This window comes from Pagrus pagrus (genome assembly GCF_965226575.1).
Source record: "Pagrus pagrus genome assembly, chromosome: 19".
Classification (NCBI taxonomy): domain Eukaryota; kingdom Metazoa; phylum Chordata; class Actinopteri; order Spariformes; family Sparidae; genus Pagrus; species Pagrus pagrus.
Window position 1 is genome coordinate 11,839,254 of NC_140203.1, and position 285,411 is coordinate 12,124,664.

The following is a 285,411-nucleotide window of genomic DNA, read 5'->3' on the forward strand; positions in this document are numbered from 1 at the left end:
GCATGACAAATTGCTGGACCCTGAGCAATAGAGGACCATTTAACCCCTATTCGGCCGGCCTTTTTTCACAGCCTCGAATTAAAAAAGAAAAAAATCTTTGATTTTGACATTAAAGAAGCGCACGATTTTTTTCTTTTTCTTCTTTTTTTTTTTTTTCTCTCTTTTTGATGCGGATGAAAATGCTTTCCGTGGGGGTTTTCTCTGCACAACAAAAACTTTCAATTCATCCAGATAATCGAATTAAACGGAGGATCAGGTGTAGCTTAATATTTCGTGACTAAAATAAGATCCAGGCCATTTGCTGCTTTCAGGACTCTTCCAGCAATCCTGTCCACGACATTTCGGCTTTATCTGGATCACTTTTCCAGACATCCTTTTGTCTCTATTTCTATCTGCACAGGCCTTGTGTTTTCTCATTTTTTCATTTAATTTATTTTATTCTATTTCCATGTTTAATGCTCACATTCCTTCTTTTATTTGCGCAGAGGTGCAGAAGCTGTCCAGCCTGGTGCTGCCCACCGAGGTGATCATCGCCCAGAGCTCCATCCCTGGAGAAGGTCTGGGCATCTTCTCCAAGACGTGGATCAAAGCTGGAACCGAGATGGGCCCTTTCACCGGGAGGGTCCTGTCCCCTGAGCATGTGGACCTGCTCAAGAACAACAACCTCATGTGGGAGGTGAGTCTTTATTTATACAGAGCCCGAAGAGTCAGAGATTTTTAAAACTTTCTTGTCGCAATACTGATGTTGTTCTCGCTTTTCCAGGTGTTTAATGAAGACGGCACGGTGCGTTACTTCATCGACGCCAGCCAGGAGGACCAGCGCAGCTGGATGACTTACATCAAGTGCGCCCGGAACGAGCAGGAGCAAAACCTGGAGGTGGTGCAGATCGGCAGCAGCATCTTCTACAAGGCGGTGGAGGTGAGGAGAAGCTCAGAGGAATAAACACAGTTTCCTCAAGAAATTAAACTTACAATAAAAGTTTAGTTGGGTTTCACCAGATTCACTAGTTTCTTTCTTAAATAAAACCTTTATCTAATAAAAAACACTTTTATCCTGACTGTACTTCATTCAACAAGTGCTTGATCTGCTGCTTTTGTGCCAAAACTGCAAACAAAACACATAAAATAAACTAAATAGTAATAATCAAGTAGCAAAATGCCTTCACAAATGATCCTGCATGCTCTGGGCCTTTATTGACGAGCACCAGCTGTGTAGGCTTAATGTTCTTTGGAAAAGCGCCACCTGCTGGACACAATGAAAACTGAACATGGGATATCTCTAAAAGTTGATAGTCAGGCTGCAAGAAACTGAAATCAACATATTGATCAGCTTGATGACCTTTGCCCCTGCTTTTTCTTCCTCTCTCAGACGATCCCACCAGACCAGGAGCTTCTCGTCTGGTACGGAAACACTCACAACACATTCCTGGGAATCCCTGGAGTTCCCGGAACAGACGATGAACAGCAGAAGAAAAGCAGGACTGGTGAGTTTTTACAGATCAATATCCGCCTGTTTTAATTGTCTCATTATATCTGTTTTACAGTTTATTTCATTGTGATTGGAGCTTTAGATTAAAGGGGCACCATGAAGAAATTCAAACCCAGAATTTTGATATTTACATTAATGAGGTGATAATACAAACTTTCCGTAACTGAATAAAAAAGCTGTTCTCAGAGGAAAATCATGTTTGAAGCTAGAAAGGTGGCAGGGTCCGCCACATATAAACAAAGTAAAACAGTATGAAATTGTGTTGTCCTTTAATGTCAGATTGTTTATTCAGTTGTGAAAGCGGAAATAGTTTGTTTATTTAGTTTGTTTCGGCATAAAAAAAAAATCTTTCTCTTTCTTTCCCAAAACTACATAGTACAACTTTAAATTTTAGCGACACCAACAATATAAATGCTCTCAAATACAATTTTAACAGACATAAAATGACTCTTTCAACAAAAACAAAAAAATAGTATACACTTTAAAAATGTTGTTGCAGGGGAACAATACACATTATAATTATAATTATAAAGATAATATTTATACTGTTCATTAACTCAAGTACCATACTCATAATTCACTCGAGCTGTCGCGTTCATTTTTGTTTATTCAGTCATGAACACAGTTTGTTTGTGTTGTTCTTTAAAGGAGCATTACGTAGGCCTATTTGGAGAATTTCTCCAAAAATTCAGATTGCCCCTTTAAAGGACAACACAGTTTCATACTGTTTTACTTTGTTTATCTGTGGCGGACCCTGCCACCTTTCTAGCTTCAAACAGTGTTCTGGGACCTTATTTTCCTCTGAGAACATTAATATTTCTGAGTTTGTATTATTACCTCATCAATATTTTTAAGTTTGAATTTCTTCTCCAAAACTACATAGTGCCCCTTTAACAGACGAACTTCAGCTGTGCAGCCTTTAAACTCTTCCCCCCTCCTCTTTGTCTCCTCTCCCAGATGACCCCCACCCCTGCGACGGCCCTTCCGCCTGCTCCCCCCCCTCCGCCTCCATCACAGCGGGTCGGATGCGCTGCGTCATCTGCCACCGCGGCTTCAACTCCCGCAGCAACCTGCGCTCCCACATGCGCATCCACACGCTGGACAAGCCCTTCGTCTGCCGCTTCTGCAACCGCCGCTTCAGCCAGTCGTCCACGCTCCGGAACCACGTGCGGCTGCACACCGGCGAGCGGCCCTACAAGTGTCACGTGTGCCAGAGCGCGTACTCGCAGCTCGCGGGCCTCAGGGCGCACCAGAAGAGCGCGCGGCACAAACCGGTGGCGCACGCCGCCGACGTGCAGTCTCAGGTGTCCCCTCCTCCCCCACAGATGACGGCCATGCCGCACCAGCACCAGATGCCCCTGGTGCACCACATCCCCACCATGGTGCTATGATGACGGACGGACGGAGGGACGGTCCGCAGAACAACGTTGCACTTTAGATTTCAGCTGTATAAAAAGGAGACAGACACAAAGTGAAGCATCTCACAGACATTTCAATGTGTTGCCTTATTCGTATCGGTTGTCGTGTGAGCAGAAGTCCAGCAGAAAGATGTTTTAATGATTGTATTTTGGAAAATCAACTCCAGATTTTACACATTATTTGTTTTTAACGCCTCCCCGTGTCAAATATATCACCGCAGATGTGAGAGACACCACCTTTATTCTGCATCACATCCTCACCAGCTCAGGTGGAAATCAGAGATTTGTATACAGTAAGCAGAGATAAGGGACGTGGCCACCAGTGTACATTGTTTCATCCTCCCACACTGTAAACTGAAACTGTCACTTTAACCTTGCACAGACTGTATACTATACTGTTGTGTAATTGTAAAATTGTATTGTATGCTACTGTACATGTGAATGTAAATACATTTGTGCTTTCTTCTATTCTAAATAAATATGATATGATATTAAATATGATGGTAATTATTGTAGAAATGCTGCTTTTCTCCCCGCTGACACACTTTAAACTCTGAGCGTGTACAGTCTTTTTCTGTTGTGTCTTGTTTTATATGGAAACCCATTTCTGGCAATTGTGGTAGGCCTAAAAGAGATCCTGTAGGCCATTACAATGAGAAACGTTCTCACAATAATGATTTAGTATGCCAATATGATGACTCTGTATCTCAAAATGATTATCTAATTTCCCCCATTGGTATCAATAAAGTATTTTTGTTTCTGATAATGAGTAAGTAACTAAAAATAATGAACTAGTGTCTTAAAATAATAACTTAGTATCTCAAAATAATGATATCGTATCTCAAAATAGTTATATAATTCCCCCCTCGGAGATCAGTAAAGTATTTCTGATACTGATAATGAGTTTCTCGAAATAATCAAACCTTCCTGAAAATAATGACTTATTTATTCAAAAACAATGATTTAGTATCCAAAAATAACAAGAAACTTTCTCAAAATGATGACTTAGTATCTCCAAATAATGATTTAGTGTCTCAAAATGATGATTTAATATCTCAAAATACTGATTTAGTGTCTCAAAATAATGACATAGTATCTCAAAATGATGACTTAGTAATTTAAAATGATGATTTAATATATAGATATTATTTAATTATTTCAAGATACTATAACAGTATTTTGAAATATTAAGTCATCATTTTGAGATACTGTTATAGTATCTTGAAATAATGAAATAGTATCTCAAAATACTGATTTATTATCTCGAAATAATGATTTAGTAACTCAAACTAATGATCTTATTTAATAATTAAATCTTTCTGATTCTGATAATGAGTAAGTATCTCATAATAATGAAAAGCTTTCTGACAATAATGACTTACTTATCTAAAAACAATGATTTAGTATCCAAAAATAACAAGAAACTTTCTCAAAATAAAGACTTGGTATCTCACTTGGTAATACAAATCTAATGATAATAATCTAATTTAATCTTTTCTCTTCCGGTGCTTTTTAGAAAAACTGTGTGTGTTTTATCACTTGGAGGATTCAAAGCGTCAGTGTTGTTATGTGTTGCGAGTGTTTGCGGGTGTGTGTGGACAATTTCTTTGAAATCACCTCAAACTTACCACAGTGATTACCTCAAAATGTATTGAAGGTAACCCCGACATTATTTACAAATACTATTTTGCCACTTTCTAATAAGCATTTAATGAATAACTGCTCGTTTATTTAGTACATCTCCAGGAAACATGCAATGGAAGTTAAGCAGGCGGACTTCTAGTTTCTGTCTAACTTTCATCCACAGGCTCTCTCTCTTCCTCTGACCCATTCACTAAGAAACTTGATTCTTAATTATAAAGTTGTAATTGTCAGTAATAAGCAATTTATGGTGGCTAACTTAAGAGAAAATGATCAAAAGTTGGACTACTTACAGTGAAATTTGCAGACCTGTAAAATGAAGTGTTGCCTATATTATGTTCCAATCAGTTTAATGCACATACAAGCATCTATACTATATATATATATACTCTACATCTATAATGTGTACTCTCATTTTAAAATATCTTTTCATTCAATATTGTTTAATCTTAGTGATCAATAAACCAGCCTTCTGTTTCCTTCATTCCAACAATAACTGTCTCCTGCAGTTGTTTTTTCTTCCACATGATGACGCCACACACTCAGGGAAAGAGAGTCCCATCAGAGAAAAGTGAGCCTCTCCTGGACAAACGGTGCAATGACACTTGAATGAAACACACAGTGACAAGATCTTAACATCCATTTAATTTTAAATTTCATATAATTTGCTACAGACAGTAGATTGTAAGTGCTGCTGCAACCTGTAAGCTGTCAGACATTATCCAACTCCAACCAGGAGTTTTCGGACAAGTCATCATTAAAACAAGAACAGAGCGACTACAGAAACTTTAAGGATAAATAAAGTGATGGGGAAATGTGAACATCTCTTCTGTCCACTTAGGATTTAGTTGGACAGGTTCTTTTTCCATCACAAGAGACTGTCCACACATTCAGCCCTGCAGAGAGAAGGAAGGAAACAAGAAGGTTTAACCCTGAGAACATGCATGATTATTTCACAATGGCACCGAGCTTCACCTTTACTCTGGTACAGTCATCCTGCTGCTGTCCTGTTCTTCTTTGAGGAGCCACAGCAGGAAGTTATCCACTCAGCAGCATGGCCCAGAGCTGAAGGAAGACAGCGTGAAACAGACAGGACTTCTTCTTTTATCTGTTCGTAGTATCAGCCTCCTGTTTTTACTTCTGAGATAATGTTGTGCCAGGTAACCTGACCCCACCCCTATCAGGTTTAACACACTCTGTTCTACACACATTCCTACTGTACGGTGACCTTTAATGTCTCAAGTTTTTACTTTATTCAAGTTTGTACCTCAACACAGTCAAGAGAATAAGGCTTTCCATGTGGAAAAACATGTGATTAGTATCTATTCATTCAGCTTGTTTGCTACGAAGTTCTCTGTTTAAAACCTGGTTATAAATGTGTCTCATAAAGATGAAATACTTACCAGAGAATAGAAGTCACAGCATACTTCCACTTGTTTTCTTCCAGAGTTCACCTCAAAGCCCAAATCTCTTCTGATGTGGTCAGTGTACTGATGTGAGACTACAAGCCAGTGACACAGCGTTTCTCAGTAACAGAGCCTCTAGTACTCCACTGAGAGATGCTCACTGTAATGTCACCGACCTGAGAGACACCACACTGATACAGGAAGCATAACGTCACTGTCATGTGCGCATTTCATGAGCCTAATTCGTTGCCTTTATGGGAAATGGATAAGAAAATGGACTGCAAATGGATAAGAAAAATGGATGACTGGATAAGAATTTTATATATATATATATATATATATAGATGTAATGATATATTTTAGGCAAGGAAATGTTTAAATGGAGAAATAAAGTAACAAAAGGATTGTATTATTTTTATGAACATGTAATCTTTACCCTCTCAACATAAACCCACAGTCAATCTATTTCACACCTGTGGAAGCCCATTTTCGCAAGTTAAAGAAAGAAAAAGATGAAAACAAAAATATTCCTATGGTAAATCATGAGATTAAAAGTCATTATTTTGAGATAAAAAGTCAAAATGTTGACATAAATGATTGTATCTCATAATTATGACTTATGATTCGCAGAATTTCAAATTTTTTAACCCATACTTATGACATTTATCTCATAATTTAATTGTTTATCTCATTGTTTTGACTTTTTTAGTCTCTAACGGAGGTGCAACAATGAAATATGATAAAACTTTGACAATGTTTGGACATAAAAATATCTAATAATAACAATAATAATAATAATAATAAGTATAATAATAATAATAATAAGTATAATAATAACATAGAACAACCTCCATCATTATTAATAGAAAAGAAAAGAAAAATGTAATAATAAAATGACAAGTTAAAAAAATGATGATGAAGGATTTGTTTCTATTACCTATAGATAATTTATTAATCATTTAAAAGGAAAACTTATCTTAAACACAATCTGTACGTCCTTGATCGATTGAGTCGGCCTCGCCGGAGCGATGACGCTGTTATCTGTTGGTCGAGTCTGGTTGATTCACCGCTGCTGGAGGATTGTTGTCATTTTTCGGTGGCTAGCTGTTAACGCTAGCTAGCCGCTTGATTTTCTCTCCAACATACTTTGATTCAGCAGGTGGGTCCCAGTTTATGTCAACATGTTTGTACTGAGCGAAGCTGATAAGCACATGCAAGGAAACAATGTGCGCGTAAAAGTAACCGCTTCTGTCAGAAATAAACGTCGTCAGATGTAACTTAAAGTTGAAAACAAATGTCAGCTAACAAGCTAGCTGGCTTGTTAACAAGTTAGCTAGCTTAACGTTAGCTTGATAGATATATTTAGCTAGCGTATCTGTAAACTCGGCTGTTAAATACATTTGACAACCAAACATCCGTTAGTAACGAGATGTTTTTCCAGTTAACATTTCGTGTGTCAGTATGAGAGCTACGCGGTCTGCTTTCAGTGTAAACACAGTGACTTGATGTGAGTTTTCCGCACAGCGACAAAAATGTCCATGTTAGGTCATCTTCACACGACGGGCTGGTTGTGCCAAGACTGCATGCATTTGCTGAAGAGTTAGATAAAGGAGCTGATTGATTTCGACAAAGTTAAGCTCATGTGTGGTGGAGGATTGTGTTCGCTTGTAACTGAGGAAATGCCACGCTAACATGGCTCTGATCCAGCAGCGCCTATGGCTTTTACATATATCATTAATGCCTATTTCGCAACTGCCTTTTCTTTGACACCTGTGAGGAGGACGCCATTCATTTTTGGACGTCAAAACGCACTGACATGTCAGATATAATGATGATAGGTTTAATGAGCCTCTCTGACAGCAGTGGACCTGTTCAGCTGAAAACAGCTCAGTGCTGTCTGTTCATTGGTGTATCAGCTCTCAGCTGTCAGGCTCAAATTAGTCCCAGTAAAGGTGGAGCTTCAGGTTATTTATGGCTGCACACAGGTCAAAATAAAATGATTGATTTCAGGGTATAGTCTTCGAAAATATTGTGCCAACTCTCAGCCAGACTCTGTTTTCTTTCTTTCTTTCTTTGCCAACTATTTTGATTCTTAATTTACTATTTCAAGCAACAAAAATGCCAAACACTGCTCACATGTGAGGATACTGCTGCGGTCCATTGTCACGTATGACTGACAGAACAAGACATTTGAAGACATCACCGACAGTTTGTGAAAAGCTAAATCGATTTATTGAATAGTGGATAAAACAAATAATGACAATAATCTCTCCCTGCAGCGCTGGTATGTTCTGTAACTTCTTAAATCTGGCATTTAGAGATCATCATCTGTTGCTTAAAATACTCGACCAAGGAATTTGCTCAGTTTAAAACTCAGTGTCAAGTTTCATGTCAATACACTTACGGCTTCAGTATAAACATTACAAAACAAGGGCAAGTAAGCCTTGATGGCGTGGCATCTATTTCTACTCTAAAAGTAGTTCAGTAGTCCAGTGCCAATTTAAACATCCGGGATAGATAAAACACCCAGAGCAAATCAATTTAATAGTTAAAAATGTAAAAACGTTCATCAGTTTTAATTGTATTGAATTTATTTCAAGCTACATTTTGCAAAATCAAGTTGAATACCTTGTCAAGGTGTCAAAGTCGAATATTAAACGACTCAGATCAGATTTGAGTTCAGGTCTTGCAGTCGGTATCCACCTCTGTTTTTTTAAATTTTTTTTTACTCGAGCTGAAACAGTTAATCGATGAGTCGACTGGCAGATTATTAACTCAACTATTTTGATCGTCAATTAAGCGCTGAAGTAATTTTGTCAAGCAACAATACAAAATCTGTTCCAGCTTAGCACCTTTGGGGATTTTCTGCTTTCTGTGTCTTGTGTACTAGTCGAGTAAATATCTTTAGATATGGGAAAACAAATAACAGATTCATTGATAATGTAAATAATCATACAGACAGTAGTGTCTTTCATGCAGTGGTGAAATGTCTTGCTCTTGAACTAAATGGCTGCACATCAGCTGATTAGTTACTGATGGGTTACGACAAAGCCATGCCGTTCAGCCAAGTTTTGTTGAAATCCATAGGAAGTTATTTTATATTTTAGTGGAGATCCCAAAGATTTGAAAGATATCAAAATATCAGGTCAAGTTTTTGGTGTAATGTGTATTAAATGTCGCACATTATGGAAAATGTTCTGTTTGGTTGAATGCTGCAGCCATAAAAGTCTCTTAACAAGCTGTAACAGGACCAGATGGAGTCAGAGGATTTTACCAACTGTAAGGACACTTAAGGGAAACAAACACGGGAAACTGTATGTGGGTGTATGATGTGTGTATGTGTGGTACACAGGATGTTAGGATGGAGTGTGTCCCAGTCCTGCCAGATAGCCTGGTGTTGGAAATCTTCCTGCGTCTGCCTCATGATGCAGTGCTGAGAGCCGGTCTGACCTGCAGACAGTGGCTGGCTGTCTCCAGAGATGAGTTCCTCTGGAGGGAGCTGTTCTACAGCTACTACCGCATACCGCGATCTGTACCCCGACACCCAGGTAATTATTTAAAATATGTATGTTCAACAGAAGACATTTGAGTATCCCGTTACAGTTATTCACTTCCAAAAAAATACACCGGTAACATCTTTGCAGCTTTAAAGTAACTCTTGTTTTACCTGTGTGCAGCGGCTGTGTCGTGGTACAGGGAGTTCAGACGTCTGTTTGACTGTATCCCCTGTGTGGAGGTTCAGACGCTGAGAGAGCACAGTGACCAAGTCCTCCACTTGGCTTTTTCTCACAAGGGTCATCGGTTCTCATCCTGCTCCAAAGACTGCACTGTTAAGGTCAGGATGAAAAGATTATTGAGGCTTCTTTATTCCTGGATCTTATTTTCTTACTTTTTGCCAGAGTGACAATCAATTGTGTTTCATTACGTATCAAACAGTTTCTTTTCTTTGGTTTACTGGTAGTCCAGCTCTGAAGTATAGCTCAGGCCCAAAGCAAGCTTCAGAAGGTGAACCAACATGTGCTTTCATTAAAGTGCCGCCCATACTGCAGCCACGTGTGTTTAAAGAATTGATTAAGAAATTAAGAAAATCAATAATATTTTTGGTTTTAAATGTTAGAGCCTGCTTTGGTTTTGACTGTGAGTTCTTAATGTGAATATTTATTGTTGAGTTTGTGTATTGTATTGTATCTTGTGTATTTGTTCTCACTAAGGCTATAAATTCTGTTCTGTGTGGCATCGGTTTGTGCTACATATCTGTCCCTACACAAATAAACACTACATAATAAAACACAAAATGGGTGAAAGAGTTTAAACTCAATCAATAATTTGGCATAAATAAGACAAATATGTCTTCACCTTTATTGATACTGACAGTAGAACTTGATGAGACAAATGGAAACCCTCCTTTCTAAAAACCTGTCTTCTCTCTTCTTGTGTGCAGCTATGGGACACGGAGCGGCACGATGGTAATATCTCGCTGGTGCACAGCTCCAGCATGCGGCAGTTTAACTGGGGCTACACCCAGTTCTCCCAGTTCAACGCTGACGACACCCTGCTGCTCGTGTCAGGTGTCTACTTGGGCCCACACCACTCCTCGTCGGGGGAAATTGCTGTGATCAGTTTAGGTAGGAACCATGAGTCGCACTCACCGAGGAAATAAATTAAATTGTCTATGTGCTCAAAGTGACATAGTCTCAGCCTTTTTACACTCATTACGTTCAGCCTGAATTCAGTAAATCCTTTATAATAATTATAATGTTCCATTTTTGTTGAACCTGTTTTGGAAGCTGTTGATTCGACTGTCGGATCATTTTGGAGGCTGCATGTTCTGTTTTGTATAAATTTTAAATCTGTGGTTTGAGATTTTCTCATCAAAATGCCCAACCAAGCGTGTGCGTGTGTCTTATTTCTTCATTAATCATTAATGTGTCTTCTCACACTACAGAAAATTACACGCTGTTGTCGCGTGTGAGGAACAAGCCGTACGATGTGTTTGGCTGCTGGCTGAATGAGACGCACCTGATCTCCGGGAACCTGCACTGGATCGGCAACATGACGTCTTGCTCTGTTCTGTGGCTCAATAAAGCCTTCCAGGTGAGATGAGAGCCTGGCAGTCAAGCTGTTTCTTTTCTAAATGTAGATGGAGGACCCGTGGGAAGAATCTTTGTAGCTTGTATTGTGTCAACATCTGCAACATCTTTGAAATATTTTTTCTTCGTTGAGGCCTTACAATTGTCTTGATAGAGTGAAAGAAAAAGACAGAAATTATACATATCCTCCACAATGTCTCCCCTCTTCATCCTTTCCTTTTCTCCGACAGGATGTTGAATCAGAGAACGTCAACGTAGTCAAGCGCCTTTTCAAGATCCAGAACATCAACGCCAGCACCATCCGCACGGTGATGGTGGCCCACTGCCGGCGTCACGACACCCCGGACTTGCTGCTGGACTACGAGGCTCAGTCTCAGGCTCGGAGGCAGAAAGGGCAGCAGCAGCAGAACCACCAGCCTCTCCTCTTTGACCTGGGAACCTCCGGCAGTGAGGAGGAAGAGGAGGAAGAGGAGCAGCAGAAGGAAGCAAGGTGTCCCGGTCTCCCCACTGGCCGCCTTCCTCAGCCCACCATCTCAGGCCTGGAGCACGTTATAGAGGTCAGCGAGGTTGAAAACTCAGGCATTTTTATCAATTTTTCAAAATAAAATTGGTCTTTATTTTGCCTCCTTTTGTGCTTTTCTTCCGTCCTGTTAGAGTCGTAAAAAGGTCGGGTCCAGGGAGCTGGCGATTGAGACCCACGTGGCTAAGGTGATGGGCAGAGCCCACACGAAGGCCCCTGACTCCAGTTTAATTGAGCCTACTGAGCCCGGTGAGGGAGAGGACAAAACGTACTTACTCTTCACCACGGGAAGCCTTACATACTCCCCTCATCAGATAGGTAAGAAAACTTCCAACGCATGCTGATGTATCCAAGAAAGATTCGAAAATTTACACACAAAGCTGTCAGACCTCTCATGTGGTACTCTTTGTCCTTTTCCAGGTATTAAACGGATCAAGCCGGACCAGATGACCACTTGTGGTCCCGTATTGGGGGAAGAGCGGAGTTCAGATGAGTTTTTTGATTCCCTGGACCATGTCATTGATATCCATGGACATATCATCGGTATGGGCCTTTCTCCAGACCACAGGTAAGTAAATGTGTAGATTCAGTATGTTTTAATGTAGCAAATAATCTGCCTGGCCTCATACATACTGCTCCTAGTTTCCCTGACCTTTAAATGGACGTTTAAACTTAGTCGACTTGTCTAAAAGTACGAAAACACTCAACTCACAACTTAATTTGAGGTTAACCATTTTTCAGTTATAATTGTCCCATTATAAGAGCCATTTGAAACTGTTAATACCACTCTTTAATAACATCGTAGACGCAACAGTTAACCATTGACATTAGTAACATAATTTTTATGCCACCTGGCCGGTGATAGCCATGGCCAGAAGTGTTATGGTTTTGGTCTGTCCATCCCATTCTCATATTAGTGCATTATTTATTTACACCTGGAGGGAATGTCTTCAAATTTGGCACAAATGTCCACTTGGACACACATCTGTCCATCCAATCTCTTGAACGCCATATGTAAGGAATGCCTGGAGGAAATTTAATCAAATTTTGGACAAAACCTTTAGCTGATATCAGGCTTCAGGTGATCATCGCTGCACAATGTGACAGAGCTCTCTGTCAGTCCTGTACGACTGTATTTATGTTTTATTAAATTCCATCAAAGTCTTCACTACATAGGCTTTATAATATGTGACTGGACACAAAAAACAACATCTGTGTCTGTGTGCCAATGCAATAAGTGTATCACCCTTTAAGAGTATGCATGCAGTGACAACTTTAAATGTGCTCCTTTCCTATCATTGATCAGGTACCTGTATGTGAATAGCCGGGCTTGGCCGGCCGGGTGTGTTATCTCTGACCCCATGTCTCCACCTCCCATTGCCGAGGAAATAGACCTGCATGTTATCGACCTGAAGAGTTTGAGGGAAGAAAGAAGGAGCCTGCGCGCTCACCGAGCCTTCACGCCTAACGACGAGTGCTTCTTTATCTTCCTCGACGTCAGCAGGGACTTTGTTGCCAGGTGGGTGAACGGAGACTAGTTATTTATCCAAGAATAGATGCAGCTTTCACACACCACACTGTTAATTTGCCTGCGATTTCTTCATGAAGATGTCAATGTAAGAATAGGGGAAGTGCTACTGCAGCGGCAGAAGATTTGCGGTCGTGTCGTTTTTGAATGACTCAAACCTGTAGCTTGTGTAAATGACTGAAACTCCTGCAGCTTGCAGACTTCCTTTACTCTTTGTCACCGAGTGTATGAGTGAAAGCATCTACATTACAAGGCGAATATCAACTTTGAGGTTTCATTTTTGACTGGCTGATACACTACGGAAGTCATTTCTTTGATGTTTGAGTTTCCGCTTACACAAAGATTCACTAGTTTACTCACCCACCACAATATGTTTGTCTTGTGGACGGTATTGACGGTGTTTGATAATCTTGGGGGATTTGCAAAGCTGTTTAGTCACAATAAAAACAGTGAAAAACCAAAAATAACTTGAAGCTGTTGGAAAATCACTGACATGACAGCATAATAGGGTTAATTTATTAAGTAGGAATTTAGAGGATCTGTAACTTTTGTGATGACAACCATCTGGGAAACAGTCATTACTGTTGCAAGACTGCAAACGTAATAGTTTAAAGGGAAACATATTTGCCAGTTTACTGTCCATTCAGGATAAGTTGTATATAAATGGGGCGAAGTGTTGAAGAATGAAGAAAGAAGTCTTTTTGAATTATTTATCTTGCACTTCATTCTGATGCCGATGTTTTTGTCTGAATCTAGAAAAAAACACTCATCATTCAAAATAACACGCTTACGTGTAGCTTTGCAGTCACACTGTTTAGCTTTCATTCTTAATTGTTCTTGCATTAAAGGATAAGTCTCTCTTAAAACTATATATATATTATTTAAGTATCTTTATCAGTACACAACAAACGTGTATCTAAAAGCTCAACGTGTCAAACTAACAAAACAAAAAAACACAAATGCAAACAAACAAGACCAAACACAACAAAACCGTCAATGTTGTGTATATAAGGCTGCGCACATCAAGTCCTGCATATAGAGAAGATTTTATTTCCTCTGTAAATTGACTAAATAAATCATGCCAGTCTTCCAAAGAAGGGGTAGAATTAACAAAGGAGAGAAAAGGGTCCCAAGTTTTGTTTAAATTATTGGAGCAACCCCTAATGCTGTCTCTTAGTAGCGCGATGGAGGCTTTTTATCCTTCCAGTGAAATAAGATACACCTGCAGGCTACAAGAGAGACAAAGACAATAACACTGCTCTCCTCGGGAGGGAAAAAGTCTTCAGGGACACTGAAAATAGAGATCAGCGGACGAGGGAGCACAGGTCCATTGAGAGCTTTTGAAAGTGTATTTCTTCAAACAGTATTCACATATACATATGTTCATATGTACATTTTATATAAAGATCAGTTAAAGCTAATTGTTCATTTTTACCAGTGTGACTTTGTCACAACAAATGAACACAGATTGAGGAGGGTGGATCGTCCGCAATCACTTACATTAAGTCACATTAGAAAGGATCTTCAGGGTAAGTATGGACAGGAGGAATGATCACAGTGACCAGTAGCTCTTTGAATGCACATATGGACATGTGAGCCTTGTTCTAAGAAAGACTTGGAAAAAATGTGACCCTATCCTTTAATATTTAAATATAAAAAGTGATCTGTTGCACACTGTTTAGCTCATATTAAGAAATCAGATAGTTCTTTTTCGTAAATTCAAAGCAGGTTACATCCACAGCTGAAACAAAGAGTAGATTAATCAATGAATTGATTGGAAGGCGGGAAAATGAATCGGTAAAAATTTACATTTACAATTTTCATCTTTGGGTTTGGGTGTGTTGGTCAGACAAAACAAGCCATATGAAGAACTTGTGATGGGAACTTAAAAATACCTGAACTTATCTCTCCGCTGTTCTACCTGTAGTGGAGCTGAGGACAAACACGGCTACATCTGGGACCGTCACTACAACATCTGCCTTGCACGTCTGGCGCATGATGACGTGGTGAACTCTGTGGCGTTCAGCCCGGCTGACCAGGAGCTGCTGCTGTCCGCCAGTGATGACTCTACCATTAAGGTGTGGCGCTCACCGCGCATGGTCCGCCTGTCGCATGCCCCCACTAGGCCAACGAGGCCCCGCGGCCTCCTGTCGTCCTGGCTGAGCCGCAACAAGAACTTGACATCTGCCAGCAGTGTCAACGGAAAACCATGAGTCAGGTTGGGAAACACTTGAAGTGGGAGGGAGTGGGGAGAGGAAATTTTGATCTTTTTCCTCTGTGGTGTGAATATATATATGCACTCCATGTATATTTACAGTGTGGTCACAGTAAGTGGTTTTGTTCGAGCTCACGGTGTTGTGACTCATAGCAGTGCTCGGTGTCTTCAGCTAACAGGAGACGGGACTTGATGTGACTCAGGGTTTACACACAAGAGAGCGCCGTTGCACCAGCAGAGGACAGAAATCACCACGGACTAACCCTGGTGCTGTTGACCGGAGTGATATGAAATGTTATCACAGAAAGATATTAGAGTGAAGAGCTGACACCTAAATGCACAAGACAGACGTCCAGACATGTTCCACAATGTTTTTTGTCCGTCTTTATCTGTAAATGTCTGAACAGGTCAGACACAGGACTCCTGGACCTGAGGTGTAAATGTGTGTAAATGTGCTGCAGAGCTGATCACAGCTGTCATGTTCTGCTCATCAGAGGCAAAGTGCTGTAATGAGAATTAATTCAGAAAAAGTCTTTTCTTATTCATGGTTATATCCACTTGATGTCTTGACTATAAACACCTCATAAACCCTTTTGTCAGAGGATTATAAAACCAATAGGGAAGACGGCATTAAGCTGCATTGACAACAGTCTGCCTTGGTTTTTAATTTCATCCCGTCTCATTGTTTTTGTGCCCCAGAAATGATCGATCACTATTCTGTCCGACGTAGCATTATTGAGTAATTTAATCTAGAAGAGTTGTTGAGGAACAGTTAGCGTGAAGCATGACTGTGATCAAAAATATGTTGTTTATGTAGCTAATTGTTATTTGGGCCTATATTATGTAGAAATGTATTTAAACACCTTTATTTGTTTGTAGCACTAAGCTGCACCCTTTAACTTTGTCAAAGACTTTCTGACATCAGGATGAATGTCAGAAATGTGTGTCCCCTGGAGTCTTTTTTAAATAAAAAAAAATATAATTGTCTTCCCTCCGTCATTACACGCGACAGGTTTGTTTAGTCTTAAGCCAAACGTCCCCACTTGAAGTCTAAAATCCTAAAATATGGATTATAGACAACTACAGTATATCATCATATAGCTGATCCTGCCTGTCAAAACAGAATCACCACCGCATCGCCCTCCAAAATTTGCCCTGAGATGTTTTATTTCTGATCAGATTGTGTGCACATTAGACAAACTGTAGAGCAAGCAATGTTACATGACATATTTATATACTTGAGGATACATAGGGCATGTTCTGATCTAACATATGACCTAAAGCATTGTTGGATAATACCTCCTAAAACTTGAGGGTGGCAGAATTGTCAACGTTCACTGAAATCTTTTATTTCTCAGCCTCTGGAGCGGATAGAAACTTGAAATAAATACCATTTAAGAGCGTAAGCATTGACTTTAATTAGAAATTATTGCCTTTGCTCTAATGTTCAATAACAAATAACAGTTGATTACTTCATTCACATGTCTTGAAAGTGACAACATCATCCAAAAAAAAGCTCACGTCACATCAGGCTCTAAAGGGAGAAACACACAAACATTGCATCTGGGCTTGACTGGTTTACATGGCCTGAATCCTTTAAATTCGCTGTAACGCAGGTAAAGATAACATTCTATAAATACATTCAGTAAATTGGCGTTTTTTATTAAAGCTGTAATTCTGTAGTAATAACAGATTGTGTAGTATTTAATATGAGCAAGAACACTAAAGACAAACAGACTCACAGAAATGTCACACAGGTCTTTAATTTAGACACGACGTATGTGTGTGGGTAGACCCTACCAAAACTGAAATTTCGTGAACTTTAATGTAATAATTTGAAATGCTTAAACAGACAAATATCCTCAAGTCCTAAAAAAGTACAAAGGACAGCAACAAAAAGCTTCTTTTCTCCAACAGTCAAAAACCAAAAGACACTTAATTTACTGAAATAAATGATATAAAAAGCAGCAAATTATTACATTAAAGAAGCTGAAATCGTCAAATGTTTGACATTTAAAGCAAATAAAAAATGACTGACATAATTATCGATGATCAAAATGTTTGGCAGCTACTTTTCATTCAATCAAAAAATTGATTATTCGACTAATAGTGGCAGGCTTAGCTACAAAGCAAACCTTCAGAAACTTAATGAAAACCTGGGCCCCAACAGTCTTTACATGTTTGTGTGTACACGGATTACCCCTTTACTTCCCATCATGCCTCTATTTCTCTTTAAGGTCCTTCAGATTTATCACTCCAGGACCAGTCTCAAATCAAAAGAAAAAGTAACACCTAAGAACTGAACCTTGACACTTCGTATTTCAGTTGCAGTTTAACCGACACAAGCGCCAGGTACTTTACCTGACCGTTTATGTTTCCTTGGAGAGTCCCCGCTCGAGGCTGTTGTGACTGATTAAATCAACTTTAATTATGATTTTGGGTTGTCTCGTTACCTCAACTGTCTGGTTGTCATTTCTTTTAGAGAATCCAGTGTGAAGTAGTCAGCTCATCAGCTGGCTCTTGCCCCCAATTGATCAGTATTTCCCATGTGTTTGAAATGTGTGTAATAAGTCATGAACTTCCTCCTCTGTTCCCTTTGACAAATTTCTTAACTGCTGTTTTTGTCATCATGTTTCCTGTCTCTCTCTAATGTCATTTTCTTACCCCCCTCAAATAAAAAGCATGCCCTGAAAGGCCAGAAGTCTGAAAAAGTGTCGATTCGAACTCTTTTCTATAACAGAAATGTCCCAAAAAGCTTTTGTACAAAAAAGGATCAAGAACCAGCAAGATGTTTCTCAATCAAAACACAATTGTCAATGACAATCTGTCTATGTGAGAAATCTTAATAGACAAGGTTATGTATTAAAGTTTTATTCATGCTATGTTTAGTTTCCCTGGAAGTTATACCTACAGACTGCCAGATGAAACGCATGTTACCTGGAGTAAAACTGGGATTTCTCTGGGTTTGAACATTTTTGGAAACATTTGGGATAATGTAAGTACACAACTCAACAAAATATATAACAAAGGTCAAGTCTTTTTTACACGTTTCAATTCAGAAGTGTTCTGTATTATATCTTAAATTAAAGTAGTGAGAAAAACCCATCAGTTCCTAAAGTGCAGGAAGACGTCTTAACATGTCCAACTATCAGTCCTCAATCCAAACTTATTCAATTCACCATCACATAAAACAGAAAATATAATAATTAGAATATTAAACTTTGTTTATCTTTGTTTACCTTGACAAACAAGCAGGAAACTCAAAGTCAATATGAGTAATAAACAATAATAAAAGTGATTAAACACAAAAAGAAAGAAAGAAAATTAAGAGATAAATAAAAGAATAAAATCAATAAAGGATGAGAAAAAGATGACATCACATCAGAGGAATTAAGAACAGATAAAATGATTTAGAGCAGTAAAATGAATTAAAAAGAAAGATAAAAATCAGTTTAAAAGGGTGACTTCACATAAAAGCAAGTTTATATTTTGAGAATTGATTTAAACAGAAGTTACTGATCCTGCGAGCCTTATCTCCTCAGGTAGGTTGTTCCAAAGTGTGTCGGGGCCCTGATGATGATCACCTTTAATTTTGATCCTTGACTTTGTAACAACCAAAAGGGCCCCACTCGAGGATCTAAGGCTGCGAACAGGCCCACATGAGGTCAGCATTTCAACTCTTTATCTTTGGACAAGTCCCAGAAAAGCTTTGAAAGTAATCAGCAAAATGTTAAAATTAATTTTAAAACAGACGGAGCCAATGAAGAGACATCAGGACAGGAGTGATGTGATGTCGTCTGTTAAAACCAGTAAGAGGCCTAGCTGCTGCAAAATGAGATGCTGGAACAAGGAAAGGTTTGGCATTTTTGGTTTTAAAATGATTCAAACTATAAAAAGAGTATCAAAATAATTACTTTTCTTTCATTCAGTAGTTGTTGAGATATTTCACTTATTGTCGGCTGCATGGTGGCTCTACAGGAAAAGTCGGAAGATCACCAAAGTCGGTAGGATTCATCCTCTGGGGAACATGAATGTTTTGTGAAATACACACCTTTACTTGTTGAGATATTTTGGTCTGGTCAAAAGTGGGCAGACCAACAGACTGTCACTGCCATCCAGAGAGCTGCAAGTATAGCTTATAAGAATTTAACCCATGGTCCACTTAGCTTATTCCAGAGCCTTCACCTGCATCTCAGTCTTCATCAACCAAAGACCATCCTTGAACAGAGATTGAAGAAATGATTCCCTCCTTAAACATATACAGTCTGTTATCATGTGCCCAGTAGATGTCCCAAGCAAATGAGAAAACTCTTTTTCAAAATCTTTGAAAAAAACAAAAAACAAAAAACAACAAAAAAACAGTACGTGGACCTTCGAGGAAATTTGAGGGACATTTTCATCAGACTTTGCACAGTCATCATTTACTTTAAGATCAAAATGTCCACAGGCTACACGAGGGAGTGACATGGTTAAAAAAATAACCCCTGAGTAAATCAACTGTAAAGTCAACTGCCGGTTAGCTTCACACCTACTTTAGTTGGGTTTGGTGTTTTTGGTAACCGCACCTTGTCAAACGAAAATGTTTAACCTATGTAATATCTCATTGTGGCTAAGCAACAGTCATATTTCAAGGCAGCACATCTCATTTCCTTTAAAAAAGGTATGTGTGAATGAGAATCTGTTTCTGACGTGCTACTGCATGCGGTAGTGGTAAAAGTAAACCGTAGTTGCACATCATGCCAGCGTTGGGGAAACTACTTTGAAGGCATCAGTGTTGTAAAAACTAGCAGGATTACTCAGTTAGCCGGGTAACTAAAACTTGTGTTGTGGAATTTCAGCTCGCTTGACCATTCAGCAGAGATGAAGATCACTCAGAGACACCGATGACTTCAGTTGTGCACACAACTTACACATCTGTGTGCACAGTGTGCAACCTGAAACTAGAGAAGGTTCGTTCTCTAGTTTCAGGTTTTATTCAGCTCAGAGAGCATCCCGCCCATACATGGTTATCTGTTTAACAGGAAGGAAAGGAAAAGTTAATGCATGAGCTTCTCACCTCTGGCCAAGTGAGGAATAGAAAGAAAATGGGTTGCAGACAGTAAGTCTGCTACCATAGATAGATCGAAGGTCATCCTACGAGTTTACACAAACAATCAGCTTTGGCCTGTTTTGGTTTGTCAGGCATCTGATCTGTAGACATATCTACAGTAGCTTGGAAAGTTGTAAAGACCATGAGATACAAACTCAGAGCAGACGTCATTATGCCCTTATCCAGACCTTAATGTTTATACAGGGTATGTATGACGTCGACATCCTATCGTGTGAAGACAGAATGTCCTGGGAGAGTCATATTTTCTCCCACAACATGAAACAACCTGTTAAACAACCAAACATGTGACTCAAGTCATTTGGTCCAAATATCAAGCAAGTCATTTTTTCCTTGGAAAGTCAAGTAGTCTCAAGTCAAGTTCCAAGACAAGTCACTGTTTCCCTTCATAGACAGTGCAGTCTTATCTGCTATCCGGTCTTTATAAACAGGAAAAGATTAGGTTTGTCCGGGCATGAACAACTGGGAGGAAACTCCCGGGGCAGATCCAGAACTCTTCTGATCTGGAAGCGCCTCAAGATATCCCAGAAGTGTCGCTGCGGGAGAGGGACAACAAAGAAAATGGATGGATGGATGGATGGATGGACAAGGTGTTAGCACCTGTCTAATAATAATATTATTGGCCAAATTACCTACCCTGTTCAAATATAATGACAATGAACTGAATTTGTATTGTAATTATTGATTTTCAGCTTAATTAAATTAGAAAAAAAAAAAAATCTTTATAAAAGCTCTATTTTTAATTTCTTTTCAATCAAAACAATATCCCCTCAACATCACTTTTTAACAGTAAAATACTGCAAGCCAGACAAAAAAACCCTGAAAAACTAAAGTGAAAACATAAAATTGAAGTGTTCAAGTCATCATGTCTCATGTCAAATCAAGTTACGAGTCTTTAAACACACAATATGTAATTTCTGCTGCTGGGGCGCTCCCTGTGGAAACAAAAAAACAATGTTTTCTGGGGAGGGGCTGTTGCTCAGCCGCATCATGGGCTAAACAAGAGCTGAAAAATAAGCACATATAATTCTGCTCTGACCTGGAGCCGTTTCCTGAGAGCTTCTGAGAATTTAGATGTTAAACAGTCGATTTATCTTCACTCCCGATTATCGACCTGTCTGAAGCAGCGATCTGTGGAGCTGACCTCCATCACCATAATGTTGACTGTCAGCTGGAGCTGGATGGAAAATGTACTTTATTTCATAGAGACATACAGAGAGGCGAGGGGACATGAGGAGACAGAACCGGAGGCTCTGGTAAGATTTGACATGAATTTAAACACAAAGACGCACACGCTCTCCTCGTTTGCAGTTGCTGGCTAACATTAGCTCAAGGCTAATGTAGTGATGTAATCTGGCTGTTTGTGGTAGATAAACACAGCATGAGAGGTGAATAAACAAATTATCTTGCAGTCAAACTTGCTTTGCTACACAAAGAAGCACAAAAAGTGATTTAACTACTTGATTTCACTATGGAAATCAATTGCCTCTCACCCAACATGCTCGCACTGACGATGCTTACATGCTGATGTTGAGCAGGTACGACGTTTCTCTTGTTCCCCATCTTAGTTTAGTTTGTCTGGATGCCAACAATTACTAACCAGCAGAGCCGAGCAGGTCTTTTGTCGACTCAGAAGACCTGAAGATGCAGCTTGATAAAAAGCTTGGATTGCCTAAGTGATTATAATTAATCCTGAGGGGAACAGGGATTACAGAACACAGAAATACAGAACTTGTTGAGATATTACACAAAAAGCACACATTTTAACTTTAACACAAGAAGTCAGGGGAATCATCAAGGTATCTGGCTACCCTCGTTTTCTTGCCTTTGTTTTTTGGGCATAACTTCTGCTAGAAAGAATACAAATACGCCAATCTGAGAAATTTGGTGTGTAGAAGTTACACACGAATCATCACAAGTCCTGAAAATTTCAAGTCTTTAGGTCTTTTCGTTCCAGAGTTATATCGATTTTCACTCTTGTGTTCCTGCCTTAATCTAACCCTGTAACTTTTCATGACAGACAGACAGACCAACACTCTGGTTTACGACCAAGTACTTGCACAAGAATTGACACTCCCATCTACATCAGTTATGTTGCTAGGTAGCACATGGTGAGCCTTGACTTGAATCCGAACATGATATGTTGCGTCACGCCTTCCATGAGGTGTGTGTGTCTGTTAAATGGCAGCTGAGAATAAACCTGACTGATAAATGTCAATTCAGTCTCACAGTTGTGTAACCTGCTACTCCCCCAATCTGCATATGAAGACCTCTCAACAAAACTTTTAAAGTTTTTAGTCGCTGCAAGTCAGCGGGAAGAACCTCGATTGCTGCTTCGTCAACTGATGCAAAATAAATTGTATTGTTGCCATAATGTGTGCAAACTCATAACATTTTGGCATAAATCTGTAAATCTGAGGTAGAATATTGACACTGACAGCAGCAGTGCTTTGAATCAACCTGTATTGTTGCTCCTTACTGAAATATGCACACCTGACACTTGGAAATTTCGTCAAAATTGGTGCAACAATTGATGCCTAGTACGAGTACAAATTGTAAAGAAAACTACTGAAAAAAACCCCATAAACACAACTGGAACATACAATGACATACAACTCGCCAGCGTGATCAAAGTCTCCGAAAGCCCAGAGATCCCAAATTGATTTGAGAAGACGCTCAGTTGAGCTTGTGACCCCTCTTTCAATGGGGTTTGTGCTAACACTTTTAACCCAGCAGTTTAAAAACAAGTCCCCATCTACTTCTGATGTTTAGGAGAACGCTGCAACACTGTTTTGCTGTGAAGCTCCAGGAAGTTCAGTACTACTAAGTTAGTAGTTTCCTGGAAGCATCTGCTGCATCAGAGCCACAGTACCACATTTTTATCATCAATCAGATATATGCATCATTTACTTTAACGTGTCACTTTGATACTTCAGTATCATTCACTGCCAGAAAATTACCTTTGATACTTGAGTACATTTAATATCAGATACTTTAAGACTTTTACTCAAGTACTATTCATGGTGACTTTCAAGTAATAATTAGCGTTATATCTTTATCTAAGTCTGACTTTTGGGTACTTTTTTTTTATTCAGTTTTACCACAGACTTTCTGTTGAAATGTGTAGTCAAGCTAATGAGGCAAGTTTTCTTAGAAAACAATAACTGATCCATTTAGTCACGCAAGTTGTTTTGTCTGAGTGGTCTGTGCGGTTTGTGCCGCAGACTTTCTGTTGAAATGTCTCGAATGACGTTGTCTTAGACTTGGTAAAACTCCCTCCAAAACTACAGAAGACACAATTCTTAGTAGTTACTCATCATAACTAGGCTGATATTCAAATGTAAAATCAGAGGAGTTCCCCATTTTATATTATATGTATACATATATATAATATAAAATGGTCCCAAAACATCATATTAAATTACATATACATATATACATACATATACATATATACATACATATACACATACACACACACACACACATATATATATATATATACACACACACATACATACATATACATACATATATATATATATACACACACACACACATATATATATATATATATATATATATATACACACACACACACACACACACACACACATATATATATATATATATATATACACACACACACACACACACACACACACACACACACACACATATATATACATATAGATATATATATATATTTAATATGATGTTTTGGGACACATTCTGAAACAACAACATAAAGGAAATGAACAGTACATTCTGACTCTATTTGTGCTAGCAGCAAAACAATAACCGGGTTACCAAGCAGCACAAAAATCCATTTAGTCACACAAGCGGTTATATGTGGTTGTTGTTTTCTTCACGACGCAGATATTGCAACAGCTACTGTTGCAGCAGATGGTTGACAAACAAAGTTGTTACAGTCACCTCACATTACCCTGAAGAAGAAAGCACCAAAACTTATCACAGATCATTAAACCACAGGGGAACATTTTCACATTAATGTTCCTGTCATAAAATAAATATCAACAGAGTGAACTGTGGTACTCCAGTTCTTGGGATATTTCTGACCACAGATATGTTATCATGTGAGAGCTCATTTGAGCAATAATCTCAAAGCAACATTATGTAGAAATTGCCATTTTGGCAACACCACTGTTGTAAATACAGATCCCAGGTCTGTAACTATTTGTCAGATGTAATGTAGGTGCTAACTGTAAACAAAACTCATGACGTCATAACAATCTTATGTGTTGAAAACATGTATCTTGAAGTAAATATGTATGTAACGCTGTGATCCTACCCACAAGACACTGTACCATCACAATGATTTGAAGCTGTTATTTTAAGGTAAGAAAGTTACATAATGTTGCTTTAATCTAAGCCGTGTAAGAGCAATTGTGGTTGTTGGCTATAGGTACAAGATGAAACAAATAGGTGTTGCATTTTTTCAAAAGTGGGTTCATTTTCTCTGGCAGGGCTGCATCTTATGATGATTTTCATTATCGGTTAATCTGTTGATTATTTTCCTGTTTGATTTCAAAGTGACTTCTAAAAATGTCTCGCTTTGTACGCACGACACTGGAAAACCCCCAAAGATTTTCAGTTTTCTACCACATTAGAGAGAACGGAGAAGACAGAACAAGGACATTTTTAGGATTGTGCTTGAAAAAAAGACATAACAACTGTATGAAAACCTGTGTAATGGTGTATGTATTCTTTCATGATGGACACACTGTATGTTCTGACATAGATGTGAACATGGCAACACATACAGAATGATCTGCATATAGAGGAAAGCAACGAGTGGAAAGTTCATGAAACGTGCTACAATTTTTATTAGAATTATGTTGAAAATGCACAGAAGTCAATCCAGATTTTCCTGAAACGCACAGTATGTTTGATCAAAACTAAAACTGATTGAATAAACACAAAGGATTGAAGCATTAATGTATTAAAAAATGTAACGTTGTAGCTCATAAAGGTGGAGTAAACACAATAAATTACTTCATACCCCAATAAATTCATAAAAGTAAAGCAATTAAAATAGCAATCACACATTTACCTCAAGACTTAAAAACACTTTCAGCAATTATGAAGTACTATTAGTCAAAATGATACCGTAAATAATATATATAATGAATGGAAAGTGGATATAATATAGAGTGAATATCAGTATTTACTTTATTCATTCTAAATTACTTAATACATCACAGCAGGAAGCAGGAAGTATGGTACAATAGTAAATAGCTACGGTTTGCTATAAATTCAACTCCGGTCTTGTATTGGCGGTCTATGTAAGGCGTTTGTTCTTTTTAAAGCAGTCTCATTCTCTTATATACTAACTTATTCATTTAGCAAAAAAATGACTCATACAGTTTATGCAAAAATATGCTGTGTGTTACACTATGAGACTCCACATTTTAACAAGTGGCCTGCTTCATCTACGTTAGAATAAAAGCACTGTTGTTGATGACATGTTTCTACTGTTTGACAACACAATGCAAAGCTGACTCTGGAGTATTAGAGATATATTATAGTATATACTTATATTTAATAATAATTGTTATAGGATTTATTTATATGTAATAATGTTTCATTCGAACGCCAAGAGGGTCACATTAGGATGACAGACGATTGAAGACTTCTTTTATCACGAGACAGGTATTTAACCCAGCAGCTCTTATTTTCCTGAGCTCCTGCTGACAGCTTTATATTTCTGTATGTGATCTTGGCGCCGTCACACATCTTAAATATACAAGACATTAAGAAAATAACAGCAATGTCCAGAACTTTAGAGCCAGACCGATAAATAAGTTGACCGATATCAGATATACCTGTATCGGCATATGTGCTGTCAAATATGTGCTGACATGAAAACTGAATGCATGATGCAGAAAAAGATGTTTGAATGTTACTGTCGTCATCTTTCGACAAAAGAGTTTGTTTAACTGTAAAAAATATTTTGCCTTTATTTTTGTCAAAAGTGTTCGATAACCACATTTGAGGGATCGTCTGTCAAACTAGAATAATCGCCTCCGAGCAACACAAGTAGCTGCAGTGTTTAATAATGGCCAGACCATTTTTCGTGGAACAATATGATGTCACCAAAATTGACCTTTGACCTTTTGGATATAAAATGTAAAAAAAGGATAAATGTTTGTTGTCAACAAAAAATGTGGTTTGTGAGGTCACAGTGACCTTTGACTCCTAACCCATCCTCGCGTCCAAGTAGATGTTTGTGCCATGGCCACAGCTATCTCTGGCGCAGAGGCACAAAAATGTGTGTTTATGTATATATTCTTTGTATAGGAGAATATCGGCTGATATATCAATATCTGAATTTTGTTGCCCCATAATATCAGTATCGACATCGGCCCCAAAAATCCAGTATTGGTCGGGCTCTACTAAACTCTGTCCTTCGGCTCTTTTAAGTCAGATTAATTTATTCAGTAAAGATGGATTATATCCATTATAGATCCACCACCATGGTTGTTATTTTACACACCCTTGTATATCGGTCCTAATGTGACCCTCTCAAGAAAAAAATCTTGATGACATTCTTAATGTATGATATAATCATACATATAATATTAACTTATAATAATAATAATAATAATCATAATATTAGTAGTAATAATAATAATATAATATTCTAAGTTTCCTTGCTTTGGTGCAACTTCCACAGACACACCCTATAAGCCTGTGAGATCTACAATGGCTTTGATGAATATTGTATCATCTCTCAGATATGGGCTCTTGCCAGCCAGTTTAGCCAGCGGACAGAAGAGCGGGCAGCCGCTGGCAATGTTCATCTCACTGATCGGCTGCTGGAAGGAGGTGGAGGTGACATCAGGCCGGAAAGCATCTATAATGTGCTCTCTGTTGTTCTGATCCAAGAGCATCAGAGTCACCTGGAGGAAGAGACACAGAAGGGGACACCAGTTTGTTTTGTGCTCCTTATTACTGCGATTTAACAATGGGTCCAAAGATCACTTAGAAGCCTTCCTACCTTCTGGCTGAATGGCCATTTGAGCAGTGCGTCGCACTTTCCTCTCATGACGACGAAGAACAGCGAGAGATGTGTTCCTCGCCCCGTCCCATCGCCGTTCAAATACAGCCTCAGACACATTTTGTATCCATATTTGCTGGAGTAAAATGCTGTGAAGAAGAAAAACAGAAGCAAGAATGTAAATAGAGCCTAAAAACATCATGTGTCATGGGCGTGACATGTAAACTCCCTGAAGGACAACAAGGGTGTAGTGAAGTGGAATTTCCCTTGACCACTCGCCAAGAGCTAAGATCATCCAGACCACATGATCTCAGCTCACTCAGAAATAACTCCTTATTATGATGCAGAGGACCTTTGAAATGTATGATCGTTGGCGATTTAATGAACAGTTCAACTAAAAATGAAAATTCAATCATTATCTATTCATCTATATGCCGATGGAAAATTAGGGGAAGTTTTGTAGTCCACAAAACATTTCTGGAGCCTGAGAGCAAAGCAGCACTGCAGCATTCTCCTAAACAACTTAAGAAGATGGTAACTCAGCTCATCCAGCATAATCCAAGTCTTTGCTGTGAAGCTCCAGAAATGTTTGGCGGACTACGAAACTTCACCTTATCCTTGAAGTCCTTCATCTCACCTGGAGAGAACATTGCCGGTGTTCGATTGGCCAAGGCGTCCTGTCTGCGGCGAGAGAAGTCAGAGATTTTCCAGACAAATATCCCGTCGTAGGTGCAGAACTGGAGCTCTTGCACCAGCTGTTCGGTTTCAGACAGTTGCAAGTCTCTCATTGTGACCGTCCGCTCCAGCTGACGCACTTTATTGGAGAGATTTTCAATTTTTTCCTGGTCTAAACGATGTTGATGTGAGAAAGCCTCCAGTGTAACCGAACTGCGCTCCACCTCTCGGTTCAGGACACAGACGATGTTTTCTAAAGCGCTGACCTGTCCAAAAACAACAGCAAATACATTTAGATTGTCAATTTAAAACTGATAAAACATTAGTGGTTATTAAAGAGCATTCAATCAATGTGAGACGCACCTTTTTTTCCAGGTCCACAGGTTGTGCAGAGGCTGCAGCTCCAGCAGCGGCCATATTGACTCCCTCCTCAGGAGCCCTGTACAGGCCCAGACCGGAGTCCTCCTGCCACTCCCCGGCACCAGGAGCGTCAGCACGAATCCGAGCCATGGACAGCACCATGGGCAGCAGCAGACGCAAGTGCTCCATGGTGCTGCTGTGCTCATGGTCGCTGAGCTTCCCGTTTTCTATCTGAGAAACACAACAGAGCTCATTTTGCCACTGCTGTAATCAGGGCCGAACAGAAAACTTTCAGACCTCAACTGTCATCAGATTTCAAACATTCAAATGATGCTAAATCCTGATTGGTGCACAGGAGCATGTGACATGAACATTTATTCTGACTGAGCCCCACCTCCTTACACCAATGAGAAGAGCTGAGGCAAAAACAGCAGTCTGAGAAGTCTCTCATATTCAAACATGACAAGCTCTGGTTTTACAGAACCGGATGCTTATGCTAAGCTAAGCTAATTTAGCTGCAGCTGCATATTTTCTGTACAGATGAGTGTGGTATCAATCTACTTGTCTGACTCTCAGCCAGACATCAAATATGTGTATTTTCTGAAATGCCAAACTTCCTTTGAAATACCTTGAGAACAAGACGTGTAGGGTTTGTCGACCCACTTCAACACAAAATAACACAATGAAAGGTTACTGTACGTACCACTGATTTACAGCCCACTTCACTGAATGGACAGGCACTCTTGGACTTGGCGCAGGACCTGCTGTGGTCATTGTACTGAAGGATGAAAAGAGTTAAGAGTTAGTAGCCCATCTTCAAAAGGTTAGATGAACTCAAACAGAAGTGAAAGTTAAGTACTTCAGTCAGACAGAAACTGTGGTTGCAAAGGGAATTCTCAGACACCGTTTCCTAAAACTGTTCAAAGCCTTTCACTTTTCAGATGATCAATTTCTGGAACTGACAACCATCTGGTTTAATGGTACATTTATTTTATTATTTATTATTCATTTAACTTGTATTTTCTTTGTATAATAGTATGCATTTTTTAGCATTTTGCATGTATTTCATACCATTCTGGGACAGGTGTTGCTATATGTAGCATTAGCCTATTCTGTGAATATTCTATGCCTTGGCACAGTATAAAGATATAGACAGGGGTAAAACATGTAAGAGCCTTTGTTCAGACAGGATACTGTGAAGCATTACCATACCAAGTAATTTAAAACCACTTAACTCCACATGACTATGACTATGGATAATTAAAGGGTAATTTGAGGCATAGCTCGAACCTTTTCTCTTGGGATCTTCTTCTTGCCACAGTCCTTGCATTGTAAAGGAAACTTCAGACAGATCTCATCATGGGCCTAAAGCACATCATGAAGGAGTATGAGAGTGTTATTTTGGGTCAATTTATGCAGACACAACTAACAAATGTCTTACACTAGATAATCTCCCTCACCTTGATGTCTTTAAAGTTGAAGGTCATTTTGCAGTATTTACAGTTGAGCGTTCTTGCTTCACATTCTCTCTCATGATGCCTTTCTTTCTCCGTGAGGAGGATCATTGCTTGGCAGGCGTCGCACTGTATCCGTTCAAATTCACAGCGACCTTCATGTTGAGCCTAAAAATGGAGGACAGATTTATTATTATTCTGACGTTCAAACATTCACAGCAGGTGTGTCATGTGCTGTGTTTATTGTTTTATTAAGATAATAAGAACGACAGTTGTGTTTTATGGATTTACAGCACATGTGCGTGCACGGTGTAGTTTATATGGTAGATGATTAAAAAAATGTGTCACATTAAATGTTCAGACCTTTTGTTATGCTCGGAAGTTGTAACTGCCAGACACACCTTCACATGTGGGACAGGATGTACTGACAGTTGAAATGTGGAAAAACAAGCTGTTGTTTCTTACACAACCATTTATCTGATTTAACTCCTGTGCATTAAAAGTACACTTGTTTTATGATGAAAGTAATAATAATAAATCATATGATTCTCTGATTATTTAATCACTGTTGTGAGTATAATTTTTTTAATATATTTTTTTATAAATAGGACTTGCAATTTATTTATTTGTACTATACGATCATTAAAGCACAAATAATATACCAAAGAGTGAAAGAAGAGGAGAGCTTTGAGAGGGAACATCTGGCGTTAAAACAAACAAAAAGGAATCCCGACAAAAACAGGATGTGATCGGGAGATGAGGAAACAAAAGCACAAAAAACAGAAGCACCGAAATAAACGAAAGTGGAAGTAACTTCTTCTCCAATAATACAATACTGGGAAATAATTTTTTTTCAATATATGCTGTTATATTAATCTTTAAAAAAAGCATTACGTATCATTTTGGAAAAAAACCGGGAAGCGGAAAGGGTGGAGCTCGAGCGTGAGGCGGAGCCAACTGACCGGGAAGTGAATCTCTTCCATCATGACTACCGGCAGGCAGCATGGAGCCACAGAGCAGAACCACGAGGTAGGCCTAGCCTGTTTTTTTCGCTTTGACTGCTCACTTTTCTAGACATGCTTCACCGGCAAAACTCGAAGCGAATAAACGATTAGATATGACACATGTCTTGACAGCCAAAACCCTGCCCTCACCACGCCACATAGACGCCACAAAGACGTCGCATTTAGTCGGTTTTTCCAGCTTAGCAAGAACTAGCTCTGGGTGTGTGTGGCTAGCGAATGCTCTATTCACACAACAGCCCACACTGTTCACACAAACATGTCGTGGGTGCATCACATCACATAGTAATCATTACTTGAGTGCTGCAACAAAACTAAAGCAGACTTTGATCCCACGATTGTGAAAAGCCGGCACAGTTTCCGAAGAAGAGGAAGTTTTAGCAGTCAGCTAACCAGTCAGAGCCACGTTTACAAGAAGTGCAAAATAATCCGCCTTTTAAAATATTTCCTGCCATCACATCATCTTAGCATTTCCTGTCTAGCTGTCTGATCTACTTGCGGTTAAAAAAGACAGAGAGCACGACAAACATCCTTTGCAGAGAATTTGCGTCAGGAATTTTTTAACCAACTCGCCCCACACTGCGGTAGTTACAGTAGAAACAAAACTAGGAGACAGATGTCGCTCATACAAACACAAGAACGCAAACAGTTATTATGATTCAGATGGTGCTTGATGCATGATTACACAACTACTCTTTCTAAAGAAAATTGGTCACTGTTTAAACCTGTTTCTCCTTCATGTCAGACAGCCAGCGTTAATTCAGCAGTTCCCTTGTGAACTGATGTAATCTGATCTAAAAAAGCGGTTTCATTATCATGTAAGGGTCAACGACTCAGTCACTAGCAGCCGAGCAAATCTTTCACTGGCCTTTTATATCCTGGTACTTCCCCCGCTGAGTTGTTGTTATCTGGGCGGGTAAGACAGGGACTTTCCAGGCTACATTAAGTTTCACTTCCTGTTCTCTTGTACTCTGCTGTGTGCAATATGAGCACATTATGCAGCAATAGTGTAGGCTGAATGCTTGAGGGGAGGAAAACATGACCTGGGAATGGAGGATATTTGAGGGGATACTCTGTGTGGGTACTGAGGGCTTGGAGAGATTTTAAAAGATACTGACAGAACTGGTTTGGGTGTGGTTATTATAGGACAAAAAGCAGTAAGCACACCAACACAAGTTGAACTTTATACCTCACCTCATATTCTTTTATCGAGCCTGTCCAGCTGCAGCCCTGGTTCAAACACCTGGCAGGCAGACTCGCTATTTCTCGACCTGCAGCATTGTCTGGAAACACCTGGCGGGGGAGTGATGAAAACTGTTCAGTGAGCTCAAAAACCAATGATTATAAAAGCAACCAGACATAACAGGTTGCTTTGTCTGTGGTGGAGGAAACCCCCGTCAGACTGTACTCATTTATTTTTCTTTGAAGCAAAGTGTGGGGGCGATGGAATAGTTTACAGATTACAAGGAAAATGTCTCGCACAATAACAATGTTGTCTGAAATACTTCATAACTTACCTCACTGCTATTTAGAATGGAAATGGGTTCCTCATATATCTCCTCTTGGCGACAGGCTTCACATGGTTTTGGCCCAGAACTGACAAACAAGACAGGTTTTTACTTTGTAGTAAAAAAAAAAAAAGCTGATTGGTGCTTAGAGTCAGCAACAATTTCCTGCTGAGCAGTATGGATCACAGCTCAAGTAGATGAATCATTACATCAATACGACAGCAGTGAAAGAAGCTTGTAAGCGCTACACAAAAACTGCAATATGGAAGGTGTCATGAGAAAAAAAGAAAAAGAAAAAAGCTTTTGCCAGTGAACACACACACAAGCAGAAAGTAGATGTGACATATCGGCATAACATGATGAACTTTCATGTAAAGGCAGTAGTTGTTTTCAAACAGGTCACAGGACTAGACCTTTAAAAACACCTACTTCACATGTGGTTTTGTAAAAAGGTTAAACTTAACTCCGTGTGAAATTACATTTCACGTGACGAATGCACATGTGGTTTCCAACCATGTACATGTGACACGCAAACACGAATTCACAAGTGCTTTTTTTTTCCCTCCGCTGCAGCAAAATGAGACTCCAGCACATTCAGTACATGTCAGATAGGTTTTAATTCCCTGTATTGTCGCCTTAGGTTTAAAGGTCCAGCGTGTAGGATTTTGTGGCACCCAGTGGTGAGATTGCAGATTACAAGAACTGAAATACCCCTTGGGTATTAGGGCTCACTCTAACATGACAAAAACATAACTGTCCTTAGTTTCAGGTGATTTTACATGAAGGAGGACATAATTAGGAATATTATATCCATTTATATATTATATTCCATTTCTGCCAGCAGATACGCCTAAATTCTACACACTGGACCTTTAAAACAACACTATGTATCTTTTAAAGTGATCCTGAAGAAAGATAGTTGACTGCTGAATCTTATTCTTAGGTCATTAAACACCAACGCTTTTGCTTGGCGTCGCACACAAGCCATTAATTCAAAGCGTTGGTGTCTGACAGTCTGGGATGAGACTCAGCCCTATGATGAACTGGCGACAGGGCGTAACCCGGATGGAATGAATGAATGAATGAATGAGACTCAACAATCATCTATCTTTCTCCAGGAAGTTACGTAGTGTTGCTTTAATGATACTGTTAAAGTATCATTAGACATAAAGTGATACATCCATGTATTTGTAATGCATTCACAATGCATTTAAAAAGAAAGAAAGAACAGAAAAAACAGTGAGTCATTGACAGGGCAAAGAAGACAATGGACACCTTCAGAGTGAGTCAGCATGGTCAGATCCTTGTGATTCACTGACTTCAGTCATGTGAGGGATGAGTCTGAATAAAGTAATTGATCTTGGGTGCAAAACATCCCCAGAGGCGAGCAGAGGTAAGAAACATGTCCAGTAAGAGGCAAAGCATTGGGATAAGGGTAGGGTTGCATTTCACACGGTTGTGGGTGGTCTGAGGACCTCCAGTCTACCTGGTGAGCTGCTTGAAACAGTGAACACAGAAGCGGTGGCCGCACTGGGCCTGGACAGGCTTCCTCAGGACCTGGAGACACTGCTGACATTTGTATTTATTCTCCATGGGTACTGACAGCACACTGAGGGGGATCCCTGGTAAAGAGTTGACGCACTCCAACGATATTCGGGCCATTCTTCTCCATCAATCTGGTGCTATATCCTGTAAATGAATACCAAGCGTAACAGCCAGTTAACAACCAAACATGACTTGTTAAGTGGACAATAAAAACAGACATCATATCAATCACTATGTTCTGTGTTTCCCCTCACATACGTGTAATTACTAGATGAACTTTGGCATACCGAGAAGTAATAACCAGTGTGTCAGAGTTATACCTATTTAAAAGGTGTCGGCATATGTGAAATGAAGTGGTTATAATGAAACTGCAATATGAGCAGCCAAGGCCTTAAGCAAATAACTGATCTGTGAGTTTATAGGGTTGATTAATCATTGTGAAACTGCCTAAAGCCAGAGACATGTTTCACATGTCACAGCAAAATGATCCAGTCATATCAAAATAATTTGCATTGGTTGAACCACAACATGCAGATAAAACAAAATTTTGCATGAAATTGAAAAAAGATGTAAAACCGTTGAGGCTACACTGGAACCTGTTTGCAACTGAAATACATGTCTGCAGATTGCACGCTGCCTTATCTATGAACACCATAGACGATGTGGGCGAATTCTTTATCTTTATTTTACTTTCAAAACATGCTGATGAAGATAAATATAGATGACGTGACAGATTTGTCTGATTAGATGATCTAGAATGTAAACATGGAGGTCAGAGATGAAAGATAAAAACCACTGATTCGGGATTTCCAGTTGAGTGTTATTTCCCGAAAAAAGGGGAAGAGCTGTGACCAGACTGGTTTAGTATTTTTTCCTGTCAACTGTACTGAACACTTCCACTCTAAAATTTAAAATGCAACAACTTAAAGCTGCTATGTTTTTAATGTTGATATTCCTTCTTTGGCAACATCTAGCAGAAGAATTAAGGATGACAGGCAAAATAATGGTGAGCAGTCGCTGCTCTTTTTTTTACGTTAGTGCAAGTAACTGAAATCGTTGCACAGATTAAATGAGATCCCAGGCGTCTGCGATCCATTATTAATGCCAAATGCAAGGAGGATCTCTGGCATCACATCTTTCGTGGTAGTAAAAAAAGCTTCAAGTTTTACACACCTAGTGCAAAAGTAGACTCTGTTATCTGCTGCATAAATCATAAAATTCAGCAAGGCCCCCCCAAAAAGTACATATTTTCCTCCTACCTGTAGTGTTATTTATCCATCTAGATTTTTTTTGCGTGAGTTGCTGAGTTTTTGAGATATCAGCTGTTGAGATTAGAGTAGATAATGTCTGAATTTTCATTTTTTGGGAAATTATCCCTTGATGGCGTCCTTCTCAGCTTAGTTAGCTAGCTTTGAATAGAAGCACACTTCCTTATGCGCAGTGATATGGTTGCCGGGTGTAGTTTGGTTGAAATACAATAGTTCCAACATGAAACTGCTCACAACAAGGTCTGTGGATTATTTTGAGTAAATAAATGTATTTTTTGCACAGTGAGCACCACAAGCAGAGTGTTATCTAGTTTATATTTTATATTCTATATTATAGAGAGGGCAGCCATCTCTACAGCTGATAATTCCAAAACTCAGATAAATAGCACTACAGGTAAAAAACTAATAAATAAATAGATAAATAAAATAAAAAACATGTATTTAGGACTTTGAGGGCACTGTGCCTTTAAGGCGTGCTTGGCTGGTGGTGCGTGTTTGTTTACGCCTTATCAACAACGAGAAACACAACTGTGGTAACAGGATATGTCTCATCTGCTTCCTACTCACAAACAATGCCAGTAAGTGTTCATCAGATTATGTTGATTGAAATTTTCCAAATTGGACTAAATGCCTGTTTTCATGAACTACATTTCTCCCTTTCCACACCTTTACAAAAAAATACTTCCTTTCAATAACGCCTGCTCTATAAATATTTGATCTGTTGAATGATTTAGTATTGAAAAATCCCTTATGGGAAAATGAGTGGGGAGTGTTTTCCCATATGAGATGTCATATATACCGACATATTCCAACACACCCACAGCAAATACTCCATCAGTAAATATGCAGGCAGCTGTTGTAGTCTGCCACAGTGCATGACAGGGTTTACTTGCACAAACAGCTGCAAAACTTAGTATACTACAGTATGTGTGTGCATGCAAGTACTGTGTATCAACATATAGTTAATGCAATTGTCTCAAGGAGCTCTGCAAAGAATATTAACAGACTAGCTTTGCATGTCATAACAGGAACATAATAACCTTGAAATCTTTCTGCTTGTGTGCAGTTGGTTAAAGGTTGCATGATAATAGGCATGTAGTTCATCCGGTTAAACCCTGCACAAAGTACAAAAGCCAAATAGCTTTAAGCAGTGTTGTCCCCACCTATCCAACTGCTTGAAAGCAAAGAAGACAAAGCATTTTTCAAAAAAAACCCAACTCCATTTATATAAAAATGAACTCATGTCAATGTCAATTGAAACGCCACACAAAGTAGACAACAAAGGTTCCAGCTCAGTCTCTTCAAAATATGAGATATGGGCGGCAAAACTACCTATTTACACTAGATGGAGATAAATACCATTTACGACCCACATTGTTTGGTTATAAAACAGTCTTTAAAGACTGTCATGCAACAGTTTGGAAAATGGCTGAGAAAGGAATTCCCACTGTGAATATGCTGATCCTGAGGTTTAAGTAGACTTTGTTGACGTGGCTTAAAAGCAGGAAATATCTGCATCCTCTTTTAACTGACCCCCATTCAAGCCACATCTCACACAACGGAAATCTGTTCAAACTTCCACACTGGAAGTGAGAATTAAAGTGGCTAGGTCAAAACTCAACTAGAACTGAAAGGTTACTGTGCCCCCTCAAACCTCACTTCAAAAGTGAAACCTATATAAACATGAGTACCTTGACATCTCATGATCTTCACAGGATGAGTTATGATGATTTTTTTTTAGATGAGACGACCAAATAAACTGTTGCACAGCGATCAGAAGACCAACCGCCCCAGCACATGAGAAAAGTTATCATGCACATCATGAGACCCAAATTATCACAAGTGAGCATATGACCAGTAATGAGTAAGCATCCATGAGGACAGTTACCATTCAAGCTATGAACTCTATATTTATATTTTTACCAGTATCAGTCATACTCACTGTAAGATATAGTCTTCATCTAAATCAAACTTTTAATATGACAATACAAAGCATTTTAACTGTTTGAAACATAATTTGACAAACTTTTAACTATAACTGAATAATGGTTATACATCATTTTTGTATTAGTTTATTTGACAATATTCAAATTAAAAATAATATGTTTCCAAATCTTAAAACTTGTGAAACAGCAATATTGGTTATTTAACAGTGAATTTTCTAGAATTACTACTAGTAATCATTTAGTTGTCTTGTTCCACCCTAGATAACACTTCAACCACATACAAAACCCTAAGTTGAAGGCGGGAAACGTCATATTTAACTCCTGAGAAACCCTGTGCTATTTATCACTCCAAAGCGACAGCGTCTTATTCCGAAAAATTTAAATTCTCAGAATATTATCTGACAGATGATCACATTTAAATGGAACCATGACAAATATTTCTCAAAGTGCGTGTAGTAAACTTGATATTGCACAATCATTTCAAAGGAAACAGCACACATGTATTATTCAATCCGTCATTTAACACATTAAAAAAAAACTGTGCAGTGAACAATAAACCATGCCTTAATGAGTACAATAGTACACCCAAGCTGGTGTTTAGATTGTGTGTTCATGGAAACCTTAAGAGAGAGGCACTGCAGTGCAAACACTCATTAAGTCTGCAGACTGAGCTGTGACACAAGACCAAGGTTACTGAACTGTATCCAAGTAGAGGAAAGTGTACGATAATGCCTGTGAAAAAAATAAATAACACCAAGTACAACCAAACTATCCCTTCAGTCTCCACATTAAATTACTTTTAGTCTCAAACAAATGCCCCTGGCTGCTTGTGAAAGCTAGTAGTAGTCAGAGAAACATGCTCCCCTCTCCCTTCGCCATGTTTTGGTCACCACTTCAGGTATTACCCAATTTGCTATCAACCAGGAGTTCCTAGACGCTGAACCACCCTGTGACAAAGTACTGAAACAAAACCAAACTCGTCACTTACCTAGTTTTCAAACAGCCTTTCCAAGTTATACTCGCAGACTACATCTACCGCGGTATATCAACTCTGGTGCACGCCCTCAAACACGTAGACGCTGAGACAGTCTACAAAAACAGGCTGCAGGCAAATGACTGGTTCGTTGTCTGACTCAGTAGCTTCGTGGTTATATTACAGTCGAATAACTTCTGCAGTGGGAATTTTTTACATCTGTTAGCATTTGCGTTGTCGGCTAAAAACAAGAAGTTGATGACACTTACACGTTACTTTTTGATAGCTACGCAACTTTAGGCAGCTAGTTGGACAGTGTTTGACAGACGTATTACTACGAGTTTAGCGATTTAACATCTCGGTTAGCTAACTGCTAAGGTTGTCATCTGGTAAACAGCGACACCAGCTCAGCCAACTAACCTTGTTGTCTCGATTGTGCCACTGACGACGGACAGAAACCGGTTCTGTTTGTCCGCTATCGCATGAGAAGGGCACTTCAACCTTTAACGCTAGCTGTGTTTACAATTGTGTTGCCATGACCCTTTCTTTTTTTAAGGCATCTGGGGCGAGCGGAGTCACTTTCTCTCTACAGTACATTCTGTGATCCACAAACCCCGCTTCTATGCCCGGGCGACGCCAGAGAGGAAAGCCGTGCAGCATCCAAATGTCCGGACTTTGAACGCGGGTGCGTTCGCTGGAAGTCCGAGAGTCCAGACTCACATTTCATCCAGTGCACAAAGTAACGTCCTTGGTCCTCAAGGCCCCTCAAGCGGACTCTCTGCAGACTTCTGGGATCTCCGCAGACTTCACCGGACTTCACTGATTAAATTACCCACAATTCATTGCCAAACGTACGCAACATTGTAGAACTTATGAATGTGTAGAACAATGACTTTTTTATGACGTTACGTGAACACACCAGTATACAGCAGAATATAGACTTCTGCATTTTAATACTGTAGTCTTTAGGGCTGTCTGTCAGTGGCAAACCTACAATATCCAAATTGAAAACAAAGTTATTCAAATGCCCAGTTCCAACTAAAACAAAATAAATTCACTACAAAGTAATGAACGACTTCTATCCTTTCAGTGAATTTTGTTGTCATCTGTAAAAGTGGTGTTAAAACAACAAGTAAAAGTAACACAATCACAACAATGCCTGTTTTAGATCACAACACTAGACCTAATGTTCAATGTTTAGGTAGTCTTAGATACATTTTTCATTCATAAGGATAAATGTGTAAAAACCCACCCATCTTCACATGTTATTATAAAGAAATCCCACTTTATATCAAGTCCCTGAAATGAATTAAGTCCAAATGTGCCATCGATTTCTATGTCTTATTGGAAAATGATATTACCAATGTAATGCCTTGATCTTTTTTAAAAAATACATTTTTATTTTCCTTTTTCTCTTCAATGACAATTTTGTTTGACTTTTTTCCCCTTATTTCTTTCTTTCTTTCTTTCTTTCTTTCTTTCTTTTTTTTATTTTATTTTTTTTACCACATTTTATTGTTACTGTGTTAATGTTTTATGTCTTATTTCATGTGTTAAGAAGTGCCTGTTCACTCTGGAAATTTTGTAACTGTAATTAATTGCTGCCTTACAGTTTATAAATTTGAATTTTGTAAATTTATAATAATAGTAATATTTTTGAAAAATACATTTGCCATGCACTCTCTCACACTCACGCTCGCGACCTGACGTGGTGACGTCACGGCACTTCCGACTGAAGCATGCGTGGGCTAACAAACTGGTAGGATTTGTGGTCGGTTGGCGTTTGGATCCAGCATTAGTGGTATTAGTGGCATGGTGTGCGTGGGCGCATGCGCACATTAGCATCTGCATAATGTCGCTTCCGGTTGGTAGACTTTTCCAAAGGGTAAATCAGCGTCAATGCGTTTTGATCTCCAGAGGTAATTAACGAGCTCGCATACGTGATTTATTACGACTGCTTTTTAAATAAATCCAGCTCGATGTACGTAATCTGTGTAAATGTAGAAACGAAGCATGTAAAAGCCTTGTGCCAGCCTGATTTAGCAGCCATAGGGGACACTGACAGCACTGACACTGCTCAGCTAGCTTATGCAGCTAGCTGACGAGCTAAAATCGGAATAAATATCTATAATTAGGTTGTAGCTATATAAATAATCAGCCAGATAAATGTCGGATAGCAAAGATATTTCAGAATATCGACGGATAGATGGATGTAGCTCGCACATTAATGCGACAGTATTTTAAAACTTTCTTAAACAAGAAAACGACCATTTATGTATGACATTTCAAAATTAATATGTATGAGGGAGTAAACCTGCCATGAATGATGATATTGATGACAGACATCTATTCCTGTATAATATTGTACTTTTATACCTGTATTGCACTTGTAACTGTATTGCACTTGTATCCTCCATGTTGTTTTTCATTTATTTACTTCTTTGTACTTTAAATGGTCAATAACCCTCCTGTTTACAGGTGTTAGTATTGTACTACAGCACCAATGTTACTGATATTTCTATGTCCAAATAAACTAAACTTGTAAGCAATAAACGAGGAGAACTCAAGACGAGCAAATAATCACAACTTTTTAAAAATACAATCTACAGGTTTCACCAACAAGCACCTGCTCTAATTATTAAGGTAAAGGAAAGCAGTTTACTTCATGTATGTATAACCAGATGTGTTTTGAAACAGCAGCTGGACTTTTTCAGTCATTGTATCAGTTTGTATGTATCAGTTTGTATGAATTTCTTTTTCATGACCAAAAGGGATGAGCCAAAGATAGAAAATGGTTTATTTCCATTTTCTATTTTGTAAAACAATAAATAAAATCACTTGAAAGCAGAAATGAAGAATATATCTTGATATTCCGATGAAGCAGTCCCATTGTTTAAGACTTGCTATCTTTCTTTGTTTTGGGCTGATTTTCAAAATCCCTAAGACTAATTGCAGGGGATAGACTGACTCCTGGTTGAGAAGTGGAAGCAGCTCCCTCATCTTCCCTCCCATCCCATAAGGGTGTGACAATGCCCTTTTTGTGAAGGCTTAAAAGAGGTGGGGAATGGCACCAAGGTGGCTCTCACACTCATTCTGCACCTGTCCCTGACTCACTGAGAACCTCATCCCCTTACATTGCCAGCCAGAAACTGTGGTTGTTTGGGCGCTATTTTTTTTTTTTCTTGGCTGCCCCACATCATTCTAGTGAGGACACTGTGTTTGTTCTTGAAACCCAAGCCCCTATACACCTTCAGTTTTGACATTTTATTTCACTGGGGCTTGTAGGAGCACATTTCAGTTTGATTATCCCCTCAAGAGGCATGTTTATTGGTTTATTGTCCAAGTAGCTGACATTGGGCATCCCCTCTAGATGTACATGTTTTTGTTCATATTTTTATGTAGGTTGGGCTAGCCTGTAAGCATTTTACTGCCAGTACCGCCACACTGTAACTGGTTGTGGTCATTTCCAGGTCAAGAGCAGCAACTCTTATGGTTTTAGACATGACAAAACAAGATTGTTCAACTGTCATATAAAGGTCCTTAAGAAGTATGCTGAAATTTTCAAGGAAAACCTCTTCAAGGTGACCCTGATTATAACCATGAGATCGATCAGAACATTGGCACAATCCTACACTTGGCGCTCTCGTCTCGAAAATGACCACATGACATCTGCTTTCTAGTGATTTCATTTTTGTTGTCTTACAAAATAGAAATCGAAACCATTTCCATGATTTTGAGGATCCCTTTCGGCCACAAAAAAGAAGAACACCTTGGATTTCTCTCTTTTAAAGGTCTCTTGTGATTGTCAAGCGTGAATCTCCTGTGTCACAACACATCTGTCCACCTTAACAAAAATAGACACCCACAGCTGACCACAGAACATATAATCTAAATTATAGATAAATAAAATGTAAATTATAAATAACCAAACAGAGAAAATATCTATAATGTAATACAACTTAATTGTGACATAAAAAACAAGTCGAGAAACAATAAATGGAATAAATAAATAAAACATGGGGTAAAAGGGAAAATAAGGGTAAGTTATAGACACGTGCGCCACACATGTTAGTCTCTGGTTCATAGACGGTATAATAAATTGTCTTCAAGTTGATACAGGACATAAAATCTTGGTGTGGGAGTGGGAAGGAGAGGCAGAATATTTCAACATAAGTTAGATTGCTCATCAATCATGTACAGAATGTTAAAGCCAACATGTTCACTTTTGCTTTTGGCAAATTCAAATCTGGTGCAATGCCACAGTGACAGACAAAGAATTGGGCTCAATTTGGGTTGGAAGAGTGATTAAGACGAAAATCACATGACCACTCAATTTTCCGGAAAGAAAAATGAATGGCCAGCAGATACACTGACCCTGGCCTGGCAGAATGAATAAGTAGGCAACTTCGACCAATATGTAGCCCAAAGGTTAGAGATGCTGATGGGTGGCCAGAAGGCTGCTGGTTCAAACCCTCTGAACCAGCAAGATGGCACAGTAAATCTGGCCGAATGATAGCTGTCTCAACCAGAGGGTTGTCAGAGTCTAGATTAGTTTCAAAAACCTGCCATTATGCTCTCAGCCACTACAGTTTGTGTGTTTATTTATGGGGTGTTTGGATAGGTTAAATACAGTTGATTAATTTAGCAATGGGGATTGAAAAAAGTATTTGATTCTAGTTTATAGAAGAGTTTGAAGCAAGGAAACTGGGAGGTGACGAAGCAGCCTTTCTAAGTTTGCTGCTACCCTCTGAGTTGAATCAGTGGAGGACAGATTTATTTAAGATGTATATTTTTTATTTGATCTAAAATAAGAAAAAAATTAACATGATCAACTCCATTAGATTTCTTTTCCTTAGAAGTTCTCAAAGAAAATTAAAAGTGAGCATTTTCCCATAACTAATGTTTACGAAACTAGGAGGTAGTCTTTGGGTAAACTTTCCAGAAAAGTCCCTGTATATTATATTTTCTAAAAAGTGCAGTATCTGACAAGTGTGCAGAACAATAGTGATCGCTGATTGGTGGGGAATTGCTGCGGGGCGGGACTTCGAGTAGAGGTTGAGACTAAAGGACAGCAACATTGCGCTCCTCTCTATTTATGGTGAAACGAAACTATGTGTTGAAAACCCTTCTGATCAGGCTCAAATTTCACCAATAAAGTGCAGCTCGCAGCCACAGAGGAAGGTTAAGCGAAGACAGTTAGTCAGAATACAGGCAGAGGATGTTGCCTCAAGTCGTGCATTTTGAAATTTATATCAGTAATGAAAGACAAAAGGCATCAATACAATATTTGGAAAATATTCACAACAACCTGTTTTTGTTATGTGAGGGCAATAAAATAAATATCAACAGCATTTTTAGACTGTCTTGGTCCAGCTGTGTGAAAGTTTTTAATGTTGCTCCTCCACCTTTGTCTCCTCAGCACTACACAGTAGTAGCGCTGGGTTTACAGACAGCAGCTATGATGGCCTGTATCCTGGACACATCCAAACCACGCCCATCCAGAAAGCCCTGTTGGCTGTCGGGTCAGGTGTGGCTGCACTGCAAAATCCCTACAGACATGGTGAGACTCGGCATGGGGCTCAGGCTTAGGTTTTTCTCTTCATCGCCCGTCTTGTAACGGGGTGTACAGTTGCTGAATGGTCATGACGCACACCATATTAGTGCAACGCCCTGGTTTGATTTTGGCTGGGGACATTTGACCCCTTTCAATGCGTTTCCTGCCTTTATCTCTGCGGCCAAAATAAGGCAAAATGCCAAAACAAATGCCAGAAAAAGCCTTCCCATGAACAGAAAGTACAGCCCAGTCACAAACAACCTACTTTATAGTCAAATATGGAGATCGCTCTCTCACGCTGCGATAGAAAACCCCTAATGTCCCAAACTTTGGAAATTTGTGTAGAATCAATCTACATGTTTAACTGCTTTGAGGAAAATCTTTCATACATTGTAGCCTTTTGGAAATTATGACATCCATCACTCAGATTTGTTCAGAAAAGGCAAAACAAGGAAAAGCTTCTTCAAATTAAATAAAATTCGAAATATTTACAACTCGTGAATATTTAGAATTAGAAAAAAACACAAACATGAATAAAAGTGTAAAACCTGTCACCGTCGTTAATGCCTCCGCTATGTCCAATGGATTTCAGGTGGAATATAATGGAAGTCTGGTAACAGCAGCTGAAATAACTAGTGTCTAACACATTGTGCAGCACTCCTTCAGTGTGGCAGTAAGTTAGCAGCAGTAGTCATTTCACTGAAGAGGGGATTGCAAAATTATAGGTCATGTAGTCATACAAAAACAGCATGCTACTGAATCAACCAAAGGGCAAAGCACATGTTGACAGCTTAATAAAATAATAATGAATAATATAAAACGACGGGAAGAAATGAATACCTCTCGGAGTTGATAATGTGTCCCGCAGAAACATACTATTTGTCAAGAATGGTCATTCAAGTCTGATTCAACAACATTTCTTAACACATTTTTCAGTCCTGAAAAAGAAATTCTGTTATTCGTTTTGTAAATTGATTGACTGGTGGGAAGTTAGTTGTGCCAGATTTATCTCAATAAGTTCAAAGTGAAGATGTATCCCTCATGACTAAATCACAGGACAGAAACTTATTTTTATCTAATTGCTGTTAGCAGCGAAAATCTGTCCTTTTTTTCTGCATTTCATTCGCCCAAAACTCTCATTTCAGATTTTTGTTTAAAGATACTCAAAAGTAAGAACAATGTATTGCAATAATCCATTTAAGGCCTGCTGGTGCTTTGCAACATTCAACGAGTATGTGTGCTGATGAAACCTCAGTCAGCCAGTCTGCAACTGATATCAGTAAGGCTGTATCCTTGGCATGCCTGACACATTACAGGTTGATGAAACTTGAAACACTTTGTCATACTGTGTATAATTCTCAGTAAAGTGAGACTAACTGGGGACAGTACCTGATGTCCTGTTCTCATGCACTCATGAAAGTTAGACTTTCTCAGACTTTTATTCTCTGGAGAGTTATGTTACTGGATCTGCTTTAAAAACAAATGAGCCAAGTACACTGAAACTGTCAAGGAGGAAGAGAGCATTATCTGGACATGTCACTTCCCATTTAGGGAACACAGGTGTTTTTGACTTCTTCACCGCAGTATCGGTTGATTGCCACAAGACAATAGCTGCTTTATAAAATGTAATTACAACCTGATTTGATAACATTTGACTCTTCCCACCAATATAATTTCAACTCCACACTCTTGTTCCCTATCAGACTTTCTAGTCTCCAACTCAGATACCTCATGACATCACCAGACTTTTCAGACATTTTCTCACGCTTGAAAAATCCTTCAAAGCCACAGCAGACACTGAACAGCTGTTTTTTACTGGCTGATTAGTACTCCCTGTGATGACTAAACTAAACTAAAGTCAAAATGTACACCATTCTGGGTCAATCAGTCATTAAATTGTAGGTGTAACGTGTTAAAAAAACCCTCTGAATTGTACTTTTAATACCATTTAATGGGATGAAACTGTCCCTACAGACATGGTCGCCGTGCTCGGAGAGACGACAGGGCACCTAGCGCTGATAAAACTCAGAGACAGGATGAGAAATGATCCCGAAGGCTACACTATCCTAACGTGAGTCCTTGTCCATTCAGATTTAGATTTAACTTTCTCTGCTGTGAATCGCATTTTATTTCGTCTTTCTTGTCGTTTACTTGTTATTGCAGGGAAAGGCCCAGAATACGTCTTTCTACACTCGATCTGAACAACATGGCGTCCCTTCCTGACGGCTCTTTCGGGAGGGAATACCTCCGTTTTCTGGAGGACAACGTGAGTCCCCACCGATGTGTCATGAAACTCCAATCAAAGACAGCTTTATACTTCAACACGTTTCCCCTAAAATCCCTCCATCTATGTTTCTCTTTCATCTTTACTAATGCATTCGCTTTCCTTATCGATCAGCATGTGACCCCTGACTCCAGGGCTGACGTGAAGTTTGTGGACAACGAGGAGCTGGCTTATGTCATGCAGAGATATAGAGAAGTCCATGATTTGCTGCACACCCTGCTGGGCATGCCCACCAACATGCTGGGTGAGTCGGGGTCCATCACTGTCCTACACAAATCCTCAAAGTGTAATTGTGTTATTTAAAGGAGCTTGATAGCCAAGCAGTTTAATGCAGTTTTTCTCAACTGCTAAGACACGTTTCTTGAAATTATGCTCCATTTCCCATAGCTCTAAAAACATATTCATAACTGCACTCTCATCTTCACAGACTTCCATGTCAGAACCAAACTCTCCCCTCAAAACCATATTATCTTACATCAAAACCAAACTGCCTTCAGACTTCACATAGAAGCCATCATATACATCCACACACTACAAATATGAATATGAATTCAAAACTGTGGCATAAAAACCTGCTAATGCAATGAATAATGGGGCCTGTGGTTTCCCCCCAGATCAAGCTCTCTAGGCTACACTTTACACTTTGAAAGGTTTTAATTCTTCAATGTACTTCAGTAAAATGAACTGAAACTGAATAAAAAGGAAATGTACTGTTAAAATATGCATCTGCATAATATGCATAAAGAATGTATGCAAATAAGTACAAATGTATTCATTAACCAATGTAAACCAATGGGGAAAAAACATTAGTCCTAGCCAGGCTGTGATGGAAAACCCCTTGTATACCTTAATCAACCCTGGCAAGCCTCAACCGTTACAGACCTTCAACCGCCCTGCAAATCTAAAACATTCCTCTATGGGGTTTTGAAAGGGAGAATGTGCAGGTAGGAAGATGTTGCTGAATCGAGGGTTGTCCGTGATTCACCCTTCTCCACCTTCAGGTGTTGATCCATTGTTCCAAAACATTTGAACTGACACATGGCCCTTTTACCTATGTATCCTAAGTCTCTATCTAAGTTAAACAAATCCAAATCATGTGTGTGGGGATTGTGTTTATGGTTGTGGGAAATGTGCCTGTCTTTTTGTAGATGGTGTCATGGTTTGGGATGTTTAGTTAGAAGGCCCAGTTATAATGTGTAAGCAGTCAAGAAAAACTGTAACAGTACATGATGTGGCGAAGAAAAAGTCTCAAGGGTCTGGACTTAAACTATGTGTACGCACAAAGACAGGAATGTGCAGTTATGTGTTCTTTTTGTCAGATTTCTAAAGCTGTGTGTACGCCTGATTCTGTTTTATGAATCTTAATCACTGTGTACGCATTTCCACTACCACAATTTTCCATACATGGATGTGAAAACGCTCTAACACATCCGTTTAGATATCGAAATGTATGCCTGCTTCACCCCTCAATCGACCTGTCAATGAGAAGAACTTCCAAGAAGAAAAGTACATTTTCATCAGCCAGGTTTCACATCAGAACAGCTGTCATTACAGGCAAACGTTACAGCTGTGATTATTTGTGTAGTGCCCACACATGTACCTGTAAACCATCGTCTCTGTAATATCTCAGTCATCGTTATTAAATGTCAGCTGATCGATGTTCAATCTGTAGAGCTCTTATTGAAACAAAGTGCTTCTCAATTCAGGATCAAATTAAAAGATCATCACCGGGAAGTAAGGGTTCAAATGTAGAATACCTTCTCTCACCTTATATTTCATGTTCACCTCATCATTTCACCCGCAGCTATCTCTAAAATAACGTCCGTACCGCACATTCATCTTAAATACCAGTCCATGTGCAGGGAAAGGCGTATGTATGGTTTGTGCGGACACATCAGTTTTCCATCGGACTGCTGACAGAATAATGAAACTTAATCGTGTCTCTTTCTCTTCCACGTTTCCCTTTCCAATTGTCCTTACACAGTTCCTGCTTTTAAAAGCTTTTTCCTATGTAATTGTTGAGCTAAGCTTTCTGTCTTGCATGGACAGATTCAGCCTTACTATGAATAGACAAAAACTTTGAGACTTGTGTAACTAAGAGACTAAAAGTTTCATCACGTAAGCCGGAAAGTTGAAACACTTGACCGTTGACTTTTGGTTTTCTCTTCTCCTTTGAGCTTAAATAATCTAAATATTTATTTCTATTTAAATTTCTCTGTACCTTTCAGGTGAGGTGGCAGTGAAATGGTTCGAGGCCGCTCAGACTGGACTTCCCATGTGCGCTCTCGGCGCTGTGTTGGGGCCACTTCGGCTAAACACAAGGTACAACGCCAGGGTTTTTACCAGGGTTTCAACTACAGCACAGTACTGAAACACCATGACACTTAGCTCTGACTGTGCCATATCGTGCTATGATTAAAAGTTACAGCTTGAGTGACTCAACAATACACTCATAGTATTCACCTGTTTCTGTGCACTAACCATAAAGAACAGCATGCAACAAACATGTGCGATTAATCAGACAATTACTTTCATTGTTTACTGCTTGTGTTATAAAAAACATTCCAAGATCCAAAAATACTTCCTTTAGAGTTCAAATGACATAGCACTTTGAGGGTATCGTGCTTCCGCATCGTGACGCATTTGTCAGTGAAACAGGACAGGCAGGCAGGACATAACCTTGGGAGGAATAATAATAATTTGACATTGTACACAACGGGAAAGCAGTAATCATCAGGGACACACAGACAAAGCCCATCGTATGCTCCTTGTAGTTGCTGAAGGATTGATTGAAGGGTTGATGTTACAAACCGGCTCAGAAGGTCGCAACAAAAACGGAGACCACACAAAGGCAAACATTTTGAATAATATTTCATTCAGTTTGAACCACATTAGACCAAAGCTAAATGAACACAACCAAACTAAAACCCTGCTGGGTGGGAGCACAGGATACAGAGAAAAAGAGGGAGATCTCCAGCTCTCTTACAGCAGGAGCAGCAATCACAGGAAGTTCACTCACTCCTGCCGCTCTGCCTCAATACAGAACAGGTAAAAACACAAGGAATCACAAACAGAGTGGGAGTGGTCGTCACACTGATGTCATGATATCATTAGTTAAAATTGGTGGGTTCAACGCGTTATATTTTGTTTTACAGGAAGAAAACATTGAACAAATTGGATTTTGAAATAAGAATATAAAGAGATGGATTTTTAAATAGGTATGACCGGGGATGTGATCTAAATGGGTGAAAGAGGCACTTCTCATTTCATCATGACTCTAATATAATAAAAAACAGCAAATATTATTATTTTGACCTGGAGGTTTTAACTTTTTCTTCTTAAAAAATGATTTAAAATCATTAATTGATTTCCAGTTTTATTACCAATTAAATTTCTTTCGATTTATCCATTAATTAACTGATCATTTTAGCTCTAGATTGCAGCCTTTTATGCCCTGAATTTCGTTTCTTAAACCAAGTTCACATTACTGGATTTCAGGATTGTGGGCCTGATCTGAGTTTGCTGATAAAAAAAAAAGCCCCAGATCAGAGGCAGATGGGCAGCGCTCACATGAACGACGGTATGTGTTAACAATCCACAGACCCTAGCAGGCTAAATATCTGGCACAGCCAATGAGAGCAGACCCTCTTCTCTCCCCCTCTGCTCTGCTGTCATCTGCAGCAGCTCTCTGAATCCAGCCTGTGTACGGAGCGACACACTAACAGCCTTTAGTTTCTAAAGAATACACACTTACACAAGCGTTTCAGTGTATGTAACCGCAATACGAGCAGGCAGCATTTTCAGTGCATAAATAATCCTTGCTGGCCGAGCATCCAAATCCACTCTCTCACCTTTATTATTTTCTTTTTCTGTAAATCAGCACACAAACAACCTTGACTTGATTCAGCTATGTACATAAGACTACAAGTGTAGTAAAAAGCATTATCTCAACTCTGAGAACAATGCAGAAACAAATGATTAACATGTTGTAAACCTTCCCTATTCTTTTGTCGTCTAGTGATAAGAGCAACCAACTGTAAATCCTTCTTGCCGTTGTAATAAATACCTGTGAAACGTTTCTTCACATGTGAATCATTAACCCTCATTCAATAACTGACCTTCCCTGTGTTTTGGGGAACTGGGCTGTGGTTAATTTATTCAGAAATACAATATGATCTATTTATTGTTGTGTAATGCTGAAGTATTCCTTCTTTCACCCAGCCGTTTACAGTCACTGTTCACCTCCCTGGGTCCGTGGGCTCTTCAGAACGGTAGTCGGTCGCGCTGTATCCTCAGCATCTTCTACGAGAGACGATGGGAGCAGAGCCTCGAAGACCTGCGACAGGAGCTCAACATAGAGCCGCCGCCTGTCATACTCAGTGCCACCAACAAGAGGAGCACCTGAGGAAGACGACGAGAAGATGAGTGACTCAGGAATCACGGGACAAAAGACTTTTGATTGCGGACAAACCCGAAATATTTCAAGTATTGCACTGTGGACTTTTTGTACGGAGGAAGGAGGAAGTTGTTAATTACGAAGGAACTGGGGAAGTTGGAAACATTGGCTTCTCCCTTCTTGCGTCTCCTAAGTCTTTCTACATGTTCAGGCAACTTTTAGTTTGAAATGAATCGTTTTGAGTGACTTCATTTTAACAGGTCACGCTCACACACTTTGTTTTTGAGAATGTGACAAAAAGTGTGTATTTTTTTTATCAGGACAAAAATAAATGTAAAGAACTGAATTATGTCTGTTATTAAATACTCACCAACACACTGAGGAGATATTTTGTCATCTGTTAAATCGGTGTCTTTGTGAGAAGCTTTCTGATTTTATACGGCGAAATTATCGAGAAATAGGAAAGCTGTTGCAGGTGCTCGGTACTAGCACTTCAGCGTGGGAAAGGAGCAGATGTTAGCTTTAAAACATGAGTGCGGTTGCTTCTGACTCACCGATCACTTACTGTATTATATGTGAATCAATATTTGCCTACTTTTTTACGGTAATGATGACATAACAGGAAGTTGAACTGTGCACACTGTTCAGCAGGTGTGTGAGACTAGTGTCAAAAATCACCTTAGATTTTCTGGTTAAGAGCCTTTTCCTGCTAAGATACAATGTAAAGGTTATTTTAAGGTAATTTCACAGCTTGAAAAACACGAAGAGAATAAGATAAAGCTTTCGGTTACCCGCTGCAGCCAGTTGTCAAATCATACCTTTCGACCACATTTTGCTTGGGACGAAGTGCACGAAGATAACCCATGATTTTACTTAAAGCTGCTTCAACTGAACGTCATTACTTGTTAATTGCGGTAGCACCTGTCGATTGTGTGAAAAAAAGTAAACTTGATTTGGTTTATCGCCGGACCACCAGACAACAGAGCAGCTTCTTTCTTCAGGTCGTCAGACTCCATGATTCATCCTCAGCACTTAAAAAGTATTGCGGTATTTAAGTTATTTTAACATACATCATAGGTGGTCCTTAAAGAGTTAATAACAGGCTTTTATAATGAGCTGTTTACACAATGTCTGTTGAAATTACAGGCGGGCACGTGTGGGCTGTTACACTGTTAACACCACATACTGTATTACTGAAACACAAAAATTCTGGGTTTACTTCATCCTGGTACAGTCACTGTTTAAACATCTCCACCCTGAAGCCACTTCTCTTATTACAGTTATTATGTTACTGTAAATGTGGGTAATAACCTGGACACTGTTTCTCTGCACTCTAGTGTTACAGTCATTAGTGATACAAACAATTCCTTATATAGATATAAAGTAGTTGTCATTGTGAGTCAGCGATGTTTTTATTCGTGAGGAAATTCTTTCTACCCTCTTCTGGCATGTTGCGTCATCAGGTCAGTATCAGAGGAACAGAGTGTCCGGGGTCACTTTTTACACTTCCTTACAATTTTTTTCATTGTTACTCAGTTCCCTAGTCACTAATGGTAAAGCCATTAAAACGATATCCCCTTTGCATCATTCAAACTGACAAACATGTGCCTGTTCACTCAAAAAAAAAAAACCCCAAAAGAAATATTAATGATAATTTGCCTAAAACAGTGATTTTAAGTGTTTTAATTACATATTAATTACATGTACATTGAATGTGCAATTTTTTTCTATCACATTGAGTAAATGTGAATCAATCAAATGACTTAGTCTGATCGAATTGAATGTAGACTTAAACATAAACCTTATGTGTTTATGGAGTTATTACACATAAAGTTAATGGTAACTTATTATTAGTATTATTATTATTATTATTGGTATTATTATTATATGTTCATTATGTATGTGTACGTGCTCTGTTTAAAATGGTTTGTGATTGTGGTCTATGTAGCAGCCTGCGGTCCTGTAGAGAGACTCTCACTTTCTTACTTTACTCACATCAGTCATCACATCTGCATAACTGCATTGGTGGGTTGTGACTGTGTTGGTTTGACTTTGCCGCCCTCTGGTGTTTATTTTCTGCCGGAAGCTCTGAGAAGACTTGGATGTGTTCACAGCCACTCTGCTTCATACAGTATTATGAACATGAATCATAAATTGAGTTTTGGCTCAAAATCACTTCCCCCTTTTACTAATGTAATAAAAAAAAGTTAAAAAACTAGTGATGTGGACTCAAATATGCCAAGTTTAAGAGAAGACACTACAGGTGGGTATAGTACAAATACTAGTAGATGTCACCACCAAACTTCCCCATTTGATTACTTAAGTTCAGACAATTATTTTTTGTAAGACAAGTTTTCTGAAATGTTATGTTCAAATATACGAACGAGAAATTATCTAATTAAAGATGTGGTGACTTGCACACATTTCCAAAGCCAGGCTCTAAATTGTTATTTCATTACAGAGGGAAGTTTGGATTAAGTGTTTATCCCTCCATAAATCAGAAAAGTGATAAAAGATACATTTTCACCATAAATTAGGAATTGAATAATATAAAAATATGATATATGTGAACAAAACCCTCAATAAAAACCTTCAGAATATAGATAGGAATAAACTGGAACGTTTGGTGTAAGTAAGTGCTACTGAATCTGAGATGACCCAAAAAAAACTCCTGCACACTGTGACCTTCATCAGGTTATCTTTTAAAAGTTATTTACAAGATAACCTGATGAAGGTCTTTCTACCGAAACGAAATTCTTTATCGCAAGTGAGATGAACAGTGTGCAGGAGTATTTTGTCCTGATTTTGTTGGCCCTTGGTCTTCTCCTACAAACCAAAGTTTTACTCTGTGAACTAATAAAAACCACCGTGAAACTTCCCCAGATTATTATGTTTTTTAAATATGCAAATAAAGTACATATAAACTCATTTACATATGTTTCCAGAACAGAAATCAGAACTAAAATGAACACTTAATTTGTATTTTGTCCATTTTCTTTCCATTAAACTGAAAGAAGACATGTTATTGAAAAACAATATTTTTAAACATAATTTTTAAAAAATACATTGGCTTAATTTTGAAATTTTGGTCTACAACATAACATGTCTTTTTTTAGATAAGTGGAAAGAAAACAGTGGAAATAGGCCTTTAAACATCTAGGTGTTTATTTTCAGTTTGGTGTTTTGGAAATTTCTGCAGATGATCACATATTTAATCAGACAGCCTCATGTGCATATTTACACATAAAATAACAGTTTTCATGGTGATAACTATTAGTTAAATGCATTTTACTCTACTCACCATTTTTGTCTGAAAATATATAGAATTTTACAATAAAGATGTCTCAGACTCTGAGTTAGAAGTCTGCACTTCAGCAGCACTTACATACACCAAACTTTCCAGATTTATTTTTATCAATCACAGCCTGGTTATTCATAAAAACATGGAAAAATGTATTATTATTATTTGTCACTTGACAGTATTTTCTGATTTGTGGGGTGACCAAAAGACCTTTGACTCAATAAATCAACAATTTACATTTCGAGGCACTTTTGAGGAAGTACTTCTGATTTTTTGCTACTTTTTATTCCACTACATTCATCTGATCATTTTAGTTTCAAGTTGTTTCTGCAGATTGCGTGCTGCATCAGAGCAGACCAAAGCAGTTTATTTTTAAGTTATTTTATTTATTTTATCAGTTAAAATCGGAAAGAAAACACAGATTCCAATAATCAAATTTGGCCAGGTCGATTAGTAGACAGTAAGCTATATATATACTTATGTTAAAATATATAAAAGTTATACAAAGTTGGATTTTTTGATTTTTTCAAAATATTTTAAAATGTATATGAAACATTATTTAAAGTATTCTGCTCTTTATCCCAGTGCCTGGTCCCCCTTGTGGGAATATGGCCCTCGGCATGCTCCTACAATACCTATGCCTTGATTCTGCCTAGAATATATGTGTAAATTACTTTTACTTGTACTTTCTCGATACTTAAGCACATTTATGCCAGAAAATGACTGCTGATACTTAAATATCGGATACTTAAGGCCTGTTACTCGAGTAACTATGAGTAACTTTCAAGTTAATTTTAACACAACATCTTTTCACATCTCAACACTTTTACTGAAAATGTTTTTGCAAAAGAAAATACAATAGTATACCTTGTGCTGCCTGGAAGTTTCCAATGCAGAGACAAAAAAACAATTCAAACTGTAATAATTGGTTTACTTAACGTATAACAAAGCAAAATGATCTGCTGTGAGTTTCTTTTCAACAACAACATTTAAAACAGTCCTGGATCAACCAGTGTCTGGTGATAAAAACAATCATATTAAAAACAAATTTTAATGAAAAAAAAACAAACAATCATTGTCAGTCAAAACAACACTGTTATAAGGTAGCACTATTATATAGAAATCTATAAACTATAAACTATAAAAAATCTATTAAATCACTAAAAACTGTTAAAAAAAAAATATTAAAAAAAAGAATGAGAAATTACAAACAGAACAGGAAACAGAATAAATAGAAATTGAGGCCTACATTAATTGCACAGATGGAGGATCATATTGTCACAGTCCGAGTCTTTGCATCTCCGTCAGTGCAGTATGGTGATACTGCGGTCAGTCACCGCACACGCCGGCACCAGTGGTGCCTTGAACTGTTGTGTGACAGAGTACAGCACGGCACTGGAGTCCGGCTCGTAAAACATCAGCGTCTGACTCGGCCAGTCCAGCAGCAGGCCGATCTTCTGGGGTCTCCTCACCACCTGCAGGGGAACATTCTTCCCCGCGTGGCAGAAGGAGTAGTCCCCGTCGTAGTGTGACAGCACCCAGGACTGACGGTTGTTGCCCAGCCGGGCCTCGTTCCCGGAGCCTTTGCGCTCCAGAGAGGCGTAGCAGACCCCCACCTTAAAGGCAGCACTCTGGCCTACATCCATCACCCAGCTGTGGGTGCCAGAGGACAGGGACAGTGAGCCCAGCGCGTTGGGCCAACAGTCGAATCGTGCCGGGTCGTAGGGAGGGGACTGGCGAGGTTTTTTATGGAGGAAGGTCAAAGTGCAGAAGTCGTCGGACAGGGAGAGGAGCGGGCTCACTGTGCGCTCATCGAACTTCAAATAAGATGACCCGTAAGCTGTGAGAAGAAGAGAAAGATGGGTTTAATGTTGTAATGTCACAAACTGCTGCTTTATGAGCAGACATGGTTTACAGTTTCAAGCTTGTTCACTCGACAGACTTCCATGCGTGACGCTCCTACGTGTGACATTCCTCTCATTTTTCTCCTATCCTCAGATTTATTACAACACAGACTCCCTTCATTTGTTAAACCAGCAACACGGAAACATTCAGCCCTTTACAATAACTGCTTCAGGACAAGCTGTGGTCTGAAGGTAAAACAACAGCACGCTTATCTCAAATGTAACCACGGGTTTGTGGTTTACCGCTTTGAGGCTTTTTGATTACGGACGTCGCCACTGTTTTTCGTTATAGGCCACAAGTGACCTTATATGGACGGAAATGGAGCTGTTTCAATTAAGCTTGCAACTAATAATGAGCGTATGCGTGCAGCACATGACATAGCAGGCTAAAACAAAAATATTACATGAAAGACAAAACTTATTTTAAATCACATTTCAGTGTATTTCAAGTATTCTAATTCAAACTTTTTGATAGTAATAACTGTATGTTTTTAGATGAACATATCTGGGATTTCTCCGAGTACCACTAGAAGGAGCTTGCGTACCACCTGTGGTAATCGTACCCAAGTGTGAGAATAGTGGGTCAATTTTCCTCTAAATGGGACCATAATTTACAAAATGAACATCATGCTGGATTGAAGAAGACTTGAAACTAGCGATTGAGGCCATCAACTCATTAGGAAACTATTTATTTAGGTACCAAATCAAGTAAGAGGAAAGGTCATTTTCTCATAAGTTACGTACAATTAAACTTATTTTAGCAAACAGTAGAGTACAGCCCCCTGCTGGCCATTAGAAAGAATGCACATTTAACACACTCTTGCAAAGTTCCTCAGGGTGTTTCTGTTAGCTTGGCATCTACTTTGGTGCTGTTATCATATACATAAAAGTATTCAGGATGTACAAAATTAGCTTTGCTGCACACATCATGCTTTCTGCCAGTTGCCATTATGAGTATATGTTTGCATGGATACTGAATAAACATCTACTGACCGTTCGGCCCCAGCAGCACTGCAGTGGCCCACAGACCTCGGAGCAGCTTGCTGTCGCTGCAGCCTGGGTTCAGGTTGAGCTGGTCTGTGTCACAGGGGTCCCCGACCCCCTCTGCCTCCTCCACCCTGACAAAAGCAGCATGAGGAGAAGAGATATCAGCTCTGTGGTATGTAATGAGCAAGAGAAAAATACAAGCATGTCATGTGATAAAAGATTACCTTTCAGATATTTCCTGGACACTCGCCTGAAACAGGAAAACAGGAAGAAAGAGCAGTTTAGTGAGTCATGTCCATCATCAGGATACTGTAATACATCCTTCATAAGTATCCCATAATGATCCCCACTCATCCTGATAAAAACGTCTCTCACCGCCAGCTGTGCGTCGGGAGTGTGCGTCAGCATGTGCACCAGGCCCGAGCGTGTTTGTGACAGACTGGCCAAAGCCTGGCTCCAGTGGGCTCTCTGGGTGAGGAGACACTGCTCCACTCGCTCCTCCTCTCTCTGCACCTCCTCCAAGAGGCGCTGCTCCTCCTCCTCCAGGGCTTCGCGTGCTGCGCTCACCTGAGCCAGGATCTGCTCCCTCGCACTGCTCGCCGTTGTCTGCACCAAGGAGAAGAAATATTAGACGACATGCGGTGCAGGAAGAGAAATGCATAATCAATTCTTTATTTTAATATGACAACAGGTTAAATGTCATGTTTCTACATTAATAAAACATCTTTACAAATGTGTGCTTTACAAATTTACAAAAAAATAAGAAAACTGACAAATCTGTGTCAGGGCCCAAGTCGTATTTCTCATAATCAGCAAAGCAAACACTTGACGGTGGGCGTCTATGAAAGCACAGAGGTCAGTCATTAACATTTCACGACTGAATTCCCACAACCCACCATGAACAAGGCAACGGCTAGAGGTTTGATTTGCATGTCGTAACTTGTCACCTATAAAACTACACAAGCATGACCATACCTCTGACACCCAGTGTGTTCAGGGAGGTAAATAATTACGGATGGGCGCACTGAGAGAGGCAACGTTTGCTTCTTTGCATGATGCTGGTTAATGGACTGATTCAGCAAAACACAAGCTCTGTTTTAAGGCGTACTTGACTAGTGAACATACTGTGATTTATTCACTCAACAACTGCAAAGTTCCCCGTTTCAGAGCTCTTTTGAGTAAAAAACGAATACCACAGCCCTTTTTTCACTGTTTTCTCTGATCATGTAGCACCACTATCAAAAATGTTTGTGTCTTTCTACTGCAGCGTACAAGCCTGATGGCTTCTTGACCTTTCCTGACACATCTGTTATTTCTTTAATCATCTGATTTTAATCGAATCTTATATGTGTGCAAATAAAGTAAACAAGTAAATAAATAAGTCTTTCTTTTTGCCATACATAGAGGTTGTATTTCACTCGTTCTCCTCCTGATTTGACAAAAACAATAATTGATTCATCGATTCGATTCATTGTACACTGAATATCTGTGGCATTTGGATCAGTTGGACTAAAAAAGCAGTCTGAAGACGTCTCTTCGGGCTCTGGTAAATTACGATGGCATCTTTTTGACTATTTTCTGAATGTAATTGAAGAAACAGTGGATCCTTTAACTGTTTAATAAGTGAACATAATGCTTAGTCACAGCCCTGATGCAAACCAAAGAGAACAGTTTCCACATACACAACACAAGTCTGCAATTCACATGTGACTTTTTCATAAAGTCAGCCACCTGATGTTAAAACTCCACACTGTAGGCTCCAGTGGGCTGTGTGTGTGTCAGCATTGAGGTCGACACAGCCTCTGTGTGATCATTAGTGTGCGGCTGAGTGGGTGGGGATCAGCGGTATCTCTCACCTGAAGCTTTTGTTCTTTGGCTGTCAGCGTCTGGTCGATAAACTTCTCAATCCTCAGTGCCTGCAGCTGTATTTTCTCACACACATCCACGAGCTGGTTCTAGTGAGAAAACAAACACACACACAGAGACACACACACACACACACACACACACACACTGTGGTTTTTGAAAAAGCACATGAGCATCATCAGCTGGAGACACAACAAGAAAATCCTGTCTCTTCAAATACCACACAGATGAGCAGCGAGGAAAAAAACGACATGTGGCACACCCAAGGAGGAATTATGGAGGGCACTAATCACTCTGTCAAACACGAAAACAATTTCCACACACTATCAGCCACCATCATCTACAAAGTTGCTGATAAACGGGAAAAATACATATTTTCTTTTATCAAAGAGGCTCAAAAGCAAAGTAGAAGGATGTCTTTCCATGTAAATGAGATAAACTGAGTAAAAACACACGAACACAGAGATTTTAATCAGAAGGGAAAGATCTTCATTGCCTAAACAAACAAAATAAACAAACCCTTTGTTGTCACGACTGAATAAGCTGAATAAACACAATTTAATATAGCTTTACTTTGTTTATATTTGGCTGACCCTGCCACCTTTCTAGCTTCAAACGTTACTTTCCTCTGAGCTTCAGCTTCTTTATTCAGTTATGGAAAAACATATTTTTTCTGAGTTTGTATTATTACCTCATTAATATTGTAAACATTACAATTCTGAGTTTGAATTTCTTCTCTAAAACTGCACCGTGCCCCTTTGAAAGGGCAGATTAAGAAGTTAGATGGCAACTCCATTCACATAAAGTGAAAGTAACTTCCTCGCAGGTGTCCTCATAATAAAATATGTACCTTCTAGCCTTCATTTCCAAAGTTGAAAACCACCAGTATCATGCCACAGACCAGTCAACACATTAGAAACAGGAGAAGCCGGCTGTTAAATCCAGACACAGCAGGTGTATGAACACTCACCCTGACTGCGGTTACCCTGGCGGCCAGAGGGGTCACGGTGTGTCCGTGGCAGGAGCCCACGATAGCGCAGTGAGAGCAGATGAGTTTCTGCTCGGTGGCACAGAACCAGTCCAGCTCTGACTCATGCTCCACACAGAGCTCACTCTCCCCGGAGAAGATCCCGGACTCGGTGTCGGTGGTGGTGGTGGTCGCAGCGGGGGACGTGGACGCGTCGGTGTCCCCCCCCGCCTCCCCTCCCCGCTCCTTCAACACGGAGAAAATTGGCTGCTCGCCGTCCATCCCCACGGGTTTGAAAGAGGTGCCCTCGGTGGCAGAAGGCGAGGACGGGCATGTTAAATCACACGTTATGAGCTCCTCCGTCATGGCACAATAAACGCAGCAGGTGCACCTTCCGAGCAGGAGTCGCGCCTACAGCGCAGCGCAGTAATACAGGTGTAACAGGTGAGCCGGAACACGGAAGTAAGGCGGACATCAGAGGTCAGAGCTGAGAGGAAAGGAAAAAAAAAAAAGGTTTCTGCTCTGCTGGTTTTCACCTGTTTGAGTTGGGCGTCAGCTGTTAACTGCCTTTTACGTTTTAGAGCGTGTGCCAATCACAGGCAGGTAGGGCCTTTACTCTGGAGAGTAACTTCAGATACAGTTCAAGTATTTTGAAGTAAGTTGTACTGCTGTATTGAAGTGGGAGACTGTAGTTTTTTTTCACTCTACTGCTTCTGATCTTGAGCATTGTTGTGAAAAAAAAAAGGACCCAAATGTCATACTGGAGTAAAAGTAAAGTATCTGATAGTAATTGTACTTAAAGTAAGTTCCTGGTAATAAATGTAAGTATCGAAAGTAAATTATGTATGTTTACATCTGTAATGTATGTCTGGGGGCACACATTTTTTGCAATGGCCCCTCAAGCAAAACATTCTTATACCTAAACAACTGAATAGGTCATTTGTCAGCAATTCCCCAAAACAACAGACAACAATACCGTTGCTGCTGACCTGATCTTAATCTTACGGCAGTGTGGTTCTATTCAGGCGACGAAACTAGTTGGTTAGGTTTAGGAAAACAGTACGGTTTGGGTTAAAATCACTACATTACTTCCATTACAAATGCACTTTGGTTTTTTAAGTACCTTACGTTATGTTATGTATGTGACGTTACTATGTTAGAAAGTACTGCTGACTTCTTGTTTCACATTGGACATGAACAGCGGTCTCCTGAGTGAAAGTCCTGTGCTTGTTTAACCCGACTGTCCATCTTTTAACTCTTTAAACTACTTCTCCTCACATCCTCCTTTACAGCTGCAATAATGACTACAGCTGTTAGAGGTTGCTGCTTTCATTTTCAGCGCATGGTTGGTTTTCTGATAAGGACAGTCTCAAGTTTTCACACCGGCTCATAACAGCATATATGCTAGTGCGATATATTTGTGATGATATCAGCCAATCGATATATCGATCGGGCACTAATGTGCTCGTAAAGGTTGTGAAAACATTCAATGAGCACATGAATTTGGTGAATTGCTAAAGTCTAAACTTCCAAACAAGGTGGTCTGGCTTTAATTTCACAATCACACGTAACATTAACACGCAGCATATTAATGCATACAACAACTGAATTTTGTGCAGGATTTTATTAATACAATCAACATGAATTAGATTTATTACCATGTCAGAACAAAGTATGTTCATCTATAACTCCTCAGCTGCAAATGTAAAGAGACTGACAAACTTTTACTGTGAAATAAGTCTTGGTAATATGGTTTAAATTCATTCATTCATAAACAATAATAAGAATAAGAATCTGATTTAGGCTGTTTATCATTATATGCTACCTGCAAAACAACACAATAATCAAATTGATGTGATTAAATGTGCTTCTTTGTTATACATCACATCAGACAAAACACTTCAAATGTAAATCTAAAACTTCAACTCCTTGTTTAGTTAGTTTATGATTACACTTTTATTTAAGTGGTCGCTTTAGAGACAGAACTTTGAAATGAAAACCTCAGATTACAGTACCATTGCACTGAAAGGTGATAAATGACTGTAGACTTTTATTTTCTCCTTTAATTTTTTTTTTTTATTATTATACTCAAAGTATTTTCATTTGGGATTTTATTTATGTTTCCTACCGTTGTGACAAAACTGGAAGAGTGTAATTACATTTTCCAGGGTGGAATAGATGAATAGTTTCATCATAGGAGGGATCAGAGATGCAGCCACACCTCAGACACAGCTCTGTTTAGCAATTGAGAAACACCCACGGTCTGGATGGGAAAAGCTCTTCCAGATTTTAGAGCGAATAACTTCTAGGAAGACTGTATATACATTACGAAAGATGGTCTACCCTTTTACATAACCTGAGAAACTGGAAAGAATTAATCAATGTGCTGTTGATCTTAAGTTCTTCTGATGACTTGACATAATCATGTTACTGGAAGATAACTTAATTCATTTAATGTGCCCATGTGACATTGTTTTTACTGTTAAGTACTTTTTAACCTATGTGCTCAGCTTTTACCTGAGGATGCCAATATTAAAAGCATCCTGATGAGTAAAATTGGTACAAGAGGTTTAAAACAAAGGAAAGTAAAAGGCTTTGTTTCCTCTTCGCATCACTTTCTACCCTACCCCTTTTCAAACTGAGCTTAAATGAATGACTTTTTGTTAAAGCTATGGGTGCGTTTGGGAGGAAACAGATCAAATCTCAAGAAATTCAAACCAGCACGAGGAGCGACACACCCCCACTCCTCACAGCTCCATGTCTTTGAGTAACTGGATAGGAGTGATTGGCAGAAGAGAGTCATGCCTTCTGGCTCAGACAAGGTGGGTCTCTGCACATTTCTTTTTGAAATGAGAACAGCAGAGGCACAGGGCTGCCATTGTTTCCAACATAAGAGGATGTTTTGTAATGGGTAAAACTAGTAAACATAAGACAAACAGGTGTTCACAGCATGGAACAAACAAGGATTCCCTGTGCTTTCAGGGTGATGTCAAAGAAACAGCTCAATCCTTGAATACACACTGAAAAGAGTGGGAAACAACAATAATAATATATAAAGTCAATAATAATAAAGTCACACCAAGAACAATATATATACATATATATATATAAATATTTTTTATCTATCTATCTATCTATCTATATATCTATCTATATATCTATATATCTATATATATATAAAAGTTCATCTGACTTTCTATCGGCATGAGGGTGTGTAGATGATGAGCTTAACAAAATAATTTTAAAAAATACTATTTTTGCACTTGTCTGTCTACCGTTGCCATAAAATGAAAGTATGGACTTACTTTCAAATTATAAGGCAATTTATTTAACTGTACTTCACTGACACTTAATTTCCGCTTTAATGTTTCAATGCACTTCAATTCATTAACTAAAGAAAATGGTGAGAAAGCATCAGAGGAGATGTTTTTCATTCTTTACTGTATACAGTCGGACTAGGATTTGTTGGGAAACACTGGCTATCATCTTTACCAATGAATCAGACTCTGAATTCTGTTGCTGTATTAGAAAAACATACACTTTTACATTATAATTGAAGATATCTCAAGTGTGCTTTTTTACAATTCTAAATTATTATTCTTAAATTCTTCTGAAACATGTCTTTTTTCCCAGTTCATGTAGTACAGGTCCTGATCCCCAGAGGGTGCTCAGTCACTTTATTAAGTGAACTGAAAGTAGTCTTTTATGACTGGGAGCTGTGTTGGGATGTTGGTGATGAACACTTTACATTACAGCGTTGCAGTGCCAACTCAGCTTTTCCTATATAAGTATTTCAGCGCCAGTGTTTTCCTTTTTCAGTTCAGGTTTTGTTTTCAATGGAAAATTCTTAGATCCCAAAATTTAAAGTCACATCTCTCTCTCCGTGTAATCCTACCCCGCCATCAAACATTTCGCGCGAAAATGGCTAGAAGTGGTCACGAGAGTGCTATGACGTAATAACTCGAACAGGCGGCCCTTTAAAATAGCCGTTTTCCATTGGACGGCCTGATCTGACACCTCGTGTTAAAAAACGTAACGTCGTGTGTGATTGGACGGCCTGTTTAGTGGCTTGGCCTGCCCCGCCCCCCCAGCAGCTCGCTCGGCTTTCCTGCGCCAGCAGCTGTGTGTCACCGAGGCTGGGCTGCTGCCGGAGAGACCCGGAGTCAGGGCAAACACCAAACCACTTAACCCAAACTGGCATCGCAGCGGGGCTGAGGGGCTGCCCCTGCGAGTATTAAACCTGAATACCGTTAGGTTGGATCCTACGCCTCTCTCCGTCACCACCGCCCGTCTTCCTGATGTCGGATTTCAAGCTCGGGATCGTACGGCTCGGCCGTGTGGCCGGGAAGGTGAGCTGGATCCCAGGGCTGCCATGTGCGGCCGGGGAAGGGCCCGCTGGGACCGCAAAAAGGCGATGGAAAAATAGGTTTTACGGTGATGGGTTGGTACTAGTCAACCGCTTTAATGCTTATGAAGCCTTCGCCGATGCGGGAGTTGTTCAGCTTTGCTGATTTTTAGCTGCATTTGAACGGATTAGAGAAGCCGGCCGCGCCGAGCCAGACTGGTTTTCTGTGTGTTCCTCCGCCGCCACCACAGTCTCGCTGTGAAGCTAACGCTAACTAGCACGTAGCGGGTTACGCTAGCTGTTTGCTAGCGTTAAACGGAGGAATAGCGCCCTAAAGGTAAACAATGTGGTCGGCATTTAGTTGTTGCCGGTGTCGGGTTGTGTATAAAGAAAGCAGGCGGTTGTTTTTCTGTTGGACGGCTGTGTGTCTGCTGTTAACGGTCGGTAGTGTAGTTAGCAGTGCCACGCTAGCTGTGTTATTTGGATTACACGGTGAAGTGTCTGCTAATGAGGAAGCCATTGCCATGCTCCATCAACTGATTCTTTTGTGCAACGTGACAAAGCACCAGCAGGACAGCACACTTACTGAACAGCTGTGGACACAAACTTGCATCTTTTTTTTTTGTCTTAAGTTATGTAAGTGTCGCTCCACATAGATGTGACGTTAAGCTGTGGCTGAATGTTGGTCAAGAAATGCCCCTGGCTGCTGCTGCTCACACTCCGGAGGATAGACGCTGCACACCGTTGAGCTGTGACGAGTCAGCTGCCCACCTGCTGAGTGACAGTGCCCCTGGGCCCCGGTCAGCATACCGATAACTATTTATTACATGATGTCACCTCTGTTAAGATCCACACAATAGTCTGGCAGTCGAGGTAAAGTGTCACATTGCATGTTTCGACCTTTTGGTATGTGTACAACGCCACCCATGCTGTGTTGTAGCGTGGGGCTCCCGTGCTGGTGTCTTGTCACGTGCATTTGTAAGTCCCATTTACTGACATGGACCCCAGGTATCTCCTGACTGGTTGACAGAGTCTCTGTTGCTCCCTTTCCCCCCCAAATAAACATGTTGCATCTACAGCCAAAATAATGTCAGAATACTTGTGAGATGAAACCAGGAGTTCCTCTGTTCACGTGCACACGTGCAGGCAAACATACCTCCAGCTGCTTATCATGTGTAGTGTGTATCTCTCTTGTGACCCCTGCAAACATGCCACTTTGAATATATTCTGTACATGTGGCATCTATTGCATGTCAGTCCGTCCTAGAAGGGGGGATCCCTCCTCTGTGGCTCTTCCCAGAGATTGTAAAGCCCACAGAGGCAATGTGCTTGTGATTTTGGGCCGTACATATTAAATTGCTTTGATTTAAGTAGTGGTGTTTGTCAAACCAGTTAAATTGTGCAGATTACACCAAAGCCACATGTGGATCTGATTAATTTGTCAGGGGGGATGTGGTTATTTAATTGCCCCGGTGACTAAACTCGACATAGCTCATGTTTTGGATAACATGAGGTAGTTCTGCAGGAGATATGCAGTATTTGCAGGGAAATTAATATTTGCTATCTAGGCTACTGTGCGTGCCAAATTATTTTATGGCTAATCACTAACTGAACTCTGAACATGTGTTGTATCTATTTATGTCACTTGTGTAACTTGTTGTGATTGCTTGAAGAAGAAATGTAATGGGTCCTGCTCTCACACTGGCTTTTTATCCCCTTTGGATTCCTCGTAAAACGCTCCTAAAATGTTTGTCTTAACGAGTTGGACTCCATCATAGCTGTACGAGTTGTTGTGGTTGTTGCAGTTTTAGGTGTTAACATGAAAACATTCTCTATCGTTCCAGACAAAATACACGCTGATCGACGAGCAGGACATACCGCTTGTGGAGAACTATGCGTTTGAGGTAAACTACAAGGACACGACTGCAAATTATGTTCATGGCATGTGTTGCTTGTACACTTTCCTGATTGTGCCAGTGTTCAACTGTTATTTCATCTGCCTCCAGGCGCGCATGGAGGTAGATGCAGATGGCAATGGAGCGAAGATCTTTGCCTACGCTTTCGACATCGGCAAAGGCCGCTGGGCAGGACGGCCATTACATGAGCTGCTCTGGTAAGTAATTCGTGGAATGAACGTTTCATTTCTTTTGGGGGTTTTGGGGTCAAGTCTGTGTTAGTGAGCATTCAAATTGTGAAAGTGTCCTTGATGGGGTTTTCCTGATCGTAGTCAACCTGAAAGTTCTGAATAGATAAATTGCTGAAAGTTTTCTGGAGGGGCCATTTTGCAGCAGTCAATAAAACTGCATTTAACTTCGGGATGCACAGCACGTATCTCACTGTACTTCTGTATCTTAAGAAACAAGATTTTGTACTATTACCAGTGCAGACTGGTGCTCTGTAGCTGACCCTACTCTCCCAAGTAGCTTCAGTAAAGCTTCACATCAGTTTAGTATACCGTTCTGGTGCAGTATATCTAACTCATTTCTAGTCGACAGTTGCTTGTTGTTGATCTTTCCCATGATATCATAGTATCCCGTGTTTCTCTGCATTTTAGTTAAGCCTTTTAACTCTATTGTCAGTATTAGTTTTGAACAACAGAAGGTCTCAAAGACCTGCTTGTGGCCTTGAGAATTAATGCTCTTGTAGGACGAGACTGAAATACACAAAGGAGTGGCCATTATGGCTGTACCGAATGTTTTGTCAAACGAAGCTTTAAATGTCTGTCATATTTTATGATGTCATCGCCCTAAAAATCCTCGATTGGAGTAGTGATTCATCGGATTAAATGAGTTAGCCTTTTTTTATTAAATCAACTTGATGGAGCGCTGAGTGCCGAGCAAATGCAGACACATAATGTGATATTTTTTGTAACAAGTCGAGTAAATTACAGCTGAAATACTGTAGAATCTTTATTTACAGTATATGAATGTAATTTCTGGTGCCGTTAGATAGCTGCCAGACTGCAGGTGTGTGCCCAAGCAGGAGAGAAAACGGTTTCTTGACCCTAGTAAAATATTTTTTAGATGCTGAACACCAACAGATAGAACAGAATATTTCTTTTAGATGAAAAGACAATGTGAATTTTGGAAATGATCATCCATCGTTATTTCCAATACACATTGACTTCTGGACTTTACAATGGACTATACTTTGTGAATAATATCCTCATTTTAAAGCTGAATTAGACAATTCTAGAGAAAGATAGTTGATGATTGAGTCTCATCTCCCAGGTTGTCAAATGCCACCAGGACGCTGGCCAGGCCAAAGCATCAGTATTTGATGACCAGCAATAATCAACTATCTTTCTCTTATTTGTCTACTTCAGCTTTAATGAGCTGTGATTGTTTCGTTACTGACTTATGTTCTGATACACGTCCTGACCCAGGGAGAAGCACAGAGGAGGCATCGCCCCCAGTTTTCAAGTCATCCACATCAACTCTGTGACGGTGGACAACCGGCTAGACAACCTGCGACTGGTGCCAGTGGGATGGAGCCCCAAACCAGAGGAGATTTCCAGCAAACAGAGGTACAACTACAGCTGTGTGGTAGCTAAATGCTGAATTGTGATTCTGTATCTCTGAAAGAACATTTTTTGTATCGGCAAAGCACTCCGATTTACTAAGGCCCAAGGAAAACAATTAAAGACGATGGCCATTTGCTCAGAAAAAGAAGTATGATGGTTTTTTTGATGGTAAATATTTAAAACGCATGCCTGACATTTCTTCCCATGTTCTTCTACTCATCCAGAGAGCAGTCTCTGTACTGGCTGGCCATCCAGCAGGTACCAGCCGACCCTGTAGAGGAGCAGTATCTGGAGCTGAGCCGCACACGCTACTACAACGCTAACGGGGAGCTGGTGGAGGAAGAGGAGTGCTCCTGCACTTACTACGAGTGTCATTATCCTCCTTGTTCACTCATTGAGAGGAGGGTATGTACTGTAAATTTTAATCAATTCAATGTGTAATGAAATCAAAGTCCTTTCATTCCTTTTTTTTTTTTCTCCCTCATGAAGCCATCCACATGTTGACCGTACCAAATCATAAGCCCTTCCTTCCTTGTCTTCCCACAGCTCCGGGAGTTCAACATCTGCGGTCGCTGCCAGGTGGCGCGCTACTGTGGCTCCCAGTGCCAGCAGAGGGACTGGCCCGCCCACAAGAAGCAGTGTCGCGAGCGCAAGCGGGTGCTGGCCCTCGAGTCGGAGCCCGAACGATGATCTGCCTTCATCCTCGCCTGGGAGAGGAGGAGGGAGACCGGGGGTGGGGAGACAGGGTTAGACTTGTGGGAAGGGAGCGGGGATGAAGTGCAAACTGGGGGAAATTGCTTACAAGAGACTAACGACAGAGGACAATGTTGGTTGCTTGATTGTTTGACGGATTCAGGGGGTAAGAAGATGGAGGAGGGGAAGGAGTAAAGCAAAAGACATCTGCCACTTCCCAGAACTGGTAATTCTCCATAGCTTGCTTTTCATGTGGATGACGGGGAAAGTTTGTTTTTGTTTTTCTTTATTTTTTTCTCGAGGAGGGAGACCCTCGAGCTCTACCTGCTGCTATGGTTTTGTATGTGAGGGGGAAAAAAGTTGTCTTGTTGACGAACTGGACAAGCTTCTTTGGACCACAATACGGACAGTTGTCGTCATCCACTTTTTGTTCCTCCACCTAGCCGCTGGGTGCGGTGACGTCTGTGCAAACGGGGGGACCCAGGGGCTGCAGTACCCATCGTTCAGCTGGTACAATGGGACATGGACCTTTTCACTGTATCGCTCCCCTCTCTGACCTCTCTGGTGCACATGGCTGCTGTCTTCATGGTCATCGACACCTTAGCCGCCTCCCTGTCTGTCGTTCTCCCCCCACGCAGCCGACCACGACACACATCAGATAGATTTCACTGATTGAATCACACTACCAGTATTGAGTGTGGGAGTGTGTGTATGCTTGTGTATGTATGTGTATGTGCTGCCAATATGTACTGAAGGACATTGACATGGTCAATATGGGTAACAGGCATGGTTAATGTATGTCTTTTCTCTTCTTAAAGGGGCCATATTACACCGTTTTAAAGCATAAATTGATAAAAATAAATAAAAATATTTTCACTGTTCTATAATAAAGTAGCTGCCAAATAAAGGCTTAAATTTCCTTTTTCTAGGCGTTTTCTTGACCCTATTATTATTATTATTATTATTATTATTATTATTATTATTATTATTTTATTATTGGGATGCATCGATTGTAAAATTCTGGGCTGACACGATGTTTAAAATAACAATTTGGCTGATGGCAGCTGCTGATAGTGATTTGTTTGTTTTCATTTTTGTTATTTATTCCCTTCTTTTTTGAGCCAGGGAAACAAATAGATCTTCATTATAAAAAATACTCAACTGCTTTAAAGTTATTTAACCCATCGTTACCCTCTTTGAGTACAAATGTATTAAACAACCTTTTAAAGGTTCAGTATGTAAGAATTTTATTTAACTCAAAATGTATTAAAATTATCAACAGAATGTGAAAAACAACAGTTTTGACAACATGTCCAAGACGTCTGTATATTTTGTTGTGGAGATATCTACTGAAGCTAGCATGATGACTCGCTAGCCCAGCTTGTCCTGTCCTCCCAGCAGTCCAAAGCTCCTGTGCTAGTGGTGTTAACACCAACACTATCCCCCAGTGCTCTGAGGACCACTATCTGCAGGGCTAACTAGCTAGTGACAGCTACAGCTAGCAGCAGAGTTAGCGGCTACTCTGGTGATATGCTGCCCTCGTTGTGTTTGGAGTTTGACAGGTGGCCAATTCATACATAGTATGAAGTAGTTGCCCACAATACAACTGCCTACTTAAGATTGAATTATTAATAAGAAATGATAACTATTAAAAAATAATAGCCCAATATAATTGATAAGACAACAAATGAACATCGGCCACTGCCTCCAGTTAAATGTGCAGTAAATAACAATTGACCCCATGTCGAATTCATACTCAAAACAAACAGGGCAGCTCATCACCGTAGTAACCGCTAACTCGATCTGTCGTGAGCTAGGTAGACTTGGTAAGCCGTGCATCTAGCGGTCCGGACTGGGAGCTCAGAGCACCAGTGGAGTGTTGGTGTTTACACTGTTGGCACAGGAGCTTTGGAGCGGGACAGGCCAGACCTAGCTTGTTAGCATACTAACTTCAGTAGGCATCTGTGCAACACAATACAAAAACCCCTCTAACATAATATTGATGCTGTTATTTCTTTACTCTGTTGATACATTTTAGAATTTTTCCAACGAAAATTTTTACATATTGCACCTTTTAATGTCATCTTATTTGCCAATAAGGCAAATATCGGCAAAATTCAGTTCAATAGGCGTTATTGGCATGACATTTCACCAAAGCACAATTGCAATTACAAATGAATTGTTCAGCCGATGTCGGTGCATCTCTGTTTTATTTTCCTTTAATTTGAACAGACTTTTGTTGTTTAAGACAAGGTACAATGTTTTAATCACCTGAAGTAACTGGATTTATAACAGCCTTTTCAAAGTTCTCAAGTTCCTGTTTTAAAAAGCCGCTTCTGGTGTTATTGGTACTTTGAAAAGCATTTTCAGAGTAAAGAAACTGCTTTCCTTGTTATCACACAATAATTATTTAATTCTCTCAAGACACAAAGTATCTGTCAAACGTTTTCCGATGATCAAAAGTAAGCAACACGTGAGAAATGGTCTCTGCCAAAGTCTGCTCTGACCTGTTGTTTGGCGCTCCTGTATCAGCTGGTTTAAATCCCTCCAGTCAGTCGTAGTTCGCTGGTTTTTAACAGACACCTGTCTTTCCAACTGTATTTTTGCATCTGCAGGGTTACGGTATGTGTGTGTGTTGGGGCCGGGGGAGGGGAGGGGAGGGGGGGATGATTGGGGTCCTGCTCAGTTTCTTGTGTGAGAGTTTGCTCTAAGGGTTATTTTTTTGAAGAAATTCTATCAATGGAGCTATATTTATTTAAAACATTTGATTGTGAAACATGTTTTTTGTCCTGGTGATATTTGAAGGTTATAAAAACAAAAGTGGACAATGTGGGACCTTTTTATGTCACATCTTTTATGGGCAGGGAGGGGGACTGAACACTTCAACCCTGCTACTTTTGATTTCTTTCTCGATCCCGAATGAACGAATGAGTGAGTGTGTGAGTCCTCCTCGGTGTTGCCCTTCCCAGATTTTCCATGAAAACACTGCACACCATCATTGTCACTAAAATCTTCCATGTGAGAGACGTCTGGGAGTGTAAAACTTGAATCCCCCTCCCCTTTACACACCTTTGGTAAAATTTTATTCTGGATAGTGGTTTTATGAACTGAACCATTTCCTGCTTTTTGTTTTCTAAGACAAGACGGTCCGAGTGAAATTATTCTGTGTCGACTTCTCCTCAATCGCCTGCCTTCCTTGTATTACCTACAATGCACACACCTGCTTATTGTGTCCTCTTGTGTCTTAGATGAGGAGTCCAGACACTTAGTAAGCATGTAATTCACAGACGTACATGCGACTCGTTGATTGTTTATTTTGTATGTGTGTGTGCGTGCGTGTGTGTGTGTGAACAGGTTTTCAACACTGCACTAAAAATTTGGCTCCCATGTTAGCGTATTTGTCCTAGACGGGTTGAAGGGAGGGGTGTGATTTGGATTTGGAGTGTACAGATTGTGTCTGAAATCTTTTTTTTTTTTTGTTTTTGTTTTGTAAGAATATAAACATTAATCACCTAGAAATAAAGAGCTACAATATGTGAATGGAAGAACAGTTGGGGATAACTGACGGTTGCTTTTCCAATGTAAAATGATAATAAATAAAATGAACCTCATTTGTTGGAGTTGGCGTGTGGAGTCGGTTAAGTGTGAACGATGGTGACAAATGTGGGAGCGGAGAATTAGCAGAAGAATTAGCATATTTGTTTGCTAACGCTTCGCTATATCACAGCGAGGCAACACACCGAGGGCTTTAATGAGGCGCTGATCACTGATGGCAGCAAAGTGAAAAAGGCGTTGCACACTCCTGCTCCATATGCAGTTTTATTTAATTAGGTAACATGTTTGTGTTGTGTAGACTATTCACAAACATGTGAAAACATATGGAGCCAGAGTTTGCTAACACTTCGCTGTCACCTCCCTATAAGCACCGTACAAACATGGAACAAATGGTTTATACACTATAATGTAGCTTTAAGGACATTTTAACTGCATTTTACTGTATGTTATATATTATCTGTTTCTACACAAGAGGAGTTACACTTGTTAACAGATACATTTACAAACATATCTGATTACAGCAATATTATAGTGGTTTATAAACTATTCGTTAAAGGAACATTTCACCCCCAAATTTTCAAAATGTCAGCAAAGTGTCTTAAATGTCTTTCTATTGTAGATAATTTAGTGAATGCAATTCTGACATGTATAGTCTCCATTTTTACACAACGTCAACAAATTCTCTTGTCATGTTTTGGGTATTAAAGGAAAAGTTCCCCCAAAAATGAAAATTCAGTCATTATCTATTCAACCCCATGCTGATGGAGAATCAGGTGAAGTTTCGTTGTCCACAAGTTTTTTCTAGAGCTTCACAGCAAGACTTATTTCAAAATACAAAAAACAAAGAATAAAATAGCCCCGAGCCCCTGATTTGATTAGTAAATCATTTACTTGATCAATAGAGAACATTTCCCTCTTACACCACCTCAACAGGCTGCTCAGTCAGATAACATCCTCCAGCACTGCCTCCCTCTGATTTGATGGTGAGCTGCATGTTTTTTCCCAAAGATGTGAACGCTGAAGTGAAAACTTGAACCATCCGATGTGTGGACTGGCGCGTCACTGTTCTTAAAGTTCGTATCGACAGTCAGCCCTCTCCCTTCATGGTTCCTGGTGGTAGATTTGACTGAACTTCAGAACACACTAAAATATTCTTCATCTCTGTGGCTTTCATCACTAATGTCTCTGAACTATTCTTTCTTTTCTCTCTCCCGCGTAACAAGTAACAGATGTCCAGCTACTCTGCTGTAACTTAAGCCTCAGTGTAGTTATTTGGTTCGCAGCAGTAGTTGGATTCGGTCCATCTGCCTCTTCCTCTTCTTCGTCTTCTTCCCGCTCATCTCAAGTCTTTCTGCAGAGCCCTTTACCTCATTGAGGTCACTTAGGACAAAGTTCGACAGAGGGGTCACAAAGGTCGGAGGTCAGCAAGCTGTGCTGTTGTGGCAGGCTCACATGGCATGTAGCAGACATATAGAGACAGGTTACAATGATGACTTTATTTAAGCACCAACTTTCATCTGTGACTTAATTGTGCTGTAACTATGTGTTTAGAAGTACAGTGCACTAACCAAAGTAAATAAGTAAGTAAAGAAGCAGTATTAGTACTTAAAGGACTGAATAGCCGCCTGTTAGCAGCAATCCACATGCTATGTATGCATCTCATGTTAATGTTATTCATTAAGTACGGTTATTAACAGTATTATTTTCATTTTCTACATTTTATTGTTTATGTTATGCTCATATATTTATTTAATTGTCATATTGTATGATGACCAGAACTCTGAACTTTATAGTTGCTCGAAGCTGCAGTACCACCTCCTGTCCATCGGGTGGCGCTAGTGTTTTATACAAACAGCTGGTCCTCTGTCTTTCTCGGTTTGCAGCACGGAAGTTCAGTATCAGCAGGGTTAGTTATGTGTACACTCAGCAGCATGAGCCGATGATATTATTTCTTTAACCTCCAGTTTCACAGCAGCCAATAAAATGGTGAACATCGGCCTCACCAAAGTGGACGATGCGTTGGCAGCAAAACATCCGGTGGGTTTTTGTTTTCTGTACCTTTTAAAATCATCTCTGTTGATCTCTGCTGGACACTGACAGTCAAATGAATTAGCTGCTGCATATTGAGACCGTTGTTGTGTACTAGAAAGTTGAATAAAAGTGTTTCAAGAGGATGAATGGTGTTTTCTCACTCTCAGGGGTTGGGGAGTTACGCTGCCTGTCAGTCTCACGCCTTCATGAAGGGGACAGGGACCTTTATTCTTGGTGAGTGTTGTGTAATTTAACATATTGTTAGAAACACTTTAAATTACCGTGTCATTTTAATATTGTATCATCACAACTGAATAATCAGATTGTAAAAACAAAAACATTGTATTGGACTGTTTTATGTATTTTCACTCTTTATTTCAGTATTTCTAAATCAGTCCCTGAACTAACCAATCTATGATTAAATAATTGATCTACATTCTTACATGTCAATACATTAACATTAAGTAAGAAGTAAGAAGATCATCAAATCTACAGACCAAACATTATCTGGACCAGTATATACCACAGGAGGGAGCTATATTCCGCTAATGTTTCTGGCATCAATAGAACAGGATGTTCTACTTTTCATGGTGAGCACTGAACTCATCACAGAGCCAAAAGCTTAAAAAAGGGGGTTTGGTTTGACTTCTGTTACAATAAAATCTAACATGATGAACTTCAGACATCTGTGATTTCACACATCATACCCAAACAGGTAGAGAAAACATATTGCCATTGGAAGGACACTGAGAATAGATTTGGTTTTGTCCATGTGGCTGTTAATCGTCCCCAAAGTTATTATTCTTGGACACATCATTGCTGGCAGTGGGAGGAAGTACACGGATCTTTTACTACTAAATGTAGCAATATTACAGTGTAAAAATACTCTGTTACAAGTAAAAAGTCCTGCATTAAATCTCTTACTTGGGTACAAAAGTATTTGCAAAATATACATTTAGATTAATGTATCATATTATTGAATTATAATTATGGATGCATTAATGTGTACATCACTTTAATGTTGCAGCAGGTAAAGTTGGAGCTAGTTTTCATTACTTTATATAATAGGAAGCTTTTGGAGCAATCAAGCCTTATCTTTATCAATAATAATACACCATAATTTATTTGTTGATGATTATATAGTATTATTATCTGAGTGAGTCTACAAAGTAGCTAGTAAAGTTATCATATTAATATGGAGGAGTAAAAAGTACAAAATGCCCTTTACTCGTAGGTGAGTATAGGTACGAAGTAGCATTAAATGGAAATACTCAAGTAAAGTACAAGTACCTCCAAAGTGTATTTAAGTACGGTACTTTCACAACATATGAAGAAATATACAGCCGTTTCTCCCCGGAAAACCTCCAAATATGCTTTCTCATCTGTAGTTTCTACCTGAGAAGCAGTGTGTACACACATCACATGCAGGTGTAAGGTCGTAGAAAATCAGCATAGGTGAAAGGGGTAATGCCTGCAGCAACAAAAGAAAACCCAGATAAAGAGAGGTTCGGATTTAAAAGTTATCCTTGTAAATAGATTTCCTCCTCCCTGAGCAAGCTTCCCTCTCAATCAAAGCAAAGAAGTGGAAATGGATATTTGAACATTTGAATATTGTATGATTGCTTGTAGATGTGTCACTGAGGTGTGCGCTGTGTTGCTTTTGCAGGTGCTAGTGCTTTATTTGTCATTCAGAAGGCTCTCCAGCGGAAGCTCCCTTATCCTCTCCAGTGGAACCTCCTCATTGCAACGGGTGAGAAATTAAATGTTTACTTTAAATGGGTTTAAACACACAAGCCATCAACAGTTGTTTACTCTCTAGGCATCCGTACCTCCTCTCAGCTTACTAGTGTTTTTATAACCGTGCCTCTGTCTTCTCTCTCAGTGGGGTCATCAGTAGGAAGTTATGCAGTGACTCGCTGGGAAACGCAGAAATGCTCAGACCTTTGGATGTTGTTAGAAACAGGAAAAGTCCCGGACAGATCGCCACCGCAGGGTGAGTACAGAGTGTGTCTGCAGATCTGCTCACCATTCTGGAAAATATTGAAATATGGATGTATGTGGGAGTTACTGTTTTGTTAGATCACCATTAAATAGGAGAAGACACCCTGCTCCGTATATACGTTTCTGTCCTGGGCCCAACAGATGTATCTGTGCCAGCTCTGTTCTTGAGTCATGTTGAACCAAATACAGACAGTTCGGTGCTTTATGTTTATCTGTGTTTGTGTTTGTCTTTCAGTGTCTCAACCAGAGGAACCAAAAGGAAATGGAAAGACAAAATATGGCGACGTTATGGATTAAACATATAGTTTTAAACTTGTGTATCTTCTGTATATAGCTACACGTTTTCAGAAATTCTACAATGGTGGAGACATTCAGATAAGCTAAATGCTGGGTGTGAGACGGTTTATGCTGTATTTAACCCCAGGTTTTTCTTTTCGTTTTGAACATGAATGAAGCGTCATTTTTTCACTTTGAGTTTGTGGTGTTATTTAATTTCATAACAGCATTACTGTGAGGATAAACAGAAGACTTTCCTGAATTAGAGGTCAGGAATTAGTTCAGGCTTTTTGGAGGAATTCCATGTTAAGCTTGTGATCCAGTATTTGGATGTGTTAGTTTGACATGCGACAGATTTAGCAAAGCCAGCCACTAGTTGTCACTGTAGACCTCTTGGGATTTTCAGCTGTGTATTGTATTCACCGGTGGCTTGAACAAACCGGTTTTCAAGTGTATGATCTAAATGACACATTGATCATTTTAATCACGTATGCCTTGGGCTGAAGAGAGCAAATCATGACTCATCCTTTTAAATAAATAAACATTCTTGGCTATTTAATAAAATGCTCCAGGCAGCAGTGTAATCCACGTGAAATCATTTACAGCTGCTGCTTTAAGCCACTGCATGTTCATTCATCCGTCCTCAGTTCAGCGATGCTGTAATGAACCCTGCCATATCTCAAAATGACTAAAAATTAATCCGCTTTGGATTTATATCAATTTGTCGTCCGCGCCAAAAACATAAATTCCATGAGGTTAGGTGCTAATTTATAATGACAGCATGAGCAGTTTGTTAGGAAGATGAAAAGACGTGAGGGAGGGAAATGTAGAAGTCAGTTTTTTTTAAATAAAGAAATTGCCACTGGATGAGAACTGGTGAGAAGTAAAAAGTAAAAGGGACATGTTTCTATCTTTTAAATTTTAGGTCTACCTCAATCGTGTTAAAAGCTGACTTCTAATGATTTTACTGAAAAGTTTGTTTAATTAAGGTATAAACACATTCACAAATCCACTCTGTTTTATTATTCAAACATAAATAGTTATAAAAAGTGTAAAATACAATAAAAAATGTGGGGAAAAATTGTCGTATGTATATTCTGTTGATTTAGACATTAAGATCTTGTTCTTTCAAGTTTGAATGCCCTCATTTTAAGTTTCTTTGGACAGAAGTGTCTGTTGACTGGATGTTGTGTAATGTATTTTGTCAATTATGCTGATATAAAGAGTAAAAAGCAGAGCACTGATCCGTCCTCCCCTCATCCGCAGTCACAAAGACGCCCACATGTTCATGTAATGAGAAAAGTAATGAGTGATAAGTGAAATAAAGATAAACTGAACTGCTAATTTGAGAAACAGGGACCTTTTCTCTCTATATATATATGTACAATGATAGAGCCTAGTATTTTTCTGTACAAGCCTAGTATATATATACACTTACCAGAGATAAGTTAGTGATAATATGAGCATAGCGCTACATGCTGCTCCATAGACAGATATAATACCCAGCTTCGTATGTGACACAGAGGGGAATATTGCTCATCCTTGCCTGGCAAGTACACAGATTCAAAGGTACTACCACTTTGAATCTAAGAAGCTGGAACTAGCAAATATTTGACATTTCTGCTTTTAAAATTACTTAAGTGATTACTTGATCATCAAAATAATAATAATAGACACAAGTGCACCTTCAGGAGAGGTAAACAAGGCAAGTGTTTGGGGCCTCCCACAGAAATTTGTAAAAAAAAAAAAAAGAGCCCCCAATGGCCACCCATGTCGGCACATTTTAAAAGGTTTGTATTTCGTACATTTTTTTGTTGCTGTCAGATTATTTATAACATAATGGTGATGAATGCTGGTTGGACTGGCCCCCTGGGAATTTTTGCCTTGGGCCACAACAGACTCTAGAATCGCCATTGACAGCTGGCGATTGATTTTCTTTCAATCAAGTAATCGTTGCAGCCCTCCGGCCATCCTTATATCATGTCCCCTTCTGAGAGACAGATGTTATCAACTGGATGTGATTTCAAATATTGTGTAGAGGAGCGTTTAAAATCTCTGTCCAGGTCCTGAGGATAACGATCCTCTTTATTCTGACTCAAATCTATTCATTTAAACATTTGGAATGAATGATGAATCTATAATAAAATGTGGGCTGTGTCGTCACAGGATCTTTTTGAATTGGTAAACGTGTCCAGATAAGAGAACATACTGCTTTTTTAAACACTCCAGTTGATTTGCATAGCTCAGCTAGTTTGTACAATAAGGTGTTAGTAACATAAATTCTGCACCACGCAGTGCAGGCCGGTGAAACAATAGAGCCTTTCAAGCACGCTTTAACACCTCGGCTGAATGAAGCGACCAAAGTCCGGGCCTTTGATTCACGGAGAACGAGCCAAAGAAAGTCCTCTAATTCTGAGAGCTGGAAACACAAGCTCACGCCAGTGTAGCAGGAAACATTTTTCTATGTATGAAAAAGAAGAACGTCTGAATTGGTGATCCTCATAGTAAAGGCAAGAGAAGATTTTGGCTTTGGTTTAATCTGAATCCACCCCCACTCGTGCTTCTCTCTCGCTCTTGTCCTCCCACTGTAATTCAAATCTGATTTAACACCTCCAAGATTTGAAGGTTTTGAATTCTCTTTCTGTCTCTCTCCATCCAAAAAAAAAGGGGCTTTGTGAATTGAATAAGCTCTCAAATCCTTTGTCACATGCACACTGATGCTGCTGAAGGAAAAGACTTAGAGAAACAGAGAGCAAACAGGACATAATGAGGGAAAAGACTGCGTGTGTGCACAGTGTTTTATACATGAGAGGACTGACCGGCAAGTTGAGCTGCAGGATCAGTACATGTCCAATAACTAAAACAAACAGCGGTATGGACTGGGCTTTTGGCACGCTTGGCAACCACTGGCAGGGTTTATAAAGCCTAAAGAGTGTGTGTGTGTTAGTGTCCGAGTGTGCAGCCAGTTCGTGCAGCAGCGGCAGCAGTGCATGTGCGTGACAACATGAGGAAAGAGCGATGAGGAGAGCAGGAGCGAATGCTCATTTGTCTGACCCTGTGAGTCAAGTGATGACACTGAGCCGAGCTGCGACTGGACAGTGTGTGTGTCTCTTTCTCCTCTTTCCTTCACTTTGTCTTTCTTTGGTTATATAACAATCAAGCCTGAAATGACGTCTACAAAAGCCCTAAAAGAAATGCAATTTAGGGCATTTTTATGGTGGCCGTTAAGGTCAAAACACAACATTTCAGGAAACACAACACAATTTCACAAAACACAGTAGAAAACACACTGTATGTTGTTGTGTTTTGTGAAAGGTCATTGTGTTTTCTGTGATGTTGTTGTGTATTTTAAAATGTCGTGTTTTCTGTAATGTTGTGTTGTTATGTTCCCTGAAATGTTGTGTTTTGTGAAATTTTATGTTTTCCGTAGTGTTGTGTTGCCTGAAATGTTGTTGTGTTTTGTTATATGTCGCATTTTGTGTAGTGTTGTGTTTTGTGAAATGCTGTTGTGTTTTGTGTAATGTTGTGTTTTGTAAAATGTTGTGTTTTGTGTAATGTTGTTGTGTTTTGACCTTCAGGGCCACCATATGTTTTTGTATCCCAAAAGCGAGCCACAGTTGATGTAGATCTCTACTCTGAAACACTGTTGTTGGACAGTTGAACATGTTGGCCCGTCTCTCTAGCCCAGGGCCATAATCAATTCCAGCAAATTAATGTGTTAACAAGAACAACTGGTGTGTGATTGACTGTCACATTTGCTGTGAGGGCATTTATTGATTGTGTGTTCTCTCTTTCAGCCTCTCCTTTCATAAAGAAAAACATACAGTGTATTTGAATAACGTACTGGGGAAAATATGTGAGTCAATATCTGGTCTGACAGGAAAAATAACCGTACGCATGAGGCAATCAGTAAATTACAGGGAGTCCTTTGTGACAGTGTGACAGTATCTTCAACATTAATCGCCGCTTAAGCTTTTGACGGGATGAGACAGGACATAAGAGTTCAAGTCTGGGCAGGTCAGGGATAAACATGGGTCTGAGCAGGGACTGAGAGTTTCTCTGACTCATCGCTGAAGACAGAGAAACAGAATGTCCCTGAAGTGCCAGAAATGCTTGACTCTGAGAAAGTTGTGAGCAGAGATGCAGCTTTCAAGCCCAACTTAGAGAAGACCTTAATATACATCACATTACATAATATTAAAGCTGGTTCAGAATGAAAGCGTCTTTTGAGGAAGAAAAAAAATCTTGAAAAAGGATTATTGTTGCCACTGTTGTCACTTTATAGAAGCTGAGAGTAACCAGGTCAAAAATGATTAGTTTTAGGCTTTAGTTTTAATTTGGTACACATCAGTGGTTGCCTAAAAGGCATAAAAGCAAGTAACTAAGATTATTTTCATTTCTAGTGTAGGATTATGAAAAATAGTTAAAAGCTTAAAGGATAAGTTCACTCAATAATAAAAAATTGAGTAAATTACTCACATTGATGCAGATGGAAAGTTAGACTAACAGACTACGTTAGAGTTAGAATAGTTTGTAACTAGAGTCGGCCTGTAAAGACGGACTAGTGAGTAGATGAGTCTCAGTGTTTGGCATGATGACCTTTAATGTCCCCGACAATTTTCCATCTTTTGCTAGACAAGTCACACCCCTGCCGGTGAACCCCATGGGAACTCATTTTTGGAAAAACTTTGTATGGCAGTGAATGCAGAAAGACAAACAGTTTTTTGATCCCGCTTCAGTTGAAAACATATGATATTTGTCAATTCAAAAGATCATTTTTCAACTTAAGAAAGTCGCAGTTTCTCATAAAACTAATGAAATGTGAGACTGAAGATACAGTACGTCATTTTAAAGACTACACAGCCAAAAGTTGCGTTAGTGACATTGGCTCGTTGAATGCTCACCGAAACCCGTAACTTAAATATTGTAGAGCTGGTCCTGTATATTAGCAGCTCCCAAAACTGAAGAACTCCCCTTTCACATAACTGCAGTTGTCAATAAGACCAGGTTTATTGTGATTGTCATCTTTTCTGGTACCTTTTCTGTGCCGAGTTGGCGGCCATGTTGGTGTTGGTGTTGTGTATTGAACGAGATGATGTTCACTGAGCAGTTTAACACAGAACTAGATGACATTTTATGTTAATTATGACATAATGGGACTTTATTTACTTGGAAAATTATCTCTTAAATTGACAAACAGCATATGCATTATTCATGGCACAATTAAGGCTGGATCCAAAAATGATTTGTCTTTCTCCATTCGCTGCCATACAAAGTTTTTCAAAATGAGGTACCATGGGGTCCACAGGAAGGGTCATGACTCTGTATTACATTGTAAAAGACATTTATTATACATAAACAACGTAAATGAGTGAATGTTTACTTCTTGAATTCACTCCAGTCACATTGCAACTTAATTATAGAGTAGAAAGTGTATATGAAGATGTGAAACAAAGGGGTTGTGTTCCCTGCTCTGACTGTGTGTGTGTGGGGCTGTAAAGTGATAGTGGACGCAGCTCTTTCTGATTATGTGGAGGGGGGATAATATGAATAACGTCTCAGCATTAGTAATAACAAAAGCACAACTCAAACTGGAGCTTACCTCAGGCCTGCACCAATGAGCGCCGAGCTCGTGCACACCGCATCCAATGAGTGGTCCCGGGACGCTCGCGCACAGCCGTTTGAAGGGCGGTCCTGCGGAAAAAGGAAAGTATGGATCAGACAGCGGCGGAGTTTCGGTGGGAAGGTCCGGACTCCAAAATACCGTGAAATACCGGGAATATTTCAGGGTAAAAACATTTTAAAGATATGTATTTCGCTGTTTGGTAAGCGGATATCCTTTTTTTTTATTCTTCCGTGTGCTGAGTGGTGTGTTTATATTAAGTTAGCCAACTTGTTTTGGCGTGTTTTTGATTGATTAGTCAGGAGAGATTAGCAGAACATTCATGGCTTTGATAGCTGCTGACCAGGGCTGCAAGCTGAACGGAACCGCGGCCGTGTACGGCAGAGTTGGGCCGAGAAAAGAGGTGTTTCAAGGCATGACAGGGGACTTTAAAACTGCCAAAATGCAGCCGAAAGAGACGGAGTATTCAACAGATGGCCTGCCCAAAGCCTTCCTGCACAGCCTGAGGACCCTGTTTGACATCTTGGACGACGGGGGACGGGGTTATGTCCACATCTCTGAGATAGAGACCCGCTGGCAGGGCGCAGACACCCGGGAACTGCCCGGCGGGGTGCTGAGCTGCCTCAGGAGGGTCACACCACCGCATGGCTGCCTCACCTTTGAGCGGTTCGTCGCGGGGCTGAGGTACTCCATGCTCAACCCGGAGAACAGCTCACATTTCCGAGCCCAGGCTGCTGTTCACCCGCAGCAGGCACCAAAGCAGCACCAGAAACCCGCCCCGCTGTCCACATGCAGCGTTGGGACACGGGTTGAGAACAAGGTCCGTCCGCTTGGGCCGAGCAACGTGACCAACACACAGCCACACCGGTCGTCCTCCCTGCAGAGCCGGACTAGGCCGGAGGAGGGGGCCGGGTACCCCGTGTGTGGACCGGCCCCGTACAGCGCGGGCTTCGAGAGGTCCGGGCGAGGTATGGAGCGCAGCTCCGTGGCTCCGGGGGGCGGGTGTTACCGGGCCGAGCCGGCCCATGCCACCAAACCAGCACAGCCTCAACAGAGCCGGGTCAGGTCCATTGAGTCGCTTGCTCTGGAGTCACCGCAGCTCCACGGATCAGGTAAGTGGTACCACGAAACACACATGTAAATCATAAATGGAAATTATTCAGTGAGTTCATGTCGATAAGTTGAACCCGTGCCTGCCTAGATGGAGATTTAACAGCAACACACCCTCAAACTAAAACAAACACTGACTGCACAGCTGGGCTCATCTGCCATCACACAGTATCTGCACCTCACCGCCCTTTTTATCTACTTTTTACATGAATCTGTAGCCCTTAAAATGTCAGGAAACAGTGATAAACACCCATCAGGATTTACAAAAGTCCAGCACAAGGTCCTTAAATAGTTTATTTTGTCTGACCAGCAGCCCAAAAGTCAATCATACTCAGTTAAGTTGTATAAAACAGAAAAACAGCACATATGAGAAGCTTTAAACAGCTATTATTTTGACATTTGAAAGGATGATATGATTAATCTTTTCAAAAAATGGTTGTCAAATGAATTTTTTTATGGACACAGAGCCTCATGATACTTGATTTTTAGGGGGGGGGGGTCTATGCTGGTACTGATATTAGGTAATGAAAAATTCTGATATTGATTTATTGGTTGCAGTAATCCCTCAAATGTGGTAATAAAATGCTTGTGACAAAGATGTGTCACAGAGGCAGGATATTTAGCAGAGTAACAATAAACTTCACTGACTTCACTAAGAATTCAATGATTATATATTCCCCTAGCATCATTTTCTGCATTATAATCTTTAAAGAAATAGTATACATATCAGGGCATATTGGTGGCAACATATGGACTAATACAATATATCAGTCATAGAGGATGAGTTAGATGTAGAGCTACTGTGTTGCTGTATACTAGTAGTGGACTTGAGACTGAATTCTCATGAGCAAGCTTCATTCTCATATTATAATTTGATTGGATGCTGTGAAGTGCAAAATGTCTGCAGAGGGAGCCTTAATAAGGTAAAAATGGTGACATGTCTTTGCACGCTTCTCAATGGGGTCAACACCCGTCACTGTTGGGTTTTGACAAAACACTTCTCGGGTATCAGTATTATGTCACCGCCTAAACAGGCCCTGTTTAAGTGCCTCTGCTGTGATGATGGGTTCCTAGCTGCACAATTACCACTGTTAACCCCAGGTCAGGTTAGAGGTCGTGTCGGAAATTCCTGCAGAAATGTATCTGTCTTGAGGGTCTGCCTCCTGGAAGGAAAACAGTTATGGCCCCTGACTGGAGAACGGGTGATGGTCAGTTGTATGCATGTTCATTTGTTCATTTTTTCCCCTGCTGAGCTGGATGTAGGTTACAGGAGTTACTGCTGAGAACTTCCCAGTTGGCCTGCTCGTTATCTTGTTCATACATACAGGCTTTCAGTCATAACTCACTCTTGTTCCTCATCTCACAGTCATACGAGAGTTTTTTCACATGCGCTCTTTCTTTCTCTCTCTCTCTCTCTCACACACACACACACACACACACACACACACACACACACACACACAGTCAACTAGAGTCTGTCCGAGTTTGTGTGATCTCTGTACAGCCAGGCCTGTCTGGAGCTATAAGAGTGACACTCTATCTATCGAGCCCTCAGGGCTTTCATTGCTTACACCACTTGCACTTAGTACAGTGTTTTTGTTCAGATAGAAAGACGGACATGGTCAAACGTTCACATACTCTTGTGCACTTTTGGTTAATTCAAATGAAAGGTAATGAAAGGAAATGCTACAATACACAATAATGCAACGACAGTTCCCTTTGTACACAAAGCAAGGTGCATGAAGAGTTTTTTCACAGGCTATTTCATATTTTATTTTATGTCTTGGAACAAAACGTGAACATCTCATAAACTTGTGGTTATCACAGACCTTATTAAAGTCTGGTGGAAAGCTTTTCGGGGGGGGGGGGGGGGGGGGCACCATATCATTGTCCATAGTTGTGGAATGAGATGTGTGTAATAGTATGTCCACTTACTTCGTTTGTCCACATACTTTTGGCCATATAACGTAGACAGACAGACTGACCACCAGTGACCGTGCTGTAATCTCTCACATGCAGCCAAACCCTGTTGGATTAGGCCAGATTACATCAGACAGGCCGGGGCTCACTGAATCGCTGCAGTGGTGAAATCCTCTCCAACACCCTGGACATCACCACAAAGTCCCAACGCTCTCTGTCACTTTCAATTGATTTGGGAAAACTATAGTGTTGTGCTCTTAAAATCTGATACGGATAAAATACCTCATCTGAAACCAGGCAGATACCAGGGAAAAATACCACTGAGATGCCAACTAAGGTTATGCACTGTTTGGAGAGCCTGGAGGCATCTTCCACTAAATCAGACCTGCCTGTCTTTAAGCTGCTATAGGAAACACCCAGCGAAAACATAAACACACAAATCATTTATATATGGTTGTTTTTGGAATAACCGAAAACTGTGTTAAAGTTGAGTTTCATTGTTCAGTCATGAGCTTGGAGACAGCAGCTGACAAAACACTCTCCCCATAAGGTTCATTTAGTGGCTGCTTTGGAGTTTTTGATCATATCTCATGATCTTCTTTGGCTGAAGGGGTTTGCTTTGCTGTCATGTGACTGTGGATGTTCAAATTCCCATGTTTGCACCAACACTTTAACTGTCAAGGTTGCTTTAATTTCTTGAAGTAAACTCATAAGGTTTTCCTCAAATGTTGAGATGTCTGAGTTGTTATCTCTACAGTGTGTTTTCCCTCAAATACTTGACATATTTCTGTTTGCTCCAATGAACTCATCCTCAGTCAAGTAAGCAAACAAAGGAGTGGGATTGGTTTCACATCAAAAAATCAGTGTGATTTAAACAGCCTTTTTATAACTACATTTTGTAGCTCCACAAGATTCAGAATAGTCTGCTGAGCTCAGTGTGCACAATAAATAACAGATATCCTGGCATGTTGACACCAGACATTTGAGTACAGCTCCCTCCTGTGGTGCACACTGGCAACCTGAATGCATTATCGGGTCAAATGAAAGTTTTATCTGTAGTTTTGTCGGTCCTCTTCATCACAGTCTGTTTCCAGATGTGGAGGCACTTTACACAGTAAAATTTAATCTCACATTTTCTAGATAATGAGAGATGAGATGAGAGAGATACATTTTGAACATTCTGACTGTGACCATATGTAATAAAGGTGTGTCAAGGCTGTGACAGAATATTCAGAGTTACCTTGAGTACAAACCTTGAATGCAAATTGGTTACACTTCAATATGCAACTATCTTGGTTGCAAATGTGCCCAAAAATCTGTCAAGTGAAGTTCAGCCAGTCAAAGTTGTACATTGTGGTTAGAAGCACCTAGTATTCCACAACAAATATTTGAGCATTTTCAATTGCCTAAATCATTTCAGTACTTTAAAATGTTTTCTTAAATGATTGTGCAAAGTGTGTTATTCCCTGTACTGTCTGCAACCAGTGCAACTGCAGTAATTACAGAATGCATTCCATCCCACAGTGTTCATTCAATCTGTCTGTTTCACATTTGTCTAGGTGCTGCGAAATCAGGTTTACCAAGATCTCAGAGTGAATCTGCAACAGGATTTACTGGCACCTCCAGGCGTCACGGGCGGAGTCGGGAAGAGCAGAGGCGTCATACCATCTCCAACGGAGTGGACTATGGAATGGTGTGTACACACACACACGCACATACTCACACACACAAACACACAGTCTCTACAAAGTGCCACGCCTGGGTTTCAGAAAGGAGTGTTTTTGGATGTCAGTTGTGAAACATCTTTTATTTATTACTGGTTAATCAACAAACCGCGTCATGGGTTGATGTTAGTGGTGCAAAGGTCTGCTGCTGATCTACCTGGTTTCTATTAATCACCTGCAACCCACCTCTGGTTTTCACAGGTAAAACAACAGCCTCTGCAGACTTAATGAACATGCGCATCACTGGTTTACATCTGTAAACATCATATGTCCGTTGGAGTAACCCAGTGAAGCTCATACTTAGATAATAAGAACCATACTTGGAGCGATATGTGGCTGATTTTATTATAAAAGATGTTGCTGCAGCTTGGAAACTCGTCTTTTCACTTGTGTTTTCCAGCTCAAGCAGATTTCAACAGAGTATGGTTGCAATCAGTGGCTACGCCTACTGAGATCATCACTTCTTTCCACTGCATGAGAATTAATGTAGTTTTCAGTCAAATATGGCATGTGTTGGTTGTTGAGTGATTGTTCGAGTTAAGAAAATATTCTTGATTTTTAAAACATTTCTAGTTTGAATTACACTGATTGTGTAATTCTGAGCTGATACCGATGTTTAAAATAACAATTTGGCCTATAGCCGATGCAGATACTGATGTTTTTCCATTTTTTAAATCATTTTTGTTATTTATTCCCCCTTCAAAAGAAATCTTCATGATAACAAATAACTGAGCTGTAAAGCTATTCAGCCCTTCAGTATACTATCTTTGAAAGAGCGCAACCTTTAATATAACCTTCGTTCACGTGAAAAATCTTTTCTTTTTTTTTGGAAAGCAATTGCTTCAAAAGGCTTTTTAGCTCGATATATTACTACCTACTAAATGAGAAGAATTTTTCAAGACTTGCATATTTTTACAATCTGATAGCAGGGATGTCACAAGCCAGAAGCTCATGAATGTGCCAGCGCAAATGAAATAGATGTGATACATCAGACCGATGTTTGGCTGATACATTGGTGCATCCCGAGTAAAAATGTAGAGGTGTTATCAATGAGTTGATTGGCAGAAGATTAATCAGAAACCATTTTGATAACCGATTAACAGTTGAATCAGGTTTCCGATGTTACATAAGTAACTAGCAAAGTTTGGTGGAGAGGAGATTCAACCAAACATTCTGCACTGGTCGTGAAGTTTTACTCTTGACAAGCTGAAATTATTCTTCTTTGGTATCTTTCATCATTTTAGTTGTGTTGATTGGGTCAAAGAGTAGAGGATCAGTAGTAAAAGACTTTGAGAGTGAGAGTGAGACAGAGGTCTGCTTGGACTTGAACTCTGATAATTTGTAGTTTGACTGGATATAACAGAGATTGAGGCTTTTAAAGATATTCTTTATGTATTTATGTATATATATATGTATATACATATATATATGTACATAGTCAATAGTTGAAGCAGTAAAATTCCTGTAAAATGTACCAAAAAAGAGGTTTTCTAGTCTAGGCTCTTCTTCTATTGGCCCCCACATTCCCCTCCCATCCCTCTGCCCGCTGCCTCCCCCTCACTCTGCCCCTCCCACCCTCCAGTCCAGAGCTCATGCCTCCCTTCACTCTCCGTCTCTCCCCCTGCCTCACCATTTCTCACTCTCTCGCTCGCCTCCTGTCCCTCTTTCTCTCCCTGTTTGTGTCGCCGTCTCCGTCTCTTTTCCCCCCTCGGCCTCCTGTGTCTGGAGAGGCTGCTGACCGACTCCCCTCCTTCTCCCTCCCCCCCTGCCCCTCTCCTCCTCCCCCTTCCCCGCGGCCCTCCCACCCAGGCCAACTTGGCCCGCTGTTGCCCTGATGGTAGTGAGCCGGGTCGGGCCCAGGGGCCTGGTAGAAGTAGAGGACTCGTTCAGCCGGCCCGGCCCAGCCTGGACAGCTGTGTGGGCCTACACCACCGTCTTCATCCCCCTCAGCAGTAGCCTCTACAGCAGCAAGGCCCTGCACTTTTTTCTCTGGGTGAGTAGGACGGCAGGGAGGGAAGACGAGGGACAGAGGGTCGTAGAAGACGTAGGACATTAAAGTTTGTCTTTGAGACAGTTTTTTATCGAGTGAATTTCAAGATTCGAAGATGTGCATCAAGTTGTTTTGATATTTAATTGTGACAGTTGCGACATAGAGAATCAGAAAAGTTGTGGTCAACTTCTGTGTGTTGAATATGATACTAAAAACATTTGAGCTTTTTTTTTTATTCTTTGGGCTTTGTTTGTTGGCTCTAACCTGCTGTGGTATTGTCGAGCTTTAGGGTTTGAACTTGGGCTGAGACTCGATGAATAATTAAGTAGACTGCAAGAGCTTACTGACAGCAAGGTGTCAAGTCATTTATCAAGAGAAAATGACAATTTTTAGCTGGTTATATTCTTGGATCTAAGTTTTTACTCTCTTTCCTGTTTTCTGTCATTGTAAGTTGAATATTTTTAGGGTATGAACTGTTTTTTAGACAAAAACAAGCAATTTCAAGAACTTGATGGCCATTTTATGGTGTTTTCTAACATTTCCATAACTAATACAATTGTTTACATCGAAAAAGTAACCGACAGATCTATCAATCAATGAGCATAAATAACCTCTTTTGTCAGGATTTTCGGTGTATTTGTTTGGTTGCTTCAGGTTTCGGATAGTGCTGAAAAGGGCCAATTACTTAATTGGCATTTCAAGTCATTGATCAAGCAGAAATGCCAAATACTTCCTGGTTTTATTTTTTTGAAATGTGTTGATTTTCTGCTTTTTCTCTTTAATATGAAGCCAAATGTAATATCTTTGGGTTTTACATGGTTGGTTTGACAAAACAAGCAATTTCAAGTCATCACCTTGGATTCTGGGAACTTCTGGGCATTTTTTGCTTTTCGATAGACAAACAATTTATTAAATAATCAGAAATATTCAACAGTTTGATCTATGTCATGTAAACAGCTGCAGCCTTGGTCTGTCCTTGTTTGGGGGACTTTTGGACGTGTGCCTTGCCTCTGAGCTGCTGTTGTATTGAGCTTCAAGGTTTGGACCACACTGTTCGGCGGTGCTTTGTAGACGCAGTTTGAAAGGCTGTTATGTTCTTTGTGTTTTTAACTAAACAGCTTGTGCAACCGGTGTCATGTTATTGTATGTGCACAGTTGTTGTTGTGTGTATTCATGACTGCTCTTTCAGCCAGCACTCAAACATACATGCACACAGACTTTTTCCATCAAGCCATTTGCTGCACTGCTCCCTCTCTCTGATTATTTCCTGTTCTTTTCTCCCTTTTCTTTTCTAAATGGTGGGTTTTCCTGCCTGTGGACGACCGCACATTCATGCTGCCTGACACCAGGTCATGCTTCATTCTAGACACGGACCCTCCGACCCCCTCCTCTTCCCCTCAACCCCCCTTCCTCTCTTCTTCTGTGTGTACTCTCTCTTCACTCAGAGCAGAATAATGTTAAACAGGGTTCGAGTTTAGACTTCTTCGAGTTCCTTTGTCCTCTTGTAGTTTACAAACATGTATCCCAGCTGCTTATGAGCTGCGGCTGTGTTTTAAACTGATGAGCGATGATCAGAGGAATGTACTGAGCTACACAGGGGACAGAGGGATGGAGCGTCGGGCTGGATAGAAAGATGACACACCAGGTGGCTGAATGCCAGCAATGAGGCCTGGACTGTGGCTGTGTGCTGCATGGACAGCCTGGTCAGCACAACTCAATGCAGCCTTGCTGGGGAGTGCACACACACATCTCTCCCTCTTTCTCTTTCACACACACACACACACACACACACACTGTGGCGGCCATAGTTGAAGTGGCTCCGCTGTTTACCCCATTCTTAGGTTGCTGTGTGGTTGCCATGACGCTGGACTGATTGCTCCTCTAAACATTGTTCAGGATGGGAGAGAGTCCGGCACAATTGCCATGGCGCCATTGTCTCCCCGCCGGCACAAAAGAGTTTGCTGCAGATGCCCTGGTGAAAGGATGGAGTTTGTCTACCACGCAGGCTGCCAGGAGCCCAGAATCAATCATTAGATTTAATGTTGGCAGCGATCTGAACGCTCTCTTAGTGATGGCAGTGGAAACATGACAAATAAATGTTTTGTTTTTTGTCTGTTTTTAATCGCATTTTCCTCTTTCCTGTCCCCCCCTTTCACCCACCATTTTTTAACTTTCAACTCTCACAGTTGAAGCAAATGAAAGAGCTGGAGCAGGAGAAGGACTCGCTGCTTGCGGGCCTGGAAGTGGTGGAGCGGGCCCGCGAGTGGTACCAAGGTCAGATCCATAATGTCACAGAGAGACAGCGGCACGTTGGCCAGAGCTCTCAATGCACGGTGAGTTCAGGATCTAGTCTAAAACTGTTCAAAAGTGATGGAGATGTAACCTGTTGCTGTATTTTGTTTGACAATGTCTCGTCATAAGAAGATATTTCTGACACATGTAACACAGATTTTCTAAATGAAGCAAGAAAAACAATTGGGGCATTAACAATAAACAACAGAAACAACATATATGAACTATAGATCTGTTTGAAGAATTACATAATTTAATCTAAACTGAAGTATGAACCGGAGGTTGCAGAAAAATATAAAGATAAAGCAAATTGCTTGGGCTCTCCTTTTCCCCTTGACTGACCCAGAAAAGTAAAGTACCATTCAGTATTAATTTATGTCTCTTTGTGTTTTTGTCTGAATCATTTACGTTTTCCCAAATACTTCCTTATTTCTTAATTTAAGTTGACCTCAGTTTACCACAGCTCCTCCTTAGTTTGTTCAGTTCCTCTTTGTCAAGACATTTTCATCAAAACTTTCACTACTATCTTGAATTTCATACTAATGGTCTTTTTATTTTCTCTCCTCTCAGGATTTCTTCACAGAAGCCAATCAGAGCCGCATGAATGTTCTAATACCCAAACTGCAAGAAGTCAACCGCTGCCTTAATGACCTTATTACCTGCACTGGGATGGTGAGAGTTGCCTGCTAATTGACTTTTAGCATTTCCGTGTGATTCTAGTAAGACCTAGGAAATGAGATCGGCAATCTAAAAATAATGTAAATACGGTACACAATGAATGGTGTTGATGGATGACTGTTTAGATCCTATTGAGGGTGTGGATGGAAGCTTTATAGATGATTTCATTCTTTATTTCTGCCGCGTTACTGAGTCTCTGTTAGGATCCATCTTGGCTGATGTCAGTCACTGTAGCACAAAACTACAACTGCACAATGTTTTGAGCAAATCTGTCGTAATCAGACATTTTCATGCTATAATAAGCATCTCAAGACAAAAAATCGTGAGCCTGAGGAATTCAACTTTACATCACACAAATGTCACCAAAAACAAACATTAATACGCTTACTGATTCATGTGATTGTATAAGAATGTAAAGTGATTCTCACGACTGCCACTTTTATCAGATTGCCTTTTCGTAGCATAGCTGTAGAGCATCTGGATATGGGAAGTTGGGTATATCAGACATATAAATTATGACATTTTCATGACAAAGCGACTACTGGATACATAACAGTGTATCTGGGATGGTTTTTCTCTTTAACACTGGTCCCTCTTTGTTTCCAGCAGCCATTTCCTTCCAGCGCTGCTCAGACAGCAGCACTCTCCGCTAACCCCCAGCCTCCAGGTCCAGCTCCTCCACAAGCCATCCAGAGACTGAAGGACCAGAACAGACTTCTCACACAGGTTCAACATTCGCTACATGCTGTCTATAGATACTATTCACTAATAGTTACCTGTCAGTGTTGTTGTTTTAAGGCTGTCACTCACTTCATTTCTTCTTCCTCATGAAGGAGGTGACAGAGAGGAGCGAGCGGATCGCCCAGCTGGAGCAGGAGAAGTCTGCTTTGATAAAACAGCTTTTCGAGGCTCGAGCCCGCAATACGCAAGACACCAGCACCATGGACTCCACCTTCATCTGAGAACACTCCACCCAACACCATAACATCACCGTGTTCCAGCTGCGGAGCATCTGGAGCAAAGCTTCTATAAGACTGAAGCTGACTGTTGTTTACCCACACCTGTAGTAGCAGTGATGCACCTTTAGCCATGACACCCTCGACTGCAGCAGCATGTGAGCACTCCACCTCCTCCCCCACCTCCTCCCCCAAACCATGCACTACCTAGATGTGAACACTCCAGAGAGTCCAAAGACTCTTTCACTTGCTGCGTGAATCACTCGAGCTTAAAAGACTGGAACACTTTCACAAAACCAGTCGGGTCTCATGAGATCCCATCACTCCATTTCTTGCAGGATTACAGCATCTGCGAGATCTCAACTCCCACTCCCAGAAGGCTTTTTCACTTCTGCTGCTCGACTGCACAGGCAACGGAAAAAAAAACCTAAACTTGGTGGTCCGAATAGGACAAAACGGGGGAGGGGATTGGTTTCTGTTGGAATAAAATGCCATATTCTTACAGTTTAATATGAAAACAAATCACCAGCTGCTTGCTGTGACCTATCACTTACATTTAAGTTTGGTACTTTGATCGAAATGATAAAGAGACACACTTTGCCCACGTCTTTCATTTCAGTATTTCCTTCCTTTTAATGTGTATGATTTGTTTACCTGACATTTGGCTTTCTGGTTTGTAGAGTGTTTACTTTCAAACACTGAGAGACAGGAATTACTGAAAAAGAGCAGTTTTTATATTATAGGAGCATGTTTAATGTTAAGATGTTTTTTTTAAGATTGAAAACAGATGGGAGGACAGCCGACAAGCCATCGAGATGTAGAGGCGGAGATGGATGAGAGAAGTTTGGAAGTTTGCACGTAGAGGTGAGCTGAGGAGGATAATAAACACGGTAGACGGTGAATGTGTCGGAGCTCGAGCTCCTCGGTTGGGAGATCTTCTGATGAAACAAATCATCACTTTGGCTTTCCTGTGCTACATCCCCTGTATGTCTTTTACAGTGGATTCTTTGCATGGGTCGTGTTTTCAGCTAAAAAGTATTTATCTTCTGAAGAGATTTTCTGTTTGAAACCTGGAGATTAAACGTTAGCACAGAAAGGAAAAACACAATAATGTCCTCGTAAGTGTCTTGTCCAGGTTGGCTTTAGACTAAAACTGTAAAAACATTCAGCCATCCACAAGTTTACAAGAGAAATTATTAGTTAGTGGGTGGTGGTAGATTAAAAACATCGTAGTTTTATAATGGATATGTATGGTACTGCTGGGATGACCGCACTTAACATAATGTTGATGTCTGTTTCCCATTTGTTTGATTGTATCGTTTCTTGCTGCTCAAACTGCATTATGTGTGAGTGAAACTCTTTTCCTTCTGCTTTCTATCGAGAGAACTCAAATGAGATGTAAAAAAAATAAATAAGACCAAACAAACCCTGGTTGCTGTTCTGTGGTTACTTGCAATGTGTTTTTCTCATGATGTTTGGTCTAAACATATATTTAAATATAAAATACAGTAGGTGGTTTTTTAAATTGTTGAAGACAGCAACCTTTTAAAACATTTATGATGCATCAGTTTTGATCCAAAGATCTCTGTAAAGTTGATTTTAACCAAGTGAGGAGCTCACACATCGGTGGTTTAACTTCCGTTTTTCTACTTCCACACTTAGATGTGAACAATTGTGAAGTATTCACAATGTGTTAAGTATGTTTGGATGTCAGTTAAGAGCAGAAAGAAAGAAAGAAAAACTCAACTTTCCATGAAGAATCAGCAGATTTTCAGGATGATCTGTCCTCATTAGTTCTGTTATGACTCCCTGTCATTAATTAAAGAAGTGTCCCTTGATAGTGAGGATGATCTGATGTAATTCATGCACCACTTTTGCTCTAAACCCTCACATGTGATTAGCTCAGCTTCGGTTTTAATGAGGAGGATAATTGGAAAAGTGGACAGTCGGTGAAGTGAATCATGGATGGATGCAGAACTAACTAGTTTTCATTCGTAACGACTCACGAATGATATTCTTCAACTGTGATGGTTTTTCACAAATTAACCTGTGTTTTTAATTGCAAAATTCTTTACTGCATTTTCTTAATATACAATCATGTTCATTAACCTCAGGTTATTACACCTGTGGTTACCTGCAGTGTCTAAACATATATTTAAGAATGAAATAGGTGATTTTTAAAATCTCTTTCATACATTTTATGTTATTTCATGTGCAGACAGTGGCCTTTAAAAAAATGTATTCTAACTTTCAGGCCTATTTTAGGTTTCGTGCTAGGTGATGCATCCGTTTTGAACTAAATACTGTATGTCTGAAGTTGATTATAATCTTAGGCGACAAAGTCACACTTGTTGCTGGTTTAGCTTCTGTTTGTCCACATGTAGGTGTGAACAAAATGCAACTATCATCGTGTTCGTTTAAAACACTCAGCGATGTGAAGAAGAGGGCCTGTGTGGATGAAAGCAGCTGCGTGTTTTGTGTGTGTGTTTCTGCTCTGATGCAGAATTTAGCAAACCTGTGAGAATCTTCTGCCTTACAGGAGGAAGACACATCTCCTGTGAACCCGACACCAGTAAAAACAAGTTCAGAGACTGACACACGGAGGAAAACAAACCTGGGTCGAGTTTCAATTAGGCGGCTCTTTGTCAGGCTGTTCAAACACACAGAATAACACACTGTTATACTACATCAGCTGCAGTACGTTAATCAAGAAGTGAAGGATGGTTAAACGGTCGACAAAGAGTATGATATATTGACTGTAGTAGCATTGCAAATAGCATCTAATAAAACAGTAGTAAAAGGTCAAAGGTCACCTGGGAAGTCATCCAGAAACGCTCAAAAACGACACTCTCAGTTGATGCCACGAACAACCGAACACACACAATAAAAACACCATTTAAAACGTGCTGTTACATGTGAATCGTGAAGTGATTTGCAGGGATTCAGGTCGCTGTTCTGCGTGTTGGGTGCGGCACAAACCCCACAGACGGACATCACACCTCGACCCGCGTCAGCCTCACGTAACACATTACACACGGTTACATCAAATTGAATCAGAAGTGATTTTCTGGACTGTTGCATCAGTTGTTTACTGCCGATTTTTTTTCCGTCAGGCTCCATCGGTTCGTTGCATCATTGCCAATCGTTGTGAACGGATGATGGCTTTCCACAATAAACCTGTATTACATTTCAGTGACCTCACTTTCACACTTTTTCCACATCTTTCATCCTCATCTTTGTTTTATGACTATTTTAATTTCTTTATTTTAAAAGTTTGATGGATGTACAGGGGGCCAAGCGAGACATTGTGGCACCCAGTGGGAGATCCTCAGCCTCCACACCCTCTTCTCGATGCCGTGATTGGATGATCAGACTGGAGCAGGATCCCTGAAGCGTTAGTGTCATCTTCAAGAGTTTTTCCATTCATTTTGAGGTGAGGGCTCAGTGTTTGCTCACCCTCGGACAGATGCACACAGGAGTCACAAGGACACCAGTCACTTTAAAGAAGGTGCTGCGGGATCCTGTTGAGCAGGTGAGTGACATTTTTGGGATATAATCATAACTCCTGACCTCTTACATCAACTGTAATTTTAGTTTGGTTTAGTTTCAGCTCTTCTGTCTTGTAGCTGTGTCTTTTGTTCTGTCACTGCACTTTATTAGTGCTCTGCAGAAGGCAGGAGTCTCTTTACAGTTGCACATTTACATGTCTCCCTTAGATACAGAGATAGTGGAGTGAGCCGCTTGTTGACATGGAGGGAACATGTAAGAACGCTCGCAAACAATTCTGCCCTCCCATAAAGACACTTTCAGAGTACTACCACCATCACTGTGTGGCCTGTGACATTAGTGTGTGAAACAGGAAAGGCTGGCGGAGTCAGTGTTACAGTAGATACAGAGGTAGTTGTGTGCAGAAGTTATCAGTTCACCGGACGACTAGATACAAGTTTAAGGTAGGCCTTCATTTACCATTCAAAACCGCATAGAGACAAATTATACTGTCATATATGGTGTGCGGTGCACGTCCGATAAGAGTTTAGCAAGTCACAGTTCATTTCAAGTTAAGTGCTGTTACTCAAATTTCCACTGTAACTGCAGTGAGTCATTGACAAATTGAGTGCATATGTGTGATGCAGTACTTCCTTATCTACTTTAATTCAGGATTTCATCTGAAGTTGAGGTAGGTGACAATGAATTTTAACATTTAGACCAACAAAAATCTTATCAACTTCACATATGCAGCATAAAAATGAAGCAATGTCTTGCTGTGAATCTTCCTCAAGGTTTTTCCTTCTTAGGCTGTTTTCATTTGGAGGATTTTTAGAAGCCATGAGTGGTGAAAGTTTCCAGTAATTTATGAGAAATGCGACTGGTACGTTTGTATTTCCTGTTATCAACAGAACAACTTATGTTGTATTCAAATGTTTAAGCTCATGTGCTCTAAAGTCATTGCTTTATGAATTTGTCGTGTGTTCGTTAACCTTACCCCTTATCCCCGTCTCTCGCCCAGCCAGAGGTTTTATTGAAATAGCCCTATGATACAATGATACAATACAATTTCTAAGACACAATATTTGCACGTCTCAGTTGGATCTATGTTAAGCAGAGTGGTTGGTGCTTCATGCATGAGTGTGAACTAAGGTTCTCACTTAATGAACAGGATAACTTGTTTGAATCTTTGTGCTCCTGCTGTTGGTGATTGATAAATAAATGCATGAAACTAATCGACAAATATCATGTTTATTGAATCCATTTATTGATTAGAAACTACAACTTCACTTCACACAGCTACAATGATCTCTGCGATGTAGCAGCTGTGTGCTGCTGTGGGTGTTTCTGCTCTGATGCAGAACTTCACAGACCTGTGAGGATCTGCTTATCACTTTAATCATCTTGTGACCCCTTGTGGGGGGTCAGGCCCCCTGATTAGAAGCCACTGGATAGACAGATGTTTTCTAAGCAGCACATTAAGAAGTCCCTCACCCCATTACATTTGTAATTACAGTCTTGGAGGATTGAAGGCAGCTTTCGAGGGAAAAGTCCCAAAAAGTATTTTTATATTGAAAGAGTTTGACTAATGCTGTTTTCAGTCTGTTAATGTTACCTGCATGACTAACAGGGCATCAATACAGTTGAGAAAATGGAAAAAAAGAAAACTGTAGTGTATCTTTTCTTTGTCAATCACTTTGGAGTGAATGGCTCCAACAAATGCAAACAAGAAATACAAATTCAGTCTGAAAAGCCTTTAATTTTGCATCGCTGTCGCACACGTGTTTGGGCTGAAAGTCTGAAAGAATTTAAATTAATCAAATTAAAATGCAAACACAGATACTTAAAAAGCAAATGATGAGATGCCCTGGTGGCTTTAAGGTTTAAGGCTCTGAGCTTGTAATCTGGAAGTCCCCAGTTTGAACTTTCACTGGAACTTTGTGCACGTCATTACCAGTTTCTCGCTGTCCTCATTTCCTGGCTGCTGATAACTTTCTAATAAAGGCAACAAACGGATCACATTAAACGTAAAAAATGTCATCAGTGTCTTAAATGTCTTTATCTTGAAGGTGGTTTAATGTATGAAGTTTTGACGTGTAGTCTCCAGTTTTACACAAAGTCAACAAATTCTCCATCATGGTTTGGGTATTAAAGGAAAAGTTCACCCAAAAATGAAAATTCAGTCATTATCTACTCGCCCAGTGGGTGAAGTGGGTGCATGACCTCAACCACGCGTCAAGATTGTAAGTTACATTTTACCAGCTAAAACAAGACCCCATCTACTTCGGTTGTTTAGGAGCAACACTGTTTTGCTGTGAAGCTGAAATGTTTTGTTCTTTTGTTCTTCTTCACTGTCTCTTCCGCTTCTAACACCTGAACCTGATCTCTTCTGTTTATCTGACAGATCTTTGTTCCTCTGATGTCCTCCGACGGCCTGTCTCTCTGATCATCATGGAGGTTTTATACATCAACTCCTCGGTGCTCTTCGTCTCCAAGAGACCCCTCAACTACACCGCCACTGAGAGGACGGTGTATGAGAGTTGCAAAGACATGCCCACTGTTCTCATTTGGTACTTGGGCCTGCAGTTCATTAACATGTTCCTGGGCATCCCGGCCAACCTCATGGTGCTGTGGCTCATCCATAAGAACAAGGGGGACTCCTCCACCTCAGATATCTTCATCCTTCACCTGGCCGTTCTGGACATTCTCTTCTGTCTCATCCCTCCACTCGAGCTGGCCAACATAGTCTTCCTAACCACCAGTAGCACCTGGTACGTCCTGCGGTTCTTCTACGGCATAAAAGACACCTCGCCTCTCTTCCTCTCCTGCATCTGCCTGGACCGCTACATGGCCGTGGTCCACCCCATCACCTTCACCGAGCTCAAGGACAGACAGCACCGAGCGGTCCTGGCCTTCATCGTCTGGCTGATCACTCTGGCCTACGCTGCTGCTAAATGTGTAGGCAACATCGTCAACTTCGAGAAGGTCTTCACGGCGATGATCCTCGCCACATTTGTCTTCATGGTGTACTGCAACATCGCAATCCTCTGGGTGCTGAGGCAGTCTGGGCCCGGCAGAGACGAGATGCATCCTGTGAAGAAGAGAGCCTTCAAGATGGTCCTCATCATCCTCGCCATCATAGTGTTCAACTACTTCCCGCCAGTCGCACTCTTCCCGTTCCAGCACTACTTCTCCCCTGACGTGTTTCAGTGCTACATTCATTACGTCGCCTTCGGACTGATGGACTTCAGCAGCAGCATTCAGCCGATGCTCTACCTGTCCAAGGAGAAGCAGTGCAGCCTCAACTGCTGCCAGAGCAGCACCACCACCCAAATCCCATAGAGATACACGTTTGGCAAAAATTTTCATATGAGTGTGACGTTGTTGTGAAACATAGGATAAAAATTTGTGTTCTTGCTTGATCCGATGTTGAAAAAAATGCTGATTTTTAAAGATTTGTATTGTGTAGTGGTTCCCTGTTGTTTAGATTTTTAGATTTGTCACAAATTCTGTGCAGAAATGTGGTGTATTTTAAGGCAAAAGTTTGGGAAATATACTTTCTCTCCAGTTAGATTATAAGTTTGATACCACTCTGTCCCCTGAATGTGTACTGCTAGCATTCAGTTAGCTTAGCTTAGCACAAAAAACACCCGAATACAAAGGACAGACAGGAATTTTGTTTGTGCAGATTAATTAAAATTTACAGTCTGAACACAAATATTGTCATGGATAATCCACAGACCCCCACGAACCTCTTTCAAATTAAGTAACTGTCCTCATGAAAACAGCTGACAGTGTCTTCTGTGGATAATTCAGAGCTGCAGGAAACGTTCTTTATTAGATTCTTTATTATTATATTTATTATTAATTAAATCTCTTTGTTCTAAGTTTCCAATTTTCTGAGCACCATGTAGAATATCCTATTCACCTCTTTCGTTTTGGGGAAATCTCATTTGGCATGTAAAACCAAATCTGTCTGCATGGCCTGTTAGAGACCACCAGAGGGAATATGAGAAGGTTTTTAATCTTTAAATTTTGGATGCACTGGTCCTTTAACTTCCCTTCTTAAGCAGCTCCTCCACACTCAGTGAGGTCAAATATGTGCTTCATAACATGGTGTAAAACACTATCTTGCATTTAAAGCATTAAAATAAAGTAAGAGTTATACCTTAAGTTTGGCTTCATAGACAGACAGCACACATCTCAGCCATTATCATTGTATTATTCTACTTATCACTATTGATATCGTTGTTTAGTTTCGGTTTTACTTATCTGATAATCAAAAGTTTCTATGAATGTCCTGTGAACAGATTAAATGGAGATTAAATGTTGGGAACCACTGCATTATAAACAGGCACTTTTAAAAAATGTGTCGTATTTGCTTTTCTGCTTGCACTGAATATGTATTGGGCAGGAGTGGCAAGCTCAAAACCTGCATGGACCAGTGAGTAGGCAGTGTGGACTGGGAGCTGGAGAGGTGCCAGCACACCTTCTGGCATCTGACTGCAGGACAATCTCTTCATACATTCATGTACGTTTATAGGTGTTGTTTGTGCGTATGTGTGTGTTTTGGGCCTGTTTATTTGTAAAATAACAGAGCCAGAATTTTATTTTGAAGGTGATCAATTTAGTATGTCATCTTCTTCTTCTAAAAAAATGACAGCACAGAATGTATTTGTACTTTGTATTTAAGCGAACCTACATTTTAAATACCCTTATTTGCACACTGTCTTTTATTTCAAATAAAACATGACTATAAAGTTTAAATAAGACACGCAACATCTTTTGGTTACGTTTTTCTTTAATTTAAGACACAGATCACACAAGTTGAAACGATAAGTTCCTAGTAGCAAACACTCCTGTGCAGGTATATCGACCAGTTGCCACAACAAACAGCAGCCCTATCCTCATTAACATGACATTTTACTTCGGTGTGTGTCAGTTTACATAATTCATGATAAGAGATGTTAAGCTTCGTTGAGATCAGCATGGCTTACAAAACGATTATTAATTTACGACTGAGAGCCGACCAATCGATACTGAATATTTGCAGTAACATTATTACAGCCTATAAATACATTCTTGTCAGAATCAGACTGCTGACTGTGTAGTTAAAGCTATATACAGCAATATATTAATGATCTTCACTGATGCAGCACACATTCCTAAACCTCCGGCTACTACAAAGTGTATAAATGTGTGTAGAAGCATCTTAAATCTAAAAACAATTATATTATTTTCTACTGACTCCTGCGGGGTATTTTCTTCAGGAGGTCAAAGGTCAGAATCTGGAAACATTACTTATTCTCTTCCTTTAAAGCGTTTCTTAAACATACCACAGACACAGTGGTAACATACGGCAAGTTTAAAAGAACAGTTGTTCTTTTAAAAAGGTCCCATTTTCAGTCCGTAACTCTTTACACCGTTGTGAGAGAGACGACTACAAGAGGAATATTAGAGTTTATCAATCAAGATAAAATAATCAATCGTACGGTATTGCTAAATATTTGGACCTACTAAAAATCACAGCAAAGATTAGACGACAGTGTATTGCACTGTAACACAAACATCACATACAGTTGTGAGCGTGAAACGTGGAACAGCAGTTTGACAAGTGATCATAACTCAAGGTCCGCTTACCAGCCTTTACTGGAGCTTTCAGCAACAGCACACAACCGTAGTGGTCAAAAACAGGCCTGTGCTAAAACAGGAAGTCCAGTTCGAGTTGCAGAGTAGAGATGTATGTAACATTCCCGCATTTGAACATCGAAAAATGACAAAAAATTCAGTATATATTTACCCAAATGTTTCCAACAATGTTCAAACCCAGAAAAATCTGTTATTTTATTCACGGTAACGGTGCGTTTGATTTGGTCCTTTGCTGTACAGCTTCTGGGGAAAACATCAGATGACATGTAGGTCAGTAACTCAGCAAATTTGATTAAATGTAACGTGAATAAGATTTTAAGAAATCATCTTGGTGGTGGTTTAACATGATCCCATGCTACTAGTTACAATGTCACCAAACTACATTTTTTGTTTTGATTGAATGTTTAAAGGCTTATCAGAAGCTTAAAACTCTGCACAACACTTTGTTATACTCTGCTAATGTCGACCACCAGATGTGCCTGAAAGCTCTGATAAAAGCTCGTAAGGGGGACCTTGATTTAACATCACACACAGCACTCATTCTCAGCATTTACATTACTCATCTCCAAGAGTTTGGTTCTGATTTCTCTCAGTGTCTGACAGTGTCTCCGGAGCTGAAGCTCGGGCAGTTTCAGCCTCGCTGGTGCTTCCCTCGCTCTGAGCCTTCTGCTCCTTGGCTGCGTGCATCTTCAGGTGCTTCTTAAGGGAGGAATGATCTGTGTAGGTCTTTCCACACTGGCTGCAGAGGTAGACCTTCTCTTTGGTGTGGACCAGCTCGTGTCTCTTCAGGTGACCCGACCTGCTGAAGCTCTTGCTGCAGTACGAGCAGCTGTACTCCTTCTCCCCCGTGTGAGTCCTCTGGTGCAGTTTGAGGCTGCTGGCCACCGTGAACTTCTTGCCGCACTCGTTGCAGCTGTACGGCCTCTCGCCTGTGTGCATCCTCATGTGGATGGTGAGGTGGCCCGCCTGGCTGAAGGTCTTCTTGCACAGCTCGCAGCTGTAGGGCCTCTCTCCAGTGTGAATCCTGTAATGCGTCTTGAGGTCGCCCAAGCCGTTGAACCTTTTGCCGCACTGAGCGCAACAGTACGGCTTCTCGCCGGTGTGGATCCTCTCGTGTATACGCAGGTTTCCTGCGTTGCTGAATGTTTTGCCGCACTCCTGGCAGCTGTAAGGCCTCTCCCCGGTGTGAGTCCGCAGGTGGACTTTGAGCTGGTTGTGCTCGTTGAAGCGCTTCCCGCAGTGCGAGCAGGAATACGGCTTCTCTCCAGTGTGGACTCGTTTGTGTATCCTAAGCTGACTGGGGTGGGCGTATGTTTTACTGCAGATGTTACAGCTGTAGGGTCTTTCTCCTGTGTGTGTGCGCTTGTGGGATTTGAGGAGATCAGCCCGGCCGAAGCGTTTGCCGCAGTAGCTGCAGCTGTGCGCCTTCTCGCCGCTGTGAGTCTTCATGTGAGCGTTGAGCGAGGCGGCTCGACTGAATGTTTTGGGACAGGTGGGACAACGCAAAAAGTTGTCACGAACCTCCAAAAACTCATCTGCAGGAACGGCGGGTGAATCGTTTTCCTCATGAGTCACTACTTCATCCTGTCTGCTCACTCCATCAGGATCTATTTCTGATTCAGGGTAAAATCTCAACGCATCAATGGACAACACCCCAATCTGCTCCTCCTCCTCCGTCTTAATGAACTGTCCATCCTGCATGTAAGTGTCAGAAACGATGGTGACTTTAACCTCACTGTCACTGCCTCTGGAGTCTTGCTCCAGGCCTGGAGATGGCGGCAAAGGTTCATACACATCATGATTGTCAAAACTCACCTCTGTGCTCTCGTTTTTTATCGGCCTCATTGTCAGATTGAGGAGGGATGAAGGCTGCGAGAGGTCAATAGCGCCGCTCTCCTCCAGGCCAGGCTCTGTTTTTACAGATATTAAGGTTTGGGTGGACACACTTGCCCCTGGTGTGTCCACACATGGTCCTTCTAGATCAGTCTGCAGTAAAAAGGAGGCAGGGGATACGCGCTCCCTCATCTTGTCTTTATGCTTCCTCCTGCAGCTCTTCTTGTCACTGCTGCATATGGACATCTTGAACAAGCCCTGGGTGGAGGTGATGGGACGATCGTTCCATTCGGATGTTGAAAACTTTTCAGGAGCATCTTGTTCATGAATATCTGTCAGAAGTACACATAAATAAATAGTAAAATAGAGTAAATAGAGTAAAATAGTACAAACTGTGGGTCATATATACATATTACAGCTATAATGTTTGATTAGGGAAAAACAGCCTGGACTTTTAAATTAATCACTGACAATTTTGATAATCTATTTCAGCAATTTTTTGAGGAAATAAAATGTCAAAAATGTTATGATTCTGTCTGCTTAAATACGAATATTTTCTTGTTTCTTTACTCCTCCATGACAGTTAACTGAATATCATTGGGTTGTGAACAAAACAAAACAAGGATGCCGTCTTGGGCTTATAGAAAAGCTTAATGACATTTTGCACAATTTCCTGACATTTTAGTGACCGAACAACTTACTGATTAATTAATTATTATCATAATTAAACAACTGATTAAGTGACAAAGTTGCAGCCTTAAACTCAACTGACTTGAGTGCTGGCACATTATAATTTAAAGCTGCAGAAGAAGCTGTAAACATAACACATGCTTTCATTTGCAGTCATGTTTCTTAATAGCTGATAAATGTAAGTCCTTTATCTATTTATTATTATCATTATTATTATTATTGATTAAGACATCAGTTAGTGCAGCTTTAAATATGATATATGTGTTCAATATGTGTATAATAAAACTTGTCTGCAGCAAATAAAAAAAGGGTGATTTATTTCCACATTCTGAAACATGGAGTTTACTTTATATTGTAGAATTGATAAATAAAGGACTTTCTTATCTTATCTTATCTTATCTTATGTTGTTAGTATGGGCAGCATATTGAACAATGTAAACAGTACTGTTTACACAGTGGCCCCCCTACACGTTCACAGCCCTGTGTTGAATGTAGTGCTTGCAGTCTTTTGCTTCTGCTGCTGCTCTTCATTCATGTGTAGGTGAGCACACACATCACACATCACACTGCACAGGCACATTTGCTGACACTGCAGGTAGAGCTTGAACAAAAGGTCAGTGTCTGCATGAAGCTACACTGCCCACCGTCGCGACAAACACACCGACACCCTCCATTATAGACCGAGTGTAGACAACCGTACCTCTGGCAGCAGACTCCGAGCTTTTCTGTGCAAGCAGCAGCCGCTTCAGGCCCTCGTTCTCCGACTCGATCCTCTGTATTGTGCCCTGGTACTCGGACAGGGTCCGGTCCACTGAGTCCAGGATGTCGCTGACTGTCGCTTTGAAGATCTCATTCAGAGAAGACTCCAGGAAGATTTTCAGGTCATTTGACTTGGCCATGTTGGACCGAGCGGCTGCGGGTGTAGACAACTCACCCGTCGGTTTGTACTCGGTTAAAAGTATCTGGAAGAAGAAAAAAAAAAAGAAGTGGGTGTGTGCGGCTCTGCTGCCGTGTGCGGAACAAACAAAGCAGACACGGTCGCATGAAAGTGACGACACGGTGGCGCTGGTTGTGTTTTGCTAACGGCCGCTCACGGGTCTGTGGCGCCCCTGCTGGCGCGGAGTGGAACCGTTGGATCCTCTGCCGTTACTCTGACAGTTTATAGAAATACACGGTGATAAATTTAGTTTAAATATCGACGAAAAGAGCTGCAAAACTACAGCAACACTGCTAGATTAGGTCACTACTACTACTAGTAGTACTACAACTGCCAAATCAGCTTCTACAACCACTAACCAACAACTAAATTTAACTAACTGCAAGGATGCTCAAATAAATGCTAGGTAATGCTAATATTTTAATACTACCGGTTATCTGAATGCTAATCGTGCTAATTACGCTGCTCACGATGTAACTTTGGTTATATGTCAAGACTAAAGCTAATTACGCTCATGCTAATGATATAAGTTAATCGTTTTAAAACGTTGATAATAACGAATAACAACGTTATCATATAATATTAGCTACTAATTTAACTACGTTAACTAGCTAACAGGAAGTAGGTGAAACTAGTTAGATGTCCTCTGCTAGCTAATGTGCTTAGCATTAGCTGGAGCACTCTTGTTAACTGGAGCACTCAGTTGAAAAAGTAGTTAGTGCTAATAATTTATTTAAATTATAGCTAACAACAGATGATACTCATACTAAATACTTGTTTAATACTAGTGCGCCAAATAATGATTTTCAAGGGATGCTAATCATTTGAATAATGATAGTTATTTATGCGAAGAGTGATACAAACATAAATGCTTAAACATTTTTATTTACATTTTTTTTCATCAATTAAATAAATGCAAATGCGTAGCTCAGACATTAAAAAGTCAATTATAAGATGTGTGTAGTCTATATAGCATTGTTATTACAGGTAAGCCTTTATAAAAGCCTCTCATGTCTGTTAAACAGGCTTTTCTGCCCACAGCCAGACATCTGCTAGTTAACCAATAGAAAGAGGGGCAGCTAATTCCAGTGCAGCTACTGACTGGTGCATATTGAATCTGAATACCTTCTGGTTCAACCACATAATTCCTGCTGTGCTGAGCCACTCCCCTCACCTGAACTAGTATGTTTGCTTGCATGCCTTCAGGCCAGTGGGCGTATGTTGAGGCCTCTCAGGTGTCTCTGAGCTCTTGAGTCATCTGCCAATCACAATGTGCCTTTTCTTCCTCTCCGTCGCCACTCGGCAGCTTTCTCCTTCTGTCCGTCCTCTAAATTCTCTTTTCTCCTTTTTCTTTCCCCTCAGCCATATCTGCTGTTAGACGAACAGGAAAGAGGGAAATGGAAATCCGATTCTGATCTTTCCAAAATGGACAGGAGGCGCGAAGAAAAAGGAGTAGGACCTGGTGCAGACTAGGACTTGTGACGTGCGTGCATCTCAATGCGACACCACAGCCTAAAACTCTGCTCGGCTGAAAGAGAGCGGATGTGAGGCTTGTTTGTTGTGCGCTGCAGGTTTAGACCTAATCAACTGAGGGTTATTTGTATGCTTGTGTGCATGTGTGTGAATATGTCTGCGAAGGGCGAAGGCGCAGCGCTTTGACAGCGGTATAAACCCAGTACAACACAGTGGTGTGTCTCTCCCTTCCAAGACTTAAAACCTCACAAGCAGGCTGATCATATGATGCTGCTTTAAAGTGCCTGGAGGGGGTAAGTCATGCTTCATAGCTGAAAATATTCCTGCTAATGAGATCTTTTTTTTTGTTTTTTTAGTTCTTTGTGGTTTGAAAATGTTTAAATTTGTCTCTGTGTCATGTTAGCTGGTGGTAATGACTGACTAGAAGGTAGTGTTCATCCTCTTTATATAAATTCTATTATTACACATGCACATATTTATAAGTCATTTCACAACTTTCATTTCACCCATGTGGCGTTCTTCCTCTTTTGATTTTATCCTCTGGTACATTTTTTTCCCTACTATGTCTACTTCTCCTTTAGTATTGTATTAGCTATTCTCTCACGCCTGTGCTGTCTGAACTTTCCATGCATTGTGAGCAAGTTCTCCTTGTGTGCTTCACAAAGGGTGAACTGCAGTTTCTGATTATGATTTGTTCTTGTTTTTTTCTTTGATGATGGCGGGGTTAAGCGTTTCTTTCTGTCATCTGAGCATTTCTTCTACAGTTTATAACATCAACAATGCTGCCAAAGATAACAACACATGCAGAAGATTAGCCGTGTTATCATGCTGAACACTCAGTATTTCATCAGAGGAGCCAGAGATTGAAATCTCTGTGCTGTAGAGTATCAGAATGCTCTAACTCATTTTAAAATTCAGCTTATTAAGATTCTCACTCAGGAGAGACAATGCTGCTTTTCAAATCTTGAATATAAGCTTTAGTATCTATAAATCTTTTGTTTCAATCACATTACAATTCATTTACAGTCAGTCCTCGCTGATGTTGTACTGTGGCACTTGTTGCACCCTGACAGGAACTGAGAAGTGAGCACCCACACAGGAAATGTGGTCAAGGTCTCTCCCGGATGTTGGTTGCATGACGTGGATAGAATATTTTCGATAGACGCAGAAGTATAGACGAAAAAGTGTGACAGATAGAGGAAGAAATAAATGGAGGTGAGAATAAGTAAGGCAGAAAAGAAGAGGATATGAGATGTGATATTTTGTTGTTGAGAGATGCCCTTGGTTTGTGTTGACAGCACACAGTTCAAATGTTGATTCTTTCACGGTTTATCCTTCACCCCTACAGTAGTGCAGCGTGGTGATAAAATCATAAACAACACAGGACTGTTTAACGGCTCGCCAGAGACAACCCCACCCTCTGCCTCCGTCTTAATCCCCACCTTATACCTCTACTGTATCTCTCTTTCTCTCTTGCTCACTTGCTCGGCGGATTTTTCTGTGTCTGTGGTCAGGAAGTAGAGACATGGCTTTGTGACATTTCAGTGGAAGTCTATTGCACTGCACATTTGCAATGCCACACCAAGAAGCTAAAAAACATTGACAAATGAGCAGCACTGGCTAAAAAAGTGGATTATGTTTGCATACAAGTGGTGAGTGTGGTGTATTTTCATACTATCAGGGCTGTAAATGATTTAATTCAGTTACTTGATCTTGTTTTTGCTTGGAGTGTTGTTTTTAATGCGTTTGAAAGGACTCTTTCTCACAGATGAATAGAAGAAACTACAGAGCGGCTCTAAAGACATCACTGTTACGCTACAACCAAATATAGTAGAGTCTTATGAAAGGCTTTTTTGTCTATCAGCTAATCAGATGCCTCTTCCTGGAGGCTCCCCAAATGTTTTTGTCTGTAACTGTGGCATTCAGAAAGTTCATGAAGAATCGATTTAACATTAATCGCTCTTTTCTCTTCTCACAGATCTTTCCATGGCTCCAATGGAGGTTGTAAGACGCTTCAGGATTTCACATTTATGAGACCATACAAGATGGACGTTTTGTAGCAAGGCATCATTTGCAGCTACAACACCTTTCACCCAAACCCACAAACACCTCGACAGCGGAACTGTCTGCGATACATGCTAATGGCGGAGGAAAACGTGTGCTCCTCTCTGCCAGACATCACAGATTTAGTCCTTCAGCAGCCCCAACAGGAGTCATGGACCTCTATAGACCACCAGTTCCACAATGGAGAACAGGAGGCCATTGTGTGGGGCGAGACAGAGCTGCAGATAAACCAGGAACGAGAGACAGACGAGCTCAGACGAGACGCTCCTGAGGAGGCAGAGCAGTGGGAGCAAATCATATGGCCGGTGCGCCCCATGAGCTGCACCAGTCCCCCGATCTCCTTCGCCACAGTGCAGTGGGACATGCCCGATCCCACAGCGCAGTGGGACATGCCCGATCCCACTGCAAAGGCGTCTACACTCATGACTGACAGCAGCGTGGCAAATGAGCTGGACTCCTGCAGCGTGACGACTCTAGACACCACTTCCCCCTCACTTCACCAATCTCAAGGCGTTGATGTCGACCTTTTCACACAGGAGGTCAGAGAGGAGGAAGATGGGTTTGATTCACAGTTTCTGAACTCGGATCAAGAGAGGACAGGAAACTGCTCAGAGGTAGGTACCGTAGAGAGCGAGATTTGAGGTTATCACTCTGCTATTGTTTTTTCTGTGTGAAGACACAATTTCCTGTGGCATTATTCCTCCCTTCTCAGAGAGTTGACTTGCTTCGCCACCCCAGTCTTTATCTCTTTAGAGACACGTGTTTAGGTTACATGTGGCTGTAGTCAGTTGAGCAGAGGTGGGTGGAATAGAGTGGACATAATGCTGGTCAGATGAGGCTCAGGTTGCTTATGCATGAGCCCACTGGCAATCACAAGCTTTCTTGCACAGCTCATGTTCATGATCAATGGCCTGTGTTGCAATTTCCAGCCATGTGATGCTGCAGATGTGCAAGAGCCCACGGCACAGGAACAGGAAGATTCAACTCACGAGCTGTTAGACAGTAATAACGGTACGTGTTACTCGGAGCAACATCTTAATTTAGCGTTAAATGTCATTTTTTTCGTATTTGTTTCTCAGTTTGAGAATACAAATGACTGATTCTTCCCTTTTTATTAGAATAAATGAGTCCTGCTTTAACTGAAAAACTGCAATATACTCCGTCTTCTTAACAATCTTTCAGAAGCCCCACTGCCGACAGACTCAGAGGAGGAGAACGGACACTCAGCAGCTTCAGATCCTGCTGAAACTGTGGACTTAATCGATATTCTAAAAGAGATTGATGGCTCAGAAGAAGAGGCGGACAGCTTTGTGGACTTAAAACCAGAAGAGGAACAGGAGGAGCCCGGCGTTCTGCTGACTGGACAGGACGACTCGGAGGAAGAGCGGACTCCACTGAACAGCGTTAAAACTGAAGAGGAGAACGAGGAAGGAGACGAGGTAGAAGAGGAGCACAGTGGTTCAAACGTTTCCTGTACAGAAGAAAGTGATGAGGAAAAAACTGTCAGTTCTCTGAGTGATGTGTGAGTATCATAGACTTAACTTCAGAAAGGGGAACAGGAAGTGTGTTTTAAGGGCATATCCATTCATTATGTGAATTATGTCACAGTATAATGTCACGTTTTGGCACTGACGACTTTGCTTCTTTCATTCACACTTTTCAGGGAGGTTTCTGCAGAGCTGCTACAAAGTGACGATTCTGGACCGACAGTAAACCCAGATAAGCTAATTGATCTGCAACAGTCAGAGCTTTCAGAGGAAGGACAACAATCAGGGAGTGAAGAGGACGTAGAGATACTCGAACGGTTACATGAAGATCCCACAGGACCGACTGCGGAGCCAGAAATGTGCAAAAATGTAGATCAGAACGTGGACCCTGAACAGTCAGAGGCCGCTCACGATAATGAAGAACAGTTTCAGGCGGAAAATGATGCAGAGAGGATAGAAAGCTCACAAGAGATACTGGAGCTGACTGAAAAACTGGAGGAGACGAGTTTACAGCATCAGGATTGTGACCAAACAACCTCACAGGAGCCGCAGCCTGAACAATCTGAGTCCGAGCGTCTGGAGATGACCGCAGAGCCAGAGGAGATCCAAGTAGAGGAGCAACACTCTGAAGACCAGTTCGGACAACATCTGGAAGAGACACCACAGATGGAATTGACAGAAGCTGAAGGAATTCAACCTGAAATTGCCGACCAGCCAGAGGAGTCTACTCCGTCAGAGCAGACAGATTGTATCGAAGCTGAAGACCCTGTAGTGGCAGAGCAGCAAGAACAGATGGAGCCGTCAGAGCAGAGCGAGCAAACGACCGACTCGTCACAGCCAACGCTCTCTGAGCAGCTCGAGCATCCTGAGGAGATAGATGAGTCCGAAATAACGGAGCAGCTGCCTGCTGAGACTGAGGTCACACAGCAGACAGCCGAGGCAGAGTTCAGTCAGGTGGACAAACAGGCTGAGACGTCACATCAGGCTGAAGAAGTCGGACACTCTGAGGATGGATCTGTACAAACTGTTTTAACCAACGGAGAGCAGCCCAAACCCCCTGAGACAGCGGTGTCTCTTATGAACGGAGGGGAGGTGGACAGAGAGAAGGCCCGCTGCCTCGCTGAACGGCTGTTTAAGCTGGACGGGATCCAACGTGTGGACGTGGTGAAGCACTTGGACAAAGAGTAAGCATAAACATATATTTATTTTTCCTGTCATTAGACCTGAAGAGCGACGGTGTCATGAGCACTGCAGCTAAACCCACCACTGTTCAGTGAAGCTGCAGAAGGCTTTTAGCGTGGCATGTCATAAAGGTGCTTATTGATACTAGATAGTGATAGAGCATTAATGAATGAATGATGTTTGTATTTGTGTGTCATGAATCAAACTTACAAAACGCCATAAATTCAAAAAGTGCTGCAGATATGTTTTCAAACAATCAAACAAGTCCAGAAATAGATACCAATTAAATCTTCGGACCTTTTTTATGGACAGCAGTGTTTTTCAGTCCTGCTCCTGAGAGCCTCTTGCCCTGCACGTTATTGTTTTTAGATGCTTCCCTGCTCCGACACACCTGATTCAAATGATCTGCTTGTCATGAAGCTCTGCTGAAGCCTGATAACGACCAATTTATTAGAATCAGGTGTGTTGGGGGCAGGGAAACATCTACATGGTGCTGGACAGGGGATCTCCAGAACCAGGACTGATAAACATTGATCTACAGTGATGGAATGTAACTAAGTAATACTGTACCGAAGTATTATTTTGAGGTACTTTTACTTTACCTGAGTATTTTCTGCTACCCGACAAAAATTTTGAGGCTAACATTGTACTTTTTACTCCCACCGCATTAATTTGATAACTTCAGATACGAGTTACTTTTCAGATTACATGCTGCATTTAAATTAGTGTATTTTACTGAGAGTCAAACATAGAAAAAAACAACCAAAAAGACTAATTTTGATAATCAGAAAAATACTGAATATCGCATCCGATAATCGTCTAGGCAGGTAATCTGTCGACCCACAATATACAGTATCTTTATACATGTAAATATATGTATTAATTACTTTTACTCGTACGTTCGATACTTAAGTACATTTAATATCAGATAATTAAAGACCTTTTCTCAAGAACTATTTCTATGGGTGACTTCAGTTCTATGATATCTTTACTTTTACTCGAGTATGATTTTTGAGTACTTTTTACAACACTGATTATCAACAACCCTAAATACCAAACACTTGAGAAGCTGTGTAAAATGTAAATGAAAAAGAATACAGTCATTTGCAAACAAAATGTGTTGACCAAGTGTTGAACCTCGCCCCATCCCTACTTGACTGAGCCTTTCGAGGATGCCCCTGTCATGATACTACCATCTGTTACCAGTGAACCTGTTTACCTGTGGACTGATCCAAACAGGTGTTTTTTGGAGCATTCCACAACTTTCCCAGTCTTTTGTAGGTCCTGTTTCAACTTGTTTAAAATGTGCTGCTGGCATCAAATTCAGAATAAAAGGCATATATTTTATAAACATTAATGAAGCTGATCAGGTAAAACATTAAATGTTATGTCTCTGTACTGTGTACATATACTCCACTGAGTACATGTCAAAAAGGGATTGACGAAACGTCACATTCTGTTTTATTTATGTTTTACACAGCGTCCTAACCTTTTTCAGACAGACAAAAACATTTACGCTATCGAAAAAGTCGGACTTGCTTCTTCTCCCGGCTTTTGAAACAAAATCAGCAAACTTAAACGCATCAAAATTAAACAGCCTGTCCAATTTTTGATAATCTCTACGTCACCGTTCACACGATCTAGAATAACCAGTTCTCAACTGTGCAACTAGAGATTTTTGACTTTTGTAACAACAAGCTGCAACACGACTCAGGTCAAAACCTCAGATGATGAACTTTAGTTAAGGCTTTGACTAAACATTTTACATTGACTTACATCACAACATGAACCATTGCTGTAGATATACAGCATATCCACCTCCTCAAAGACTGAGTGAAGCCCACAGAGATCTGTGTGATTTATTCCACAGCGCCACCTTCATATTTGTTCTGTCCTCTGACATGTAACATTAAAGGTGACTAAAAAGATTCCACACATTAATATCAGTTTTCTTGTCGTGGGTAGGGCTGCTCAGCTGTCTTGTGCCATTTAGAGATGTTTTCAAGAAAATAACCCCAGTGATGTCATCAGGGGTGTTTTGGAAACCAGTAAAAAGTCTGTGTTACAAGCTGAGGGCGTAGAGGTAATGAGTGTAACTTCAGATGGTTGTGTTGTGGGAAGTGTAGGATGAAGTGGTTATTGTTATCATGATATTGAGATCTAGTGGAATAAAAATCTTTTTGTGGTCATATTACAGTTAATTAGTTTTCTGGACTTTTTGACAGTTTGAGTATGAGTAACTGAGTTCCTCTAAATGCTCGGCCATCATATTCAAGAAGTCACATGATTTATTTTCTTCATTCAAACCACATTATCCTCTTTTGGTAATTGTCTCCAGTTTAGATAAAATGCTGCACGAGAGCACCAGTAGTCACTCACTGGTTGCTAACATTCAGAAAGTAAACAAACTAGCAGTTTCAATGCCAGGGCTCACCATCCACAACAAGTTCCCCCCAACAAACTTTTGCAGGTACACAGTTGCTGATTAGTGATATTTGCACCGCTCCAGATGATTATGATTGGTTTAAAGAAATACGAACAAGCCAGAGCGTTTTTTCTGAATTATCATGAGTTATGGGCACGACATCCACCACGTCCTGTCACTCATGCTGTTCATGTGCTCCGTGGTTGGTCCCACTTCCTGAGTTGGGAAGTCGGTCTTTTGACTGACATTTGATTGTTCAGAGTCGTACACAACTCGTCTTCCAGTATTACAGATGACATGTGAGCCAAACATGCTCTTCTTAGAGCAGTTAGTAGTGACTTGAGTGAATACTACTAACAATATTATTATTGCTTAGCCCGCTTGGCTTATGCTTTAAAAGCCTTGAAAGTGCCAATGCGTCAGGCATTATGATACTTCATTACTTGCGCTAGTCCTGCCAAGCACTGGAAGTATCACCCATAATAGTTTTCCCAGACACCTCCCCCGCAAACTCTAGCAGTCTGATAATGAGTGACCTTTCTCTTCCTATGCAAGACTAGAGCATTAGAAATCATCCCCAGATATTATCCCATGATTCATATAAAGATACTGATTTAAAGATGTGATGCTTCTGTTTCTAAGAAATAAAGTGTTGATAAAACTGACACAGACTGTATTTTGTTTCTATTTATTAGTAATAATTTCAGTCATGCTGTCGGGGAGGAGTACCTGAAATTCTTTGACTTCACCGGGCAAACCCTCGATCATGCCCTGAGGTGAGAATTACCTTGATTGCACGCACTGACATCACTCACTAAACACGCTCGTATAACATCTCATAAACAATATTTATTTTATTTTCACTCAGATCGTTCCTGAAAGTGGTGGTGCTGATAGGAGAGACTCAGGAGAGAGAGCGCGTACTGCAGCATTTCGCCTGCCGCTTCCATCAGTGCAACCCCGACTCCTTCTCCTCATCAGGTGAGCCTCAGTCATGGGTTACTTGATATTTCCTGATCAAACGATTCAGCAGCTAGCACTGTGACAGATGCATGTGTCATTTTCCTTCTCATATCCTCAGGGGCTGTGCTGGCTCTTACATGTGCTTTGATGCTTCTTAACACCGACTTGCACGGACAGGTGAGACACATTTATAAGAGTAAAATATAATGAAAGCTTAAATTATGAACTCTGAGCGGTGTTTTCAATGTGTTGTGTTTGTTAACAGAATGTGGGAAAATCCATGTCCTCCTCCAAGTTTGTGTCCAACCTGGACGGAATGAATGAGGAAGAAAACTTCAGCAAAGACCTCTTGAAAGTAAAACTGTCGCTAAATTCTGTTTCAGAAAGCAAAGTCGTATCTTTGTTGGTGAAAATGATTTAACCTTTTCCTCTTCGTCGTCATTGCAGAGTCTTTACAATTCCATAAAGAGTGAACCACTGGAGTGGGCCGTGTAAGTGCACTGATGAAAAAAACACATCGTCGTATTCTTCATATACATAATCTCACACTTAAGAATCTGTATTTGCATGTTACAGTGATGAGGAGGAACTGAAGAACTCCGTGTTGGTGGACGAAGATGCAGCAGATGAAGCACCGATGCGTTCAAAAGCCAACCCCTTCCAGGACGTCCCTCATGACAAAACGGCTGCTGTAGTCAAAGAGGGATTCCTCCAGAGAAAACTCCACGCCGACATAGACGGCAAACGCAGTGAGTGACACACGAACATAAATAATCACCTACATCTGATTTATTTTGCCTTTTGAGAATAGACAGGATTTAAAGGTGCAATCTGTAGTTTAGTTAAATTGACCTTAAATATCAGCACCAACAGTAGATCCTGTCAGACTTTATGCAGAGGAACATAACAGAGAAAAAAAGATTGTGATTAATGTATTTGAGTTAATCAGTTTGGCAGCTTCAGCTTCTCATCACAATGGATGAACGCTGCATTTTGATCATTTCTTGATTGTTTGTAACATGAAGTGCTTTGATATCACTCCTGTCTAATCTTGAACCTGCTGAATGTTTGTGTGCGACAGCTCCGTGGGGGAAGAGAGGCTGGAAGACTTTCTACGGAGGGCTGAGGGGAATGGTCCTTTACTTACAGAAGGTCAGTAACTCAATTTTATTATTAACAGTTTGTTTCCCTACGTCATGTATACATTAAATTGAATATATTTTATTATTGTAACAGAATAATTTCCCCTCTTTGTGTGTGTGTGTGTCAGGATGATTACAGGCGCGATCAGATGACTAATGAGGAGGTGGTGAGCGTACATCACTCTCTGGCGGAGCAGGCAGCCGACTACACCAAGAGGCCACATGTCTTCCGCCTGCAGACGGCTGACTTGAGGGTTTTCCTCTTTCAGGCCTCGTAAGTCACAGCACAGTGTGCGTATGTTTATGTGTGTGTGTCAGAGAGTCCAGCAGTAACAGTTGTCTCCTCAGATCCAGGGTGGAGATGAATTCATGGATCAGCCGCATCAACCTGGTTTCGGCTCTTCACTCCTCACCTCCGTTCCCCGCCGCCGTCGGCTCTCAGAAGAGGTTCTTCAGGCCGATCCTCCCCGCCTCACAGTCCGCTCACACTCTGGTACGCACTCCTTCTAATTCCCTTATAATTACGAGTTTTTTTATGTATGAATGTGTTTTTCGGTATTTTTTAATGTTTTGGGTCAGTGTCATCTGTGAATCTAGCGGATTTGTTTTTTAAGGAACTAAAATATTCCTTCAGCAATTTGTTGTCTGTATTTCCACAAGTCTTAATCCCCAAAAGATCGGGGAAAAATTAGTCCGTCTAAAAAGACGACAGCTGATTTAACCCAACTAAACTTCGACCTCCTCATTGGTCCATGTTGATGTGTCAGCAAAGACACACTGAGGTTCTCCAAAGGTTCCTAGTCCACGGAGAAAGTTTCTTTGGTGCAAATATGGCTTTAATCACAAAAATGCCTGTTACTGGATCCAACTTTAACTCCACAGTCACAATGCAGTGACAAAGGTTGTTTTCACAAGTCATTACCATAATAAACATATCCAGAAATTTAAGATAAAGATAAAATTGCAGTGTTTGCCATTTGAATGGGATGATCCCTTCCAGCATAATCTATGAAATTAAGGAAGAAAAGTCTGCAGCTGGAGGAATAACACTGGGCTAGTACTTTCTGTCCATTCTTTCTGTTTGTTCTTCAGCAGGATTTTGCATAAAATTGATTTGCATGAAATCTGCTCCTTTGTCCCTGTGCAGGAGCGTCAGCTGCAGTCTCACACAAGAATGATGGAGTCCTTCAAGGCCGATCTCTCGTACCTGCAGCAAAACCAAACGGAGGGCAAAAAAGCCAAAGCCAAGGAGCTGGAGGATCATCGCCTCAGAGCGGACTACCTGCATTACGAGGTAATTAAAGTGCTCTGAGTGAAAGTGTGTGAATACAAGTGTATAAGAGCCATCAGTGATCCTGTGTCTCTTGTTCAAACCCCACAGATGTGTCGCTATGAGCTCTACATACAGACACTTGAGGCCTGGAAGAGCGTAAAGAAGACGGACGATGATTTGATGAGCATCGAAAGCCTGAACCTGTTTGATAAAGCCATGTGTGCAGACTCTGCAGGGGACGAAGAAGAGGAAGAAGGGCTGAAGAAGTCCCACTCCAGCCCCTCTCTGGAGCTGGAGATGCCCACTCCGACGGTGATCAAAGTCAGACGCAACATCTCAGAAAGACGGACTTATCGCAGGACCATCATTCCCCGATGGAACAAAGAGGTCTGACAGGTGACTCGGAGATTACACGACTAGTTAACGACCTTTTGGAAATGCAGATTTATACCGTTCTGCTGGGAGCTGACGAGACTTCAGTCTTTTAGTTTGGTTTAGAATTTTCTGCATTTTTATTTTGTGCACTTTTAAAAAAAAAAGAAACCTCAGGGAATCCCTTATCCTCATTCTCTGATTCATTGGACTCAAAATGTCTGTCCCCTAATTTATATTGTGTTGTTGGCACCCAAAGTGGTACAAAGTCAGCTGAACCTGGCCTTCATTTGTGAATTTACTTTGGGTCGAAATGTGCCTTTAAAATGAAAACCACTAGAGGGTGCTGTGGTACAGCACATCTCAGAGTGAATGGAGGGGGACAGGATGTGCTGTCAGGTGGTTTTAAACATGTTTTTTTAAGAGTCCTAATTGCACTTTTATTGTTTTTAATATTGTGTAAAAAAAATATGTTGTTTTCATGTGTTCATGAAGTTTTTGTGTCCATTACATGTTTCTTTTTTCCAAGTGAAGGATTGATTTCTGAAATGTTATGTATTGTTTTTTCTCTTTGGAGGAAAAATAAAATGATACTTCTGTTTATCATTCATGGGGAGACTATTTATGGATGTTGGCACTTCAGGTTTGAGAGCCTGTAGCTCAATTGTTGTCTTCGAATTTAGAAACAGCAAATACAAGGGATGCACGATAAATATTGGGAAATTTATATCATCAGCTACACGGCAGTATCAGTGACTTAACAAGTGCATCATGTCCACGCTGAAACAGTAGGTGGTGGTATGCACCTATATAGTTGGTTTGTGATTTGGCAACAAACAGAAGAACAAGAACAGGCGCAGCACGTCATGACGTCCGACCTGCTTCACCTGGGGAGAGCAACGCGCTGTGGATGTTTTTTTTTTTCAGTGTCAGAGGAAGACAACTGACTGCAACAAATGTTCTCCAAGAGTTTAAAGAGGAGGGGAAAGTTCATCTTTGCTCCCTACATTTTAGCATGTCTTCACCCTCAGGTGTGAATAAACTACAGGTGATTAACTTTTAAAAAAATGTACTTTTACTTACTGGTAATGACAAACTGCTTAAATATTAACATCGTAGTGAAACGTCTGGTGAGTGCGTGTTACGGCTACATAACTGATCACAGTGTTTAACATTTTTCCTTTGGCTTATTGGCATATTGTTATTAGTCAGCCTTGTTATATTAGACAGAATAAGCGGACAGTAAATAGAAAGAGGTATCACATCCAACAAAGGTCCCATGGGAAGGTTCATTCAAATAAAGGGATGACTCCACTACGGAGGCCCATTAACGCAAAAAGATGAAAATGAAGCTTGATGAAAAAAATATTGTTATGGTAAGTCATAATTAATATATAAATATATTATTTAGTGAATTACATTTTTAAATATTAATAGATAACAAAAGAGATAAAAACTCAAGTTGATATGAAATTAAAAGACATAATTATGAGCAAAACAGTTGAAATTATGAATGAAAAAGTTCATAAATATGAGATAAAAAGTCATAACTATGTGATAAATAGTGGATTATAAAAGATAAATTGTTGAAATTATGAGATAAATGTCAACTATGTGATAAAAATCCATAATTATAAGGTAAAAAGTAGAAATTATGAGATTTAACTGCAACCTTGTATTTTAAGTTATGACTTTTAATCTCATAATGACTTTTTTCATAATCATGACTTACCATGAGAATTTTTGTTTTATCAAAACAAAGTTTTAATCATTTTTTCTCTTTAGCTGGCAGAACTGGGCTTCCATACTTTACAGTCCCCTTTTTTAAAAATAGTAAATTAGTCTGAATTTGAATAATTGTTTGACGTGTTTTCTCAACTACAATTGCAGAAGTTAAAGCAGACCTGTGTGTGTTCATGTGTTCGTGTGTTTGATCGCTCTCAGTGGCACGGGCCCCATTTTGTTCTCTTTCAGCCTGACATGTTGAGCAGCGGTCGACCTGGGGCGGTCAACAATAAGAGCAGGATGTCTGGAATCAAGTCCCCCCTCCCAACTCCTAACACACACACACACACACACACACACACACACACACACACACAGAGGAATTTAATGTGACAATAGGAAACGCAATGAAGAGCACAGACAATACAGACGGGGTCACAGAGACATGTTTGGGTGTCCGAATCGGATCAAGGCGCTGGACGAACGGATGTTTTGCGGATTTCTTTCAGACGTTTCCCTCCTCGACGCACATCAGGTGAAACTCAGGAGCCTCTGACTGATCATCTGTGCTGCTTAATTAACGTGATAATGCTCAACTTCTTGTCTTGTGAATGGAAGCAGTCTCCATTCATTCACAGGAATAACAACAGCTCATTAAGATAAAGTCAGATTCTGCAGATGAGGCTGACTGATGGGCCACATGAGTGACGGGGGCCCCGGGGCCGTCACAGCAGCACCTTGAGAGGGGCGGGAGGGGAAACGCTGAAAGGCGGCGCCATCTCGGCTAACCTACATGCTCTCGGGCCTGTGACAGCGAGGGGGCGGCCATTAGTGGCTCTTGTTTTTCAGATCAAATTGAAATGTTTAATCCGTACTAAAGGTGCTGGTTGTGCGCTGGCGTCACAGAGGAGCTCCTCTCCTCACATGGCCTGTGGAGCATGACTTCATCGGCGGCGGTGGTGGCCTTGTTTTGGGAGTGCCATCCTTCTCCTCCTCTCCAACAACAATAATGACCGGCTGGAGCAGCAGGGGCTGCATTAGCTGCTGGGTTCAGAGGGCATCCGTCCCAAGGAGTTGGCCTGTTTTTGTTCCATCTGCGCCACTCCATTCTCAAGCTTTGTGCAGCTCAGTCAGGCCTGGGTGGGTAATTAAAAAGGCAAGAGCTCAAGTTGTGATCATTAGGGGCTTGTCCAGCAAAAAGACCCCGACACGTAAGGTCATGTACGCCCCTTCCGCTTTTCTTTTTTCCCTCCCGTCCCCCCACTCGCTCTCTTAATGTTGCTTTAAACATTGCTCAACATCCACAACGGCGCTGAAATGCTCGGTAAATATAAGCCACAAACACCTGCGAACACTGCCAACAAACATAAGCGGTACTGTTAACACTCACATTGGTCCCTTTTTTTTCCTGCCCTCGATGCTCCTCCTGACGCACATTCTCCATCTGCTGCTGACGCCTCGCACGCTCTACTTGGTACTTTTTATCTCTTAGCCGCCCTAACACTTGATTTCTCCCACTCCGGCTATTGGAAAAACATTTTTTTTGTCTGTGTGTGTCTGTGTGTGTGTGTGTGTGTGTCGTCCCCCTCCTCTGTTCCTCTTTCTCCATCCTTCGCTCTTGACTGCTTCTCTTCTTCGTCTAGGGCCCTCGAAGTCTCTCTGTGGTCCTTTCAGGGGTTTTGTTTTTTTGCTCACTGAGACATTAAAGGTGCACTATGTAGTTTTAGGGAGGAAATTTCAATCAGAAGGGACTGATGTTTTTATGCCCAAACAAACAAAATAAACAAACTCTCTTTGTTTTCACAACTGAATAAACAAACTGACCTTAAAGGACAACACAGTTTCATACTGTTTGACTTTGTTTATATGTGGCGGACCCTGCCACCTTTCTAGCTTCAAACAGTGTTCTGGGACCTTATTTTCCTCTGAGAACAGCTTGTTTATTCACTTATGGAAAGAATAAACATTTCTGAGTTTGTATTTTTACCTCATTAATATTGTAAATATTAAAATTCTGAGTTTGGATTTCTTCCTGAAAACTACATAATGCCCCTTTAAGTAAAAGCCTCCATTTGTACCAGACATGAGCTCCTCTACTTTCCTGCAAAACACACTCAATGTATTCGCTTTCCGAAGCGATATTTTTTTATTGCTGTAACTTGATTTGAAAGGAATGGGAGGCACTGAAGAAAAACATCTTTCCCCCTCCAGACTGCACTCATTAGTGTTGCTTTTCTCGTGGCCAGACATTTTCATTTTATTTGCCAATCAGACCCAGTCCAAACATGAATCACTCTTTAGATTTCATCACAGCCGACCCTTCGTCCTCCTCTCACAAAGGCTGGCTCTTTGAGAGAGTTAAAGCAAGTGCCTTGCTTAAGGGCATTTCCAATGCATGACCTCTTTTTGGCCTCTCCTCTTCCACACACACACACACACACACTCCTTCCTCTGACAACACTCCTCGGGCACTGACTCGGTGGCTTTTAAGATGCAGGACAAACATGATCTTAAAGTCGGCGCTCCGCGGGTCAACGTATAGAGCGGAGCAAGAATGTTTGTGAACTAATCCGCTCCATCTTATCTCAGTTCATCTTTAAACTCATACAGGAATTTAACTTGTATTCGATCGGAATCTATCAATATTTGCATCTCTGATTGATAATTTTTCATCTCCGAGGGTGAAACAGCGTTATCGAGAAGCGTTTGTGATGTTGAATGAGCCATTTGTCAGCCGTGTGGCCTCCGCAGGTCAGCCCTCTCCCTCAGGGCAGTACCTGATACCTGGCAGATTTTATCCACCACCGTGTGTGTGTGTGTGTGTGTGTGTGTGTGCAGTGTTGATTGTGTGTGTGCTTTGAAAGGTGCGTTTTTCTTGATGTCTTCCAGTCAATAGTAGCTTCCTGCCTCCAGGGCCTGTGTGTTGTTTAATAAGCTGGTCGGACACAGGGCACCTGTGTTTCCTCCTTCCGACACAGAAACAACCTCTGTTTGACCACTTTGCTCTGTTTGACTGGCACATTTGTTCCAGGTGCATTGTGGTTAAAGGTGGAGGAGATTCGATAGCTTCTTGAAATTTGAGGAAGGTGTTGTTATTTGAAGTCCGCTCAGGTGTTCGGAGGCCTTTTATCTGGCTACAATGTCCTTTATGTCAACATTTGGTATCTGAATATCTCAAAAACTATTCAATGGATTGCAGTGAAGGTTTTTACACACGTTCATGGCGCCCGGAAGATGAACCCTTACGAGTTTCTTGATCCTATGACATTTCATCTAGCACCTTTTAGTTACCAAGTGAAAAGTCTCAAAATTTACTGGTTGCACTGGCACAAACCCTTGTTGGGTCGTTCACGGATCCCAGAGGATGAACTGTAATGACTTTAGTGATCCCCTGACTTTACCTCCAACATCACCATGGCGCCAATGCTTGTGATTTTTAGTGAAATGTCTTGACAGCTATAGGGTGTTTAGTTTGGAAGTTCATTTTTGACCTTTTGAACAGGTTTTTGCCTATGTTTTCAACCAAAGCTGCTGTTTTTCCACTTAGGAACGTCACAAAATGTGGTTTGGTGTATTGAACACCTGCATTCTTTCTATTGGCCAGCAGGGGGGCGACCACATTAGTCTGATTGCATGTGAGCTTATGAGAAAATAACCTACTTCTAACTTGATATAGTATGTCAGTTCACCAACCCAATCACCGCAAAAAACTAAGGATATGTTGCAACTTTACTTTTCTTTAGGTCCAGTTTCAAAGGTCATACTGTGCTTGTAGTCTGGTTAGGTTTAGGGCACAAAAACAACTTGGTTAGAGTTAGGAAGAGATCATGTTTTGGCTTAAAATACCTGCTTTGGTTGCCACGAACACTGCTGTAGACGTCTCTGCTTCTTGTCAAAAATATCCGTTCGACACTGTTGGAAGTTTTGCGGAGGTTTCTCTGTTAGCACACTTACAAATTTTGAAACGCAGTCTCGAACTGTGGTCGCTGGCTTGGTAGCCTTGTTGCCTAACTCCACTACAATAATGTTTATGTATTAAAGGACAGATATCTACTGAAGTTAGCATGCTAACTGGCTTGCCCTGGCTCATTCCAGCCCCATGCCCCTGTGCTAGAGGCATAAACGCAAACACCCGCTTGGTCCCCACGCTCCAAGTTTGAACTGCTAGCTGCACGGCTAATTGAGCTAACTAGCTAAGGGGAGCTACAGTTAGCGGTTACTTTGGTGCAAGGTATCCACTATTTGTTCAGAGCATGATTCTGAGGTGGCCAGCTCTTACACACTGCATCTTGTCAGGTCAAACCCGTGTTGAACACTGGTTGTTGAATTTGTCGGTATTGGAAATTTACAAAAGTTGTCGGACACAAGTCAGACAATTCAAACGTCAGAAAGGTACGTAGGGGAGACACAAACAAACCCCTTTAGTCTTTATCTAAGTATATGAGGTGTAAGCGGAATAAGAACCTCATACTATCAAAGGGCTGCAACGAAAAGGAGGACGTTTTGAACGACAATGAATAAACAAGGTGATGGGTTCACCCACACAATGTGGGTTCCTCGAGGGCCACAGAGTGCCTGAGCCGGGCGGGGCCCACATGGCAGCGCTGCCATTCACAGTTTAAAACAACAGCGTGTCCTGCAGCTCATTTGGACGGATGAATTCTGTCAGCCTACATAATACTTATTTGCCGGGCTGAATTGGTTGGCCAGTGTCTCGGGCCCAGAGATAAGTGGAGAACTTTCCAGATGACTGGCGCAGGACAACCCCGACCCGTCATCCCACTGATTGCCACACACTCCTCTGCTGCCTTTTTGGCAGCGATTTCTCCAGGGGCCCCATTCTGTCTTTGAGTTTGTCCCCATAATGGTAATGGGACACATGCCTTCTCCTCACACACACCCGCTGTTATATCACACAAACACACACTTTTAGATACACATTCTGTCTCTCTATCTCTCTCACACACACACACACACACACACACACACACACACACACACACGGACTCCCAGTGTTGGTATGGCTGTGTGTTAAATGTAGTAAGTCCCAGTCGCCCCGTCCTGCCAGCTTTGTCTGCCCTCAGCTGTTCCGGCCCGGTGCCTGTATTGTGCTGCCGGGCTCATTACCAGACCAGAAGCACTGTGGCCCGAAACCTTCTCGCTAATAGGCCCAGAGAGAGACAGAGAGGAGTTATTTCTGCTGTGGCTTGTGTGTAGCAGTATAATGTTTTGTTTTTTGGCAGAGGGACGGTTAATGTTTAACGTTTGCTGCCGTTACTTCTCTGGCCTGCCGTCAGCTGGCTGAGGAATTTGAAATTGGGTTCAGTTTGAAGCACATTGAAAGCTTGAAAGCTCCTCTGTATGTATGAGTGTATATGGATGTGTGTGTTTCTGCATGCCTGAGCAGGGAACTGGAAAGAAATGAGTGTCCAGGCAGTTGATGGGCTGTCTGGAGTGGGCCAGGCCACTTGAACAACAATGGGATGAAGTGCAGCTATTGTTTAAAGTTTACAGGGCGGTGCGTACAGCAGTGATACAAAGTGTAAGAGGTGAGTCGGAGAGATGGTGAAATGTGAGGAGGGCGAAGGCTCGGACAGACAGAGAGAAAGAGAGGCGCATACTGTAAACAGAGAGACGTCAGGGCTGATCTTCATCAGGAGGCAGATAACGCTCTGACTGAACTGATATTGAGGACTTTAAGTGTCTCAGAATGCAGACAAAAGCCTTCATAAAGTCTCAGTCAAGAGTTATGTAATTGGGTTTGAGGGGATCTTTAAAGAGGAATTAGGACATGAACCACACAGACGTTTGTGAACTGATAATAGGTGCAGAGGCTGAAGTGGTCTAATGAGACTAAACTGCAGCCGTCACTTAAGAGGCCAAGAAAAATCCACAAAGCTCCGAAACTGAAGCAGGTTCAAGCACACATTTGTTTGTCCAGCTGCAAAAAAAAAAAAGATCGAGATTCAAAAACAAAACCTGTTAAAAGTGATTGCTCTCTCCTTGTCTGAGGTGAGGTTTTCTCAGATGAGTGCACATTTTCTTTTACTTCTATTGTTTTATAAACAAAAAAATACAACTCAAATCAAAGACCAAATAAACAAATACAAGAAAAACATCTCTGATCATAAAGAATAATTGTCAAACATTGGTATATTTTTACCTGTGTGAATAGTTTTTACATAATTTACAGTTCATCCGTAATATATTTATTATTACTACATTGCGTATCTACAATTTCATGACAAGTGAGCAACTCCAGCTGCTGAAGAAGACTGTGTGTCATGATCGAAAGCTCCAGAACAGCTCCAGAATGGACTAGCAGTATATGCTAAACAATACTGTAATATTCACGATATTAAAAATGAATAAATATAAATATCAATAAATTGATATTGTGTTAATAATACACGTGATAATATCGCTTGGCCGTGTGCATCTTTTGTCTGTGAGTTCATCTGGTCGCCTTTTAACTCATAAACAAGCGGTGTAGTTCTTTCTGTACACTTTTTGTTATTTGCGAGAAAAGAGACAAAACACAGAGTAAACAAAATTAACGATGGATCCATATCTGTCTATATATCGCGATAATACCGTGAATTTGTTCGGCTTCGATAATCGTGTCGTGAAAATAAAAAATTGTGACAGCCATGATTCATTTTATGAATCCATGAGCTAACTGATAAACTGCAGTCAAATGAATGTGTTGCATGAAACAGATGACACTTACACTTACTTACACTTTTTATTGTTGTTGGCTTACTTTTATTGACCATGCAGATGCAGGGCACCTCTGTAAAAGTCTAAATAAAGGTGTCTATACACATGTTTATCTTTGACAATGTGAATACTTTTTGAATATTATTTATGTAGAGATAATTTTGGTTTCTCTCTCTCACTTATATTTATGTAATTATTTTGATTTGAACTATAAAATCAATAAAAGTCTTGACTCATACAAGATTATGCTCTGCTAACAGGTATCACTACCACATGCTCCTCCTCCTCCTCTCCCTCCTCTTATTCTCCCACCTCCTCCTCCTCCTCTTCCTCCTCCTCTCCCTCCTCCTCCTCCTCCTCCATCATCCCCGCGCCGTCCCACGCGGCTGCGGCGGCACCAGGTGGGCCGCGGCAGCGCCGAACCGTGGCGTCGTTAACGCGCCGCAATTACGAGGCCACAAAGAGGGACGAAATAATTGCAAATAAAACTACATGATGCAGAAAATAAAAAAAGAAATTAAACAGATGCGCGTGTTTGCAGGATCATTGCTTTCGTCCTTTTAAAAACGCTGAGAGTTATAAAAAAAAAAAATGCAACATTTCAGGATATGAAGCTGAGTTGACGTGTAATAATAATAATAATAATAATAATAAATGTATGATTGGTTTTCAATAAGTAAAATCAGCACCATCCTTTTGAAAAAGACACCAGTGAGACCAGCAGTAAATTTGTCATGCTTTTAATTAAAATAATTCTTTAGAAATTCATTATTTACATCTGCAATAATATTAATAACAGTATAAGAAAAAATAGTCACAGTTCTTACCAAACATCAGAACATCAGCATGACAACAAACTCAATTTATTTGACGCAGAAACAAAAAAATGTATTTCAAGCCTTGTTGGTTTTAGTAGCCAAATCATCTTCATCATCAAATTGCATCACTTCCCCGTAAGTAATTCATCATTTACATTATGTACATATTGCTAGACAGATGCATTAATTGTCTTTGAGGGTGGCATGTGAGGGCAGGTGGCACCTTTTTTTTTCTTTTTTTAAGTCTACAGGAAAAGCTCTTTAAATCTGAATTTACAGGGACAATGAGTCAAAAATGCAAGCAGACACACATCAGGGGGAATGGATGGGCTTCGTGATGGAAAGCGTTGTAAACAAAAGCAGGCATAGTTCAGGAGGAAGGAGTTGCATATCCGTGTTCACTGGATCAGTGGTGTCATGTTGCATGATGTGCGAGAAAAGAAAGTCTTTGGCCAAAAAACAGCTGTGGAGACAACAGGAGGACGTGTGTGTGTGTGTGTGTGTGTGTGTGTGTGTGTGTGTGTGTGTGTGTGTGTAAACGTGCATGAGTCAGAGAAATAAATAACACATGAGTGGGTGTAGGTGCTGGTCCTTCAGCAGAGTCTCAAGTTCACACCCAGTTTTCAGCTGATGTAAAGCTCTCTCCCTCTCGCCCTCTCTGGGACTAGAGGTGGTCGTAGGCGGCTGCAGACGGTGGAGCTGTGCGGGAGGCCGAGCTGTAGTAGTAGGGCGAACCTGCGGGGGGAGACAACACAGATGGAGGGCGTTCAGGAAGTGCAAGGTGGTGGGTCAGACTTTCTTTATCCATCTTATCCCAGGTTTTCACAGCAGATGGTTACAGAGCGGCTTGGACTGTTTGTCCTGCGAGTGGATGAGTCTAAAGCCCCCCTCATGACTCTTAATGAGTGAGGAAGAAGATGATGAGGAGAGAAAAACAGGACTTTCTTTCTCTAAACAACACAAACACATGATTTACCTCCGTACTGCTGAGAAAGAGATTATGTAGGCTATAATTCACCAGTGAGTTAATCGTCTGCACCATCAGAGCAAAAACAGGCTGATATGCCGCTTCTTTTTTACTTTTTAAAAAAAATAATTAATGTACAATTTGCTGTGTGATCTTGCAATGATTATCTCAGAGTGCCAGACACATATCTGCCGTCTGTCCCCAGCGTCAGGGACTGTTGGGACACTTATTTTGAAGGTTTCCTCTTGATCTACTGTGACTTGGACTGTGAAGATAAAGATTTATGAACAGCTGCTTTCCTGTTTCCTGGAACAGTCTGTAAAAACAATTTAAATTCATGCATCTGATAGGGCTGCCGCTAACGATTATTTGTTGTTGTTGGATTTTCTCGGTTAATCGAAGTTGTTTGGTTTATAAAGTGTCATAAAATGGTGAAAAATGTCGATCAGTGTTTTTAAAAAAAGGCCCAAGGTAACATCTTCACTTGTCTCGATTTGTCCACAACTCAAATATATTCAGTTTGCTGTCATAGAGGAGGAAAGAAACCAGAAAAAAGAAGCAGAAATCAGAGAATTTGTGCTACTTTTTCTTGAAAAATTACTATTTTAATTGATAATTGTAATAATGATGCCTTGACAATATTACTTAAGAGACCAAGATGGAGCAGTGTAAGTGAAATGTTTGTCAGTTGTGGAGACTGAAGTACAGTTGTGTGTATCTCATCTTTTAAACCATGATAAGTGATTCATTGCTGATCGTCTCCTTTCTTTGTTTATTTGAGCCTTTTTAGTATCATAATCTTCTGTTGTCTGATTTCATATGTTTTTGTTGTTAAAGAGGTTTCCAACTTTAATGGGACTTTTCCTGATGAAATAAAAGTTTAAATTCAAATTCAGATTCAAAAAAAGCTTTACTGCCATGAATGTTTAAGCTACACATTATTGAATGATTACATTTTATGCAAGAAACCTAAATAGATGAAGAGAAAACATTTTAAACTCACAGAAACATCTAGTGTGTCTTGTTTCTCTTAGTTTATGACAATACTCAACGTATTTTGCAGCTAATTGACTTTGTCTGACTCCACTTCCCACACTGATTAAAACTTCACTGAAATCCTTGTATTTCTTATTATAGTAAGAAGGTGACAAAGTGAACAGTCTGTTCTGCCTGTGACGACCTGTTCTTATGGTTCACTAAGTGAAATAAATAGATATAACAAACGTGTGAAATAATGTGGAGCCTAAAGTCTAAATAATCTGTAAAGTGAACAACACCCTCGACTGGTAAGGAAAACATCCCCCCAAAATAACACGGAAAAACACGGAAGAAACCTCAGGACGAACCACAGAGGACAGATTTATTTGTTTGTCTGTTTGTTGGTTGGTTTGTCAGCAGGATTACACAAAAACTACTGAACTGATGTCCACCAAACTTGGACAGAGGATGCGTCTTGGCCCAGAATAGACCTCATTAACATTTGGTGTGGATGCTGATAAACGGATGGATCCAGGAACATTTTTCTTGGTTGATTGCTTAAGTGGCTGATATCTGTGATTGAGTACAATCTGATGTGGAACCAAATAAAAATCAGTTTCAAGCAGATTTAAATATGTTATATTTGATACTGGATTAGGTTTGATTGAATTAAAGGGGACTGTTGGGCCTTGGCAGAGGTATGCGCTCTACTGAGTGCCATTCTAGTTGTTACTGTTTCCGTTTCCTGCCTCGGGACTATGGGTATAAATTAGCATTCTTGCTAAAATCAGGCGTGTTTACATGTTGCGTTTGTATACGGATGCATCGACTAAACAAAAACATAAATAAATAAACGTGATAATACGACTGAGGTCACTTCCTGCGGCCGTCGAGTTCAATTCTAGTCATGATGTAGAAGTAAATCTTATGAAAAAACCCTTTCAATGTCTAAATAATTTGTCTTTTATTTTGGAGGTCGGAGGTAATGTGCTCAGCAAAGTAAACAAACAACAGTGTGTCCTCACTCACCCAGTATGCTGGAGTTGGTGAACCTCCAGGCGTCGCTGTAGGAGGTGTAGGGTGAATGGCTGTAGGTCTGACCCGAGTAGTCTGCGCCTGCTGCCGGGGAAGAAAAAAAAAAACTTCATAAAACACTGAAGAGACATCGAGACAACGCTCTTTATTAAAAGACTGAGACGTCGCCACTAGCTCTACAGGGCGGTGTTGTTTGTGTGTGTGTGCCAGCTTGAGCTCAGCCTTAGCTCATAATTCACCAACAGTTAGTGCAGCCTGTAAACCATTAATCTGTGGTGCAGGTGGACGGCTGAGGGTAAAATCCCTCGGACCAGTGGTGCGTGGATGCAGCTAGCCTCTACGCCCTCTCCGGTGAACGCTCGGCCCCTCGCATCGCCCTCCGAAATGCCCTCCTCCTCCTCCTCTTCTCCAACCTGCACTTCCTGCTTCAGCCTCTCTGGCACTCCTCTTTCTTTCTCCTCTCTTTTTTTTAACATTCCAATATCTAATTGGTAATTATGTTGGCTGGAATGAATCCCTGAGCTCCCCACCTCCTCCTCCACCTCCTCCTCCTGTCCTAACCCCCCCTCCACCCCCCTTTCACTCAGTAATTGTGTAGCAACGCTTCCTCACAGCGAGCCCACCAGAAAAATAATAAATCAGACCCTCTCATTTCGCGCTTCGGAGGGCAGACTTCAAATAAAAAAAAAAAGGCACATCACACACAGACACACACACACACACACACTCTCTCTCTGTCTCTGGTCGTATGCAGGCATCCTGACGTAGACACACACACACACACACACAGTGAGACACGCACACCACAAAGACCTCCTCCTCTTCGCTCATACCCAGACTTTACACCCCCTCCGCCCACCCTGCATCTCCCTCCTGGGCCCCCTGGTTCCCATGGCGATGTGTGGTCAGAGGTGTCTGGGTGGAGGGGGTGTGGGCAGCAGGGCGGAACCCCCCAGCCTGCTCCCTGTACCCCCTGGGCCCGTGTGCATCCACGCACACACACACACACAGCGCATGTTCGCCACCCTGGCAAGACTACTCATCGACTCAGCCGTCTACAAGCCTCCACCCCTGCCTCTCTTTCTTCTCCTCTTTCTTCTACCTGTCGGGCTCATTTGCTTTTCATTTTCTGCCTCATCCTCAATTCGACTTTTAAACTGTGGGGGTGAAGACGAGCTTACCTGCGACCATGCCTGTGATAGCAGAGGTGGAGTATCCCGTCTGGGCCGGGGAGGGGATGTGAGGTGGGTAGCCTGGCAGGGTGGAGCTCACCATGTCACGCCCTAAAAACACACACACACACAACAAAATACACATCTTTAACATCAGGATGCTTTTGTTACAGTTACAAGATGTTCTGGTTTAAGGTTTGGTTTTGCTGCAGAGGAAATAAACAGAATTAGTCTGTTGTTGGGACATAAATTGCAACAACACGTTTTTTTTTTTAAAGGAAAAAAGCCCAAATTTACTAGTTTCAGCTACTCGGGTGTGAGTATTTGCTGGTTTGGTTTGGCTTGTTTAATTGTAAATTGACAGTTTTAGAGCTTTAGACTAACAAGATATCTGGGGAATGGTTTGGTTAACTAATTTTTGCAAGTATGCACCTCCCCAGTGTTTGTTTGTGGTGATAAACCAAAGTCATATATTCCAACTTCTGAATAAATAAAGGTAAAAAGGTGGCACACACACAGATCTTCAAGACAAAGTTGATTCATTTCAATTTCACCAGTTTCCCAGAGCCATGTCAACAAACATGCTAACGTTTCATCCCGGTGGCCCTCATCAGAGCATGGAGGGAAATGGAAGTTGTGTCATTTAAGTTCACTTCACTACAAATATATACACCACTGCATTTATACAGTATACAAGAGTTGGCAGGCGATTGGCTTGACCCTCAAAGACCTAGAACAATGTTTGGCGGGTTAAGTTTCGTTTTTCTAATTACAAAATATGTACTGAGACGTTTTAGACGTTTTTGTCAACATTTGTCCTTTCCTAAACAAGACAATTATAATAATATTATCCTCTGTGTTTTCAGTGAGAAGCAGCTGTAATATTTTAGATGTAGATGTGTCCAAAAAAGTTCAGAGAGTAAATAGGTTATTAAATCATAATAGAGGTAATCAAAGCAAGAGAAATATATTATCAATCAAACATTAGCAACAAAAGTAGCTTGGCTACAACCATTTTTCATTGGCCAAGAGCAAAAAACTACACGGGTTTCCTTGACAAATCAATGTTGCAGAATGGGATGGCGCACTCAGGTTCACTACGGAGCCCCTGAATGTCCAAACAAAGCAGGTGCGATGCCACTGAAAAAGCTGAGGAGCTCTGAGTTTTTAAAAAGATATGGATAAGATTAGAGGTTCAAAAGTTATCAAATAATTTAGAACAGTTGCCGTCAGCAGGTGTCTAGGTCACGTATATTTCTATTCTTGAAGACACGACAATGACTAAAACACTTTTTTAGCCAAAATGTTTGTTGACATGGCCAGAATAAACCAGTGAAATTGAGATGAGTCAACTTTATCCTGAAGATTCCACCATTTTCTGACAATTAATGGATCAAACAAATCAAATAATAAATCTACTAAACGGCAGATTAATCAACAATCAAAATAAACTTTAGTTGCAGCCTTGCACCGACTGCCCCTTACGAGAAGTCGCACAGCACAAATGAACATGAATGAGGTGGAGGCCAGCGTTACCTGACATGATAGACTGACTGCTGAACTGGCCGTACACAGGTGCATGATGGGAGAATGAGTTGAAGGCGTTGGGGTAATGGTTGGAGTTGCCGTAGCTGCTGCTGCTGCAGCTGACAGAAACGGGCTTCTGCAGCGCCTGCAGCTCCACGAACGCCAGGTTGGAGGCTGCCATGTTTGGGGAGGGGCTCGTGCTGGTCACTTCTGGGGACATTTCCTGTTTCAGACAGAGCGGCAGGGACTGTAGGGGCTCTGTGGTGGTGACGGCAGCCAGTGTGCAGGCGGGTGAGAGAATGGACACAAATGAGTGGAACTTAGAATGAGTGAAATGTCAGAAATAAACAAAAGAGTGAGTGGCTTCAGGACACTGGTGCACTGTTGTGTTATGGAGTCGGCAGGTCAAAGGGGAAGTCTCACCAGTCACCATGGTGTAGCTCTGGTGCGCCGTCAGATTCCGTCCAATGGCGGAGCTGGATGTTGAGAGGCTGGTCTTGGCCTCATCTAGGCTGCCATTGATGAGGGACAGCGGGTACAAAGTCTGGAGATGATGAACAGGGATTAGCTATTGGTGTACAGAGCAAATGTGCATGTGTGCAAGTCAGAAAAAGCAAAGACAGAATTTACATTTTTTTCAATTTATGAAAATCTAAATCTGAAAAGGAAAGAAAAAGAAGGAAACAAGACCAAGAAAAGTAAATCTAGCTCCCTATAAATGCTTCCTGAGAAGTGTTTCACTGCACGTCAAACATTAAACTTGTTTCTACCTGCTCTGTCTTGCTGCCGGAGGCCGGGCCGAATGAGTCCGGCGGATAGTGGTGACGATCAAACCCACAGTCCAGTTGTTGCGTGGCTGCGACAAAGTGATCCAGTCTCATCTGTTTCCTCGGGACGCCTCCGCTGCCCTGAGAGTCCACGCTGTGCCGGCAGCTCTCCTGATCGCCTGAGGAAGGAAGAAGAAGAAGATGGTGAGGGAAACGTGTGGTGAAACTGCAAATCATGTTGTTGTTTAAAGGTTTTTATTCCCACATTTGTTTGATGGCTCTTGGCCTGTTCTCCCTTGTGACAGAAAAAACATGTTCTCAATGAATTCCAAGTAACATAAAGGTCAAATAACTGCTCCAGAAACTAAACATTAACCTGACAAAAGTGCTAATATTTGGAAATTATTAGTTTCTTTCTCCAAAACTACACTTCTGATGGTCTTCCTTTGCTCCGCCACAATAAAACAAAATGATGCCAGTGTGAGGGGCCTCCTTCATTTGATCTAACTCTTACTGTCATCGTGGTTCCTCTTGCCTTCGGCGCTCGGCTGGGGGATCCCCAACAAGCCGCTGATGGAGTAGGTGGAGCCCAAAGAGTCTGACTGTGGAGACTCAGGAGGGGTGACTGCCGAACTGGGGACTGAGGGAAAGAGAGACGCATTTGAGACACAGAGCGGAAATGATACTGTACATCCCACGGTCAAGAGCTTAATCCTACACAACATCGAGGCACGTTCTTTAATCTTTAACCTCAATCCTTCACCATCACATGATCACGCTCAGCGATATGGACGGCGGTGTAGCCTCAATTAGACTTACTTAATGTTTGTCCTGGACTCAGGCCTTTTCCATCCAGAGGCAGATTGAACGGCTGCTGGACCTTTGTTCTAATTATTCTGGAACAAAAACAATAATTTCTATATTTAACACCAGCATATCAAAGAACATGTTCAGGAATATGCACTCTGCCTCCAGATATCTACATGCTGCTGAGCCCCAGTGGCGTATTTGCAGCTCTAACAGGATTTCATTCATAATTCAGTTTGTCACCTGTTAATGGAGCTCACGCTGGGCACCGTGTCGCCGTCACACACTCCCTCCGCCAGCAGCCTGTCTCTGATCTCCCAGGCGAACATGGTGGGATTCTGCCTTTTGTAGTCTGCGATTTTGTCGACGACTTTCGGGGTGGCCACTTTAGGCTTGGAGCCGCCGATAACACCGGGTTTGATGCTGCCTGTCTCGTAGTAACTGGAAGAAAGACGGAAGAGGAGTAGGATGAAGCAAGTGAAAGGTTCTGGCTTGGCTGTGAGACAAACACCAAAGTGTCTCGGGTAAGTAAACAGACTTTCAGAGGTCGAAGATCAGGATGATTAACAGTAACAGGAAGTTGAGTAAGGTGCTTGTGGACGCACTCACCGTCCCAGGATCTTGCTGACGCAGCCGTGGCTGACTCGGAGCTGCCGAGAGATGTCGCAGGGCCGGACCCCTTGGTGGGCCATGTCCACAATGCGTTGCCGGATCACCTCCGGAAGCGGGCGTCCATTAACAAACATTCCACCTAGTTGGTTAAGGCCCCCATGACCTGGGGGAGGAGGGGGGATGAACACTCATAAATGTCATGGAACCCGAGACATGCCAACGTCACGGCAAAACAATTTCAGAGGTCATATGCACACTTTCAAACTAATTTCACCAAAACACTTCAGTGTAGATCCTTAAAAAGCCGTCCCCAAGGTCAGAATTAGCTCTAACTTCATTGACAGCGGATACACACACATTATACCCCTGCACTGTTCAAACAAACACACTCTCTGAAGCGTGGACACACAAGCAACGAGTTTCTGTCGGTATAAAATTTATGTTTAAGTCATTAACTCGTTTAATGTTGCAAGTGATAATGAAAAAGTAGCTGTCAAGTTTAGCTGAGGAAACATTACAGTGTTACGTGTTGTAGCCTCAGGGTTATACAGAATATACACACAAGTACACAGACGAAAATTATTTCATTTTCTAAAGCAGAATATTAAGTTGTCCATGAAAACTGACAAGTCGCATTGATAAAGTGTAGCGAGGAGTGTAATGAAGTTTTACATCAAAAAGAGTCGAGGACACGGAGGAAAAACAAAGAAAAAAAGGCCGTGAGTATCAGTCAAGATTATTTAAAAAGAAGTGTTGAAGGGGATTTTACCAATAAAGTTGGGTTTATCTTAAGTCTTCGAAGACACTTTTTTATTTGGGTCTAAACTGTGAAATGGACTAAAAAATTACAACTTCTGAACCAGAAATCACACAATATATTAGATTGTTGCATTATTTAAACCCGAGTCAACCTAACAGCATCTTTCAATTTGATTATTGTTTTATTACTTACCACCTAATCAACACCTGTTTAACACCTGCTTATTCTCACCACTCTCATTCATACACCACTTATTTGTAACATGAGTCTCAGTGAAGGTGAGTGTTGAAATTAAAGAGACACACTCAGTTAAGAAAACAATCCTATTTGAACAAACCAACATACTGACATCAATTTAAAGTTAAGCAAAAATGAAGTGATTAAAACAAACATGGAAGCAGCCCACATAATTTTTTGCATGGTTTATCTTGAAACTGTCTTTTAATGTGTACGTTTTAATCTACTTTAAATCAAATTGTGTTGCGTCGTTTTTTTAAGAAACACATAAATCATGTTCATTGTTATTTTTGAACATTGAGGAATATATAAGAAGATTATGGTACACATTATAGGCCTGCTTTTTTGTTGTTGTAGGCTAAACATAAAACAGTTTTTACAATATAAGAAGTTACTTTAGTGTTCTTCATTTTTAGACATATCAATATTATTAATTACATTTAAATGCATATGAAGCTTGTCATTTATCATTGCCCGTGTCATGTCTGTTACATATATCAACGTGTTTGTAAATAATGTGTGAATAATAAAAAAATATATATATATAACAATATATTTGATTTTCATACATATACATATATTACAGTTGTAATATATTGCACGTGCAAAATAACCCAACAGGACCATAAAACACTGTTTTTCCCGGCAAACAGCAAAGCAGAAGAAACCAGCAGCCTCCCCTGTCTTCTCTACAGACTGCACGGTGGTGACTCTGCAAGAACACCACTGCTTTTAATTTAACCCATTGAGACGCTTCTCTTTCTCAGCCTTTTCCCAGCTTTCATTTCCACATCAAACAGCCGGACGAGGCCGATGAAGGGAGGAAGGGAGGGAGGGAGGGAGGAGAGGAGGAGAGGGGAGTAGAGGAGGAGAGAGGAGGGGAGAGGAGGGAGGGGGGGAGCCTCTATTAACGCTGCCAGCGGAGTGTGGAAAAAAATCTCCCCGCCAAGCTTCATCAACCTGCAGGATATTAAAGCGGAGCAGACCCGGAGGGGGGGCGCGGCGGGTGCGCGCACGTGCACGCGCGGGGTGCACGGACGCCGCGTGTGCACGACGAAAAAAAATCACACAAAAAGCTTGATTTAATCCCGAAAACTATAGATAGATAGATAGATAGATAGATAGATGGGAGTCGTTAGCCTCCTGCTGCTCCATGATTGACCCAGCTGAAGTGTCTCTGACCAGGGGACGATTGTTTCTAAATTTATATTTGACAGCTTTAAGTGTCATCCAATTAACGTCCTTAATATCCCGCACAGCAACCAGAGGGAAACCACAATTCACTCCGTCAAGAGTCAACAATGAGCGGACAGGACACCTCTCTGCATCCCATAGGCCTCCAACACTGCCCTTAAAAGTGCAAGTGCATGATTCAATCCTACACAACTTTATTTCAAATTAAGTTAGAGGTTTAAAATAAAGACTAACATTCAACTTTAAGTCCTCCTGGCAACATGTTAACGTTTATTAAATGGGCTATAACACACTGTAATGTAGTTAGAAGAAGGTGTTTATTATTGTACAGTATTTGTTTATAACTTCTCCTGTGAGGACATGTTTCTATTATTGCAACTCTACTATATTGTCATTTGTTATATATTTACATACCGGTCTTAACTCCGTGGTAACACTTCATAATAACCATCAATAAAAAATAAATGGTACATTTATGTTGAATTGAACTTGAGTTAATTTCACTGTTAACAAACAATGAAATGCTTTAAAAAAACAAATGTATTGAGCAATTGCTTTTAAACCTTTGTAAATGTTTTTTAAATGCCTGCACAATTGCCTAATACATAGTTTATTAACAGTGAAATAACTGTTGCCTAAAGTTTAATTTATCATGTATTAATGGTATTTATTAAATGGAGAATAAAATAATAAAATTGAATATATAATAAAGGATGATATAGTAAAACTAAACAAAACTATAATGGTAACGCTTTGTAATAACCATCCAAAAATGGTCGATTTATAGTAAATAAACTTAAGTTAATAGTTAGTTGACTGTTAATAAACAGTGAAATGCTTTATAAACCATTTATAAAGAAAATGTAAAGGTTAATTAGTTACCATCCAAATAATGTTTATAGATGAGCCAAAAATTATAGTATTTACAAAATGTTATAAACATCTGCAATCTTACACGAACAATAACTTAATACATGTTAATAACAGTTGAATAACTATTAACTAATGTTTAATTATCTATATCATACTATTTACCATTTGTTACTGTTATTTTATAAAGTGTTACCATTATAGTTGTTGACAAATACATTAATACACTAATACATGTTTGTATAATGCTTTTGAATACTAAATTATTAGGGGCTATTTTTTTCCAAATTAAAGCCACACATAAATAAAAAACAACTGACAAAGTTAAACACACTGTCATTCACAGTGACTTTGTGATCAACTTGCTTAGTTGTGTTTATTTCAGACTCTCTTTTATTAATGTGTTTTATTTAATGTCTGGTTTGATGCTGCAGTTCCTTTAATCCAGGACAAATTTCTCCCACACAAGAGACAATAAAGTAAGCTTAACCTTAACTAGGGGGAATAAAGACTCGTCTTAATAAAGACTTTTATTTTTACTTCCTGTTAATGACAGGAAATGTACAGCTGAACAGGAGAAGAGTCTGAGCGCTCAGCTTGTCTTGTGTGTATTTACCTCTTCCAGTGTTGCTGGACATATCCCTGAGTTTTTGGTCGGTGCTCCTCCAGCTGAACGTGACGCTCTCCTCCTCCACGCTGTCCCAGTTAAAGTGTTTTTACTCCCAGTCCTGCCACGTCTGGCATGAGTGTGCTCCTGAGTGCACTGTGGACCGCACGCTGCAGGAGAACAGTGCTGTATGAAACTGGCTGGTTGTCTTATGTGACGCCTCAGAGCTCGTACAGAACAAACACTCAGCTGGTGTTCACAGTGGCTCTGCAGATACTGAATATTGTCTTCAAATCAGCTGTACATGTACTGTTTTTCAAGTTGAGACTAAAAAATACTATGATTTAATCATCAGTATTTGCAAAACAGGAAAGATTTTCTTCCCCTTCGGGCCAACACAGATGGCTGCTCCTGTTATACATAAAATTTGCCTTCATTAACCAGCTTTGTAATTAGGATTGACTGGTCTCATTAATCACTTTACAATTATTAGACCCAGAAATTGTGTTTTTATTTTGGTATGTTTGGAAAGTATGATGATGTAAAGTAAATTTGGTGTAAGTGGGAAAAGTTTGAGAAGAGAGATTCGCTTTTCAGGACTGTGTTTAAAACACAGACTGTTTTACCTTTTGGACAAAAATCTGTATTAAACCAAAATGGAGGAAAACCTGATTCAAATAACGTGAGCGCACTCACTACAATGTGAAGTGAAACATGAATTAAAGGACTTTTCTTAAAGATATATATCATCTGGCTGATTTGTTGGACACAAATGAATTTAAAAAAAGACAAAAGAAGCGATACAGATGGAGGTAAAAGAGACAAATGACTAAACTCTTAACTAAAAGATGTTAAATCTGCAGCAGTTGTTCTGGTCCATATGTACAAAGTCTTGTTTACAGGCTCCATCTGCTCAGCTGCTGGGTGAGCTTCACAGCAATAAGAGAAAAACATTGTGTGATATATTAAGTGAAATAAGACAGCGGCAGCACCCTCAAACTCAGATATGGGACTACAATTATTGGGTTTAGAGGACACAAGTGGACAAGAATCACACAAAAGTGATTAATTTTAGTGTGTGGAGCTGTCACACTGTCATTTAATCTGTCAGGTGTTGTCACGTCCTGCTGGGTGGACACTTTAAAATTAACCAAATAATTAGCGGCCTGTCACAGACTGTAGCTATCTGTTGGATGTGATGATTGATGACGCAAGTTAAGTGTTTCATCCAAACCTATGTTGGTTTAATAACATTTAAATACTGTTGCCACCAGAAAAAAACAAAGCCCACTGTGCATAACCAACCTTATTTAACTTTGCCTTTTGATGTTTGTGTGTGGCATAATTTGAGTGGCACTGATATATTTATTTAAAAATGTGGTGTGACATAAAATTTAGTTCAAACTTTGTCTTTCTTTTTTTAAAAAAAAAATATGTGTGTAGTTAATTTAGTACAGCTGTTTACAAGTTGTCTCCAAAAACCTGAATGTTTGAATTTCAAATCTCCAGTGGCATACTACAAAATAAAAGCACCTGGTTAGAGTCATAATTGAATTGGAATTAAAATGCTTTAAATCCTTAATTGTGTGGGTTTAAAAAAATGCATGTATTATATATGTGTTTGCGTATATATATATTTAAGTAACTATATATGTTAATTATTATATATAAAGAAGTTTAAACAAAAGTTTATTTCGTTATGCACCCTGTGTTGTATAATAAACAAAATTACCTTGAACCTTAAAATAAAATAAAGAGATGATATTGTGATTACAGAACAATATAATTCTCAATAATTATTTAATCACCACTGATTGCGATGATTTCTTGGACATAAACAATGGATTTAAAACAAAGAAACTTATTCCTCGATTTTTATATGTAACTTTGTGTCTCCTGCTCAGTCTAGTGTAACTATGTGGCCTTTATATTGTTAATATAAGTCAAGTAAAAACTGTTTTAACTGGTTGTTGCTCTTAATATTGTCCTGGTTCTGTGATTTTTTTGCATTTTGTCTTACAGATATTTTTAAGTTTATTTCCAACCATTACACCTCATATTTACCGCCTGTCATTTTATCTTTTAAAGTGACTTTTAAAGAATCATTTCAATCGCTTTTGTGTTTGTTTTCTATATGACAGCTTCCGTTTTAATTGTAAAGGTGGATTATTTAATCTATCTTTGTATTCATCATGTCGCGCAGTTTCTTGTAAAGACAGAGGTTAACGACTGGGTTGCTAAATATTCATTTTCGCATTAAAGTAACTTCATTTTCTTTAGTTTCTTGTTATGTTGCAGAGTTTAACTTGCCTACAGGAGACGAGGGGACACACGACTTGCATGACACACAGCATGCAGCCTATAAACAGCCTCTAATATCGGGCCCGAGCACTGACATTCATTTTTTTTCGGACCACCTATGAAGCTGAAAACACAACCTGCGATTTACTCTTGAAAAATTCACCACACATGTCCAACTCTCTGTGAGCCTGTGATCTGAGTGATGGTTGCTCTTCAAAAAAACCAAAACTTTCCGCTTAACTGGACACATCTTTGACCTCCTCCTTATAATAAACTACTCTTATTATTATAATACCTCATATTTCAGTGTATCACCGGATCAGAGCGACATAAAGCCTCCAGAGTGTTTTACAGGCTGATTTAAGTCTCCTGTGTTTCGTTTCCAGGCTCGACTGCGGATCACTTATCGCTCCCGATATTCACACACAAGTAGAAAACGATGATTTAAGAGGAGATCTTACCTTTCAGCTCCAAAAACACAAAACGTCCCCGCGCAGATATTCTGATATTATCCAAATGACGGGACCCTGCTGCTGTGACACGGTGCTGTCTGTCTGTCTCTGTCTCCCTATGTGTGTGTGTCTGCGTGTGTCCGCTGTTGTCTTGTGTTGTGTTGGGCGCTGCCGACACTCCAGCCAGGTTTTATCCAACCGGGGCTGCGCACGGGACGGAGCCCTGCAGCCATTGGAGGAGGAGGAGGAGGGAGAGGAAGGAGGGGGCGTGGCTTGACGGATAACCGGAGCCTGTGCGTTTTCACCGGGAGACTGTACGGAAACACTTGTCAAGAGGAGACGGCTTGTTTCCATTCACCTCCAGCGACAGCGACGCTTTAATTAGACTGTACAGACGCACAATTTAGTGGCTGATTTCATGCGAGCCGCCACAGCTTCTCCCCCGACAGGTACACTGCACACCTGACCTGAGGAGCAGGCCGGAAACTCAGCGTAAAGGACAAGTTAGGAAAAAGGAAAATAAAAGTAGATCAGTAAGCAATCCAAACCTTCAGTCCTATGCATCTAAAAGTGATTTTTTCCCCCTTATAAATCTCTATATAATTTCTTTTTATATTTACTTAGATGGAAATAAAGAAAAACAACACTTTATCCAACATAATAATCAGGTTTCCTTCATTGTCTGTGCCCTGAAATGTTCTCTTTTAGCTGTGTGGCCTATATTATCACATGTCTTTGTGTTTTTAATGCAGGTTAATACATTTTCTCCTCTTGTGTCTTTTACTCAGAACATCTGGAAACATGAAGGATCTCAAGTCAGGTGACCTTTTTTTAAATTTTTTTATTTTCAGGCCTTTTCTGGGTGCTCCAGAGGCGTCTATTTTTGTAAAAAATAGGACTGATTTAGAAGCTAATAACAGCCTTAAAAATAATAACTTAAAAATGGTTGGATCGCACTAGATTGAGGTTGTTCTCCAGCTTGTTTTTCTCATTTTTCCTTGGAAGTTAAATGAGATAAAAGCACCACAGAGGACGCGCCTTTCTAGCTTTATCCTCCAAATAAAAAGTAATAAAATAAACCCTCAAAACAATAAAAAATGAGCGTGTATCCCTCGTATTTTGTCCGAAAAAGTTGTTGAATCTCACTAAATTATAGAAGTTTTCTCCCTTGGCTTGACTCCCTGCACCCAGCTGCGTGAAACAGGGCTCCTACAGCTACGCGTGATGTCACACCAGGGTGTCAGGATCCCCCTGAGTTTAAAAACGCTGTTAATGTTGTTTCTCACGAGCCTGTAAAACAAACACAACACCTCTAATGGCAGACGACCGTGGCACCGTGTCGTCTGTCTGATTTAAAAAGCAGGTTGAGTCTTTCAAAACCATGTGGAGATTTGTCTTTAATTAGAGGAGCCTGTCCACTTCTTCTCCTGAGCGACAATGATGATTTTAAGTTAATTAAATTATTCATAGTCTTATAAATAGACTATTTACTCAGTTTATGGTTACCAACAAGAAAAAAGGAACCAAAATGGCGGTGTCAGTCCTTATCTGCTCAGCCTGTGATTGAAGTCCTTCATTCCTCCCTTCATGACTCTACATCAGTGCCGCTGCGGGACAAAGGAGCGAGTGTTTTTAAATAAATAAAAGTGCCAGAGAGACTAAAGGGGATCACAACATCAGCTGGAAACAGAGACTGTCTTCTGTAAAGTGACCAGAGCGCACAGAAGACGACAAGTGCCTGGAGGGAGAGGTGACACAGAGTTTAACAAGGGATTAAAAGTCACAGATTGGTATCTATCGCGATGATACAGTGAATTAAAAGAGCGCTTAATTATAGATACGGGTCCACTTTGCCAAAGGGCAGACAGGCACCACACACGCCCTAAATCCGGACTCTCATAACGCACAGAGGACGGATATTTAGAAACATCCTCGTGTGGCCGTTTTCACTGGGGCTACAGAAATATCTCAAATGTCACTTAATTCACTCTTCACACCTACAGTGAGATATGAGGAGTAAAGAGTTATCTGCAGAAACTCACTCAAGGCGACTTACAAAGAAAATAAATACATTTTCGTTAAATATCTGCTATTTTTTGGCTTCATATTGATTAAAATCTGCCTTTTCAAACGAAACAAAGTGTTAAAAAAATATGACAGGCCTGACAGCCTATGTCTTTGTTCAAACCTGATAATACACATAAACCCAACGTGAAACACTGGTGTGAATGTAAATGTCTTGTAGGCCTACGTGGTTTATAGGCCTACTGACAGACGTGAGAAGGAAAAGGAACATCTGCTGTAATAACATGCTTTATTGACGCTGAAAGAATAAAATAACGTTCAAAAGGTGGAAAAGTGTTGTTTCATTTCTATATAAAAAAGAGGGTCATAATTTCAAAACTATCCAAACTAAAATCAGTTTCGCCCCTTGTGTCTCCCAAAATTAACAAAATCCCATTTCAGCTGAATTAACTAGAGAAGGACTCATGAAAGCCTCCAAAACACTCCTCCTGATCTTCTATGAAACTGCACTCAAAGTAAAATATTCGGGCTTTATTTCATTTCTTTCTTGTGTCTCCGGGTGTGTCTCCGGATTTACTTCCCCGAGCAAAGTTTATGTCTCTAAAAGAATAAAAAAACAACACACAGAGCAGAGTGACCTGCGGCGACAGGTGGAGACAAGAGGTGAGGGTAAAAGGTCAGAGCAAACACTTCCGACTGCAGAGATAAGGAAATGCACAACTATTTTAATGTTTATTTGAGATATTTCCAACCCGCCCTGAAGTCACTTAAAGGCAGCACAAATTAAATAAGAAATAACTTGATTTTCCAGTTGTAAATATCTGTAATTTAACGTCACGTGTCAGATTAATCTGTATTTTTTTAGATACATAACTCACGCACGTTTATTGATTTGATGACAAAGGTGGACATAACACACCACAGTGGATACAACACGTGTTTCAACAGGGCGAAAGTGCGCGAGGAATATGACCTAAGTAAGACATTATGATCATCTGGGCAGATGTGCGACTCGCAGCGCGCGCTCCCGCGGTCAGAGACGCATCGCCCCCCCTCCCCCTCCCTCCCGCAAAGATGAATGCGTTTACAAAAGCAGCCACTTAATGACAACTTTTATAAATCCAGCCGAGCGAGCGCATGTCTCTTTGTGGTCAGCGAGTCGAGATGAGCCACATAATTAGGCCGTAATAGCTGCAGAAACACCTCACTATTGATGATCCCATTAGGCCGATGATTTCCTCTGCTCACAGGTGCTGAGACGCGTATTTTCCGCACAGAGGAGTTCCCTCCATGTGGAGGATAATCACATTTTTCACAACATATAAAGAGGATGTCTTTCATAAGTAATGTTTATTCTCCCAAGTTTCATTTTTTCTGTCTTTTGACTTTAATTGTGGGTTGAATTAAAACAAATCTGGCTTTCTGAGGAAGTGTCCCACTATGCACCATTTTAACTGGGACACGACATAAACTTAAAGGCACAGTTCACCCCTAAATCAAAACTATGCTATTTCCTTTTACCCGTAGCGCTGTTCATTTGTCTAGATTGTTGTGGTGTGAGTTGTCGAGTTTTGAAGAAATGTCTGCCTCCTCTCCGATATAATATATGTGGTGCTCAAAGTGTGAAAATAAAATAAATAAATAAATAAATAAAATTAACATTTGAAAAACTCAAAATCACTGCCTCTTTCCAGAAATCACCACCCGGTAACTCAAGATAATCCACAGACCATTTTCTTTTCAGCTCGACCTCATCAGAAAAACGACCTCTGTGAGAGCAGCTTATTACCACATGTATCGCAGTTTCTTTGTCGGGTGGAGACATCTAGAGGCTGTTGTAAGTATTACAGCTGCAAAGGAGGACACGAGGAGCAGCAGTATATAGATTGAAAAGTTTGTATAGGGGCCGACGGTTAGTCCAGACAAGCTCAGGACTTTCATCCAAGAGACCGCTGTTCATGTCAAGTGTGAAAGCAAAAGTCAACAGTTAGTAATTTTAATTTACTAACATATTGACATAACATAGGTAGGTTTGTACCTGAAGTTGCCGATGTGGCGTTGCTATTTTGACCCAAACCACAGTGTTTTCCGAAACCTAACCAAACTGGGAGTGTATGATGAAGGGAACAGTGTCGTTTCGAGAGTGACTGGCCATCAACCCTTTCAGTCGTTTAGGTTTGAGGATGTTAGGAAGTATTTTCTCACTGAAGAAACATCTACTCATGAAGGAGAGGCTAGCTAATTAAGATAACTAAGCTAGCTAACGTTACAGCTCAACCTTAAAAGTCAGAATATCTCCTTGAATTTGAATGAAATGAGACCTTTGTGTTCAGTTGTATCTACGTTCCTTAATGAGCTTTCTATGACGTAGTTTTCATTGTCAGTGGCGGGGTACGCCATTGTGACATTGGACTTACTCTCATTCACTCTCTTATCAGAGCTCAAATTAATACAAATCATTAAGAATAATGTTTTGTTCTTATTCACGAGATAATTTCAAATAAATGTCTGTGAGTTTGAGATGTGCTCGGGCTGAAGAGGTTAACGTTTAAGTCCTCGCATTCATGGATACAGACAAAATAGTTCCTTCAAGAAACTGCTCACAACAAGGTCTGTGGATTATCTTAGTAACCTGCTCATGATTTCTATCTCTACAGCTGATATCTCCGAAACTCGGCAACTCAAAACAAAGCAACCTAATCGATAAACAGAACTACAGGTAAGAGGAAAATATGTATTTTTGATTTTGGGGTGAATTGTCCCTTTAAGGTAGTTTCAAACAATCCAAAGCCCCAAACATCTGCATATCAGTGGGGTACAGTGTTTTTGCCATATGGGATTCAGTCATGTTGAGGTGTTGAGCCTCTCTTCCTCGCTGTTACTGTCATGATGCATGTGTTGCCAATATCTTTCCAGCCTCCCCCCTTCATCCCTTCAGTGCCGCCCCTTTCTCTCCGATCAGCCTTTACCATCTGTTTTGGCTCCCCTCCATTCTATCCCCTCATCTTTTTCTCCTCATCTTCCTGTGTTTTGTGCACTGTCCACCCTCCCTCCAGCTTTGTCTGTCTCAGTCCAGCCCCGTCCATTGTTCCCCCTGTGCCTCCCATTTCCGCTTTGGTGTTGCCCTCTGACCCCGCACCCTGTCCTCCCCCCGTCCCTCCTGCTGACGGGGACCCCAAATCTTCTTGTTCTTCTCTTGACTGCTCCCCCTTTAAGTTTTTTTTGGGGGGTGGCTAATAACTGTTGCCAGCAAGCTCCCACACAAAATCCCAGCGTGATCGCTATTGTGAGGCCTACAATGGCATACAGGCAGTAATGGCCATTAGCAGCAGAGGGGTTTGGCCTGTGAGCAGCGTTTAGTTGTGTTTAGCCCACATGCAATTTGGACCGCTGGTCAGATAATCTTCAATCGGTCCGACACATATTTTTAATCTCTGCTCCTGTGGGCCCTCGTCCTCGTTTTATTTTGGATTTAACTTCTCTTAAAATAGTGTAAAAGTATAAGAACTGAGCAAAAAGTGCCTTCAGTACCTTGATGATTTATGTGAATGAATTCAATGTGGGTGATACAGGCCAGTAACACACACACACACACACCCCCGTTGACACACACTAGTAATTGCACTTTGAAGATCAGAGAGCTCCATCAGAGTGGACCTCGTCGTCATGCCTGTCAGTCAGAGTTGGTCTCCAGGGAGACGGACATCACAAAGTTGGCGATCGACTGTAATGTTTCGAGGCGTTTGATGAAAACTCAGGTGCTCCTCTCATGAGTGGAGACATAACAGGCCACAGAGTTAATCAGATGGTAAAAAAGAAGCCTCATTATCCACAGAGCAGTATGTGGCCGTATAGCATAAAATATCAAAGCACAACTGTGTTAGCAGGCTGAGCGAATGTCAGCGAGGAAACCAAAACACGTTGTGTCATCTTCTGGATTAGTGTCTTGTTCCTCTCAGCTTCCAATTAACTTGCTAAGGAGACTCAAAGGGAGACACGTAAGGGCCACTTTACACAAGAGCGAGATTTTGTTCTGCAGAAGTGTTTGAGAAAAGCTCTGGATTTATAATTGACTCAGCGTAAAGGGTCAGTTCAACTATATTACAAAAAAGAACCGTGCTGTGAACAATTATTCCAGTGCAAAGTAATCCCAGTTGGCCAATCGTTCAGTTTGCCCACTAGAGTGAAATAAACCAACAAATATCTCAATAACTATTTGATAAACTGAAATTATGTACAATCATTCTTGGTACCCAGATAACGACTTCAGCTGAACGCGTCATCTGGCAGATTTTCACCCCAAGTCGCCGGGATGTAATGCTAGTTGTCAATATTTTTACAAACCACTGATATGATCAGGGTTGACATTTGTACCACGTGGTATATGTGGCATATCACGTTCACATGATGTGCTTATTAGCCATCTTTCACATAAAGAGGTTGTAAGGGATTACAAGCCAAACGGCCGCCACAGTTCAAGTCACACCCTCAGGATATTTTTATCGAGACCTGCGGACATTTCCAGCCGTTTTTGTGCAAACCAGAACCAACTATGTTTCACGAGAAGTTGGACCATCTCCATCTGTGACCATGGCGACCGAATCAGGTATTTTAAGCCAAACCATGATGTTTTCCTAACCCTTACCAAGTGTTTTTTGTGTGTAAAGGTAACTAGAGCATAAGCACGGACAAGAGACAAGAGAGAAATACAAAAATCAACCTAAACACATGTAAAGTTGCAAGAAACATTAGGAAACAGAAACATATATGTGGTTTCTTGTGAACAGGAAGTGAACCCAGCTTCATCATCATTTCATTACAATTTACACCACAACTTACAAAATGAACATCATGCTGTATTGAAGAAGACTTGAAACTAGCGATTGAGACCATAAACTCATTAAGAAACTGTTTATTGAGGTAATAAATCCGGTGAGAAGTAGGGTCATTTTCTCATAAGCTTCCATGGAATCAGATTTGTTTTGCAACCAGTCACCTCAAATTAAAGACACATTCACAGTTGTAACGCAGTGGCTTCAATTGTGCATTGTAGCCCAGATGGAGTCAGTTACAGGGTTATTTAATGTATCCTACAGTTAAAATATCTCATGGAAACATCTGACAGCAAAAAAGAAGCTACACCAATAAAATTAGAGGTTCAACATAGTTATAATCTCTATCATGTTCTGATGGACCATCATCTACACATAAGGAGGTGTGTATTAATGAAAAGAGGGTAGTTAAGTGTGCAGCTTCCCCTGCAAACATATATTTCCATACAGTCAATTTGCTATTTATTAGTCTGATACAATAAAAGTGTGACTGACTTCAGTATATTTGGCTGTCTGCTGTCAACAGAGGACAAAGTGGAAAGAAATGTTCACACTGTAATGGTAACAGGCATTAAGAGAGACAGAGGGAGCGCCTGCAGATTTACTGCTGTGAAGTCCCACTGATGTGTCGTGTTTGACGATTATGGACAGCCCAGGGTAATAGCAATGTAATTAGGCCTTTACTGTCGTGTAATTCTCCGTCAAGCACATTGTCAATAGCTTGGCTGATGAGGTTGAAAGCGAGATTGGGATCCAGTGACCCGGGCCAGCCGCCGTAATAACAGCACACACACATGCTCACACACACACACACACACACACACACGGCGGCAGAGGAGGAGCGCTTGTAATGCAGTGTTGATGCTGTGATATTTGCTTTTGTCCCGGTGTTGATCTAAGCTGACATTATGCTGTATGGCCCTGATCGCTGTTTGTCTGAGTGTTACATTTGTCATCTGTGGGAGGGCAAACGAGGGATCAGGAGGACTCGAGAGCAAAGTGAGAGAGAGAGGGAGAGGGAGGGAGGGATGGCCTGGCAGGTGAAGGAGGGAGGGATAGGGAGAGCGAAGGAGGGAGGGAGGGAGGCGGGGGTGTGTGTGCCCATCTCCTGTGTGTCAGTTGCAGATCTGCTGGTGCGGAAGCAGATCTTTTCCCTCAGTGACTCTATTAATTTACCTCATTTATCTTAACCACCTCCTCCTCCCCCCAATAAATACTGGAGACCTCAATCCATGTGTGTGTGTGTGCATGCACGTCAACAACCACACATCTGTATGTGTGTGTGTGTGTGTGTGTGTGTGTGTGTGTGTGTGTGTGTGTGATGGAATAAAAACACAGCAGCTCCCCTTTCTATTCCCAGAGGACAAATCCGTGGCGGAAAAACTCATTTTCCTGCAAATAGTTTGTCAGCCAAGCTAGGAGGAGTGATAAATTATCACAGACGTTAGGTGAAGGAGGGTGACTGGAGGAAGAGGGAAGCCCTCTCTCTCTCTCTCTCTCACACACACACAGACACACACACACACACACGCACACACTCTTTCCTCTCATCCTCACTCACTTTCCCAAAATACTCCTCCCTCGACTTCCTCCTATCATTTCTATTTACGTCTGATTTCTCTCATCCCGCGTCTCACATTTACAGGAAGCTTCGATCAAGACAGCATACATGCATTTCACGTACAGTATGTACACAAACTCAGGCACACACACACACACACACACACACACACACACAGACACGAACACACACACACACACACACACACACACACGGTGCAAGTTGGGAAAATGTGGCTGCCCCTACAACTCAAGTGTGACTCCCCCATTCCGAATGATAAATTGATGGCCAGAAAAATGGATTTGTTTTCAACTAGTAACACATCAAAGAAATAATAATTCTGTGCGGGGGAGAGTGGCGGGATGATGAATGGGGTGGACAGCTGGATCACAACGGAGCAATGGAGTGAGTGAGTGAGTGAGGGAGAGAGAGAGAGAGAGAGATGAAGGAGTGGGATGTGAGAGAGAAAACTGTAAAATCAACACGCAAACAAAAACACTGTCAGGCAGCTGAAATGGTTTTGTGTGTTTTGTAACAGGCTAATTCTGGGCGGACAAGTCTGATCCAAGTCTCAATTGGCCAAATCAGATTTTGTAACACCTGTACGTGATGTGTTGGACATCTCATACCGAAACCATGTGGATTATAGTGCTGCTAAAGCATCCTTTTATCTACTGGGCATGTCGGCAAGAGTTTCCCATTGAGCCACAAAAGCATTAGTGCACATGAATTGGTCAAGTTCTTCTACTACAACTTAAGAAACAGAAAACATTTCTTGTGAGCTTGACTTTGTGCATGCAGGCATTGTTACACTATTGTCTAAAATATCACTGTGTGATGTAGCTTTAAGATCCAATAATTGCAGATAAAGAGCCCAGAAAAAAAAAACCATTAATTGTACTTCTTGTGATTATTTTGTTTATTTGTTTGTTTATTTATTTAAAGGTGCACTATGTAGTTTTGAGGAAGTAATTTTAATCAGAAGATATTCATTGACTGTTTTATGCTTCAACAAACAAAATAAACAAACTCTCTTTGTTTTCATAACTGAATAGAGTGATTAAACAAACTGACCTTAAAGGACCATTTCATACTGTGTTACTTTGTTTATATGTGGCGGACCCTGCCATCTTTCTAGCTTCAAACAATGCCAATAAAGCCCCTTTGACATTGGCGTACATCCCAGGTGGGTGAGCCCTCCTCCGAGATTTTTCACCTCCAGCATATCAATGCAAAAATATGATGTAATTTTCAGTAATATTAACAATATGCAATTCGGGCACTTGTGCTGATTATAGACACACAAAAGCTTGTTATTGGTTTCAAGAGTCTGTCGTTGGTGGCTGACCTCCAGGAAGTAGTTAAACAAGGGATATGTTGGACATTTCTTTATTTTACCACTCAATACTATAAATCCTATATATGATCCTCACCAGTCTTCATTGTCAGTGCATCAAATTACAGATTACTCTTTATGTTAGACACGATAACGTCAACCAGTGTTTGCAGCTGTTTGAGTCTGAGCCAGTGAGTCAAGCTAGAAATGCAAGGTAGTTTTCTTTAGGTTGTTCATCAAGAGAGTTTACAGCACTACTTTTGCTGCACTCCTCCAGCATTGCCCTTGATGAAATTTCATGTGATTGCCCCATCAAACGTTGTTACCAGATTTTCACCCCTGCCCTTTAATTTGAAATTGAAAAAAAGCCCAAGAACAAAGCAATTTTCATTTCTCAAGTGAAGAAAAAGTTCAGTACATACTTCTTTGAAACTTTCAGAATATTTAATTTAAGATGAGATGAGTATATCATATGTGTGTATATGTGTGATAATTATCCAGTTAGACTCAAGGCAACATCATTACAGCATGCACTGCAAATGGATTTGATTTTAAAGAACCACTCAATATAATTTAGCACTCGTTATGCCGAGCAAGGAGCTCTTTAAACTCGTCATTTGGGATGAAGAAAGTTTGTCAGATGCGCTTTTGAGCTTGTCTACTAAACGAGGCTCAGTGGACTTCACTTACCATTTAATCACTCCCTGTCCACTTCTGCTCCTACGTCATCACCAGAACATACGTACAGGCAGCTAAAAGAATCCAGATTTTAAAATACGTCAGCAATTGTCTCGTCTGCTAAATTGATGCCGTGTGAAGCTCTTCATCATCCTCAGTGCTTCACTTGTACTGGAATAGTATTTTATAAATTGGTCTGGAGGTTTTGCTCAATCAAAAAAAGGAAACTATGATTCATCAAACCCGAACAAAAACACTCCCAGTCCTGCTTTAACTGTCACGTCTGTATCTTCATAACAGGTTTGCGATGCTTGTTAAACAGAAGAGTGAACACAGACTCAACCGCGGCTATTTTCAAGAGAACAATATTAACATATCAGTCTTTCTTAAAGCGAGCACATCCATAATTTGAATTTACGTAACTCCCTGATGTTTGAATTAAGGAATATATTTCCCCTCGCATTCTAAAAATGTCTTTTCTGCGGCTACAATCCTCCCACTCAGGTAGTCATCTCGCTCAGGTAATAACCGTTAGCATGAGCACTAAAATCACATCATCATAATCATCATCATTATCATCATCGTCCCTGCTCCCAACGCATTTACAATCATAGCCCGAGCCATAGTCATAACACAATTGCGTCCATATATTCACACAGTATTCAGGGAATTATTTGGACTGCCATCGAGCACAGCGGATCATTAAATGTAAGAGGTGTTCTTCCTCTTCCCCTCCAGGTTTCTAAAAAACCCTGTACGACGTCTATACACCCAATGTGTGTTTTCATCCTGCTCATTTTTCCCCAACCATATCTTATTTCTATTCTTTTTATCGCCCCCCCCCCTCTCCACACTCTCTTCTTTCCCTTCGCAGTGATTGATGGAGTTAGGCAGCAGAGCACAGAGCAACGTGTGGCCAACAGTCCAAGACAGCCTGCATCTGAGGGAGAAAGAGAGAGGTTGGTGTGGTGGTGGTGGTGGCGGGGAGGATGGGGAGGAGGAGGAGGAGGGTGGGGATTAAACGAAGAGAGAGGTAAAAGGGAGGGACGGAGAGAGGAAGGGAACGGGGAGTCGGGAGTGAGAGTGTGTGTGAAAGAGAGAAGGGGAGGGAGGAAGAGGGAGAGTACGAGAGAGAGAGAGAGGGGAGCTCAGCTGAAAGCCACAGACTTAATTCTATGCATCATTAAGCAGTCTCACTCAATGCAACATCCCCTATACATCATCCACGCTCAGTAAACACAACGGTGACATTACATTAGCAACTGCAAATGAATTTTCTTTTTAGAAGGAAATTGAGAATACTCTCTTTCTCTCCCTCTCTTTTACCCTCCCTGGCACCGGCAAAGCTCGAGCGCCGGCCATAAAAGGCAGGGGGAGATATAAACAAAATAAAAACACAAACAATATTTCCCTTTGCCTCTCTGGCGCACACTCTCCGTTTGTCAGACAGAACAGAGCAGAGACTTGTGCACAAATACACACCACTGTTGTGCATCCTGCTGTAATCTATTTATAATATGAAAGCGACATCATAAACATGAACGTTTTATTCATACTGCTGCAGTAAATATAGATTTTTATTTAAAGTTATCTTTGCTACTTGGTAACACCGAAGCTGTTTATGTTGTTTATTGTGATATCGCTCAATTTGTTCTCAGTTTGTTAAACTTCATCCGGAGCTGGTTGCACCCGCTGTTCATAAGTTTAGCGAATGCAGTTAAAATGTACTCAAGGATTTAAACAGCAGTGTATTGCTGCCATAATCTTATTATTATAAACGTATCATGTTACATAAGAAGCTTTTCTTGTTATATTATGTTTTAACTATAAGTTACCATGTTAAAATGTGAACCGTTTCACGCTATTACAAGATAAATCTATATTGTTGAAAACATATAGTTTAAATTATATGTAAATTCTAGTTCTCACAAAGAAATAAGTTGTTACTAGATATTAACACCAACTCACTGCCAGCTGCAACTGTTGCCAAGCTAACGGAACCAACTGCTGACGTTAGCTTGCAAAAATATTACCAGCAATTGTAAGATTCACGGTTTGGACTAAAAGAGATTATGTGGTCGACATGTCTGATCAAAGTGCTGTTTAATGATTTAATCTTAAACCTCAAAGTAGAAAATGTTATCCAACGTTAGCTTAAATGATGTTACCCTCAGCGCCCAAATATCTCTGGTTAGGTCAATGTTAGCTTAACTGGATATTTTCTTTCCCTCTCACGCTAAGCTAACGACATGAATACTACTAGCTTTAAAAATGGTTCAAGGGACTTCACTTACCTTTTTATTGGTCTTCATATTTGTCATTTGTTAAACTCTCTGGAGTTCCTTTGCTTTTGTTTATAAAGCATTCGAGGTGTTTTACCAGTATAAGCTTAAATAATGTTTCTCTTAACGACCAAATAACGTTAGCTTAATCGGATATTTCCCTGTCACTCTTAGCTAACCATGTGAAGCTTAGTAGCTAAAAGCGTTCAGGGGACTTCATCTACCTTTCTTTGTTAGTTTTCACGTTTCTTATTTTGTTGTTTAACTCTCTGGAGAAATTATTACCCCAAATCTGTTATATATAATTTAATCTAACACAAGGTAAAAGCTATTGTTTACAGCTAGCATAACAAATGAGCTGAAGTAGAACAGTTTGGCATTAAAATCTAAGTTAACAGAGGAATCTAAAATATTAGAGCAAAGTGTGTCACTTAAGTGCCACTAAAAATACTCCTGTTAGCCTACACAGCTGTTTAGACTGACTAGAGTAGAAAAAGGCAATGTGTTTGACATATCTGATCTGATCTGATTAAAAATGCTGTTTATTAATAGTGATACAAATGCCGTTAGGTTAAGGTAACGTTAAGATAACTCAGTTAAGCACCAACTTGATCCTGAGGTTTATTAAAACGGCCACACAGATACCAACATCCAAACACACACAAAACCCACAAATCTCAGCTGTAATGCCCAGGACACGTGAGTACCATAAATTATCAAGCAAGTCAAATGAATAATTATGTTTTTATTACACAAATTATGCCCTTTCCCCTAAACTAGTCAGGCTCTGAGGCCTGGGAAATCTATTAAGGCTGTGCTATAGATCATCCCATCCACTGTGGCGTGTATATAGATCGGTCGGCTCATTTGAGGAATATTGAATCGGTTACAGTAAAGTAAGCCCCTGGATTGAGTCAAATGTAAAAATCCATGCATGTGTGAGGAGCTGTCAGTGTGTGCTGTAATGACGGATGGCGCTGGGTCTCTGTTTCAGGGAGAGGTGATAAAAAGTCAAATTATGAGTGCCGGGGAGGGACAAGAGAGTGTGGGGGAGCGAAGACAGAGAAAAGAGAATTGGACCAGATCCGTCAAATGATAAGGGCAATCAGTCAATCTGGGAACGTTTCGGACGATGGAGAGTGTTATTTCCTCCCAGTGCAGTTTGGAGTCAAGGGTCGGTGAGGGGTCAAGAGTACGACCCCCGACCTCGTGCTGGTGACGAGTTATTGATTCACACTCTCCACAGTTTACCCATGTTATTATCTGCTGGACGTGATTGGTTTCCAATTGCAGTGATTGTACGAAGTGAGAGTACTTAAACACCAAGGAGTGTTAAGGACTTGATTAGCAATAAAAAAAACATGTAAATCTTCATCCGATGTGCAGAGGTGCACTCAGCATTTGCTTTTTTACGGAAACAACCCAGTTTTTCTGTTTTGTTTTTACAAAAGAATGAAGGAGAAAGAAAACTCTTATTTTCTCCTTAAATAGTGGAGCCTTTCGAAAAGAAACAAATGTTCAAACACACCTGACCACACAACCTCACACACTTAACAGGAAATATTCAGTTAGTTATGTTGTTAGTTATGTTTCCCCTGAGGAACAATTTTCTAAGAGCTTCACGTAATTTACACTGTGCAGGCGAAATGTACCAGTGAGCAGGGAATCTGTAAGTTCGGATCAAAAATTACAAAGTTTTTTAACAATGTTACAATTTAAATGTTCACAAAACCCCCTAAAGCAAGAGGCATAATGTGAAACAGGTCAACATCCTCCTGAAAAGTCAGTCAGAGTTTCTGGTAGCATCTTGTCTCATGCTGACACCATCTCTACCTTTCTGCTTTCTGTCTCAGGAGCATCAAACAGAGCCAGGGACCCCCTGCCGGGCCGACCCCCACGCCGACCCCCCTCACGCTCTTACGCTGACCCACTCCGAGGTGTGAACTTCTGTCCCCCGGCTGATAGAGCCTCCTGATCATTTTTATAGTCCTCATCCCTCGCTGTTTATGACTCTGCAGTTTGATTATAGCGAAGAGGGTTTGGAGCGGTAAGAGCCCCGGAGAGGCTCACACACAAACACACATCAAAGGAGCTATGAGAGGAATGTGGACATTTGTTGTTTGTTTTATCATCCAGTACCAGCACTTATCTGCTTAATCATAAAGGATTGGCCTGGGAATGAGGCAGGAGGGACGCTGTGCCGGCCAAACAAACTATCCTCAGCACTGTAGTAGTAACCGGAGGGATGTGCCAGGTTTGTTTTGGTTATAGCAGCATACAAGGTTACAAGAGCAGAGGAACGATTTACTTTAACATTACAGGTCCTAGCAGAGGACAAGCTGTCGCTATTACGGATAAGATGCATCTGAGTGATTCAGCTGCAGCGTGTCCACTATTTTATGCGCCTTAACATTACAGTTAGGATTACATTACACTCCTAACAATATCATCATACATCAACTACAGATTATTTTCATTATCATTTAATCTATAAGGTATATTGTTGATTAATCATTTGAAATGGCAAAAAATTATAATTTCTTTATTTGGTTGGTTTGTGAGCAGGATTACACAAAAACTATTGAACGGATTTCCACGAAACTTGGACAGAGGATGGCTCTTGGCCCAGAATAGACCCCATTAACATTTGGTGTGGATCCGCATAAAGGGGACGGATCCAGGAATTTTTGGGGTCTGTTGGGCCTTGGTGGGGGTATGCGCTCTACTGAGTGCCATTCTAGTTTATTCTGGAACTGTTTTGTTTTCTGGCACTTTCTTCCTTTTTTTGCCACATTTTACATTTTAATCTATGCTCCTGTTAAAAATGTTACGATCTGATGCACTTACAGTATATATCTTTATTAATAGAAGTGTTAAATAGCTTTGATATAAAGGTTATAGCGTCTTTGGTCGGTAGAACAAGTCTCTCCTCCTCCTGCTCATGCAGTAAAAGAGAAAAGAAACATGCAGAGAGCAGAAACCTTCTCCAGAGCTCCTGGTGACGTCTTATACTACCAAACAGGCCAAGTGAAGAAAAACGCTTGAAGAAAAAGAAAGAGGCAAACAGAGCTGCCTCGAAAAAAAAAAAAAGACAGGAGTCATGCAAGTGTGGTGACGTGGAGAGCAGGGAGGGAATTGCTAACTGCAAAACCAACAGGAAGTTAGCTGAAACGACGACTTACTGTACGGCAGCTTTAATGCCTTGTGTTGATTCCTGCTGTTGAACCATTTCATTATAAGGGTGTGTCGACCTCCTCAGTTACAAAGATATGTGAGTGTATTGTAGATGTCTGTCTTGCAATATAGCTAATATTAAAGAATCATCTGTGTTGCAATATCATTGTAATCATGGTCTTTACCCCGACTGTTGAAAGTAGGCAAATGTGCTCTGTCAGTGTTGTCAACTAAAGCACAGGCCACATGAAGTGTATGTTAATATTTAGGTTCACCAACAGTCTCAAAGTTTATAGCTCTTGTGGCAGTGAGACGACCTCCCCACTCAGTTTGAAATGCATTACATTTTTTTTCTTAAAGGAAAAGTTCACCCAAAAATGAAAATTGTTTTAAAGGCCACGTCTACTTTAGTTGTTTAGGAGAGCTGCAACACAGTTTTGCTGCGAAGCTCCAGAAAGTAGATGACTTTTTCTCCATAGGAATACTTTCTTCCGATGTTTGCGATGTTACTTTCAAAATTAAATAGGTCACAGATTATTAGTTGTTTAAAATGTAATTGCGAATGTAGCTGTTTAATGTACTTCATCAAAGTAATGTAACTTATTGCATTTGATTACTTTTCTAACAAATATTTTAAACTGGGGAAATAAACCTGAGAAGTCCTGAAAACATACATTTGATGAACTCAACACAGGTTAAGCAAAATTGGCAGACGAGAGGTGGTGCAAAGTCATCGCTCAGAATGAGTGCAATCTAAATGTAGAGACAGCTCTTTAGCTATCGTACCCTCGATGGTGTTGCACTCAAATTGGTCCCAATGACATTGCTGACTCACGTTGTCTGGAAATATACCAAAAGAAGACATTCCTGCACAGCTAAGAGGTGCAAAGCAACAGGATGAATGTTATATTCTACAACTTTTTAGCTAAAAAGATTATATATTTTGATGTGACTCCTTTGTAATCACCAATGTTTTGATTAGTGGCTGTAATTGAATTAAAAGTTTTCCCCCAGTAACTTCTTCTTCTTAGTCAAACCACTGTCTGAGCTCCAGCACTGATGCATCCTACACCACCGCTGTAACACAAAGTGACTGAGCTGTACTTACAGTGTGTGTGATACACAACACTTTAATTAAGTCACAGGATCTCACCCTCCTTTTTTTTTTTCTCTCTCTCTCTCAGCCCTGCGAGTCAATCAGACTCTCTGCCCTTCGTTTCCCCCTGTGTGGGAGGCCGGTGTGCTGGCCTGAGTAGCTGGGAAAGTCCCATGATTTATGGCCCTTTGCAGGCCTGACTGCCTCTCACCTCGCTGATGATAGAGCCAGAGGTAACGAGGACTGGTTGCTCCAATCCACTCTCCTGTTTGGTAAATCCAATTTTATTCATTTGGGATTTAAAGGCACTTCTCAGCCTTCGCCATGTGATGCTACTGGAAGATTCAATTGGAGAGATTTATCAGAGTACTTGTATGTGTAATTGGGTATATTTTTTACAGGTTGGGTGATAATCACATGGATTAGATGTTAATGATTAAGCACTCTGAAGGGTGAGAGGGGGCATTTTATTTTCAGTCTCACATGGTAGACTTTCATTTCCTTATTCATTACTTTTCTCTCTTTTGATGTATGCTCCATAGAGCCTTGTAAAAATGTGTCACGCATTTGCGAATACATTTTGAGCAGCTTAAAACTGAATAACGGTAGGTTTTCTGTTTTCATTTTGTCAAAGAAAATCTGTTATTGTGGCTTAATATTTACCTTGTGACTGTTGGTGACGCCCTGGTCAAGTGTCCCACACTGCTGCATGGACAATATTCAAACACACAGAAAACACACTACCACATAAGACTAAAGCTCATACTGAGGGCCGAAACATTATGAGGTCCATTTTGAGGCTCTCTGCACTTGTTTCAGTCTCGATCGGAGGATCAAGCAGCTCTGACATATTAAAATCAGCCAACCTTAGGTACACAGAGGGACACACACGAACACACACAACACCAGCAGCAGTAACTCAAGGCCAAAGGAGGAGGTTTATTTTTATCATGGGCAAAGGCGCCAAATCATGTTGGTATGAAGGGGGCTATATAAATGCAAATTGTATTGGAGAGCTATTAGTCCTGGAAAAGGTTTGTATGTAAATGCCCTATAGGACCACAGCGGAGCACTCGGCCAGTTCAGATTAGCGGGGTTTGTGGCAAATGTGCTGCAAAAGACAAAATAGAAAAATGGACGGAAAATGCAATTGCCTTGTGGTAAATCATGGTGAACAAGGTGAGTAGCTGAGTAATTGAATGGCCAAGGTGTTTCTGTATGGTTTATTGTGTATGCAAGAGAGATGTACTGAGGTCGGCTCACCGTGTGCATGTGCAAATGTTCAGGTTTTATGATACAGATTTTTTTCCCGTACCTGAGCAGAACACAGTGTGGCCACAAGCAGCTCTGTGACAGCGGGAGTGAGCAAAATGTGTAAGCATCGCTAAATGAATTACTGCTGATTAACCGACTAGTTTATGGCCTTGAATCTTTCTGACATACTATACTGACTGAAGAAATAAAATGGTGATTATGAAATGAACAAATCAAATATGGCACAGGATGCCACATCATTCATGACAAGCAGGGGGTTTAATAATTGGGCATTAGGCTGTGAGAGACAACACTGGCGCAAGGTCGCCCTCTAGCTTTAACTGGAGAGACTCACAGGCATATGACACCTATCAGTCATGAATCCACCACATAAAATACAGTCTCTACATACCCTCACACTGAAAGTATCACTTTACAGAAACATTGTGACCAGAGCGTACAGTTTGATTAAAATAGCCTAATATATACAGTATATACATTTCAAGATACGCATTGTAGAATCACTGTATTGGCAACTTCTACTTATAAAATGTTTTAAAACTGCCAAGTAAGAGCAGAATGACACAAAAATAAAGGTTTCATAAAAAACATAAGAAAACATTCTGTCACCTCTGCGTCCTGGACATAAAGTGACCAGGTGGGTCAAGTTTAAAGTGCAACGGCAATTCTTCACAGATCCTTCGCTTCCTGAATCATTTCTTCCGAAACGTTATATTTCTGCACACCCAGGTCATACCATCCTAGAAAGAAACACAGGGTGAGGGTTATGTTAGCTAATGTGGTTTTGCTGTGAAAATTCTGTATATCTGTTTATCCTATTATTCTAGTTTCTTATATTCTTGTATTTATAATTTTTAGACATTATTGCATTCAGAATGGAAGGCAAAGGAGGAATTTATTGTACAGGAAATGTGTTTTTTGACTGTGCATATGACAATAAATGCTTTCATTTAAAAGTGTGTTTGCAAGCTATAATTAACAGCTGTTATTATGGCAATGTGACATCCTTCTCTGGCAGCCTGCTAATGAGGAGAGAAACAGGGCGGCTGCATTATAACCTGCATACGCTCCCACACTACACTGCCGGTGCCTTCTGATTTAAACTAACAAATACGATTAGGAAGTCCCATTTAGAGTGAACTGTTATCTGTCAATTTGATGATGTTGACTGTCAACGGAGATAAAGTTTTAAAAACACTGTCTTTCTGTTACTGGTGATGGACTTAATCTCTTTACAGAGAATATCAGTTTTATCAACCACACAATAAGGACACATACACATTCATTAATCGAGAGGTGAATACATCTGGTGGAGACACAAAAAGATGATAACGTGCTTAACTTTGGACCTCTAATCTGGGCAATCTTATAAATAGTATGTATAGTTTTAGCAGGAAGGATTAAACATCCAGAGCCAGCTGAGTGCAACCGAAGTTAGCAGCAGGGTTGCCGCTGTCTAGTTAGTTGACACGAACACAGGTAAATGAGGAAGTATTTGCCAAGAAGAAGTACCTGCTTCTTCTTGGCAAATACTTCCTGATTTACCTGTTGGTTTTAATGTCACATGTACAAAAGCAATATTCACATGTTGTCGGTTCTGATGTGGTCCCACTAAATTTTGTCTGAAGTCAGTTATGTTTATTAGCTTATCACTTGTTGCTGCAGCTTTAAAGTTTAATCACACTTACAAACTGAATGTAATAAATAGAAATTGAAAAGTAATCAATGCCACTCACTCGGCAGCCCACCCTGTCTCAACCCTCGCTGTGTATTTGTGCTGTGTGTTTGCAGACTGTGGGTATTTACCTGCACTCCCTCAGCTGTGACCGCTGAGCAGGCCTGGACCTGCCACATGCGATCCCGGATAGTGTGCAGATTGAGACTTTCTGCCAGCTCAGACGCCGGGGAGGCTGTCATCAGGTCCTGCTTGTTGGCAAAGATTAACAGCGGCACACCAGCGAGCTTTTCTTCCTCCAGTAACTCAGCCAGTTCCTGGAGGAGCAGACACACGAGGGTATCAGTGACACGTGTGAAATAATATAGACTCCTGGCATGAATTCCTTACATTTTTAAATTCCTACTGTTTGTGATAAGTCTGCACTCCTACAATAACGATACTTATAAACCCTCAAAATGTTCTCTAATAAAATAATATGACCAGTAATCACGGATATTATTATTGCATGTCTTTCAGGAAAGTGTAAATTGCATCTCACCAGACTTGTCTCTTCAAACCTCTTCCTGTCTGAGCTGTCAATCACATAGATCTGCAAATAACACAGTTACACATATTACCAAAAATATAAAATAACATGCATAAAATACTATATTGAGGGGACATACCAGTACATCTGTATTCTCAAAATAATTCCTCCAGTAGGGTCGGATCTTGCGCTGACCTCCAATGTCCCAAACATTCAACTTGAAGCCAGATGATTGAACGCTCTTTATATTGAAGCCCTGTTGAAAGACAACACAGATGCTCCATGCTTTATTTAATACTTGTTCTGGGTGAATTGAAGCATGATTTGGCTGGAAAATATTTGTACTTGTGTGGGGGTGATATGGCTGATATCTTCAGCTGCCAGCTGTTTCAGCAGAGTGGTCTTGCCAGAATTGTCCAAGCCAAGCAACAGTAAGCGCACCTCCTGTTCTGGAGACTGCTTCAGCCTCCGAAGGATGGACAACAGGCCCTGCAGGTGGATCAGTTAGAGATGATGAGACAGCAGCTTCAGAGATGACATTTCATATGGAAACCTGCAGGTATTTTCTCGCTATGTTGTTACACAATCATGGCCTAAGCAGTGTCGGGTTAAGTGCCAGATGACAGAGGCCAGCATGGTGTCAGGGGCTGGCAGAGGAACCTGGCACAGCTTAACACTCATCTCACAGCAGGAATCATCTAGAGCATGAGGATTTAGCTGTTAGCCGCTTGCAGTGACCTACACTCGTAGCAGGCCAAGAGCTCTGATTGGCCAAGATTAGGCATGTGTACAGTGAGTGGCTTGTGTCCAGAAAGTGGTAAGCTATTTACCTTGCACTGTGAAAATGGTGTCACTGCACTCTGTAACCTGTATGTAAGAATGCTTGTGTTTATTGTATCAGATATAGAAACAATTGATTTTCTTTATGTGTTAAATTTGTCTTTTTGTCAAATTTAACACATAAAGTAAAGAACATTTCAGTGACCGTCTTTCATACGCACTTGTTTATTTGGCTTTTCTTTGATTTCCTAACTCTATAATTTGCGGTTTGTCCACTTTGTCTCCTTGTTTTCATAAATAGTAAACTCTGACTTCTGTTTTGAATGAGTGAATTGTCACAAAATGATAATGAAACATTGCTTGAATGAAAACTATTACAACTTGCCAAACCAAAGCCCGCATTTTGATTAAATGTAGAAATGTATTATTTTCAGTGACATCATCACCATCCGCCTCAGTTTAAACCTATTGTTGACATTTTTCGACCGTGACAACTTTCTCAAAACTAAGCTAATGCATTATGTTTATCAATGCTAACTAGCTAGGTGCCACATTCACTGGCATATAATGTTAGCCAGCGGTAGCTAATTAGATTTTTTGTGTCACACACGCCATTAAACAACAACTATCATTCAAATAAAACATTATTAAAAAACTCTCATACTCTAATTCTTCAATGAATCATGATAACTCACCATGTCTTCCTCCGGTGTGCGTGTTGTGGCCCCTGCTCAAACTGAGTGGATTAACGTCTCTCCAGCCATGACTTCTGGAGGAACAACGGTCAAGTTCTGTTGCCAGGGAACCCGTGACGTCAGCATAAACAACGCGACAGCTGGCTGTCTGTAGCACGAGACCGAATTTGTATGACTTCTTCATAAAAACAGAAAATAAACTTTGATTTATTGTTTGATGCATATTTTTACTGTTGAATTGTTGATAAGTATTGATTATTATTTCTGCCCTTTTAAAGCACTTAAGTAAAGATTCAATTAATCATTATATAACACATTATGCACTAAAAGATAGTTGCAGCCCCTTAATGCTACTTATAAAAACAAAATGATCTCAATGGATGTGTAAAAAAAAATCATGAAACTAGAAATAATCTCAGATTTTAATAAGTGCTGTAATAAACTTTATTGTTGTAATATTATCAAAACGATGGAAGCACATAGTCTCAGATGAGTTAAAATAGGAAGGCAGAACAGAACATGTAAAAAGGCAAAAGCTATTATGAGTCATTATAAGTAAAAGTAATAAAAGTTATAAAACAGGCAAGATCACTGAGAAAGAAAGAGAGAGGAAAAGCAATGCAGAAATAGAGAAAGTAAAGATGTGGTGTTGAACTATTATAAACCATACATATATTTACATGTATTCAGCATTTCTCTGATTACCAGAATTAGTCATTTCTATGCGCTTGACAATAAAATAAATACATTTAAAAATACACTGCATTGGCTCATTCAGCAAAGTAACTGGTAACTAGTTACTGAATAAATGCAGTGAGTAAAAACTACAGTATTTGCCTCTGGAAGTATAAAGTAGCAGTAAATGGAAATACTCAAGTCAAGTACAAGAACCTCAAAATAGTACCTAAGTACAGAACAGTAAATACTTACGGAATAACTGTTGTTCCCCATTTGAAGAAGAAGAAGAAGAAGAAGAAGAAGAAGAAGAAGAACTTGAACTTGCAGTATCTGAAATCATATGTTTGTTCACACACTGATACACAGCGCCCTCTACAGTTCACCGGCCGCCTCCGTTTCGGATTACAAATAGTGCCGTTTCTGAGTCAAGGAACAACAAAAACATGTCCGAGAACGACAGGCTCAACCTTTAACTAGCAACAGCCACCTGCAGTCACATCAACAAGTCATCGTTTCGACCGACTGCTATATGATTCCCGTCGTGTTTACGGCCGACAACCCAGAAAGATGCCGCAGAAAGCACTGGGATCCATTGTAGGTCTTCTTTGTACCGGGACCTGTCTGGTGCAGGTAAGCCGCCGCTAGCGCTCCTGTGGTCGGCTGCCGCTTCCAGCCGAGGCCGCGGCTCCTGGGGTGGGTGAAGGCCTCGTGCCGATCCTTTTTGTCTCCTCCACAAAGGAAACTGGGCACGGTTCGCTACTGTATATGTGGATGACGTCAGTTAGTCAAAGTTTTCATTTATATTTCGACAGTTTACTTGATGGAAGATTTGAGTAATAACTCTAAAATCGACACGGATGTGTTTTATTGCATCGGTACTACAGTTTGAATCAAGGGTATCAAGATTAACGTTAGCCGCAGCTAACTGGTACCCGGCAAATTGACGTGTTTGTTCCACAGTTGTTGATGTTGAGGAGCAGGACGGGGCAGTCAGCACCAGTTCGCCCAGTTTGCTTCCCTGATAGAAACGATATCTTCAATTCCGTCAAAATAAGCTCATAACAACACAAAACCTCACAATTATACTCAGGCAATTTAGCGTTTTATCTGCACATTTATTGCCGTACTGACATCGTTCGGCAGTGAAACAGTAACGTTGGCGTCATTCTTCCATTACTCTCATTTTTAAATCACTTATAATGTTATTGCACTAAAGAATAATTGTGCTGTACTGTTTGCAATATTTATCAGTGGTGTCAGTGACAGGAAATTAGCACACAAATGTTTAAACGCAATAATTGACATTGAAGTGACAAATGACGAAGCCCAAACAGATCCCAGAAATAGGTCAGTCTGTCAAGCGCTTGCTATGTAACTTGTGTGATTTAGTGTTGACTCACACATTCACTTTGTGTACCTTTTTCTGTGTGTTTTAAGGGGAAGGAGTTCTGTTTTGGGGTGAACAATGAACAGTACCGCTGTGAGATGGGCTACTGCTGTGGAGAGACAGAGTGCTGCACCTACTACTACGAGCTCTGGTGTAAGTGTATTTCTCTCTCTCTTTTTCTAGTCGTTTGTTCACATAAATCACACAGTGTTGCTCTCTGTCCCACTGTCCATTTAACTCTCGGTTTTAGAGAGTGAACTCTCTCAAGATTTATGTTTAATGTCTTTTGTGTCATCCTCAAATTACTGTCACTTTAACAGGAAGTAAACTGAAAGCAAAACCACTTTAGCCTGCGGTTTAAAGGTGCATTATTCAACTTTTTGGTTGGCCTATAAACAAACTGAAACTGAACTCTTGATACGAGGAATAGCAGTTAGCAAGAGCCAACGTGAGTTTTAGATGTACTTTAAAGTAGGGGTCGACCGATTATCTGTACTAGCTGATTATTTGGGCCAATATTAAGCATTTTTCTGATTATCAGTATCAGTGATTTTTCTGTCAGATTGCCAATAAAATAAACTAATTTAAAAATATGCTACTTTGGCTCTTATGCAACAATCTCTCACAAAACGTCCTGCTCACAACACTATCTGATTGGTAACTTGTCACAAGTTTAAGAATCCATTAGATAAATGTAGTGGAGTGTAAAGTAGCAGAACATGGAAATACTCAAGTAAAGTACCTAAAAATGGTACTTTAGAACAGTATTTGAGTACATTTTACTTAGGTTTATTTCATCACTGGTTGTTCTTAATTTTGATACAAAGACTTTCATTTCATACTGCAAATGAATATCGGTCCCAAATATCAGTTTTCAGTCTCCTTGATTTCTAATAATTGGTAAACTATCTTACAAATTGGACCTTTTAAAACTTTAAAATGAAAACTAATGAAAGGAAGGAAACAAATATTTTCATTGCGTCAGAGATGGGATACACATCTATTTTTATTGAAAACCAATCAATGAAAAAATCTTTTTCAAGTCTTTCATGTGAGGATATTCATGATTATCTTGATTCCTAATCATCCCGATAATGAAAATTCACCTTGATAATCTCAAAATCCATAATAAATCTATTATTTTTCCATCCCTTAACATGATGTTTGGAGCCCAATTGCTTCAGGGACTTACAGTCTATGCCATGTTGAATGTCAGGGAAAGCCTTGCTCAGTTAGTTTTATCAGTTACCGGTGGGTAATGCTAAGATTACATTGAGTCTGTCTTGCCTCATAGGGTTCTGGTTGGTATGGACCCTGATCATCATGCTTAGCTGCTGCTGTGCCTACCGACACCGGAGAGTAAAGATGCGTCTACAACAGGAGCAACGTCAACGCGAGATCAGCCTCATGGCCTACCAGGGAGCCTCCAGCTCCTTCATTTCCCCTCCACCACTCAATCTCCGTGAGTACAGTTTCACTGTAAAATTAGTTGCTGAATATCGTCTTTATTTTAATTTTCTTCTTGGAATTCCTTTTTCGGTGTCATCTTGAAGCCTTATGTTTGACTGTGTGTTTTTCGCAAAACCTTTGACAGTTGTTTAGTGCCCACTCCATTAGATGCAGAGAGGTCACTCTCAGGTATCTGCATTTTAAAAACAGATTAGGAGTTACAAACACGGTTGTGTTGGTGTAAGCATAGAACCACAGATAATATTTTCTACAGCAACTTCCTCCTGCACCTCCTCTGTGATCTTCATGTGCTCATGGACCTGCTGGGAGATTGCTTTTCTGCTGGGTCTGCCCTGATTCAGTGCAGAACCGTACACCTCTGCCTCTCAGACAAATTGAGGACAGCCATCCTACAGGCATATTATTATTTTGGGCACTTTTCAAAACTCATGTTCTTAGGCGAGGGTCAGAATTTTAAACTTTGCTCCCTCCACTACCAAAGTATAGTAAAACGTCCGTATAATAGCAGCGAATCCCACAATGAACTCTCCTTGGAGCAGCCGTTCAACCCTCTTCCTGTGTGAAACAGCCACCTTTAACCGAGAGAGTCATAACCTTAGAATCAGAGGTGCTGATCCTCATCCTGATCTTGTTATACTCCGCTAGAAATTTCCTGAGTGTTTATTGGAGGTCATGGTCTGACGTTACCAGCTGGAGAGCAGACAGCAGAGATGCCACCCTCATGTCAGTGTAACTTGATATCTTGTCCGCTAATAACACAAACAGAAGGTGGGACAAGGTGCACACTTGTCAGAGTCTGAGACTGAGGCCCACAGCGAACATGCTTGATTTAATGTCGAGAATGTGAACACAACTCTGAGCCAAAAGAGTACATATCACCCGGGTCTCTGTGTGAGTCACCGTCTGTGTACTCTCACAGAGACCCGGGTGACACGTACTCTTTCAGCTCTTCCCACATCATTTCACAGGGAACGTACTGATAAGCCATTTCCAAATACACGGGGTACATTTTAGCTTTCTTAGGCATGCCTTCCAAACCAAATCTTCATTTTAACTGTGACTTTGTGTCTTATATTCATGTTGCGCTTTGTTCTGAGAGAACACTATCTTGTTTTCTGTTCTAGTTGGGACTGATATGCGAGTGTGAAGTGCTATTTTGTAAAATAGACAAGAAAGGAATGTACAGTGTGTGCAGAAATTGATCAGCAAGACACAGTTTGATCGTCTCTGGAACCAGCATTAACATAATGTGCCACCCTTCTAAAAATGCTATCGGATGTTGTATCCCAGTCAGGACTGATAGGGAAGGCTAGATTAGATGTTGACATTTGGGAAAGTTGATCCTCCAAGACATTTAATCAGGGACACTTCAGTGCTAAATAAAATAATTAGTTATCCCATGTGGACTACAGAAGAGCCTGACAGATAAAGTATTTTTTGCTGATTTAGAGCTATTTTCAGTGTTAGTTGACCGGTATAGACATCGCGTTATTGTTAGGTGTCAAAATTCTGTAAATCCTTGATTTGAATTGATTTGATTTTACGCTCACTGGTTTCAATTTGACCCTGACAGCTATAATTTACATTTTCAAATTCGTTAAAATATAGGGCTATTTTACAGCAACAGCTTGACTTTATCCTGGTGGTTTTTTGCAGGTTAGTGTGAGGCAGGTTCAAATAATATTCACCAAAAATGAAGATTGAGTTCCAACTAAAGATAGAAATTCAGTTTGTCACAAAGATCGGTTTCTCAGATCCGTCTCAGATCTAAAGGACCTAAAGGATGATGGTTTGACAGCTAAAGTGTTTGTATTTTCTGACTTTCAGGGTTCTGGAACGACTGCAAGCTTCCCGACTATGAAGAGGTGGTAGGTCACCCGCCGACACCACCTCCTCCTTACTCTGAAAACCCTCCCGAGACCAATCCAGCACCCCCTTCACAAGTGAGCCAGCCAGATGCCGCCATGGCGCCACAACCACCAGCTGAGGCACAGCCAAGGGTGGACAGTCAGGCCTCAGGCTCATCAGACCAGGAATCAGTGTCGATGCCCATCCAAGCGCAGTGTCTGGCAGAGGACAACGTGGAGGCTCCGTTGATGGCAGCGGTGGCGGAGGAGGAGGAAGAGGATGAGGAGCTCATCACTCGTCGCCGCCATGTGACCGGCGACTCTGGTATCGAGGTGTGCGTTTGCCAGCTGGATGTGGACGAGGGCTCCGGACTTGAGGAGGAAAGCGACGAGGAGCAACGGATGTGCAAAGTCACCGGTCGGGACTGCTGCTCCGGGCACCAGCAGCAAGCCTTCAGACAGAAGGAGCACACCTCTGAGCTGCCCAGCCAGACAGCCAGCACCAGCACTGGGGACCACATGGTGTGATCCGCAGCTTAACTAACCAGCCAAGCCGTGCGGCTTTCTGCTTCACACAGGGTGATGACCTAAGACAGCTGTTTCCATCATCATCACCACAAGGACTGTCTATGTTTTAATTCTTTGAACTTAACACACAGGCATGACGCAAAGATGATGAAGATAACTAATCCTCAATGGCTCCTGATTAGGAAAGATGAATAACACATTGTGTGGACGAAACTCCTGACTTATTTTTTTTTTTTGCTTTGCTTTTCCTGAGCGGGGAAACCAGCAAACACATGGTGATGCGCCACTTGGTATGCCTTTTCTTAGCGTTAAGTGAGCAAACGTAATTTGGTGGTGAGAAAACAGCGATTGATTGTGAATGAAATCAGACTGGTTCCCTCTTGGTGAGAACTGCTGTCATGATTCTGTTTCTGTCTCGCCACTCTCCTTTGGTCAGAACATTTCCCTCCGTCTGACATTTTACCTCTGATGGGATGGTCAGCTAGGAGCATACCAACACGGTCAAGAACATTTCTCCCCTGTCCCCCCGCCATGACTAAGCAGAGGACGCAAAAACAAACCTCTTAAAAACATAGGACGATACTGGATGAATCGACAAGCACGCACATTTCACTTCATTTCCCCCGAAAGCTGCGTGTGTGCATGAGAGTTTGTGTGTGTGTGCTGTGAAATCTAGGGCACAGCTGCACGGTGATGTCAGCTCTGAGGTCATGGCAGCCAGCGTCTGGTGTGAAGTGTGTGGGACTTCTCGCATCTAGAGTGGGGGAGAATATACGCCCACAAATAGCAGAGGAGAGAGACGGGAAGGGGTTTGTTGTTTTGTCTTTGGGATTTAAATGTCACACACACCCCCCACCCCAACCACCAGCCCTTTTTTTCCTTCTTTGATATCCATTTTGTGGTCACCAATCACCATGACTCTTGGTAAGGAGTGACCAGCTTTTAATGATTTATCGATTGTGTGCACATGATCTCCCCTCTTCGGCTTCAGACTGCGTAAAATTCATAGTAATCGCCAAGAGGGCTCTGCCCCCAGTTCTTTTTCAATCGATAAAAAGCCTTGTGGTGGCTCTGTGTTAGCGTGTTTTACTTACCGTGTAATGTCAGAGTGAGTAGTGGCGGCATTTGGCTCTTTACAGTTTGGATGTTCATAACGGAGGATGTACTCGCTTTATTTTTCACGTCATAACCAGCTCCGCTTCGGTAAATGCCACAGGTGTCACTATTAATTGCAACAAAGCTCCTGACGGGGGCTGCTAGAGTGTGTACTAGTGAGTGGATGTTGTAGTGCAGTAGGGAAGGGTTGAGTCTTGTGTGTGTATATCTTTAAAGTGCTGGTTGAAATAATTATTCAGCACTGAGGTGGATTAACTTTTACAAGCACTGGTATTTTGCATGAGGCATGAATTTCTGTGATTATATTTGAGTTCATTAGCATTTTCTAGAAGTTGCTTTGCTCATCTGTTTGTCAAAGTGATAGTCGGCTACAGTGGCTACACACCCAGATGTTGCAGTAAAAAAATGGGACTGAGGTTTAAGTTTAGATGCCCTGGGTGTCACTGTTTTGCTACGACTGTGACCAATGATATGCTGTTATGCAGTGTCGGTAGCTGGAGCTGTCTCGGCCCCTCGTAGCTCTTGGCATCGTGAGAGATTTGCAGTGGTATTTTCCATTGGCAGCAGAGGGCGGGTGCATTAGCAACTTGAGGTGGATGCAGGCGCAGCTCTGCAGCCCGGTCGGTGCTCGCACAGCTGCAGAATCTATTGTGATCTACTGCATGCTTCTCTGCATGTTCTGTCGCTTGCCCGATGTACTAGTACAGTTTGTATTCAAAGCATAGCAGTCGAACAGGGTGTAAAACAAAATTATGTGTTGAAAAAGGTCTGTACAAGACGAGCAGTAACTGAAAAGTCAGTAAATGTTTCATTGAGAGTTTTAGTTTGGAGCCATGTTTAAAAACGTATTGTTTGTCTGCTCTGATACCGCGCGTCAAAATGGGCACAGTGTAAAGACTCAGGTCAGTGGCTCTGCTTCACACATGCTCACAAAGTACTGCTCCTGATGATCATGATGTGACACTCCATGGTGCAATATTCTGTTCTACATGAATCCGTCCAAGATAACAATGTCCTAAATATGTAGGCTGAATGAGCTGTTGTGTGTTTTTTAAAAAAAAATATAGCTATTAAGAATACACTTGTCTAGCTAGCAAAGTGGCAAGAAAATGCTAACATTTCATGCCTGCTGGATGTATTTAAATTACTGGCGTGTCTCTTTTCATGAACAAGGACACATTGAGGAAATCCTGCCATCTTAAAAAAAAAAAAACCACACGACTCTGGGTTCTGCACGTAAATGTGTGTAACTTCAGGACCCCTGCAGCTGAGTGGCCCGTCAAAGTGTTTCCTCTTTCCTCCCAGCTAGCAGCAACCCAGAGCTGTGTTCTGGTTGTGGTCGTGTCTCTTGTTTGTTGTCTACCATTTTAGCTGCACTGCATACTGTTGTGGCTAAAGCTTAGCAAAACAATACAAGAGTGCGAGTGCACCAAACATATCAGTATAGAGTGAGACGAAATGAATGCACAATTGAAAGAAGATTTTGTTTCATGTTCATTAAATAGGCCTAATCAGGCCAGCTCTTCAGCAATAGTGAAAGCTTTGCAGTCCTTGCGTAGTCGAGCAGGTGCTTAAATATGAAGCCAACTTAACAGTACATTGACCTTTTCAGAGGAGCTGTTGCATTGTGAGCATGACCGCACACCCATTAGCACAAGTAATAGAAGACATTTTTTGAACAACACACCTCAAGCTGCCTTGCTGCATCTCTAGAGAGCAAAATGTCTTTTTATTATGGAGCTGCACAATAAAATATCGCCTCTGTACGCAGAAACAGATGTGCTACTGCCTTATTAGACTAGATCTGTTCTGGGTTTTCATTTGAACGGTAATATTTGTGTTCAAAGCATGATCGCTTCAGTGCAGAGGAGCGCTTTTGTATCAATGGAAAATGGCACCCGAGCTTGTTCCGCTTGCTTTGTGAGAAGAGGATGTGGTGAAAAAAATATTAAAGCCACAGGATTTAAACCGTCACATGTTCTGTAGCGTTTTACCTGCATTGGTTTTGTTTCTGAGAAGTTAAATTTACAATACTGTGTGTGTGTGTAGTTCATTGTGGCACTGACAGAATTTGTCAAGACCAGATTTTGAGTTTGTGCTCAGTCTGTTTCTTTTGATTTCGTTCCACGGCGGATCTGGTCGCAATTCTGATATGAACTGACTCATGAGGAAAAGGAGTAAAAAAAGAAAAAAAATCTCATTATTTTCTATAGTTTTGTTGTAATTAATCCTGTTTGTGTTTTGGAGGACGAAACTCCAACAAGAGATTGCTTTGTAATCTTCTTGCTAAGGTGCATTTGTATACATATGTAGACAACATAAAAAAGGGGAGGGGGAGGAGTGAGGGTAGGGTAGCTGAACTGGAGGTCCATAGTTTTCCCATTGCCAAACAACTACTATGCCTCCCTGGTTTTCACATGTTTACCGAGATTAAGGGCTATACCAGTCATCATATTGTGGACAAACATCCATCCATCCATCCGTTTTATTGAGTGATTCGTCTGCTCTGTGCTGTTCATTTAAAAAGCCACAGTTGCCGAGGTCCACTATCTGAACAGACGTGTACGACGTGAGCATGGTCAGTGTTTGGATGTGGACGTCCTTTTCAAAATGTCGTGGTGGAGCTCATATTTAACTATAGCTGATTGTACATGACTGTGTATGTTTGTGTTATAGGCTTTGACTTTGCCTTTTTTTTTGTTTTCGGAGGTGCGTGATGCGACATCCCTTCACCCCCCTTCCACCCTCCATTCTATCTTATTTAACCAGCTGCACTTGTGGTTGTGACAGGAGTTTTTTTTTTTTTTTTTTTCTGTAGCCGAAGTTGTAGCTGCTCAGCTGCACTGCCTTCTGAAACAGGAGGGCACACCCACCCGTTCAGAATGAACCAAAGTCGCTGCCATCTCCACGCTACAAGGATCATCACTGTCTTCACTGGTGTGTGTGTGTGTGTGTGTGTGTGGTTGTCATGGCGATGGTCTGTTTGGTTTCCCACTCTCAGGGTTATCTTTAACACATTTCTGACCCACCAGTCTCATAAAGCCAAAGCAGTCGTTTCATGATAATTGTCTCCCTGTCGTCTCTTTCTTTGCATCACGCATCTCTGTAGTGTATCGTACTTTACTCGACTAGGCTATGCAAAAACATAAACCTACTGTTATATGCTGCGACCCCCCCTTTCTCACGTTCTCTGTCATTTGTCTGTGGGCACCAGTACAAGCAATATAACTGAGTATGTGTGTTACTGCGCTGTACTGTAATCTACTTTGGTTGGTCTGTGTACATGTATTTGTTTAAGAAAACTTGTATAAAAAAATACTTGTAATGATTAGAGATGCACCGATCCAGTTTTTTCCGATCCAATCCCTATACCGATACCTGGGCTGAGCGTATCGGCCGATACCCGATACCGATCCGATACTACTGTTGAATGAATGAAGTGTACAGGGCTTCTAAAGTCACTCTTTTCTGCTGACAAAAACTCACGAACATAATACTCTTTGGAGCTGAGCAACACACTTCTCACACCCGCAACAATCTCGCCTCTCTCTGATGTCACACCCGCGCCCAATATTAATAAAAATGAAACGACTGGATCGGTATGCTGGATCGGCCCCATTCATCAGATATCCGATCCAGCTAATTAGTCAATATCGGAGCCGATATCCGATCCCAGTATCGGATCGGTGCATCTCTAGTAATGATGTGGTGAGTATGTATGCTTCAGTGTCAGCTGAGGGGCTTGGGTTAAAAAGCCATTCTAGTTTATATCTTCTTTTTTTCCTCCTCTTTTTGGCATTTTTTCCCCCCTGCCTGCCTCCTCAACCACTAACACTTTCTAAAGCTCCTGACTTGCGGATAATAAACCACGTTATTAAGTTGTGTAAGCCGAAGAAAAGGGTTCTGAATATATTGTTTTTGTTGGATGATTATTCATATTTCATAAATTTGGTCTGTTCGCCACTTTTCCCATCCCTCGTTTTCGTTGCACTAATTCGGTGTGTTTTGGTTTTGGACAGTTTGAGCAACAGCTTTCTTCTTTTTTTCCAACTGAATATTTAACTGTTGCCTTTTAATCCTCAGTTATTACACCATCAATTTGATTTCTTTTTATATAATATACACATGAAAGACCTCAACATGGAACACAGTCAGCTTACATTAGACCACATTAGTAGACTTTGACCCCTCAACACTCTGAAAGGAACAACATGTTTCTGTTACACAAACTGTACTTTTTTTTAGATAATACCAAACAGATGGAGGTGCCATGGTTGAGCTGTGGATTTTTTTTTTTTTTTTTTTTGCCAAAATGAGAAACATCTTAGTTTGAGAACGAAGCAGGCATCTACAAAAACAGACCAGACTCTTTTTAAATTTTGTTCCCTAAAACTTTAAACAAGCCAAAATGAGTGAAGTGATAAAAAAGAGAAGAAAAAAAAAATTAAAACACTGAATGAGATAAAATGCTTTGGTTTCAGTAAGAAGTCTGCTGTGTACTTGTTGGGTCATCATTTGTATTTTATTTTTTTAATAAAACAAACATTGGCACTCAATTTGTTTTGACCCTTGTTTCTTGATTTGACCCTCAGATGACCTTTTGCAGGAATCTAGTGCGTTGTCTTACACATTCTTAAAGCCCGGGGAAAAAGCTTCTTTGAGAGCTTAAAGGGAAATTAACTTTGAGCACTTGAGAGTGAAAATAGTGCTCCACCCAGACATGTGACAGAGTTATCGATCTGGAGGATTATCAAACAGCAGTGTGAGAGTGACGGGATATTATGTAATCCAGAAACACTCTGAAAGTTAAACTTTTTTTGACTTATTCTTTAACTTTTGTATCAGTGCTTCAGGTTGAAACATCAGGATTTGACTTTTTTAAATATAGAACTACGGTCAATATTGAGTTTTATGTGTATGTTGGTGCCATACATACTTTATGACCACCCTATTAGGCTCACCTGTACAGGCTAATGAAATTCAATAGAACAGCTCTGCCATAAAATCTACCTTTATAAACTAAATAATCAAAGAATGTAAAGAAGCAACAGTGTTGATGTTATGTCAGATTGCGCGGCAGAGGTATCTTCTCAAGTTAGCATGCTAACTAGCTAGCCCTGGGACTAGCTGGTTAGCATGCTAACTTCATCCCATCTCGTTATACCACTTTGTAAGAAGGCAATAGTCCGACAGAAAAGCTCAGGCAGAGTCAGATAATAGGAAACTAGCTGCATGGCCAACTGAGCTATTTGCTTGGAGTATGAATCGAGAGATGTTAAATTCTTACATATTGCATCTTTAATGCTGTTTTGGGTTGCACTCAATTGTATAAGTGTACCTTACAAACTGGCCACTGAGAATATAACCTTATTTCACACCCAGAGGACATAAACAATATCAATTTTGTTTGGTCTTTAATGACAAAAGACAAATAGTTCAGGACGACACAAGATAAAAATGGTTAAAAATGTCATTAGTGGGACATTGAATGGAAAGATGAGGCACAAGGTTTTCATACGGAACAAACACAACATCTGTAAGGTAGGGCGGCTGTCAAAGTGGCCACAGGAAATGAGGAAGACCTCACACATTGCATGATTGAAAACAAAGCACCACATAAAAGATATATGATGCTGACATGAGGACGGGAACCATTTGCAGAACATAAAGCAGAAAGTCAACAAGAGATTCAGAAGAGGCAGCCTGAGGCCAAACCAGCATGTTTGTTCAGTTCATACACTGTTTGACACATTCAATACAGAAACACAGGGGGTAGTGTTTTAACTCATAACACAAAAGAAATGCAAACAAAAGGTCAGATTTGTCTTGAATGTGCAAAAAAACAACCTCAGCGACAGGAGTTACAATAAATTAGTAGTCATTAAAAATCCTTTCAGTGCATTCTGACATTTTTACTTGGAAGATTTTGCTCTAAATGCATCAATAAAGTCCGTTTTCTTAAATACATGCATAAATTCTGGGGAAGGGAACAGTAATAATTATGAATAAACATCTTATGAGACTTTTAATTACATATTTCCCTGAAACACCCAAATCTTTGCCACATGCATCAGTGAGACAGGGGTCTGTTTTCCGTATAATTTTCATTAAAGATCTACAAGTTGGTAGACAATTCACACAAAAATCAAGGTCATGCATACTACAACTACAGGATGAGAAGATACAGCTCACTATAGCACACACACACACACACACACACAAGCAAAATGATGACAGCTGTATTTTTCAAATGCAGAGAAGAGTAGAGATGCATCTTTAGTTAGCGAGGAGCTACAGTAAAGATGTCATAACCGGTTGTAGTGCTGTTTGTTTATCGCTTCAAATCACAAGAAGAAACACACTGTATACTTATATATTTATATTTCTCAAAGCCATAAAATAAACATCAGTGAACTGAAAGATAGTAATATTAGATAGTATTCTTTTTTGGTAAGAATTTCATATTTGTCAAACGCAGCAAAAAATAAATAAATATGTAGCTGCTTAAGGAAATCATATGACATACTGCACGTCTGCAGAGGTGGATAAATGGTAAGGCTGAGTTGGTGTCAGGCAGGGTGCTGGGGTTGACTAAAGTCCTCCTACTGCTTCATGACAACGATAGAGAATGCCTTTCTGTAGCAGCTGATACTCCATCTCCTGTCAAACTAGTGTTGTCCTCAGGTTGAAACAATCTGCTGCGCCCTACTGGCCGACAGCAGCGTCTCACTCTCGTCTCAGTGCGGCTGGGTACACAGACCACAGTAGTTTACACGATCTATTTTTCGCCTTCTTTCTCTCAGTAGAAGCGCTTGCGTCGACTCTCGTTCCAGTGGCTGTAGACGACCAGGCCGATGACGATGAGGAAGATGCAACCCAGCATGGAGAAGAGCACGGTGAAGAAAATAGCTATGCCGCTCATCCCTTCTTCGGGCTTCTCTCCCACTGGAAGAGAGGACGATAGTTTGAGGAATGGGTAGAAGGTAGTTGGATGGAGAGATGACAGTCAAGGTGGTAAAACATGGAGAAAAGACAGCGCAAGTGCGTGTGTGTGTCTTACATCTGAGTAGTTCAAAGTTATCTACACTGGGTATGGTTATCTCCTCTTCCTCTTCTTCTTCCTCCTTTTGACTGCGCAACACCGTCAGCTGGTAGAGTTTCAGGGAAATGATGTCATGGTTATCTGTGAATTGAGAATCAGAAAATTAGATTCATTTAGAGAAAAGGCACCTGACACTTCAATTAGAGGTGAATATATGTGATTAAAGGGCCTCGCACCAACATTGCAAATGTTTATAGAGCAAAAATAAAAGCAGTGATACTGGCAGTGAATGTTCATGTCCCCCCCCCCCCGTAAATGAATTGGTAGCTGTCACAATGTGAAAAGCTGCCATATTCTGTATTCATCAATACACTTGTCAGTAATGTTTGTTTCTTCTACAAGGCTTTGTTTGTCCTAAATCAATAATGCAAACACAGCCAAGCAGCGGCAGACAATAATCTTAAATGAGGTATTTGAACTTCAAGAGCTCTAATGATGATTAGTGTGAAAAAAAGTACTGTGAAACTGAGAAAATAGCTTTCATCATGTATGGAATTAAGTACAATACGTAAAAGTTCTTCTCTATATTATATATATCACAAGACGTGTTTATACACATCAGGTTCATCAAATTCATACATTATTCGGTATTCAGTATTTATGATGACAAACATATAAAGATGTACATGTATTTACATTTAGAGTGACAAAGCTAAAAAGACTTAAACGGGGTTGTTTGGAACCATGAAAGCTGTTTACCTGAGAGGTCTCCAGTGATGGCTGTCGCTCCAAAATAATAGCCTTGGGGCAGCCTCACCCCGGGTATGTCCAGGCAGTCCCTCCACTCATGTTGCCCGTCGATGTCTATCATCACCTGGAGAACAAAGGCAATCGGGGAAATTCAGTGACGTTTAGAGAATCGCAGAATGTAAATACGTTGGCATCTGGCTCTCAGTTCTGTTAAGCTGAAGTTATCTGAATTAATTTGTGAGTTAAACCTACAATCCCTTTAAAGGTGCACTATGTAGTTTTGGGAAATAATTTTTAATCATAAGAAAAAGATCTTTATTGACTGATTAAACAAACTGACATTGAAGGACAACACAATTTCATACTGTTTTACTGTGTTTATATTTGGTGGACCCTGCCACCTTTCTAGCTTCAAACAGTGTTCTGAGGACCTTGTTTTCCTCTGAGAACAGCCTCAACTGTTTGTGTCTGTACTTGTCACATTATTTTATTGTTTAGTGTCAATATAAACAGGGCCTAGCTGTAAAAATAGCATGCATGCTCAGCCAACCTACACTTAAATATAGTTTAAATTAAAATTAGCGAGTTCAACTCAGTTCACCCAGTGTATGCTAATAACAGGTTAGACAGTTGAGGACATGAGGACGTGTCTGCGTGTGCTAAGCACTGTTGTTATTGTGGATAATTGAAGATGTGGATCTCAGTGTGTGTCTCTCACCGTGAGCCTGCGGCGGATGTATCGGATGAAGAGGAAGGTGTCATGTTTGAGGTTGCGCACCATGGCGTTGCAGCCGCCCAGCTCTGTGGGCCGACCGTCCCGCTCGTGGTCGTAGCTGATGGTGCCGTTCCCAACCATGGCCAGAACAAAGGGGAAGATCCTCTTGTGGTCGCAGGAGAAAGGGAAAGATGAGGTAACGGTCTTGATTTATATAAGCCCCTTATTTGAGATTTGATGATACATTTTTGTTATTTTCTATTTATTGAATAAGCCTATATTTATTATGCTTTTAATAAAACACCTAAAGCAAAAGTAAAATGAAATGGGGGTCCATGGTCATATTTGTGACAGCTTAGTTTTTAACTGACGTGAGAAACTTTGACAACCACTGGTTTATATCATAAACATTATCTTTTTAGTTTAATAACTCTTTTTAAAAAGTATCTTTCAGACAACACAGCAACCATGCAGAGGCAAAATAAAACAAACACTTCACAGAACCGTTTCAAAGATAAGTGTGTTTTCGATCAGAGAAGCATGCTCATGGAGGCTGTTTAATGAAGTTAGACTTAGGTTTGGGTTCAAATGTTCCAAAAGCCAGTTACCTGTGTGCGAGGAGTATATCTTTTCTTCTGCGCCTGTCTCCAAATGGTTGCACAAAAGAACACAAAAACAGCCCTTTTACACAAACTTGCAAGAGCATTAGTCCATGCCTTGCAGTAGCACTAATTTACTTTGCCTCAACGTGTGAGATCTGAGCAGCTCTGCTCCGGCATACCTCTAGCTGTTTCTCCTCATTTGGATACGTGTCCACAAACACACCCAAACCAGTGAAGTTGTCCATGTTTCCAAATACTGGACCTGTAAAAGAATGAAAAGACAGAGGGTTAAATAATATATACATTTGTGTTTCTTATGAGATAAATAATATGTTATTAAGCATTTACCTTTCTGCATACGTTCCTTAGTGTACCAAATGGCCAAACCGTCACCGTTCAGGTTCTTCTTTCCTTGTCCGTGAATCTTAAAGTGCACCTGCATCTCCCAGTCGTTCAGATGGCAGGGCTAGAAAACACAGACACACACACGAGTAAAATAAAACCAGCCAATAAAGCCATTACTTACATACATCCAACAAATAGGCAATAAACATATGACAGAGAAATAAGCTAGACTCACAGATTTTGGATTTGGGGATGTAGAAGTCACACCTGACAGAAACATAATCAGCTGCTAAGTCTGGTTTTGCTTTCAGTAGTGTTTTCTGAAGTCCTGCCTGGCCTTGCTGGAGTTAGGGTTTAGCTTACTTTTTGTTTAGGTGTTGCATATATGACGGGTTGAGGTCAAGGCAAAAGAAAAAACACAAAACAAGACTTAAACGCGACTACAAATATCAGGGCCACAAATGATCCCCTTTAAGTATTAACACTCAAATGTTCAGAGGAGTTTGGTGCCATTTCGGGTCAGCAGACGATGAGGGTTAGTCTTTTTTTGTTTGGTGTGAGATAAGGTCCAACAGGCTTACCCCAAAGCAGATGACAGACAGACAGATGAACTGCTGAATGGCAGCAGAGCTCTGTTGCCAAAACATCCTACCACTGACCAAACCCATACTTAATCTTTATTTTACTGACTAATTATACAGTAAGCACCACCCTACGATCATTAAAAGTCAATGCAACCACCACTACCGCTAGGCTACCGTACAAATCATATTGATAGATCTAACACTTAACAGCTGTCTTGGTGTAAACGTTATAAGTTGACTATGTAGTTGAATCAACACCTTCGTTACAGCTTTAACAAAAACTGAACATTATAGCCTTGATGAAGGTGAGATTTATTGTAGGGCTGTTTGTATCAGACTGTATCAGTTTTACCTTGGTGCCTCCTGGCCGTCACTGTGACTGTATTAGCTACAACGCCTGCTTATTTTAAATACAACCCAGGTGTATGATCACAGGACAGTACAGTGTGTATACTCACGATGCGGCTCCATACTGCCCCCTGCCTGCTCTGCATGTCAGGTGTGAGGCGCACCTGCTCGGTGGTTACCATAGCATCCCCCATCAGCTCCCAGTGGGAGGAGCCTAAAGATCCCACACCTGGGTGCACAGACAGGACCATCATCATGAGTAAGCCTGACACAGCACAATGGAGCTCACTGAGCCAAAGGACACAACCACCAAACAAAGCATCTGCATCTGAAATGTGGACAAAGCACTCAAGCAAAGGTCTTTAACAAAACACAGCCAAAAGGTATTACATGTGTTATATATTTCAGAATAAAGGCTCGTATGGCTGAATGTAACTGCAGGGACCTTTCAGTGAAAACGTTAAGAGACAAATCACGACATTTTAGGAGGAAAACAACTCAAACATGGATGTATTTTTATCGCTACATGATTTATTCTGGAAACATCTGTCGCTTGCCCCTAGTACTATGGGGAATAACGGTCGAGCTAACGGGTAGCGTTACCTTGGTACGGCTTGGAAAGCGAGTGCTCCCGCTTCAAAAACTCTTCCATCTCGTGGTCGTCGTCGGCAAAACACCGGCTCGCACTAAAAATAAATAAAATAAACGTCCACTGTGTTAAAGACGGCATTATTTTCCGTCTGAATGGTATTTTGGACTCCCTGTAATGATGATTCCTGCTGACGGCCGCCATCGTTGGCCAAGATCCCTCCCACTGCAGCGTCAGTCTCCTTCCCATTGGTTTACTGTGTTGCATGGCTCGTCGCTATTGGTCCCTTCGATTGTCAATCAGAATACGCGGTTTTAATTGGATGTGCTGCTGTACGACTGTTTTCAGTGTGCCTACAGTGAAAATGAATCAATTAACTTATTAAATTGAAAATGTGTGACTGTAACCGATCTGTAATGAACTATATTATGATATTTTAATAATCCTTACCCTGATAGTAATCCAGATGTTCTTCTGCAGCTTCTCTACTTAAATTCAGGGTATAAACTGAATCTACTTTCAAGTACTTTTACATAATGTGACTGAAAGGCTAAAAACTTGAGTCTCTTATTACATCTCTTTTCTCATCTATTGATAATCCATACGTCTAATTGTTGTTATTCTAAAACTAAAGCTGAAGCTGCATACATTATCAACGTGTCTTTATTTCCACTACATAATCTTTAATATAAAGTGCCACCTTCTTTTCAATGTGACGTGATGTGAAGTATTCAAACTCAAACAGATCTGTTATAAATTTTTCTGCGTGCCCCGACAGCTGATATACATATGTATGTGGCACAGAGGTTGGGGGAAGCTGCAGATGTAAAGAAAAATAAAAGTGTGTTGACAACCAAGAACAAACAAAGCTTTGTGTACATACACAGCCCCAGTTTTTACAATTTATGAACAGCTAGCTGAGAAATTGACCTTTTTCAGTAATTTTGTTCAGTTCAGTTATACTGAACCTGAACAATACTGTGCCTCCGCCTCTCCCAACCCCTTTCATGTAGGCTCTTTATGTGAACTGTCTTTCTGCTGAGGGCTTTGTCAGCTACTAAGCTTGCACTACACCTACTACACCATGGCACAATAACACCATATGCTGAGCCCCAGGGCAAAATTGAACTGTGGACCCATATTGACCTCTGGTTCCACCCACACACTTTGCATTGTGCATGTATTGTATTTGTTAAGTACCCATCAAGTACAAGCACACAGACTACAGATAGCAGCTCTATGGTAATTAAAGAAACAGGCTGCTGCTCCACCATCAGTTTGTCTGTTGTAGTTTGATTCATCATTATCTAGGGAACATGCACAATGAAAACACAATATCAAAACTAGACTTTTTAATCTCATAATTAGGACTATCCCATCATTTTAACTTTTATCTCATAATTTCAACTTTTATCTCATAATAATGATTTTTAAACTAATATTTTGACTCTTTGTTTCATAATTATGACTCTCTATCCCATAATTATGACTTTTTATTTAATAATTTGGAATGTTGGTCTAATTTTCTGACTTTTTATCCCATTATTATGACTTTTTACTATTGTTATAATTGTCATCATGTTTTTATTATATAAACTGGCGGATATGGGCGATTTTCCACGTGAGTGGGCAATAATGATTTCTATTCCAGTGATTATTTTAATAGTTAATACGTGAAAAGTAGATAGTCTACAAAAAATTTAAGCGTAGTTAGTGAAATTCACATCTTCAGTTGTTTGATGAAAGGATTTGTGGACAGAGTCTTGTGAAAAATGAGTTTTTGTAATATTTTTGAATGTTGAAATGGAAAAAGACAGCAGCAGTAAAGCAGGCGTTTTGCTGCCCCCCCGTGTCGAGTCGTGGTGTTGCATGTTGGATGCTGTAGTTAAGATCACGCCCCCTTCACTGCCCCTGCTCCCTGTCGGGTTTCTCACGCTCATCACGCCGCGTTTGCATAGTCCTGTACAGGGGGATGGAGTAAAGGCAGGAAGGAATGGATCCCACTGAAGAAAAAACAAGCAAAACGGTCGACATTTATCGCGATACATGGGTCCGCTTCCTGGGTATGTACTGTTTTATTTCCCTTCCTGTAGTGGCTCAGTCTTGAGCTGACCGTCACACTGACAGTCACTCTAACGTTACAGGAGAGAGGTAACGTTACACCGGAGTCGTCCTGACCCTGAGCTGCCTGTGTGCTAGCTAGCTAAAGGTTAGCATATCCGGCTAAGTTCTCTGTTAAAATTCTATTTATAGCAAACTTGGCTGTTGAAGGACATTTTGTTACGACAGGACAACATGGACGTAGTCCAAGAGTGGATATCAATACGGTTGTTTGTGGTTTTTCTTTCTTACCACAGCGTATTTAGCGTCACTGCTAAGTTAGAGTTGTCTCTGTAGCTCAGCCCTGACGATAAAGGTAGTTCAGCAAGTTGAGGCAATGAGTCACACAACCACACAGAAACGCCCGCAGGCATGTCTCTACAACAGCTGTAGAGACAACCCAGTATCAGTCATAGATAGGTGCATTAACGGTGATTGTTTCCTGGCTGTGCTCTTTGAATCGAAACACCGGTCTCACTGCCACCCAATGAGCAGTCAGCAGAGAAGGGCATGTTCAGGAGAATAAAGCTGAAGGGCATTCATACTGCAGCACTTCTCACTGTGCAGGCTGTTTCTCTGATGAACAAGCCTTAATCTCCTGCTCCTCTACAGCTTACACTGGCCAGCAGTGACCATGTAATGTCATGCGAATCAGTTTATCCCTTTTATAAAATCATAATCTTTTTGCTCACATCTTTAATCCCGCCTGTGCAGATAAATATCTCTATCTCTACATGGATGAGCGTGAAACAGAGAAGTGCAAAGTGCTCCTTCTAACTACTGATGGTTTTTTTGAGGTTTCTAGGGAACCAACCTAAATGCAGATGGTTTCATTATTCTATATCCATTACACCGTGCAGTCAACATTTACTAGAAATCTGTCTATTGATGGTTTAAGTACAATTTTGAAGCATTTGTACATTACTTAGCAGTCTTCCACTACATTTTGAGGCAGTTATTGTACTTTCCACTCCATTGCATTTATTTGATAACGTTAGTTAATAGTTATTTTGCCACTTTAGATGTTATACATTGTTGTTATTTGACACCACAGCCAAAGTAGCACAGAAAACACTGATTTTTGATAATCGGACAACTGCTTACTATAGGCTCCAGTAATCGGCTGATCCCTAGTTCCTACATCAGTTTTTTATATTTACATTATTAAATATGTTTTTTATTAACTACTGGGACTCCATAAATAGTTTAACACTGACATTTGAAAAGAATAATGCAACTTTTAGATGAAAGTGTGCATTTCAAAATAAGCTTAAATTCTCAAATGCTTTATATATTATTCATTAATTTGTTCAATTAAATCATACATTGCATATTATATTATTTTCTCACCTGCTCTCATGCCATGCCTCCGTGCCGTGTTAGTTTCTTCTCAGTATTGGATTCCCCATAACTCTCTACCATGTCTGGAAAGGATTATTTTTACTACTGTGGAAACACTGTGATAGTGGTTATGTAACAAAGACGGGGTTTAACCTGAAATGTGCCATTTTTATCCAACAGAATGAGCAAGAAAATCTTTTGAATTGATCTTTTTGTACATTTTTTATGTCACTGCAGCCATCAGACATGAAGTTCACCATGGGAACAGATCACATATTCACTAATACAGACACTTTGACTACACAAACATAATGTATTAGTGGTTCCACCAGCCTAATGGATCTAAAGCCCTTTTTAGACCTTAACGTTGGAGCAGAGATATGATTGCCTGATGTCCTTGCAGATGAGTGTTTCTTTCGAGGTGATGTAGCTCCGCAGCTCATTTTAAAAACCCAGTAGTAGTAAATAAAACAGCAGCAGAGGTGAGCTGTAGATCAGAGCCTGGATATGATTGTCGAGCAGACAGTTCATCTTTATTTCTCTCGATTTCTGGCTGCCAGTCTTTGTTATTGGATGTCTCTGAATCTCACTTCCTTTTATCACTCACCATCACAATGTTCACACCCTGCCCTCTCCTTGCTCTCTATTTCATTCCTTATCTCTTCTGTTTCTCCTGCCTTCAGCATCCTGTGAACACACACACTCACCTTCACGCCCTGCGGGGCTCAGGGCAAACACTGAATCACATAGTGTAATCTGAAGCTTTTGCTCACGGGTTAGAATTGGACTCCCGCCCATTATGCCAGGGCATGGCATATTTTATTATTAACTTGTACCTTGCTGGAAGATAATCTTATCTTGGCTCTCCTTGTTATCATGTTTTATTACACCAGTACGGCTGCTTATCACCTTGTGCTCAAGAGGGCTTCTGGAGCTCCAGATCCAGTAGTTAACTCTGCTATCATTTTCACGGCTACAGTACTAAACCAAGTAGCTTCGAGCGAAGACCAAGCTTCATAAAGTTGTCTTGTTCTCTTTGCCAGCCTTCCCAGCAGACATTTTGATTTGTCATAGTAGGAAGGTTTTCATTGTTATATGAAAACATAACGAGTGGATCATATATAAATGGATATTTTTACTGCTCCGCTTCGCTGTCACAGTTTTTTTTTTAGGACATTGCACAGTGTGAGTTTTAGCTCAGCTTCTGGTCCTTGTTCTCAGACACGTATTGCTTATACTGCAGTTTCTCCGTAAGAGTTAAGAGACACACGTTTCCTCGAATCGTGATGATGCAGCTAAATGTTACGCAAACTCAAATTTGGATTTATGAGCACATGTTGCAGCTGTTTTTGTTTTAATGTGCAGCAGCGTTTGCCTTTCTCTTTTCCTGAGACAAAGAGCGTCCGTGTGGTTTGAGGCAGTGCTGAGTTTGGAGTTTTAATTATTGTTTGGTTCTTGCTCAGTCCTAAAAATGGGTGACGATGATTAGTTTTTGAGTTTTAAGGGTTTGATGTGATCTTTGGCGGCTGCTTGGAGACAATCAAAACAAAAAAAACCAAAGCTGTCTTGTGAGTTGCTCTCTCAAGGAAGTTGCGGAAGCATGATTCACTTCTGCATGTCTTTCTGAAGGCTGAATTCCAATGAAAACTCTTAAAGCAAGCAAGGAAAAGCTGTTGTTTCCGGTTTCCTCTGAAGCTCCTCCTCAATTCAGTCTGTTGGGAGTCCGTAGCAGCCTCAAAGTAATGCATGGAACTTTTTTGGACAGTATTTGATATTTTAATCGTTGTTAACATATTAAAGAATGGTATGCATCTTTTTCTCTCCCTGCAAATACTCTCTTCCCTAAATTTCTATATCTGTATACCACATTATATCGAACTCATTGGTATCAAAAGTACCCCGAGCTCGTCAGTGCTACTCTCCTGGGTGATCAAACAAAAAGAAGTGAAGTCACTCGCAAATAGTTGTAGTGCTAAAGAAGATAATACTTATTAATAATGCACAGCAGCAGACAGAAACGAGGCTCTAGCTCTAGGCTGTCTTCAGGGGTACAATGTCATTTGTGGGTGTGACCCTTATTAAACAGAAGCTAGGAACAAGGCAAGGATTAATCACCAGCTGGTACGAATAATCATGACAACAAACAACAAGTCAGCAAGATATTAATTTTAAGACTGAAGTGTAAGAAGATGTAAATCTTTCATTAATCATTTTGGACAGAAAACAAACTGTCACCAGGCAGTGTTTCATTGTGACATGGTGGCTTCATCACTGGTAGCACAGTAAAGTGTAGTCTTTGCACACCAGCCTCAGTTTTCCATAGATGAAGACAAACCGCGCAATTTGACTTCGCCACACTCTGATAGTTCTCTCGCCATTGAACCGAAGATAAACTCTTCCCGTGTGACAAGTTAATTTTACCGGTGATTTACATGTGCTGTGGCGTCTGGCACAGGTGATCAAGGACGTTCGAGTCATCCGAGCCTTGTGGAATGGTCATTGCATAATTTTCCAAATGTTGCTCTCCATTTTCACAATGTCAGACATAAAGTTGAGGTTTATTAGCCTCTGGTAGGTTTCAGGATGTATGTACTGGAATTTGGAGAACGTACAATGTCACATCTGGGAGTGCTCAGAGATGTGACATCACTTAAAAAGTGAGCTTTTGAATGTTTAATGCACTGCCCCCTGCTCTGAATGGCACCAAACTTCAGTTAATTTTTCATTAAATGTATTCATGTTAGCATTGATGGTGCATTTAGAGGAGACTAAGAAGGTTAAAGTCTTATCTGCATTTATGTATGTGTGCCCACAGGCTATGCTAATGAGGTCGGGGAGGCTTTTCGTGCTCTGGTGCCGGTGAGTGCGGTATGGGGCAGCTATGCTGTGGCCACGGCGTACGTTACTGCTGATGCTGTGGACAAAGGGAAGAAGGCAGCGGAGGTAAGATATTAACCTTTCTACGTGTTCCCTTCATTAATAATTGGTCAAGTTTAATTTATTATGTAATGAGAAAGAGACATGAATAAATATTAATAAATATTAGGTTGACATCATGTTAGATCATCGGCTCCCAGTGTTAAGATAATCATCAGGGGACACGAGAAAGGAGGAAAAAATGTCCCTGCAACTAGTCGGCAGATGTAACTGGTTAAAAAGTCGCAGGTAGACATGTTTTTTTTTTAAAGGCTTGACAAGCCAGAAAAACTGGGAACCACTGTCTTAGATGATCAAATAGAAACCGGGTCCCTGAATAAAGAAGCTAGAACATAGAAACTAGAAATGTATGAATAAATTATTATATTCATTTGTGTATTTTCTGCTGTGACTACCGTCATTTTCTGATTTTCCTCCATCTGTTACTCAGGCTCACGGGGACAACCCAGGCAGGACAACACGGGTAGCAGCGGCAGTGGTGGATACGTTTGTGTGGCAGGCCCTCGCCTCTGTGATCATCCCCGGCTTCACCATTAACCGGGTGTGTGCTGGGTCACTTTACCTGCTGGGCAGGACCACCAAGTTGCCCCTGTCCGTCCGCAAGTGGACCACCACAGCTATCGGCCTCTCTACAATCCCCTTCATCATCACTCCTATTGACAGGTTGGCAGTGTGCTTGTTCCTTTCTTTCCATGTCGATTACGTAAGTTGTCCATTATGTAAGATTTGAAGCTGCTCACACGATTGCTGCTGCGTTGGGCACAAAGTCGATGCTGACAGCTCAGTCCAACCCTGATATGTTGTCGTAGGCTTTATCTACTCCTTTATATACTATGAAAAGGGTAGATCTGGTGTGATTCTATTTTTTCCGATGATCAGCAAATCACATTAAAAGACTAAAACCCACAGCATATTAATCCTCCTAATAAGTGTCTGTATATCCAAAGCCTGGTATAGCTTATTCCTCTTTGCCATAATCCTGCCTTGTTGTCTAAAAATGATTGAAAACGCATAAATAAGCCACATTGTGGCACCGGGTGACCTGTTCTTTCATCACCATGAACACACACCCTGTTGTTAATCCCACATATGTCCCCACGCAGCTGGAATTACTCACCAGTACACCAAATGTGTATTTAATCCCCTGGTGAAACGAGTGCTCCTGTTTGAGTAACGTTTGCTAAAACAGCTGTTTTAAGGAAATGACTGAGCCTTCTTTCAAAATAAAAGTATATACTAGTGAGCTCTTTTTACATTTGAATTAGGAAAAAATGGCCATAGACTATTAAGGGAAGTCAGAAATCTTTAAGACCTGAGTGCTGAACTAAACAGATTTCTGTTTTTGGTCATTTTCGGTCATGGCATATTCTGACCTCATACTTTATAAATAGTTTAAGTTTTTAAGACAGAATTTAAGAGTTTAAAGTCAAAGTACTGGCTGAAGTTGGGAATGAGACTCAACAATCAACTATCTTACAAATTGGACCAACAACTTCTTCACATGTTTGGATTTGAGAGCTGGTTTGCCTTTATTGCAGTAGTTGAAGTAGTTTTCATAGATAATTTCTGCTTTTCTGAAATGAATTTAGAAATGCTGCATTATGTGCCCAGTGTCACAATATATTCACTCTCTGTGCCTTGTAGGTCAGTGGATCTCCTGCTGGACTCAAGCATTCGGAAGATCTACAATGAGGGAGAGAAGCACAAATAAGGAGGGACGATGCACAACTGATGATCCCCTCCTGGACAGAGACCAGTCCAGTCTTCATAGACCTGTGCGGATTGTCCACCACTGTGAAGCACTAAAGAAGTGTGAAGAAGGATTTCATAGAGGGAGGCTCTACAGTTAGTCAGAATACATATAATAAAATTATATTTTAGAATTATAGAATTTATTTAACTAAGTTAACGTTGTTAAAAGGGAAATCCTTCATCGGGATTGTTAACTTTAACCTCAGGGCAATCTGGGTAGTGACACCAAAAAATGTTTAAAAAGGAATCTAACAGTATGAGAAATGTTTAAATATCCAGTTGTTACAGTGAATCCTGCGTCTGTAAGTATTCTTCGGCTGGTATACAGTGTGCTGTTAAATTCCTGTGATCGTCCTTACAGAGAAAGCCTCTACGGTTGCCCTCGTGGCTTAGAGTTGTGGGCTGTGGCTCACCTCATGTTCAGATGTCAAGGCGATAAAATACAAATGCACACTTGCGGTGTTTATTAGCCATATACAGTGGTACTGTGATGAAACGCCAAAAGGCCAGTTTGCCACGATGTCCCTCTCATTCATCACTTTCTCAGAATTAGTCAGTTTTTCGTTTCTTGTGTCTGTTACTTGGAATCGATGTTTCAAGTTGTTTAAATCTACTTTATGAGCCAAAGTTTGCACTGGGAGCTTTTTTTTTTACACCATATTTACAACCTATATCAATCTTTAGAGTTTGATATATGGTCCTCTTGAACTATGAATACTTGTAGCAGCAACGAGTTGTACCTTTACAGTGCTCCTTACAAGAATTTGAATTCTTTTTCACAAATATCTTCAGTGTTGGTCAATAAGTTTGTAGTCAAACAACCGTGATGTAAAATACCGTAACTTCTTCAGTCTGAAAATATTCAATATACCAGCTTCAAACATCTGTAACTAGTTTAAAACGCCCTGTCAAGCATCTGGAGTCAAGCTGTTTGACTCCACCCGGTACCAGATTAATCTGAGACAGTGTGTTATGATCAGACTTTGAAATATCGCAGTCCTCCAAACAAGCTTTAAGCAATTTTAACAGCCTTTTCCTCGTCAATGCAAAAGATTAGATCTAATCAATCTTTTAATTATATTAAAGGTCCCATATTATGTTCAATTTCAAGTTTATTTATATCATTTTACTAGAAAATGGTTACACGGTTTGTGTTAAAAAAAAAACAAACATGATTTTTCTTGTACTGTTCAGTGCTGCAGCACCTCACTCCCTTTAAGCTCCTGTCTCTTTAACGCCCTCCACCCACGCCCAGTCTGCTCTGATTGGTCAGCTCTCACAGGCCTGAGCAAGCACCACCCAACATGTTTCAACGTCACCTCCGCCAGTGTTTTTTGCTACCGTATTAGGCCAGGGGGTGTGACTGAAGGTAGAGACTACAGTTATTACATCACAAGTGATGTCCAGACAGCTCGTTTGAAGGCACAGTTTCTGAATACGGGCTGCTTATCATCACATAAGAAGTGCAAATCTCACTTTCACAATATGGGACCTTTTATATTTAGTGTTGAACTTCTCATATACTTGTGGAAGTCTGTGTCATACCTATGCACAAAATGGTTTAAGGGATTATTTCATAAATATACTGTATATCTATATATTATTTTTGATGCTTTTCTTTGAGGAGCAATGTAAAATACTGTATCTTACACTGAACTATGCAAGGGAAACAAATGGTTGTGTAGATACATAAGCTTCACAAACTAAATGAATTATTCTCTTCCACTGAAAAAATAATGTGCAGTTACGTAATGTTGAAATGTTGTGAAATAAGAAAGGAAATCTGATACTTAGTGTAGCTTGAAATTTGGATGAGCTGTCACTAAGACAAGGAGGAACATACAGTGTTGGGAATGGTAATCATTGCCAATTATTGTACAGTATACACACCAGTGTACCTTTTAAGCAATAACCTTTGTTTAATGTGTTTGTGTCACACCATATTCTCTCTGCTATGAAGGATGTGGTTCACTTTTTCATGCTGAAAGAAATGATTGTGAAAACTTGGGGCGCACCAACTGTCATGTTTTTACTTGCTGGTACTGAGAAGTGATGGAACCTTTTCAATAGTATTTAATAAACAGATCAGGTCACAAGAAAGGCCACTTAAACTACTTTTTTATTGTTTTTTATTCTAATGGTTGAAACACACATACTAAAAGCACAGAGCATATTATTTTCACACTGATAATTTGACTTGTCGTTAGCAGGAAATATGGGTATAAGTAACAAAGGTGTGAAAGTCAAACGTCGACACAGAGTTCAAAAGTGCAATATCAAAGAATTGGCCACCTTTTGAATTCATACGGAAAACAGAAGAGGCGGCATATGACCAGCTAACTGCTGCTAATTGTAGTTGGTAGGCTTGTTAGCACAGTTAGCCGTGCAGCTAGCAGTCTGGACTGGGAGCTCGAAGTGGTATTACAAGACCAGACAGGCCGGGGCTAACTGGCTAACATGCTAACTTCAGTAACAACATCAAAACTGTTATTTCTTCACATTCTGTTGATGTTTTCTGGATAATATTTTAAACAGAAATTCTCACATATTAAGTATCTCAAGGCAGTGATTAACCGTGCATACTAACATACCTGTGCTCTTCCTGCGGTGGCATTTCAAATTGTCAGCATATTGGTGCATCCCTTGTTAAATTATATATATTCATAGTCGATTTTAACATTTCAGATTGTACACAGAACTTCATTGTGTTTTCACTGTTGCATGCTGCAAATGAAAAAGAACCGTTTCATCTTTTTTTAACCATTGACGTCTTTCTTATGTGGCCGTTCAGGAAGTGGGTAACATGAGTCACATTTTCAGCCTTAACTGAAAAAAACAAACGTTCTGTGTGTGCTGTAGTTCACAAGGTGGAGAGTATTTTTTCAAATGTGAAGGCAACTGCTGAAAGCTGAAGCTCCACTCATTACAACGGACACGTGACATTCAGCAGTCCTCCTCTTCTCTAACAACTTGTGGAACACTGGAGAAATAAAAACTTGTGAAATAAATGATGTAATGACGAGCATGTGTGTGCATTGGTCATTAATGAATGGGAATACAGTTACATGTCAAGTCAGTGTAAAGTCTGTTTTTCATTATTCCTGCAGTTATCTTTACATTACAGTTATTGATTATAAGGTAGAATCACATAATATGGTATAAATTATATAACAGCTATAGCTCCCAGGGTGAGGCAGTAACTTTTAGATGTGTCCCTGCTCCCACACACCTGATTCAAATGATCAGCTCATCATGAAGCGCTGCTGAAGCCTGATAACGACCCTTTTATTTGAATCAGGTGTGTCGGGGCAGGGAAACATCTAAAACATGCAGGGCAGGGGGCCACCAGGAACAGGATTGAAAAACACTGCAGTAACCGATTACATATAACTGGGATTGCATAATCTCAAAAAATAAGAAACTATAATAAGAACATGTGTTATTAGAGTTACATTGTTAGTAATTACCAGATTACACGAATTACATCTTTAAAATATATTAATTAATCTAAAATATTGGTATACAGCAGGGTAGGACTTGCACACTTAGAACAAAAACTGCATAGTCTGAATTTTAAATGTCTTTCATATTTTACAGGGCTGTAGACGGTGATAAAAAGTGCACACTTTTGCATTCTGTGTATTTTTGCACACTTTTTCCTGATGACTGTACCAAAGAAGGAAACAAGCAAAGGACAGTTCTTCTTTTCAAGTATGAAAATCTGAGTTTTTATTCCTTTTTATTTACATTAAAAATGAAAGATTGAAACATTTTGAGTAGGTGCTCCTCCTGCATTACTTTGGAGAGCAAAGTTCTCGATTTGACCTTTGATTGAAATACAGCTGCAAAAAAAGAAAACGCAGTCCACATGTTGTAGAATATAATACAGCTGTAGCTTTTTTTCTTTTTTTTACCAGTGCTGTTTTTGTAAGGGTAACGCAAAACACATTTTATTTTCCTTGAAAACATTTTGAGATGTTTAAAGAGACAGTTCACACCAACATTAACACATATATAATTTCTTCTACCTGTTGTGCGATTAATCCGACTAGATTGTTTTGATGTGAGTTGCCGATTTCTTTGGATGTCAGTCGTAGAGATCTACTAGTCGGTCTAGACGGCATTTGGCTTGTGGCGCGCAATGCGCCAAGAACTACATTTGCAGAAACTTGAAACTTTCTTTCCAGAAATCATGAACTGGTTACACAAGATAGTCCAAAGATGTTGTTGTGAGCAGTTTCCTGATGGAACTATTTTCTTTCTGTATCACTGCACAGAAGGAAGCCTGCATCTACTCATGGACAAGAGGCGAGCAAACCAACCCAACTGAGCCATCAACGTTGAAATCCCTTGCTGTCGTGTGCACAAACCTCTCTTCCACGAGTAGATGCATGTTTCCTTCCACGCGGTTGGTACTGTTGTCAGGTGTAGTTGAGTAGAAACTTGAGTAACTGGGTCATTGCATCGCTGTTGAGCGTTCCATTATATTCAGGAGAAGGCAGACATCTCTACAGGCGATAACTCCAAAACTTGGCGACTCTCACCAACACAATCTGGATGGATAAACAGCACTACAGGTAAGAGGAACCATATGTATATTTGATTTTGGGGTGAAGTGTCCCTTTAAAGAGAAAAGAATAGGTGTGTAACTCAAAATGTTGTGGCTGTGTCCATTTTTTAGATTAATATAAAAAATCAACATGTAATTTGTATTCAGGGACAACATCAAAGTAATCTGGTAGCTTTAGGAAATGATGATCACAGCCTCAGTTTTGTGAACAACATTATCTAAACGCAGTCTGCATCAGGGTCCTCCTATAAGAACTCCTCTCTACAGTCTGGTTTCAAGTGGCAGCAGAGCAGCTTGCTCTTTGTGCAGGCACACTTTCCACTTCCTGAGTAACCTACCGTCACTTTCAGATGAAAGAGGTGTAATTCAAGGGACGCTCTAACCAATGAAAACACTCAAAAGCACATCAGAGCGGCCGATTTAGGAGCCCAGTCGCAGTAATTTGTCTTGATTGAGTCACGAGGCCACAGCTGCTGCCAATTCTCCAGATGAAGTGGCCACATAAAGGGCTAAAGAAACCCCAGCGCTGGTAGGTGCAGTCATGTTTCTTCTAAATCTTGTGTTCTTGGCTCTTTTGGCCGCATCAACTGCTCAGCCAGGTGAGAAGAAAACTGTCATTTAAATCCTCTGTTGGCAGAAGGTTTGGTTAAATTTAGCTCCCACTTAAAAACGCTGCACCTGTTCTCCTCTGACACATTAACATTTACAGGCATTCCTCGATACATCCATGGCCAGTGGATGATCAGTGATGACAACCCACAGTATGAAGACGTTGATGGACTGTCACTAGAGGACAGCATGTGGCCCGTGAGCCCACCAGAAGTTGTTGAAGTGGTGACGGAGGGCCACAGCTTACTGACCACTGCAGAGCCGTATGCCATGAAAGAACAAGGTGAGCTGGAAACAATGGTGCATTAATGATCCAGAGCATCATGCCATGATTGTCAATGGCCTCCTGTTCATTCACTGAGTGTTTTATTCCCTGTTAAGATTCAGACGAAGGAGAAGAATCAACCGTGTGGAAAATCGTCCTGGTCGCAGTCATCCTGCTGGTGTCCATAGTGGGATCTCTGAGCGTGACCTATTACATGTGTGTCTGGAGGGGAGGCAGGATTCACTATGAGCCTCAGAAGGAGGTTTATCCTTAAAATAAACTGAGCTCTGTGCTAAAACTATTCTCAAGAAGTCTCATGTTGTATTTCTGCCTGAGTCAAAGGGAAATGGGACTTTAAGTGTTATGTTGGGCCTTTGGTTCCTTTTTCACATTACAGCTTGTTTTCTTTGCTACAAATGGACTCAAGAAAGTACATCAGAAAGTGTGGGGGGGCATGACCCAAGGAATATGAGAAGTGAACGTAAATGAGACAGATTTCACTGTGTGGACATGCTAAAGAACTCAAGTGTATGCAGGGTTCAATCATGCAATACTTGGATAAGTAAATACATTCAAGACTCTAGATTCAACTGTTTCTTGTCATCTTTGGCTCAAGGTACTCTCCATGTTTAAGTGTTCATCATCTTGAAAATGGCAGCGGTTTCTTATTTTCACATATAAAGCCTGTGACCCTTTCAACTGCTTTGGTTTCATTTTCTTGAAACAGCTTCTGTTCTTGTAAATCCTTCATTCAGTTTATTCAAGGTGATGGCCACTAGAGGTCACCGCTATCATTGTGTTTGTGTCACGCTCCACACATCCACTTAAAGAATGAACATTTGTAAGTCCTGTATCTCCCTATACATCAAACTCATACTTTTTTCTTTATGTGACACGAGGAGATTATTGGCCCTGTGTTGTCTCACTAATCTGGGATTATCATCATAGACTTCCTCAGTCCATCCTCAGTTGAACTTTATTTGGTCCTTTTATGTATTTATTTGTTTTTGAGAATGTAACTTTGAAAAATGATAAAGATGTTGAAATGTTATTTTGGATTAATTATCTAAGACGGGGTGCCCGGACCTTTTTCCCTTGGAGGGCTGAAACTGAAACTTAATAGTGGGCAATGGGCCAAAATCAAGCACCTACTGTATTGTATTATTTAGATGATTTTTTACAAATCAATATAAATCATTTTTTCACAAGAAACATCCGAATTGAACCTCACAGTGGGCCAACTTTGGTCGGTGGGCCCTTGAGCAGCCCGATCTTGAATAATCAGTATGTTTTGGCTACTTGCCACTTCAGTAATGTCTCTGCCATGTTTGTGTAAGATATTTAAAAAAAAAAAAAAGCTTATTGTTTAGTTAGCCAACAGAGATATAACAGGCCAAACTTGTTGAATGAAGTTATACAGATTGCTCATTGTGTGAATAGCCTCTGACACTATAAAGCAAATAGGCCTTATGGTGTCTGTTTCTTCTGTGCCTTCAGAAGATTCAAATAAAAGTTGATGATTGAGCTTTTTCTCTGAAACTTTTACAGTATTTTCCTCTGTACCCAGCAGCCCCCCTTATCACCAAAGCACTTCTCACTTTGTAAACTCCAGTTTATGTAATCGCCCCCTTTGGCAAGCGTTTCCCTCCTCATAAGAATTCATCTTGATCAGAATTATGGCAGATTTGGCAGGCAGGCTGTTGGCAAAACTAGTGTACCGCTAAGAGTAAAGAGTAATGTTTTAATTCAGTGTCAAGCAAGCGGGCTCAGTTCAAGTCCACAAACATTTATAAGCCCCCTTTGAGCAATATCAGGTGGCATTAGGGGGCCCAAGGAGACAAAAAGCTGATGAATTGAATTAATCTCCCCTCCCGTGATGGATGGGCCTGTTCACAGGGGGCTGCAAAATGGGAGCATTGTTCATCTGTCACTCAGATTGCCATGTCCCTCTATGATTTGTGCCTGGGTTGTGAAGGCCACAAGTGGCCAAAAGACCTCCCTCTCTCCCTCTCACTCGTCTCGCTGCTTCTTTTTTTTTTTTTTTTAGGCATTCCCAGGCTTTCAGCTGCCTCCACCCCCCACCACACACACTGATGTCCATACAGCCAGATGCAGAAAACAAGCCTTCAGTCAGGACAAGCAAACATAAATATCTGTCGCTCTTGTCTTGTTTTACATACAGTTTGTGGGGTCGTATCGTAGTGAGAATACAGATACAGACTTGCTAAACTACTGTGCACACACACAATTTGCAAAAGGTGTGTCATTACATGGCACAGCACAATATAATATAATTATTTTTTTTTTCTTTTAGGCTAACACCAATCTGGATTATGTCTATCACTGTCAAACAAACTGAACATTTAGAGTAAAAAAAAAAAGAAATTAGTCTGCATGCTACACTAAAATAGAGAAAGTTACAAATTTTTTTCTGTTTTCTCCCCTTTTTTGTTTTGCTTGAAGGTTATACTGAAACGATTGTCCTTGGGAGTTCTTGTCTGGGCGTACACACATTGTTCTGTTGCATTAAAATAAGTCTTGAACACAGAGAAAGTCTCGTCCTGCCATAATTTCTTTCCATAATATTGACTGTAATCCTCTTTTCTTGCTTTAACTGTACAGTCCATATAAGTACAACGTGGAGGCGCTTGGTGTTTAGCTGGAACTCTCACTTGAGCTGCCTTGTTTGGGTTTCCAGACTTTTTTTTTTTTTAAATGAATGTTTTGACCTCACTTAACCCTGTGACTTGTGTGATAGATTAATATGTGAAGCCTTTTATGGTATAACAAACAAAATGTCATCCAGTGTCGGCAGTGTAGCCCGCCGCTCTCTATAACAATGTGGGGGGGCGGAGGGACCTTCTTAGCTCGCAGTCTTTTTAGTCTCCATTGTTTCTCTCCGGCAGCTGCCCCTTCAGAGGCACCTGACCTTCCACAGGAACAGGTGCGAAAAGGTGATTCAATAGAGATACAGAGCTCTGATTTCTTCACCGCTTTTGTGCCATGTGTGGATTACAAATTGAGATCAGATAATATCTGCAGCCTGTGAGCGGAGGGTAATGGAGAGGACTATGCAAAAACTGCAGCAGGTGAATAGGAGGTAAAGCAGAAGCTGGCGTGAATTAATACGCCAGCTTCTGCGCTGGGTACAGAGGTCCATGGACAAGAGAATAACTGGCAGCAGCAGATGTTACAATGAGATCCTGGGGAATGGAGAGGCCTCTTGCCCAGTGAGTGCATTACTGGGACAGGTTCCAGCCTTCAGGACTGGTCCCATCATGGTCGCAGGGGGCTGAACTGAGCTAACCCTGAACCGGACAGGATAACCAGGTATGAAAAGAAGACAAAAAATGATCATGCTAGCTGCTCTATGAGGTTGTATTGGGCAAAGGGACGCTTTAAACTAACTGCTAATGTCAGTAATGACATGCTGCATTCATGTGCTCCTCAGACGTTCCCGTCCAATGACCGGAAGTAAAAAGCTAATGTTAGGTTGAACAAACCATTGTCACATAGCTTCAGCGTCACCACCACCTAACTTCCCACGACACTATACTTTACACACTAAACTTTAAAATGATCAATTTACAGGTTGAAAACATTGAGTTTCAAGTAAAGTCCGCCTGTCAAGACAAACTAGTGAGTAGAGAGTTTCCGATGATGTCCCCGACAACCTCTGTAGTCTTATTCAGCCACCTTGCTTTGGCACGTAAAAGCTTCAAAATTCAAAACCTCTTAATCCATGAATCTAACCTGTTCAAACCCATTCAAAATTTGGTGTCAGTCCATCCTGCAGGATCAGTGACATCTGTGCCCTTCTCGTGGAGCCACAGGAATAGTCTGAGGGTCACTGAAGTTATCTTCTGGGCCCCTTGGACAGCTGTGTGAAATTTCAGGGCAATCTATCCAATATTTATTTTAGATATTGCAGTTTGAACCATCAGACGTTGACATCCCTAGAGCTCTGCTGCTTGCACAGCTAGAAAAAACTACTCACGAACGTAGAAGCATCAGTAACTAGATATCATTTGACTTCCTGATTTTGTTCTTTCACTTGACACCCAGATAGAGGGCAAACTGAACAGGATACCTCCCCTTTAAACAACATCAACTAAAACGATAATGGGCAATGGGCCATAATTTTATTATGCTACAATGGTAGTTACTACAATGCTCTTGCTCCTCTCTCTCTCTCGCTGTCTCTCTCTCTCTCTCTCACACACACAGACACACACACACAGCTCCCAGTGCCCCCCTTTAGTGGAGTACTATGTTTGCAGAAAAGGCCACTTTAAGGGCACTAACTGAAATGTTTGACGCTCACTGGTCGATTTATTGAGGTCAGCGGAAGGCTACGTTTTGAGAAGCAGAGGAGCGGGTTAGGTTTGGATTGATTTTCATGAATGATTTTATGCTGTGAGCAGAAGAGAAACAAAAGACAATCACGGCACATCAAATCACCCCACAAAAGAAATAAGGGAAAGCAACATAAAAAATGAAGGGCAAGGCCAGTGCCGTGTCACTGAGCGTTAAGCTAATAAATATCAGTTTCTGCCTCTGAAACGTGAAGACAAAGAGCATGGAGAATTCTGCTGTTATGCTGATTTGATCAAGTTGTTTAGTCTTGAAGGGGTAGAATTAGCATATTATTGGGAGTGTGGTTAGTGATTTATTTTCACAAAGTATCTTTTAGAGAATGAAGGCAAACATCGTAGTCAATCAATTGAAACGATAAATAAATAATTTAAGCTAAAAATAATATAACAATCACCACAAAAGAAATTAAAGGAGACATATTATGCTCATATCCAGGTCCTTAATTTTGTTTAAGGTTATTGCTAAGATAGGTTTACATGCTTTACTGCTATAAAAAACACATCAGGTTTCTCAAACAGCAGCTCTGTGTTCCCCCTCTGTCTGAAACGCCCTGTCTCTTTAAGCCCCCCCCCCAAATACCCAGTCTGCTCTGATTGGTCAGTTTGCACACGCCTGAGCCAGCACCGCTCACCTTGTCTCCTGGTGGTGATGATGTTTTTTTCAGTTAGCTTCATATCTATTGTGAATATATAGGTATTTAAATTATGCAAATGTGTGACATTTTGTGGCTTGATGTCAACAAGCCACAAAATTAAAGGCGGGACTACTGACGGGGCGTTTCAGGGGCAGTGTTTTCTGTGGGAGAGAGGAGCTCCCGTTGGTGCGGACATTGGGCTTTTTAAAGATGCAGTGTGTAAGATTTTTGGTTGAAAACGTTTTAAAATTAGCTACATTTTGATGTTACGACCACTGTGTATTGTGCTCCAGAAGTTAGCATGCTAACCAGCTAGCCCGAGCCCATCCTGGCCAAAAGCTTCTGCGATGTTCCCAGTCCAGACTGCTAGCTGCACAACAAACTGAGTAACTGCAGTTAACGGTTACTCTAGTGATATGTTGCCCCCATTTATTTTGAGTATTGAGAATTCAACTGGCAGCCAGTTGTTACATACTGCACCTTTAACTTTCAAGACCTTTTACATGCACAAGTACCAATATAACACGCTGAAGGACAGGAGAGAAACAACCGCAAAATACAGTATACATCAGAAAAATCATGACCTTTACATTGGCAGAGTGATACCAGGAATTAGTCGGATTCATATGGATCAATATGTATTGGCTCGATAAAGATTGAAGTCAAACAAAAAGCAACACGACTGCACGTCCGTGGTGAAGTGGTGATTCCTAATTTGACAGTGTACAGCGTGATAGAGCCAGCGTGATAGAGCCTGTGTGCTCTGTATGCTGGCAGAGCTCTCCCTCTCTTTGTGAAATGAATTAGGAGAACATGAAAACTGAGCAGACCTTCAGCAATACATTATGTATGAGGAGCTTGAAGGCTCCTACTGAATTCTGTTCAGGTGGCATCAGAGGGTGCAGCCAAGTGGAAATGCTGGCTGGTCACTTAAAGCACACTATCTGTGGTAATATTTCTACATGAAAGCGCAGCACTCGGCTTGGGCTATATTCTTCTACTTGCAGGCTGAAATATGCAACACAACCAGGTTTCTATAGTGGCCACAGAGGAGGTTTACTGGGGCAACATGGGATTAAATGCCTGGCTCTAACCTTCAGGCTATCTCTGCATAACTTTAAGCTACTATTTGCAATTTAAATTAAAATCTATATTTTGTTTCCCATCTTGCACTTGATTTACTTACAGTGTATCTGTGGAAATCATCCTTAAGAGCGGCCTTTCAGCACACGTGTCATCTGCGTTTCAGCGGGATTGACGGCTTGAAGTCATTTGAAAATCAGATAACATACCATATGATTCCTCATCTTGTGTTGTTATGAGATAACATCTAATATCCCCATCTCCCCAGTAATCTCACGAAGACATCGTCTGCTCATCGTGAAATCAATATGCTGCGGAAACAGTCAGTCAGACAGCGGTCTTCACTGTGCTCGAGTGAATCACTTGAGATCACAGATGAGCACACACACACACATACAGGAGCAGGTAAACAAACACGCTGTCACCTCCACTGTGTCCTTTGATATAAAAAGACTAATTAATTAAAAAGCCTGAAAAGCTCATGAGTGCTCAATGTAATTTAATTGCGTGTCAATGCCCAGAAACGAATCTTTGGTAAGTTGAGAAATGTGCATATAATGACAAAAGAGCAGAAACAGTATCAGAATGAATTATACTGGGCTTAGCGGGCTCACAGGGGAGAGAGGATCATGGTCAGTGGAGTGCATCCTTCGCCAGCAGACAGACAGACACTACAGTCATTAGTATCAGAGTACAAAGGGAGGGAACAAGTATCACAGTTCAGGACAGGGAAAAGAAAACGGAAAGATATTAAAATTGATGTTATTAGATTGTAGAGTAGGTGAGCGGGCCTGAATTTAGCATTGAAGCAATTTGATTTGTAAATTAACAGAAAATTAGCCTATTCATCAGCAACTGTATGATTAAAGGTCCAGTGTGTAGGGGGCAGGAGATGAATATAGTATTGGCAGATTTGAAATACAGCATCATTATCACCTGAAACTGAGAATCATTTTTCATGTTGCCGTGTTGCACCGCCATGTTTCTACAACAGCCCAGAATGGACAAACCAAACACCAACGCTAACATGCTCACAGTCACAGTGATGATGCAGACCTGCTAAGGAGGAATAATGTTAATACTTTTTTAGCTGTTAGGCAGCACAGCGGCTACGTTAGACCCCACAGCAAGTAGGATCTAGGTTCGCGACCTGGCTAGGACAGGGCTTTTCTATGCGTGAGTGTGAATGGTTGTTTGTCCCTATATGTCACCCCTGTGATGAACTGGCATCTTATCCAGGGTGTACCCTGCTGTCGTCGAATGTCAGCTGGGATCGGCGCCAGCCCCCCTCCCTGTGACCCTGAAAAGGATAAAGTGCTTTCAGATAATGGATGGATGTTAGCATGCCAACGTTTCTTTATTATCTAAGGCTGATGGGGATGTCATTAGTTTTTAAACCTAAGTATGGGACGGAAGGAAAGTTGACCTGATGATGACCGAAGTTTTTATAATTCATCCTCTGGAGACCATGACTGCACTACATTTGTGGCAATTCGTCGTCAAGATATTTAAATGAGAACCAAAAAATATCAACCACATTTTCTGGTGCAAGAGAAAAAGGGAGGGGATTAGAAAACTTTGTAGGATTCATCCTCTGGGGACAATGAATTGCATAGAAAACTTTGTCCCAATCTATCAAGTGAATGTTGAGGCATTTCAATAAACACAAAATGATCAATTGGTAGAAGAGAGGACAAGTCTGCAGATCCCTAAAGTCATTAAGATTCATCCTCAGAGGAAAATGAATGCCGGTACAAAATCTCATGAAAATCCATTGACAGATACCTTTCAGTCTGAACCAAAGTGGTGGACTGGCACTGTCATTTACATTACCATGCCACTTGCCTGGCTAGAAATGCTACACATACATATACATGTTTCCAGCTTCTTAAATGTCAGGATTATCTGTTTTGTTCTATTTTATGTTTTTGTAAATCGATTACCTTTGAGTTTTCGACTCGACAATGGAAGACGTCCTCTCGGGGGTCTGAGCACTCGTCAAGGTCATTTTATAGAATAACATCAATGGTTAAAAAATAATCAACAGACTAGATTATTATCAGTGGCAGAAAATGCATTCAGAATTCAGAGTGCAGTCTCACAGAGAGACACAACGAAGCATGTGAGTGGAAGGCTCAGAAGTATATTCAAGGTAAAATGCATTAGGAGAGTTACAGTCAGTACACAGTAAACTGACAGGGAGACAAACAGCTTTCTTCTGAGAGCCGAATCAAAAGTGGACTGGGCAGTTAGAAAACAACAGCAATGAGCTGATGACAGTCTTCGAGGAGTTAGACCTGTAGACGTTCTGTGATTTAAAGTCTCTCTCTCTCTCTCTCTCTCTCCCACTCTCTCTCTCTCTCTCTGGCGCTGCTATAATTTTCCTGGGTGGAATGATGGATGAGGCGGTGTCAGCCCATGTTCATTATAATGCACACCATCTATTCTTCTCAGCCAGACTCTCCGCGCTCCAGGAAATGCCAGAGAGGTATTGGAGCCGCGAAAGAGAGGAAGAAACTCGCATCTGATTTTATGGAGAGAATTTGCTGCTAGGTGTGTGTTAACTTAGCGCACGGTGATCCATCAATCACTAATGAAGATACTGCGAGGTTACTGCTTGTTCTTCAGAGAAACACACATTCCTCTCTGGGTGCCAATGATAAACAGCCTCTGATGTCCATGCGAGCGCAGTCCCTTGCAATATGCTCGTCCTAAATTAATAATGAGCCCTCCAACAGTTAGCTGTATGCAAAACATTTAGAAAAACAAGTACATGAGCATTGTTTGTCATCATGACCTATTTGTAATGTTTTAAGGCCCCGAAAACCTTTTTATTTATTGATTTTTTTTTTAATCAACCCAGTTCACTATGAGCAATGGGACCCTACAAGAACACACAATTCTCTGCAAATCTGGAACGCTTTTGTTTATTTTGTGTTCTTGTTGGGAAAAGATGATGCATTACGAGAAAGGACGGGCCGGGGCTAACTGGTTAGCATGCTAAATTCAGAGGATATCTCTGCAACACAGTACATAAATGTCTTTGACATGACATCTAAACTAGCTACCTCACACATACTTATGAATTTTTCACTTTCTGTTTATCTCATTCTCATTTTAGTTATTAAATTACATATTGCACCTTTAGTAAATATTACCTGTTGTTTTTCTCCCCAAACTTTCTATTGTTGCTTTAGTCATTAATGTTTAGTGAAAATATTATATTAAGACTTGTAGCCAAGTTTTAGGGGTTCTTCTGTTCGTTTTCAATTTCAATTCTGACTCACAATTCTTGACAAATGTGTTTTAAGTGACAAAATGAGAAACTAAAGTTTGAACAAAGTGAACAAATGTACAGGAGAGCTATTAAAAGAATAGCTCTAAATAATATATTTGACGTGTAGCTGAAAGACTTGTGCAACCCTACATGTCTGCATACATTCATGCGACTATATGTTTGTAGGTTACTGCACCTTGTTAGTTTATATGACGGCAGACTAAATGAAAAATCCCTGTACACTTTAACAGAGCCACACATTAAACACACACACACTATCCCCAACGAAACACGTTGTCTAGACAAACACATTATCTTTAATCAGAGCAGTGATGCCTCTTTTCTCCTCGCACACAGATAAAGTCAGTGGGGGCCTGATGAGGGGAAATACGTGGCATATTGAAATAGATTTATTCAAACTGATAGCATCTCATCCCATCAGCTTCTCACCAAGTGTGCCAAACTGTGTGCGAGAGTCTTTTGAAAGCCTTTAAGGATGTATCGAACAAAGAGGGGGGAAAAAAGTCTCCAAATGAGTCCTGGATCAGTCCGGGAGCAAAGGGATCAATAACTGCCAGGCTAAGCCCTCGCTCATCCATCTGATTCATATCTTTCCCTCACTGCTTTTCAGATAGAAGAGGAATCACTGGACTAAAGGCTCCCTCTCTGTGGCAGTATGTACCAGCTGCAAGCTGTTTTCTCAAATACATAAAGCTGTGCACAGTGATTAATGTCAGAAGTGTACTTACTGTATATCATAATGGATTGGATGTGTCACTTAATGATGATCTTTTCTAGAGATGTATGGCAGCAAACGGGATATACAGTTGTCTATAAATAGCTCTGTTAGATTTACACTTGAGGTTACATCTCTTACATGTAGACATTCAGCCTGGAAATTCCTATGAATTATGAAACAGAAATCAAACTACTGCCACTGTGGATCCGTGTGTACACTTCACATGATGCTGGGTTTGATGTTCGAGAACATGTAAAACTCCCAGAGCTGCAACAAAGGCCTGTCACCGTGACTACGTTACATTGTCCCAGAAATTGTTGTGATAAACAATATTATTGTCATTTTATGACCATTTTATGCCTCTCAGCTAATGTTAACGTAAGAGAATGATAATGCAAGGAGTATTGTAGTACTCGAAACCGGGCTTTTTGAAAGTCTCTGCCTTGTCTTGGGATCTACCACATTATTACTTGGTCTTGTCTCGATCTCAGACAAAGAGTACTCTGGATTTTATTTCAAGATCAGTCGATATCACAACTACAGGGATATCACTGTATTGAATATGTTGAACACCTGATGCATGCACAAAAAAATGTTTTTGGTAGGTTGATGGTAAAATATGAGTGTTGAATAAAGATGTTTACGTTTTTATCAAGACATTTCCCATTGTGCACTAATACATACACACACACGTATAAATATATGGCAATAAATAAGATAAAGTCAGTCAGTAGTCCCGCCTTTAATTCCATGTGACATCACACTACATCACCATGTTACACATTTGCCTAATTTATGGCTAGCGGCTAGTTTGGCACGTAAAAATTGATTTAGCACGGCTGTTGTTGTTAGCGATGCTGGCTCAGGCGCGTGTGAGCTGACCAATCAGAAGAGACTGCTGCACTGGACAGTATAACTCATGTGTTTTTGAGCATGAAAGCATGTAAACCTATATAGGTAGTAACCCAAAAATTAAATCATGAACCTGAAGATGTCTCCTTTAAAATGAATGTGACGTGTTTACTTGACTATAATGGATTGAAGTTTTTCACTCAGATCTTGTCAGATCATTAGACACAGCCAAATTGCTCATTGTCTTTGTTGTCAGTAATTAGCTAAACAACAACTTGTACATTTCAAATAGTTCAAAGAACAGTTTTTTCATTTTAATTTCCTCTCCTTGCTGATCTTTAGACGATACAGGAGCTCTGACACTCTGATGACACTTCTTACCTCCACTGCTCTTCAGACTACATCTCACTTTAAGAAAGCACTGTTATTGTTTGTACAGACTCAATGGTAAAAAGTCTGTCAGGGAGGAGATACTCCTCTTGTCACTGTGTGTAACTAATTCAGTCTTCTCAGCTGGATCGTCACGCAGTCACACTGACATGCAAAATAAATCCCTGGAAAGCGAGCCTGATAATAGGATAAAGGGGGAGGTAATTTTTACACAGTGTGGGCATTTAAAAAAATCATTGCACATTTACAGCTACAAAACGAAAAAGCCATTCAGTTCATTGTTAAACGATTTTATTTTTCAGTGAGGGACAATGTGATTGAGGGATAAAAAAGCTTATTGACTGAATAAACCGACGGCCTTTTTAAAGACCTCAAGGGGGATCCATGGGCAAAGGTCTGTAGCTATTGACTATTCATTCTCTTGTTTATTCATGACTAAAAATTATACACCGGATAAACAAGTCTGCACTGTAGTATCATAGTTTGGTTTACAAGATGGGCATTAATATTGATAAAAAGAGAATCAAGCAAACAAATGTGAGAAAATGTGTAAGTTTTCAAATCCAGTGACCTTTGAAATCCAAAGATAAAGAAATCCAAACGTATAGTGCATATAGCATATAGCATCCAATACATTATTGATAGTAACACAAATATTTGATGCACTGACTCCTGGATGGCCTCTTCCGTTCACCTCAGGAAACTGTGGCTATATTAATAATCTTTTGTTCTTCAGCCTCAAAGGGCACCACCTGCAGACCTAGAGAACAACTGAAGCTCTCTGTTATGGACAGAGTCAACAAAACCTCCAACAATATGTCTGCGTAAATACAACAACACACCGCACATGAGTGGATAGTAGGAAGGGTGAAATAATATGTTTGTACTGTAGAACAAAACTCCTGTACAGAAAAAAAACAACAACAAAAAAACCCACACAAACTTATGAATTAACCGTCTTAAAGATGAAGTCAGTTGTCTCACGGTCTGAGGAAGGAAGCTGCACTCTGGTGGTACGTCAGCGGATACATCTGTATCTTTCGGCAGATCGTAGCAGGGTGAACAGGCTGTGGCTGGGGTGGCTGCTGTCTTTTAGTATCTTTGCAGACACCTCACTTCACCGATATCACTGATACTTTGTAGATCTTCTGGGCAGTTTTAATCACCTGCTGTGGAGCCCTTCCGTCAGGGGATTTAGCAACCTTTGGATGGGGCTTATGTTCTACAGTGAAGACCTCACACATACATTTTCTGAAGCTGATTCGAATGTTTTTTCCAGACTTTTTGATTTGAAATCTTCTTACTTTTGGCCTACAAACTTAATAAATAAAGAAATCAGTGGGCTGCACAATAAGGAAGCTCCAGGTAATTTTAAAGCCAGAAAGTCGATCCGTTTTTGCTTCATGTGCCACTGAGCAGCTTCAGGAATGAATGGGGCTCCACCTCCAAGGATGTGTCCAGATTTTAATGTAACGTCCTTTAGACGCCCTCTAGGATTCATTCTAAGGTAAGAAAAACTCAATTCTTAGTTTGTACATACACTAATGAAAACATAATATTGAATATTATCTTCCAATTTTGCAAATAGATCCCTAAAATTTGAACAGGTAGCCCAATAAATATGATATGAAAAAATGTTTTGGTGTCTCGGGGGGACTTCACGTCGTCAAGCCCTCAGTACCGCTAAAATGTTGTCTACGGCCCTGTATATATCCAAATTTGGATGACTGCGAACAAAGCATGATTTGACTCATTTTTCTTCATCGGTGAAATAATTTCCAAAATAATAAAGACCACCAAGTGCTCCGAGTGCTCTGAATGATGTAATGAATTTGGTGAGTGTAAGACTAACCTACATAGATGGCTCTTATGAAACACAGTATGAGCTGAGTAAGTCACTCTGACCTCTATTCTGTCACATCCTCTGTTGTGAGAACACTGTTACATTATGTAACAGAAAGACACCACACAGCCATGGAAAAAAAAAAAAAAAAGAAAAAGGACACCGTGTAAAATCATATTAGAGCACTTTGACGGACGGAGGACCAGAAACAGCGTTTCTTTTTTTTTTTTTTTTTTTAAAAACAGAAGTGTGCAACAATGAAGGCTGTCAGCAGCGCACGACAGGCACGGCGTCTCCAGCGCCGCATCCACTCTCATATCCAACGATACTAAACAGTACTGTAATCCCAGACTTTGATCACGTGAGCGCAAACTTGGCCAAATGGGAAGGCGAGTCTCGGTAGTACGCTTCCGACCGCCATTACATTACAATGCGTGGTGGGCTGGACGATCGTGCGCGAGGGGGAGAGCGAGAGAGGGAGAGAGAGAGAGCGAGAGAGAGAGAGAGAGAGAAAATGCTTCAGCGGCGCTTCGCGTAGAGCAAACAGACACAGAGGGTGAGAATGACACGGGCAGCCTACGCGCACACTTATTTACCAATATAATAACACGCACAATGAGGAAGGAGGTCGCTGCCGAGGAAGCCGCGGTGCACATGTCGGAGGATTTAATTCAATAATCAAACCATCATTTTGTCGAGGAAGAAGAAGAAGGAGAAGGAGGAGCAGAAGAGAAAAAAAAAAATCTGCAGCGTGCAACATCACCAGACGAGGACTGTCACTTTGTGCGTTTGAAGAAATCTGATATATATTTCTCTCTCTCTCTCTGTGTGTGTGTGTCTGTGTGTGTGTGTGTGTGAGGCTGTTGTGGTCGGCGAGAGGACGTTTCGTAATGATATCAAACTGAAAGGAAGGAAGGATTTTTTCTAGCCTCCTCTACAGAAGCCTGCTTGTCGTTTTCCTGGTGGCGGAGTCGTAAGAATAGTTCTTCTTGTCTGAACGCTGTTGACTCCTGATTCGGGGCTTTTCTGCTGGGAACCCGCTCCACTTTCTTTCTCTCTTTCTTTCCTTCTTTCTTTCTTTTTTGTGTTGTTGTTGTCCACCCTGCCACGGAGGATCAACCAGGGTGCGGGGGGGCTTTTTTCTTTTTCTTTTTCCCCTCTCAGCGACCCCTCGTCTCGTCGCGTCTCGTCTCCGTCTCGCCTCGTCCGCGGTGCGTTTTTTTTTTTTTTTTTTTTTTTTTTAATTCAAGAGCAACAGAGGGATTAAACATTCCTGTTTGCGCGAGGCAGAGCGGGGTTACATTGTGAGAGAGGAACGGTTGTGGTAAGAAAGACGGCTATAAATAGCTCATGCAATTCTCGAAAACTATCACAAGTGGTGCATCAGCTTGTGGAGCAGACGGAATCGGATCCCCTGCATGTTAAAAATGCCTCGGCTTTAATTGTTTTTTGCAGAAGCGTGTGATATATCTGGAGGAAGTTTGGACTCTTCGGTACATTTATTTATTTATTTATTTCTGGAGGGAGGGAGGGGTGGCGGTGGGGGGGTCTCCAGATGGATTATGCTCATTTAATGATGAAACTATCAGCGGAAAAGACTGATATGGAAACAGGCTGATCTTCCTGTGTGTGTGCGCGCTGTGGATTGAAATGGATACGCTTCTCTGCTCTCCGCCTTTGACAATGATCACATTTGGGATCTGCCTGACCTGGATTGTAACCATGTTTTGATCCACGCACACGCTTCGGATTTACATTACAACACTATATCCCGCTGTGTGACGGGGAGGGCTTTTATATGGATGCGTTCTGCACTTCTTTCTGAATACGCCCATTCCTCTATTATCTGGACCTAAAGCCGTGCTCGATTTGTCAGCCCTGCTCGGTGTTTTGATACCGATGTAGGATTTCGACATGCCCAGCGCTGACGACCCCAACGGCGGACGATTATGACTACAACAGCGAATTGGGTGGCTAACGGGGCAAGCCTTGAGGACTGCCACTCCAACATCTTCTCTCTGGTACAGTATCAATAAATCATGCATCTGTTCACACACACACACACACACACACACACACACACACACACACACACACACACACACACGCACGAGCCAGTGGCGATCGACAAGTCATAAGACAAGTGGGAGGCACGCGTAACTGTGTGTCTGCCGTGCAAAGGTGAACCAATTGCTGATGTTGTTATTAGGTAATCATTACCGAGGGTAAAAGGCACCGTGTTCCACCTCTGAGCCTGTTATAATAAGACATCTCAGCCCAGAGGCTTAGACCAACACGATCCAAGACGAATAACTCCACTTAAAAACGCTTAAAACGCAATTTGCAAACGCTACTAAAACAATCCGACCGCTTATTTTGGCGTCCGTTTGCAGTTTTGCCTGCTCGGGTTCAGCAGATAAACAATAGATAAACACAGTCTGCTTTCTGGCCATGATCCTCCTCCCCTTTTAAATAATCATTTCTCTGGAAATGTAGCTGGAACTCTGTTGCATTGCCAAGCAACTAACTTGGAAAGAAGGCGTACTGCTGTAACCCCTCTGTTAAAGGGCCACTGTGTCGTTTTTTAGGAACTCAGAATTTGAGTGTTTACAATATTAATGAGGTACTGATGCAAACTCAGATTATCATTTGTTTTTGTCCCACGACAGAGTAAACAAGCTGTTGTCAGAGAAAAATCATGTTCGAAAGATAGAAAGGTGGCGGGGTCCGCCACATATAAACAAAGTGAAACAGTGTGAAACTGTGTTGTCCTTTAAAGGAATGCTGTGTCGTTTTGGAGAAGAAATTCAACAGATTTTTTTATATTAACAATCTTAATGAGGTTATGATACAAACTCAGAAGTATGAATCTTTTCCATAACTGAATAAACAGGCTGTTCCCAGAGGAAAATAAGGTCCCAGAACACTGTTTGAAGCTACAAAGGTGGCAGGGTCCGCCAAATATAAACAAAGTCAAACAGTATGAAACTGTGTTGTCCTTTAAAGGAACACTGTGTAGTTTTGGAGAAGAAAGTCAAACCCAGAAAGGTAATATTCACAATATTAATGAGGTAATAATACAAACTCAGAAATATATATTTGTTCCTTAACTGAATAAACAAGCTGTTCTCAGAGGAAAATCATGTTTGAAGCTAGAAGGGTGGCAGGGTCCGCCACATATAAACAAAGTAAAACAGTTTGAAACTGTGTTGTTCTTTAAGGTCAGTTTGTTTATTCAGTTTATTCAGTCATGAAAACAAAGAGAGTTTGTTTATTTATTTTTTTTGCTTAGTCAGTGAAGATCTTTCTCTTCTGGTTAAGATCTCTTCCCCAAAACTACATAGCTCTCATGATATTTCTAAAGCCAGATATCGTCAGCGAACGATCCCCTCACGTGTTGTTGTTGATTCACAAAAGTGGCTCGCGAGGTTGTAAATCTGAAGATTAGGGAAGGTTGTTAAGATTTTGACAGACAGCGTGAATCAAGCACACAGGCAGCGGAAGCAACACTTTCACACTCAGTTCGTGTGAAAATAAAGGGGTTTTTGACTCCACGGGCGGTGTCATCTCTGCGCTGGTTTTCGAGGGTGGAGGAGATGTGAGCCGTGTGTGTTTTCACAGTTTTCATCCTGCAATCAGCGAGTTAACTGTCCTACTACAACAGGCAGCCAAGTGGAAAGGCATGCAGTAGCCTGAGCTCAGGCATAGGGCTGCTGAGAACCACAACAGCATAGGGGTCCTAAGGGCTTTTTAGGTGATCATGCTGGATGGCCACTGTTTCACTACACACGCCACATGCTTTGAGTTTCAATTGTTTTTTTGTTCGCCAGAGAGGAGAAACAAACTTTGTAGTTGTTGCGTAAATCTCTGAAATTTCAAACAAAGCTCTGGTAGCTTTTCCTTCTCGTGTAGTTCTGTGACTGCAAAGGGAGCGAGCAGGGAGAAGAAGGGATTCAAAATAATATCTTAAGCCGTTCAAAAGCATCTTGTTTGAATTCACTGACGCCGAAAACAAACGCACCGGCGCTCCAGTATCACACGTCTTAAATTCACTCAGTCTGACAAGCAGCAGTCGAAAACAGTGATTACGTCCCCGTCAGCTTCTCGGTCGAGGTTATTCCCTCGCGGAAAAGGCTTTCATTCACTCTGCCGTGGCGTTGTTGGCCATCGTGCGGGCCCTGTGTGAACATCCCTTTCAAACTGAAGCGGGTAAAGAGACCATCCATCAGCCGGCTTGTTGAGAATATTTATGACTGGCTGGTGCCACAGCGGTTGCTCACTGGCAGGGCTCCTACAGGGAAGTCCGAGACAGAACAAAACAGCAATGACATACCGAGTATCCCGGTTAGAGGGTGGGACTGAGACAAAGAGACAGACAGAGGCATGCAGATTGTATCCTGCTGTTGAAACTGAGACATGGCTGCGTGATAAGCTCGAGAAGAAGTGAAAGTGAGCGAGTCTCATCAGGTGCGAGTATTGATCCAGCCAAAGAAGACGCCGAGAAATCCTGCTCCGTTATGCATTTGACCTATCGTTCAGTGCTGCAACTATCTGCTGATGAATTGTTTAGTTAATCACAGAGAATTACTAGACAGCAATTTTGATAATGTGTAAATAATTGGAGATTTCCAGCTCATCAAATATGAGGATTTCCTGCTTTTGTCTGTGTTGTTATTTTAATGAAATACCTTTTGGAGGTTCTGCTAGTTTTTCCAGCAAGTTTCAGATGTCAGCTTTGTCTCCAGGAAGCTGAGATGGGTATTTTTCACAATTTTCTGCTCGGGCTGGGTGATACGGCCTCAAAAAAACACTGTGGGGGTTGCCCCAGTAGCTCCATTGGTAGAGCATGTGTCCCATGTGCAGCACAAACAAACTGTAATACAGTGCTTAAAACCAGGAAAGGACACACTTATGCTATATCACGATATAACAATATCCAACATCTAAGATATCAGGGCTCCAGGGTGTGACTATTTTGGTTGCACATGCTCCCAAAAAAGTGCGGCTGGTTTGCACCAGTGTGCCCGAAAACTCGTTATAGTCATTTAGTTTATATTTAAACATGTGATGTTATCTCACTTTCTTTGATTTAATGAAGAAACAGATGCGTTTGCACCTTTATTCCCCTTTACAAATGAATATTCAGTGTATAATCAGGTGCACCCAAATTATGACCTGGTGCACCTGAATGAAAAAGTCAGGCGCACTAGTGCAACTGCTTTGAAAAGTTATACAATCTCGTATCATGATAACGATGTGTTATCAGTACATTCCCCTGCCCTATTTTCTGCCATTTTATAGACTACAAAATGGATCAATCAATCCGTAACATACACAATGATAATATTATTAGCTCCAAGCCAAAAAGACATGAATGTAACCGCTAAGGTGGGATATTTCTTAACCTTTCCCTCCAGGTCATATTAGCTTACATAAAGGTCTTGTGGCTAACCAGTGAGCGCTCTGGTCTGACAGCCTGTTAAACAGCATTCCAACATGCACTAACCTCGTCCCTCACACTGATTTACTGCCTGTTATAGCAACCGGCATCAATAAAAAAGTACCTTAGAAAGCGTGAGTGCCCTGTACTGTGGGACTTTATGGGGGCGCAGCGGATCAATGTCACACACTCGCGATCGCCGCGATCACACACACACACACAACCCACAAAACAACTGTCTCGTCTGCCGGCTGATCATCCGCCTGTGACAGAGAGCAAACGAGACCCTTGTACAGCGGGAGAGAGAAGGATCCGAGCTGGTGAGCTAAGAGGAGGGAAGGGTGGAGGACGAGAGGAGAAACAGAGGAATGTTTTCAGCGAGAGAGAGAGAGCGACTGAAGGTCTGCAGCGGAATCTGTTTTCATTTTAGGAAAGTATTATGACTGATGTGCATTTCCTGACTGCTAGCCTCAGCCTATTTGAGAGAGAGAGAGAGAAGCTGAGAGTGAAGGAGTGAGACAGAGAGCGAGGGAGAAAATTAAAGGGGGGGAGGAATGTAATGAGAGAGAGAGAGAGAGAGAGAGAGAGGGAGAGAGAAAACAGTCATCTTTCTGTGGACTGGGCAGGTTTCTTCTGACACTGACTCGAGCCAGTGTCCCTGAGCCTGAATATGAAATGCAAGGAGAGAGACAGTAAAGAGCCTCACGACACAGGAAGCCTCAGTGTGTGCGCCTGTGTGTGTGTGCGTGCGTTTGTGTGTTTGTGTGTGCATTGTAAACACTGAAAACCATCCCAGACTCGGGAGACAAACTTCAAACACCCATCATATTACACACACACACATTCACAAACACCAACAACACGGAGAGAGGGGAAAAAAATAAACACCCACATGCTCACACAAACATATGTATCACAAATGCAACACACATGCACACACTAAATCCTCCACCCACGCTCACATGCACACACACACACACACACACACACCCCCTGCATGTTTTATCGCCTTTATATGAGAATGCATCACATATCCCAAGGACGCACGCTTGTACAAACATAGGTAGGATGCAGAGACCTTAATTAAAGGACTTCCTGTGTCCCCTCGACAGCGAATGCAACACTGGTAATTAAGTGTCCTCAAGTGCAGGTCTAATGTGATCAACTAAGAGGTGCTCATTAGCCAAACTGTATTCCAATAGAGATCTCTTGCATGTATAATAATAATGATGCCGCTGTCTGGCATGGAAATAAAGTGCTAAGAGATGAGGCAGAGGGAATACCATTAACAGCAGTGTCTTGATTTATGGCAGGTGAGTGGCCGTGCCTTGTAAGAAGAAGCAGGTAATCAGGGATGGTGCCTTTTTAATATAGACTGTTTGCGTTTCCTCGTTATTAATGGCGGTGCGCGGCGAGGATGCTGGGGGATGAGGAAGAGGCAGGGGTGCGATGAAGTGCGTGTCGTGATCTGCTGAGCCAAAGAATCGGTCAAGCTGGAGTTTGTACAAGGCCGGGTACCGCTTGGACGCCAGCGCCACTACGATACCTCAGTGTAGGAGCCACAACAATATTATCTTCACCGTCTTACTTTGATAAATCTAAACTTTTTCCTTATTAAAAACTTTAATTATTTAACAAAAGACGCTAAAGTTCTCGTATCTTAAGTCTAAACTGAACAATTAATCACCGCTAGTTCTGTCTGATATATTGCCCATTTGTTGGTGTTGTGCTGCGAGGACTTATTTTTCTTTCTCAGTATTATTAATTGACAGGTACATTTGTCAACTCTTAAATGTTTCGAGCACAATACTTTAATTTGTGTTAATAATAGCATTTTAAACACATGTATGTTAGATTATTGTGTGACTGAGAAACTTAACAGTTAAAAATAATAGTTAATAAAGGCCTAGAGTTTCTTATCCAAGAATTTATCACAAACAGGGAGAAAAAGTGAATTATCTTGGGGACTATTTTCAGCTGCGGATTTATATACGTATGTACATTGTACAGAAGATTGGCTCTAGTCAGTGGTGTGGCTCATTGATGTGTTATTGAACCACAGTGGAGGTCTGAGCCACGGAGGAATAAGTTACACATGTACTTGATGTTAGCAGGATCAATTTATTGTTGTTCATGGTCTTATTATTTGTTGACCATAAGAAGAACATAGATTATCAGCAGACATTTGTCCTTTAAAGCAGGAATATGTGATAAAACAGTTGTAGTAAATGTACTATGAATAAATAATAATTGTGAATAATATTATTGAGTGTATATCTAGAGCTGCTCTATATGAAAAGTGCATCGATATAACGTCTGTCATGATTGAGCGCTATATAAATAAACTGAATTGAATTAAACCAGACCAGGCGCACGATGTGAGCCGCTGGTTCTTGACAGTGACATTATCAAAGTGTTGTTTATATTGAGATGTCTGAGGATGACATTGAAGCCGTGGCGGCGTCCTCTTACACAAGCAGGGGATCAGTCGAGGTTTCCAAGGCATCACCCCACCACCCAGTCTTCTGCTGCGTGCCCTACGGCGCAGCTCCATCTGGTTGCTTCTCACTCAACAGTCCACCCCCTATGCCCAACCTGTGCTTTTGGCTCTGCTTGCTTGCAATTTTGACAGCTAGAACTGGCTTCACCTTGAGTCTGTGTGTGGCGCCTCCCACTAATCTGCCCATGTCACTGCTGTGGGAATCTCTTGTCATCGCAATAGGACTCAACCCGGCAGCGGCCCACCTGTGTGAACATGGCATTGACACAGACATGCGGCTTCCTCACGCAGTTTGCCGCCATAACAAAACGTTTTGTGAACCAGCGTTGTTATCCACTGACAGAGAAAGGGCAGGGTCCGGACTGGGAACAGGAAGACAGGGTTCCTCCTCGCTCGTGTTTTTACTACACATCTCTTTTCTGTTAAATTCTCCTGAGTGTAGTCATGGATCTTATCTGAGCAGTCGGCTTGTCAGGGCGCTGCCACAGAGGTGAAGAACGGTTCAAAGACGGACAGGGAGGGAGGGAGGGAGGGAGAAACCACCGCTGGTCCCGGAGCTGGAAGTGGGACGGGATGGGCAGGAGTATTTTGGAGCATGGTGGCTTGAGTGTGAAATATGTAAGCCCTGCAGTGCCAGCTGTGTGCTATTCTCGGCGCCCACTGGTTGTTCCTGCATGTGTGCTGGGCGACAGAAGGCTGAGTGGGAAAGGAGGATTGGTAGGAATGAGCAGTAGCTGGTGCCATCGGGTGCTTGTGATAGCTGGAAAGTTAGCCAGTTAGCTGGCACACTGATAGACCACTAGATTAACATTAACCACATCATTGTGACAGTGTTGCTGGCGGCTGCTGCTGTTTTTTATCCTGAATGTTTGTGGTGGAAGAAGAATTCAGTAGCTCCTTGTGCAAATACTCCATTATAAGTAGTCCTCTTATACAAGTAAAAGTACAATAACAACATGGGATATCTGTTGGTTTACATCCCGTGGGATGAAACTTAACGCAAAGACTTGATAAGATAAGATAAGATAAGATAAGATAAGATAAGATAAGATAAGCCTTTATTGATCCCCAGAGGGGAAATTCAGGCGTTGCAGCTGCACAAGTACAAAGAATGACAAGTAAAAAAAATAATAAGAAGTATAGAATAAGAATTGAAACTATAAAATTAAAATGAGAGCAGTGTACATAAACCAACCCACGACCAGAGTCGCGGTGAATATTAAATAGTGAAGTACCGTCTTAGGCAAAGTGAGAAAGAAGCAGTAAAGAAGTTACTGAAAAGTAATCATGAGCTCTAGTTGTTGATTTGCAGATTGGCACAACATCGAAATACTCAAGTACAGCACAAGTGCCTCAGAACTGTACTTAAACACAGTACCTGAGTAAATGTACTTAGCTGCTGAATGTACGTGTTCTGTCTCATACATGCTGATAACGCTTTTCCTCCACACGCTTCTGTTTTCCCTCATGGATTAAACACCACTTTCCTCCAATCTATTACATCTCAGATGTGCCTCGCCTCTGGTCTGAACCCAAATTCTGACGCCTGCTGTCTGATGTCTGTCTACAACCCGTGTTTAATGATGCCGCCGCTCCGTGTGCCATCACACGGGAGTCCATGGCTCTGTCTCGTGGGAATCTGTCTGCGGTCTCTCTGCCCGACTGCAGACACCTTGACAAAGAGAATTTTTTTAAAGGGAGATACTGGCCCTGCTTGTAACTGGGCAAATATTTTCTGCAAGCCAGACAGCTTTGCCAATATCATGGTTGGCTGGGATTCAATTGCAGTTAGAGCACACTTTAGGTTAAAGGGTGCGCAAAACAAGGGGAGAGAGAAAACATTAATGTCTGCTGTGCTGTTGCAAATTCTAATTATCATGTGATCATGTTCCATTGAGAGATTATCTGCAACCAATCAGACGGGTACTTGATGAGAACAAACACATTATGTGCAGACTGTTGATTCACAGCCATTTGTGGTGCATTGATTCTCCCTGCGCTGCCAAGCGGCGCTCCCTCTCATCTTGAATTAGGCAGACACCCATGATTTTTCAGATGCTAATGAAAATTTGTACAGCTCAATTTCAGTCCTGGCTTGCCTCATAGAATAAACGGACTTTCCAGTAGAAGACACAAAAGGCTTGTTGGAGTGTTTACCAGGCGTGACTGAGGGAGCATGGGGTGTTTAGGCAGGGTGGCGTTAGCGAAGGTATGAACGTGCCATGGTGGCATTGTGTCTGCTGCAAAGAGTGAATGGACAGGAGAGGAGCGCTCGACTGGGATTACATAAGGCTGTGTGTGTGTTTGTGTGTGTTGAGCGTGTTTCTGGATTTCTAGTGTTAAAGCTCTGATTGGCCGCCACTCCCACTTAGTAAGCAAACTAAAGATTACAGCCAGCAGCCAGGTGAGTTTGCGGGTTCAAACCTGTTCGGCTGTGACCTACAGTGAAGTTAATGGCCCGGCCTTGCCTACGACCTGCACACACACACGCACGCACACACACACACACACACAGTGCTTTCCAGTTTTTCCTCCTTTGTATATTTTGTTTATCTGGTGTGTAATGAAACAAGGAAAAGTCATGCTGACTTATGCAGCGCTGTCATTTTATCTGAAACGGCATCCCTGCGGAAAGAATCAATGCAGGAAATTACAAGCCAAATGAGATATTTTTCATACCGCTTATGCTCCATTTGCCCAATTTCAGGAACAATCACACTATTAACTACTTGTAGGCATTTCACAAGCCTCCATGCAGTGCTAATTGTACAATTACTGGCGCTGAATCCTCTCATTCTCTCGCTAAAGGAACTCAGTGAGTAATCTTAGACTGCGATGTCAGTGTCTTGCTTCTGGTAATCCCAGGACTTTCCTGACGCATGCATGACGTGCTCGATAATATCTGCGGCCAAATTTGAGTTTATGAATTCCAGCTGTAGGGGAGCAGATGGAGGTGTAGTTCTGACGTACAGTACAAGTCCACAGAAATGTTGTATTTTCACTGTAACCCAGGAGACAGAAATCTCAAAAATTTAATACCTTGCCGAATTCCTATATATGTTGTATGTTGCCTAGCAACTGTTTTTACTTTTCTCCCTCTGTCCTCTGTTTTTTCTTCTTTGTGATTCTCAGTTTTTCTGTCTTTGTCTGTGCCTCGCGCTGGTTTCTCCCTCCCTGTGGCTTGTCACGGTTAATTAAGTTACACCAGAGACACTAGTAAAGCAGAGACTGGTTTATTTATCTGCACGTTAATTATTTAGACTAAGCAGGGCCGCTGCTTTAGCCCGTCCCTTAATGCTTTCAAAGCAGCACTGACGCCGCAGCTTTGTGTTGTTTTATTTGCCAAATGGCTGGGGATCTAGTCAGCCCTTTTAGATGCGGCAGCGCCTCTGTACACAATCTCTCGCTGTCCTTATTGGTCTTCCACTGCCGGCGCCTCCTGCCTCTCTTTGTGTCAGGTGAGAAGTCACGGCTTGATGGAGGCTTTCTGCCGCGTGATTGGCAGGTCTATCCGTCACTCAGCCCTGGGGACTCTCACTGCTCTAATTAGGTCGCTTGGCTTGCTCACCTCCCAGGGCTGGATGCTACAGCAGAACACAGATCAAATGACGGTCCCTTGTTTTGTAGAGGCTTGTAAAGGTGGCGGCAGAAGGCAGAGGAAAAGCATCTGTTTAATGTCTGCGGCCCCAGAGGCCTTCTTCCTACACCTGTTTGGCGCTTTTGTGTCGCTCTCGCTCGCTCACGAGTGCAGTAATGTGCATCGCTCTTCATTTGTGGTGCAAAATGCCAGAGGGGAGCGCGACTCCTTGTGGGTTAATTTGATTTCAGTGGGTTAATTGATGAAGGGGGAGTCGTTGCCTGTTCCGATTTCTGCCACTTGCTTTTCTAACTGGTGCCTTCTCACCGCTGACTTAGCACACAGCCACTCAACCTTCATTGTCTTTGTCCAAATGTGTTTTTTTGCACTTGCTTATTCAGGTTCGACTGCAGTATGCCAGCTGTGATGCTTTCAACAAAAATTGTGTCATTAAAGTTTCAATCCTGTAGTTAGTTAGTTAGTTAGTACATCCGTGTTACTGATGATTATTTATCAGATCTCAGTGTGTTAATATTTTGTGAGAGCACCAATAATCATCCCTACAGTATTGTTGCAATATCAATATCGAGGCATTTAAGCGATACGTTTGATTTTGTTCCTCAGTCCTATATTTATGAAGTGCTTTTGGATTGGATGCATATATTTTTACCTGCGCTTAGGTAAACAATTTGAGGCGAGCGTGGGAAAAAGGAGAACTATAATATTGAGAAGTAAATACAGAATTTAAATACATTGTATGATTGTCGGTGAAAAAATTAGGGCTTCTCAAAACTCAGACCCTGTACACACCTCGTGCTATGAAGTATACTATACATTATGTGTTATGTTGAATCCAAAGTGTAGCTGGAGAGCCATGACAGCGATCCTCTCCACAGATAAGTGTTTTGATGCAACTTATTTCCCTGTTGTTGACATCAGACGTAAACTGCTGGAGACAATGAAAGAGTCTTGTTGCTGCTGCTGAGTTCATGCATTAACGTTACAGCTGAGAATTTGCTATCAGCTCCTAAATCGCAGGTACATAATGTGACTTGTTTTTCCACTTAAAAGTTTCTACAACTATATATATGTAATTGTAAGAATATGTCTGAGTCCTTCAAATGTGAGTATATTTTTGGTTGGGCGAGTAAATCTCGTAAGGCTCTCCACCGTACTGGAAATTAAAAATTTGTATCCAAATTGTCACGTGAAAAACAACTATGCAGAAAGTCTCTGTCGCGTGTTGGCATTTATCTCTACAGATGTATCTGTGCTTATCTCCTGTGCTGTCTGTCTGTCTGGCAGAGTTTGACACTCATGGTGCATTCAGGTGCACATCAAAAACTCAGGAATCTATACTCTATATACTGCAACTATGTTTAAACACATAGTTGCATCTGTTATCACTTTATTGTTCTTTCACTGCAGCGCTGCTAAAATATTGACATCTCATTCATTTCTACATAGGAAGATTTTTAAAATTCTATTTCAAAACATTTTATCAAATTGTTTTCAGCAAACTCGACCGTAATTTTTGTACAACAGCTCCAAAAGTTGCCTATCTCTTACTGCAGCTTTGTTAAAATGAACGTGAGATATTAGAGATGTGACGTGAATTAATTGATTAGATATTATTTCGTTACTGTCAGTCGTTCCGGACCATTAAACTAAAATGCAATGCGGACCTTTGAGTAATAGGTTTGAGAGCCCCTGTCGTAAATAAAACCAAAACCGAGTTTGGTTTAATTAAAATCTGAAGGATTAACAGTGTTTCTGCTGAAACTTCAAATAAGTTGCATTGGGCCAATTCTCTCTAAGAGATTAAATTAACCCCTGTTCTTTGACATTGAATGAAAGAGAGACAGATAGTGTTGCATGTGTCTGATAAGACATCGAGTCTTATCTAAAGACTCGCAGGCATCACAAGCCATCTGAACACACCCCAAATATTGGCAGCTTGTCAAGTGTCTAAACAGATTTGACGTTGATGAGAAAGCTATGCCACTCTGACAGAATAAGTGTTTCACTTGTGCCAGAGTAGGTAAAACTGCTGATACAAGCCGTCTCTCAATTGCCTAAAGTGCCTCCTTTGTCAGACCATCAGACTGTGAGGCTCTTACACTGTTGTGAGATTCATAAAGAAGTGGCATCTCTCTTAGACGACGTCCTCGTGCGCTTTCTGTCAACTTTGACGGAGCGCTTGTACACCTCGATGCAAATGTTCACATCAGCTGCCATTCTGATGGAGAAGTGTGCTTAATAAAGCTCAAGCGTCTGCGTATAACAAGACTGAACATTTTGTTTTTCTTAACATCTTCTGTAAACAAACACATTCTTAGTGATTTATCTTTCAGTTTGCTTCATTTGTGCGTCAAATTAGTATTAATGCAGGTGTAGGTGCTGTATAAATACTGTCAGCATCAAAATGCTCAGAGAGTCACAGAGAAAAATATCCTGTATTCAGAAACTGTGCCTCACACACAGTCACCGCCCTCAGAGTGGCCGTGGTTGCAAAAATTGAATCTGCTCAGGCCCGTGAGAGCTGACCAATCAGAGCAGACTGGGCTTTTGGGGAGGGGGTTCTTAAAGAGACAGGAGCTAAAACGGAGCATTCAGACTGAGGGTGAAGAGGCACTGCAGCACTGGAGAGAATGAAAAAAATAATGTGTTTTTTGAAGATTAAAGGTTCAATATGTAAGAAATAAATCAACACTTCACTAATATTATCAACAGAAGTTTTGACATTATGACATTTATGTATTGTGCTGCAAAGCATGTTTAGCATGCTAGCCAGCTAGCCCCAGTTCAGATATTCTGTGCAGGCAGTGTGAACACCAACACTTCTCCCAAGCCTCTGAACTCCCAGTCGTGACTACTAGCTGCACAGCTCACTGAGCTAACTAGCTAACAGCAGTTACAGTTGGCAGCAGTTAGCGGTTACTTTGATATGCCGAGTATGAATTCAACAGATGGCAGATTCTTACAAATTACACCCAAAATACTGAACTTAAAAGTGAGCATAACCTTTAAAGGCATTTGTCATGAAAGTGAAAGTAAGCGCTTCACAAGAACAGAAACATGTTTAAATATGCTGTCATTGCATTCCTTTCTCAGCCCCAGGCAGCTGCAAAGCCTCGTGTGTGTGAAAAAGTGTGTAAAAGTGTGCCTGGGCGTTCTTGTAACACAAACATACATTCAGCTGCATGTTGGGAAGTTCAAGAGGTCCATTCAAAAGGTCCGTCAAGTTTTGGAGAAAGAACAGGAGGCGCAAAATATTTTCAGTCTGCAGAAGCATTCCTGCAAAGTGCATGTCAAGTGTGTTTTCCTCTCAGCTCTGCTATCTAAGTAACTGGGGTTTCCTCTGTATTGTGACGCTCCTGGGCTCAAACAGTGTGCAGTTTTATGTACTGTATGTGTCAGTCTGTTAGACCTGTGGTGTGGAAATTGAATCTCTGGAAATGAGATCCTCTTTTCTGTTAAAGTCAGGTGGTTTTATATCCACTATTTGCGGTTCAAGCAATGTATGTCAAAGATTAAAGTTCCGACTTCCATATTATCTTTTGATCACAAGCACATGTCTGGTGCACTGATGCACTGAGGTCGACCCCCCGGTTGGGATAACTCGGCTCAGTTCACCTTATTTTCAGGAAATGATTTCGAACTGTCTGGTTTTAGGTCAAGGTTCCTATTTAAAATCAATTTTCAAAGAATACAAAAAGATGTTAAAGAATCCATCCCACTGCAAGAAGAGGGATTTTAATAGACAAGTGAAGCGCAGTCTTCCACCTCCTGTGTGCGAACACAAAAATATTCTGGAAACACACTGTTAGCTGTTATCTTTCCTCTATTTACCAGACAAAAAGACGTAAAGAGTGGAATAACAAAAAAGACGGGAGGGAGAGCGCGAGATCCTCCTGGGTTTATTCAATAGGCATCCCTGACACTGAGAGAGCGCCGAGAGATGAGAGGGAGAGCGGAGACGAGAAAGATAATAGAGGTGAGAGTAAGGTCAAAGCTTTAGTCCGTCTTAGCAATGGAAGGAAAAAGCTCTTGTTTTTGGTCCCGTGCTCAATCAGAAATTGAACCGGCTAACCTGCAGAACAAGGGGCTTGGAGGAGTGTTGGCTCTATTGACAGTGAAACTCCATCCATTGACTTTTTTTACTCGACCCCTTCGCCTTTTTACCCCGCTGGTAGTTTTTTAAAAGAGACGGAGACGGCTGCCTAGAATAATCGTTGGTTTGCTCTTTCGTGCTCTGAAGGAAGGTGAGGAATTCATTTGATGCATATTCGCTCTGAACTTTGCCTGCTTTCTTGACGAACATGCATATAGATTCACTGCTGATAGCACAAAAGGATGAATGAGGGTAAAATCCTAACCTTACCTAAAATACAAATGCATTGTATACGTTATTCTCTGACTGGTTGCAGACGTGCACACAAAATCTTTTCTATCTACATAATCTAAGCCTGCACTTCAGTGCTTCCCCCCCAGCTCTTTTATGAAAGAACTACAGCAAAAATGATTAAAGGTTGTTTTTATTTGCGTGACAGGATTTTTCTCACAGCACTGATTTGTCACCAAAGTTGCAGAGATAATAGCTCGACAAGCTTGGCAGGCTTTCTCTGCCTTTTCCTATGTGTTACAAGTGATAATTTATTCATACAAATATAAGAATTTGCTTATTGTTAGCACTGGTGTAACTGGGACTTCAGAGGGCTGATTTAGAAATCGAAGCCTTGCTCAGCACGCACGCACACACTTGGGTGCATGTGCACATACATGACAGAAACACCCACTTTAACACACACAGATCTTAGCTGTCATCACTGAGAAATAACTGGACATCAGCCGGAAAATATGTCTGCCCCCTGATGCATGTCAGTGTTTTGGAGCACTTCTGGTCTGCACATCATCACAGCTGCCGTGTGTGTGATGTGTGTGTGTGTTTGTGTGTGTGCAGGCATGTGTTTGGATCAGCCTGGGAGCATGTGACTGTAGCCCTGTTCCTCTTCCTGCAACTGTGCCACAGCTAATCCTCCACAGGAGTTCAGCAGGGTGTTTGGGTAGTGCTTTACACATGGGCAACAAATACACATCACCTGTGTTTTGGGTTCGGAGAAGACTCCTGATAATCATAGCCTATGGTAGAACATTTCACTGGAAAATACAACATGGCTCTGGAAATATTATACCCTAAGCCATATATCCACACTAAAAAAGTTAATATATTTTGCCCTAAAGCACAAAATTGTGTTATTGTTACTGCAATTGAATGCTTGACCTTCACTGTGTAGAATGATGTACTATATGTGCAGTGTTGACACTACAAGGCTGTTTTTACATTCATTTGCTGAAGGCTGAACGTTTCTCTGTGCTCACCTCAAGTCTCAGCTAATGGTGTGTACCCATGGTCATGATCTTTTTGACATCAAACCTAGTTTGGAAGCTGAGAAACTGAAAGCCTCCAGTGCACACACACAAACTGAGAATAGCTGTATCAGTGAATTATTATAGTCCAGTAGTTTAATAGTTTTAAAGGTCTAGTGTGTAGGATTTAGTGGCATCTACTAACCAACTGAATGCTCCTCATCTATAAGGAGCAAGTACTCTTCTACGGAGTCCAACGTGTTGCAGCACCACGTTTCTACAGTAGCTGTAAGACGAGGGATGTTCAGTTGGTTGCACTCTGAAGACACACAGCCAGATGCTACTAAATCTTTAACATTTCATCTAGCGCCATATCAATGTGTTCAAAACCTTGGTTTATAGCTAAATACCTGCAAAACTAGAATGGCTCTCAGTAGAGCGCATGCCTCCCCTAAGGCCCAACAGTCCCCTTTAATTCAATCAAGGCTAATCCAATATCAAACTCGATACCACCCATAACTGCTTAACCATAATTTAAGCTGGATGACATTCCCATCAGCCTCAGTGCTAATTAGCAAATGCTTACAGGTTAAACCAAGGTGGTAGCATGGTAAAGACCATACCACTCTACAGCAGCATGCTAGTGTTGTCATTATGAGCATGTTAGCATACCCATGTTAGCATTTAGTTTAAATCACACAGCACAGCCTCACAAAGATGCTTGCGTGGCTCTAGAACTGTTCGCTTTATTTGTGGATAAAACATTTTAGACCGAGTCATCGTTGTAGCCAGTTAAGCTCACTTTCCGCCCGTTTTGCAGTTAGCAATCACCTCCCTCCTGTCTGTGTCACCACATGAACACAGAGCAGTGATCACCAGACATAGCAGCAAACAGGAGGATCAAAGTATATAGCTGGCAGGGATACCACAATACTAGAAAACGCATTTTTTCTTGTACTGTATATCCAGGGCAATGAGAGACGTCTGACCAAACTCTCTTACTGTGATTACTGTTGGAGTATAGAGCTATATAACACTTATTTTAATTAAAATATATCACAGCAGCTTTAACGTTCCAAGCGGAGTATTTTTATGTCTAAAACATGTCTGGAGGGGATCTCTGACAGTCAGTTCCTAGAGAGCATCTGCTGCCTTATTCAAAAACAACAACTGGTCCGTCTCTATTGTGAATACATTTTCTGACATTTCACTTCTCCTACACTCCGCTCTTGATTCAGTAGCGGCAGACAGCTGTGTCAGACAGTGGAGAAACTTTTGACATTGACTGGGAGTGACGAGGCAGTGCAAGCAGATGTCTTCCTCTCTGCTTTGGGAGAAACAGCATCCTTGACCCTGTCATGGCTAATTTTAGGGCTCGGCTTATCACAGCGCCAATGTTTATATCTCCCATTACACACACTGTCATTACAGGAGGGACATGCTTGTAATTATGGGTGCGTTCTGCAGTCAGGATGTTCCTGGGGGTCATGAGCATACCTCAGTGTGCACTCACGCATAAGATACAGCGTTGAGGTACTTGTACTTTACTTGAGTATTTATATTTTCTGCTACTTTATACGTCCACTCAACTGCATTTTGGAGGGAAATGCGCTTTTTAACCGCATTTATCTGATAACTTTAGTTACTTTGCAGATTGCATGTTTCATCAGAGCTAAAGCAACACATTTTAAAATGAATTTGTTTTATCTGCAATCAGACAAAAAACAAACAAAAAAACTGATTCTGATAATCAGAAAAATGCTGAATATCAGATCTGATAACTGACCAGGCCGATAACGCCAACGCTGATAACTCCTAAGCCAAATACATTTCATATCAGATACTTTAACACTTTTACTCAAGTACTTTTTGCACTGGCGACTTTCACTTTTCCTCGCATGACTTTTGGGTACTTTTTACAACACTATTGTATGCCGTAACACATGCTTTTGAGAAGATGCACAGACTTCCTCAAAAGCATGTTAGTTAGTTTTGATTTGGACACGTCCTTGCTGCCCCACACACACTGAAAATGCACGCTCGCTTCCTCTCGGCCCCTCTCTCTACAGCCATCAAAGCTGTGGAGCCTTTCTTTTCTTCATCCACTCAAAGACACTGCAGGCTTTAATTTTCTTTGAGCTGCTCCTTTCCACCTGTCTCCTGTGTTAAAATGGGTCAGTATTCTTTTTTTTTTTTTTCACCCTCTCTCAGCTGGTCTTGGATGTCTTGGTGCCTGAGCCAGTGTGCCAAACATGATCCTCACAGCTGGGTGAACACAGGAGAGAAGGGGAGGGCGACCCCCTCCACCCCCCCCACACGCCTGCCAAATCTCTGCCCTGTTCGACAATGCCTCTTATGCGCTCGACTCATTCATGCACAAATACAAACACGAGGACACAAACAGACATAAAACAAGTGTCCAAAGCACACATGAGCATCACGGGGTCGCTTATGCTTTCTGCTTGTTTAAAACATTAAAAACGTGTGTGTTTACTGCCTCTTTGGCTCTGCTAGAGGTAGAAGCCTCTTTTTACTGGCTCATCAGTAAATGCATCACGGCCAAGAGCCTCCAAGTCTGCAACAGGCAACATAAACACCTATCATCCCATTAGATTAAATGGAGAAGATGTCAGATGCTGGGCCAGGCTCCAACCATTGACCCCAACACTATTTCCTCCTCTCATGTCCGTCTCCTGCTCTTTGTAGCTGCCTCTACATTTCAGCGCTGTCTCTCCTGTAGTAGTTCATTCCCTGTATTTCACTCAAGGCCGTCCTCTCGCTGTCACTCTCCACTTCCTCTGCGATAGTCACAAACACTTTTATTGTGTCTTTACAGCGTCGACAGCAGCGAGTGAAAGTATCGGTTAGATAAGATTATAACAACACGGCCGACAGACGTTTAATAGTCATAGCTGTGTAAACAGGAAGTTAGTGAAAACTATAACATGATTGGACGGCGTCTGTGCAGTTACTGATTGAGTCAGCATTGTCAGTTGCTCTCTGTCATGTGAAAGAAATCTATACACCGAAGTACAGTGCTTCAGTGATCGGGCTGATGTTGATTGCAAAATGTAAAGGCTGTAGAATAATGTCACCATCTGCACTCAGACTGATTCAATGTCAACCTGGCTTAATTGGCAATACTGTGGAGGTTTCCAATAAGAGCAGTTACCTTTTCCTGCCTCGTCCATAGTATCACCTGTAGCTAAGCAACTGACTGGAGCATACAATCTGCTTCCTGTTTACGGCGCACGCATGCCCAGTGTATGCAAATGGCCATGAGATATGTGCTTCTAGGTGTTGGAGCATGTTAGGGGCGGGTCAGGGCGAATCATTATTGATAGATCGGCTGATTATTTTTCCAATGAATCAATTGATTGCTTGCTCTGTTAAAGCAACTAAATGTAACTTTCTGGAAAAGATGGTTGATTATTTAGTCTCTTCTCCAGGTCATCAAATACTGATGCTTTGGGTCAGCAACAAACAAGTTGTTGCTTTAGATGTCACAAAATAGACAAAAATATGGAAAATAGAGAAAAATGTTTACAACTATTTGCCAGAGCCCAGAACAACAGAACAAAACTCAAAAATACTCAAAATGGTTGGATTGGGGAAGCTTGAATAAATGAATATTTTGTGTTTTGCTTAAAAATGACAAAAACACTGAATGATTATCAAATGTGATTGTGGATTCATTTATCAGTGAATCAGCTAATTGTTTCAGCATTTAAATTACATTTAACCCAGTTTGAACTGATATTAATTTATTAGTTGCTGCACATAACAACAATGCTGTATTAATGATCTCAAGGCTGCTTAATGGACTGTAGCTATAATCAACTTTCTCCCTCTTCCTCTCCCAGGCGGAGTTGACGGGCATTAAATGGCGTTGCTACGGCTTCCGCAGCGGCGGGGAGTACGGGCCAGTGATCTCGGCCCCGGCCCAGGACGACCCGGTCCTGCGCAGCTTCATGCGCTGTGTGCAGGCCAACCTGCTGTGCGTATGGCGACGCAAGATCAAGCCCGACGCCAAGGAGCTGTGGATCTTCTGGTGGGGCGAGGAGCCCAACCTCTCCGACGTCATCCATCACGAGCTGGAAGGTGAGAGAGAGAGTGAGAGAGAGATGAAGGATGAGGCCGCTCTGTTCGATCCATCTCAATTATTTTTCCATCCCGTCGGGCTTCGCCTCAGCTTCCGTCGATGCTCTGAAAGTTTAGGTTAGAGGCTTGTACAGACTGTAACATTTTATGGTTGCTTTTTATTATGTTTCACTGGATTATACGGCCTGAAGAATGACTACGTGGAATATCGTTGCGGTTTTAGCAGATTTTTTATGTCAGAGTGACTGAAGAGTAGTGAAATATATGTTGTGTTTTACAGCTAGATGTACGACATGAATCCGAGCTTTATGGTGCGACATCAGGCTTGTATGTTACACATGAGCTGAATTGTCTCAACATAGAGTGGGCTTCAGTATTATGTAAATTCAAGCTGTTTATTTTGCTGCAGAGGCAAGCTGTGTGCTGTTTGTTTAAAGATGTGGAGGGGGCATTGATCTGCTTTGTGTGGAGTCGTCCTATATTTGAGCCTCATATAGCGCATATCTGAAATGTGTTTGCTTTGCAGCGCAAGTGTTTACACGCCGCTTCAGGACTATCACTATGATGAAGCACACGGCGACGGAGCGGCTTTTTCTTGCCGGTGTTTACAGTGTATGTGTGTGTGACCGCGCTCGCGAGCGCTCGTGAAAATTACACTGAGATATCTCACTTGAGAGAGTGCTACTGTCAGCACTATTGTCCCTATTTATAGAAACATTTTCATTATCTCGCCGCGCACGTGTGCAGAAGTCCAACATATCGACTAAGCCTCGGGAAGACAGGGAGAGGAGGAAACAGGAGAGGGATTATATTGGGTTTGGTTAGGCTGAACAACAGTCAGGAGGAAAGAAAGCAGGAATATTGGATGGAGAGGTGGAAGCGATAGCGAGAATCTCAGTCTTCAGTTACCTATTAAAGCTCACTTGATGTGAAAAGGCCTTTCAGGCACTGCAGCAGATATTTGACAGATGTTCTCGCTGCCGTTGGGGAGAGCCCTTCATTCAGACTGTACAAGCATGTGTAATAGAGGGAGATACGCTGTAGATTTCAATTGAGGCGAATATAACTTATTTCTTTGCTTTAAAAACATCAAAAAACAGGTTTTGTTAGCTTCTAATTTCCTAAATTCCTCTCTAATGTACATGTGGTGATGGTAATTGTCCTGTGGTTATTGTGGTGATTTTGTAGACGCATGAATTCAGAGCAGAAATTCATTACCTGAAGCTGTATAACAAGCATGAGGCAGTGCGAAATAAAGTCACATCCTTTGGACTGTCGCGACCCGAGTCCATCACAAAGAAATCCAGCAGCATTGAACAACTTAAACAGATCGTCTACAGACCTGTAAAGGCGACCGAGAGAGACGGGGAAGGTCTCATTTTTCATGTCACATTACAATCCACTCACATATGGCAAATAAAAAAGCGATTTAATACATGTAAATTGCTACAAATTGTTACACAGAGCCCCTTTAATGGAAGCCTAAACCCTCAATTATGACTTGCACACCGGGCTCTAATAAAGTTAATAATCTCGGCCTATTTGATTACAGCCATTGATTAATCTGTATTGAATTTGTGTCACTAGTCTGAAGATTTTGTCGCCAACTATTAATATATCCGCGCAGACTATGCAGATGTGCTCAGATAATGAATGTTAATTACATATTCGTCTCCGAGTCTCGATTTATTACATTTACGCAGAAAAATAATCAGCTAATTTGGAGTCAAGTCAGCACAAAAAGGAGGAAATTGAATGCGACTGCTCTGATTTCAGGCACAAGAACATTTTTGACATTTTGTCTTTTTCACTTCTGCTGTTGGGATTCCTCATAGTGTCTCATTTAGGGCTGCAACTAATAATTAATATTGTAAATGTTTTATTTGTTGATTAATTGATGAAATAAGTGTTTCCCACACATAGACTATACTTGGGCAGGCCAGCCAATATATATTTGATTAACCATTTCGGCATTCTTTACTTTCTTTGTCCGTCTGAGCCATCCCGATCGATTCACTAGTGGACACAGAGCGAGATGTTCTTTGGTATTACATCTCTCCTGTAAACGCACTAATTGTGATGCGACCTCTCCATCTTAATGTACTTAAACCGTAGTTTCACTCAAGCTTGTAAGTGCATATGGTTGTTGCGATGTTATTCAGTGCCACATTGAGTTTGATAGTTTTGACAGGCTACATAATTAATGACAAGATTCCTTCACAGGCAGCAAACACTTAAGTTTTAAAATACCAGAAGCCTGGATTACTGTCACAGCCTGGGTTTGATTATTGCTCCATGTCTTGTGATCTAAGTTAATAAGTTCCTAATAAAACATTTATTAACCTTACTTAGGCATTGTTCTTGTTTTAGATTGGAAAGTTCCTAAAACTAACCCTAACCCTTCCAAAAAGTGTAGTTAATGGCTAATAAATACATTATAAAGTACGTATTAATCTTAATGAATCAACAAAAAAGCTTAAGGTTCAACAGCAACATAAATGGTAATTTAGTTAAACCCAATAACTGTGTTTGTAATGCTATTTTAAACACTAACAAGAAACTCATCAGGCTTTTATTAACATTTTTAAGCAGTTTATCGACTGTTCTTGTAAGTGCTTTTAAATGTATCATAAATGTGTTTATTAAGCTATTACTAACACTGAAATAGTCCTATTCTTGTTTATCAGCATCCTATAAGGGATTTTATATCTATTAAATAAAGAATTTTACAAGGACCGAGATGTAAAGCTTTACCAAAGTCTTTAAAAAAATGCCTCGGACAGTCTCCTTGAGTGTAAGGCGATGCCATCAAATGTCTCCTTTTGTCAGACCGTCAGTACAAAACCCCAAACAGTCCATTCCCTGTAATGTTAAGACATCGAAAAGCAGCAAATTCTCATAATAAGAAGCTATAAAAATGACTTGATCAATAAATAACTTCTCAAAATGCGATCGAAGGACTGTCCAGTCTTTGAATTTCAAGGCTGTTTCTTGTTATCTGTCTTGTGTTAACATATTGGTCATTAATGGAGAGTCTGTGTTAGTGTGGAGGGCCTCCTCAGGAGGATCCCTCTACAACACATATACAAACAGTCATACACACTCTCCTCCGCACACACACACATGCTGCATACAATTACATTAATAAGACTTCTTTACCTCTCCTGTAAAATCTTGCAGGTCTCCCAGTATAATTCTTTTTAAGCCTTGGAAATAGCACATGGGGTGTGAGAAGGAGTTGATAATTGTTAATTAAAGTGACGCTGGCTCTCCTCCAAACTAGAAGTGGTCGTAACAAAGGGAATATCATTGTTTTTTGCCAAGTCTTAAGAGAGCTCCACACCTGAATTTCTGCTCACTGCGGGAATGTTTTATGTGTTAGATTTCTCTCTTTGTCATGTCGCCTTGACTTCGTCTCCCTCTCTTCTCTCTCAGAGGTGTCAGTCTGTTCCTTTTGTGAGTTCTTCCTCCCTGTTTTCTGGCTGACCCGGGCCTCACATGAAAAAAGAAAATCTATTCTAATCTAGATTTATTGAGCAGACATGTAATATTGGGTAGCTACAAAGCTACAGTTTGAATGCAGCGTTTGTATAATTTTGTTTGTTTATACATCACAAAATATTTGTGCAATATTTGTTCTACTTTTGGGACAAGTTGTTCCCTTCAGATGGTATTACAGTGTTCAGATTCACTGGAGAATCAGGAGCTCAGTCCTGATATTTTCATTTCAGAGAGAAACAAATACTCAACATATAAACTTTATTAATCTGCATCAGTTGCTTCTCGTTGTTGTCTGTTGATCAAATCAGGTGTGGCGCTCTGAGAAGCTAGTTGTAGCAAGTTGCTGTCGTTGCTAATACATGAAAAGATACAAGAAATAAGTGAGTTTTTATTCTGACACCGGAGACACTTATCCATTCACAAATGCTGATTTCCACACGTTTGACTGAACAGCTAAAGCTGTCGGCTTGTCAGGCACACCGAGTGTGAATAATCAGGATAATTATGTTTCCAGTATTATATCAAGTATTAAAGCAGTGTGGATTGGCATGTTTATAAATTAGCTGGCTAGACGGCTCACGGTGTAGTGTGCCAGCAGAGCAGTGAATGGGTGAATTTTCAGAAGGTATGTTTGCTATGTTAGGGTTAAGAAAAGGGCTGTTGCCTAACATATCTTACATAACAAGAAGAAAGACAGACTACATAGTTAAACAAAGATCTGCTTTGATTTCAATTTCTGTGAGCAAACAAATACACCGGCTCAGAAAAGTCACCTCATTAAGCTGTTGCTGACGCATTTCCACTGAATTAATGTGCAAAAATTCAACCTCATTATATTGACACTACATTCATTATTTTTTTAGTATGCCCGCCGGCGGCTATTAGAAAGATATAAACATTATTATCTGTGTTGCGATATGCGAAACTTAGAAAAGTCCCTTCTGTGCTCCAACAGGTGGGATTAGGGGTGAATTCAGTACAGCTGGCTGAGGAGGCTGCAGAGATGTGCAGGGAGTTGAGAAGACAAATGAGCCCGCTGACAGTAATCAGCAGGTAGCAGGGACACACAGAGTCAGCCCTGGCCTGAATATATGTAACGGGTCATTATTTAGAAAACATTTGAAAAGGTAACTTAATAAGACTTCCTGCGTCCCTGTTACAGGGCTTTTATTGAGCCTGTCAAACAAAGAGCTGGGCAACCACCATTAACATCTTCCCCATCAGAGTGCTGTGAGTGAAAAGCGTCATTCAAATTGTCAGGTGTTATTTGAATTAGCTGCAAATAGCTTACACATTAAGGCTGAACCGTTTGGTAGTTGCTGCACTAACATCATGCATTTAATCATGCAAACTGAGTCATATGTGTATACAGAAGATAAATGTTTTACCTATTTGCTGCTGCTGGCCAAAGACCTCTCCCGCTCTGGCTGTCCTGCTAACTGCACACTTTCAGAGGCATCAAGTGGCCCATCTGATCCAAGCTGACAGGGCAGATCTGGCTCACCCCCCTTTACTTAATTTGTTGTTGTTTGTTTGTTTGTTTGTAGGGATCTAAAATGCAGCTGCAAGTAGAGGAAGTAGACAAAGCCAAATCCCAAAAAAACCCCTTCTGATTATGGTGGCTTTCGTGACTGGAGTGTAGAGCTGTTCAAAAGCAAACGGTGAATGACTTGATATTGTATGAAGGTGTTGAATCTTTTCACCAGAGGTTGAGTCTAAATAAATCATGCCTTTATGAGAGTGCCAGCAGTATGAGCAGCTCTCCTCTCTCACTGTACTCTTGCATTCTCTGTGATATTGTCTTTAAACATCACATTCAACACATGGTGGCTGGCTTTCTTAAAATCAAATGGCATCGGCCTGTGCGTGTGTGTTTGTGTGTGGGTTAAGTACAGTTTGCGAGGAAACAGGATTAATGTGTTGAAACAAGGATGTTGCCAGCGCGGTCAGAGAGAAAATGACACATTTTGGACATGAGTCATAAATATGAATACACGCACACACAATCACGTATACAGAATGTCATTGTGCAGACACACGTTCAGACAAAAGAAGTGTCATATACAGTACCATGGAGCAGATCGACACACACACTTACTGGAAAACAAAAAAGAAAGTGTCATCACAACTTGTACACACACACACACACACACACACACACACACACACACACACACACACACACACACACCTCATTCTCTGTTTTTGATGATTCATCACGAGGGTGAATACGTTATCACATCCTTAAATCTGACATTTTTGCATACGTTGAAAGATAACATCAGTTATTTGCATATGTTGTAACACCCAAATTATAGTACAAATGACTCATTAAAGGGCCAAAACTGCAGTATTCTCAAGTAAAGTTAAAGGTGCACTATGTAGTTTTGCTGAAGACATGTTAACTAGAAAGAAAGATCCTCATTGACTGATTTTTTTTTATGCCTTAACAAACTAAATAAATGAAACTCTTTGTTTTCATGACTGAATAAACTGAATAAACAAACTGAACTCTTTTGTTTATTTGTTTTAAAGGTGCACTATGTACTTGAGGAAGTTATTTTAATCAGAAGAGAAAGATATTCATTGACTGTTTTATGCTTCAACAAACAAAATAAACAAACTGTCTTTGTTTTTAAGACTGAATAAACTGAATAAACAAACTGACGTTAAAGGACAGCATAATTTCATACTGTTTTACTTTGTTTATATTTGGCGGACCCTGCCACCTTTCTGGCTTCAAACAGTGTTCTGGGACCTTATTTCCCTCTGAGAACAGCCTGTTTATTCAGTTATGTATGAAATAAATATTTCTGAGTTTGTATTATTACCTCATTAATATTTCTATTATATTAAATATGGACTGTCCTTTTATGTAATTATTGACATTATCGGCCACTGAAACACTAGTAACACCTGGACTTTTCCTGCTACGACATGTCAAAATACCTGCCATGAACAAAAGACCAATTAAAACGGTCTTGGAGGCCAGTCAGTGGGTTTTAAATGACACATTTGAACATGATATCTGAAGATTAAACAGGTGCTTTAGGTCACTGTGACGTGTGTGTGAGGGCGGCTGAGCATGAACCTGTGAAGAGCTGCTTGAGACAGCAGGGTTACTCAAAATTAAGATGTTTCTGATCTGAGAAACGAATGACTAAAAAATGTGTCTGAGTCGTGTCCTCTATAAACAAGCCTTAGTCACAGCTGGTTGCGTACAGACACACAGTCAGCAGCCACATCACACAGACCAAAGGCACAATAAGAACAAATGACAGCCCATTTAGCCTTTATACGCAATTTACATACGTAAATTATCGCTTTTGAAACAAAACAGTGGGTTGTACACATATGGCCAACATTTGGGTTTGATCATGATTTGTAGTTAATCTTTTGCACCAAATGGAAATATGATGATACAGTGGTAACATTTTTACTGGCAATTCACATAAAGCACAATGTACAGAGTTTTGAGAAAAGGAATGGATTTCAGCTTCAGCTCCATCAGCCTCAGTGTTATATGATAATACTGTGAAAGCTTAGTTGGCTGACCCACAATTTAAGTTTTTATTAAATGTCCCAAATTGTTGAAAGTGAGATTTAAATGTCTTTTGATAATAAAGCTGGTCAAGATGCTGTGTAAATACTGATGATATGATAAATACTGAAGGCATCTAAACGCTCAAGCCACTGAGAAATGAATGAAAGCTGCAGCAGTGGACAGTATAAGAAAAATAATGTGTTTTTTGAACATTTAGGCATTTAAAACTATTCCATTATACACCCACAATGAAGGAAGCATATTAGGGGAATAATAATAAAAAACGTCTACATAAGTAACTAATGGAAACTGGATAAATATGTGCATATTGCAATTAGGTTTCTGAATAACACATTTGTTAGTTTGGTTGTGTACACAGTCTGTACTTTTACTGATTTTTACTCAGTGTCTGTCTTGTTACTGCTAGATCACATAAGGTCAGGCTAAAAAGAGCAGTGTGCTCAGTAAACTGTCTTTTCAGTGGAAAACGTTTTCAGTAGGAACTGTTTTCAGTGCTCATCACAACTGCTGGAGTTCCCCATGGTTCACTTCCGGGCCCCTTTCTCTTTCTGTTTCTACACTGTAGTCTTTACATTTAATCCTCTGACAACTGGGAATATGACACATGGGGACTGATAAAGTCTCATCTCAGCCGAGTGTGCTGCTGTTTTCCCTTTTTTCAAAACCCGCGCAAGACCTCCCCATCAATACTGACAACACTGCAGTGACATAGAAATCAAAGTGCTGTGTGAGCCCCACATCACAGTCATGATCTGAACCTATCCACAAACCACATTACTGAAACTTTTCTTCAGTTCTTGTATCTCAACCGTGAAGCTGCAGCATGAACTGTCCTCAGTCCCCTTGATTTCCCCTGTCGCATTGCTCCTACATCGTGCGCATGGCTGTACATACTGAAAACAAAACTCATACTTCAGGTCATGACCTAGACTTTTGTCCATGCTCTGTTCTGGTGCAATTGTGTGATTATTTATCCCTGTCCCTGCAGTGGCCTTCCTGTCTCCTTTCTCCCCCGTGGTGGAATGACTTTCCCACCTGAGTTAGATGAGCGTGAGTCATTACCTCTTCAAAAAGTCACATCTCCGACCCTTGGTCTTGGTGTAATGAACCTGTTATTTGCTTTGTCTTGTCAGAGTCATATTGAAAATGAAGGACTACTTTGTTGCCAAGAAAGTGAAATATGCAGTTCTAATAGTTAGATGCTCAAGGAGGTTTTCACCCATGTCCGTTTGTTGGTTTGTCTGCAGGATTACACAAAAATTACTCAGTGGATTTCGATGAAACTTAGATGGAGGATGGGTCTTGGCCCAGAATAGAGTCCATTAACTTTTGGTGCAGATCCAGGAATTTTTTTCACTTACTTTAACGTTGTAAGCTTTTCGACTTACTTACTTGCTTGCTGCAAAGCTAGCTGAGCTAAATAGCTAGGAGCTTGGAGCTAGGAGCAGCGTTAGCAGTTACTCAGGTGATATACTGCCCCCTTTTGGTTTGCAGTATGAATTCGACAGGTGGTCAATCTTTACATATTGCACCTATAAAGTCCACATGAAATGAAAGGCAGTGTTATTTGCTTCCACAAATTTTTGTGTTTCTTGTAAAACATCCAGGTAGGGCATGAAATTAATGGTTGAAATTGGTTTTTGCCTACGTAAGCTCATGTGACATTTAGTTACAAGAAGATGAATTGTTTGATTGATTTTTATCGTTTTTCGGTTAAAATGTGTTAAAAACTCTCAAACAAAGCTTTCATTAAATTTGTGGATGCCCATTATCATAAATAAGGTCTCATTAATATGTGTTACAGGCACTGAACCCTACAGTCTCTTCCAGTGGGCTGGTGACTTATGAATTTCAAATGATTCCTCTGTTGCACTCATCACAAATTACTGTGAATAAAAGCATCAGCTGCATCACTAAAATGGAAATGTCAGTTTGGTTTGTCAGCCCACAAATATGCTCGATTGACGATGAGACAAGAGAAGCGTAATAGGATTGATTATGGACTCGGCTGAGGAGTGTGTGGGTGTAGCGCTATCTAGTTAGGAGTTTCTACAGTGGAAAACTGAGGGCTGATGACTTTGATAACACCATAGGCGGTGCTCCTGTGTGCCACCAAAGCAGCATGTGGTCAAGGTGAACGCAGGAGCAGGAGGAAGAGTGAGAGGGCCATTCACTTAACACTGTGTTGCAGGTGTTAGCATATTAATCTGTGCTGTATAATCAGAAGCAGTTCATCCTAATCAGATTCATGTAAATTTAATATACACATGTATATCACACCCATACATGAAATATCTATATGTTTTTTTCACCGAGAGTCAGCCCTCCACCACCCTGAGTTTTCCTCTTTTCTGTCTTGAAACTGTAGTAAAGCTGAGAGGAATACAAAGTAGGGGAAATCCAGCAGAAAAAGATTCTGACTGGAATCAATCCTAGCTGGGGGTGAATGTTGTTCCAGAGAGGGGAGTCTTAACCACACTGTCTCAGGGAAATTATGTACATACTTAATTCAAAAACGGCTAACTAAACAGCACGGGGATACAAGCCAGAAGAGAGATAATTAAACACCGTGTCTTTGAATGTATCATTTTACATTTGCAGAACTGACAAATCACTCACCTGTGAAGCCCTTTTTTGTCATAATCTTACTTAAAAATGACTTTCAGCGTCGTCCATTCACGTGTTTCCGCTGCCTGTCAAAATGAGAGCAAGTGAGATAGCACTGCATTAAAAACCTGGGTCGTGCACGACCATTATCAGCTTAATGGTTGGCTGGTGCAACAAAGATATGTGACCAACAAGTGGATTAGAGCTGCAATGCTTATGAGAAAATAATCAGAGATAATGGAATTAGCAGAAGCGAGGGAGAGAGAGAGAGAGGGGCTGTGAATTGGACATAACTTCAGGCAAATAACAAGAAAAAAAAATCCCTGCCAAATATGTAGGAGAGAGTGTGTCTGTCTGTCTTCAGCTGCAGCTGGGTGCCGTGCCCTTCATAAACAGAGCTGGTTGCCATATTTTGTGACGCTGGAGGGGTTGTGGAGTGTGTACGCACACACACCATGACAGGTTTCTATGTGTGTGTGGGTAGACTGTGACTGTTATCATTCCTTGTGTGTGTCCGTAATTGGCCAAGAGTACGTGTGTGTGTGTGTGTGTGTCTGTGAGGGCTGGCAGAGGTCGCAAGGTAATTGTCCTGTGAAAAACTGGTTGCCAAATGTGTGTGTGTGTAGCAGAGCGCAGGAGGGAGGGCTAACCTCTGCCTCCATCTGTCCACGTCTGGCTGTGAACTCATAATCTGGCCTGTGGAGACAAACCCTCTTCACCACTTGCCACCTGCTTCAGAAATACAGGTTAGATTGAGGTTATTACTGTTATGGATCCACTGGCGAGGAGGATGCTCAGTTAGTGCATAATTTCTTGTTCATTTCAGGGATCAAAACCAACGCTGTTGTACATTTGCACGTTTACACTCAGAGCCTTGTAATGCAGCTTTAAGTTTCATGGAGCAGAATGAATTCCTGACACCGGGAGCGTTTTGTTGAGAAAGTGCTCGATTTGTTCTAATTATGTGCTCCTGACACCGCTCACCTGTTTAAAAGCGGAAGGCATCAGCCAAAAAATGTTAGTGCTCGTTACAAAAGAATAAAGATGCAGCAAACATGAGCTTCAAAAGACATTTTTTTTTACTCTGACAGTGAACCAGTTCACCTTCAGTTGAAGCTGCACCAGATGAGATAAATGATTTTTATTCAGGAGAGGTATTTTAAACAGATACATCCTCCTCACTCAGAGCATTATAAAGTCTGTATCATTAAAGGAATAGTTTGACATTTCGGGAAATACACTTAGTGAAGTGTAAACAGGACAAGTTGTGGTTTAGCAGAGGGTTACATGATGAACTATTTCATGTCTTCGCCGGTTTCCTGGCAACCTCATGGTGATGACAATACTCCAGGAAGTGGCTGCACCCCTGCCAAGAAGTTGTCTGGCACATAACCCACCGTGAAACGTTTTTATTTTCACTTAGGTTTTGGTGCAGATTAAACGATGAAGATGTAATTAGAGACACACTGATACGAGCTTAATGCACATATATTGGTATGGCTGTGTATGTTGACAGCAGTGTTGGCCTCGCTCCTCAAAAAAAGCAATGCACTGCAAATAACTTGTTTGTAGAGCGAAAAGACATTAGAATATGAAACAGAATATGAAACCGATACGTTCGTGGTGTGAGAGTGATGATTTTCTCGTGTAACTGTCGTCAAAAAAGCAAAAAGTCATGTTTTTCCTAGTGCAGATTTTTGGGGCATGTGTGCAATCTATAGCGACCTCCCCACACTACATATGATATTCACACCCATCCGCCTCGCAGCACTATCACATCATGTGCAGTACCGTCACAATCTTCTACTTATGGCCCTCTTAGAGACGGTGACCGATTAAGTGTTTTTCTCAAGTGCATCTCGGCAGCAGCAGTTGTTAAGTGAGTGGAGGCCGTTGTCCATTTCACCTCACTGATTGTCGCTACCAGGATTCCAACCGGTGATCCTAAAGTGCCGGCTCTTCATATACTCCTCGTGTACTTGCGATGACAGTGAGCGGCTGAATATACCGTGAGATCTGACCTTTAAGGTTACGTTGAGGCTGACACATTCTCAGGTCCGTCATAATATATAAAATGTTAAGATCTGGGAGGTAGTTTGCTGTTACGATGTGTTTTATGATCCCTTCCTCTCGTGTCTTCCCTTTTCTTCTCTTTGTTATTTTTTCCCCACTCTCCTTCCCTCCTCCCCTTCTTCTGTCTCCGCCTCGCCTACCCAGCCATTGTTACTGATATCATCATAATGCTACCATACAATGGTAAATTAACAGGTGTTGAAGAGAATCAAGGGAGATTGTCTATGTTTCAAGAGCTCTGCAGAGTTTCTCTCCCTGCAAAGTGTCGTGCCAGCCGATCCTCCCAGAACAGGTGCCGGCGAGCCGACAGGAGAGTGTGTTTCTGACCTGATAATGTGGGTGAAAGTGGTAGTTTTGCTTTCAGCAAAGGTTTTGGTTAGGCGGCCCTTTTATGACTCGTAGTCATAAATCGGTGAATAGGAATCGGATGAAAGGCGTTAAAGATTAACAAGAGTAACACGACGAGGGCCACGCGGGTCAAATCCGCTAAAATAAAACAGGCAGGAAGTGAATAAAAGAGAGTCAATGAAAGTGAGAAACACCTCCGTGGAAAGGTATTTTTTCAAAGAGAAATATTCATTGTTAAAAACAGCAACCTTGCGCTCGCACATATTCGTCACCTCTGGCCTTTCCCATCGATGCGATGATATGATTGTTGCACTGAAATGTGAGACAACTGAAAGAGAAACATCTGAGAACACGGCTCACGCTTTTTTGAACCTTTATTCAATCTTGTGAAGCTTAACAATACTCTAACAGAGACACGTTAAAATAACCTGATTTTAAAAAAAAAATAAAAATTTTAAGTCCAGCACTGATCTAAAATGACTCCTAAACCCCATTTCTGTGTCAACAAGTTTTTCTTGGCAATCATTCTTTCCTCTGACGCTCGACTCTTCCAGCCCTCTCTCCATCCTCCCCCCCTCCTCCTGCCACTCCTCCTCTTTTCAGGCTTTGTTGTGCTTTATTTTTCCTCTCCTCCCTTGTTTTTGGGGTTGCTCCCTGTGATGTTAGGGTGGCGCATGTCTGCGAGCACGCTCGGTTTTCTTGGCAAATAAAAGGTGGGGGTGTACGGTTGCCAATCGTGGCCTACTCCTTCTCTTTATTCCTCCAGGGTTTGTCTTAGGAACAGCTCTCAGAAGCAAAACTCAAACAGAGGGAATGAATAATTAGCCTCCCAATTTTTCCTTGAATCGGGAACTAGGTCGCCGGCTGTCTCAATAGGGAACAAACTCGCTGAAAGAGGGAGACCTACGGAGGTTATGAGAGCCCCCTGAAGGAATGCTGCTTCACCTACTGAGAGGGACACAGAGTCAGAGAGAGGCAGAGAGAAGACACAAGCGTTTGACTTTTATTTTTTTTTTCTTCTTCTTTTTTTTTTTCCTGTCTGGCTTTGGCTGGTGAAAAAGTGAGTCACATGTGGAAAGCGGCGATTCCATGATAGCAGAAAAAAAAAGAAAACATGAGCAAGAAAAAAGAGGGGAGGAGGAGGGGCGGGAAGAGTGGGAAGAAGAAGAAGAAGAAGGAGGGGTAGGACAAGGGAGAGATACATGTAGTGTGAGAGAGGGAGAAAGGGAGGGGAGTGCGTGTGTGTGTGTGTGTGTGTGTGTGTGTGTGACGGGAATTCATGCTTCAAGAAGAAGAAAAGAAGTGGTTTGTTTGGAGGGAGAGGAGAACATCTGCGATTCCTCTTTGGGCAGTTTAGATAAGCAGTTGGTTTGTCGCTCTGCACATGTTTCTTTTTCAGCTTTTTTTTCTCCCGTTCCGTTCCTTATTTGCCATCCTGCCAGCGAGAAACAACATACACTTATTTTGAAAAACTGGTCACTTCACACCTCCTGTTCACATCTTTCTCGTCTCAAATCTGCGAGAGGATCAGTCTGTTCCCTTCGCCGTGACTGCCTCTGACAGGATGGACAGATGCACGAGGGTGCTGTCACACATTTCCTCGCGAATATCATGCCGCAAAGAAGGAAAAACTTTTTCCTTCTGACTTTTCCTTGACAGACGGGGGGTAGATGTACGGAGAGGGGGGGAGGGAAAGTGAGCGAGGAAACGAGGAATGAAGGAGGAAAAAATTGCCTCAGTCATGTTTACTTGTCTGTAAATTTGTGTGGAAGGATGGAGGATCTCTGATTTCCTTCCCGCCTCCTCTTCATCTCTCCACCCCTTCTGGGTTGTCAGGGCGTGGCCTGTGACCTCCTGACCCTGCACTGGTTTGTGTGTGTGTGTGGGTGTGTGTGTGTGGTGTATGTGTGAGAGAGAGAGATGAGATGGTAGGGGTGAAGTTTCCCAGCTGCACAAGGAAGGGGTGGGGGTGTACGTTTTTCCCTTCGCGAGCTTTCAGTTTTGAAAGAAAAGCCACAAACCGAAAGAATGAGAGCTTTGTGTGTGTTTGTGTGTGAGAGAGAGGGAGCGAGAAAGAAAGAGATGGACGGACTCAAAAAGGGATGGAGATAGAGAGAGAGGAGAAGGAGTGTAGGAGGAGTAGAAAGACGAGGGAATTAGGGAGTAAAGGGACTCGGTGTGGTTGTGAAGAAGTGGGGAAACAGAGTTGATGGGTGGGGCAAACTGTGAGTTGGAAGGGCGGAGGGAGGGGAAATGAGAGGGAGTGTGACATTTCTATTTTGTGTTCAAGATCAACAGTCCAGTGCTAATAAAGAATACGGGTTTATGGTGGAACCTAAAAACAAATAGACTCTTTTTTATTTCTGTAGTTTGCCTCTGAAGCTCCATTCTGTCTTTGATATGTCTGTGATACCATAAAGATCGTGGGTTTACATTAATGCTGCCTCAGGTTACACACTTTCTTTCAGCCCACGGTATCCGATGTGCAATGAAAAAGCTGATAGTAAGTTCAGAGTGGCTTAGACCAAAGCACCTGAGAGTAGTCCGTGCAAAGCCGGCAGCTTACACAACCCAAACGCCAGCGTGAATTTCTACAGACCATGGATATGTTGAAACTTTACCTTTGACATGTTAAAAACTTTACCTTCCTCTTAACTTTACGTTCCTTTAGGTTCAGTTTTATGTTGAGCTTAAAGGTGCAATATGTACGAATTTTATTCTTAAACATTCAGAAATTAAATAAAATTAACAACAGGATTTGTAGAAATAACATTTTCGACGTCATGTCAAAGACGTCTTAAGCTTCTGTGCTCAAAGCCTCCGGTCAAGGCAGGTTATATACTAGGAACACTAGCTGCACAGCTAACTGAGCTAACTAGCTAACAGCAGCTAAAGTTAGCAGCAATTAGGGGTTACTCTGGTGATATGCTGTCCTCTACTTGCCCCTATGTGTTTGAAGTAGGAATTCAACATGTGGCCAGTTCTGACTTATTGCACCTTTAAGGTTTGCTTAGGTTTATTCACAAAAACCACTTGGATAGGCTGAGGATAACCTTAATAACATCCTGCAGTATGTGATGCACCATTATTGCAGCGTGTGCAGGTTTGAGGTTAGTGAGAAGAACATCTGTGAGGATTCTCCTCATGTGCGTGATGCAACCTGACTTGCGTGAGCCCGGTCTTACCTGTTTCTGTTGCCACACGCACGGCTAGAAGTGGTCTCAACACCTTGTCAAAATATCCGGTTTTGTTGAAATGTTCTGACGTGTCGTTGAATATATTCAGTGGTTTCATGTTGACAAATCTTCAAACGGCGTTTCAAACAGTGGTCTCTGGCTTGGCAGCTGTCTCGCTTAGCTGTCACGGCACCGCCATCTCATCCACCTCCTGAGGTAAACGTCAGCTCATGTTAAGTCAACGTTTATGTTATGTTATGTAATGACACGCATTGTAGAAATGTTGATATGACACACGCAAAACACAAAATGCAAACATTTTACTCGACTGAGCACGTATGGGTAAATATTTATTTCAGTTTGAGGCTTTTTTCTAGTGTTTGTCTGGCTGGTGTCATACTGTATGTTGTGCAGATTTTAAATCCCTTTGAGGCATTTCTTTTATTCTGGTCAACATAAATAAACCTGTAAATATATCAGTGCGATACTAAGCAGCATTAGGTAAGTCCGCAGTAGGTTTTGAGTATAGCTCTCAGCATTTAGAGTGGATTGCAAAAAAGCATGGAAAACAAAAGATTACTTTCAGCAAAAGCGCAGAGAACAAAGGAAAAAAACATGTTTTTGTTTGCATAAATAAATAAGAATAGCACTCCTCCACATTTTATTCCAGTCTGACTTGAAGATTGGGTGTAGTTTGCTTCAGGACATCAGTATTATGATGTGCAGACTAAAGCCAAATTTATTTAACAGCAAAAATGACTCAAAAATGAAGCTATATACACATATATTTTTTAAATAAATAAATGGAGGATTAAATGGAATGAATACTGTTGTTGTTTCCCTCCGTCCTCCTGTCTGAAGGCGAGCCAGCCTCCTTTGATTTCCGCAGCTTGTGTGAGGCCTCTCAGCCTGCATCAAGTGACTACAACGGCCAAATTGATTTTTTCCCCTGGCGTTTTTTTTTTTATCACCAGCATAGAAATGCTGATTTTTGTTGCAGTAGCCGCACAATCAATGTGTGCACAAAAGACAGCTACTCTCCTGTGGGGGCAGCTGTTTGTTTAAACAATTAGCAATCATGAAAATTTAATTTTACTCGTCAGTATGTACCAAAAGACTGCACGTAAGCACAGGACATGATACTTTACTTTTAAAAGATTTAGGTACTGTTTGTTTGCTTTCCAGCAGTCAGCTGTTGTAGCCAGTTGGAGTTGAAATCACTGCTCGCTGAGCTGAAATGGATTCCCACATCCTTTTTTAACGACGGTCTGTTCTTTCATCACCAGCATCCGTCCATCCTTAATCTTCTATAACCACATTTCTCGCTCAAATAACAGGCCTGAGAATTTTGTCATAAAACCTCGTATAATGAGACCTTTTGGAGCCAAAAGTAGAAAGGATCGTTTCTGAGATTCCCACCCAACAACAGTGGAAACTGTACTTTTGGTTTGTTTGTTTTCCATTCTGGACATTTTCAGCAACAATGCTACAAACAAAATCATAATCTGTACAAAATGATATATACAAACTCGAGTGCGGTTAAGGGAGCGAGAAAGTACGGATGAAACCGAATCAACAATCAATTCCACCTTATCTGATGTGCTCCGATGTGTTAATTCCATTAGACTGTGTGTTGCCGTTTGTTTCTTAAGGAAGCAGAACACAGTTGTCTCCACTCTGGTAAAATGTGTCTGGTTTGAATTATGGGATGTATGTATGTATGGTAACACACTATAATAACCATCATTAATGCATGGTCAGTTTACAGGTAATTAACCTTTAGTTAATAGTTATTTCACTGTTAACAAACAACATAATGTGTTATAAAGCATTTATGAAGCAGTTATAAAGGTTTATAAACAACAGTTGTAACTTGATGATATCCATGTTTATAGATGGACTACACAGTATTTAATTACCATGTACAAGACATGTACATGTGCAACTATACTACACGATATTTTTACTTTTTGGGTACAACACTACACACACTGGATGTAAAAAGCTCTCTGAAGAAGGGCCTGTAACCAAAACGTCACACAGCGGTTATAAATGTTCTTGGGAGCATAATCTAGTGTGTTTTTTAGTTTTTCCACTGTTAAACTATTAAAATCACGATGATGTGACATTTGTTGGGGTCTGTCCCAAACAGACATGCTTTCTTACATCTGGAGGTCAAGATTTGTTGGCTCTGTAGCAGGACAGTACTTCAGTTTTATTGCACACACATTTTATTTTTTTTATCAAAAAACTGCTCAGCTTCTGTGATTTCCAAAGAATTGCACTTATTGTGATTAAAGTCATATTTAGATTAATTTTGCGGCCGTAATATACACTGGTAGTTTTTGAGATACTACTCACTATTAAACACTGCAAGTGCTCTGAGGACCAGACCGGAGACCGACACAGACGCTGTCATGAATGAACTGCGGCTTGGCCTGCCTGGAGAGAGGAGAGCTCTCCATCTCCCGCTCATCCTTGAGCATGAGAGAGGGAGAGAGAGAGAGAGAGAGAGAGCTTCGCTGTCAGTCTCTCTCTCTCTCTCTTCTCCTCTCCCCTCTAGTGGCAGTTAGGAAGCCCTGTGGAGTCCCGCTAAGACTCTCAATAGCCGCCCGGCCTCCCACCTCGAGGCCCATTCACTTCTAATGAGGTGCTCAAGTGTCTGCGGCTTAACATGAGGGTCAACACCACAGAAACGGGCCCTTTTACACCGCCAGCTCCACCGCTCTGGCAACCGCTAAAGTGATTAATGATATCATGCGCTTATATTTGAATCTGTTTCGTTTTAATGTGCGTCAGTTCAAACCCTCATTAATATTAATGCTCTCTCTGTGTTTACTTACATGATTTTAACTTTACGTTATTCAAAAATATTTACATATTTCAAATCCTCAGGTTAAAACTCTTTTCCTTTCCCCCCTCACACACTCGGCTGGTGCGCTGCTACCTGCTTGACACTTGACACGTTATTTTGACAGCGGCAGTTACACGCTGGATGAATGGGCGTCAAAGGAGGCATCACTCCACTCTACCTGAACAACACTCGAAATATCAAGGTCCTGGACAGACTTCTTGCACTTCAAAATGCCGTTGCAGACAACACGCCGGAGCCACTTTAGTCGCGGCCTCTCTCCAGTCACACACTTCACAAACCTCTGGAAGCACGAGGCAGATTGATTTTGATCGTTTGTCAGTCGGTAAACGTTCCCCGATGTGCTGCTGCGCTGTGACTTGAGTGCAGCACTGTGAGCCCAAAGTGAGTCCACCGTTCTTTAATAATATGGACTGAACGCGGCGGAGTTCAGTGTCGAGCTGATGTCATGGTTGGTGAGAAGGAGGACTTTATTAGAGGTGAAAGTGAGCGGAAAAGGGGAGGAGGTGTCGGATTTTTGAGAGGTTTCAGGTCTGTTTCCTCTCGATTGTATTTAATATTTTCTTAGGTTTTAATTAGAGTCACTAGCTGGAGTACTTTTTCTCCTCGACTCTTATCTTCAGTCAACATCTAAAGGAAGAAGGATGTTGTTGCCTGAGAGTTGCTGTATGACTCATTCTTTCGGTTAATAGGTTGTCTGCTTGTTCTCCTCTCATAGGCCAAGTTTCCATTCAAACTTAAAACAATTTAAAAATGAATTTCCAGAAACAAAGCAAAGTAAAATGACAGGAGAGTGAACAGCAAACAATGGAAAATGTGATGAAAATATGGCCATTAGATGAAGGATGTGGGCCTCACAGATGTTTTCCTTCTCTTTGGTGACGGCGCTTCATTTACATCATTGTTGTTTGATCAAGTCAGTCATTTCTATTACGTTTTCTTGCGTTTTTATCAATACGCCGACTTTTCCAAGTCAGCCAGGTGTTGATTTTAGATCGCGATCGACCTTGAAGGCGTCCACAATCCAGTTTTTCGGCAAATCGTAGAGATCCTGTTACTTATTCTCATCGTACGGCCACTCCCCACTATCACTTGTTTCTGCACTGTGTAACTCCAGTGAGAGGGTCGGATCACAGTGTCACATGCACGTTTACTTCAACATACATGTTTCCGACACATTCCGACACCACTTCTCACATATGAGGCGATGAGCTTTGTTTGTAGTCAGCACCTACATTACTCCCGACACATGACAGTGGTGTTGCACTCAGAAACTGTGTTGCTTTAATGCAAAATTGTGTTTTATGGCGCAAATGTAGAAATTCTAGACTATTTCAAGTCTGCTTTTGTCTACAGGGTGTTTAGAAAGTGAGAAGAAATACAGCAATTTAAATGATTTATTGTGACCGTGATTAAATAGATTGTGATATTTATTTTGGCCAGACTGCCTGACCCCTGTGTGAAATATTGTTGTCGCATTTTGACCTTTTCCCACTTTTTATTGCCTAAATTAGGGCCGCACAGTGAATCTTTTGACGTTCACTGTCAAGTAATAAATTAATCCAACTTTTTTGCTGCTTAAGATACTGGCACAGTTGTTTTTTTTTCATGACTAATCTACAAGAGAAGTCTGATCTCACATAATTTGTCCGAATAAGGGCTCTTGGACACACTGGAGTTCAGATGACAATCATTCTTGATCACTTTGTCAAACAGGGCAGGCTCTGTTCTTGTTGTCTGATAAAACACTCCTCCACAAAATCAGCCTTAACACACTTATTGCAAATGTAAAGAGGACGGTGAGCACGACGAGTTCCCAGTGATCCTCTCCCCTCTTTCAACCCGTTTATGCAACCCCTTCAGGGCCCATTCAAACCATAACTGACAATAGCATCCATTCAGGGTGGTATGATTCACTCCAACTGAAGCACCAAAGCATTAAAATCCAGGTGTAAATGGACCCAAGACATTGGATAACAGCGTCCGTCACACAGACCACCAGTGCAGCTGCTCAGAAAACATCTGCTTACATCAGTGACAAACTGTGAACGCAAGTCATCCTCGACACATTCAGGCTATGTGAGCAGAAACAAACAGTCGCTGTTACTTCCTGTGAATTCAGACAAGCGGGATCAATTCAGAGAGGAAACACGAGAGGAGATGATAGTTTCATGCCGCAGCTCGAGAGCCGTAACACTCAGAACGTGAAGGGATCGCACAGCATTATGATGAAACCGTTGACTGATAATTATCTTCAGCAAATAGACCTGTAATAATTGAGGTTCGGGCACTTGGCAAACCTGCTGTTTGTGCAGAGGAGATAATCTAAAAAAATCCTCAAACAAACACGTTACAGTGAGACCCAATTTAATGTTAACCGCTCAGATGTGAGGTCACGGGGCTGAAGCCAAATTCAGAATATAAAGGAATACGCTAACATTTTTTGGAAATAAGCTCGATCAATATTAATGCAATCAGAGTTTCCCTCTCCCTTTATATAATTTATTTCGACTGTTAATTCTGTGCTAAGAGGGCACGCCGCAGAGACGTGAAATGTGTTTTCATGACAATGTGTGCAAAACAGTTCACACACCACGTCACATTTATTCATCTCCCAGTGACTTATGGGAAAACACTTGGCACTTAGCACTTAGCATCCCTCCATCCTCCATCCGCAGCAGCCCGAACATCAAAAGTCCTGTGTGTGGCGTTGTTTTGTGTGTGTGTGTGTGTGCACTGGGTTGAATGAGTGACTGTCAACTTATGTAAGGGTGTGGGATAATTCTGTTGGCTTTCCTCTGTCCCGTTTTTGATTGTCGGGGGTTGGCGCGCGCACACCGACAAACACACTCCTTTTTCACTTTCAGCCTCACGCAGAGCTTGATTTTTTTTCCATACCTTGACTGTCAGGTCTTTTCAGTAATATGAGTCTTTATTACCCGCTCTTTTACACCCCCATCCCTCTCTTTACGCTTCCCTCTACACACCGCCATTCACCCAAACCTCACACGCACAAACGCGCCGTTTTACAGCAGGTTATATTAGAGACTGATCTCATTTTGTTCGTAATGTTGGTATAATAGCCCCAGCTAGATCCTCTCCAGTCACTCTAATTACACCATTGACTCCATATTAATACAGTAAATATCCTGTAAATTATAAATTGCTCTGTCAACACGCTGTTACAGTAATGACAGGCCCTGGAATTACACGCAGTATCACTCCAAATCAGCAGCGGGGCTGACTGGTGAGATGCTAAATAAATTAAAGGAGCTTATGTGTTATTTCTGCTCTGCAAATTAAAAATAAATGGGAAAACTCCCATCAAGCTGACGAATGTAGAAATGTACAGAAGAAAGTTTCCCATCTTTAAAAAATGCAACACCACAAATTGAATGTGAACACAGTGATCTGTGCGGCCTGTCTTGTTGGCTCCATGATGAAAAAAATGGGAGCTGTAAGCAGCTGGTGTTTGCTGGCGTTAACATGGTGCTGCAGCATTGTCCGTTTAGTGATTCTTCTTTGTTGTTTTCAATTATTTATCTCCTGCATGCCCATGAAGACCCCCCCCCCCTCCCCCTTGCTTTTTTAGTGTTTAAAATGTGCAGCCTTGTCTGTGAAATAGATCCCTGTTTGCACATGGAGACTGACTCCTCTGAGAATTACACCTAGTTACTGTAAACCTCCATCTCTCCGCTTCTTTATCTTGTTAATCTCGCTATTTAACACAAGCAGACACACACACACAGCAACACCCACACCTCTTATTTACTCCTCAGCGTCCTCTTCCCTCTTTACGTCAGTATACCTTATGCACGCCAGCAGCAGAGGTGCTTCAGGCTCCTGTAGTATTCACACCAGGTCATCGCTAGCAACAGTGTGACATGCTGTGTAGCAACAATAGCATGTGAATAAACCGCAGTCTGGGCAACTCGTGTTCTTTGCGTATGTTGTTATGTCTGCACATTGAGATTTGTTCCTGCAAACCTCAGCTGCACACCCAGCGAGTTGTAAGCTACAACATGTGCTCACAAAGTTCCTGTTTGTGCTCGATTCTTCGAGTCAAATCCCCCTAGCGTCAGAGCCAGCGGTAGAAAACAAAGTGAATTTGGTGTGCAGAGAAGTAACGAGAGGAAGTTGTGTGAGGGAGTACTGAGAGCTGCTGTGTTGACACGGCCTGGGTCGGTGCCAGCCACCCGTTCTTACCCTCCACTTTGACCTCAGCTCAGGAGAGGTGGGGCTTTTTCTGGCTGCAACTTGACTCCTCCGCTCCAAGTGGTGCAATCAGAACGGGGAAACAGACGACCGAGAAACATTTACAGAATACTCGCACGGACAATTGGATGTGTTACCAAATACTCGACGTACAGGCTTCGACTGGAGTTGCTATTGTGCGCTCGTGTTTATATGAATGCGTACACCCATGGCACAACACTCACACCCTGGTCCCTTCTCTTGCCTCCCTGCCTGACTCACTCCCACAACTATGCAAGCAGCTCCAGCTCAGTCACCTAATTGATTCCAGACTTTCCCCTCATCCCTTCACTCTCTCTGAGCCTCCTCCTCCTCCTCCTCCTTCTCCTCTTCCTCGCTGTCACTGCTGCCCCTCGTTCTGTCCATCTTTCTGGGCTTTCTGGGTCTCAGTGCCTGCCATGTGTGCATTTAACTTTTTTGTTAACACATATACATAACGACGCCTGCACTTTTTGCACCTGAAGGCGAACTAACTGGATTTTGATAAGCAGACTGCCAACATTCAAGACTTTAAGCGGAAGTTGTAAATGTAACCTGTATCTGGGCTGAAATGTGGGTCATTGAGCTTCTAGTTTAAAGGTCGTAAAAAACTTTCTCTGCTCAATTCAAAAGCCCACAGAGCTTCCTGACGGTGGTGGTGGTGTGTTCGGGGGCACGGCGGAGTGTATGTTGTGTTGAGGTGCTGCTGAAAAGTTTAGGAAATGCTGTCAATAGAGCATGAGACTGGAGATGGTGGCTGCTGCATGGCCAGGGGTGGATGATGCAGTGTGTTTGCTGTTAAATGATCTGACGAGCAGGTAGAAACGAGTAGGGGCAGGAATCGCTGAGCTCCTCATGCTACGATGTGATTATAAAACTGCTTTTGGAGCATGCTCACGCTCTGCCATTCTCACCAAAATGTGTTGTTTCAAATCAGGTGCGTACAGCACGGTGTACATGCTGACTACTGCCAGTAAACAGTAGTTGTAGTTGTAATGCTGTTAGGTTGCCACCTAACAAGAAACATAAATTGTGGGTTGCGCTAAGCGCCCTGCACAGACGACCTGTATGGTCGTTTTCTTCTGATGAGGATGAGCTGAAATTGTTATATGCGATCAAAATGTCGGACATTGGGTTTTAAATTTCAGGTTATTGACTTTTCTGCATTGAAACATAATCTTTTAAGAGAGAATCACAATGCATGGACAATGCGAACCAATTGGCAGAATAAATGTTGGCAAAGAAAGTTTCTGAGAACCACAGATATGATTAGGTGAAAGTAAAGCTAAATTTTCATTAATTGTCATTTTATACCACCAGGGTTGTAAATGAAATTGAGCTAAGTCCCTTAATGCTACTACATGACAGAAAAAAACTGAAAATAAACTGTTTTTTACAATGGACTTTGGAGGATGAATTGAGGAGTGTCACAGCCTGAAAGAAAGAAGCTGTTCTGTACTCTGGTGGTACGGCAGTGGATACTTCTGTATCTTTTGCCAAACGGCAGCTTTAGCTTTCTTTAGCGTAAATTCAATCGCTTTTATGTTGTAATAACGCTGCTCTTATGGTCTGGTTAGGTTTAGGTGTGGACAACATCATGTTCTGGTTTAAAATACCTGTTTGGTCGACACAAACACATCTGGAGATGTCACAACATCTCATCAAAAATATCTGGTTTCTGTTACAAACACGGCTGGACGTTGTCCCGGCCTCTTGCATATCTGAAACTCCACCTCCTGATATGAAAGTCAGGTCATAAACATGTGAACGTGGTGTGACACATAGAAACGACACTATGGTACGTATAGCACTTGTGAATGTATTAGTGGTTTGCAGTAACATTAATCTGCAACATTTTAGTCTGGCACTGGGCTGAAAGCAGAGAGACTCTATTTACATCTGTATGTGTAAAGCAGTGTGGCAGTGGAGACTGAATGCAGACATGGTTGACCTGAGTATTATAAGCATGCACATCAGTATGCATGATTTAAACACTGTGTACAAATGCTCATTATTTAAATGCCACTGGATAAAAGGCACAGTCAGATGCCGTGTCCTTATGCTACCAGTGTCAGATGCCACTTGATGTTTAATTGACCTCGCCTGATCCTTTCCATCGGCCAGCTCGATGCTCATGTGACTGAGAACAGAACAAAAACAAGAGTAAAAACACACCACTGAGGTCCGCAGAGCTTTGGCTCTCAACCATTTGCATCGAAACAAACTGGTATACATGCAATATTTCTACAGCAGCTGATTTGGCTGATTTCTCAAGCTACACCCAGAAAGAGTGGGCTCAAGAAAAGAGCTAGTTACTGTTACCAAGCTGAGAAACTCACTGCTGTTACATAAGACAGTCACACTGTTTCAAATTGATGCGAAAGAGAAATTGTCAGAGTTAAATGAATGGCCACTTTGATTTTATAATCTTTGAAGATTTAATGCGGCTAATTGATGAAATGTATGTCTGATGACGAACGAGCTTGTTTTTCAACACAGATGGTACTGAGTTATGGTAGCAGTTATTGAGTAATGGGGCCTTGCTTCACCCCCAGAGTTGTTACACTTTGGATCAAACAATATTGGGAGTTTAACCATGAGATGATGGAGCTGATCAGCTGTGTAGAGCGCCGGTCAGGGCGCACACTCAGACCAGGATTGGCTGTTGTTGTAGCAGCTTCTGCAGGTGTCTGTCAGTGTGTCAGGCTAGTAGCCAAATGGTCCGTTTGTAGACATTGATAGGAAGAGATGTACTAAACCATGATCTCCATACCAAAGCTAATTCTGATAACTGAACTTTGAAATCTGATCCCAGTGTGTAAAAAATAAATATTATTACTGTTATTGCCACCGCCAAGGACGTTATGTTTTCACATGTGTCCATGTGTCGGTTGCTTGGTTGGTTGGTTTGTGAGCCGGATTACACAAAAACTACTGAATGGATTTCCATGAAACTTGGACGGAGGATGGTTCTCGGCCCAGAATAGAGCCCATTAACTTTTGGTGCAGGTCCAACTAAAGTGACGGATCCAGGATTTTTTCTCACTTTCTTTAACATTGCGAGAAAAAACTCTTTCGGTGGTTGGTGGACGTTGTGTTATAGATGTGCTTGAAGTTACACAAGCTGCTTGCCGACCTGTTCAGTAAAAAATCTGTTAAGGTGCATACAGGTGTACAGAACGCTGCTGGGAATTAGCAGGGTCCTGTTTCTAATAAATAAATGATTTGGTATCGGATCGATGCCTAGATTCCAGCATTTTAAGTGGTATCTGAGGCATAACTGATACTGGTATTGGTATCAGAACAATCCTAGTAACAGCCCCTGAATGTCACCTGTTCACAACACAGCTTAGTGGAGCACAATGGAAATATGTGTCTTAAGCCTCGTTAATACTTGATGGTAATCTAATGTGATTGTGGTAACAGATAAGGAGAGATATGAACAATATCAACTAAGATAGCAACAGAGAAAGACTGATGATGAGACTCCATCGACATGAAGCCTTTTCATTAAATACAGACCCCTGGATTTAGCAGACTGACTGGTCTGTAGATGCTGGTGTTGATTTTTTTTGTTATATCCACTTTCTGTGTTATATTGAGGGTCGTGTAGCGCAGCTGACCGAGCTGCATTAACTGTGGCTCAGTGCCAGGGTAATACAGCATGTTACTACCATATTAACAGCCAGCACAAAGACAGTGAACCGCTATTATGGTATGGGTAAAGGCTATAAGTAATCCCCTCTGGGCTTCTTACATGTCCCTGCACACCGGTCTTATTGTTTTTCTGATGTCCATGTGAGTATTAAATGGGAAACTGGCCGCTTTGCTCATATCCCACAAAAACCTGTCGTTACAGTACATGCAGAGAATTCAACTGAGTGAAGAGATGCAAAAAAAATCAGAATAGCTTATTAATAACAGTGGAAAGAGTAAACCGCTGCTTTCAAATGGGACAAAAGACTGTCTGCATGCACCAATCAATAAGTCCTGCAGAGTCTGATAGCAAAATGAATCCATTTTGATGACTTTGCTCTGAGCTGATGTGTCCTGCTCTCTGTTTTTTTTTTTTAACAGTCAGCTTTTATGGCCTTTTTAATTTTCTCTAGTGACATCTTTAAACTTCAGCCGGCCCCTCAGTGTGTTGAGAAACCACTTACACTTGTGTCAGTTTGCCTGTAAGGAAGTGTCACCACAGGACACTAACCCATTTTGCAGACATGTAACAAGTTTCTCTCACGGCTCTTACGTAACATTATCAACCTGGACGTGTGTGATGTGTTGGGGGGTCAGGCTCAAGTGTTACGTGTCGAGGCTTTTAAATGGAGTTAAATGCTGAAGATAGGGTTCACCGTTTTTGACAGTGCAGTGGGAGACATTAAGATGGCTCCCAGCCGGGCCTCAGCATTGGGGAACATGTACTTGATAACTTGAGTTACTTGTTACTTTCCAGGTTCAGGTTATTCAGCGTTGCTAGGCTATCAGTTGTGACATGTAACCAAACAGATAGTGTTGTGGGCGGGACACTGCGTGAGAGAGGATGCTGAATCAGAGCCGAAGTGGCACATTTTTTAAACTGATTGACTAAAACTGACGCCGATGATCGGAAAAATGCTGAATATCGGCAGCAATCGCTCAATCCTCGACGCACACATGTGATCCACCGGTCCCATGTAATCTGTTATTAAGACTTAGTTGACTCACTGGTTAGCACGGCTTATTAAAATCATCATCATTACCATCATCCCTCTGTCCCTGTGTGTCTCTGTTTCCCTTTCGGTCCATCTGTGCAGCCTTATAATCTTTCGCTCTCTCTCTTATTAGTTAAAACACACAAGCACACTAAGGCATATTGCTATGCACAAGCACCACAGGCACCACATACCCACACACACACACACACACACACACACATACACACACACAGCAATCAGAGACCAACCTCTGCTCAGACATGCAGCAGGGCAGCTAATTAGTAAAGTGGCAGTGGGTTTACACACAATGTCCGACACACACACACACACACACATTGCCCCGCGAGAGCACATAGCCTGCACGCTGCAGAGACACCACTGGACGCCAAGGCTGCTGCTGCTATTGATCCGAGACAAATGAGTGAATGAGAGAGAGAGGGGAGGAAGGAAACGTGTGGAGAGGGGTCATCGTGTGCGAGACAGAGTGTTGTCACACCCCCGACTCCCGCCGTCTCTCCCCCCTCAGATCAATACCATCTTTGTGGTGTGTTAGCGCAGCGTTGTCAGTGGTGAGGGGTCACTCCCTCTAGTGGCGTGACACCAACACAGCCAGGTGGAAAGCGAGGGGAGAGGAGTCGATGTAAAGATGAGAGAGGGTTGAACACACTTGGGGGGGGGGGGGAGGAGAGAGATGAGGTTGGAAGGAGAAGAGGAGGTGGAGATGTAGAGAGTGGTTGTGGCGACCCAGTTCCATCACTGCTTGTTTGTGTTTGGAGTGGCGCGGCAGTTAAGAGCATCGTGGCACGGGGGCGGGGGGAGGAAGGTTGTGTGATTTAAACATGCATCCTTGAGGACGTTACCTCACCGTACGCAGAGTCGGGCCCAGAGCTCGCATGTGCGCTGAGGCACACACACACACTGTTTCCTGAGTGTTTGGAAAAAACTACAATATGTATATTTTTTTGCCAAATCCTTCTCAGACATTTTTATGTGGCATTTTATTTCAGGATTGTTCCCCCATTCAGTGTTCGCAATAAAAACGTCAAATTGTATAAATATTGGACATTTTACTGTTTGATAAGCTCATTAAACAGTCGGTACATACATCAGCGTTTGCGCTGGTGAAGCAAACCGTCGCTTATGAATAACAATTCATCCTTTAGTTGTCAACTATGACATTAATGGCTCAATATTATTGGTTATCAAATTATTGGTTTGAGTCATTTTTTAAAGGGGCAATGTGTGAGAATTTTACTTCAAAACATTACAAAAATTAACTAAAATGACCAACAGCGAGTGAAAGAATAACAGTTTTGACATCAGTTCAAAGACTTGTAGGTATCGTGGTGCAGCGATATCTACTGTTGTTAGCATGCTAACAGCTAGCCCAAGCCCAACACTCCCCTGGTACTCCGAGCTCGCAGTCCTGACCACTAGATTAATGATTAACAAGAGCTAACTAGCACTAGTTAGCACCAATTAGGAGCTACCTTGCTGATATGCAGCCCCGTTTGTTCCTACACGTGAATATTTTCTGGGGTTTTTTTTATTCTTCGATGACAGTAAACTGAATTATATTTGGGTTGTGAACGAGATAAGACACACGTGGACGTCACCTGGGACTTCAGGAAACACTGATCACTGATTTTTTACCATTTTCTGTCATTTTATAGATGAAAGAACAGTTTACAGATTAATCAACAATGAAAATAATCGTTATGTGCAACCTGAGCTTGATTGTTAACACGAGTCTGGTGCGTAATCACTCAACCCATTTGTGCCTTCTCCCATTTTTTCCTTCATTTCTATTCTTGGAAACAAACATGACTCTTTGCTCCGTGGGGGACTTGAAATCCTTTTTTTCAAAAGGATCTGCTTCTTTTTTTAAAAAGAAAAAAAATCTGGCCAATTATCGGAAAGAAATCAGTGAAAAAAAGATGAGCTTTCAGTTTAATCCAATCGAGGCTGATTACATCCAGCTCCTTTAAGATCGTTCAGGCACGATGCACTTCCCTGTGTCTCAGGCTGTGATAGATGACGGATCGTGATGCTTTAAAGCCCTATTGCACTTAGCTGTGCATTTAGTGTCTACAGTGCACTTCTCCCTTGGGCCATTTGTGTTCCTCCTCTGATTAACAGGCAGTAAAAACTCAAAACATGCTGCTCACTGACTGACTGTTGGGGAAATGAGAGTTTCGTGTCATTTTCCCTGAGTGTGCACGTCACACACACCCCCACGGGACACCGCTGCTTTAATGTATCAGATCATTGTTTATTTCACACTCCATTTTCTATATTTATAATGCTTGTGTGGGGTTGTGCGTGCATGCCTGTGTGGATGCCTGACCTTGCATGCTTGTACGAGTGATTTGTTACACCATGTGTTGATATGGTGCAGTGAGCTGGCTCGCCGACAGCTACAATATAAACAGGAGCGTCTAATGTGGATCGCATGTTTCCCAGGCGTCTAATGATTAGTCATTGTCTATTAATCTTTTAATTATTGTCTCTACTAATCCATTAGTTGTTTTGTCCGTAAAATAATCTGAAAATGGTGAAAAATGTTGATCATTGTTTCCCAAAGCCCAAGAAGACATCCTGAAATGTGTCCACAGACCAAAGATATTTAATATACTGTCAGAGAGCAGTGAAGAAACTAGAAAATATTCACATTTAAGAAGCTGGAAACAGATTTTTGACTTTTTTGCCTTAAAAATTACTCACACTCATTTGAAAAAAAACATCGCTGTTGTTCGAATCATCTGCCCCCTCAAGTGGTTGCCATTTTCTGCACAAGCTCCTGTTGCTAGTGCGAGCTACTGTGCTAATGCTAGCTAGCAAACGTTAACGCTGTTAATGCTTGGTACCGATGATGCTAGCTAGCTCACATTAGGGCGCTACAGTATGCTGGCTGCATAACCATTAGCCTACGTCTGAGCTAATGCCAGCCAGCTAATGTTGCTGATGCTAGCCAGCAAACGTTAAGGTTGCTAATGCTAGCCGACACTGTTGTTACTGAAGCTAGATAGCTCACGTTAGGGCAGTACAGTGTGCTGGCCGCATAGCCGTTAGCCTACCAGTGAGCTAACACTGCTAATGCTAGCTAGCTAATGTTGCTGATGCTAGCTGGCGAATGTTAAGGTTGATAATGCTAGCCAACATACTGATGCTAGCTAGCTCAAGGGCAGTATAGCACGCAGGACGCTTTGTCTACCGTAGAACTCAGCTATTCCTACATTTTAGAAACCTTACAAACATATTTAAAATTATTCATTCACAAATCTAATAATCTAGATGTAGTATTTTTTGAAGAATGACTTGTTTGCATGAAAATATTATCAATGTGACCTTCAAATGATCGATTGCTGCAGCTGTAGTTGTTCTCTTTTAGCGGCTACAAATGCCGACGCATGAATTAGAAGAACACATGTAGAAAAGTTTCCTTTAAGATCCCTGTCTCTGGGGTGTGTGCTGTCCGCTTTTTGGGCGGGAATGTCGGGAGGATGGGGGATTCACAGTTTTGGACTAATAGGGGTCAAGAGCCTGCGGTGGAGCTGGTCATGACTGGAGTAAATGAAGATGGGTCGTGGCGGACTGGGTGGGGAAAGCAGTAAGAAGTGAGAGAGAGAGAGAGAGGGGGAGATGTAGAGACAGTGAGAGCTAATGAGCTGGATTTGCTGGAGACTTGGCATTCTGCTCGTGGTGCTCGCTCTATCTCCCTCCTCTGTAGAGGAGCTGGCTAGAGCGAGCTTCCTGTCTGAGCCCTGAAGCAGGAGTAAATGAGGGAAGGGGGGGAGGAGGAGGAGGAGGAGGAGGAGGTGGAGGTGGTGGTGGTGGTGGTGGAGGGGTGTTGGAAGCAATAGAACAGAGGAAGGAGGAGAAGGAGGAGGGTGAGGGGCGGGAGGGACCTGTGTTGAAATTGAATGCCAGGGCGCCATGTTCTCACCGCCAGCGTTTCCATGGTTACAGGGTAATTCTGGCGAGTAAGGAAATTTCATTCACTGTGGTATGAAGAAGAAGAAGAAGAAGAAGAGGAGGGAAAAAAATGAGGAGGGAAATATCAACAAAGCAAAACAGAGAAAGAGAAAGGAGGAAACCAGGGAGGAGAAAGGACGAGGAGTAAGAGGAGGAAAGAGAAAACCTCCACTGGGGTTTGTGCCACCCATCCCCCAGGCGATCTGCCTCTGTCTCTCATTCCTTTTTTCTTGTGTATTTCTGTGATGCTTGGTTTGTTTGCCACCACCCTATAAGCAAACACAACACCCACCCACAAGCCTCCAGTTCTTCCAGGAGCCCTGCAGGTATATGGCAAAGAACAAAGAGAAACACTGTTAACTGGCCCCTGTGTGTGTGTGTGTGTGTGTGTGTTCTTATTTTGGGAGGACATCGATGGGGGTTGGTGCCGGTGAAGGGTCGCGGGGGGTTAAAGAAATCACATTTGACACATGTGAAGCTGCTGCTGACATGTCAGAGGCCGAGTGCAGCCGATTTGACCACGTTTGTCCTCGGCTGCTTGGATTTCACAGGCAGAAAAACGGGTTGAGTTTTTATCCTCGGTGTGCATGTACAAACCTGAGCACGCAAGCATGTGTGCGTCCGCCTGCGCAGATACAGCCACACTCTCACTCTCCGCCTAACTGAGGTTGACAACTGCATGGGGTTTGACTGGGCTGTCGCTGCAGCCAACCTGACAGCTGTACAGCCGAGCACCCTCTGCGCACACACACACACACATGCATGTGAACAGATCTTCTGTGTAATTTCTGATATGATGTACAGGTTTTCTCATCAGCACATGCAGCATGTTTTGACAGAGCGAGCCACGAACACATGTAGTTAAATGTGTTGTTTATTATCATCAAGCTGGTGTGTGCAGATGTTTCGCTGTCACGGAAAATATCATCGCTATTTCTTTTTTTACTACCGAGAGATAATAAAAATGTTGAGACGTATCATTTGATGATTATTTTCCCTCTCTTTCAGTGGCTGAGGAGGGGCTGTGGGAGTGCGGGCTGTCCTACGAGTGCAGGACCCTCCTGTTTAAGGCCATACACAACCTGCTGGAAAGGTAAAACGATCATCAGAAGCACTAACTACTAACTGTTCCAACAGTAGAAGCATACACACACAGTTACTTCATTTGCACATTTTTGCTACTTAAAAGTCATTTTCAAATAAACATAAATATTGGCATACTACAGATAAATTGGTATTGGCGCATATGTTGTCAGATCTGCGCCTGAAATTATTTTAATGGATTATATTTCAGAAAAAAGATGCTCGGGGGGTAGTTTAAATCTCCAGTGATGTTTACTCTTTGCTCTGATGTCATCTTAGACGATATAGTTTATAGTTAAACAGTAAAATATCCTGCCTATATAAAATATATCAATACCGGCTATATTCACATCGGAAATTTTTGCTGCCAATATCTGTATCAGCATCGGCCCCAAACATCGAGTCACGTTCTATATTAAATTGTTTTAATCATTATAATATATTATATTAATTTAACACACTGTTTTCACTCTACACTTTAGTTGAACCCATTTATTTAAAAGCAGCATGTAAACATACACTATAGTAAAGGGTTTATAACACACTATAATGTAGTTGTAAGCACGTAGAGGTGTGTTAATGTAACTGACTCCTCTTGTGTCTGTAAGCAGATAATGAATAACAATATAGTAAAGTACAGTTGTAATAATAAAGTTGTGCTAATAACAGAAGTTATTGACAAATATTCAACTTAATATTAAAGAATACCCTTTTGTCTGCATAATAGAGTGGTATAAACTAATTAGTACATTTTTATATAGTACTGTAGTGTTTATATAGTATTTATACATGTGAAATAGTAATAAAATCACAATAACTGGGAGTATATTGTGTACTTTTGATGCGTGTTTGATTCAGGGAGCCTGAATATTGTGTATAGAAAGGGATATTTTTAAAAAATCCCCAAATTCACCAAACAAACAACAAACTTCATGTCGCTCCAGTAGACATCTTTAGATTTCTCGCAGCAGCTTCACCTTAATGAAATTATAATCTGAGCGCTGAATCACTTGCTCAAGTACCCAAAGCTCTCCTTTCTGAGTCAGAGCCATCTGTTAAATGAAGCAGCACATATTTGCTCTCTATTAAGTTAAGCATCAGTGATCATCATAGGGGGCAGGCTGAATTAACCTTCCTATTACCTTGAAGCTAACTCCTTTTATAGCTCACTATTTCAACAAGGGGGGGGGATCACTTCCACTCTCGCTTTCATATCGAACAGATGAAGTTGACCTCTGTCACTGACTGTTATTATTGTTGTCATTATTTACGATTCAATTTGAATTAATCAAGTCTCCATCAAACAATTACAAATAGGGCAGTTATGAATATTTAAATAAATGAAGCACAAAAAAAAAAAAAAAACACTTATGAAAGACAAATGTTAAGAAGGTCTAGAGTCAAGATTTCCTCATGATACCAATTAAGGCTTGCAAGCTAGGAGAGCTCTGTCGTATGGGTAATTAATTTGAACATTTCTCAGAATAAGACTGGAATAACAGCACATGAGGAGTTTTGTGGTTGGTTGAAGTCTCATGGTCACCAGACTGACCGCGCAGGTGGGCCGTCTGACACTCGGGCTAAGGTTTGACTAACAGGAGCCCACTGCAGCAGTGTTTTCTATAGGCATACATTTATCCTCAAAGCCTTAGTCAGTGGAAACCAAAGCAACTCTAAAAGGAGAGGAAACTCTAGCTGGATGCAAATAATGCTGTGTGTCTTCTGGATATGTAACATGCTTACATTTGTGCCAAAACAAACTTTGTACAGTTGTAATATGTAAATGTCGTGTTTGCGGCTTGTTTTGATACCCTATGTGGCTAAAAAGCAACCTAGAAGAAGCAAAATTGGCCTTTAAGAGCCAAAGTTGTGGTGGTAGAAGAGTATTACATTGTAACAACAGAAAAGTCGGTTGTATCAGTCAATCAACAATTCAACTGTTGAGGGACCTGCAGGTTTTTTTCAGCATCCACTCACAGCTTGTTGCTCCGTGCGTGTAATGTAGTGACTCCCCCACAATGTATTCTTTGATAGGGCTCCCGTGTAGTGACCGTGCACTGATCTAATTCACTGAACTCGTATTGGGGCCATTACTGACCTTTTTAAGCAGTTTGAGTATCGGCTACAATACGGCTCATCCACATTAAATACAATTTGTTGGTTGATGTTTTTGTAAAAGTTCTTGTTTCCAAGAAATAGAGAGCTCTTATGTTCGATAAGCAGCCTCGGTCAGATAACCAAGCACGATAATAAAGAATGCACCAAAGATGGTAGAGCTGCAGGCTGAAAAGCTTTGAGTAGCTCGGCCTGGCTGCGTTGAGAGAGGGCCATAAAATAATTTTGTAATTCCTCGACCCGGGTCAGAGGGTCCAGCAGGGAATTCACTGGCACCTGCTCACAGAGACGAGTCAAAGTTGCGAGAGCGCCGAGTTTTGTCTGTGAAAGGAGGCCGAAACGAGGCGAAGACGCGCACAGATGGCGGGACAGCCAAATAGGGAGCACGACGACCGAACTGTTTGATGTGATCAGATTTTGATGTGATGAAAGGAAAGGTTTTTGGAAAGCTATGTGTAAGAGGGCACACCACTTAGGGGAAAGCAGATTAGCAAGAAGATTACCTTTCCTTTTCCTGTGCACCTGTCATAAACTCCACATGTCTGCAGGAGCAGAGGGACGGCCCCTGCTGCAGCTGTGATGCGTAAACTGTTTGCAGCTCCTGTGTCTTATTTCTGCTCCAGTGATTGAACTTACACAACTTACGCTGCATATTATACAAACACGTAGAACAGCTTCTGCACATATAAGCAAAACATTTCATAACTTAGGTCTTGAATTGAGGAATGGACAGCTGTGTGATATAATCCTACACAACACCACCGAAAGCTACGGCCTCAGAAATCGCCATGTCACGTATCATATGCTTTTATTTTCATTTTCTACACTCTCCTCTCTTTGAAAGCATTTTTATCTGTAACCATTTATTTCTGCTTTTTGTTTGTATTGTCTCTTAAATGCAATTTTAACAGTTTCTTGTTTAATGTCTTATTTTTATTGCATTTCTGTGTCTTTGTAAAGCACTTTGAATTACATTGTGTCTGATTATGTAGTGGCTATAGTGATTCAAAGCTTCCCTGATGTTTTTTACAGGATTTGGTTAAAGGACCCTCCGAAATACAAAAATTCGACTACATTTTCTACTTTTATGGTTTCTGGCTATGATAAATGGTGCAATTTTTTTGTTTTTCAAAAAAGAAAACACGTCTTTCAAACACGTTCAATCACTGTCTTGTATATAATGAGAGAGAAGATGTTGATAAAGACGTGTAATGACTGACTTTCTTTCTCCTTCCTTCTTCTTCTTCTCCCTGCTGCTGCAGATGTTTGATGGATAAAGGGTTTGTGAGGATTGGGAAGTGGTTCTTCAAGCCACATGAACTGGAAGAAAAGTCTTTGGCCAACAGGTAGGCAGAACTTTCATCACACACACACACACACATGCTTCATTGAGCCACTGTCATCGGGCTTTCTCAGCAGGTTTCACATATGTTAGGCAGTGAGAAATACACACCACAGAAGTCCATGTGTGTGATCATGCGCCTGTGAGTGTGACACAGCCGGCCAGTGTGAATGGCTTTTATGTGATTCAGTATTTGTCGAGCCCCCTCTCCTTGATGTTCCAGCGGCTGGCTCGTGGTGTGAGACTATTAAAAAAAACCGGGGCTGTGAATGGCGGTGAGAGGTGAGAGCCGAGCTGAGTCGAGCTCTCGCAGCTCTCTCTGGGCAAGGGGAGGCTGGTATTTTGTGTGTTTGTGTGTGTGTGTCAGTGTCACGCTGTGTGAGTGTGCAGGCAATGTGGGAGACAGACTGAAACAGAGTAAAAAGAGGGGTGGGTGTGATGACAGTAGCTCAACTTGTTGCTTCAGCCATTGTAGTTCCCTCTCGCAAGCTCTCGGTCTGCCCACTCCAGCTTCTCCTGCTGGTGACGATGCAACATTCCTCACATCTCAAACATACTCCGTGCTCAAATGCTAAGTATCCAAGTAAACGGCTCCTTGGAAACCACTTAGCTGTCAAATGGCTCATTTTTAGAAATCTTGCTTTGAGGCAGCAAGCACAGAAATCATCCCTCTATTCATATTTACTCTGTAGTTCTTGAACTGGAAAGCTGTAAATTGCATTGTCATTCAAACGGCGGTGCAAATTAAACAGACGCACAGGAAACTCTTTGCACTGGAAAGTTGCTGACACAAGTGCAGCGTGCTGTAGCAAACTCAGGCACTTTAGAGCAGCAGGTGGAAGTCCTTCCGCGAGGCGCACAGTGTGACATTTAAAGAGCGTTTGTCACTGGCGCCGCATATAAAGTGTTTTGAGGAACTTTTTGTACCTAGAAGCACCCTCAAGGTAAAGCTTACCACCCACAGGTGAGAGATTAAAGTAAATACACCTGAAAAAAAGGAGTGTAGAAACATAATGAATTCAGATGCTTCCATACAGAGACACAAGCTGGTCACTGAATGGTTTGATGTGAGTGGGAAGGATGTGAATCATTTGTTATGGCCTTCAGATCTCAACCCAGATGAACACTTTTGGGAGATTTTTGTAATGAGGTTAAAGTAGGTTAGAGTTGTTCAATCCCTCCAATAGTTAACACGTTTTCTTTAGTAGTTTGCAAATTAGCTTAGTTAAATTGGAGTGTATACACGTCCTGTGAACTAGGGTTGTTCCTAATTTCCCTGTTGTTTCAACACAAGTATAAAGGAGCTCTATATAACTATTTGTAGCAAATTACATGTATTAATCACTTTTTTTATTGGCCATGTGTGAGCAGAATGTAACGTGACGTGAAAAATCAGACCTCCCCCGTCTCTGTTGGTTGCCTGTGGACAACTTGTTCAATGTTATTTAATGCTACTGTCGTTAGCATCAGTAATGGACGCTTGTTTTTTAAAGCAACATTCGACAAGGAAGTAAGGGAGGCCGATGTGGCCTTTGAAATAATATTGCGATATTTTTAGGTTATATAGCGCTACACAATATACTGTATATATCCGGATATTATACAATTTCCTCAACAGCGCTCCATAAATGCTCGGACGAGGCAATAAAATTACACAATATTTTTTTTACCAAATACCTCGATATCGATGTTGCCACAGTATTGTAGGGATGACTGTTGGTACATTGAGACAATGAGATTTATCATAAATAATCATCTGTAATGTGAATATAATGATGAAGTGGGTAAAGACAAGTATTAGAACAAGTAGAACAGTCTGGTATCACTTTACTATAATGCAGCCTTTAAAACCAGGAAAAGACAACACTTATGACATATCACCCACAGGTGATAGATTGACATGACATGACATTTCAGTGTTAATCATTGGAATATGCAATTCAGCAAGTTTTAAAGTCTAGTGTTTGTGGTGTGTTTAATTGTCTTGTCAACATACGAGCACTTTATCCTCCCATTGTTAGCCCCCATCCTCCATGACCCCACTTATAATTACCATGGATGTCTTTTACTTTTCTGAGGTTGCGTTTCTTTGGTGCATTCTCCTGTTTGACAAGTGACTATTGTTCATTAATTATCCAATTAAAAAAGGCTCAGACTTTGCTTTAAAGAGAAAAAGAAAAGAAGAAAACGTTGAACAAGTAGCAAAATGGTGCGAGTCACTGAACGATCGGTTAATAACAATTGTGTGGGAGGTAGGAAGGTGTGAAGACACTGGGTCCTGAGTGTGTGTTTGGGTGTGTGTGTGCGTACTGTACAGCGTGTACACAAATATACGTTGAGTTTCTCTGACATGACACTCGGTGTTTGAGTGAGTGCAGAGATTTACAGGATCTCCATTCCTCTTCATTTTGACAGCTCTGTATGAATATATTGTCAGCTGGTACGCCCCCTGCTGAGCCAATCCCGACTCACACTGTCTGTGAATTATTGAACATCCTGGAAGGAGAGACAGAGAGAAGGAAGAAGAGACATTCTTAAACACGCAGACGCAAAACAAATACAAATCTCATGTAGATGTCTGCACTGGATTTCATGCGGCTGTTGCATGTATCACATGGTGTTAATGAGCCATGACGTTTTTGCTCTCGTTCCACATGTCTCCACTGCTTGCTCCCAGCACACACACTGTCCTAAATGCCCACACACACACACACACTTTCCCTTGTTCCCAGAATAGCAGTGTTGCCCCACACTTGACAGTGCGAGCTGTAAGAACCCCTGCAGATCCCTTTCCGTCAGTGTTTTCATGCCATGAGGGAACATTGCTCAGTTAGGCATACACTGACCTCCTGCCTCAGCTGTAACCAGGCTCCTTTGTCTCTTCTTCACTCCCACACTGTGCCATTTATCCCCAACAGGGGGCGCTTCGGAGCTAATATCCATGCCATGCCCCCATACCCGTGCCAACTCCTGTGCCTTGGCGCTGCCGCCTTTGTCAGGCTTATCTGGTGTTTATCCCGTATGTGTCCCCGGGGGCACGGCGAGGATTGGCACATCCAGGACACCCTCCTCTGCCACACCACCCTCCGCCCCCCCCCCCCCCCCCCCCACCCCCCAACTCCTCTCTCAGCACAACACTCATGCTCTCTTTGTGTCTGAATGGGAGGAAAGCACTCTGGGTTGGTAACGGATTGCATCAGACGCTGAGGGGAGCGTGCGAGAGAGAGTGTGTGTGTGAGGGAGAAGGAAGAGCAGGGAGGAGGCTCGGTGTGTGTGGTGGGGAGGTGGGGATCAGAGAAGGTGGGGGGTCGTAAATTAATCATCACTATAGACGGCTCAATGGATGTATTAGAGTCTGTCTCCCTCATTAGATCAGTCAATTTGGTGCATGCCAAGTACAGCAGCACACGGTATATTTGCTAATCTAGGTGCTTTCACTCGCATTAATGACCATATACTCATGCATAGCTAATGTTCTTATTTGACAGTGTAACAGAGCTGTCCTCTGGTACTTCCCCATGAAACACAACACAAGTTGCACTGTCTGTTTAAGCTGCTATTTAAAAATGGCAGAAATCCTCACCTGACCTCTCCTCTCCTCTCCTCTCCTCTCCTCTCCTCGGGGACCAATGACATTGAGATATTAGCCATCTCCTAGGCAACAAACATTTGGTGTTAGGCCACATCACAAGGTCACAGAATCTCCAGAAATAAAAAAAAAAACAGCAAACAAACAAATACGACAAGCATTCCCTCTAATCTCCACATTGTACTGCATTGTGCGATAAATCTACTGATGTTTATTTTTATTTGTTTTTATAATTAAAATAACGTAACAAACGGATGTATGCAGGGGAGGAAGGAGTGCTCCCTAATATGAAAGAAATCTTCTGACCTAATTTTGCTCATATTGGTATGTTTGGTTAAATTTGCTTTAAGGGGCTTAAAAAAAAATGTTGAACTCCCAGTTGCAATTAGCGAGAGAAAGAAAGTCACATGCTTTTACTTCATGTGGCCTTTGTTCTTCATCTTTATTCAAATGCTAATGCATTAACAGTTGGATAGATTTAAAATAACACAAAATTATGACATTTAACCTTTAAATAAATCAGGGATTTGATAATCCTCTGGTTAACTTTGAGGCCAGCTGATTATTTCACCAGTAAGTGACTGACAAGGAAAATATTGACCGACTGGCAGACAGATGGATAAGATTAAATGAGTTACTGGCTGAATGAATGGTGGACTGACTTAAATACCAACTGGTTTACAAAGAAAAAGGCTTGAATAAAAGTTAAGAGTTTGAGATGTGGAACTCAAGGTTTTAGAAACAGGGTTTTTTCAATGACATTCAATGATATCTATGAGTATACGTAGTGTTTTCACTGTGTTTTCCAGTACTTCATCCAGTAAATATTTGTTGCTGGAACCGTTAAGGAGAAGATGACCCATTCGATGCAATCAACTTCTTCTGCAGACTTGAATGGAGCTCAATTGGACATCCTACATTAAGATTCAGGCATGCCAGAAATTGGCAATTGGCTTGTAAAAGCTATCAGTAATAAATAGTAAATGTATTGAAAATAGAACTTAAATTATTTTTTTTATTATTACGTAAATGACACTGAAAATATGTGAGTAGGAAAAAATAACAATAAAAGCACCACTTTTGAAATCATTGATGAATGTTACTATTACGGTAAATTGTATGTACGTAACTCTATCAGTCATAACAAGACTTTTAGTGTGAAGCCATTGTATCCACAGTATTTAAATACAGCAGCTTCTGTCCATGTAGTGGCTTAATGATTGACTACATATACTGAGAGACATAAAAATATTATGTGCTACATGAAACAGTATCTGATGTGTTGTCATGTTTTTTTCCACTATTGACGGAGTTATTAAAGCCATTTATTTCCCTTTTAAGATAATAAGTGCCTCTCTTTCATCCATAAGCATCCTTGGCAATTATTTGTATTGCCGAAGTACTTGCATTTAGTCCTTTGAAACATGTTGTTCTTCGCGTGTCTTGGGCCTCCCTAGAGACAAAAACATGATGCACTATTTGCCTTGATTTCTAATATTACCAGGTAAAATCACTGAGAGAAAGAAGAAAACAACCCCACATGGATCAATAGCAAGGATGGTGATACATTACAGCTAAAGCCTACCAGCAGATCCTTTTCCTCTTGTTTAATTAGGACCACAGATACGAGTTTGAAAGCCTGTAGAAGCTCGCACTGATTTTCTTACCGAAGTTAGTGACTCAAGCATTTCCACTTGGCAACATTTGTGTGGGAATACCCTGCTGACAGAGTACACTAGAACAAAGATAATTATACCTATAAAGCTGACTTTAAAGGTGCCCTTGTAGTTTGTTTGTGAAAAGTCATGATCACATTCAGCGTTACTTGCAAAAACACATTCTGTGGTCCTCTAGACTTAAAAACATGTGGCAAGAACGCGTCTTTCATCAACCACGTATTCACCAACATGCACAAATAAAGGGATCAGAAAACATTGCTCTACAGTGCTACTATTGGTCAAAAACCCCTTACTTACCTTTAAGTATTTTAATTATATGTGATTTTTTCATCTAATGACATTAAATAAGTTTGATGAGAAGTGTCACATTTAAAGCAAAGTTTTTCTATCATGTGGAGTAAATGTGAGTTATTTAGATAAAGTCTGATTTAATTGAATTAAATTAAATTAATTCAGCCAATACATCTTAAGTTAAGGGGAACTTCGACATAAACTTGTGTGTTTCAACTTATTTCCTGAGTGTGTTCACAGTCGCTCTCTGGACTTCCAGTTGCAATAGACTGAAATATTTTCCAAGCTTCTCGTGCTCATAGAAAGTGTAGCGACTGATGCCCTTCAGCATGACACCTTTTTTCATCGTGAGTCCATATTAATTGTCGGAGCAGTGTTTGAGCACAAACATTGTGATAGCAACACTGGCTAAAGCCTCCCACTTGGGGCCACTGAATAATACATCAAGCTGACTACATCCCCCCTTATGCCCGTGTTAATACTTGTGTGTGCATGCAGGACCATATGCACACACCTGCATAAGCCTGAGAGTATTATGCATGTTCGGTGGTTTGGCTGGATTTGTTTGTGTGGCGTAAACTTGCTGTGCCAGTGCAGTGGAAGGACTTATAGAGCGTGTGTGTACATGCTGCTCATAAGAGCTTACAAGAGGGTAAACATCCTCCTTGACGTCGGTCCACATGCACCCAGAGCAGCAGAGCAGCGTGTACTGTTTCCAAGGGATGTGCTGAGATCGTGTAGGAAGGGTTAGGCAGCCAGAAGGATGGAGATAACTCATAATAGTGCTGCCGTGGTGGCAGAGAGAGAATTTAAGGTACAGATTAACAAGATTAATCCCTCAGATTTGAGAGAATCTAAGAAAATGTTATCACGCCTGCTTGGTGTATATGATTGTAGCTAATGATATCAAAACACAGGCATCCCTTTGATGCCTCTAACAGAGGAAACAGACGCTTTGTGCTTCGCTTTCTTTCTCCTCTCATCTAATCTTGTTTTATTTTTTTCCCCACTGGGTTAGACATGAGAGCGTGCCGACAATCAAGATAACCGTTGTTATTTTATGTGCATGTGATCGTACACACAGATGCTTGTGTGTCAAGTCCATGATGCATGTCGGACATTAACCAGCTCCCCTGCTGGCTGCCTGGCTGGCTGGTGGCGTCGTGATGGGGTGAAAAGACACATGTTGTCACAGGAATCTCTTTCACTCAGTGGCGCTCAAACATGCACGTACAGCCTGCCGTACATGTACGCGTTTGTACACATGTGATGGCGTGAATGTGCGCCGTTAATGCTGTCGTATAAGCTTCAGCACATACTGTGCGTGTAAAGCCAAATGAAATGGACACACACACACACACACACACACACACACGTACAGTGACGTTGCTGTGTGTTCTCCGGCTCTACCCTCCCTGATTGATTTCACCATAAAATTGTGCTCAGTAGCCACCCATTAAAACTCTGATCTCATCGATATGTGTGCAGCAATTGCAGTGCGTGGCACTGAATTATTCACCTCCTCCTCTTCCTCTCTCACTCGTCTCGCTCTCACTCCTCATTTTACACTGTATCCTTTCTTTCCTCGTCCTCCTGATCTCCTCTCTATCCCCCTGTTCTCCCTTTTCGTCTCATGCATCTCCTTCATTTTTCCACCTCCAGTGCTCACTCTGTCTCCATCTTCTTCTCCTCTGCTCTTCCTCCTTTCTTCCTCCTCTCACTCTTCTTTCTCTCAACTCCCCCCCCACTGTCTCCTCTCTCTCTCTCTCTCTCTCTCTCTCTCTCCAGTACTGTCAGCCCTGAGGCGAGTCTCAGCCATCACTCCTCTTCATTTATTAATACCTGTACTCATACAGCCCAGCACACACAGCTGCCTCACATCTCTGTCCACTGCTCTCTCTCTCTCTCTCTCTCTCTCACACACACACACACGCACACATGTATGCACGCGCTTGCCGACTGCACAACTGTCCCCGAGGATGCGATGAGCCCAGTGTGTCCACACACTCACACCCGCTTACTGTGCAGAAAAATGCCCTTTGTAAAAGGACAGGGAGCATCAATCTCCCAGCTGCGTCAGCCTCCAGTTTGATGCTCTTTTTGTAGTTCTGCTTTTCCCTCGCTTGCATTTAATTGCACTTTATTGCAGTTATAATAGCTCTTAGGTCATAATTGTCGCAAATTACTTACTGGTTAGACTGATTGCTTGTATGTTTATCATTTATTCTTGTTTACCCAGCTGAATTCTCCCTCTCTACACATTATTAAACGGCTTAGATCGCTCACTAGCGTTTTTGGGGTTTTGCTTTGTAATCACAGTAAAGGATTAATTGAGAGCACAAAGGTGAGTCATTTTTTTTTATCAGCACACAATAATTTCAGCTGAAATCTCAATAGTCTCCAACCACTAATTCTGTTGGATAGAAAAAGAGAGACAATGATACGAGAAAAAAAAACGTGATGATTCCCAGCAGCCGTTTGGCCATAGCTGCCGTTTTTACGAGGGGTCTAAAGGGAGCCATGTTTTTTGTACACACATCAGCTCCAATCAGTATACACACATCTCATAAAACTATACAATAACAATATAAACAGAATTATTAACACAAGAGGGAAATAAATTCTGATGACTGCTTCATTTCACAGCCTTATTTAATCCGTGCAGGGCTGCGAAGTGAAAATGTAACATGGTGAAATACATACAGTTTATCAGTCAGTCAAACAATTAGCCAGTCTGTCTTTGCCTTAAAACCTCTTAGTCGTGTCTATATGTAAAAGTAAATTAAAGGGTAACTTAACGTAAATTAAAGTGTGTTCAAAGGTCTTGGAGAGTAGTACTGCATACGTGAAAAAAGTAGTATAAAGCCTTTTGTGGCTGCAGAGAAAGCTGGATGTAATCTGAGAAATTGCCTCCGGTGATGTCACTCAGTGGCTAAGTCGCATTGTGGGTAATGTAGGCGCCGAGTTTTGCATTGCACATCTGTAACACTGTTGGACTCATTATGCACAGTTTAAAAACAAATGACCATAACTGATACAGCAGAGCCAGAGATGCCACCTTTTTATTCCATGCCATACCTGGTGCCTACATTACCCACAAGGCAACTCCACTGTGTGCACTGAAAAAATGCTGTGTTGACTTACTTAATTTCTTTTTTAATGTAAAGTGGGTGCACAAAATACATTTATCTAACACTAGATATATTTATTAAGTTGACCGATGTTTTATTTTTTAAGTTGAGTGCAATAGTAATTGCAGGGTAATTATTTTTTGAGTAGAAAGTATGTTCATTGTATTAAAATTAATTGTGTATATTCACATCAATTTAATGGTTTAATTAAACGCTGTAAATAAAGCTAGCTGTCTTCCAAAGAAGAGTTTAATGACAGTTTAACTGTCGAACAATGCATGCTGGGAAGTCTGTTGTATTTAATAAACCAAGCCAATGACAGAGACTATTATCTGTATATATTGAAGGCGGAAAAAAGGCAGATCTTAATTATTCACATTAAGATCTCTTTAACAAAAAAATAGATTAAAACATTTAAAAGTGGTCAGAATCAGTTTTTTCAGTGTGACGTCACTAGAGGCAAGTAATCAGATTACACTCAGCTTCCTCTGGAGCCACAAAATGCTTTATCCTCCTTTGTCACATATGCAGTAGTACTCCCTAAGACCTGTAAACATATTTAACATGTAAAACTGGTGGAGTTACCCTTTAAGTTATGTCGACTCAGTGCTGGCATAGAGGATAATTGGGTCTTTTATGCTTTTCAATAGACTGACTAAACATCCTGAATGTAAATTATGACGGTTGGTGCGTATGTGCGTGGCAGTTAGCTGCGTTTGCTCCTCTTGACTTGCAGCTGTTCCACCGAGCTTCCCCATGCAGCTATATATAGCTCTTCATATGGTGTAATGATGCACTGAGGACAAGGCTGGAGGGCAGTGACATTGAAAGCATGCGTGTGAACGCGCTGCTTTAGCTCTTCTCTTCCTCTTGTGATTGTGCAGACCTGTGTCCAAACCACCTGTTTTGAGAGAATGTGCATTTTTTTTTGAAGCAGAGAATTTGGCCTCTTCTCTCTTTGGGTGCACTCAGCGCCATCTGGAGGCCGTCACGGTCAACGCCACGACATATTTGCCTCCCTCAAGACTGTGCTTAGCTCTGCCCATGAGTGACTGTGGAACTGGCCATTTTATTGAATTTGATGATCCATTACAGCTCAAATGGAGGTCCGGCTCCCTCAGGGCAAAGGAGATATTGCATAGGCAGCAGGGTAATCACAAGGAGATTACAGTACCTGCTGACTTTATTGTCAGTCTGATATATACAAACCAAGGTAGTAAGGAGCTTTATAGATTAAAAATATACATCAGTGAAGCCGTAGTGGTAGTTAATGATGTCCAGCCCGCCCACTGGTATATAGATTGCAATAAGGCCCCAACAATTACTCCTCTGTGATTAAAAAAAGAGCAGTGTGTGATGAACTATGCCTGGGCTGTGTAATAAAGCGAGCGCTGCATATGTAAACATGTAGTCACCACAATCAGTCATAAGCAAATGAGGATTTATACCTGCAATAAGGAGCCGATGTGGGAGACGATGAAGATGATCAATGAAGGAAGGGCTGAGCGAGGCTTTCACAAAGACAGCGTGTACGCTAAATTGCAGTTTGGAGAAAAGCTGTCGTCATCTGTCATGAGCGGCATATTCATGCTGTACATTTGTTTTTCAGCAGCTGTGATTTATGGGTTTATTTGATCTCAGGTTTAACATTATTAAATCTGATTTTATTTCATTCCGATCTCGGTTTAATTGCGTTAACAGTTGCGAAGGTACGTGTAATTAAATCGGACAAAGCGAGCTGCTCCTGTCGCCGAGACACACACACAAAAGAAAAAACAACAGCATGTTCCTGTGCTGTGCTGCTTCTCACTGCTTCTTCCTGTCCTCTGTCCCCCAGTGAACACCTATCATGCTCCTTCTCCTTCTTCCTCCACGGGGAGAGCAACGTCTGCACGAGCGTGGAGATCGCCCAGCACCAGCCTGCATACCACATCACAGAACACCACATCCGCCTCGCGCAGACCTCCATCACACCAGTGCAAGGTAAGACCACAAAGCCAGTGCTGTTTGTTTATGGCTCATGTACACAGAAGAGAAACAAAAATGATGTTCAGGAAGCATGTGCTGAGGAAGTATTCAGAGGCATTACTTAAGTAAAAGTAGCAATACCACACAGCGAAAATACTTAATTTGTGGGTAGTCCTGGATTCAAATGTACTTAAAGTGTCAAAAGTAAAAGTACTCACAGTGCAGTAAAATGATCTGTCTGTGTTTTACTATTATAAAACATGTTTTTGGATTAATATCACTCGTGCATCAATGTGTATGTTGCACTTTACTGCAGTAGATATTTAAGGTTGAGCTCATTTTAACTGCTTAATATACTGTCGGGTAGTTTGATCTACAACAATGCATCATATCTCTCAAGCTTTGCGGCTTTCCTTTTTTTTACACTCCCATTTTATTGGATCCTTTTGGCACGGAAAGAAAAAAAAAAAAAACAATAAAAAGCAGCACACAACATCATTGCCAGCCACTGTGACAGCCACAACTTCCAGGCGGCAAACATTTTGTATTATACTCTGTGGACGGGGAGTCTTCAGGTCTTCGTAATGTTTCCATGATCAGTGGAGAGTGCAGTAGGAAGGATGTAAATTATATTTTAGGCAGTGAGGCTGACGAGGGATAAGCCGCCAGCCATGTTTTTCATTTCAACAAATAATGTATCCATTTTTTCCATCTTGCAATGCAGAGGTCATTTTTCTTACTTAATAGAAAAATCAGTCTTTTTGATGATTTCAAGCCAATTATCCACTCTAGGCAGGACGCCCTGTCACCATCTACAAGTGATTGCTTTGTTGCTACAGTCAATATTTTCAGGAGCTATCTATCATTTCCTGCTGTACCTTCTGGTAAATCACCCAAATAAAGGGATATGCATGTCACTGGGATCTGCTGTCCAAGGATTATGCTGCATGATCCTTCAAATAGCTCGCCCCCAAATAGCTGCATCTTTGGCCAGCCCCCACAATTTCTTAAATTCAAATTTCCAACATTTATGGTTTATTGCTCTCATGAGACACATGGCTTTCACTGGACAGGGAGTGAATGAAAAATCGTAAGCCGAAAAGTAAGTAGTAGCTAAAGCTGTCAGACAAACGTAGTGAAGTGACAAGTGAATTATTTGCCTCTTAGATAATAATATAATAATAATTTAGTTACATTTAGTTATGGGGAACCTTCTGCAAACTCACCTCCTCAGTGTGTATCGTCACTCTGCAATATAATGAAATGTCTGTCTTTGTCCGTCTGCAGTGGTCCTGAGTCCGTACGGTCTGAGCGGCACTCTAACGGGTCAGGCCTACAAGATGAGCGACCCGGCGGCACGGAAGCTGATGGAGGAGTGGAGCTACTTCTACCCCATGGTACTTCAGCAGAAAGAGGGAGGCGGAGAGAAGGAAAAAGAAGAAGCGAGCCAGGGCTACGATCGCAACGGCCACGTGGCGGTGGAGGTCATCGTAGGTACGGAAAGAGTCAACACGTCTGTTGGATTTAAGCGAACTGCGTCTCCAGTCGCATAATTTACAGCTTCATGGAATTGAATGTAGCCTATCCAGTATTAAGACTTTTGTGTCTTTTCAGGATGAGAACAGCAATTACACTGGGTTTCAGTACAAACACAGAAAAGAGTAAGAACCATAGGAAAGATAAGAAAAATGATCATACTACAGTGTAACAGTCCTGGATAGCACTACTGCAAAACATGTGGAAGTAAATAAACAATTTTTAAATAAGTGACAACTGATGAAACATACTGTATGTGGCCACATCAGTGCTTCTAGTGCTATTGAATGGTACTTTGTCTCCTCGTAGCACATCTCACATTGGAAAAGGGGAAATGGCTGGAGAGCAGTCAAAAGAGAGAAAGAAATGATAGGGAAGTGGAGGTAAAAAAAATAACCCCGGGGAGTTATTCTTATAGCTTTGTCTAATCAGTCTGATCCCACAGCGTTGGTTTGACCTGATTATAATCAAAACTCACATGGATACCAGTGGCTTCTACATCTAGAAAGGAACGTCTGTCTCGTCTTTGCTGCCTGAAATGATAGTGAGAAAAGCGAGTGGGAAGGGATCTGAGAGATGTTTTGTATGAGCAGTGAGCAAAACCGTTTGATCACATGGATAGGGACTGTACTACATACAGCGCCTGCTGTGGTTGTTGCCAAATGTCATAAATGTCTGCAACATATATTCTCCGAGTGGTGCTTGTTTTGACCGTTTCCAATGAACCGTGCAGTTAAAAAAGAGCAGCTGTCCCTCCTGCTGTCTCATAACATTTATTAATGCCCTTTTTTTTGTCTTCTTAGGTGGGGTAAGGATGACCTATCCAGCTGCTTTGGTGCTGATTGCCCAGGGGGACCTACCAGTGGAGCAGCCTCCACCTGTTCCTGCCGCTCAGGGCCTCAGCAGGGAGACGAACCACTGCAGCGTGCCGCTCACACCGCCCACGTCGCCGCAGCAGCCCTGCTCAGGTAACAAATACGTACTGTACATACTCACTTATTCCATCTGATGTACAACATATTGATAATCTCTAATTATAATTTCCTCATCTTTTCAGCGGACAGCGGCTTTGTGACCTCCGCCTCCAGCGTCCCCACACCGGACAGCAGCATGGGCGTCGCCAGCATCAGCCCGAAGCATTCTGGGAAGAAGCTAACCTGTCAGGTGGTCCATCAGGCCTGGAGGGAGTGCTATCTCAACCAGCCTCAGTACGCGTAAGTTGAAGCGTCGCTTTGAGTTCACGTGGCGTGATTAGTATTGAAGAGCAGTGATGCAGCTGAGCTGGTGCCCTCATGGATCTGTTTGCTCCCCGCAGATCAAATCAGCCAACTGACGTGACGCCTAAGAAGGAAGTGCCAAACGGAGGAACCACATGGGACTTCAACGATCTGGGAGCGAGAGTGTCCTGCAGCTGCTCCAGGTACCACGGGGCTGCACGCAAGCTGTTCAATATCAGCAATAATGTTGTTTTTTTTTTATATTCCCAAGGTTTTTACAGAGGTGTTTGTTCAAACATCATCCATAGATCTGCTTTATATATAAAATATGATAGTCATTTGCATATGTAAACATAACATTTCAGAACAGTTGTGATGCAAAAAATTATCTCAATGTAAGTAATCGCCTGGGGAAGTTTAATTAGTTAAATAATAATAGAATAATTTAAAGTAATAAAAGAAATACAAAATAATAAATGAATTAAAATAACGATTTAAAATAATAATAATGATTTATGATTTTCACCTGTATTGTTTACCTGTAAAAGCCTTTTTCCCACTCCAATGCAGACTTTGTTCGGGGAGTTTTCGTCTTCAGAATAATACATTACAGCTTTATAAAAGGGCTTTGTTGTGATGAGAACAAAGAACAGAAAGGAAAAAAGAAAGGAAAGGAAAGGAAAGGAAGTAAAATAAAAAAATAAGTGGGGAGATTCTCATTATTGTTTCATGAAATAAACCTCTCTGTATTGTTAGGTTGTGTTTGCTGTCTAAACATACTTGACTGTATTGCAGGTTGAAGCAGCAGAAGCTGAATCTGACCGCCGCGTCCACTGCCAACCCTCAGGCTAGTGCCAACCCCACTCAGTCCTCTGGCCCGTCATTATACCCTCCCTCCCTGCCCAAACACAAGACCAGTGACAAGACAGAAAAGGCTGACAAACAGTCCAAGAGGCCAGCCACCATCCCCTTCCACCACCGCCTGTCTGTCACACAGGAGACCCCTCTGGAACAGGACTCACCGGGAGGGCCTCAGCTCGGGGGTCTTGTGGCGCTGGAGCCACCCATGGAGCCTCTGGCTGCTATGCCAAGCTGCAAGTATCCCAAACCGCTCTCCAACGGCAGGAAAGCCCCCGAGTCCCTTCTCCACTCGCCAATGTCTCCACTCCCGCCCACACTCAGCCCACACCCCCGAGTGCAGGACCCAGAGGCCCTGGATGGGCCCATGGACATGCCTGTCTGTCCGGATGGGGCTTCGGGGATGGGGATGATTGCCAGCGAGACGGCTGTGTACACAGCTCTCCTGAGGCAGAGGGAGAATGGAGCTGGCTGGTGGAGAGGCTTCAGGACTCCCAGGACTGATAAGACTGACTGCAGACCCCCTGAACTCCCCTCTGATAAATTAGAGGAAGTGAAGACAGAGACAGCCGCTGAGGGAGCTCCACTGAAGAGGTCTCTTTTACTTTTACTATATGTTTTTACTACTATGTTCGGAGATATGGGTCTTGTTCCCTGTGCTGTAGCTGTCCTTCCCTGTCTTTTATGTACGTTTAAGTATCAGAAATGTTTTTTATAGGTGCTGCAAGTTGGAAGGCCAGTCCAAATATCCTACAATGTGGGACAATAAAGTGAATCTTGAATCTTGAGTAGCAAAGAATATACTAGATATGAAAAATCAACAATAAAAACTGGGGTACCACCGGAGCTGAAAGCATCCGAGTTAGTTTGAGATATGAGATTAGATACGAGGTCAAACAAGGAAGCGAGCAAGACAGAAACAGCAAACTACTACTGCTTATTTTTTTCATTGCCTTCGTCTCTTTTTCTCCTCCAGACTCTACACACAGACTCTCAAGAGATTTAAAATCTCCGAGGAGAGGGTGAGGGACCACATCCACACCTTGGGCCTGTTCCAGCAGCCAGGGGTGGAGGCACTGCGGGAGCCCGGGGACGATCCCTACGACTTTAAGGAAGGAGACATCGAGTACACTTTCTCCACCTCCAAGAGGTTAAAGGGTCAAGGGCGAGAACCCACCAAGAAGGTCAAGGTAGGACAACAAACACAGCATGAAAACACTCATATCAACTAAGATGGTGAAAACATTGTGCTCACAGCTTCTTTCTGCTGCCTCCAAGTGGCCCAAAAAATAGTAATGATAAGCCTGAAGGTGCTCAACAATTCTGCGGTTTATCAATCAAGTGTACTATGAACTTTACTGCAGACTGGAGTCTCTGTTAACATTAACAAACAGGCAGATCTGAGTTATATCCGAGCGTCTGTATCCTCGCTGTGCTGCGTCAATGTAAACTACGAGGCCCTGGCATTAACATGCGTATTTGGTGATCTGATAACACGGGGACGGCTCTTCATCTTGCAAATTAGTCTCGACTTTCATCTCAAGTAACCACTTGAGATCGCATCTCACTTCCCGGCTGTATATGCAAATAAACATGAACATCACTGGGACAAACGGACACAGCGTTTCTTTTACACAAAGAAAGAAACAACTGAATGTGCCAAATTTGGAATTTGTCGTAGACAGCGTTTCAAGTTTTTAAAGTTTCTCCAAACTCAATAACAATCTTACAAAAGTGATTTTATAAGGGAGCCTGGAGAAATTCTCTCCCTCTTCATCTCCTTGCTGTTGGTAACTGTAGTTGATGTGGCTGCTTTGACCTGTAGTATGATGGTTCAAGTTTGCAATCTGCTGTAGTGCAAAACATTCTCAAGTTGTTGAAAATTGTTGTTGATAACTATTTATAAGTTAAATTGTAAGTTATCCTGGCCATTGTAATAAATAAATCCAAAAAACATGAACATCACGCACCATTTACAAGGACATCTTTTCTAAAGACTGACCTTTCAGCAGGGAAATAAATGTAGACATCTTTTCATTTAATCTTTGTTTCAGTGAGGGGCTCCTTATGTTTTATTTTGTCAACGTCAGACTGGAATTACAACTGAGAATATTCTTATTTTCTTCTAATTCATCCAGCAGGGAGAAGAAATCACCAGCAATGGAGCACTGCCTGATGGGAAGGATGCCATGTCCATTTTTAACTCGGCTCCAAAATCAGGTGGGACATAATCGCCGCCATCGACATCAGATGCATGTCTCACAGTGTACTGAGTGCAAACATTCATGGGTCATTTGGAGCCGCGGTTCTGAAGTTGTTTGTGTGTTTGATGTTTTAGATGAATCAGGTCAGGACGACGGAGCTGCCAAAGCCAATCCTTCTCTGACCCGAGAAAAAGATCTAGTGGTCAACATCTCTGATCTGGACAACATATTTGATGAAGATGAGGAAGAGTTGGGGGTGAGGCATCGTGGTTTACGTACTATATTCTCCTTCTCAGTGTTTGCGAGATATACTGTCTGAGTTTTTTGTAATCAGCACAAGAGAAAATTAACAATTTTTAATTTTAAAGATTTAGTGGAAACACAGACACTGATATTTTAGGTATTAGTGTCTTTAATTATCCTTTATGTTTTACAAATTGTTGCATTAAACAAAACTGATCCGCTAATCCTATGTGTAATAATTTGTAGACTGTTTACCCCAACCAGCACTCCACCAAGCTTGCAGTATCGACAGAAGATCGCCCTCCGGGGAAGGAAGGGAGAGTTGCAGTACCTTATCCATCAAGTGAGTATTTAGTTCTTTAATCTTTCTATGAAGCATCATTTTGTAGTTGTTGCACTGACTTGTGTTATCCCCTTACACCTGTGTAAACTACATTTTTCCCTCTCTCCATCTCTTCCTCCTTCTCTGTCTCCTTTCAGCAGTAGCAGACCTCCAGCGCATGTTTCCCACGCCGCCTTCTTTAGAGCAGCACCCGGCCTTCTCTCCCATCATGACGTATCGTGACACTCCGAGCCAAGAGCCCCCCGCGCCCAGCGGAGCGATCGACCACCTGCCACCTTTAGCCTCCATTCACCACACTGAGTACAGGATGGAGATCGAGGAGGGCATGGTCAGCCCCCGGCAGGACGACATCAAGGTGAGCGGAGGCGGTCTACGGCACATGTCGCAGCAGATTTAGCTTTGTGCTTTGAGAAAATTACACTTAAATACGGGAATCAGGACTGGTTAATTACTTTAATAAATGACGTCAATCCCTTTAAAACTCTCATGAAGGGGAAGTCAATACTTGTTGACTGGCTCCTGAGCAGCTGGTCCGGCTCGCACATTATGTTGGAATTGTTTCACTCTTACCTGTAGCTCGCTAATTAGCTATCTCTGTGCTTTGAGTCAGACATCTGTACTGACTGCAGGCTCTGTGTGCCGGGAAGTGCTAATTAAAGTAGAATGTACTTAGTGGCCACCGTTAGATGCATCTGCGTGTTGACACGAGCAACAAGCTCCGCCAAAAAACAAGTATGGTTAGTGCAGCTCGATATGTTAAACACGCATACAGGATTAAAAAGTTCGATTTGGCTTCAGAATTGATTGGATCTAAACAAATTAATGACAACTGAGTGCTAGCTGCAAATGGACTAGTTTTTCATTGTATTGTACTACAGGCTCTATCATTTACTGTGTGTGACGTGGTGTATATCAACATGTATTGAGTGGTAGCCAATGTGTTTTTTAAACGAGAATGCAGAGGAGGTATTCCGGAGAGATTTCATTGAGATAACAAGAGCTGCAGCTATTAATCGATCAATCGATTTGTTGTCAACTACTAAATCAACTGGCAACTATTCTGATAATCAATTCATCGGCTTAAATGTGAACATTTCCTTGAATATCTGTGGGTTGTTCACCAATTGACATTTTCCACCATTTTCTGACATTTTTAAGACCAAACAACTAATCAATAATAAAAGAATAATAAAGAAATATGACGATAATTGACCAATTATTCAACAGTGAAAATAACTGTTAGTAGCAGCCCTCATGATGACCTGTCAATAGGAAGTGGAGAGGCTGGAGTTGATACATCATCACCACAAATGGAAACTAAAAATGTTGTTGCACTGTAGATCTTACTGTCTCTTGTGATATTTTGATGGTAAAAAAAACATGTTAATGATCATGTGTATTGAATGTCTCTTTGGAACAAAATTTGAGCAGAGAACACAGGGGCTTTTTACCGCTGCCAAGTACTGGGCTGTGTAGCCAAAGCCTGATTTGCTTATTTCTTTGTGCCATAGACCTCCATTGTTGTCCAAAAACGACTAAAAATACGTCAATCAGCCACACTGTTGCAATGGGTGAAGTATTCATTACAAAGAACATGGGCTCTCTTGTTTATTTTGAGTCAATCCCACACATACCGCCCTGCTGTTGTTAGCCTCTGTTTGAGAAATATTTACTTAAACCCAACAGAGTGCTTACAGTTTTAGAAGCAGGAGGGCTGTTAGCTGGTACTTTGAGGCGCACCTAATATTATGGCTAATACTATCCCCAAATTCCTTGTTAAATTGTGCATCGTTTGCTTAAGCTTAATATGTACCCTGCTAACTTGAGCAACTTAATTCTTGTCAGTCACTTTGAAAATGATCACCATATAATTGACTGGCCTAATACACTTTTACCACTCAGAGCAGTAATGAAATATGTGTCAGTGCTACTAAATGATAATCTTTTTCCATGATGTCTTCTCTATCCAGCCACAGTTAGGCTCCTCCATGTTTGCTCCGCTGTCCTGCCTGCCCAGCCAGAGTCTTCCGCCGCTCAAGATTCCCGAGCAGTGCTACTATCGTCCATCCTGGGCCCTCCTGCCCAAAATGGAGCATTTCCCAGTGGTCATGCACGCCCAGAATAACGCTTTCATCAGAGACGGATACACGTGAGTAGGCAGCCACGACGAGCTTCTGTGACATCCATAAAACTTTATCATGCTGTTATTTTAAAAGCTTTTATTCGAGCTTTAAAAATGTTGAATTTGGAGTTTGTGGTTGCTGAAAGATGAATATTTGAGGATGACTTCTTGGCCTCGTTAGAAATAGTGCAGTATGGCAGGATGGTGATGTCTGCCGGTTCGAAAGGATTTTGTTCTGTTTCCGTTTGAGGGGCGGCGTGGCCTTTAAGAGCTTCTACCCAAACAGTGAGAGCAATCCTATTTATCTATCCATGTTTGACTGTAAGTTTTTGTTTTCCAGAAACGTCCCCAGTGTCAACACACTCACGGACCAGGAGTACGGCCAGATGAGCGCCACCACTGCCTCCGTGAGCACCACTGTTGGCATCCTCCCCTCTCCTGCCACTCCCCGCTTCTCTGTGCCCACTCCGCGAACCCCTCGAACACCACGGGGTATCAACGCTGCGGGCTCAGGGCAGGGTTCGGTGAAGCAGGATGGTACCGAGTTCAGCTCGCCTGTCTCCACGCCCTCCACCAGCCTGCCTCTAAGCTCTGTAGAGCCCCTAGCTCGACGGGGCCCCTCCCTGCCTGAGGCCCACAGCCTGTATGCTATCCTCCTGCTCTCAGACTCCGTCCTCAACGTCTTCAAGGATCGCAACTTTGACAGCTGCTGTATCTGTGCCTGTAATATGAATGTCAAAGGAGCTGATGTCGGGGTGTATATCCCTGATTCCACTTGTGAAGATCAGTACCGCTGTATGTGTGGCTTCAGCGCCATTGTGAACAGGCTGCTGGCCCACGGCACAGGCCTCTTCTTGGAGGATGAGCTGGATATTTTTGGCCGGACCTCTGAGGTAGGCCGGGCGGCCGAGAGGAGGCTGGCTCTTTGCCGGCGGGACCCGGTTATGGGGGACCCCAGGGCCAAACGACCGCAGGACGCAGCCCCTGCCACTCCCTCGGCCATGATCCTCCTGCAGGAGCAGTGTTCCCAGCCCATTTCGTCCCTGGCGTCGCTTCATCTCCCTCTCAGCTGTTCCTGTCACGGCCGCAAGGGGGCGCTGCTGCAAAGCTGGATGTCTGAAAAGCAGTGGGCGGATGGGAGCGATGCCTGTGTGGAGTGTTACAATGCCTTGGAGCAGGGGCTGCAGTATGTGGATAACCCCACAGGAGGGAAAGTAGATCCAGCTGTTGTCAGAAGCACCGCTCTTCACTCCTGGCCTCACACAAATGGTAAGAAGAATGATTTGGTTTAATGCACTAGATATTACGTTTTTTAGTATTGTCATTTTCTCAGTAATAGTGGAAAACAACTCCCTTCTATAAAATCCTAATTTACAGTACAGAAAGATTTTTGTTGTTTGAGGATTTTATTATTTTGTGTTATCTTAACGTTACATTGATGTCTCTCATGTGTGTTTATTTGTTTCTTTCGTGTATAGAACCACGTTAACATGTGTGCAACTGTTCATGTATCCTTTTTGTGTGTGTGTGTTTTGTGTGTGTGTGTGTGTCAGTGGTGGACATGAGCATGTTGTCGTCCCAGGACATGGTTCGCATGCTGCTGTCTCTGCAGCCTTTCCTGCAGGATGCCATCCAGAAGAAGAGAACAGGACGGACGTGGGAGAACATCCAGCATGTTCAGGGTCCGCTCACCTGGCAGCAGTTCCATAAGATGGCTGGAAGAGGCTCCTACGGTGAGTCACTGCTGATCACTTAGGTGAAAGTATAGAATGCACAGAGAAATTCGTAGTCGTAAAAAAATGTTTCTGTTTCTTTCTGTCAAAGGTTCGGAGGAGTCACCAGAGCCGTTACCCATCCCTACAGTGTTGCTGGGTTATGACCGTGAGAGGGACTTTTTGGCATTGTCCCCGTTGGCGTTACCTTTCTGGGAGAAGTTGCTACTGGAGCCTTATGGTGGACAGCGGGATGTGGCGTATTTGGTGCTGTGTCCTAATAGCCCCTCTCTGCTGGCTGCAGCCCGGGCCTTCTTCCAGGAGCTCAGCGCCGTTTACGAGGTAGGAGATTGAATTTCTTATCCGACGCGTGGTATAACTTCAGCACATGTTGCAACGTAGGTGTTTCTAAGGAGAGAATGAACAGTAGCCCTGACTATGCTTCCAGACGTGCCGCCTTGGGAAGCACCGACCGCTGGCGAAGGTGTCCAGAGATGGGCTCGTACGAGTGGGGGAAGACGTGGAGCCGGAAAAGCTGGAGGAGCTGGACGT

At 41.2% G+C, this 285,411-nt stretch overlaps 18 protein-coding genes and 1 long non-coding RNA gene across 32 annotated transcripts in view; 12 read left to right on the plus strand and 7 right to left on the minus strand.

Annotated features, from left to right (window-relative positions):
- Positions 1–3,403, plus strand: part of prdm12a (PR domain containing 12a) — a 4,539-nt gene extending 1,136 nt beyond the window's left edge. Inside the window, exons 2-5 of the mRNA XM_084383480.1 lie at positions 486–676; positions 764–919; positions 1,370–1,484; positions 2,447–3,403. Of these exons, the coding sequence (XP_084239606.1) occupies positions 486–676; positions 764–919; positions 1,370–1,484; positions 2,447–2,880 (896 nt within the window). The 3' untranslated portion in view covers positions 2,881–3,403. The remainder of the gene's footprint in view (positions 1–485; positions 677–763; positions 920–1,369; positions 1,485–2,446) is intronic.
- Positions 3,404–5,174: 1,771 nt separating this feature from the next.
- Positions 5,175–6,122, minus strand: LOC311275012. Its single transcript, XR_014624809.1, has 3 exons — positions 5,952–6,122; positions 5,524–5,613; positions 5,175–5,444 (listed from the first exon to the last, which is right to left on the minus strand). It is a non-coding gene; the product is annotated as an uncharacterized lncRNA (long non-coding RNA).
- An 894-nt stretch (positions 6,123–7,016) lies between these two features.
- On the plus strand, positions 7,017–16,293 carry fbxw5 (F-box and WD repeat domain containing 5). The gene is made up of 10 exons (XM_084384002.1): positions 7,017–7,113; positions 9,307–9,502; positions 9,632–9,789; positions 10,396–10,579; positions 10,900–11,048; positions 11,275–11,601; positions 11,699–11,882; positions 11,985–12,132; positions 12,871–13,083; positions 15,020–16,293. Exons 2-10 carry the CDS (start codon positions 9,316–9,318, stop codon positions 15,303–15,305), a joined length of 1,836 nt encoding a protein of 611 aa, XP_084240128.1. The 5' UTR covers positions 7,017–7,113; positions 9,307–9,315; the 3' UTR covers positions 15,306–16,293.
- An 8,950-nt stretch (positions 16,294–25,243) lies between these two features.
- Positions 25,244–39,574, minus strand: traf2b (Tnf receptor-associated factor 2b). 4 transcript variants are annotated; one of them, XM_084384118.1, is made up of 12 exons: positions 38,607–38,746; positions 38,202–38,315; positions 33,941–34,143; positions 32,464–32,542; positions 32,141–32,239; positions 29,931–30,092; positions 29,761–29,835; positions 29,174–29,248; positions 28,474–28,701; positions 28,073–28,376; positions 27,436–27,584; positions 25,244–27,337 (listed from the first exon to the last, which is right to left on the minus strand). In XM_084384118.1, exons 3-12 carry the CDS (start codon positions 34,114–34,116, stop codon positions 27,119–27,121), a joined length of 1,566 nt encoding a protein of 521 aa, XP_084240244.1. In that variant the 5' UTR covers positions 34,117–34,143; positions 38,202–38,315; positions 38,607–38,746; the 3' UTR covers positions 25,244–27,118. The 4 variants fall into 4 exon arrangements, with proteins under 4 accessions (XP_084240244.1, XP_084240242.1, XP_084240245.1 ...); XM_084384116.1 differs by having other exon boundaries at positions 38,202–38,383; XM_084384119.1 differs by lacking the exons at positions 38,202–38,315; positions 38,607–38,746 and adding an exon at positions 38,907–39,574.
- Positions 39,575–39,943: 369 nt separating this feature from the next.
- coq4 (coenzyme Q4 homolog) lies at positions 39,944–50,797 on the plus strand. Of its 2 annotated transcripts, none has more exons than XM_084382386.1 (7): positions 39,944–40,105; positions 43,606–43,746; positions 45,715–45,811; positions 45,904–46,006; positions 46,139–46,268; positions 48,253–48,346; positions 50,246–50,797. In XM_084382386.1, exons 1-7 carry the CDS (start codon positions 40,039–40,041, stop codon positions 50,427–50,429), a joined length of 816 nt encoding a protein of 271 aa, XP_084238512.1. In that variant the 5' UTR covers positions 39,944–40,038; the 3' UTR covers positions 50,430–50,797. The 2 variants fall into 2 exon arrangements, with proteins under 2 accessions (XP_084238512.1, XP_084238513.1); XM_084382387.1 differs by lacking the exon at positions 39,944–40,105 and adding an exon at positions 40,813–40,829.
- A 3,919-nt stretch (positions 50,798–54,716) lies between these two features.
- Positions 54,717–59,920, minus strand: bspry (B-box and SPRY domain containing; the record flags this gene model as incomplete). Its single annotated transcript, XM_084382657.1, is given in 9 exon segments — positions 54,717–55,561; positions 56,619–56,743; positions 56,837–56,862; positions 56,988–57,218; positions 58,469–58,567; positions 59,449–59,820; positions 59,822–59,871; positions 59,874–59,895; positions 59,897–59,920. Coding segments are annotated over 9 exon segments (1,485 nt in total). The 3' UTR covers positions 54,717–55,025.
- Positions 59,921–63,508: 3,588 nt separating this feature from the next.
- zmynd19 (zinc finger, MYND-type containing 19) lies at positions 63,509–69,301 on the plus strand. Its single transcript, XM_084382496.1, has 6 exons — positions 63,509–63,794; positions 65,634–65,693; positions 65,796–65,902; positions 67,175–67,315; positions 67,537–67,717; positions 67,859–69,301. Exons 1-6 carry the CDS (start codon positions 63,744–63,746, stop codon positions 68,000–68,002), a joined length of 684 nt encoding a protein of 227 aa, XP_084238622.1. The 5' UTR covers positions 63,509–63,743; the 3' UTR covers positions 68,003–69,301.
- A 4,148-nt stretch (positions 69,302–73,449) lies between these two features.
- On the plus strand, positions 73,450–76,066 carry tmem141 (transmembrane protein 141). Its single transcript, XM_084382397.1, has 5 exons — positions 73,450–73,597; positions 73,759–73,825; positions 75,258–75,341; positions 75,474–75,584; positions 75,828–76,066. The coding sequence occupies exons 1-5, from the start codon at positions 73,544–73,546 to the stop codon at positions 75,887–75,889; spliced, it is 378 nt and encodes a 125-aa protein (XP_084238523.1). The 5' UTR covers positions 73,450–73,543; the 3' UTR covers positions 75,890–76,066.
- Positions 76,067–81,596: 5,530 nt separating this feature from the next.
- Positions 81,597–93,592, plus strand: sapcd2 (suppressor APC domain containing 2). 2 transcript variants are annotated; one of them, XM_084383451.1, is made up of 6 exons: positions 81,597–82,603; positions 86,081–86,214; positions 90,422–90,568; positions 91,098–91,199; positions 91,812–91,931; positions 92,039–93,592. In XM_084383451.1, exons 1-6 carry the CDS (start codon positions 81,814–81,816, stop codon positions 92,165–92,167), a joined length of 1,422 nt encoding a protein of 473 aa, XP_084239577.1. In that variant the 5' UTR covers positions 81,597–81,813; the 3' UTR covers positions 92,168–93,592. The 2 variants fall into 2 exon arrangements, with proteins under 2 accessions (XP_084239577.1, XP_084239578.1); XM_084383452.1 differs by having other exon boundaries at positions 91,815–91,931.
- A 2,429-nt stretch (positions 93,593–96,021) lies between these two features.
- hcar2 (hydroxycarboxylic acid receptor 2) lies at positions 96,022–99,036 on the plus strand. Its single transcript, XM_084382683.1, has 2 exons — positions 96,022–96,111; positions 98,052–99,036. The coding sequence occupies exon 2, from the start codon at positions 98,099–98,101 to the stop codon at positions 98,987–98,989; it is 891 nt and encodes a 296-aa protein (XP_084238809.1). The 5' UTR covers positions 96,022–96,111; positions 98,052–98,098; the 3' UTR covers positions 98,990–99,036.
- A 2,236-nt stretch (positions 99,037–101,272) lies between these two features.
- Positions 101,273–106,070, minus strand: LOC311275494 (uncharacterized protein). Its single transcript, XM_084384108.1, has 3 exons — positions 105,931–106,070; positions 104,520–104,781; positions 101,273–103,461 (listed from the first exon to the last, which is right to left on the minus strand). Exons 1-3 carry the CDS (start codon positions 105,952–105,954, stop codon positions 101,852–101,854), a joined length of 1,896 nt encoding a protein of 631 aa, XP_084240234.1. The 5' UTR covers positions 105,955–106,070; the 3' UTR covers positions 101,273–101,851.
- Positions 104,927–117,745, plus strand: LOC311275493 (uncharacterized protein). 3 transcript variants are annotated; one of them, XM_084384106.1, is made up of 18 exons: positions 104,927–105,162; positions 106,119–106,522; positions 107,303–107,444; positions 108,208–108,907; positions 109,223–109,304; positions 109,476–109,815; positions 109,957–110,964; positions 114,083–114,163; positions 114,256–114,368; positions 114,469–114,527; positions 114,616–114,705; positions 114,798–114,841; positions 114,927–115,099; positions 115,432–115,502; positions 115,621–115,766; positions 115,841–115,985; positions 116,640–116,786; positions 116,874–117,745. In XM_084384106.1, exons 4-18 carry the CDS (start codon positions 108,365–108,367, stop codon positions 117,156–117,158), a joined length of 3,327 nt encoding a protein of 1,108 aa, XP_084240232.1. In that variant the 5' UTR covers positions 104,927–105,162; positions 106,119–106,522; positions 107,303–107,444; positions 108,208–108,364; the 3' UTR covers positions 117,159–117,745. The 3 variants fall into 3 exon arrangements, with proteins under 3 accessions (XP_084240232.1, XP_084240231.1, XP_084240233.1); XM_084384105.1 differs by lacking the exon at positions 107,303–107,444; XM_084384107.1 differs by lacking the exon at positions 107,303–107,444 and having other exon boundaries at positions 106,119–106,300.
- Positions 117,746–126,306: 8,561 nt separating this feature from the next.
- pax8 (paired box 8) lies at positions 126,307–140,941 on the minus strand. Of its 2 annotated transcripts, none has more exons than XM_084382696.1 (12): positions 140,696–140,941; positions 137,943–138,103; positions 134,263–134,404; positions 133,897–134,094; positions 133,666–133,742; positions 133,361–133,486; positions 132,850–133,025; positions 132,503–132,623; positions 132,089–132,337; positions 130,562–130,663; positions 129,375–129,464; positions 126,307–127,135 (listed from the first exon to the last, which is right to left on the minus strand). In XM_084382696.1, the coding sequence occupies exons 2-12, from the start codon at positions 137,962–137,964 to the stop codon at positions 127,065–127,067; spliced, it is 1,374 nt and encodes a 457-aa protein (XP_084238822.1). In that variant the 5' UTR covers positions 137,965–138,103; positions 140,696–140,941; the 3' UTR covers positions 126,307–127,064. The 2 variants fall into 2 exon arrangements, with proteins under 2 accessions (XP_084238822.1, XP_084238821.1); XM_084382695.1 differs by having other exon boundaries at positions 134,263–134,428.
- Positions 140,942–158,589: 17,648 nt separating this feature from the next.
- Positions 158,590–162,731, minus strand: LOC311274741 (ADP-ribosylation factor-like protein 3). The gene is made up of 6 exons (XM_084382664.1): positions 162,625–162,731; positions 161,495–161,638; positions 161,289–161,405; positions 161,162–161,212; positions 160,752–160,937; positions 158,590–159,685 (listed from the first exon to the last, which is right to left on the minus strand). Exons 1-6 carry the CDS (start codon positions 162,625–162,627, stop codon positions 159,638–159,640), a joined length of 549 nt encoding a protein of 182 aa, XP_084238790.1. The 5' UTR covers positions 162,628–162,731; the 3' UTR covers positions 158,590–159,637.
- A 922-nt stretch (positions 162,732–163,653) lies between these two features.
- On the plus strand, positions 163,654–174,206 carry wbp1 (WW domain binding protein 1). Of its 3 annotated transcripts, none has more exons than XM_084383897.1 (4): positions 163,654–163,932; positions 164,740–164,842; positions 165,984–166,151; positions 167,987–174,206. In XM_084383897.1, exons 1-4 carry the CDS (start codon positions 163,870–163,872, stop codon positions 168,532–168,534), a joined length of 882 nt encoding a protein of 293 aa, XP_084240023.1. In that variant the 5' UTR covers positions 163,654–163,869; the 3' UTR covers positions 168,535–174,206. The 3 variants fall into 3 exon arrangements, with proteins under 3 accessions (XP_084240023.1, XP_084240024.1, XP_084240025.1); XM_084383898.1 differs by having other exon boundaries at positions 163,922–163,995; XM_084383899.1 differs by lacking the exon at positions 163,654–163,932 and adding an exon at positions 164,480–164,649.
- Positions 174,207–175,047: 841 nt separating this feature from the next.
- lman2la (lectin, mannose-binding 2-like a) lies at positions 175,048–180,847 on the minus strand. Of its 2 annotated transcripts, XM_084339735.1 has the most exons (9): positions 180,640–180,847; positions 180,147–180,265; positions 179,108–179,225; positions 178,939–179,021; positions 178,766–178,798; positions 178,161–178,322; positions 177,452–177,566; positions 176,711–176,833; positions 175,048–176,595 (listed from the first exon to the last, which is right to left on the minus strand). In XM_084339735.1, exons 1-9 carry the CDS (start codon positions 180,827–180,829, stop codon positions 176,450–176,452), a joined length of 1,089 nt encoding a protein of 362 aa, XP_084195861.1. In that variant the 5' UTR covers positions 180,830–180,847; the 3' UTR covers positions 175,048–176,449. The 2 variants fall into 2 exon arrangements, with proteins under 2 accessions (XP_084195861.1, XP_084195862.1); XM_084339736.1 differs by lacking the exon at positions 178,766–178,798.
- A 1,683-nt stretch (positions 180,848–182,530) lies between these two features.
- On the plus strand, positions 182,531–191,777 carry mtfp1 (mitochondrial fission process 1). Its single transcript, XM_084382383.1, has 4 exons — positions 182,531–182,688; positions 186,882–187,009; positions 187,434–187,666; positions 188,648–191,777. Exons 1-4 carry the CDS (start codon positions 182,619–182,621, stop codon positions 188,712–188,714), a joined length of 498 nt encoding a protein of 165 aa, XP_084238509.1. The 5' UTR covers positions 182,531–182,618; the 3' UTR covers positions 188,715–191,777.
- Positions 191,778–193,814: 2,037 nt separating this feature from the next.
- Positions 193,815–194,500, plus strand: LOC311274888 (uncharacterized protein). The gene is made up of 3 exons (XM_084382885.1): positions 193,815–193,924; positions 194,035–194,217; positions 194,316–194,500. The coding sequence occupies exons 1-3, from the start codon at positions 193,867–193,869 to the stop codon at positions 194,471–194,473; spliced, it is 399 nt and encodes a 132-aa protein (XP_084239011.1). The 5' UTR covers positions 193,815–193,866; the 3' UTR covers positions 194,474–194,500.
- A 14,445-nt stretch (positions 194,501–208,945) lies between these two features.
- Positions 208,946–285,411, plus strand: part of LOC311249020 (mediator of RNA polymerase II transcription subunit 13-like) — an 83,934-nt gene continuing 7,468 nt past the window's right edge. The window contains exons 1-20 of one of the 3 annotated variants that reach the window (XM_084339681.1): positions 208,946–209,415; positions 228,145–228,382; positions 260,435–260,519; positions 263,887–263,970; positions 274,494–274,639; positions 275,912–276,118; positions 276,964–277,128; positions 277,218–277,374; positions 277,476–277,580; positions 278,173–278,829; positions 279,212–279,425; positions 280,374–280,455; positions 280,574–280,695; positions 280,929–281,025; positions 281,163–281,380; positions 282,996–283,174; positions 283,488–284,416; positions 284,701–284,880; positions 284,972–285,201; positions 285,308–285,411. The exon at positions 285,308–285,411 is cut by the window's right edge and continues 95 nt beyond it. In XM_084339681.1, coding sequence (XP_084195807.1) covers positions 209,344–209,415; positions 228,145–228,382; positions 260,435–260,519; positions 263,887–263,970; positions 274,494–274,639; positions 275,912–276,118; positions 276,964–277,128; positions 277,218–277,374; positions 277,476–277,580; positions 278,173–278,829; positions 279,212–279,425; positions 280,374–280,455; positions 280,574–280,695; positions 280,929–281,025; positions 281,163–281,380; positions 282,996–283,174; positions 283,488–284,416; positions 284,701–284,880; positions 284,972–285,201; positions 285,308–285,411 — 4,271 coding nt within the window. In that variant the 5' untranslated portion in view covers positions 208,946–209,343. The remainder of the gene's footprint in view (positions 209,416–228,144; positions 228,383–260,434; positions 260,520–263,886; positions 263,971–274,493; positions 274,640–275,911; positions 276,119–276,963; positions 277,129–277,217; positions 277,375–277,475; positions 277,581–278,172; positions 278,830–279,211; positions 279,426–280,373; positions 280,456–280,573; positions 280,696–280,928; positions 281,026–281,162; positions 281,381–282,995; positions 283,175–283,487; positions 284,417–284,700; positions 284,881–284,971; positions 285,202–285,307) is intronic. The other 2 variants (XM_084339682.1, XM_084339683.1) reach the window with 2 other exon arrangements.

What these genes read in the sequence shown, in the direction of transcription:
- fbxw5 (XM_084384002.1), top strand. Translation starts at nt 9,316, where the DNA reads ATGGAGTGTGTCCCAGTCCTGCCAGATAGCCTGGTGTTGGAAATCTTC. An exon ending in GCCTGGAGCACGTTATAGAG is followed by an intron (nt 11,602 to 11,698) that starts GTCAGCGAGGTT and finishes CCGTCCTGTTAG; the next exon opens with AGTCGTAAAAAGGTCGGGTC. An exon ending in GGCCTTTCTCCAGACCACAG is followed by an intron (nt 12,133 to 12,870) that starts GTAAGTAAATGT and finishes ATCATTGATCAG; the next exon opens with GTACCTGTATGTGAATAGCC.
- sapcd2 (XM_084383451.1), top strand. Translation starts at nt 81,814, where the DNA reads ATGGCTTTGATAGCTGCTGACCAGGGCTGCAAGCTGAACGGAACCGCG. An exon ending in ACCGCAGCTCCACGGATCAG is followed by an intron (nt 82,604 to 86,080) that starts GTAAGTGGTACC and finishes ACATTTGTCTAG; the next exon opens with GTGCTGCGAAATCAGGTTTA. An exon ending in TTATTACCTGCACTGGGATG is followed by an intron (nt 91,200 to 91,811) that starts GTGAGAGTTGCC and finishes CTTTGTTTCCAG; the next exon opens with CAGCCATTTCCTTCCAGCGC.
- wbp1 (XM_084383897.1), top strand. Translation starts at nt 163,870, where the DNA reads ATGCCGCAGAAAGCACTGGGATCCATTGTAGGTCTTCTTTGTACCGGG. An exon ending in CTACTACTACGAGCTCTGGT is followed by an intron (nt 164,843 to 165,983) that starts GTAAGTGTATTT and finishes CTTGCCTCATAG; the next exon opens with GGTTCTGGTTGGTATGGACC. An exon ending in CCCTCCACCACTCAATCTCC is followed by an intron (nt 166,152 to 167,986) that starts GTGAGTACAGTT and finishes TCTGACTTTCAG; the next exon opens with GGTTCTGGAACGACTGCAAG.
- tmem141 (XM_084382397.1), top strand. Translation starts at nt 73,544, where the DNA reads ATGGTGAACATCGGCCTCACCAAAGTGGACGATGCGTTGGCAGCAAAA. An exon ending in CGTTGGCAGCAAAACATCCG is followed by an intron (nt 73,598 to 73,758) that starts GTGGGTTTTTGT and finishes TCTCACTCTCAG; the next exon opens with GGGTTGGGGAGTTACGCTGC. An exon ending in GACAGGGACCTTTATTCTTG is followed by an intron (nt 73,826 to 75,257) that starts GTGAGTGTTGTG and finishes TTGCTTTTGCAG; the next exon opens with GTGCTAGTGCTTTATTTGTC.
- LOC311274888 (XM_084382885.1), top strand. Translation starts at nt 193,867, where the DNA reads ATGTTTCTTCTAAATCTTGTGTTCTTGGCTCTTTTGGCCGCATCAACT. An exon ending in CGCATCAACTGCTCAGCCAG is followed by an intron (nt 193,925 to 194,034) that starts GTGAGAAGAAAA and finishes TAACATTTACAG; the next exon opens with GCATTCCTCGATACATCCAT. An exon ending in GTATGCCATGAAAGAACAAG is followed by an intron (nt 194,218 to 194,315) that starts GTGAGCTGGAAA and finishes TTCCCTGTTAAG; the next exon opens with ATTCAGACGAAGGAGAAGAA.
- pax8 (XM_084382695.1), bottom strand. Translation starts at nt 137,964, where the DNA reads ATGTCCAGCAACACTGGAAGAG. An exon ending in CCGGCAGCAAGACAGAGCAG is followed by an intron (nt 132,624 to 132,849) that starts GTAGAAACAAGT and finishes CATCATCTCCAG; the next exon opens with ACTTTGTACCCGCTGTCCCT. An exon ending in TATCACAGGCATGGTCGCAG is followed by an intron (nt 129,465 to 130,561) that starts GTAAGCTCGTCT and finishes CTTCCCCGGCAG; the next exon opens with CAGGCGCAGACTACTCGGGT.
- mtfp1 (XM_084382383.1), top strand. Translation starts at nt 182,619, where the DNA reads ATGGATCCCACTGAAGAAAAAACAAGCAAAACGGTCGACATTTATCGC. An exon ending in TACATGGGTCCGCTTCCTGG is followed by an intron (nt 182,689 to 186,881) that starts GTATGTACTGTT and finishes GTGTGCCCACAG; the next exon opens with GCTATGCTAATGAGGTCGGG. An exon ending in ATCATCACTCCTATTGACAG is followed by an intron (nt 187,667 to 188,647) that starts GTTGGCAGTGTG and finishes TGTGCCTTGTAG; the next exon opens with GTCAGTGGATCTCCTGCTGG.
- LOC311275494 (XM_084384108.1), bottom strand. Translation starts at nt 105,954, where the DNA reads ATGCAAGCAAACATACTAGTTCAG. An exon ending in AAGCAAACATACTAGTTCAG is followed by an intron (nt 104,782 to 105,930) that starts GTGAGGGGAGTG and finishes TTCTTCTTCCAG; the next exon opens with ATACTTTTAACCGAGTACAA. An exon ending in CTCGGAGTCTGCTGCCAGAG is followed by an intron (nt 103,462 to 104,519) that starts GTACGGTTGTCT and finishes TACTTCTGACAG; the next exon opens with ATATTCATGAACAAGATGCT.
- LOC311275493 (XM_084384106.1), top strand. Translation starts at nt 108,365, where the DNA reads ATGCTAATGGCGGAGGAAAACGTGTGCTCCTCTCTGCCAGACATCACA. An exon ending in GTCAGTTCTCTGAGTGATGT is followed by an intron (nt 109,816 to 109,956) that starts GTGAGTATCATA and finishes CACACTTTTCAG; the next exon opens with GGAGGTTTCTGCAGAGCTGC. An exon ending in CGGACTACCTGCATTACGAG is followed by an intron (nt 116,787 to 116,873) that starts GTAATTAAAGTG and finishes CAAACCCCACAG; the next exon opens with ATGTGTCGCTATGAGCTCTA.
- traf2b (XM_084384119.1), bottom strand. Translation starts at nt 34,116, where the DNA reads ATGGCCCGAATATCGTTGGAGTGCGTCAACTCTTTACCAGGGATCCCC. An exon ending in AGAAGATCCCAAGAGAAAAG is followed by an intron (nt 29,249 to 29,760) that starts GTTCGAGCTATG and finishes TTCATCCTTCAG; the next exon opens with TACAATGACCACAGCAGGTC. An exon ending in AATGGCCATTCAGCCAGAAG is followed by an intron (nt 27,338 to 27,435) that starts GTAGGAAGGCTT and finishes CTCTTCCTCCAG; the next exon opens with GTGACTCTGATGCTCTTGGA.
- coq4 (XM_084382386.1), top strand. Translation starts at nt 40,039, where the DNA reads ATGTCGCTTCCGGTTGGTAGACTTTTCCAAAGGGTAAATCAGCGTCAA. An exon ending in GAAGGCTACACTATCCTAAC is followed by an intron (nt 45,812 to 45,903) that starts GTGAGTCCTTGT and finishes TTGTTATTGCAG; the next exon opens with GGAAAGGCCCAGAATACGTC. An exon ending in CCACTTCGGCTAAACACAAG is followed by an intron (nt 48,347 to 50,245) that starts GTACAACGCCAG and finishes TCTTTCACCCAG; the next exon opens with CCGTTTACAGTCACTGTTCA.
- zmynd19 (XM_084382496.1), top strand. Translation starts at nt 63,744, where the DNA reads ATGTCGGATTTCAAGCTCGGGATCGTACGGCTCGGCCGTGTGGCCGGG. An exon ending in TGGAGAACTATGCGTTTGAG is followed by an intron (nt 65,694 to 65,795) that starts GTAAACTACAAG and finishes ATCTGCCTCCAG; the next exon opens with GCGCGCATGGAGGTAGATGC. An exon ending in GAGATTTCCAGCAAACAGAG is followed by an intron (nt 67,316 to 67,536) that starts GTACAACTACAG and finishes CTACTCATCCAG; the next exon opens with AGAGCAGTCTCTGTACTGGC.
- hcar2 (XM_084382683.1), top strand. Translation starts at nt 98,099, where the DNA reads ATGGAGGTTTTATACATCAACTCCTCGGTGCTCTTCGTCTCCAAGAGA.
- LOC311274741 (XM_084382664.1), bottom strand. An exon ending in GCCATATCACCCCCACACAA is followed by an intron (nt 161,406 to 161,494) that starts GTACAAATATTT and finishes GTCTTTCAACAG; the next exon opens with GGCTTCAATATAAAGAGCGT. An exon ending in GGTTTGAAGAGACAAGTCTG is followed by an intron (nt 160,938 to 161,161) that starts GTGAGATGCAAT and finishes CTGCTCCTCCAG; the next exon opens with GAACTGGCTGAGTTACTGGA.
- lman2la (XM_084339735.1), bottom strand. Translation starts at nt 180,829, where the DNA reads ATGGCGGCCGTCAGCAGGAATCATCATTACAGGGAGTCCAAAATACCA. An exon ending in ATGAGGAGAAACAGCTAGAG is followed by an intron (nt 178,799 to 178,938) that starts GTATGCCGGAGC and finishes ATTTGGAGACAG; the next exon opens with GCGCAGAAGAAAAGATATAC. An exon ending in ACATCCGCCGCAGGCTCACG is followed by an intron (nt 177,567 to 178,160) that starts GTGAGAGACACA and finishes TTTGTTCTCCAG; the next exon opens with GTGATGATAGACATCGACGG.